At 43.6% G+C, this 218,516-nt stretch overlaps 1 protein-coding gene across 2 annotated transcripts; it reads right to left on the bottom strand.

The window, feature by feature from the left end:
• Window positions 1–18,918: 18,918 nt before the first annotated feature.
• LOC136365376 (calcium-activated potassium channel subunit beta-2) lies at window positions 18,919–154,885 on the bottom strand. Of its 2 annotated transcripts, XM_066325777.1 has the most exons (5): window positions 154,784–154,885; window positions 34,584–34,694; window positions 28,468–28,638; window positions 25,804–25,999; window positions 18,919–20,151 (listed from the first exon to the last, which is right to left on the bottom strand). In XM_066325777.1, the coding sequence occupies exons 1-5, from the start codon at window positions 154,819–154,821 to the stop codon at window positions 19,867–19,869; spliced, it is 801 nt and encodes a 266-aa protein (XP_066181874.1). In that variant the 5' UTR covers window positions 154,822–154,885; the 3' UTR covers window positions 18,919–19,866. The 2 variants fall into 2 exon arrangements, with proteins under 2 accessions (XP_066181874.1, XP_066181875.1); XM_066325778.1 differs by lacking the exon at window positions 34,584–34,694.
• Between the last annotated feature and the right edge of the window lie 63,631 nt (window positions 154,886–218,516).

Raw genomic sequence — 218,516 nt, 5'->3', positions numbered from 1 at the left:
TTCAGTGAGATCACGACAAGGGATGAGCCTTGCTGCTGGTCCAGCCTAACCACTACGTGACCTGTGGCAGCAGATGGTGGGACAACCGAGGCAGCTCCTGGGAAACAGCCCTTGGTAAATGAGTAACACCAACATGGGCCATAAGCTGTGAGGAATTTGGGATTTTTAGTGGGAATGCTAATTAGGCATTCAATTATGCTTCATGAACCTGCAGCCTTCCACATCCTCTTTGTTTCCTGTCTTGACAGCTACAAAAACTATGCAAAGAGGATGAGTAGCTTTTGGACTTTGAAAACTCCTCTCTCCATTCCCATTGCATCCTTGCAGAGGTGCTTCATTCCCAAATCTTTCACTACCAATAGTGATCTGTGTCTCCTTGCTGAGTATTTTCCTCCTCCTCCACCACCACCAGTCTTGGATATTAGCTATCCTACTGCCCACTTGCCTCTCTTTGATATCAGCCCTCTCAGACAGAGGTTAATCCTGAGGAAAAAGCCTCCCACAGGATCCTCTTTCCTTTCTGCCCACTCACATGAATCAGCGAGAGGTTCTTTGAGTGGGATGTGGAGGGAGCAGGTCAGTGCTCAGGGCACATCCCCGGGCCCGGTACGGGGAGCTGAGAGCTCAGCATTCCAGAGATGCTTTGCTGGCCGGAGAGCTGCAGCCCTTTGTTTTCTCTGCCCTTAGCTCGGGCTGGCTGCAAGGAGTGTGGCATCTCCTCCCCCTGGCTTTAGACAGACCTGCCCCAGCTCCCAGGGATGCCCATCTCCTCCCCCTCGCTTTAGACAGACCTGCCCCAGCTCCCAGGGATGCCCATCTCCTCCCCTGGCTTTAGACAAACCTGCCCCAGCTCCCAGGGATGCCCATCTCCTCCCCCTGGCTTTAGACAAACCTGCCCCAGCTCCCAGGGATGTCCATCTCGTCCCCTGGCTTTAGGCAGCTCTGCCCCTGTGCTGGGACACTGCAGGGAGACTGGGGCACCCCAAGGTGCTCCAGGGCTGCAGCAGTTTGCAGGCACAGCTCAGGCCCCAGTCACTCCAGACAGTGCTGGGGACATCTGTGTCACCCACCCCAGTAAGGAGCTGAGGTGTTGCTGCTCAAGCTTTTCACATCATTTTGTGAGTGAGGAAACAGGAACAAGGAGCTGAAAGAACATCCTGAGCCCCAGCAGCTGACAGCAGTCCTTTGGGAGAAGTGGGTCCAATCCATGGTAGCCGTGGATCAGGACGAACAGAACCAAACCAGCAGCTGTTTTGTTAATGTCCCCTTACCTGCAGAAATGTCTGAAGCCTGGCTGGAAGGTGCAGGAGACCCCCCAGCCCACGTCAGCCATGCTGGGCCCAGGGGCTATCCCCAGGACTGGTGGATTCTGGCTGAGGTCTGGAAGAGATGCTGACCACAGGCAGGGGTGTGCTGCCAGGCCCTGACAGTGTTTTACCTGATTTGCAGCCCTGGGGGAGGAAAAGCATTCAGAAATCAATATTAGTGGATTTTAAATTAAATACTAAATTATCTCACCTTCAGTCATAGTGGATTTACTCCAGAATGGTTCCTACAAAAATTTACTGCTTTCCATGCAAAAAAATATGCGGTGAGTACAGCAGACCATGTATTCCCCTCTCCCCCCAAAAGGAAACAGTAAAAATGCCTGCTTCCTCCCTAAATCTATGTAGAGACATCCAGATTTACCTCACAGCAAGTAACTGGTGAAAATATCATGATGTAACATTATTTGGGGAATAAACCCCTCTTACTGTTGCATGAGGCATAGAAACAACAATATCATACATAACTCTGGTGAGCTTATAAATACATGAATAGAAAACAACCTGCAAGTTGTTTTTCCTCTTGGCTATGAGATCAAGTGCCAGCAGCTCTGATCAGTGTACACTTACATATTACTGCAATGCAAGGGAATCTTTTTTTATGCTAGGAAACACCTGTGATGGAAAAACAGCAATATAAATACTTCATCATTTCAGCCCCAGCTGCTCTGTGGCTCTTGTGCTGAATTCTAAGAGATAGTAAAACCCGTAATCATTTCCCTCTTCTGCAGTTTGTAGCCAAAACATAATTACAGTAAAACACTAAGCTTTGCAAAATGCAAGAGGTGAAACCACGACCCCCACATTTAGAAGTTTTCAGCCTTGTTTGCCACGTGTGCCTTGTTTTCCTGTTCCCAGGGGTGCTCCTCAGGTACCCATCACATGCCTGACAGTAGGAAATGAGTTTGGAGTTCTGGGTGAGCTCCACTTGGAGCTCTTTGTGGTGCTGTGGCTGTGGCCAGAGATGGGGCTGCTGGAGGAAAAGCTCTTCTGACAACACATCAGGACAGATGAATTTCTTAATAATTTTTTGTAGCTGTAGGCTCTTGGTTTGACTCCATCAGCCACTGCTGAAGGCTCTAGATAAGGATGTCCCAGCCAGCCTGGTGGGTGGTCAGGCACTCCAGAGGTTCTCCTGATGCCAAATCTGCCTGTTAATTGATGGGTCACAACCAGCCTGTCAGTGCCCTTTTGTTTGGTGTTTTTGGCTGTATCCAAGTGCTGTGAGGAGTTATGGTCCTGGGGGAGCCGTGTGGCAGCTCTGGGCACAGGGAGGAGCTCTGTCCCTGCATGACACTGAAGGTTTTTATTGAAGAATGGGGAGCTGTAGGTGCATGGAAATGCTCATGGATGGCCACATTGTCCTAGAGAAAGTGTCTGTGACTCTGGGGGTAGTGCCCCAGTGTTGGCCTCATTCACTCTGCACATGGGTCAGGACAGTGTGGACAGACTCACGTTTACAAATAAAGGAGAATTATAAACTCTGAATTCTGTCTGTGCACTGGGCTCTCTGGTCAGTACTGGGAGGCTCTGGCATCAGCAAATATACTGAGCTTTTTGTGGGCACTCACTGGCCCCATCCCAGCTTGGGTTGGGTCAGATGCTCATCCCTTCCACTCTCTTTTTCAGACTCACAGCTCCCACCAGTGAATGTCAGGATTTTTTGCTCATGAGCAGGTCCAGACATGTTAATCTTCCTTAAAGAGACTTAAAGAGTCAAACTCCATGCTCTGGTTCACACATTGTATTTAGTAATTAAAAGCTCTTATCACACCAAGTTTTGGTTTAAATAATAGTTCATAATTCCCTCTGGACTACAGAAGGAAAAAAGTGGTTCTAAAGCAATGTATGATAGAGCAGCCTGTGAAATTCCCACCCCTTCTGGAAGCTGGGGGGGGAGACTTTCCCAAAGAGAGTTGGAGGGGGGAAACTGGAGAGACAAAGAGAGAGAAAGAGAAGACAACAAGAAGACTCAAAGCAACGAAATATTCACCCCTTTCTAAATAAATACCTAAACTCATCCAACATCCCAACTGGATAGATGTGGAAAGATAACCCGAGGGAGGAGAAGAGTAAAAGGAACAATGAAGTTTCACTCTGAACCAACCCACTGTGGAGGGTGCAGAAAGGCTGGCAGTGCCCCCAGGGTCTGACCCTGTCCCTCTGGGCTTTGTGGTGCTTCTGGAGCTCTTTGCTATAGGCACCACCAACACACCTGGCTAGTATCTTTAGCTCGAAAAAAGAAAATTTGGTATGCTGAATGTGAAAATGAGGGTTTTTACAATAGAAACCTGCCTCACACCCTGCTCTCCACAGCCCAGGGCATCCTCTGGGGATTCCCTGAGTGCTCTCTTGCCCAATGACTGAAAAATATCAGCATTTTTTTGGAGTGTCCGTAATGCTCTGCGGAGAAGCCCAGTTCAAGAAGATAATCAAAGAATGGAAGTGGGTGTTTATTTCTTCACTTTTCCATCCATTCAGCTTGACAATGCACTGAGGGGAAGGTCACCCCCTGTGCTGGTGGTGTCAGGGGGATGGATGGCTGGGGTGGAGCAGGTGAGGAAGGAGCAGCCTCCTCCTCCTCCTGGGTGTGCTGCTGGAGCCCGTGACACGCTGCAGCATCCCCAAATTACACACACAGCTGTTCCAGCACCAATTAGTCATGTGATGTTTGAAACATCAAATATTCTCTCCCTGCTTATCAACACTGCAATTATGGCCTGTCAGGGTTTTATGCTCTACTCAAAATAAACACCCAAACGCTCACGTTAACCCTTTAGCTCTCTGGGGCTGTGGGGTTGCACAGCAGATTGTGGGGGGAGAAGGGACCACAGGGCTCCTGCTGTGGGGAAAAAATGGGGAAGAGGGGCAATGACTTATACAGGGTCTCTGGTGCCAAGGCCAGGCTTAGAAGTGAAGCTCTCAACTATTTACTGAAAGGCTTTTATAGCATTTCACCTTTTTTGCCATGAGATGTTATGAATACAGTGCAGTTACCGTGCTGTGGCAAAATTTTGAAGCATTTTTGGAAGAACTGATGTAATTTTTTTAGAACCCTTTTTTTCTCCTGAGTCATGGGGTTTTTTTCCTGTGTAACTAAAATTTTACAGGAAAGAAACACATTTTAAGGGAGTTTTCATTTTCTCTATTAAAGGGTAGTTTGTTTCTGATTTTCCAACCAAAGATTTTTTTGTGATTTTATTTTACAAAAATAAATAATAATAAGCAATATTAAATATAATTTATTTAATGAATAATGAAATTCTTTAATAATAATAATAATAAATATTTTTTTAACAAAAAGAGAACTTCTTTCTCCATTTTTACTCAGGAGAACTGTGATTTTCTTTTTGTCAGCTGCTTGAGCCTATGCTAATGCAAACATGGGAGACACTACAAAATCTTTTGCCTAGACAGATGTTGCAGAGGCTTTGCTTCATTTTGGTGGCCAGACAGGTCTTGTGTGCTGGTCTGCACCCCTCACAGCCTCTGCTGCCCTCCTCAAGCCTTACCCAGTAGTGCTGTGGAGGCATTTTGGGGTACAGGGAGGAGAGGTCCAGCTGTGCTGTGAGTACATCCAGTAGTTTACTGCTGCTGCAACCTGAATTCTTTACACCAAAACAAGTGGAGTAATTTTTCCCAGGCCACTTGTGCTTTTTTTGAGATGATTTGGCAGCCAGTGCTCAAGAAAGACCCTTGGCTGTGTCAGGTCAGGAGCAAGGGGCAGTGGCAGAGCCAGCCTTGGGAAGCCTGCCCTGCTTCTGCCTCTGGAAGTGCTGGGGTCTCTGTCTGCTGTGAATTTGGCTCTGAATTCCCCCTCTGAATTCCCCCCAAAGGAGCAAAAGAGCAGAGAGGCTGCAGGAGGAGTCACATATGTGACCACTGGCTCTGAGGGACAGACCTGACTCTGCTCTTCCTTTCTCCATGACCTTCCCCTCCCCACACTTCCCTTGGCTTCACTGTACAGGTTTTGTTCAGAAACTTGAGACTACACAGCAGACTGCAGTTAATAGTAATGATGTGCAAGCTGCTTTTTTTTTTTTCCTCTCTATTGCTGCTTAATGACCTAAACACCTTGAATGCTTTTGTGCAGTTGACTGAGGTGTATATATCAAATTCCTGGAGTTTCTGCTGTGAAGGGCTCCTAGCAATGGGCAAGGTCAGAGCTCATCTGCAGCTCTCAGGGACTCGCTGCAGCAGCGTGGGGAACCACAGCCCAGCTCATGCACAAGTCCTGCTTGATGGATGCTGCTCCAACACCTCCTCTGAAGAGTGCCAGTGCCAAGAGAAAACAAAAGTGATGGGGTAGACTTGGACTAAGAGAAGCTCAGCTGTGTCCCAGGCTGTGACATTCGTTATCCAACTTAATCTCTGCCTTGGGATTACTCATTTCTTCAAGGGAAAGCTTGCTGCTGATTTTCATCTTGAATTGCAGTGCTGATTCAGTGCAATCTTCCAGCTGTTTGGGTAAAGCTACCCAATTTCTACTTTTGCATCCATCTTTCAAACAAACAACAAAAAACCAAAAACCCAAGAAACCCCATCAAAAAACACCCCAAAAACCAACCAAAAAACCAACCAAACAAAAAACTCCCACAAAACGACAAAACAGAACAAAACAAACCACCCAGCTGTGATTATAAAAAAAGATATTTGTAAGAATACTTTAAGAATTGATATTTCTGAACAGCCCTTTTCCTACCATTTATTATTTTGCCTTTGGAGGATAATGTTTGGAAAGTTCTCTGCTCCTCCAGGAGCTGTGCTGGATGCTGCCTTGCACTGGCTGTTGGTGGGATGTAGAAGACAAGCCCTTGCACAGGCTGGGTGCTGTGCTAGCCAGGTTAGCTGAGTGGAAACCTCCTTCAGAGGTCCCTCACAGGCTGCCTGCTTTGCTCAGTGGCTCCTGTGGCAGCAGAGTGGCAGATGGAGTCACAGCTGGGGTGCAGAGGCTGAGGGATGCTGCGAATGAGGGGTGTCAGCCCTGCACAGAGAGCCTGGGCTGCCCAAACTCCTCGGCTCTTTAGCAGATGGTTCTGTGCTTTGGAAGGGTTTTCAAGGCTGAGTAGCCAAAAAGCTTCAGTGCAGCCTCTAAAAATGCTGTGATATAGCCCTGCTCTTCTGAGCCCTTCAAAGGGCTGAGTTTTGTGTGCATCTGGTATTTCCAAGGTGATTTAGTTAGTCAGAACAGACCGTAGATGTCCTGTTGCCTAAGTCCACGCTGCAGCGTGAGCTGGGCAGAGCAGCCCATGGTCTGAAATACTCCCTGAATTTTCATCTCCAGACTGGGGAGATTGATCTCCCCAGATGAATTTCCACAATGGGCAGATTGTGGCTGCAAGGGTGCAAGCTCAGCACCTGGGTTTGAAACTGTGCCTCTGTAAGATAAATGCCTATTTCCATGCCTGAGCACTGCAAGCCTCAGTTCCCCCTCTCAGGCAGGCCAGCTCAACTCTCTGGCACGCCCTGGGATGTGCAGCTCTGCCCATCACACCCTTTCTAGCCCTGACCTGCTCACCAGGGACAACGTGGAAGTGGAAATAACCCAATTCAGCTTCAGCTTTCAAACCCAAAATCTTGAATTACCCAGAATCTGAGTGCTTTTCCCTGCTGAGCTGTTACTGCTGCAGGTTCTGCTCCACACCAAAACCAACTGCCCTTGACAAAGCCAAGTCCTTCAAGTCTCCCAGGCCAAACACAGCAGTCATTTCCCTGCTCTTTCTCTCTCCACTGTTCTTTTGCCTTGTAATTCCCACATTCCCAGAGGCTTCAACTTTCCAAATTTTTCCCTTGTGCCCAACAGCAGATTTGTGTGTTCTGGGGTGTTCAGAGCATGAAATTCCTGCTCTGAGTGCTGTAGCTGGAGCCTGGAGTGTGTTTCTCTCCAGCACAGTCTGGTTTACATCTCAATGTAATGATTCAGTTTAGTGCAAATGCCACAGTTGGGTGATATCTCATTTCCGTGACAAAATGACATTTGGTTTGTTTACAACAGAGAGTAAATTAAAGCAAGAAATTTGTTACTTTGAATTTCAAAGGGAAAGTCCTCATCTGAAGAGATCAAAAACCTTCTTTGTATCTTTTAAGATAAAATACTTTTGATACGATCACAATCCACCTTTGGAAATTTTGGGATAAGAGACATTATTATCCAATAGAAAAATATTTTGCTGAGAAGTTGGTTATTCTGCTTCTGAGAGAAATATATCTGACACCTGTAGAAAGATATGCTACTGGGGAAGACTTTCAGTGGTTGTACATGAAACCACAGCTGCTTCTGGCTTGCCTGAGTCAGATTCCCAGCCCAGCCTGGCAGAGCTGGAGCTTGTAGCTCAGACACCCAAGGACAGCAAGGATGCTGTTATCAGCTCATGTCCCTTGCAAGGCATGGGCGAGCTCACGCTGGCTGCTGCTGGCAGGTACACAATTAACCTTGCTAATCAGCAGCTCTCTGAGGAAGGAAGTGTACTGCTCCTGCAGGGAATTAATTTTTTTTTTTTTTTTGATTCAGGTTGATTGATATTCATGTGCTTCAATATTTCAGCGTTCCTCTGCTAAAGAGTGTCAGGTCTGGCTGGAGCAGGAGGGATTTTTCATCTGCTAGGGCAAGGCAGAGTTGCTCTGCAGGAGCTGGTGCTTCCCTGCAAATCTGATCTGGGCTGGGAGTTGCTGGAATGCTTAATAACACTTGAGGAAATACAGGGGAAGGAAGACAAGGGATCAAAATCTACAGGGGAAAACATCAAGTGAGCTGAAGTACCAGAGAGAAAATAAGGATTTGAGGTGGGATTTGGTGGATCCCAGGAGGCTGCCTGCCTTGTGCTGTCAGCTGGTCCCGTGAGCCTAGGTCTGGTGTGGGTCTTGCACTTGTGGTTATTTAAAACTCATAGACATTTAAAACTCATAGACAAACTGAGTTGGAGAGTGTTGGTGTCTGTCCCAAGTGAACAGAGCCGGTTTGGCTGCCAGAACAGGCTGGAAAAGCCTGGATTTCAACTGTTCACTGCCAAAGACATTGCCTGAAGGAGTGGATAATGCCTGTGAATCCCTCAGCAGGACCTGGCCCTGGGGTACACTCACTGGTAGCAGGCAGATGTTGTAGTAAGTTTTAAAAGAAAAATTTGCTCCAAACCATGATGTTCTAAGCTTGGATTTTCTCATTAGTAATTTTTCCAGATAGCACCCTGTGGAATTATTAGCTGTAAACCCCTTCTGCAAAACAGACCAACATTTTTCTACATGACTCATCCTCCAGCAATGAAAGTGAGTCTCCAAATTTGGGGAAAGATATTTCACCCACTAGCAGAATCATATATATTTACAGGCTGTATTTATACAAGGGAATGTACTATAATTTTTAAAGTCTGTTCTTTTGCTAGGCCACCTTATAAAAGACCCTCTGAACATGCAGATGTGGTGCTCCAACTCTCCAGGGTGCTGATTCAAGGCAATGCAGAAATGCAGTTGGAGAGGAGAGTGGTTCTGTGTCCCAGCACTTGCTCCTCAGCATTGGCTGTGGCCTGAGACACGCTTGTGCTCTCTCTTTATTTAATAAAATCATCACTCCTTCTTAGATAGTTTTCCCCAGTTGAATCTATCAGTTGAAACAACTCAATTAAAAGGCCAAAAAAAAGTCCTTAAGGGCACTGCCTTTCATCACTGGTGAGATGATGAATGCTGTACAAAGAGATTGCAGAGATGTGACAAACAGCATTGCGAGTAAACCCTGACAATAAAAAGAAAAGGAAAAAAATCCCAAGCAAATATCTACATCTTCTCTACGTGTTACCCCAACCAGACCTGCCAAGACAACACAGCTCCTTGCACCCTGGGTGTGCTCTTGGCTCATGGGTTGAAATTGCTTCCTTGTGGCTCATACACGGATGTTGTGCTTGTATCCTCTGCAGTTCCCATCCTACAGGGATGCAGTCCAGGGCAAAATTGTCCAGACACCCCACCAGTCTCATGCTCCAGGCTGCAGAGAGGCCTTTTTCCTAAAAATTATTGTTTTTATGGAAAATCAGCCATTAAGTTGCCACTGAGACTGGTGCTTACTTTGGTAACTAAGGCAGTTTGAGCTGTGTGTGTCGAGGCTCAGCTGTGCTCAGCTCTGTAAAACCAGAGCAGAAGATGTCTTTGTGTCCAAAGAGCTCCTGGTCTGTGATGGGACATCCCAGCTGGACACCACTGGTCATGGGGAGCAAGCAGCTGGGACTGGGTAGATGAGAGTGACAAAAATTTGCTGTACAACAGTTTCCTGTATCACTGTTCTATGGAAACAAGGTCCTGGACTCCCACAGAATTTTGCTGGATTTCTTATTTCTGGGCTTCTGTCTCTTTCTTTTTTTACAGCAGTGCTCTGAAGCAGAAAGCCAGCAGCAGGGCTTGTGTTTCTGGGACACCCCAAGGACAAGTGGGTCAGGAATGGAAGGTGAGGCTCAGGCCCAGATTGAAACCCACAGTCATGAAGAGACATAGGAAAGCCTTGAGCTGTTATATAGCCCACATCTAGACTGTCTTATCCTCCATAGAACTGGGAATTATTGAGAAGGTAGATGTAATTAATTTTATCTTTTCAGTTCAAAAAGCTCAAGTATTTGCAACTTGCATACACTTATTTGTTTCCCAAGAAACTGGAGATGCTACGTAGTGCAAATGTGTTATGCATTGAGTTTGCATTAATTTTATATATTTCCTGTGCTGGAGATATTCTGTAATCACTGAGCAGGAACTTTGCCAAATTCAAAACAAATGTTGAAAAAACCCAAACATGAAGTCACAGAGAACAAGGACCATTGAAAAAAATCTGTTCCACAGCGATGCTGTAGTCATCATGGGAAAAAAAAATTGAAACAACCCAGGTAAGACAATGAGTTTTGCTTCATTTCTCCCTGATTGTTGCTTTGCCTTAATGCATTTCACCACATTTGCATAGAACATGGTGGTGTGCACCAGGGCTGCTGCTGGTTGGTAACTGATGGTAAATCCATGTAGATCCTCATGGCTTATTGTGGGTATTGTCTGGGAAGAATCCACTGTGAGAGGAAAAGGATTTTATCAATCTGTGGGATTGATGGCTGGCTTTGTCCAGTTTCAACTATACTGAGTGCACAAAGACCCTGACCTTTGGCCTGGCCCATGGGGAGGCCAGGATGAACTGGAGGAAACTGGGTTTTGGTGGCTGCAGAGTCTGTGTGTCAATAGATTTTCATTTCATTTGAGGAATAGATAGAGACAGGCTTTCCTTGAAATCCCCTGTTTGGTAGTCTGATTCTGGGTCTGTCTGCTCAGCCTTGAAACAAGTAAAAGACCTCTCTGGGAGAGGTGAGGTAGCATTTGTGGGCTCCTGGAGCAGGGCTGTGGAGAGGAGCAGCCTCTCACCACGGCCCCCTTTGGCTGTGGGGTGGGTGGGTTTGGTGACACTCAGGTGACAGCAGCCATCCAGAGCAAAGGGTAAATTGAACCCTGCTGTTGGGGCATGGCAGGGGAACTGGGGGAGGCTCCAGAGGCACTTTCCTGAAGTTTTGGCACAAACAGGTTCAAAAACTAACAGTAAACTGACTCTGCTTCCCACAGGTCTTTGATGTCTGAAGATGATCAGTTTGGAGCTGTCAAATTGTTTCCTTCCAGTTGTTTTCAGCAGGAAGATGATCTGCTTGAGCTGAGCCCTGCTCAGGGCAGAGCCAGTATTTGCTCTGCTCCAGCCTTTTTGGTGTTTCACCAAATCTTGGCAGACTTGAAAAGGAAAGGGATCCACAGTATTTTGGGGAAAAGAAGGCTCTCCATCAGCCTGCCTCTCCACCTCACAGACCTCTCAGCAGTGTTCTCCTCTGAGGGACATCGGGCACATCTCCATGTTCCACCCTTGCTCTGCCTATGGTACCACAGCTGTGATCAAAGGTCACTAGGGCAGGGTCAGAGTCCTGTGGAAAATGGTAAATACCTGTAGAGTTAGAGCCTGTATCATTTTGCATATATATATATATATATACACAGCATGGAAGCTATTCAGGCAGCTCTATTTCTGGCATTTTGTAACTTTGGAGTGCCTGCTTTTGCAACCTGAATAATGTTCTTTTAAGCATAGAGTTTAGGAGGTTTTTTTTTTAGGATGTAATTATAATCTTGTTCTACATAATTTAACAGCATCAGGGCAGGAGATTTTTATCCAAGGCTGGAAGTAATTGTCAGGCTAGTATTGAGCAGCCAAGCAGCTCGAGGGAAGGACAAAGCTGTGCATTTCCCAGTCACAAAGTGGAGAAGAGGACAAGCCCACCCCTGGGTCTGCACACAGAGTTTCTGCAGTGGGCAGGATGCCTTGTGAACCTTGAAGGGGTAAAGATCATCACCAAAATATCTGCACCACAGAAGTAGAAGAAAAGAGTGACATTTGGGACTTTGTTCCATGGGCATGGTGCCATGCCCAGAGCTGACTGCCGCCTCCTGTCCTGCTCTTGGTGTGAGGTGTGAAAGGTTTGAGGGTCATCTCGGGCATGGGGCAGCAGGGTTTGGGGGCTGGGGGCGTAGGTCAGCTCAGCAGAAGTGTTACTGGCCAGCAACTGCATCAGAGGGCCTTGGATGCTCCTTCCTCACTGTCCCCTTTGGGACCTTGAGTCATTTGTGGTAATGGGTCCGTAACAAGCTGCTGGTGATGATGGCCAGCACCAAACTCAAAGGGCTGCTGCCACCAAAGTCTCCTTGTCTAAGCATCTGAACGTGGGTTAGATGAGCTGCTGATCCAGTTTACATGGCTCTGACAGTGGGAAGTGGATGGAATGTCATCTTTGCTTCTCCTGCTCTCCTGCATGTGTTGATCCACATGGCCAAGATCTCAGCTGGAGAGAGGCCAGAAGGGGTGGGACAGGACTCTGAAAGGGTACGAGGGAACAAGCGATTTCCTAGATCATTAATTTGCTATTTGCAGCCAGAGCGTTATTGGCTCAAGATGAAGGACTGCCAGGGACAGCAGTGGAAATCTGCGACTGCAGATGATTTCTCTTCTTAAGGTCACTGCTGAGTGGCACAGGGCTAATGGCATGACACTGGAGAAACAGGAGCAGTGCCTGCCTCCCAAATTCCTGTGCACAGACCATGTCCTAAAAGCCATGGGTGCTCAGGACAAGGCACAATGTGCTGGTGGCACAGGGACACCTGCAGTTGCCTGGTCTCCCCTGTGCCCTTCTCTGATTTGGGTTGCAGTTCCTCTCTCCTGGCTGCTGTCTCAGGATTAACCTTCTGGTTGAAGTTACCAGGTAAAGCCTCCTGGTTTTGACAGCAGAGGGTCTGGATTCCCTCTAATGCCAGTTTTAATTTTGGTGCTCTTTAACAAGGGAAAGCCTCCTGGATAACTCTGCCAGCTCTGCCTCTATTCTTTCACTGAATGCTTTGAGTTAAAGGAGTGGAAAATGGAGTGTGATAGAGTATTAGCAGAAAATCAGGTTTTTAAATGAGGCTAACCAATTTCTCCACTCACAACCAAGTCCATCACAGCTTTTGACTTGACTCCTGTTCCTTTGACCAGACCTGTACATTTGCCTACTAGGTGCTGGGATGTCCAAACCCCTGCTCCAGCAGGTTCCCAAACAGCACCTTACTCAGGACTGTGTCCTGATGGTGTTTGAATAATTCTGTTTTGATATTGAATACCCAAAATTTTCAGCATCTGGTTCAGGGGCCTAATAAGCAGCTACTCCTTGGGAAGCAGAGATTTGTGAAGGGCCAAGCATTGTGCCCATGAAATGAAAACCTGAATGTTATCTCCAAAGAGGATGTGTCTGCCAACAGAGAATGAAGCCTCTGAATGTCTCCTGCCCTGAGAACCCCTTGTGTGTGAGCAGATAATCCTCATTTCTCCTGAAAAAAAGCAGAACATCTCATTTACTCATGTTTGCTTGTTTGTCTTTCCCTTTCCTTCCTGGTGGCTGCTTAATAGAAACCTTGGATCAGTGGCACTTGACATATTGTGGGAAAATCCTGCTCTGGGGCAGATTTCTTGGCCTCTGTTTTGCTCTCAGGTGGGAGATCTTGTCTGGTACTTGGAGGCTGAGACTCAGAAACTCCTGTGTGGGGCTGGGAGCCAGCACATGCTGGAGAGGAAAGGGAGCTGCCAGTGATGGAAAACAAGCTGCTGCTGCTGGTACCAACTTGCCTTCCCACTGTCTTTGAGCACATGGTGAAACTGGTGCCGAGCAAGTGGCAAGTAATTACACCCAGTCTCCCCCTGTGCTGGGTTTTGCAGCCTCTGCAGTGTTTGCAGCCTCCCATTGCATTGTTCAGCTGTCTTGCTGTATTAATGGCTTTGAACTCTTCCTTCTGAGGGGAGTGATTAAGGTGCTGCTGCTTAGTCATCAGACTTTGCTTCCTTTTTAATTTCTGATGAATATAACGGAGAGCTTAAAGTGCACCGTGATGGAAATCACAAGTGCCCTCCCTTTGGAAGGGTTTCAAGGTGCTTTTCCTTTTTTTGCCCCCTGGATTTTGGGGATTGAGCTGCTCAGCAGCCTCTGGCACAACAGAGCCTTGGCCTGTGATCTGGAGTTAGCTGTGTTGGTGACTGAGTACAGAACAGTACCTGTGCTTGTGCCAAAGAATTGCCAAGGTGGAGACTTTAGGAAGAGCAGATGAAACCTCCCACCTTCCTCACACACATTTTCACATGGTGGAATCATAGAATGGTTGGGTTTGGAGGGGACCTTACAGATCATCTAGTTCCACCCCTGTAACAGGAAAGGACACCTTCCATAGATGTACTAGAAAGGTTGTCCTAGGAGGATTGGAGATTTTAGCCTGATCTGAGTGGGAAGCAGGTTTTCAATTCCATATTATTATTATTATTATTATTATTATTATTATTATTTTTGCTGTGAATGAGAAGAAAATCTTCAAAATATTCTGCAGACTGGAAAACCTGAAAAAAAAAATCAAGTCAGGTCAGTACAAAGAGTTAAGTGAGATAGTGATATATCACTCAAAGTTCAGATTTTGCCTTTGCGTTTTTTCCAAGTTAAAAAAAAAAACAGAGAAAAAGAAAAAAAAAAAGAAAAAAAAGAAAAAAAAAGAGAAAGGTATAGTAGAAACGATATCTTTATAAAGAAAGCTAGGTTCTGGGTGCGCTGAATGTCACAGTGTTTCAGCAGTTTTCTAACATTCTATTCTAAAATATATTGAAAATTGAGTACACTCCTAGACAAAACAACTCTACTTTTTTTTTTTTTTTTTTTTTTTTTTTTTTTTTTTTTTTTTTTTTTGCAACCTATAGCAGTGTCTGATCCTTCTGTGCCATTCTGAAGGGTATGAACATAAATTTATATGGTTCCCTAAATCTGACCTGCCTGACTGCCTTGGAGATGCTTCTAACTCTTACCTGCATTTCTTGAACTTCCAAATTAAACAAACCTTTTCTAAGTGTGAAGTGAGAGCTGGTTCTCCATCTCTGCCCATGTTTTATGAGTCATTTGCTGAGCTTCTGCCTGGAAATGGCCATGGTTCAACAGAGCTTGCAAAGAATTCTATAATGAGCATCTCTTAGCATCTAAATTACAAAAAAAAAAAATCACTAAGCAATGAAAAACACTAAATTCTTACCTAAATAAATGTAGTTCTGTTAAAAATATATACTCACTTACCAGCTCTTTCTATGAAAGTGGAGAACTAGAAAAAATAGACAGACTCTATGGAGGGCTCTGCTAATATTAACACTTTATTTTCAGTGTTTGGAGAAAACTGATTTATTTAAAAAAACTTGGTGCAAATTCACCAGGCAGCAGTGATGATTTATTTTATTTTCAGATCTTATCCAAAGGATAAGATTATGTCAAAGGAAGTTTGTTTTACATTTAGCAGCTGCAGGTCAGGGACAAAAAGTGGCTTGTTGGGGGACCAGCAGATGGCCAAAGGCAGCATCAACCCCTCCTGGTTCAGTGGGATTTGTCAAATAAAGGAGAGGACAGAGCTGGAGAGAGCCAACTCACAATGGCCAAATGCTGTGCTGGCCACACTCCTGGGGATAACAGGACACAGAATCCACTCCCCCAGAGCCTCTGCATGCAGGGTCCTCTCTAAGTTACAACAGCTCAAATCACTGAATCACATGGCCTGACCATTTTGTGTTAAAGAAAAATAAAAGTCAAGGTAGCTCGTTTTAACTTAAACACAGAGCACATCCACAAACCCAGCTCAGTTCAGTTGCTGTTACACTCTTTGAGGTTGGTGCTGTGCTTTGTTTGCCCATCCTGGTGATCCCTGAGATGATCATCACCCACACGAGCCTGGCTGGGGCTGCTGCTGGTGACATCCTTGTGATGGATCCTGCACTTCACTGCTGGGAGATAGAAATGAAAGAACCTTGCCAGTCAACCTCACAGAAAACTCCCACCTTAAAATATTCAGTGAACTGAAAAATTGCTGATTTTTTTTTTTTTACGTCAGAGGAGCTTTTAGGTTTCTAACTATTATTTTTCAAAATTTCCTTTGTAAAAAGTTTCCTCATCCCTAGATTTTAAAATACATCTTCAGTTTGAACTGAAAAATGGAAGCATTTTGTTTTCAAAGCACTAAGACAAACTAATTGAAGTTTACTCCTGCTTTTCACTTTGTTCTGCACAACAAAAGGAATTTGGCAAAGTTTGTATTCACTTGTCAGAAGATGTTTGGGAACTCCGAAAACTATGTGATTTTCCTCTGCAAAACTGAATGCTGGGAAGTGAAAAGTGCTCAGTGGAGCAGAAAAGTGAGGGATTTTCCCAAATCTTTGATGGATGATGAACAGTACAGTGGCTAATGGAGAGAAGATGCTCAGAGTCTATGGAAAAATTGTGTTGCTGCAAAGATATTGGGCAACACCCTTGAATGCCTGCAGCTAATTTAACACCAGCATGACTGTATGAGAAGGGAAATTAGCTGAAAAATTATAAAGGTGGTATTAAATGGACAAGGCCACTCAGGACAGAGTTTGTACTGCTGTCAGGTCAAAGGTTGGACAGGCAAATGAGAGCAGGAATCCTCATGGAGCAGAATAAGACCATCCAGTCCTTTCCCAGCAACTCCTTCCATTGAACTGACATTAACCCTAACCCAAACCCTAATCCTTACCCTAATCCTATTTTTCAAACAGAATCAAAAAATTAATTACAGAAGTTCACTCCTATCCTCTCTACAAAAGAAAAAAAAAAAAAAAGAGAAAGTCACAAGGTGGGATTTTATTCCCTATTTGTCCTTCAGGTGAGAAATCACTGCCTCTGTGTCCCCTCGAGATGTGTGTCCTGCTCTTGTGTTCCCTGAGCCATCTCTCCTTGCCGCATTCACCCAAGCTCACCCTGGAGATGGGTATTCTTCCACTGGGTACATTTTGAGAGATAAATTGACATCTTCTCAATGAAGAAAACGAAATCAAAATAAACTCTCTGTTGTCCTAGCTGGTGACATTTAGTAAATCTGCTGCAAGGTGCCAAATTTCAAAGTATTATAGCGAGGATGTTCACACTTCAGCTTCAGATTTAGATGTTCCAGAATAGGAATAAGGCTTGACATATACAATCTAATTAAGAAAATAACTACTAAAAGGCCATGAGAATTTGGTATCTGAAATGCTTATGAATGCTTTAAATCTTTTTAAATCACATAAGGGTGCTTGTCATAGGCTTCTGATGTCTGGAAATACCGCACAACCTTTTTCACATTGCACCTCTCCCTTCCAGGGTTTTCCAGGACAAGTTTTTCCCCGCTGTCCCAAGTACCCAGCTGGGACATCAAGAGCTGAAATATTTGTGCTGGGAAGAGTCAGAACCAGTGCTAGAAACAGGGTGGGTTTGCCTGACTGCTGAATGGCATTACATGTTTTTCTCATTCATTTGAGCTGCCTGTAGGAACACCAATGCCTTTTACAGGGGAAAACAAGATGTTAAAACAGAGCAGAGAAAGAAATAGGACAGACTAACATCCCTGCTGAAGCACCACCTCTCCTTGGGGCAGCAGGAGTTGTCAAAAATCCCATTTGCAGTACTAAAACTTCAGTAGAGGGTTAACAGTGCCAGGGATCAGATGGATAATTCCCTTCAAAATTATTGTTTTACCTCGCTCCATCCAATTACTCAAGTTGTTTTGCTATCCTACAGATCTCTCCCTTAACGTCAACAAAATGATTATAGCCTACAACAGCAGCAAGATGTTTCACCCACAGGAGCTCTGGTGAAATGTTTTATGGCACGATGGGTTGAAAGCGGCGTTTGATGTGCAAATGTCAGGAACAATCAGCTTCCCTGTCCCCGAGGGAAAATACACAAACACAGGCACAAAAAATGTCACCAGGCACGTAAATCAGTGTGCAAATGGGCCGGCAGAAGTGTTGGTGATGGTGAGGAAAAGTCACCACTCCAGAGCTTGGTGCTGGTTTGGGAATTGTGAGTGGCAGCACCGTCCTGTCCCACTGATGGGGAGGTTCCCAGATCTCCCAGGCTTCTGCAATTCCAACATATTGATCCAAACAGAGCTTCTGCAAATGAACAGTTATGGATTCCCTGGAGCACCAGCCCTCCTCTTGCCTTGGTAATGGAAGCTGCAGAAAGCAGTTTGATGAAACAAGCCAGATCTGAAGGCAGAAGATACTGAAATCTGGAAGATTTAATTGAATATTTTTATTACATATTTTTGGAACCTTCATTATCCCCCCACCCTCCAGGAATTTAATTACCTAAGGAAAATTATACTACTGATTACAAGATTGCAGGTTTATTTTCATTATTTTCATTGCTGAGAACTCTTTTTTTTTTTTTTTTTTTTTTTTTTTTTTTTTACAGCTCACATTACACTTGCATGACTTGTTTTGCAACATCTTGAAATTTTTAATGCTATGATGCTGAAAGGTACTTATATATATATAGACGAACTAGACAGAATATTTGATTTGCAGTCTTTTTGAAGGGAAAAATGTTATTTTCTTGGTTTGAGTAGGCCTGTACATGGTTACTTTGAGCTATTGGACAATGATTTCATAGGATTGCACCCAGGATGTGTCTTGTGTTTGTCCTTCAGGCCAGCTGCAACATGAGGAACTGAGAAAGGTGTCTCAAAAACATCAGAAGGAATGTTTTCTATAGGGGAATAAAAATAAATTATGCAGAAATTGTGACTACAGTGTGGATGAAATTAAACTGGCAAGTATACTGTGGTAAATATTTGAGAGACAGGACAACAATTTAGCCAGATTCTCAGTTTTTCCAATAAATCTTTGCACCTGGGTCTTGTAAATCATAATTCACGTCAGCTAGCACTGCATAGTGACTTAAGGTCAGGAGAGATTTCCAAATGTGTTAGGATGATTATCTAACAATTCAGTTAATAGAGCCATAGAATTGGATGAGATTTTTGTCATTTCCCATGTCACAGCAACAGAGACCTTTGACTGAAACAACATCATGAATATTGGATAAGATCCTGCAGTGCTGCTTCTCCATGTTATGATATTATCCAAGGACGAAGGTTACAAATACATGAGTTGTAACTGCTCATTTTCCAGTGGGTAAAAACAAAGAAAAATACCCCCCTAAACAAGTTTCAATACACAACTAGATATAATATAGCTTTTTCTTTATATATATATATATATATATCTGTATATATATATCAAGTAAAAAAATCTAAAATAGTTGGAAGTAAAAAATGAAAAAATAGCTGATCGTGTTATTTTTTTCTTTACAGTGATATGGTAGCAAATACAAGACAAATGAATAATAAACCTTTACATAAGGAGTTCTGGTCCCACCTCCATCAATAGGGCTCAGACTAGAATATAAAATGGAACAAGGTGTTTTTTTGCTTTTTGGCTACAGCTTCTGCAAGTGACAAAAATCATGTTGTTAAGACAGAAGAAAATAATAGCACTACACAAAATAAAACTCCAAAGTGTTTTCCAAAGGACCTTATAAACACCATAGGGTACAATTGACTTCTGAACTGAGGGAGCAAACACAAAGCATCACCAACTCCTACTGAGGCTGAAAATACTGTATGCTTACCTCAAAATACAACCTTTTTGTGCCATCTTACCATAAACTCCCCCTAATTAATACTTCCCACCCCCCAAAAAATTAATAAAAGCCAATATTAAAAAAGCCAAAGCCACAAATCCATTGAATGGACTGAGCCAAGTGTGAGACCTCAATGATGCACAAGTGGTCAGCTGCCCTTTGTCCAGCAGTGAATTTCCCCAGAATCTTTTACAACAAAAACACCAATTGACTAAATTGACTAAAGCTTGGCCAATGGTCACACTGAGCCCTGTCTTGGCTGTAGAAAAGAAAGTACTAATCCAGCATAAAACAAGATCATCAAGACGGTCAACACAAAACAGTAACTTTTTCAGTTGTCTGCATAATAATAACATCATGTTTGCATATAGAACAGCTTTTGCATTATTGCTCTACTCAGAAGAATATAGTAAGGAACTTATACCAGACTCGCACATTACAAACTTAAGGTTCTTTGGTGAAGAATGAGAAAAACCAGTATTTTCACTGTCAGTTGAGTTTCAGGGAAGTCTCCTTTCCTATCTGCTGATCCTTTGGATCCTCTCACAGAGCAGGGAAAGGTACTGAGTCAGCTTTACCATGGCCACGATGGCCACCCCGCCGATCATCATGCAGGTGGGCCAGAAGAGGGAGTGGAACAGCACGTTGGAGCTGTACAGTTTGGTGAGGATCACGTTCTTCTGGACGCCCTCGGGGTCGTAGAAGCAGGAGAAGCGTTGGTACTTCCTGAAGTTCTCCATCACCACGTTCACCAGTGACATGGATTCCTCGTAATTCTTCCCGCACTTGGGGATGTACGAGCACTGGGAGGAAAACAGAGGGAGAAAAAAAATGTCTCCAAACCTGTTACAGTGTCTGCTTTCAGGTGGCAAGTGGGGAAATCTCGAGATGATTATGCTTTTCATAACAAGAGTGGAATACTATTACGCTAATAATAAATTTATCACAGCAAAACTCAATATTTTGCACATCTACAGAATTTCCCATTGGAGAACCTCCAAGTGCTGTTCAAACATTAATGCTTTAATCTGCACAGTGCCTTGTGAGATAGGTGAATATATTATTATTGCTAATTTACACATGCAAAAATAGAACTGATGAAGTACCTCTTCAGCTTAAGTGGCACACATATGCTCACAGTTAGATGGGTAATTGACTTTCTGTAAATACAAATCTGGTAGTTTAGCTCTCACTTGGCTTGGATCAAAGTGATCACAGTGGGCACAGGAGCTCACTCAGAGGGGAGAGGGATGAGGAGAGACCTTTACCCAAATATTCTTATGGGGGTAATGCCCCAGTTACAGACAAATAAGTAGTCTTGGTTTTCCTACTGACAGTGCAGAGGACTTCCACCCATCCTCTAGCTGAAAATCAACCTGTTTTCCAGGGTGGCTCTTAGTGATGCTTTTATTTGACCCCAGCCTAAGTCCAACAGTTCCCTCTCTGAAGATGATCCTGGATTTTCAGTTTTAGTCCCAAAGAGTATAAGGTTTGAGGGCGGCTCTATCTAGCACAGTTGCAACCTAGATTTCCAGAGAATACTAAAGGCAATTTTAAAACCTGCCTTGTGGAGTCCACACATTGAAGATAGTCATGGAAAGGCAGGACAGTAGCCCTGGGCTCTGCTGACCACTCCTTGCCAAGAGCTGGTGTGGGCTGGTGAGATGGTAGGCAGACACAAGGATTGAGGCCACATCTGGACAATTTTTGACCTAGAGCAGAAACCCCTGAACTTGCTGTTGCTCCTGCTGCTCTGGAAGATGATTGATGGGAGCAGCCCACCTGGTCTCTCTTCTCTCTTCTCTGCACTTACACACCACTAAACCTGAAAGTGTTCTACACCTGCACGGGATTTTGATTAACTGCTTCAGGAGGAGTGCAAATCTGCTGCTTAACTTCTCGTTGGACATGCAGGGGGGGACCCAGCAGGCTGCTTGTCCTGGTGAGGACCTAAAGCAGCCCCAGATAATTTAATGAGAAAGTGAGTTTTGCAAAGGAAAAATGTGATTAAAATAATGTGACCCATGGGCTTTGATTATTACTTTTTTAATGTACATACTTCATAAATGTCCCTCCATTCTTTTTCGTGACGTGCTGCGACTTCCTTTTTTAACATACTGCAACAAATATCTAGTCCTAATTATGATCAAAGGATTAACCTCATAACAGGATTTGATTGATTCATTGGCGAGTTATTAACACAGAGTGTAATTTGAAGCATGGCAGAGAGATTGTCTGTCGTTAGCAGACTGGAGCGTTAATGGTGGAGCGTGGCCGCGCTGCCATTATGAATATTTCATAGGGCTCTAGAAATTAGAGATGAAAAATATCAGAGCATTAATATCTCATCCATCTTGCTGCTGGTGTGTGTCTGCTCCCTATAGGATATTCTCTTGTACTCTGACCAAATTTGTCTTAAATGTCCAAAGTCACGAGCCCTCTTCCAGTGCCCACGAGTCTGATTTATAGATCATAATCTACTAAGTAGGGGAAATTTTTCAGCGAAGCATTCCTCATTTTTCCTTGATAAATTATCTGTTACCACTCTCATAACAGCAGTATTTCCTGTTCAAATGGATTTGTGTTGTGGTTTTCTGGGAGAATTTGGATTTTTTTTTTTTCATCTAAGACATCTTGGTCTTAGCTTTGAGAAGGTCCTCAGCACAAGGACATTGAATTTTGGTTGTGGGGTGCTCCCGGCCTCCTTCAACATCTCAGCCTTTCCAGTGGGATCCCAGGGACAGTACAGGGCTGTGTTTCACGGGTGTTTGACAAACAAGTAGGAAGATGCAATAACAGGATGTATTGATACTTTCTTTGTTTTCCATAGATTAAATTTTCAATAGTTTTTCCCAATGCTTGATAAGGAATTTTATATCCACAACTGTTATTCTGTACCTGTGAACACAGACAATTAAATCTATGCTGGTTTTTGGCACTTCTGCATTGTCAAACCCTTGGAAATCTGCAAGTAAATGATGCCCGGTGCTACCTCAGGTGAAGATTCTGTGATACAGCATGAGAAAGGTGGCTCTTGTGTTCCTTGCAATCTGGGCACAGGAAGGATCTACCAGACAGTTACAAATAGAAGTTATTATTAATGTTTTCATTTCTACTTTCCTAATATAAAGAATTGGGTAGGTATATCCTGTCTGAACTACCTCTGGACACATCCAGTCCAGTGCCCTGCTCAGTGCAGAGTTGCTCAGGCACTTGTCCAGTCAGGTTATGAATATCTCCAAGGATGGAGATCACACAACTTCTCCAGGTGAGCTGGAGGCAGTTTCCCTTAAATCAATGAAGATACACTAAAAAGGCTGTTGCCAAAAAAGCCTCCAGTTCAGGATGGGCACTGAAATACACAACTCTCTTCATATGTCTGCGGCTGTGATTGGTGTCCAAGCTGAGCCTGGAAACTTAGACAGGGTATGTTGTGACAATCTTTGTGAGAAAGTGGTCAGGATGTCAATTTACACCTCTTTTGGAAAGTGCAACAAATCTGGAGAAGGTTTGAAGGAGGAGTTCTGTGTCTGAGCTGGCCTGAATTGATTCCACCAGATGGAATTCTCCAGTTCCAGCCTTGAAATAGGTCCACTGGAATCCACAGCTCAACACCTCTGCTTCCCCTGCCTACACCAGGCAAACTCCTTCCTGGCTCACAAATACCTGAGATTTCAGTGAGAAACTCCGAGAATCCACACCATTCCTGAGTCTCAGGCAGTTACAGCTGATTTTGGTGATTAAATCCTTCTTATTATCTCACTAATGGAGAACCGGTATAAATCAGCAGCAGTTCCAATGACATGAAAGGAGTCAAAATTACATAATATGAGATCAAAATGGGGTCTCTCTAATTGCTTTAACTACCACAGTCCCTCCTCGTGGTGACAACCTGGCTCTGTGGCTGATTTACCTCTTGCAGAGGCTGTTACAGCCTTTGGCAGCTGAGAAAGGAAAGTGCAGCCATGGAAGCATTTAAACTGTTTTGTCTGTAGTATTGACAAGGGGCTGGGCTTGTCCTAAAGGCTAGAGATAAAGTAAGCACATCGAGAGCAATGAAAAGCCAGAAAAAATCTTCTGTGCTTTTCTTGGAAAGACTCGAGCAGCTTGACAGGCATCCACTGACTTCCCACTGATTCGCACAGGAGACTGGCAGCAGCATGCTGGAGATCTCAGTATAAATTGTACCTACTCCTTACTCCACCTTCTGAGCTGACAGCCAGGTTAGACAGCAATTCTCCTGGATAAACCATTATTTAAAATCAAAGTGGATTTTGCTCTGTCCGTGCTGGCTGGTGAGGAGAACAGAGAGACAAGCTCCAGATGCTTCTCTGTCTCTGAGTGTGGGTGCTCAGCAAAGCAGAGAGGTTGGTGGAGGGCTGCTCACCTTTTGAAGGCCACTGATGTTGGCCTTGGAGTGTCAGGTTTTTAGGGGAATTTTTTTTTTTTTTTTTTTTTTTTTTTTTTTGTGGTTTTGGATCTCCTTTTTTTTTTGCAAGAGTAAAGACAGGAAACTCAGATCTGAGTAAGTGGATGCAGAGAGACAGCTTAGCACCCAGCTGGAGCATCACTACTGCTCAGGGCTGCTTTCCTGCTGCATGGAGATTCTCTCTGGCCAGGGAAGAGGGAAAGCACATCTAGAATGTTGAGATTAGTTGTGCTGATTTGAGCTTGGAAACTCTGCTGATCTGAGCCATAAGCAAGAAGACAAGTATTTTATAGACATTGCAAACTTCCACTCAAAACTGCTTTTGTATTCAGGTCACACAGCCAGCAGCATGTCAGGAAAACCTAGGAATCCCCCTGAGAGCAGAGCTTAACCTGTAAAACAACCTTGGGCTGGAGAAATATTAACTGTGCCTACACTAAATTAAGAGGAGGTGGCATCAGGGAGAATTTCAAAGTCCATTTCAGCAAGCAAAATGATCAACAACAGAATGTGGACATTTATGCTGAATCTCTGGATTTCTTTGAATCACTGGAGCATAGAAATTTATCTGATCTCTTTTAATCAAATTGAGGCATGAACATCACGATTTTGCTTGTGCCCCTGCAAGAAGTGGGTCTGTCTGTCTGTCCTGCCCCAGGCTTCACAGACAGTGAATGCCTCTTGCTGCACTGATGCCAGAGCAGAGGGGGAAAAGGGGGAACTTTTCTCCATTTGACACTTCGGATCCAGAGGACTCCATCTCTCAGCCAGGAAAGTTAATTATCCAGCAGAATAAGCAGCCTAGTGCAACCATGCCACGCTTTCACTAATTTTAATATCACTTCATCTCAATATGCAGAAGTAATCTGTTCTACTGAACGGCTGCCATAATTAGAAACACAATAGGTTACATTGTCAGCAGCCCGATCCGGGGCTCTGCTGTTCCGGGCTGTGCTTTGCCAAGTTCGGGGTTCAGTGACCTTGGAGAACCAAGTAGTTGAAGAAAATCCGGCGCCTGTAAGGTTAATGATTCCAGCGCGTCCAGCTCACTCCAGTTTGCACTCTCAGGGACTCAGGCGCTGTGAATACGAGGGAAGGAAGGTGGGGAGAGGGGCATTTCCCCGCTCCCATCGCGCCTTCCTGGCTGGGAGCCGGGCGCTGGCCGGGGAGGGATGCGCGGCAGGCACACGGCTGTGCTGCCCTGGGCTGCATCTGCTGCCTCCTGCAGCGCCCAGACCGCAGCTCTCTCCACCTCACCTGCATGGAGCTACACCGCAGTGGCAGAAGTTACGCTCCTTGCAGAAGCAGAGAGGGGAATTCTCCAGAATTGCTCAAAATCATCCCGTCAGTTCAGTGTCTGGAGTCAGGGAAGTTGTGCTGTAAAGATGGGGTGGACTCCTTGTCTTATTCATGCCCCAAAGCCAGGCCTTTTATATCTGTGCTGCTGCTTTTGTCTTCCCACTGAGCAAAGGTTCAGGATCTTTGCAGGGTAAATGCAGTGGCTGGAGCCCAGCAGCACAGCTGACCTCGGTGGAGATGCTCAGGGACAGTTTGTCACCAGAGATGGAGATGGGCTCTTGTGTCTCCCCACCACCATGCCAGGCCCTACAGAAATGGTGCCATTTCCATTCCCACTGCCACATGGGTGCTCCCTGCACATTTCTAGGGGTATTCACTGTCAGGGGAACCATCCCTGGGTGGGAAGTGACTTGTCCACAGCTCCACAAAAGTATCACTGTGACAAGTGCTCCATGATCCCCTGCTCCTAAAAAGCACTTGAAAAGGAAGAGGGAGGCTCTGGCCCTTGGGGCACAGCACCCTGTGTGAAATGGATGGAGGCAGAAAGTTTTCCCTCTCCAGATACATGAGCTGGGTTTGTGCACTGATTTCTGCTTTCTCTGCTCCGTATTTATCAGTGAAGCAGGAGCTGGAAGCTTTATATTGCTTTAAAGCGAGGAATGGATGTAATGAGATGAGAAGCCCTCCAGAAACCCATTTAGGAACAAATTTTATTCTGTGCTCCTACCTCAGAATTAATTTTCATTGTTTCCTCGGTGTGGTAGAGTAGAAGCTTCTGGCCAGAAGAGGTGAGATTAACATACACCTGCAGGCAGGGGTACTGAGAGATTTTCCAGCACTCAGGACCGCAGTTAAATGAGCAGTTAAAGGTTTCTGTGATGGATGCATTGAGAAGTGAGCACTGAGTCTCTTCTGTCCAGACACTAAACAGGAAAAAAAAAAAAAAAAAAAAAAAAAAAAAGAGACATTAGAGCATGGCAAGAATAGGCAAATAAGCACTAAAACCATCTCAGGATTCCCATCAGAGATATACTGGGGGCATCTTGTAGGAGAGGCTGCATGTTGCAGCAAGGCCTGGGCTGTCTCATGCCACACATCACAGACAGTGTTTTATTCTGTAGTAGCCAAAGTTTAGCCTTTGGGCACCAAACGACCCTATTCATTTATGTCTGTGTATAAATGGAAAATGAACTGGAGCTCTCACCCTGGAGAAGGTACATTTGAAAGGGTGTCAGCAGAGAGAGGAAAACCGAGCAGCCTGCACAGAGGAGAGCACAACACACACAGGGCTGCACAACAAGACACCCTGAGCTAAACTTGAGGGTTAACTCAAAGTCCAGGTCGATTTAAAGTGAAGGTTGAGGACAATTTTGAGTTAGCAGGGTATGGATTCTGATATACATGAAGATATAGGAACTCTGAAGTGGTACCTCATGCAGCTCTACCTATGGGAAAGCTTTTTCCTAGTGGCAGCTTGTCCGGTTTTCTGTAAGTTAAGTCAGTGGTTGTAACTTTTCCTGAGGATTTCATCTCATCTCCAATTCACCAGAGGCTGAAAGTGGAATGATGGAGCCTGGCTGTGCACTAGCAGTGTTTGCTGGCATGTATTTAAAAATCTACAGCTGTGTTTTCCTTGGGGAAAGGGCACACTGAGGGCTCTGTAAAAAGCCCTTTTTGCATTGGGGAAAATTTCACCCAGAGTTTCCATTTAATTGTGCCCAGCCCCTCAGCTCACCCCCAATGTGTCTGTCTTCCTCTACCATGAAGAGGATGAGGGTCTTCTTGCACCTCAAAACCCCTGAGAGGCTTTATATAGTAAGTGATATCAAAGATTTCTGACTAATTCCATTGCTGCTTTACTTTGGCAGTAATTCTGCTTGTATATTCTGTTTCACATTTATATTAAATTATGCTACATTTTCTGGGGGGAAATGGAATGAAAGGATTTTTTTACCCTCCTGGGCAGTATTTGTTGGAGGGGTATTGCTGTAAAGGAGAATTACCCCTGAGGAGATCTGTCTGTGTGGAAAAGTGACAGCAAAGGCTCCTGGGTTGCCTTTGCCTCACTTTCACCTTTCTGGCTGCTGTTTTATTCATTCAAGGGGGTAATAAAGTAACACCTACCTACCACAGACTTGTGAAGATGGAATAGTTGATCCTTTGGAGGTGCTTTGATATCTTCTGGCAATTTTTTTTCACATATCTTATAATATAAATCAACTCTTTCCACATGAGCAATTTTGACCTTAGCAGCCTCTGCAATTGACCCTGATATTACTGAAAGATCTGGGAGAGCAATTTGGAATAGCAAATGCTCTTGGATACTTAACAGGTCTTGATCTCAGTTTTCAAAATCTAAATTTTGCCTTGATTTAAAAAGGGGCAAATAACTTTATCACATAAATAAGATGCTGAGACTCGGTGCAGCTCATCCTCATCTGTATTCCTTATCACTGCAGGGTCAAGAGGGAATATTCTCTTGCAGGTGCACCAGTATAATTGAGGATGTTCACACCAGTTATCTGTAGGCACTTGCATATGCCTAAAGAAGAAGCCTGTGGTGTTTAACCCAAAATGTTCCAGGTATGTGTCTCTGGCTTAGCATGGTTTGGGGCATGGCAGATTAGTACTTTGTTCCCCAGTTACACATTTTTCATTCTCTTAACTCTACCAATCAGGGCAGAAAAACCACATCACTGACAGCCTTATTGCAGTCTGCACTGGATTTTAAATTGGGCTGATGCTTGAAAACTGATTACAGCTGTTAATGAATCACAGGCCAAGATCTCTGCTCGGTGGCAGAGGAGGAAGCCAGAGAAAGCCTCAGAAAAATTAAGTGCAGTGCAGGAATGATGAAAGATGGTCTTTTGCTTTCAGCAAATTACTATCTTTCATGAGGATTTCACTTGTTAAAATGAAAGCAATAACCGACATGGAAACTACATGCTACAAAGAGCTTGATTTCTTTCCCAAATTAATTCTCCATTCTTCATTTGGAAGTGTAGTGTTTCTCAAGGCTGCAAAATATTTTTTTGTCCTGAGTCTGGGCTTTGCTTATAAGAAGAAGCCTGAGAAGCTTATAAGGTACAGCAGGCTGCAGGCCAGCTGATATGGATATTATACTGGTGTTAAACTGTGCCAAGTCAAAAGCCTGTGGATTGAGATTTTGTCAAATGGGGATCTAACTCTTCCCTCACTTTGTGCCAGTATTACTCCAATTGCTTTCACTGTGGCTGCACCTAATTTATACTGGGACAAGGAAGTGAAGACTTAGGCCTGTGTGTTGACCAAATGAACAATTATAAAACTTTAATCAAAAGAGTCAAGAGAACATGCCACATGAAGTCAGCTGGAGCAGGGGCTGTGAGACCAGGGACAACCATGGAATTACCTTTGCATGTAGGAGCGCAGCAGCGTGATTCCCAGCAGGAAGTACATCATGATAGAGCACACCATCATGGCCAGCCCCAGGAGTATGGCCCGGTCTTCTCCAGCTTTTAGGGCTGTCACTGTTTTCCTTTTGTCCAGTAGGTCATGATCCCTGATTTTTTGGTAAATATTTCTGAGGTTGAAAACAATACATTCTTATGTGAAGTTTGTATTAAATAATCAATTCAGCCTCTACAGGGTGGGCAGTTCCACCTCCATACCCATCTCACGGGAGAGAAAGACTTAAAGGTCCTCAGGTGTCCTTTTTCAAGGGATTCACTCTGACCTGGTGGAAACTTATTCATCTCCAAAGTAAATTACAGCCATTTCTGAAAAGGTAAAAAGCCCTTATAGCAAATACAAATATTAGACACTTGTACCAGCTCAGTAAATCCTTCTTTGGTCCAGCCTCTTTGGCCCAGTAGAATTATCCCAGAGGTGCATTTGACCTGCCAGTGCCATCTTAGGCCACTAGAAGATGTTCAGGTGTATGAGGTGTCTTTTCTCCCGCTCAGTGGGGTAACAGGTCTTATGTTACCACATGTAGGAAATAACCTGAAGAAAGTCATCATTAATATTATCTGAAAGGACCATGCTCTCTTTTGATCCACTACAGGCTATTGATTTGGGCAATTTTCCGCCCTGAGTGTGACTCAAAGTTCATGAAACACTATGGGGATTTTGCAATTGATTTTTGTGGGTTTTTTTTGATTGGGAGCTTATTTACTTTATTCATGAAACAGCTTTTTGGAAGCCCAGTTACTCATTACAGTGCAAACTCTCACGGAGAATTATCCACCAGAGCTATTTGTTCTGGGATTTAGGAAAAAAAAAGGGAAAAAAAAGAAGAAAAAGAACATACAACAAACCATTCCCCCTTCAGCAGAGAGTCCTTTGCTTTTTCTAACCATAGGTCCTTCTTTCATCTCCGAGCCTTTGATGATTCAATGGGTCATGAGGACACAATGGTGGAGAAGGAAATATTTGAGTACATTTCAAACACACTCAAACTTTGTGGGTTTAAAATGTACTTACAGACCTGAGGCTGGTCAAAATCTCCTGTGTTTTCTGTTATGGTTCTTTTGAATCATCCAGGCAGCACCCGAAGCATGTGAAGCGCACACCTCTGAGCCCTGGCAGCACCATAACATGGACACAGTAGTACACGTGGGAGAAGTTCCTCTTCTACTGTCTGCAAAATGGCAGGTGAGCAACATCAACGTCACTGTGGGCTCTGGCAAACCCACCACTCGTTTAAGCTGAAGCCCACCAAGTTTCACTCACCCGTGGGGGAAAAAATAAAAATAATCACTGAGTCAGGTCAATCAGAGAATTTATGTTGGCTATTAAGGATAAAGAAATAGAGATAAGACAGATGTAAAGTCATACATAAGCACAGTAGAAGCAACAGCAGAAAGATATGTTTAATCATAGACTCCCTGAGACTGGAATTGAATTTCTATTTAGATGATGAGTCATAGTCAGGAAAAGCACATATGGTGTGGGGTTTTTATAGCAAAAATCTTGCTTAGATGGTACTGCAGTCAATAGTCCCTCGTACCTAAGAACCTAAGAGGTTTTTTTATCCAACTGTGGTTTACATCTCTGGTGTCCATGGTTTCTCTTCAAAACCCTCCTTTCAAACTTGTCAGTATTTTCCTAGTTGGAAATGAAATGGTAATTCAGCCTGTCAAGATTTTCTCTGCTGTTCGGGAGAAAAAATTGTATTGTAAACTGGCAGATGCAATTGCCGTCAAAGAAGTAATGTAGAGCAATAATCTAATGTTAGTTTTCTATTATTATTTATCAAACTGTATTTAACTGCTGCCATCAGGATTTGCATTGCTCCCAAATAGAAGCAGACAGGAAGGCAGAGATTGTCATGCAGTTCCAGCACATTAAATGATCACACAGCATAACTTGTGTCAACGTGTAGGCATAAAACAGGCCCAGTGCAATCACTCACAAATGTCATAGGACATAAAAGGGATACAAGTGGACGATTTTAAAACAAATGGCTAATTGAGATTGGTTACAAGTGCTTCTTATGTGGACTTGAGCCAAGGGAACATGCCATCATAGGTAAAAAACCAGGATGGACTGAAGGGTGTGTAGTGAAAATGAGTTACCTGGCAAAGGTGACTGGTGACCACCTGCCAGGTGCATCTTCCAAGCTCAGCTACCACAGGAAATAAACCTAAAGAAAGCTCTGCCCCAGAGGTCAGACTGGGAGCACTGCTTCCATTGCTCCTTTGTAAATATTTGTTGTTGAAACAAACAGCAAAGTGATAGCCTGGTACACCTCACTGAGGCTTTTTTCCCCTGAATCCCTGCCAGGAGCCAGCCTGGTGACCCTGCTGGGGTGGGTGATGTTGTGGCACATGCCAGCCCATGACAGAAGTCCTGCCACAGCCCAGGAGACAACTCTGGGCAATCCTCCCTCCTCCTCCTCCTCACGCCTGTGCCTGCGCTGGGGAGGTGCCAATTCTTTGTGTGATAGTGGCAATGTCTGCTGTCACAAAACTTCACATTTTTGCCCCTTAGAGCCCTGGTTTGGGGAACACAATATGTTTTGCCCAGTATTTGGCCACAAAGAGAGCAGTCTCAGCACCTCCCTCACTGCGTCCTCCACATGAATGTGCAGCTGTGTCAGGGTGGGTTCATGTACCTGTGAACTTTTGGCACGGCTCAGGGGCCTCTCTCTGCTCGGTCAGCTGGAATAACACTGTGCTTAGCTGGCTGATTTGGGATCCCAGAGCTGCACAGCCACACTCAGCTGCCTGCTGTGCTGTGTTGAAGTACAGGTCGTTGCATCCCAGACACTGCTCATCAAGTGACTCCATCTAATACTTGTAATTACCTGTGATAACTCCCTGCACGACATCCAGGGAGGTTGTTGGTTTTGAAAGAAGCCCCAGCTGCCAGAACATGGGGTCTCCTCGACCTGTGCAAAGGCATTTATTTAATAGGAAGCAAGCCCTCAAGCACAAAAGGTCTTTATGCCCTTGATAATTTGCAAAGTGAAGTTCTTCCCTGCTAAGTTTCCATGTCCTGTCTGCCAAGTTGCTCACAGGATAAAGACTGGCTGCTCTCCCCAGGTTCAGAAGGCAGAGTGGAGATCTCAGCTGTGACTGTGCCTGCTGGGGACAGAGCAGAGATTTCCCTCTGCACAGCAGCAGCACGGGAATGCCTCTGCAACGCGGTCAGCAGATCCTTCTGTATCTCCTGCTGCAAAATGAGCAGCACTGAGAGCTCTTTACAGAGTTCCAAGTGTCCTCACAGGAAAGCTACAATAACCAGGCACCTGCAATTACTTTATTCATTTCAAATAAAGGCAGATTACCTACCTTCAAAGCCCTCCCCTTGCAAAGAGACCATGGTGTGACACTGCGGGAGGCATGGCCTCCTCTGGCACCACGCAGTCATGGGGCTTGTCAGACAGGCATGCCTGCCTGAATAATTCAGAATGACTTTGAATCCATATTCATTTCTCTGATATCACAGTTGTTATGCAGATGTCACTCAAATTACCTCATGGTGAGGTGTTTACTGATATCAGAAATCCTTGACTGCAATGGTCAGAAACTACTCCTCTATCTTACCTGCAGAATTCCCTGTGTTCAGGGATTTTTCTGCTCAGAAGCCACCTTCTTTACATTTTTCTTTATAGGTATATTTGGCTGCACCAGTTTTTGCTAGTAGACCTATGGCAACAGGAAATCTCTCTGGACCCCCTAGAACAGACTCAGTGATGGTTGTAGGGGGATTCCTATAGATATTAACAGGTTCATTCACTTAATTCCTTCCCTCTTGCTCACCAGGCTGGACCAAACCAAACCAAACCAAACCAAACCAAACCAAACCAAACCAAACCAAACCAGTGCTTTGTTTTTCCAGTGGTTGCAATGGTGTGGAGAGCCTTTTTGACAGCTGAGACAGAATATGGGCTCAACTAGTTTTCCAAAGCATAAAATGTGTCAGCTGCCAAATTGTGGATGGCTAAAACAGCAATGAAATACAGATATTCTGGTGTTGATCCTGCAAAAAGAGATTCCTGAGAGATACTTTCCACCCAGGAGGAGGTGATTCCTTTGGAGCAAGTGTCTCATTGCAGCAGAGTTAATATTATGGTGTAACCCCTCAAAAATTGCGGTTGTAGCATATGTTGGGTGACAAGTTTGCTGATCCATATGACAGTCTTCCTATCTGAAGTTTAAAGAACAAAATTCCTGGGAAAGGGTCCTTTAAGGTGAGTTGCTTCTCTGAAAGGCACCACTTGTTTGATATAGTGATGGCACTGGTGAGCTTACATGTGTTAAAATGACTGCCAGACACTGGAGGATGACTTTCTCCCACTGACAGCACTTGCTCTGTGTTCACACCTCTCCTCTGCAGTCCTCAGGCTGCCCTCAGCACTCTCTTATTTCCATCTTCTTTTCCTCCCTTTCCCTCCTGCATTTTATTAATCACTCACGAGGTACAAAGCAGTCCTTCAGTACAGCTGTACAGAACCTCTTGGGAAATAAACCCACTTGAAGGCTTGTTAAGATATCTGAATTTACCAGGGCTGGTGTGTAGGAATAGAGATACTGCTCCCTATTCCCTGCGGGCAGGCAGGGATGAGCTCTGCCTGGGTTTATACTGACCAGACACTGGTGAACCCTCGGCCCAAATTAATAAGTCTGGCTTAAAGGCACGGTGAGAGTCAAAGGCTGTGCTAATCAGGAGCTGCCAGCCAGCCCAAAGTGTGGGCAGATATCTCCTCCAAGTGTCTAACCTTGGACCATGACAGTGTTCTAATGCAGAAGGACATTGGCCTGGGGACAATTCAGTTAAAGAAGAGACTGGCGGAAGTACAGGAGGCATTTAGACAACCAGCTCCAACAAAGGTTCATGCTGCAAAGCTGGCCTTTTTGTCTTCAAAACATCAGTTTGGGATCACATAATGCAAAGAGCTGAACACCTATGCAACCTTTGCAGAAACATTCAGCGAACTGGCCAATTCTCCAGTTCTCAGGGTCCTGAGCACAGCTCTGCTGCCTGAATTCAGGAGTGCATGCTCCCAAGCAGATGCCAACGATAATGTCTCATTAGAATTACTGAAGAGAGTATTTTGCTAATTGGCACTGTAGATACATTGATATCTGTTTTTGTTTCACTGGAGTGTGATTGTTTGGGATTACATTTAATAGTGACTGCAAGAGGAACTGAAGGAGAGGTGGGAAGGGGCAAAGGAAAGAAAAGAAAGGCAAATGTGTCCTTGTTGTGACAAGACAAGCTGTCCAGCAAATCTTACTACAAAGGAGAGGGATTTTGGAAGGATGAATCTAAGCATTACTGACAATTTCTCTTTCATCATTGATATTTAACTTCTTTTGTTCCCAACTGAGCACTGCCTTTGTCTGTGGACTTCAAACCTCTCCTTCCCTTTCCTTCTCTTTGGCACATTTCCCTGCTCTCCTGGGAGATCCAGTAACTCATTTATTTCTCTGTCTCCTTCAGCCTGTTCCCTGCAGCAACACCACTCAAGTAGGTTGGTGAGCCACCAGCTCACTTTCAAGCAGCTAAACAGCCCCCAGCTACTGTGCAATGTATTGCACACACCCCCATCCTCACAGGTGCACTTGCATAACCAGAAAACATCTCTGGAGCTGGATGCATCATTCAGATGTCAACAGCTGTGTGGGGCAGTGATCTGGCTGGGGGACAGTGTGGCTGATGGCTGGAGACAAGACACCTGCAAAAAGCATGAAGGCTTCACAAGGGTCAGGGCTGCAAACCTGTGGCTGGGGATTAGTGTGCTTTAAAACCTAAATCAGAGATGGCCTCGGTGTGCTGCTGGTGTCCTGAGAACAAGGAGGACTTTGGCCACGGCTCTGGCACTGCCCCTCCACTCTGCTTTGGCTTGGTGATCGTGGCACTGCTGTGCCTGCTGGAGCAGCAGCCTGGGCTGTGGGGCACAGGGAGGGCACCCTTTGCACCCCTCCTGTTCTCTAGCTCCACCGCTGGGGAGAAGCCACGGGCCACACTCATAAACATCCAAACCCATAAGAGACAATCGGCACAGGAGCCATTTACCTTTTCTCATCATGTCTGTAAGATGTAGATCCCCGGCCACTGGTCCAAATAAACATTTTAGAGGGTTGCCCAGTGTTGGCTCTGCTCGCTGCAGTGGGACGATGGAAGGACCTGGGGGAAGAGGGATAACTTTTGTCACTGCTCATCCAATGTGGCAGAGCACACAAATATCCAGCTTGCCAGATCCCCTGTGGCCATTCCCAGTGTGCTCTGAAGATGCACCATTTGTTAACTCGAGGTGAGATGTAAAATAATGGGAGTGAGAAACCAGTGTGTTAGAATGGAGAATAAATCCCATTAGCCCCACTGGCAAAAAGTGAGGCTGGCTAATCAAGCTTAGCTCTGCTCCACGCTGCAAAGGATTCATACCATGGGCAAAAACTCGTCAGTAGTTTAAGAAAAGGTAATAGCTGTGTCCAATGTTCTTATGGCAGTATTTTTCGGGGACAAAATGGCTATTGTTAAGCATATACACACTCATTACAGGTTTTTGGTTGTTCTGCAGCTCTCTGTAAGGTAAGGGTATCAGGGAAGGTGTCTGAATGAGACACAAGTATGAGATATAAATGCAGCATTTTGTGGAAATGTAACTGATATGAGAAAGATATCTTTTCTCATGAAGAAATTACTATACCGAACCCATTTGGCCAGACTAGTTAGGTACCTGCCCAAGGACTTTGTTTCACTTCAGGCTGTGAGATCTGTTGCCTTCTCTCGGGGTCTCAGGCCATATTGAACCTGCTAGTGGGCTATGGCTTCCTTTGTAGCCCCTCTTAATTTCTTCTGGTTTTAGGGAGGCTCAGTTAAAAATCATGCTCTCTGAGAATTGGGCCATTCCTATGAAGGCTGCATTTTGCATTCTTTCACAGAAAAACATTTTGTGTTTTTAATGCATTCAGATAAAAGCTTAAGGGGAAAAAAAATCCAGATACCAAATACTTGATCGTGAAGTTTTCATACACTGGGGGCCATTCTTTAGCTCACTGAAAAATAAACCTGATGGCTGATGCTGACAGCACAGAAGGCACATGATCTGAGAAAGTCTCTAATGTCACTGTCTCCATAATCATGCAAAAGGCTAATTTCAATATTTGCATAGTGGTGAACCAGGAGAATACTTAAATACTGTAGAGGTGGCTGCAGGGGAAGACTGACATGGACAGGAGCCAAAATCCATCTGTGTACAGACAGGCTGATGGGTGCCAAGGGACTGGGCATTGCACCTGCAGTCAGCCCAGAGCCCTCACCACAGGGTCCATGACTCAGCCCCAGGCCAAATTCACACTCTGGTTGGGCAGTGGATGGACAAACTGGTCAAACTGGTGTTCCTGTCACCTCCTCTCTGCTGGGATCTTGCTGCCCTGCTCAGATGTTGGCTTGGAACTGGAACTAGCAGACAAGGACCTTGCTTAAGATAAGAGGTGGCAATATTTGATGAAGCTTTTGGCTGCATTTGTGAACAGCAAATTGTACAAGAAAGTGGTCCAAGAGTAGGGAGGAAGAAGGAGAGGAATCTCCCCCAGCCCTTTCCCTGATTCTGGGGTCATCATTGTGGTCTGAATGCCAAGAACCATTCTGTTCTCTCCTTACAGCCACTGTAGGTAAGTATTGGGGAATAAACAACATGAGGCACTACGTCCCTAAAATAGCTACAGTTTAGAAGGTAAAGTAGCATCTGCTGGGATCTAATTAATATAGACAAAAACTAAGTGTTTTTATAGCAATATTGGTCAGAAATTTCACTTCTAAGACCTTGAGCCAAATCCTCACACTGCTGGATAAGATTTTACTCACATTGCCTCAGACAGCACCACAGTGACCACCCAGCTGGTGCTTCTGCCCCAAGCCATGCAGGAGAGGTCACACCAACTACCCAAGGGCCACATTGCATGCTGGACTGAGCCTGTCCCAGGCTGAGTCCCTAAATGCTGGAAAATAAAATTATGTATTGGCCATTGCACTCTTTAGGATGTCACACACTACAGGAAAGCCTGGCTGGTTGTGCTGCCACAGCCTGAGCGGTCCCAGGGCCATCAGGAAATGGTGGTGAATGCTATTAGAGAGCCTTTTCTTAATTAAGCAAAACTTGGGCACACATTAGAGGTCGTCAGCAGCTTCTGCCACCTGTCTGAGCCTAGAGGGACACCTGGGCAGGACTCCCTGGGCGGGGTGACAGATCTATAAGCTCCAGGGAAAATTGCAGGAGCACTGCTGAGCTGGCAGCTGGGTGAGGGGGTCTGTCCCACTGAGGGGATGCCAGAAAAGGAAAAGGGATGCTTCTCTTCCCAGTGAAGTCAGAGTGATTTCAGACTCCCTTGTAGTGCCAGTGCCCTGGAGCACTCCATATGTGGCAGCTTTAATGCTGCCTGCTTCGTTAGTTGAGCAATCCAAGCTAACTGCCACTATTTAACACACAATTGCACACCTAATTTTGTGTAAAATTGTAACGCTGATGACATCATAACACTATTCCAGAGGTCGACATAAGTGACTGAAGACCATGGCTCCTTTAGGCAGGGGTTAGATGTTAGGTAAGAACCTTTTGTGCACCAGAAACCATACAAACTCCCCAAGACCCTTCTTGGAAGGCCTTTGGAGGATTCAAAACCTCCTAAGTTTCAACCTTCATGAGCATGGTCTGCCCCACCAGGTCTGTTAACAAACTTCCACGTTTTTCTCCTGGGTAAGTCTCTAGGGAGGACTGTGAACCATGTTTCTTCAATGCCCCCTCTCTTTTCTCTGAGAAAACAAACAACACTACTTTTTTTTTTTTTTTTTTTTTTTTTTTTTTTTTTTTTTTTCCCATTGCTTCTGAGAGTCAGCTGCTGGCAACTTATTTTTATCATGCAACAAGTAATCAGCCTGTGAAACTCATTACTGCAGGATGTCAGCCACGAATTCAAAGTGGATTGTGCTATTGTTTGAACAGACGGAGCACCCAAAGTCATAAAAACACCTGTTAAAAACAGTGGAAAAGAGATTCTTTGACTACCAGGACTCTGTGGGGGATATTCCTATGGGCAGGTTACCCACAGGCTGCTGTAGTTGATGCGACTTTTGCTACTTAGGATGCTGGGTGGTACTCTGGGCTTTCTGCCTGACCTTGCCTGAGCACCTCTGTCTCCTTCTTCTCTATTTTCACAGTGTGGCATCAACACAGTTGTCTCTTGACACGGTTGCTACAGTGACAGGCAAGGAGGCCAAGCTTTGGTTTTTACAAAAACACACCTCATCCTTCATATCTGCCTCTATTCTGAGTAAATGCTCAAGGTTAAGGGCAGAAATGCAGAGTAAAGAGTGCACAGTCTGGTACAAATACTTGAGTCTGTGATGCTGTCTCAGTCCTCCCATCTTCTTTTGTTCTCATCCTCTTCTTGAACATTACCTGCTGGTGGATTTCATGGAACTCATGAGGAAACCTGTCTACTTTTTCAGCCATTGCAAGGTGAAGATTTGAGATAGCTCTTATAAAACTAGAACTATTCTGCCCTGTCCTAAGGAGTATCAACATGTCCACCCAAAAGTAAACACCTGATTGAGGATTTCAGTGAGAAGAAAACACAACAGGACAGCATTTTCCTCAAATTTCTCCAAAACAGGATGTAGTTCTGAGGTTAAATCACAAAATCCCTTAGCTGGTACCTTGGGGACTGTATTACATACCCTATATCACCCTGCATTACTCCTTTGTCCTCACTTTGACCCTGGGTTGGCTACTTTCCCTCCTCTCTCTTCAGTTTGTGTCGTGGTTGGCATAAAAAGTCCCTTACCTCTAGGTCACCACAGCTGTGAACAGCCAAAGAAACATGTTGCAGACCATGTTTTTAGATAGAAAGCTGGATTTTATACGTGTGTTGGCTGTAATTGCCTCTGTCTATGCTTATGTTAATCACAGGGTTTCTGAGACCTTGGAGAACCATTTATGGCACCAAACTAATGAGCTTTTCTCCCCTTATGACATTTCATTTCCTGGGCAATGTGGCCACTGTAAAAAGAGAAGCACTTTCATTAATTTTGCCTCATAAAAGACGCCCTGATTCATCAAAAGGCAACAAAAGCTAAGCATTCACCTAAAGACACAATCACCACTGTCTGAATACACCCACATCCCGCACTGTCCATGCTGACAAGTGCTGGGTGCTTTACCCCAGTAACTTCCCAGCCATAAGATTCATTCAAACCCCAAGGAAACTCTCTGGAAACCCCAAAGTTTTCCTGCTAGTCCACATGTTAATCTCTCCCTGTGCCACCCCACACCTGCCAGTGCCAATTCTTGGACAGATGGGTCAGTTGCTGTTGAGTGATGGGAAATATTTGGGCTCTCTCATGCCTGGACTGACCCTTTTTTTGAGTGGTCCCACTCACCATCACTCATGAGAAAAAGAAGAGACTGAAGCCAGGCACCAAAGACTGCCTGCAAGAAGACAGTTGTTCACTTTGAGGTGAATTTACTGAATATCAACAATTAGACTTTGTGTCTTGATAGGTCTTACCCGTGCCTCTGTCTGGTGATAGATTCTTCTCCTATGGCTTTGATGAGCCAGAAAACAGGCAAAAGTGGTGTTTGGTGAAGGATGGAAGAATAAATAAAACAGCTGTTGAATTTTTAATGCAAAATGTAGCCTGACTTGTGGGTAGTCTGGCTTTCAAGTGCCTTAGAGCATGGAAGAGTTTCCCAGGCAGAGTGGTGGAAGTAACTACTGTATTAAGATACTCCTGTCTGAATCAGGAGATGATCCAGGGCAGTTTTCTAGGTCTGGCATTAAAAGAATAAAAGAACTGGACCAAGGACCCTTGTTTGTATTGAAAACAAGACAGAAAGCACGCACCAAGAACACAATTAAACTAACTCACAAAAGAAATGTATTTGCATTAGCAGAAGACAGTCAACACTTAGGAAACACTTAATGCTCTGGCAGCAGTAGCTCTGAATTGAGGAGCAGCAAAAGCAACATCAAAGGGTGAATTTGTGCCTTGTGACAGAACTTTGCTGCTGCACAGCTGATGGGCACGGGGCAGGACAGAGGGACACAGATTGCTGCTCTTGTCGCAGCATCTCAGGAGCCCCAGCTGTACTCACAGACTAATCCAGCAGATGACCTTCAGTCTGGGGTTCCTCATTATGGCAAGGGGAAAATGGACAGTGGGCAGCTGGTTCTAATGTACTGACAAGGGTATAGGAAGACTGATGGTTAATGATGCTTCATTAGCGCTTTGCCTCTGTTCCTGACCCTGCTTCAAAATCTCCCCAGAACTCAGAGCTGAGGTCTCCATCTAGATTTTAAGTTGAATGAGGGAGACACCTTGGACACAGAGTGGTCCTACTGGATTCCCATGTCACAGGCATGTCTAGCACGTTCCATATCCAAAGGAGGAGAATGGGGCTGCCAGTGACAACTGAAGTCATCACATGGAGGTGCAGATTAGCTGTGTGTGGAACACAGTGACACATGGGTGTGTTTTCTAAGGCAATATTTCTTTAAGTCATCCTCGACAATTAGTAGATAATTCCCTCTTTCCAGTATATACAGGAGAAAGAGAAGTACTCAGAAAGCCTGAGGTGTCTGTATCTCCCTGCTACACAACAATATGTCTACATTTCAAAATAAAATATTCCAATGTAACCTCTGAATCTTCCAGGTTTCCATCTCATGATGTTTTTCTCTCCAGCACTGACTTTCTTTGTTTTGAAAAAGCTTTCAAGCCTTGCCATTTAATTATGCATTTCATCCCTGGGCTTCCACTTTCCCAAGGGCTACCTTCCTATTCCACCAAGCATGTCTGTAGACTTTATAGCCTTTATTCTTTGTGACCTTTTTACCATTAACTTCCTTCTCCAATTTTCTTTTCTTATTTTTTTCCAAGTGCCTCCTCTTTTACTATCCTAGTGACAATTTGTTTCACTCACGTTGGCCACACTGTGTTAGTCTCAATTATTCTGATTTAGTTGATTGAAGCAGCAGATTTGAAGAAATTCCTGCGTCTCCAGGTCAGCTGCAAAGGACAGATCTATTGTCTGTCACTCCAAGAAAGAGACTCACAACTTCTCTTCTTTGGTGACCTTTTAGTTGCCTTGGAGCAGTCTGGCATTTTGTCTTCGGTTTCCTCATCTGTACGAGAGAAGTGCTGGTGCCACCACTGTACCTGGTGAGGACACTTTCAGGCCATCTCCAGGTGACAGAGCATGGAGAGAAGAGGCAGCCCTTGTCACCATCCTCCTGTTTTGGTGCTGGTGAGTTTGCAATCCAAGCACGAGGCAATGCCTCTCTTGGCATGCTGCAGTCGTGAGGATCAACGTTTGTGAGGAGCAGCTGAACATAATTGTCCACTTTGCCTGTCAGGATTCTGCAAACATTTTTAGCTTTCTGTGCTGAATTTGAATTTACGTAGCAAGTGACACATTGGACAAGCACTATATTCATCATCTCAGCTGCTCCCTGGCCTCAGAGAAGGGCACAATCTGCCTGTAAAATGGGGTTGGCTTTGGGAGGGGGTGTAGCAGTGGCAAGTGCAGGGTCATCTCCCTGCAATTTGCTTCCGTCCAGCTGAGCCAAGAGGGTTTTATAGGGAGATCTGCTCTGCCAAAGACCAGGCACTGTTACACTGATGGGGAAGGATCCTGGGGGTAAGGAGGGAAGCAGTGAAAGTGCTACACTACCTCACTTGATGCTCTCCTTTAAATCCTAGCACAGTCCTCTGCAATTGCAGAGGGATAGATCACCCTGGGTGCTGCAGTGCACCACAAGAGCTGTACAGCCCTGGGCCAGGCTGGCTGGATAAGGGCACATGGTGGCACTGAAGAGGCTCTGTGGCTCGTGGCTATGCCCTGATAAACCCAGTGGGAAATAGAGATGGTGACAAAAAGGAGATGCAGTGGAGGCACGCTGCTCCATGCTGAGGTCAGTCTCTTTGATGGTCATCAGGAGGGAATGACCTTCTCCCCAGCTGAGTTTTTGTGGGTACCTACTTGACCAGATCTTAAAGGACGCTGTTTTGGATACCAATAAATCTGTTTTTAAGAGTAATTTGTTGTAGAGTGGGAGCTGAATGCCTCTGACTATGTTGAAGTGAAGTGGCTTCAGGCTTGACTCCTATGTCCTTTCACTGCTGCCATTTGAGGGACCTGGGATTTACACCCCAAAGTGTGAAGCAGGAGGGTGTTGGCAGTGCTGTTTTAGAGGTGATGAACAGAGGCACAGAGGCTGCTGAGATTTGACCAAAGGCTCCCAAGAAGTCTGTGGTGGTTGTAGTTGAATAAACAGCCTAAAAAATGGTGGACAACCACCTTGCACCCAGTGAGGAGGGAAGAGAGCCAAGACACGTACAGGTTCCTATGTCAGAGAGCAAAGGCAGAGCTTTGCTTTGTGGTTGTGCCAAGTCCCATCCACAGGGACATCCCTTCCAGCTTTGTGCAACTGTGCCTCAGCTTTACACCCCTCCAGAGAAGCTGATCTGAGAAGGACATGGCTTTAAAATGTCCCTGAAGAGAGCTTCACTTCAGCACTAAAATACTGACGGGTTTGAGGCTAGGAGCCCAGGGAGAGGAAGGGTGATGTGCTGCTGGGGACACTGAGGACACCGGCAGCTTTTAGGGAAACCACAAAGGAGAAGTAAATTGCACTAGTGTTGTGACTGGGGAGGGAGGTGAGGGCAGAGAAAGATAAAGAGATGCAAAGCAGCAACCCAGAGGAGTAAAAGCACAAACAGGCAGGGCAGATATGGCAGGAGTGGCTTTTCTGTCACCTAATTCCTTGAGCAGGTCAAACATCTTTTATCTCCTTTGAGTCAGTCCCTGTGCCATGGAGAGCACCAGGCAGAACAAAGCAAAGGCAGAGGAGAGCTGAAACCACTGCCCAGCGGGAAGTGAATGCTCTGGCACTATTTATTTTCGAATCTGCATTTGGATTAGCTGTAAAGAGCTCTGTGGATAAGCAAGCAGGCAATTACAGCTGGGACGTGCTGCTCATGAATGGAAACAGCTCCAATCTGCTCAGGACATATTGAAATTCTAATTCAGTTAGATTCCTTTAGTTACAGCGCTCATCACAGACACTAAAAGGGATGGGATTAGAAAATAAATACAACCCTTCTGTTGCCTTTGGTCTGTCTTCTGTGCCCCCCTTTCCCTCCTCAAACAACAGTTTTTGCTGTTGTTTGACTTTATTTTCTGTGGTAAAAGACAGCGGTCTGCTCTTAATCTTGTTGTTAATTTTTATGAGCATCTAGCAGAACACAGCTGGCTGGACCTGTGTGCTGCTGAGGGGTGGACAGTGAGCACCAGCACAAAGCCACTGCTGCAGCTTCTCGTGTCACATCTTACCAAAGCTCACTACCCAGAGACATCTGCAAAGGTGCAGGGGTGACACAGAGACTCAGAGCAAGGACGTGATTTGCTAAGGTCCTTCCCTGCCATCATCCCTGGTCCAGACAAGAGCTCCAGCCTGTCCTGCTCACCCAGTAAACAGGTTGGGTCTCTGCTTTGGGTATTGGTGTAAGCTCCTTCACCATTCCAGGCAAACTTTTGCACTGTTTGTTCAGGCAAGTTCCTAAAAGATCTGATTCAAAAAAGTGACCAGGGAAGAGGACTGTGAGTGCTGGATCAGCCCTGCCAATGTGACCTGGAAATTCAACAAAGTTACTTAACTATGTGCTGCTGGTTTAAGTTGTCTGTCTGTCAGTGAAAAATGTTGTGTTAAATCTGCTGATGTGAAAGGAACAGATAATTGAGATCTAAATGTCACAGACTGCTGGATTGGAGGAACAGGAGGAGCTTGAGTGTGTCTCTCCAGCTGACTGGCAGTTGTGTTCCATCACATGTGGTCTCTTGGACCTGCTGGAGGACCTCTGAAAGCAGGGGAATGTTCACTATTCACAGTTGTGAATAGTCCTGAGACATCAGCTTAGAAACCTGCTTGTGGCAGACACTGGGTAGGAAGTACTTGTCCCCCTTGAAACTAAGGAAAGGACTTGATGGAGAAAGACAGTTTAATACCCAATATTACTGGTACTGAGTCATGGAGCTGTGAAATAAGCAACTCTCTGGTAAAAACAAACACCCAGCTTGGTTCTCATGAGCATCTTTCCTCTTTGTCTTATTACAAAAGGGTAAAATTGGCGTCGTAAGCACTCTGCAGTGGCTTGTCATCCTTTCAGAACACAAACTTCACCATCTGTAGCCCTCTTAGTTGAATATGATAAATTGCTCAGATTCACAAAACAAAATTTGGTGCCCATGTGCTGTAGAAAAGCTCCAGACATTTTTTTCCCCTCACACATTTCTCATACTTTTCACAGAATTTAAAATTTTTATTTCCTTATTTTTCTAAAATTTAATTCTGTTGGTGCAGCTGCTTTTTGGCTCTTGAGTCTAAGTCGTGCAACATGGCTACAACTCTGTGGACCTCTGAACTCACACATGTCCTCTGGAGATCCCTGTTTGCTTTGCCTGATTGCTTTTTGCTGATTAGTGGTGAGGAGCTGTTGTTTTAACAACGAGCTCAATATTAAGGTAGTAATTGAATGGAGGAGAGTTCTCTTCATTGAGTCGTTCTACTACTCACAGCAAAATAGAACATTTCCTGGGAATAATGTGGTAGTAATATTTCTAATGATCTGTAAACACAGCTAATGCTCACCATTTGTGGACCTGTGCTGGTATATGACCAGAAAGCTTCTGTCATAATCTGTGGAGTGATGGTAAGGATGTCCAAGCCACAAATCAGGGACAGAAGCCAACTGGCTGATTGGAAGAACAATGCAAAACCCTATTTTCTCCTGGGCTGCCACATGCCCCGGAGAACCATCTCCAGTGCAAGAAGGAGGAAGACTTTCTAGTGGAGTCATCTGTGGTTAGGGCACCATCAAATGCAGCCTGATGAACAAGGCAAGGGGGAGAGGTAGGAACTAAGTGTGTCACATGAAGGCAGAGTGTTAGAAAGACAGGGATCACAACCTGAAAGAGAGCAGTGATGTGGCTGCACTGGAGGGAGCAGGAACAGCAGCATATGCAGCAAAGTAGTAATGAAATGCACAGGGCAGCTGGTATGAGGTGGATGGAAAATCTGATTGACTGCTGAGAGGAGGCTGATGCACCAGCCACGAGCTCCAGAACCAGTGTAAACTCTAAAGCACCTGCTCTGCTGATGGGTTCAGTGCCTGACATGCTGGATGATACAGCTGCAGATTCAGCCTCTTTGGAAAACAATAGCTGGGGAGTTAATGAATCTCTTTACAGATGTGTTCTTGTAGTATAATTTTTAGCATAAACCAATTTTTCTTGAGAGTCAGGAAAAAAAAGATAGAGAAAAAGAACAAAAGCAAAGTCTAAGACAGAAGAGTGTGCATATGCCTTCAATGCAGTTGTGAACCAAAAAAGAGAACAAAATCTCTGCTGTTCTCTCAGGGCAGTGGAGAACGATGAGCAGTGAAAGGGTCATGTCCATGAAAAAAACCCTGTGTATTTTTGGTCTGATAACTGGTCTGGAAAGGAAAGCAATGGTAGGAACAGTCACAGATGTTTCCATTCCTCGTACAACAATAATCTATATTAATTACTGCAAGCATCCAGCTTCAAACAATGTCACTGCAGTGCTATTACTGTTGAAAAGTATCAAGTTTCCAAGAAGGTGAATGTCTTTTTCTCTCCTTAATCATGATTACTCTGCTTAGTGCTTGGACCAAGCTTCTGTTTAACCAAGATTAATGGGCATTTCCAAAACAAGCAACTTAACACTTAACATTATTACTCTCCTCACAGATTTCTTGCCTCATGTGCTATTTTACTCAGCAGCTATACACAAATAACAATAAGAACAGGAAAGAGGAACTATGTGGGATCTTATACATTTTAAAGGTAAAATAATAAATGAATCTGGTTTTGACCATTACCTTGTCCTGTTCTGTGACAGTATTTTCCCTTGATCAGTAGCAACATTATTATGTCCTATTATTTCGATATACAATTACAACATTATTTTGTCCTATAATTTCTCTTCTGTGAAACATGAGCTTCCACACCACATTTTTGCAGACACCACCAGCCTCTCTGACTAATATTTGGTTGCTTCCTGCTTGGAATTCTTATTTATCATTTAAGTTGATGTGCCAGCACTGTAGGTTAACATTCAGAAGAGCAGATGGGGAATTAGAGACAAAACTTCTGTCAGTGATAACGGGACTTCCATGCTTCATTTCCCCCAGGGCACAGTGAGTGTTTTCCTTTTCAACGGTGCTGGGCAAAACTGCCTTAAGGAATTGGTGGCAGGGAAGCTGTGAGCTGGCAACACACTGGAATTGTCAGAGTGCAGGGATAGATTTTGGGTTGCTGGGCTATTTGTGGGAAGTTATATTGTATTATCTCCTGGGAGAATACCCATCTCAGTACTGCAGTTCCAGTGCAGGGTACCCAGAGAGAATTCACTCTCTGGGAGAGTCAGTGAGAGTTCTGGGACTGAACAACTTCTCCTGCACAAGTGGGTTCACCTGACAGTGTCTGACCAGGGCAGGCTGTAGATCCACAAAAGGTCCTAATTCAGGTCTCCAAACTCTCCAAATCCAACTATTTCAGCATCGTCCTGATCCCTGCTGCTGCTGCTGGGGAGAACCTCAAGGCTGTGCATGGACAGCTCAGTGGGGATGGGCTTTTCCTTCCCATCTCCCACATCTTTACACAGGGGCAGTGTCCAGGACAGGCCACGTGTCCTTGTGTGTGTTTGTGTGAGGTCCACACAGGGAAAAGGCTCCCACTTTTCTCCAGCAGCTCTGGGCACCATCCCCTTTCCCAGGCTGAAGGGAAGCTGGTTTGGGTGGTGGGGACCAGCACTCAGGGCATGAAGGACCTCCCAAACTGGGAAGTGGTTCATGTGCTGCAGGCTCAGAATTCCTCACCACCAAGGAGCCACAGCCAGAGGAACACCCCACCTCTGTCTAGGTGACACTCCCAAGCTGGAGAGCCCAGTGGCACCTCCCTGGGATCAATCACCCCCACACACTGCTGGCTTTGACCTGGGCTGTGCTGCTGATGATGGCCACAGGCCACCCAGCATGGCTGAATGACAGGAACCATCAGGATCAGGGCAGAAATCACTGTCCTAACTCACCAAATGTCACAGGGGAGATTAAAACCAGATTCTGGCTGCTCAAATGGGCACTGAAGACACATAGGATACCTGCCCAGAGAGCAGGAGCTTGCCGCCATCCTCCAGTGCCACACAGATGGGATTTGTTCAAATAATTGCTGCAGATACAGCCTGAACCATCTCACCTTCCCTGATTTTTGTCTTTAAGGTGTCTGTCCATCTTTTGGCCAGCCTCCACCCACTTTCTTCCAAACAACAAAAGGCTTTTACAAATCATTTGATTCTGCCATTAATGAAAAAAGGAAATAGATGCACACAGAACACACGTGTTATGTCTGTATTTTCTGCTCTTTAGGACAGTTTAAGAGTTACACGCTATTTTTCACCCAAACTGATGTTTCTACGGACATTTTCCCTGCCTCTATCTCTTTTAAGAATCTCTGAGCCACAGTAATCATGTGAATTAAATTTGAATCAAAAAGCAGAAAAGCTGTGTTGTCACATTGACCTTGAAATCCTGAAGACTGTTTCTATTATAAAGGTGCTTTACAGCAGAGCTTGTGACTGAGGAGGCCACTAAGGGAAGTAAACCAAAGAGGTTTTTCATATGCAGGTATTCTCAGGATACTATCTGGCTCCTAAAAGCTGGTGTTTGAATTCTTCAAATTGTTTGGATCATTTAAGCTGACATCCTGTAGGGTAACTTGTGAAGGTGTCAGCTAATGCCCTGCTCCTGCCTTGAGCTGTCCCTGTTGTAAAGTGTGTGCCTTTCTGTCTAACACAGTGCAGTAAGTAAATAAAAGCTGGTACTCTTCCTTCTAATGGGTTCAGAGGGGTTTTATCCCTTATTGATTTCATAGTAGTAATTCAGAGAAAATATCATCAGGAACTGATTTTTTATTGTATAGAGTGAAAACTTAGACTTTCATCCATACCTGCTCCTCTTCCTTACACTAGAGCTGCTTTTTAAAAATTCTTTTTAAGCTGCTGTACAAGGTTAATGAAGTCCATCATTTCAATTGTCTTTGATATGTACTCAGAATGGACTGGGTACTTGATTTTCTTCTTATTTACACCTGTGAGGTCAGCAGCTGAATGCAGAAGCAAGCAAAGGGCCAGAGAAATGTCACAGAGCCCGTCAGCACCACAGCAAAGGCTTTTCTTCAGTTTGCAGAGATCCCTTGGGAAATCCTGACAGCTGTACTAATGTTGGATCTAATTGAAGAAATATGCTCCTTAAACAGGCAGGAGGTTCAGTATTTAAACATAATGCCTGTTGAAAGAATGCTTGCAAGCTGATTTTTGACCTTCACACAAGGCAAAAAAAGAGATTTTTTTCTTCAGTATCTGTACAGATTTAAAAAATGTTGTGGAACATTTTGTCAATAGTGGTTGTTTTTTTTTTTTATTTATTTCTTCATAGTGTTTGTATTTATTTTTACATTTCACCACAATGGAAATTCAATCAAAGTCAAGGATTTTATCACCTTTCCACTCGACTGCCTGAGTCAGATGCTTAAAATGTAACACCAGCAGCCCTGTGAGCAGTCGATTAAAAAAATCAACCTTTTGCACTATAGCTCAGAGAAGTGTCTTTTTGTTTTTTTCTGTAGCCTGTTGGAGTAATTTTCTATCAAAACACGTTTTCACCCCAAATGGTCTGCTATTGGCACATTACAGGGGCTGGAAATTGTTGTTACTGGAGTGTTTGAGTTAGAAGAGTGCTCCCCAGTCAGACCAGTTTACTGGTGCAAAGTTCTGGGCTTGCAGCAGTTCTGTTATCAAACACATTTGCTGACTGGGAAGCAGCAGTTTGCTTCCTCTCACTCAGTGCAGAGAAAAGCAGATTTTATTTAATCTGGAAAGCAGAAAGCAGGAGCAGAACAAAAACGACTATTGCTCTGCACCTTCCCAGATTTCCTTTATGCCCCCAGGAACTTTGCTTTTTTGTCTATCAACCCTTCCAAAGCTCTCACTTCCATTGCCATATCTGGAGCAGCTTTTGGCAGCCAGGTCCTGCTGAGGCTCTGCTGTCCCAGGCCTGCTCTGTGTGACAGAGGATGCTCACCCAGCCCATTGCTGCTGCCAGTCCCCCAGAGGACACCAACACTGGCACTGGGAGAGGAAGGGCTGGCTAGGAGACAGCACATCCAGTTCTGTCCTGCACATTTTGAGGCACAGAATAAATTCCTGTGGGGTATGGGTCACTGAGCAAAGATATTCATGTGTGGGCTCCTATTCCATGTACCCTGCTGTAAACACAAACCAACTGGCTGAGCTGGAAGGTCAGGTTGGCTCCAGCAGTGCCCTGACCCCCCTTTCCCCTCATCTCTGTAAGGGCATCCCCCAAGTGTTATCTTGGCAGCACTTGGAAGAGCATCAGCAGCTACAATAAGTAACTGATACTATTTCCTAAGTGTCTATATTTTCACTTCTATGGAAAACATTTAGCTGATCTAGGAGCACTTCATTTGGGAGATGCAACTCAACCCCAGCAAAAAGCAGCACTTGGAAGACCACCCGTGGATTTTGGCAGATCAGATCCCCCGCAGTGAAACTAAATGTCATCACACTGTACACAGCTGCTGATTCCAGGTTTGCTAATTTGTAAAACAACGTGAAGAAGATGCTGCAATTGTGAGCAGGGCAGCTGAATTATAGGTACTTAAGCAGCACTGTAGGGATATGAATTCTGTTTATTGCACAAACCTGCCTCTATAATTAATAGAAATTGTACCATTCTCTTGCTCTGTTTTCATTAATTCTGACTGATAGCATCAGAAGACCAGAGCAGATTAGGAAACACATTTTGGAAGAACAAGAGAGAACTAGAGGACTTTCTCAGCTTTTCAGCATCACTCCAGATCTCCTTCAATGTGTAAGGAGCAAAATTACTAGCAATGCTCTGGGTGTGACAAACCATCCATCACTATAATTGTAGCCTTGTTTTGCTTTTCCCTGCTCTTGGGAGGAAAGATCCAAACTTCCCTGGCTACCTGTCTAAATTGAACATCATGAAATGTACTTTAAACCCTCAAGAAACAGCCACACTCAGTCCAAAGCATTCTTAAACCCCAACTGCTTTCTAAGACCAGCGCCAGCACGTCCCAATAAAAACAGGCTGCAGGGTTTACCTATCAAGCTGCAAATGAACTGAACAGCCCTGGCTCCTTTAGTGGGAGTTTTATGGTCCTCTTTCTCCTCTCTTAGGAGGTGTAAACATATCAAGAGTTAACATTATGCTTTATTTATCTCAGTGGTGTCGTGTGTTATTGTTCCCACAGAAGCATTGGTGATACCTTATTGTAGCAGAGAGAGAGGCACTGCCTGAACCAGAGCTGCTGCAGGAGCTGCCTTAGCCATGGCCAGAGACACTGAAACAGAGCACAGGCCTCAGTTTGGGTGCTGTTTCATTATTTTGGATGCTCTGGGGACTGGAAACAAGGTGTGTCCAGAACTGTGCATGAAAATCAGACAGCTACAAGCTTTGCCCCAGCCTTTTCCCTCTCAGGGTGAGACACACAGATATATGCATGTCTGAGATGACTTACTGTCCTCATGATTAACTGAAAATAAAATTAATCCTCATAGCTTTCTAACATAAAGCGCACAGTGACCACTGAACTGCCCTGACTAAGGAGGGCCCTTTACTGATGTGACTCCATGGCCAAATGTAATGCAATTAAATGATTGGATTTTGTTACATGTATTGACATGGTGTCAGTGACAATTTCCATTCTCTCTATTATTTCTATAAATAAAGTCATCTGCCATAATTAGAAAATATGAACGTGCTAAGACCTCCATTAATTCTTCACCATATTAATCTAAGAGTTGGGCAGATGTTTATTAATACCTTGTTACACTGCGTTCATCAGCTGTTTCTAAGAATAGAAAGATTGAGACCTGATCTCATGCTGAAGGTTAAACAAGAGCAGATCTGGCCAAATCTTGGCTTCTGATTGATATTTTGACAATGCCTTGGTTTTTTATCAAAACGTTTTTTAAATTTTGACCTTCTCTTGGTTTTTCTTTCCCTAAGTGTCCTTTGAACCATTTATGAGACAGCTTGGTGGCTGGGGTGAGCCAGCCTGGAATGAGCCAGGGTTGGTTCACATCTGATGTTCTCAGTAAACAGTGCGCAAGATATTAGTCTGTTCTACTGCTCTGGGACTGCAATGGAGCCTATTTATTGATTTAAGGAAAAGTTTAACTCTTTCTGGCAAAACTTGATGAACTTCTCCTGAAAGACTCAGCTTTCCTAGGCGAAACAATTTTTTTATCCTCTGGTAATTTTTGTAGATTTTGCAAACTCTTAACACTAAAGTGAGTGAGATGAAAAGATTTGTCTTGTGACCTTTTTTCCCACAGAAAATCACACTGTTGCCATTCCTCGTTCAAAACCAAGCAAAGCAGGGCTGTTCACATCTGGAATTCACTTTATAGGGCAAGATGTAATGCACTGAACTGGGTGAGGCAACACTTGGTCTGAACCTGCTTGTATATTTTTGTCTGGGCCACACCTGAAATGAAACTAGAGTGTGTTGTGAGTTACTCAGGGATGAGGATGGCCTTTCTTTACTGCTGCACCCAACATAGTCCAGTTGGAGCTCCTGGAATTCATAGGGCCTTGAAGAAGAATTTAAATAACTTCAAGATTTCAGGATAAACATGACCCAAACCCCACCATACAGTCATCAGCAGGAATCCTGGACTGATGAACTGGCTGATAAGTACTTTAAAGATTGGTGGCTCATCCCATCCCATCCCATCCCATCCCATCCCTTGGCAGCTTCAGAGACAATCAAAGTAGATGAAAATGGCTCAGCAAAACAGAAACAGGTTCCATGTCAAACTTCTCTTGAGCACAACAAAGAACATGGGTAAAAGATCCGACCTTGTTTTGTACAAAGTCATTTTAAGTTCATAACTATTAAAAACAATTGAAAATAATTCCAGTGTTGCTTCCACCACTTCCTAGCCCTTGTCCATCTCCTTTGCTCTGGATGCTGCTGGCCTCTTCTCTAGTCTACCACCTTGAAATTACCACTTTTTTCACTCTTTTTCCTTTTCTTGGAATTGTGTTTGAAGAAATGCACATAAAGAGCTATTCTTTGGGTCAGCATTTCAATTAGTTTTAAGTCTTACATTTCTATTTCCTAAGTCTGTACTTATTTATTATTTGCATTGAATCTTTGCCTGAGTGTTTGCATTGATTCTGATAACTCTGTGGGATGCTTATCTGTACAAATAGATCAGTAGCTTTTGGGCTGCACTTTCTGAAGCAATAAACTGAGATACTTGCTTTGAATTTGAAAGCTTCTGTGCTGCATTTACTAATGCAGCGAGCTATTACATATGTATGATCCAAAAAATTACTTCAATCCCATACTAAAGGAAGTAGATTTTTTAACTGTTCTTCCTGGTCAATTTTGTTTAAACAGTTGCCATTCTTACACCTCCCTTTTTTCATTACAGTCACCCTGAGTTCATCAGGGGAAAGAACATCACTGATGTCATGGTGACATTCTTTCCAGAGTTGACAGGTTTGGGTTAATTGCTGGTCCCAGCAGGCAAAGTGTGTGGATCATCCAAGGGACTAATCTAGAGAGAGGATCTAACAGGAATCAATCTCTTACCTCAAAAGAGAAATGCTCCCTTCTCTTAAAATGCAGTAAAACAAACCCCTCTCTTATCTGATCTGAATTAAAATCAGGAACAAATGAAGACTTTAATTTCTATTTCTAGTTTGTTCAAGTAACTCTTTGCACTGCCTCCCTCCAAGCCAATTTCGGGCTAAGGGAAAAAAACCAGTTCCACAAAGTCTTTGTGTGAAGGCACCAGGAATGCAGCAAGATAATAGTGCAGCAAGATAAGGGGGATTAAGATTACTTCTGGTCTTTTTTAAGACATAAGAGGTGAAAAAGTTAATGGAACACTCAACCAAGAGACATTGCTGAGACCTGCAAAAAGTGATAAACCAAGATAGCTGGGTGAAATATCAGTGAGAGGCTAGAGTTTTCCATGTACATCGCAGCCTGCTGAATTCCACACGGATTATGGCATGGAAAAATGCCTGGTAGAAGAAGACCCGGGTGTACAGGTCAACAGCCAGTCAAACAGGAGTGAGAGGTGGCCAAATAAGCCAATGGCATCTTGCCCTGTATAGAGTGGCCAGCAGGACCAGGCCAGAGACTGTCCCCCTGTACTCAGCTCTGGTGAGGCCACACATCGACTGCTGGGTCCAGTTTTGGGTCCTTCACTACAAGAAAAAACATTGAGGGGCTGGAACAGGTCCAGGCAAAGGCAGCAGAGCTTGGAAAGGATCTGAGGCATGAGTCCTGTGAGGAGCAGCTGAGGGAGCTGGGGGTGTTTAGCCTGAAGAAGAAGGATGCGTGTGCAGGGGACATTTATTGCTTTCTTTCTATTAACCCGCTCAAAGGAGGTTTTAGCAAGGTGAAGGTTGGTCTCTACTCCCAAGTAACAAGCTAGAGGACAAGAGGAAACGGCCACAGGTTGTGCCAGGGGAGGTTTAGAATGGCTATTAGTGAAAGTTCCTTCACCAAAATGGTTGTCAAGCCCTGGAAAAAGCTGTCCATGGAAGTGGTTGAGTCATCATCCTTGGAAGGGTTTCAAAGGGATGTAGAGGAGTCATGTGGGGACATGGTTTAGTGGTGGACTCAGCAGTGCTGAGTTAGTGGCTGGACTTGATCTTAAAGGTCTTTTCCAATCTCAACGACATTATTATTCCATACTGAGAATTTGCTTGTATTGTTGTGGAAATTAGATGTTACTTTAATTGGCGTGGCGAGTTTGAGTGGATTACTCTGTGGAGACAATAACAGCCACTGACAGTCCAAATCCAGTGGACACCTGATCTGGCTGGTGTTGAAGCTGATGAAGTATTTCTATTGTGCATAATGGGCATTGGCCTCAGCCTCAGAAGAGTGCACTTCAGATTGAACTTCTCTGCCTTTGCAGCGATTTTATTAAATTTGCAGAGTAGGTATTAGATTTGCTCTCAGGTATGAGAACATTACTATTCTGCTAAATTACTTTTTCAGTTAATAATATATTCTTTTCTACAAAGGTTTTACTTTCTTAAGTCCTTTTCCCCTCTTTGCCTTCATCTGGTTAGGGAATTCATTCTCCCTTTCTGCCTTGAGCCACTACATGCTGTTTCTGGCAGGTTTAAACAGCTCTTGTCCACTTCTCAAAGGAATGCTCTGTATTTTTGATCCTTGGGCAGGCTGTCCCTTTCTAACTGGTGGAACCAAAGCAAGAAGAGCCTCATGAACAGTAAAGAAACCTAAATGAAAACAGGCTCTTGACCCCACGTTCTTCCAGGTCAAGGCTCAGCACTAACTTCTGGGAAAGCCTTCCTCATTCCTGAGCCTTTTCTGTCCAACAAAGAGATTCACTTTGTGAGCCCATTCCCAATGAAACGGATCTCTGGGATCCAAAGTGTATTATATTGTTTGTAGTATTTACACCTGTAATACCAGCAGCATGCTAAGGGCTTTGAAGAGATCTCAGAAGACAAAGTCCCTGCCTAAAAAGCTTAATATCCATATTTTATTCACAATATAAAAATATACATACTCTGAGTCTGTAAGATACCGGATTAAAGAGGCTTTTCTCCTTAAATTAGCTCACAGAAATCTAACCCCCTGAAGAGAGCGAATGAGGCAGCTGTGGAGGGAAGGGAGCCAGCACCTCTGAGTACAAAGTGTCTCTCAGCTGCCTCATCTGGAGATGCACTCTCAGCCTCAGCTTGGGGTCCTTACAGACTCTTTTGATCCCTGTGAGCCCAGCTGGGATCAGAGGGTCAGGTCTACTGCAGCCCCCCTGCACGGTGTTCTTTGCCAGAAAAGAATCCCAGCCCCACTCCATCTGGGGGAATGTGCAGGAATCTGGGAATGAACCAGGGTGATGTGCAGGAATCAGAGCCTTTGGCTCTGCCTGTTCAAACGGCAGCCCTCCTCAGCGGAACAAAACCACACCACTCATCCTTTCACTTGGGAATCGAGGGTGTACAACACACAGTCTCTGTTCTGACTGCTGTGCACAAGTGACACCATCCACAGTATTTCCACACAGTACAGTTATTTGCTATTTCTATGCACAGCACTATGGCCACATTGTCAACACTGAAATGTATTAAATTATTAAAGCCCAAAGTAAACTCAAATAAAAACATATGAAGAAATCTTTTTGGGAAAAGTTTTGTTGCTGCATTAGGTGTCCTTGAAGTTTGGTGGGGCTTTTGCCATAATGGACAACAGTGCCAGTGGAAGGGAGCACAGTGCTCAGGAAGGGATTGGTCACTAACATTTTGTGAGGAGAGGGAGTCAGACCCACCACTGCACGTTGACAGTTGAGAAGCAAAGTGACAAGAGTTCAGAGGCCATAAGTTCCAGTCTGTTGCAGAATTTTAATGTGTTTCCACATGAGTGATATTCGGTTAGATACTCTAAGCACAGTGCTGGAAAATTAGGATTAGAAAATGACTAAATTAAACTGAAAATTGGTTAAAGAGATTTGGAAGTAAATGCAAATGCTTCAGTTGTAATGGACTTTGCCCTCCAAGGAATATATTTTTTAAATAGCCTGTTATTTCTTATTGGATTTAAATTTTTTCCCCATTACAGACACTAGAGATTTTTGCACAGAAGTCTGAGGGAAGTATAGAAGAACAGTAAAAGAACAACAACAGAAGAGATGTAGGTTGAAAGTGGTGCAATGACCTTTCTTTTGTGAAATGCTCGTCACGGATTCCTGGAAAAATTTCTGGGACTCATTCCTGGCCACAACGCAATGACAAAAGTACTTGACACAAACCTCACCAATCCACTCCTGGTTCTTAAGAAAATATCTGTTACAAGGCCAAAATCCATGTCAGTCTTTGCAGGACTAATTATTCCTGAAAGCCAAGTGAGACGCAAAGGGAACTGCACACAGACACAGGACGTAAATAACTCTGGGCATTATCTGCACATAGGGAAAATCACTCAGAGGGGGCAGGCAAAGGAGATGGTTCCCACTGGACCCCAGGGTACACCAACATGCTTGACCACCTTTCCAAGTGCAGAGAACTGAATCCTCACCTGATCTATGGCACTTTGAACTACACAGGAGCTGGGATGCTCCACAAACCAGCCTCGTGCTGACACCAAAATGAACCAGACAACTCAAATACCCAGAATGGGAAAAGCAAAAAGCACCAGTGAAAGAAAAGAGTGTGTGGTGCATAGTCCCACTGACTGTCTCAGCACATTGTTTTTCTCACGAGGATCTGGAAGATCTGACACTTCTCATACTGATTCCCAAGAAGTCTTACAAGAGCATTAGAAACAAGGGGAGAGAGATGCAGAGCAGTCTGATAACTTACCATGATAGTAGCTACTGAGTCAAAACTACACCCAAGGCTTCCCTCTTCAATCTGTGAGGTTTGATGATGCTGATTTTATCAGCAAGGTCATTTTAGCACCCAAGATTAATCCAGAATCTATTCTGATATTTGTTTAGGAGATTTGAGTAATCTCTTTAAGAGTATTAACAAGTGCAGGAGTCCTAAAGAACAATCTTCTCTCAGTCATTACTGGAGCAGAAGGATTTGAGGTCAAAGTTAGGTGAAGGGTTTTTTTAAGGTAATCTGTAAGCAAATGGAATTATCTTTAGAGCAAGTCACGTTTTGGAGAGTAGAGCCATGAAGTTTACAAATGAGTTTAGGTTGGGTTTGGGTTCAATTTTTTGGCTGCCTTGGAGGCAACCCATGACCTGCTGCATTATTCAGATATTGATAGGAGGGCAGAGGAGCTTGCTCTGAGATTTCCTCTCTGAACCATGTACAACTGCATTCAGTGGCAAAAAAGTATGTGAAAATTTACTGCCTTTTTCCAATGTCATCATAAGTTGCTCTTCATGACACAGGGCTGGCCCTGGAGCTCTGTATTGGAAGGTAATGTCTAGTTAAGGGAGGGGATGGGAAAATTCAGTGAAACAAAGTCGCTGATGCTCAAATGCCAAGCTGTTAAACCTTCAGTAAATCTTCAGTAAATCTCAGAAATCAGTCATTGTTTTTATAAACAATTAGAGATATAATCAGTGGATGTAAAGTCAAATGTTCACTTGATGGCTTTGGGTTAAATTTTGGGAGGACCTTTGAGGAATTGTTGTTGAATCTTCACAGCCAAAGTGTTCTGGTGGTTGCATGGGTGTTGCATAAACCATTTCCACAATGTCTCATCTGAGACTGTGTGGCTGACATCACATAAGATTAGGCCTTCTCTTGCAGATAGGCTGAAGAAAATATGGAAAATACCACAGAAGCAGTGCTCCCTCAAGAGTCCCATCATGACAGGTAGAACAGTTCGTGGCACTGTTGAGCTGTTAGCCCTTTCTTCCCAGAAGGCTGATGGATTTTTGTCTAGATCCAGAAACAAGAACAACACCCTGGCCTGTGAGGCTCAAGCTCCCTGCTGTTTCACAGCTGGCAGCAACAGATAAATTCATCATTTGTCTGAGCCAAAGTTCACCAGATGGAATCAGGTTTCTCTTAGAGGTTCTGCCTCTAGAGTAGAGGTAGGTTTGGGTATTAACTCATCTCACCTTCCAAGCTTTGGAATGTCTGAAAATTCGGAACATAATTTGGAATCCTAAGGCCAAACACCCCAAGCTTCAGAGGGGGTACTACAGCTCACATAGCAAAGGTTTACACTGAGCTTTGCTATGCAAGCCATTACAACTCTATGTTTGTGTGGCTCTTAAATTCCAACAGCAATTATTTTACTGTAAAAGCAAACAGACCTCCTGTTAAACTAATGAGAAGCAGTATAAAAACTCATTTTTCTACTTGTGAGAGACTAGGTCTAGAAATGTTTTGATGTTTGGGGAAATGGCAGCTTTTATGAGCAAAGGAAGCACCTAACACAGCATATAGGAGATGTCCCTGGCAAGGCCTATAAAATCAAGGGTAAATGAAGTATTTTAAGTGTTTGCCAAAGTACATTTTCACAAAAGACGGTAGGGAACATGGAAAATATTTTAGGGACGTTTAGAGGTGGACTTGGCAGTACTGGATTTATGGTTGAACTTGATGATCTTGGAAATCTTTTTCAACCTAAATGATTCTGTGAAATATTAAAAGATTTTGTTGATAAATTCAACACATGTCAGGCAGAGGGGGTGTTGTAGGGGTGTGGAGGACCCTTGACCTTAAGGCACCTACTGTACTTGTTGAGATCCACAATAAATAAATAACAACCCAGCATTCTCCCTGGTCTGGTGGCTGCTGCAAAGCAGTGAGGTGAGCAGAGGTGGGAAAAGAGCACTGCAAGACTGTCCAGTCTGGGGGCTCAGAGGGTTCTAAAATCCCGAATGTAATGCAGGTCCTGACATGACTCCTTAAAATGAATGATGAGGACTTGCTGCAAGGCAGCCTGCCTGGAGAAGACAGTCAGATATATATCAAAGGCCCTGAGCAGGTTCCAAATCAGTCAAATGCTCACTTGAGGGTCTTGAGTTACATTTTAGTCCCCAAACCCAGTGCTTAAAGTCTCATGTGAGTAGAAGCACATGATAAATGTTTCCTTAAAAAGTTTGTGCCTTTACTCTCCAGCCATGACTCACCCCTTACTCAGAGAAGCAAAGCCCAAGTGACCCAGCTGTGGTGAGGATAGACCCACCATCGAGGAAGTTGCCTTAGCAACAGGAAAACATCCAAAACTTCTTCTACCTCCTGCTTGCTGTTCCTTGAAGTTGTTTCTAAGTAAATGGATGCTAAACCTCATACCTGAATTTCAGAGGTAGAATCAATGTATCACAAAGCAAATCCTTTTGCTTGCAAGCAAGTTAACCTTCGCTACCGCCCTCCCGAATTTAGGCTTAATAAGAAAAATAACATGGATTTTTTTTATCTACGCTCTCCAAACACTGCCTGGGCTCATAAACAAATAGCAGAAACAGCTCCTGCATCCTCAGCTGGCACTGATTATCATTAGGGATCAGTTGAAGTTAATGAAACCATGGCAATTCAGAGCAATCAGCCCAGCATGAGCTGGGCGCTTGTGGGTTCCAGGTGCCCATGATCAAAGCTGATGAAGAGCAGAGGAATAGTTCATGCAGGAGAGATAGAGTCACGGGGATTTGTTTTGCAGCATGTCTTTGTGAGATGTTTTGAAGAAATTTTGAGGGGTTTTCGGGGGTTTTTTTAAGGGGTGTTGGACTAAAGAATGGAGAGCTGCAAGCAAGCAGAAAACTGTTCTTTGTGTTCCAAGCTACTGTGAACAGTAGTCTGATGTATTTCCTATTTATATGTACATTGTTTCTTAAAATACCTTTACTCCCTGTATTGCACCCCTCTGGAGTGAAATGTGTATATTATATTGCATCAAGATGCCACTTTTTGTGTTCACTGTGATCAACATTGAAGTTCAATAAGGCTCAATGTGAGTGCTTCCCTCCCTGTTGTAGGCATGCAGTCATGGAAAAAGAGTGCAAAAATGAGTGTATTGATTTATGCCTATCACTGTCTGACAGGAGCAGATGGGGGTCTGGGAGTTTCAGTTTAGCTGATGGGCTGTACTAAACCTGACCTGGTTCTGGTGCTATTGCATGTGAGGTATCTTTGATGCAGCTAAGTCACTTTTGAAGTATTGTAGAAGGTGAAGCAGAGCCAGCTTTGCAGGCAATAACAACAGAATGAGATTATTTAGGCTAAAATGAGTCAATATTTGGAAAATTCCACTGTTAATAATCAGACCTTGCCTGAGGGAAGCTGATTGATGCTGCCTGTACCAGATGGTTTGCAGCATGAGACTGAGCCTGAGTGCTCCTGTGGACACTCCTGATGGGGAAGCAGCCTGGGGGAAAACATGAGGGTGCAGCCAGAAGATACATGTGGGCATCAAGTCACCTCACTGGGAAAAGCACAGTCAGGGGTTTCAGTGAAAGGTGGAGGAAGAAGCACTTTTGGGGAAGATATAAAGTTACACAGATTTGAGTTCTGGCAGGATATTTGAGCTCTTGTCAGTGGTACCCCTCAATGGTGGCCTTGTCCCCAGCTGGTGCTAAGCATGAGGGTGCCTGACGTGCTTTTTCAGGGCTGTGAGCTCCTGCTAGCAACAGAACCACGAGGCCTTGGCTGTGTTATGCTGACATTTGTCCTATAAAATTGGCAGCAGTAATGAATGATAGCCCATATTTCTGTAATATCCTCTTCCTCATGACACCTAACAACATGCCATTGATAATGTTTTTTAAGGGCTGGATTTTGGCCAGGTCCTTGAAGAAGCAATAGCTTGGCCATGGTCCCATGAAAGGGAGCTCCAGTCTGGAATGTTTCTGATCAGGGACAAGGGACTTGCTTTCCCTTCTCCCAGCTGACTGCCTCCCCTAAACAACATTTCCTCACAATGTATGCATGACTGACTAGAGGGTATTTAAAGGTTCTAATGGGCTAACCAGAGTACCTGGTTGTTCTTGGCCTGATGCTCAGGCTCTGAAGGCACTGCCTTCTAGCTGAACAAGTGCATGTGCTCTGATGGGCGATTTCGGGTGGGAGCAGCTGTCTGTACTGTCAGTCAGCAGATCTAATGACATACCACTGAGCCATTCTGGGCTAGGCTATAGCAATAACTCATTAAATGTAATTCTGAGGGAGCCAATTTGGGGAGTGTTGGAGTGATCACAAACGACTGAGGCATAAACGAGTCTTCTTTCCATCCTTGGTCTGTAACACAGCTCAGGACTTCTCTGGTTATTTGTGGACAGAATTTATTGATGATTATTGTATTCCTTGGCATGAACTGAGATTTCAGCCTCCAAGTTCATGGCCATTAACCATGGTGAGGACAAGTGAGCCATTTGTCTCACATGATGTGTTTGCCTGTGGAAGCTGCGGATGCTTTGACTGACTTACGAGCGTGGCTGGGTGCTCATGTCAGGTGCAAACAAAAAAACCTAAAAATGGCCAGTCTGGAATGGGTGTTTGTGTGTGTGACACGATGGTCTCTCCTGCAGAGACTGGGCTGGGAGCAGCGCTATGGTTTCCTGGTGCCCTGATGGAATACATATAGTGTGGTTGTAAAGATAAAAAGGAGATGGATTAAACTCATCCCGATGCTTTTCAGTGAACCCTGGTAGAGCCTTTCTGCTCAAACTTTGTGCCTTGCTTTCCCTGACCACTCTGACACCAGTAATTTGCTGGTCTTTTTGATTCACCAGCATGAAAGGAAACGCTGTGATTTGCACCCCAGGAGCAAGGATGGGAGCCTTCAAGCACCTTAAGTGTATGCAAAGGAGTCTGATGCATCCGGGGCTGTGACTGCTCCAAAGACCACTTCAGATCCTCGAGTGTGAGCCTGAGTGGAGTTTGAACAAGCTGTGTGCTTATGCCATTAAAACCAAGCTGTGCTGCTTCTTGAGCACTTAGAGTGCTCGAGAGCTCAGACACTGCTGTGTGGGCATCTCTTTAATCCCCAAAGGGAGGGAAATCGGCGCCTGTGCTACAGGAAGGAGACTGTGGGTTTCTGTCTCCGGCTGTGTAACCACAGACTCAGATTCTGAGCAGTCACTGCACTTTTCAGCAGCACCTGTGCTCTTGTCTTGCTTGTGGTGTTGCTTATTTTTATGGATCAGGAGTCTGCAATCAATTTCAGTCTGAGCCCATAAGATGAGGAGTCGATGTGTACTTCCAAGAAAGCATTGAAGAAAAAAAAACACTTTAAATGCAGTATTAATTCTGTGATTCCTGTAGAGGATAGACACACCAAGGCTCTGTTTCTTCACTGAATGAAACAGAAAAATGAGGAATCAAAACTTCTATATCCTGTTCCATATGTTTACATTAACTTCTATTTGGAAGCAAACAAGTGCTTTCCTTCCCTGCTTTTGCCTCCTGTAGGAAAGGCTGAGCTGGGAGCAGAGCTGTCTTGTGGCTTTAAGACTTTGTGATAATGGAGAAGCCTTGGTGAATGCTCCTATGGAGATATAAAATGATTAATCTACAGGCATCTGAGGACACTTATGACTAAGCTTTTGGTCTTGTATCTGTTATTTCACTTATGGGGCTGTTAATAATCTCATAATGCACATCAGGCCATATCTTGACGATTAAAAAATGATTAAACGGGGTCTATTTTATCTGTAACTGGTGGGAAACACAATCATTTAAAGTAGTTCAATGCCTGTACTAGTCAGATGTGGTATTAAATGGTTTTAGTAATTTGGCTGGAGGGTTTTTTCGAGGTGCTGGAAGCACACCATCCCTCAGATAAGAATGTTGTGACATCTCTGGAGCTGGTGTGGGGACAATGCAGGAGGGCAGGCAGCCACGGGAGCAGAGGGAAGGGAAGAGAGTGAGAATAATGCAATTTGTAGTATCAGATATAGTGCCTTAACTTGAGGACAGCTGAGGAGGTAGAATAAGGTGGTTGGGTGGGAAGTCTGATAAGGATGACAGAAGGATGGACATGTGCTGAGTGGGAAGGGAAAAGGCTGGAGATGAGGTGAGGGGGGAAAGCTCTTTTCCTTCCACACTAAGGCCTTGTGCTGACAGAAAAATCCCAGGAACAACCTTTGCCTCCTAAATATTGACCTGCTGGTCCCTGGAGGGGAGCCTGCAGTGCTGAGACCTGTCAGGTATCTGGCAGTACTGGACTGCTTCCAACAGGCTCCCTTGCCTCAGAAATATCCAGTGCTCCTCAAAACCTTACAGCTTCACTCGGAGATAATTAATTATGTCATTAGCAGGCATCAGACTTCAGCGTTAAACAGAATAAACCCAACTGTGAGCATGTGGGTGGGACACGGATGGGCTTAAAATATTTCTGAGGTTTTTCACTTGTGTTTCCTCATATGGCATGCATTTCATCTCCCCACAAGCCTTTACACATCAACAACAGAGTTGAGAATTAAAGCAGAATAAAGAATGGACAGTTTTTCAAGTTTGCTTCATTTCTGGTGTGGAGGGCTACTCTTCAGCTCAAACTCACTACAGAAGCTGAGAAACAGGAGGATCTTCGAAAGCCCCAATTAAAGGCAATTTAAAATCTCCATCGCTACTTAGGAAGAAAATGACTGCTGCTGGACACATACCAGTTAGCAAGAGCAGCTTACCAACTGACGGGTACAACTGACTTATTTTAGAGATGGGCAAGACTCTTCTGAGCAAGTTCTAATTAAACTGACTGGTATTATACAGAAATTTGGCCTCTTATCCCTCCTGCACACCCCATCAGTACAGCTGGGAGGTGATGGTTGGGCAGTAAGGGGCAGGTATGTGCTTGTGCTGTGCTAAGTGGAGCCAACTTGATCTGGATGCAGCCCAGCAAGGAGTATCCAAGTGCCTGATGCTCCCACATCTGCATTACAAAGTGCAGATCTTCAGTTCTGTACTGGGGAAATGTTATATAAATGACATTTAAGTAATTTTCTGCCTAATTTCTAGTGAAACATTTTGTGAAGTTATACTGGCTCATACTTTTTGTTAACAACCAAATATTGCACCTGGCAGTGTTTGCCTGGACACTCAGAAGTGAGTCCCTGGCCACACGGGAGCACAGAGGCAGCTTTGCCATGAGTTCAACTGGCACTAAAGCTGTTCCTGTAAAAGTGCATTTCCACGGTTTCACTGCAATACCTCTGCTCCAGGCCTCCAGTTAAATGCATGTTAAAGTCTAGGATCAATCTGCCTGGCAGTAAGTTAATGGTCCATGGTGTAGCTACTGCTGTGATGCCTCTTTTCCATTAAGAGAGAGGCAGTGTTGCTCTAAGTGGCTTATATGTCCAGAATAATGGTGCTTGTGGCTTGCACCTGTGCAGGGGAGGATGCTTGTTGCATTTAAACTAGATGGTAGGAGCCAAAAGGATTGCTCAGCCCAAGAAGCACTGCACAGCTTCAGAGCTCCAAAGGGACACTCTTGTGGGAGTGGGAACTTCTGGCATGTTTCCCCACGAATTATTTCAGAAGATCATGAAGACCCCTTCACTGACTGGGCTTTTCTGCCTCTGCCTGTCCTTCACCTGCGGGGTGCTGTAGGCATCAGAACTCCTGTGTTTGAAGCCTCTGAACAAGCATGCAAAAAACCAGACTTCCTTGTTCTCCCTGCCCTCTGTTGGCACAACATCCTGCACCTGGCTCAGGGTACACTGACACACCAAGGGATCCTGAAGTATAAAGGGAAGAGATGTTGGTGCATTCTGGACACATGCAATGTTCCAAGTTGCCTCTGGCATTTTGGATAGTAGCCTGAAAGGCACTGGACCTGGAAGGTTCTGTGCTTGGTGTTGGAATCTCCCAGCAGTCTGCACGTGGCATGCAAAGCAGCACAGAGAAGGGGTGACTTCTCCAGCTCCTTTAAAAGTAAAAGTAGAAAGGGAAATAAGAAACAATTACCAGCTTTGAAGGTGGGAAGGGTGCTGAGGTCTTTGCTTTCCTTTCCCATGGCTGTGCTCCTTGTCTCTCTTGGGCCCATGTTGTAAATCCCATGCTCCCATCTGGAGGGTGCTGGCTGCAGGCTCCCTCCAGAGCCCCTTGGTGCAATCTGGATCATTCAGAGAAGGTTGTCAGGAATGATCCTGCACCTCCCTGCTGTGTCAGCACAGAGCTTTGCCTTCCAGAGCATGGGAGGTGCTGGGCTAATCCTGAATCCTGCTCCCAAACCTGGCTGACTCAACTCACTGCAGCCTTGGGGCTCCTGGGGTGATGGCTGAGGTCAGGACACCATGCTGGGGACACGGGGAAAATACCTTGTGGCATCAATCTATCCACTTTTTTTGGGTGATGAGGACCCAGTGACTAAGTCAAGTGCAGGGCAGCCATATGAGGCAAACTCCACCTGCCCTGCAAAGGGGCTGCTGGAGAATAAAAAGATTTCTAGTGGGGCACTGAAGGCCTCCTAGGGAAGGATTTCCTCCAGTGGGACTGAGTAGATTATGACAGAGAGCTGATCTGTATGGCTGTTTCATAAGTTTCCCCAGTGCCTGGGCTCTGTGCTCAGCAACAGACACTCTATGTGCTGAGAATAACTGAATGCCCAGAAACACCATGGAAGAATGTGTGGAGGTCTGGAGCAAACTCTGACCATATTTTAGTGTTATCTAACAAAATCTCTCCTCATTCCCACACCAGGATAGTAGGAGGGACCAAATGTGCTGTCAAGCACCACTATTTGGTGTAAACCCCTTCACCTTGCAGTTTACATCCCTCATGAATCCCCACCTCTTTCATTGACCTTATTCCCCACAAACAGGAAAATGTTTGTGATGACAAACCTAATTCCAAAGCCACAGTTCAGACCACTGTAAATCTCCTACTCATTCACTGCAGTCAAAATTCACAAGAAAAGGCGGAATGCAGGTGCTTCTCCAGCCCAGGGATGACACCACAAGGGGATTTGCTATTGCTGGTCCCTGTGCTCAGACCAACTGCACTGTGCAGCAAAAATCACAAGCAAGCAACGTCCCAGGCTTTCCAGATTATGTTATTACGAAGTGCAAGTGAAGATTTAAGTTCCCATCTGGACACTTGTTCTATTCAGCTTCAAGTCTTTATCCAAATTATCTGAATGCTCACAGCCTTAGTTTTTGTTTGTAAATTCCTAACCTGCCTGTTTGCTACTCTTGGATTCAAATCACTGTGCATAATACAGTTCCTGTTCCAGCAGCTTCTGCTGCTTGTACACGCTGGGACAAAAACCCTCTGAATGCATTCTGAGGCTTATGGATATTCCCATTCAGCCCAGGGCTGGAGTAATGGCACTGCTGTGGTGTAGCAGGATGCTTGCAAGGTGGGGAGAGTGTGGAAGTTTGTGCTCTGTTCATGGGATGTTTGTGTGCAGTTAAAGCTTCCTCAGTAATTTTTTCTTTTTAAATGCAAGCACATAAATTACTTCAATCCCACCCTAAAATAAATAAAGATCACTAATATGAAGTCAAATAAGACCCAAGCCCCCAATAAGTCCATTAAAGCTGGCAGTCTGTTTTAATTTGTTGCTCCTACACCTTTAGTTTGCCTGACACAGCTGGGGAGCACTGCCAGTGAATGCTGCATGAACTCCTGTGTGTGAAGTTGGAGGGGAATGGACAGTGAGTTCCCTCCTGGCTCTGAGCCACAGCCTGGAATTTCCTGACAGATTTTCTTTGTGGTTCTGAGAGCAGCTTACTGTCAGGGAGCGTTTCTCGTGTCCCTTCCCTAGCCCATATGCTGTTTTCAGTCTCTATTGCAGCATTCTGGAGTATTTTGCTTTCCAAATGAGGTCCATAGGGTACACTAATAAGTTGAAACATCACAATATGCATCAGTTAGACATCACTGTAAGCCTCTAGCTCCAGCCCACAAATGCTACCAACAGCGAATTCATTCCTCAGATGAGCCAGTGTAATTTATAACTCAAAGCAGCACTTGAAACTGTTTGACTAATAAAATGTCCTTCTCTCGACTCCTCAGTTAAAGCCTGGCTGGTACCAGCCTCTTGTCAGATGTAATTGCTCTAGGAAATCCTTTTCCAGTGTGCACTTAGCAGTAGAACCTGAATGTGCTCTAAGACATGCTTTACTCTCCACTCCCCAGTTCTTCCCCGAGTTCTCCCACCGTCCCCATCCCGAATACTTTGTCCCATCCAGCAGCTTCCCCCCATAAGGATCAGGTTTACCTGAGCAGCAGAGGAGCAGCAGTGCCTAAAATGGAGATTTCAATGGGATGTGACAGGGAGATTTTCCCTCTCATCTACGAACTTCTGTAGTTGCCACCTTTGGGAAAACAGCCTATCTACCAGCAGAAGGCTTCCAAATATCTTGTCTCTCAATGTGTCCAAGTATTTCTTGCTGCTTTCACAGTTCCCAGGAAGTTTTAATTACTTTTGGTTTTTAAATAGAGGCAAAGCACCAGAATTCAGCAACTACACAGAAACAAGCTGTCAGAAGGAAGTGGGTGTGAAGACCCTCTGAATAAACTCAAGCCAAAAAAAGCCGAGCTTTCTCTCTCCCAACTTTATTTCACGAAGCTCCTTGTTCTCCCCACATTTATAAAAACTCTCCTCGCAATCCGCTCTGCCTGCGCATCCCTGGCTGCCGTGGCTCCCGTGGGGCATGATGGCCATTCCCACCCGGGCAGGATGCTCCGTGAGGAGTAGGCGCCGTCTCTGTCATTCGGCAAGGCTCATCCCCTCACGCTGTCCCGGGAAGCAAGCGGCAGAGGCGGGAAAAGGAGCGGGCTGGGGCAGCGCTGAGGCCGGGGCAGCGCACGGAGCCGCCGCGGTGTCAGGGCTGCGCGGCCGGGCGGCTCTCCCTCCAGCGCCCGCTCGTCCCTGAGCCCCCTTGCCCGTGCTGCCGTGAAATCAGGGGCTCCCCAGCCTTTCCCTCAGTCACCTCCATCGGACCACTCTGTCCTTGGGTGGGATTTGCTTTGCTGAGTCGAGAACGTGCTGGAGAGACGCTCCCGCTCGTCTCCGGCTGCTTCACTGATCCCCCGCGCCGCGCTCTTGCTGTTTGCTTCTGTGGCAAAAAGAAAAGCTGCTCTCGCTGGTGAGGTCCACAGTTAGTTGTGGTAGGATCTTTTTTTCTCCCTGTTTCAAATGTAAGGTCTCTCAAATTAAGAAGCTCCAGCCTGTCTAGGTCTTATACCAGTCAGTCTCTGATTCATCAGAGAATCTCCTTGGTAACTAGCAGCTCCTCTCTGATGATTTGCTACTAAAAAGCTCTCCCAATTTAAAGATAAAACACAGTGAAAGCAGAAAGAGGAGCCACACCATACAGATACCTTATACAGAAACATATGCCTTGTGTGCACACAGCTATACTGGATATTTTCTGATGTGTGTGGGAAGCAGCCTCTCGGTGAGACAGCACAGTATTATCCTATGGATGGTAAATGTGCCCCAGTTGCCTCATCTCTGCTGGAAATCCTTTTTGCTGCTCCGGGGTCAGCAACCCCATCTGTGGAGTAAATAATTCCCCAGGAGAAGATGAGGTTGGCATTTAACAAGGGCCTCAGCAGTTCATGCTTTAATAAGCCAGATTTCTGGCCTTGTGTGGGACTGATTGCCAAGTACAAAGATTCTGAGACGGGGTGACTTTCTGCAGGAGGTGTGCTTGGTGTGTTTGATGCTGCCTGGTTGCTCTCTGGCTCTGGTAACGAGCCCCTGCTGCCTGACCCCCTCCTCACTCAAGCAAAATGCTGCCTGTGCTCTGGGGCTTGCTGAAGCTGCAGGGAAGGTGCTCCTTGAGGACTTTTTTTTTATTTCCTAGGAATCGGTATTGCTGGAAAAGTTGATCCAAGGTGAGGCTAAGAAGGCTCTGTGTTTGAAATAGTGAGTAATTGTGCTCAGAAAGTCAGTGTAAGTGAAGGATGCCAGAGGCCAGGAAGCTCTGTGGTGAGAGTTGCCTGGGGTTCCTCAGGGATGAGGGGATGATTTTGGACTGGAAGTGACTGTTCATGTTGTGCATGTCTGGTTCACCTGCGGCCAGAAAGCTCCAGCTCTGTGTGCATGCTGTGCCTGTCCCAGCAGGACTGTCCTGCTCTCTGTGGGGCTTTCTGTGACACTGAGCCCACCGGTGCACTGAAGGGCACAGCAAATTCTAAATGAGTGAAACTGAGCTGCTTCCAATTCTTTTTACCAGATCAATCAGGAATTAATTTCACTCACAGACTTCTCTTGCAAAACCCTTCCAGCAGCCTTTGGCAGAAGTGAACAGAGGGAGGATGAAGAGCAAGGCGGGCTCACAAGGCAGACACTGGGCAACCCACATCCTCCTCTCTATTTCCTCACTTGCCTTATGTTCCATGGCACTAATTCCTCTGAATCATTGCAACAAACAGCAACAAAGCACCAGATCCATGAGATGTTGTTCCATCCCTGCAAGAGGGTTTTGAGCTCACTGTGAAAGCTTGCCCAGCCCTGGGAAGGGAAGCACCAGCAGCTGCAGAAAGGCTCTTCCAGGCAGCTCTGGCAGTAGGGAGATCATAATCCATGGATGTCAGCAATTTGAGACAAAATCTCTGTTCCCATAAGGTGGTGTGACACCTCTAATATCTGAGCAGGAGAGCTCCAGCATCATATGCTCTGCCTGGGGAGGCCTGATCCAGCCCTGCTTAGATTCAGACCTGTGGTCTCAGGGTCTTTAATTTTAGTAGGAAAAAGCTTGAGTGTAAATGTGGTGCCCATACCAGCAAAGCCAAAAGTGCTCACACCTGCATTTATCAAGGAATATGGGTGACAACAAACTGGTTCTGACAAATGAGGGCTAATATATTCAAGTCCATTTTTGATGCAATTGAACATGTCAGGAACATGACCTCACTCTGATTAAGGGATGAGTTTTTAGATAATCAAAGTTCTGATAAGCAAGGCCTGACTTCCACCTCAGTCAGGAAGAAAAGGGGAGATTGATGCTCATCCTTCCCCTTCCTGCTCTCCTGCTGCCGCTGTGGGTGCTGAGGCTTGGCATGGGCAGGTGAGACCCTGCTGTGTGGGGTCAGGTGCTGCTGTTTCTGGCTTGAAGGGAAATTACAAGGGGAAGCTTCTCCTCCACCTCTCTCCTGCCTTGAGTTTCTTTCCTGAAGCTTGAAAGCCTTTACTGCTATCAGATCTCTGAGCTTGTGCCTCTTGGTAGAAGGGAAGCAGATGGAGCCCCTGATGGGAGGGATGTCTGCAGGCATGTCCTGGCTGGCTTCCTCTCCAGGATCCCTTCTTGGAGGGAAGGATGGAGAGATGTTAGCTCCAGCAGAACTGTCACCCACTGACATTCTGTCACCAGAAACCACCAGGCTGGGAAAAGCAGGATCACTTTTGTTCTGCCCAGGGGCAGCAGGAGCTCATCTCCCCTGGTGCATATCAGAGCAGAGCCCCTCCACACAACTCTTCTGAAGCAGGAGATGCTCCCTCAAAACCTGTCCCGACCTATGGAGGCAGTGAGCAGACCTGAAGGAGGAACTGTTTATCTTTGCTGAAACTCTGAAGTGGCCAGATCTCAAATTTTCTGTTGTGTGTGTTAATCACAGTGTTGTGACCTGGACTATGTCATGGGCAGAAGTGGACAAGCATCAAAACCTGCTTGTTCCTCACCCCCCACCTGGTGCCTGCATCTTTCCGCTGGTTCCCCTGCAGACAGCATCTCCTCAGCTGGGCTATTGCCCACTCTGTGTGGGTTTGGTAACAAATTCATATTTATAAATATATAAACCCAGAGCTTATGTGCAATGGTTTTGCTCTTCCTGTCTCCTTTGCCATGTGTCTCTATTTTGGGAAGTGGAACAAAGGTGTCTGCAGCTATTTATAGCAGGGGAAGATGCACAATGCCTTCAGCCTGGGTGGGCACAGGGCTGCCTGCCTGAGGGTGATGTGGGGTCCCTGCCACCAGAGATGATAGTGGTTTTTTTCTGCTTTTCTGTGTTTTTTTCCTTTTATTTCAATTGTTGGTCTAACACTGAAAAAGAGATGGACTTAAAGGACTGCTAATGGCCGTTAAAAAGAAAAAAAAGAAAAGAAAATGGCAAAGCCTTGGCAAGTATTTTTTATGAATTGAATCTCTTGAGATGAAAGCTTCATTACTGTGAAACAATGATCCTGCTACACTTTTAGCAGTACAAATGGGTTTCATTTGTATTAGGAAGATACAAGCTTATTATTTTTAGTTTCTGCCTGTAGTACTAGGAATGTTTAATGTGATAATCAATGTAATTGAGGAACTGAAAGTACAGAAAATCACAGCACTCGAAGCAATAATGACTGCAACTGCAGCATGGCCAAAAGGCCTGGGACATGGTACAGGAGTGGTTAAAATAGACTCCTATCCCAAGCGTGGCTGATGCTTGGTCATGCTGGAATCTGTGGCAGGACAGTGCAGCCCTTGCACCCTCCTCAGTTCTGTGGGATGTTCCCAGTCCTGAGCACCCAGCAGGATGCTCAGAGCTGTGGGCTGCACTTGGAATGGCTCTTCTGGAAGGACGCAGGGAGAAGGACTTTTTGCTTTTGTCCCCCAAACCCAAGGGAGGGGAAGATTCTCCTCCTGGGATCTGGGGTGTCAGGACATTTGGGAGCAAGCCTGACTGCAGAATTTGGCACCTATGTTCGACCAGGTCTTTACTGAGTATTTACAAAGCTACATAGGGTCACAATTTGGCCAGTTTGGCTTGTTCTTTCTTTCTTTTTTCTCCCCAGAAATAGCAAAAGGCACACATTTGACACCAAAACCCTACTGTCAAATCCCCAGCTCCTCTTCCTAAGTACAGGGTTGCTAAAGATTTTCAATTAAATGCTTCAGAGCCCTTAACACAGAGAAAACACAACATTTCCTCTGCAGGCCACTGCTCATAAACTGTGGTGTTATTTTGTGAAACTTTCACTCCAGAAACCCAGCAGCAGGCACTCACCACAGAACTTCAGCCTGAATTCTATGAAAAGAATAAACAGCAAACTCATGGGAGGACCTACCAGCAACAAGCTGGTCACCTACAGCCCAGCACCACAGAGATCCTACCCCAGCTTTGGAGAGTTGCTGGTTGCCACGTACCAAATCCAGCCTTTCCTGCACCTTTAGGCAATTTCCCTCCTCATTTCATTCCCTCCCTGATGCAACTGTGGGGTGGTGTGGTTTTTTTTTTGTTTTTGTTTTTGTTTTTGTTTTTGTTTTTGTTTTGTTTTGTTTTGTTTTTTGTGATTTACTGTGTCTGTTAGTCCACAGAAGAGGTGGAGGGGAGGAAGGCAGCTCCTTGTGTCTGTCCTGGCACCTGCCCCTGGGGCAAGGAGGGAGTGTGGGGCAGCTGGGCTCCACTGTGGGCTGCTGGACATCAGCCTGGGCGGTGATGGGTGAGGAGGAATGCAGAGAACCCAGGGCAGATCAAATATATTTTAGATGCAGCCTCTGAAGCTGCTAAATTCAGAGCAAGTCCGAAAGAAACAACAGCTTGCAAAGGTGCAGCCAGGTTTGTTTTCGGCCTTCTCAATTTTAATTTGTTTCACTTTGAGGAGGGAAATTTGCTATGTTAGAAAAGTTGCCTTGTTCTAGTGGTCTCTAATAAATCACAGCTGTAGACACCTAAAAGGGTTTGGTGCCCTCTGGAAATGCTACTGGGGCTCTTTTCCCATGGCAGGAGAGGCTCCCAGCTGGCAGCATTGGAGCTAGTGGCCAGCCTTGCCCCACAGTGCAGGGCTCCCTCCCTCTGCCAGTCTTGAAGAGATAACCCCAGAGAAACGAGGTTTGTCCATTAAATGAACTCACTTCAGCCCGTGCCATGAGTTAGATTTAACCCAGTGCAATCAGAGTGTATTTTGAGGGAAATGACTGATGGCAGAGCTGAAAGTGCAGCCGTGGTGCTGCATGGGCTGTGCTGTTCATGCTCATAATGCAATTGCTTACATTACAAAGCAATTATCAAGGTTTAAAATTCCAATAGCATTTAGAAAGGCATATATGCCTGGGGGTTTTCCATTTGCAGAGATGTTTCTGTTATTGTACCTACTTGCCTAGTAAACTTCAGCATTTTAAACACATTCCAAGTGTTTTAGGAATCTATTTGTGATCTTTGTTGAAAAACAAAGGCAATCCTGCTAAGTCCAGGATTGGACACAGAACATTTGCTCTGGTGCAAGTGTGTCCTAAGGCCCAGTTTAGGTTTTGTGAGGTTTAATGAGGTAAAACCCCCTGTACAGCATTCCCTGCTCCCTTTGGTAAGTTTTGGCAGCACATCCTTCAGCTGGGGCAGCACGCTTCAGTGCCCTCTCTATCACTGCAATGCCATCAGCTTCTCCCTGTCTGTCCAGCTCCTCCAGGAGCAGCAGTCACTCTTGCAATAAATTTTCTCCTAGAATAGCACATTATTCTTGTGGCCTGCTCCTGGTGCTCTGCAGACAGGCTGAGGGGGTGGGAAGGGCAAAGCTGCTCTATCAGCTGCTGAAGATGAAGTTTCTGGCTGATAACTCGAGGTGGGGTCAGCTTGGCTAGCAGGGCTCTGGGCAGCTCCAGTCCAGCCCAGGAGGGCCAGGACTGAACTGGGACCTACTGGAGGACATAATTCAGACAGACATTATCACTCAGCAAGAGACTCTCCACAGGGAGGAAGATGTTCAAACCTGACAATTCTACACCTCCCAGCAGCGCTACAGTTCCCTCAAACAGCATCAACAGAGTAATTGTTTATCACTGTTTATCACACGCAAAATGTATGTGAAATTGTGTGACTAATTTCCATATTAACCATAACCATCACCTTCCCATGTAGGGGTTGGAGTGTCAGGATGTTGTGTACTCGAGTGTAGCACATGTACCTGTGTCCTTGTGTAAAGCATGTCCCCTTCTGGCAGCCAGCCTTTGTTTTTGGGCTTCCACTGCTTGGCTTATGAGCATTTGTAAAGCCTTGATTGCTCATCAATACCCTTGCACTAGACACATGCTTCTATAATGTCTTTAAGGTTATGTGGAATTCTATTTGCAATCCCTTTCATAAAAAAAAAAAAAAAAAAAATAACACAAACCACTTGCTGCTAAATCTGGCTGTCAGCAAGCAAATGCCAGGAACCAAAATGACTATTATTATTACTGTTATTTGCACCATTCCAAAATCCATTAATTTGCTTGTTGCAGTGTTAGGTAATGAACACTTCTGCAGCAAGGTCACACCTCCATTTTACATCAAATAACTATCTTTACTCATGTTTGATATATGAAGCATATTTCTTGCTTAGGGCATAATGTTTTATTAACATTATTTTCCTTTGTTCTTTCTTACAGATTGTCTATTATGACTCTAAATATTGCCTGCATGACATCTCTTTTTAAATTCAATGCATAATTACATAAAACAGAAATTCATTTGATGCTACATTAATAAATCTCTCATAATTTTCTTTGAACAGGGGGACACGCTGCTATTATTTACCAGAAAACATGGATTTAGTTAAGCTTCATGGAATTTTGCAGTCACTGACACACGGATTGGATAAGGGCAGAGGAATGATGGAAATAATGTGAAGGAAAACTGTTCAGTTCAAGACAAAAGGACTGATGGAAATAGTAAAAACAGTAGAGGTATGAAAGCAAGAAGAACTGAAACAAGTATCTGGCAATGGGAACTTGCAGGAAAGGTTCACTGCAGCTGCATCTGCGCCTGGCTGAATGTCAGCCTGGGTTAATTTGCAAGGTGACAGATGTCTTGGGAATGGGCAAATGCTGAAGAACAAAGCTGGTGTCCCTGGGCCAGGGCTGCTGGTGGAGCTGAGCTACTCTCCAGTGTCCTTGGAGCATCAGTGGCTGCTGCAGCTGTGGCTTTGGTGCTTGTCTTTAAGAATGATTGGGCAATCCTACACCTCTGCAAAAAACATGTCACCCCTCTCCCGGCAATACAAACAAAGTTTTGACTGACTGACCCTATCCTGCTCTATCTGCTTCATCCACTTCAGCTGCTCTTGGCTCACCTCTGGTTCTTTCAGCCCAATTTTCCCCTGACTGGCTGTGACCACCCTTCACTGGGTTTCTCAGGGCTGTCAGCCACCCTGTCCGGGGATTTCTGGCTACCCCAGCTCTTCCTCCAGCAGAGCTGCTCCTAAATACCTCCCAGGTGACCTTGAGTTGTAATTCCACTGTCCCCTTGATGCAGCTGAAGGAGTCCTAAGGATGTTCACAACCATTATAGAATCCACTGTGCAAGAACAGAGTAGAAAAGAGGTCCTCATACCCTAAACTTTGAATTTCCAGGAGGTAAGAATTGCTCTTACTGTTTTGTAGATAGAAAACCTGCTGGTTGGCAGATATGAAGTGTTTGGCTCAAGGTCACAGTGAGTATCTTTGAAGTCACTTGATAAACACTTTGTTCTCAGCAAAGGATGTGCCTTGGGCTGTGATCTTATCCAGTGACAAGAGCTGAGATACGTTCCTCCTCGTTTATTCTAGTCTGCTGGTATAAGTTGCTCACAGTTAATAATAAGTGGAAGACCATTAATTGTGCCTTCTGATATATGTTTTTAATTTCTCTATTCATAATGAGCTCATTGCTGCAGCAGCAGGAGTGAAATATGTGATACTACTGGAATTTCTTTGCAATTCAGCATTAATTAATGTCCACTTCTCGCACAACGTTAATAATAACGTGCCTAATGTTTCAGAGGCTGTTGTGGAAAATTCTTCTCTAGCTGGCAAGAGCTGAGATTTGCATTTTAGCCTTTTGTTTAAAAATGCTTTTGAAGGGCTTTGAAGTATTAGAGCGAGGTTGGATGTAGCATCCATGTCCAACCCAGCTCCATGTAATTGGAATTCCGGTCTATCTGCTCCCCTTGTCTCTTCACATTTACCAGCTGGTGCAGGGAAGGGCAGCTCATTTCCACAGAGGCCGTGAGGAACTTTCTGTTAGGAGAGCAGGTCTGTCAGCCCTCGTTCCTGCTGTTCCAGCAGAGTTCTGGTTAAATGCACTGTGGCACTTGGTGCCTCTGACATGATTTCTGTCCCCTTTTGCATGGGATGGGCTCCTGGGTCTGTGTGGTGATTTTCCTCACCTGTCTGTTAAAATAACAACGGGATGCAGGTTTTGCTGGTCTTTGTCCCTCTGGATTAGACATGCCATTTAGCAAGACTGGCCATCCAGGGATAAAAATATGCCACTAAATTAAGTTGCTGTTTGCCTATACTGTGAGATTTGTGTTAATACCATCACAAGGTTAAACCCCTTTCTTCACAGGTTAAAGAGGATGGATTCCCTGGCCTGAAATGTTGATTTTTCAGCATACCTTGCTGCTGTTTCATGCTTGTTCACTTTCTCAGCCTTGTCCAGAGGAAAGGAGGGGCTGGGTGTTGACCTGTGGCTTTTGGTAGACACTGGGAAACAGTCAGAATGATGGTTTATGGCTTACAAAATGTGTGTCCCTCTGCATTTATTGATATTCCTAGTTCAGCAGCAGGACCAGGTAGATTTTAGGGCTTCAGCACCACAGTGAATGTCTCTGCTGTGAGGATCCAAGGAGTAACTTGCTGTCAGAAGTTGAAGGCTGTTGCATTTCCTATTCCTGACCCTTTAAAGCATGATGTGAACTTTCGAGTATACAGAGAGCTAAGAAATTCATAAATGCACATAGATTTAAAGAAGAGATGGTGCTTCCTTTTCTGAGAGCCTTGTCAGGCTGTGTGGGAGTGGGAAGATGTTGCATGGCACACTTGGGAGTTTCTGTGTGACCTTGCTGCTAAAAGCTTCATCTTGTGGCACCAGAGCATAACACTGAAATTGTGCATGGACTCTAAATTCTTGCTGTTTTTAGGCTGCTGAATGAGCAGATGTGGAAACTTCACCCTGCATGCTTGGAATGGCATTCCCAAAAGCTCTTGCCATGTCCCAGGTTGGAAACACCTTTTCCTAAGGGCAGCCTGGGGATGAAACAGCCAAGAGGTGTGTTAGAGGGGTGTCACCTTGTCCCCACGGTCATCTCTGACACCTTGCCTTATGCCTAAGCTTAAGAAGCAGCTTTACTGCCTGCACCCCAGCAAGAGTCACTCCTTTGCTGGTTCTTTTCCAGCCCTGCTTGGCTGCAGGTTGGAGATCACCCAGTGCCTGCCCAAAGCAGAATCACAACCCAAACGCTGGACAGGCTGTGGGCTGGGAATGGGGAGACACTCTGAGGTCTCCATGCACAGGGGATGTACCAGGAATTGTGTTTGGCTGCTTTGCCCCACGAGGGCAGCTGGGGAAAACTGCTCCTTTTGTGTCTCTGCGCTGTCACATTGGAAAGAAAATGGGAGGTGACAACTCTTGCAGTTCCCCATTCTTGCTCAGAATCTTGGCAGGGAAATGGCACTCGTCACAGCCAAGCCTGCCATCCCCTGACCCAACAGCTTTGGTGGGAAAGCTCAGAGGGAAAGTTGGTGGATCCTGCTCCATCCTGCTTCACTGAGTTGCCATTAGGAAAGTTCCTTGCTTTTGGTTTTGTGTCTAATTTGGAATTTGTGTAGATTTTGGTCAAGAAAAATGAAAAGAGAAGAACACTAATTATTGCACCCTGAGGGTAATGGCTTTAATGTCCCCACATTGCATCTGACTTTAGGATTAAGTGAGGGGCTAAATACAAATTCAGATGGTAGCCCAGGCTCTTTAGTAATTTACCACTCCACTGACAAATGTGCTCTGCAGAAAAGTAACTACTTTAAACCTTTCTCTTTGCTACACCCTCTGACAAATATAGCTCTCAGTTGGTATAATGCTGTCTTTCCAAAGCTCCCGTTCACATCTGCCTGTGCTGAATTCATACACAGAAGTTTTTATGAAGAAATGAATTGCTAAAAATCCTAATGAATGTGGTTATCAGAGAGGCCCTTCTAATAAAGATAATATACATCAGCAGAGCTGGCAGGTTTTTATTGGGGCAGTTCTTCATTGAGTCCAGAGTAGATGCTGTGTGATAAATCTTGTTAGTGCTGTCACTCTTGGTCCTAATGGTGTGAATAGCCATTTAGCTTGCAAAACAGCAGAGCCATTCAGTGGCTTGTGGTTTTTGGCATCATGCTCAAGTGTTCTCCAGCCTTTCCGGTCTTTTGCCAGTCTCTGACTAATTCACCAACCCTTTTATAAGGCATGTGTCCCTCCTGCAATGTATCTTTTAATCTCTGATGTTCAGAGTCTTATGATGCGTGCTGCCTGCTCCCACTGCAGATATCTGGCTCCATGACCAGGGATCCAGGTAACACTTTGTTCTTGGAATACCTGTGTGGTTTGTTTTATATCCTTCCCTTTCAAAACCTTTTGAGCTGGATTCCTCTCTGGCTTTCACAGTCATAGCTCTGGACTGAAATGGAGACCAGGAGATAAACCAGATTCTGTGGGTCTTTTGTGCAGAGTACAACTGATTCATTTGTTGTAGTGGATGTGCTTGTTGAGCCACCCCCAGCCAGTTGGGTATTTCATGAGCATCATGGTCTGTCTCATGGAGATACCCACAGCCTGAGGCTGTGAGTCCACAGCTTCAGTGTTTGCTGGCTGTCATGATGACAGTGACCTTGTTTCTCTGGCTGGGTTGAAGCTGTTGCTGTGTAAGGCAGAGTGCACACCCTGCAAAGAGGGACAAGCAGGAATTTGGAAACATCCTGTTCCTGGGACTAGTGCCTGTGCTCCTTCCTTGCCATGTGGGGTGCAGGACCACTGGATCTTAGTCCCACTGTGCCAGCTGCACTCTGGCAAGTGGTGGAAAGGTTTTTACATTTCTTGTTTTAAAGTATCTATTGCTGATCTTATGTGCCCACAAACTCAGGTGTTTGCAGCAGAGACAGTATCTTACTGAGCTGCTTCGCATCAGTGGAGATCTCAGCAAGAACCAAAAAAATAGAATAAATGCTAGAGAGCTTAGTGAGACCTGCACCAGCTTTGTCTAATGCTAACCTTGCAAGAAGTCCTTGGATGATGTGAACTGGCTGTAATTGCTAGCAGAGAAAATAAAGTTGCAGCAGTTTATACCAGCTGAGCACCTGGTCATTATATCTCATGTTGTAAAGGCCACGGTGGAAGCGCAGGTTAAAATGGCTATTCATCTTTGATCCCTTAGCAATGTGAGAGTCTGCAGTAATCTCTAAGATTAGGGTAATAGAGAGCTCCAATTTTATATACAGCCTGCTAAACTGTTTACAAATCTCTCAGTTCAAGGAGGGAAGTGCTGCACGTGCGGTGTGGAGAGCATCTCCCCTCCTCCCTGCCTCTGCTGGGCTTTTAAACGTGTGTATGTGGTGCCCTGAAAGTCTGACTTGGCAGTGCTTGGGTGCTCTGAGCTGAAGGCTGGCACTGCTGGCCCCAGCACCTGCTATTTCCAGGGGAAAAAGGGTATCTGAGGAGGGGGTACCTCATATTTATGGAATTACCCATTTTTTGGTGACAGACACGGAGCCAGGCTGCCTTTGAGAGATTATGTAAAACCAAGTTACAGGAATATACTGTCATGCAGGACTGGAGTCAGTGGCTTTGCTGTTGCTCATGTTTCCAGGTGACTTTAGTTATAGTCCTATGCAGGAGAGGGTGTAAAAGATGATGGCACAAATGAACAAAACCATCCAGCTAACAGGAGGCACAGTTGCAGATTAGTTTCTAATCCAACATATGCTCCAGCCACTGTTTCTAGGTTTTCCTAGTGCATTAATGTATGTCTTATAAAAAAGTAATTAAGGAGAAGGTTTTCAAGTGTCAAAGCAGAAAGTTACTGAGACCAGGAACCAGCTCATTTTTGGCTGTATGGGCCAAGGCTGGGGTTGCTCTCTAGGCTTCAGTGGACTGATAATGGGTTTGTCCTGAGAGAAAAACAGTTTGACCATCAAGAGAAAACACAATTCAGACTGCAAAGCAGAATAGAGTGAATTTTGTAGCTTGTTTGCTGAAATCTTGTTCTTTGAAGGTCTGCTCTGGTCTTGTGTAGGAAATAGCAAAAGAATGGATTTGGTAAAGGTTGGGGTGCTTCAGTGATGAATGGAAAATTTTCTTCCCTCTCAGCTTGCAGTAGTAATTCTATGTATCTGTTCACAGGTTTCTCAGAAAACTATTTTCATCCTTCCAGCAATATTTGATACTCTCTGTATCCTGCAGACTGCAGAAAATGTTTACCCTGTCTTGTTTGTCCTTCTCCCAACAATGCACATGCACAAAGGAGAGTTTTGAAGTGCTTATGCCTTTTGATTGACAATAAAAATCTTTTGCTACGAATTCTGGCAAAAAGTTCATGGTCCTCAGAATGCTTTACAGTTAATTCTCATTTCATTTGCATGACTAAACAGTGGTTCTGCATCACTTCATCACAAAAGATTTGCAGAGCTTCGAAAGTGTTTCATTGCTGGAGAAAAATCCAGCAGTAAATCCAGCTTCCATGTATGGTTAAATTGCTTTAAGCTAAAAACCTCAACAGGAACAGTTCTTTTTCATAGAATCATAGAATGTTTTGGGTTGGAAGGGACCTTAAAGATCATATTTTTCTAACACCTGCCACATTCCACTATCCCAGGTTGCTCCAAACTCCATCCAACCTGGTCTGGGACATTTCCAGGGATGGGGCAGGCACAGCTTCTCTGGGCACCCTGTGCCAGGCCCTCACCACCCTCAGGGTCAAGAATTTCTTCCCAATATCCATTCTAGACCTATTCTCTTTAACACCATTCCCCCGTGTTCCCTGTCTCTGTTCCCCTGCCCAAAGTCCAGCTCTCTTGGAGCCCCTTCAGCTATTGGAAGGAGCTCTAAGGTCTCCCCAGAGCCTTCCCTTCTCCAGGCTGAACAACCCCAATTCCCTCATGCTATCTCCATGGCAGAGGTGCTCCAGCCCTCTGAGAATCTCTCTGGCCTCCTCTGGACTCCCTCCAACAGGTCCTTGTCCTTCTTATGTTGAGGACCCTGCAGCTGGATGCAGGTGGGGGCTCATGAGAGCACAGTAGAGGGGGGAGAATCACAGCCAGGTCACGTGGAACTTCTTGTCAATCAGCTTTCCCAAGCCTTTTCCTCAGGGCTGTAGGTGCCTTGTATCACTTCAAATGCAGCCTCAGGTATGGGGAACCTGAGGCTTCAAGCCCCAGAAGAATCTGGGTCTGGATGGTGGAGACAGTGAAATGTCTTTGTGTAAGAAACCATCCAAGTTACTGTCAGCACAGTGATGTGAAACGCTGGTGATTCACTGCTGGAACTTCCTGCCACATCAAATGCATTGCCGTGAATTATTTAGCAAGCCTAATTGAATGTAATTTTGCTATTGGAGATAAGTAGCCTCTAAGGTTAGTCTGAAAAATCAATTTGCATACGTCACAGAACTGATCTCCCTTAGAGCTGGCTTGGGATCATCCATAGTGCTGCTTCCTTCATGCTGCAGTTTTATGTCCTTCTTTTGGTGTTAGTTTGGCCTAAGATGTCCAACAGCCCACAGCTCTCTGGGATTTCACACACAGCAGGATAAAAATCTCCCTGAATTTTCACACATTTCAAACATTTCCCTGTCCTTTCTGGAGCATTTATAATGTTTTGGGGCAGTATGGGGGATGCACCCAGTTCACTGAGTGGTGCAGAAGGGCTGGGGTTTGCCCAGAGCAGCTGGCAGGACTCACAGTGGATATGCCATGGAACTTCTCAGTGAGTGAAAGCAAGCCAGGAGTTAACACAGCTGGAAATATCTGTGCAATGGGAGCTAGGAAACACTGTAAAGGGGTTGTGTAGGCTAAGAAACCTAGATTTGGTCTATCGAGGTCAACATCATCTACTGGGGATTAGGTAGGATCAAGTAATTAATGAAAAGGATAATTCATACCAGTTTTCTAATCCCTGCAGATAGTGTAGATGACACACTTCTCCTGCTGACCCCTCTAGATATGTTTTCATTGTAAAGATGTGCAGAGAGGGAAAGAATGGGAAACAGGCTGCAAAAGTTGTCACTAAATCTTTCCAAATGGAACTTTTTCAGTGGAATTATTTTGCTTCAGTGTTGCTCAGACTTTTTACAAGGATGTCCTAAGTAAGAGTGATGTTTTTGACCAAAGAATTTTTGGTTCAGAACTTCCAAAACTGTTTTTCTCTCCATTTTAAAGCTCAAAAGATACTGTTAAAATAATTTCAATTAAACTCTTGGAATCTGTTTTGAAATAATTTTCTAGTTTTAAATTGTCCCTTAGTAAAAAAACAAACCAAAACAACCAAAAAACAAAACACCAAAAAACCAAAACACCCTCCCCTATGTTTTAAAATATTTAAAGCAGACTTGAAATGAAATGTGGATTTTATTAATTACATGGAAAACATCCTTTTCGGATCAACTGCAACTACATTTTTCCTCTCTGACCTACTTTGTCCATCAGACTGGGAACTCCATTATCTGTCCATTTCTACAAGGGATATTGGATGCTCAGCAAACTGAAATGTTGATCTCCAGAAATGGATGCTGCTTCTTCCAGGGCCCACCCTGGACCCAGAGACGGCAGAGAGCACAGCTGAGCTGGCCACAGGAGGAGTCTGCTCCAGGGAATCCCTGCTGGGTGCTGCAGCACGATGGGATGTTTCAGCACACAGCCGCGTTGCCTTTCCTGCCAAGGAAATGGAGCCTGAGTGCTCTGGTGATGCAGCTTCAGCATGGCACTCTAAGGTTGTTTCCCATAATGTTCTCACTTTTAGTGCTGAAACCTGATCCTTCAAATTACTCTGAAGGGTCTGGAGGTGTTTAGCAGCGTGGGAAAGATGGTTTCTGGGTGCAGGGCTTCTCTCTGCCACTGTCCTGGTGCCCTGGTGCAAGGATGTCCTCCAGTGGAGGAGAGGATGGAGAGGGAACAGGGAAGGCTGCTCTGGAATTTTCTGGAAGCCAGAGTCTGGCAGGAATTACAAAGAAGAAGAATTGGACAAGGTGGTAGAGGAAACTGTAATAGCCCCAGTCCCTGTTTTCAGAGATCCATGGATGATTAGGATTGTCCTGAAGTGTTAATGTGGGGCTGGAGCTCCAGGAAATCAATCGACAGGCATTTGTGCATTGATCTGTTTGGAAACATTAACCTGAGGAATTTCTCCATCTACACTTGTTTTCATTTGGGTGCATGTTCACAGGGATTGATTTTCTTAAGATCTGAGCATTGAATCAGATGTTTCTCTGGATGCACGGGTTCAACCTCAGCTTTTTTAACGAGGCAGCAACTGAGATTTCACCTAATTTGGCTTTGTTTTTGAGATTCAGAGTAAGCTGTAGGTTTGTGACTGCATTTTCCTCAGCAGCCCTTGAAAGGGCACAGGCTTCTTTTATCTTTAAGGCTGAACTGTGTTTTTACTCTCATGGTGTGGGAAGTAGGAACCAAATCCAGCTGTATGACAGGGTCATGTGGCATGGCATAAGGGTGGATTCCTACTCCAGCAAAACACAGTGACCTCTTGACAGGCAGAGGAGACAATAAAGTGTCATCTTTTCTTGGGAAAAGTAGTGTGTCTAGGTACACAAGTTGTGCATGTATATATGTGTTCTTGTATTTTTTTATCTAACTGCTTTGTTGTCCTCTGCCCGTAGAGGAATGAGAGTGAAGCTGTAGATAAAGTGAAAGCCAGGTGGCCAATGCTCTGCAGCTCTGGTGAAAACATTTCTGGGGAGAGGAGGAGGTCCCAAACTGCACCAGAGGACTGGAGGAGAGGCACCCCAGTACATCTGCTGGGTGATGGTGTTGCCCATCTTCCAGCTCATCTCACATGAGTGCAAGCACCTCTGCCCTTTGCTGTGACTGTCCGTCAGTGCCCAGCCCCTTTAATGAAAGCAGTGAATATCTGCACCTTCCTCTGTTTCCACCCTCCCCATGGGATCTGGGCTCTGTTTGCCACTCAGCCCAGCATTGCCCTGAATCACAGGGAGGCTGCTCCAAAGCCAGCTGCAAGTGGAGCCACTGCAAAATTACAGAAATAAAAGTGGCTTTGTCCCCCTGCAGGCTTAGAACCTCTTTACCTTGAACCTGTGCAGAGCTTGACTTGCAGGGGTCAAGTCAGAGTGAGATAAAGTACAATTCATTACAGTGTTATTTTGTATGCAGGGACTGAGCTCAGGGGCTCTGTGTTACCAAAAGCTGATAACAAATAGATATGAAACACCTTTGAAATGTTAACTTATCCTAAAAAGCCTGTTTCTTCAACACTTCCAAGAAGCATAAAGCCTCATCCTAGACAATCTGCTCCTTTCTCTCTATTTTAATAAGCAAGGAGCATAGCATCTGTCTGGAAAGAATGCAACAAATACTTTTACATTCACACAGCTCAGGAAAGAAGAGATGTTGCAAAACTTGAAGAAATCCCAGTTTCAAAGTACAGAGATGAACAGACAGAAGAAAAAAAAAAACCCACAAAAAACTGGGAACAGAGAGGTTTCAGGCAGGATTGTGCTTCCTCCCAGCTGCACTGTCCCATCTTTTCTCTATGGGCTGGAAGGGCTGCTTAGACTGTGTCCTTCCAGGGGGTATTTTATTTTTGACCTGCATGCAAGAGCAGCCAGAAGCCCAGGTTTCTGCCATTGCAGGCTCTGTTTAGCGCAAAATGCACTTTCCCTCCCCAGCTGCATTTTCCCTGGGCTCCTTCTGAAGTCAGGTTTGCTGCTGAACTCCTTGTGTGGGTACACTGTGACCCATTTCAGTTCAAATGAACTAGGTTAGCTAAAGCAGTGGAAAATGTAGGGTTTTTTGCTATTTTGCCTCTCTTTGAGTGAGATCCATTGGATGTGGGAGACCAGTCCCTTGGCTGATGTAAGTTAATGCACCTCCTTTGACTTTGATGGAGGCTCATCTCTTTGTTCCAGCTGCTGATCTCCCCTGGCATCTGGTACAATCTATCCGGTGTGGTGTTTATTTTAATAGCCTGATAAAACTATTATTCTCAAGGGGAGATGGAGGCTGCTGGCTGTGTGTTTAGACAAATCTGCACCCATACAGATTCCATAAGTGTTTGCTTCAAAGATGTAAACACCACATTACCCAATTAAAGGAGTGTCCTTAATAATTTATCAGGCAATTAAAACGTTCATTGCCCTTTATCCCAGAGAGCTCCACCAGTGATGTATAATCTGAACCTAAGTTAAAATGCCATAATAAATGAACAGTGATGCAATGCATCAAACATAATGGGAACATTAAGGCAATGAAGGGTGGTTTGTCAAGAATGGAGGGTATAACACAGTTAGTGGAGCTAACTTAATTTCTGGAAATACCACTGCTCCTGAGGAGTGGGGCATGGCAGGCGAATGTCTGGCAAAAATATTTCAGTAATATGTTCCAGGGAAAACTTACCTATTGCAGAGTTAGAGATAGAAAAGGTCTCTGTCCCCAGTTATTGTTAATAATCCCCTTGGGAATGTCATGAGAGGGAAATGAGCAACAGAAAGAGAGAGATTATAGCAGGAGCAGAGTTTCAGCTTAGGTCTGGCTGCTTGTCATAGTACAGGATTTCTTCATACTTGTGTAATGGAAAATGCAGAAGTAAAGGGGGGATAAAAAGAGGCAAATGCTTTTGTTACTAATTCTGATCTGGATGCTTTAAAAAAAAATGACCCCAGAGGTTGGGAGTCCAATTCACACTGAGCTAGAATCATATTTGGACAGTTAGTTTCCCCTTTGAAAATCTCAGTCATTATAGTAAAAATGCCAGAGCCTTGGTGGTGCCCAATCCCCTGCCTGTGCTATTCCCTCTGCTCCTGGAACTATTTTGTGGTGTGAAGGTGTATTTAAAGGTGTGTGGGTCATACAAGCATCCAGCTGGGACGTTGTTACCCTGTGGATGAAGGAAGGATAATAGTTTCATCTTTCCTGTTTTAATAGTATTTTAAGATGGGAGGGTGATTAAGTAAACTATTACTGTTTTTGAAGAACTCCTCTTGATCCCTTCAGTTCTGGATATGACAAAGGATGGGATGGAAGTGAATGGCAACATAAAAATGATGGTCCTGCAGTTCCCCTTTCCAAGCTCTGAGGCTCAAACATGTCAAGTGATTTTCTTCAGTGGGGAAAACCCTAACGTGACTTATTCTGTGGGCAGAGTTTTGAGGCTTCACAAATACCCAGAGCTGCTTTGACTGCTGCCATGAAAGTGGCATGCTTTGAAAACAGCCTCCCATGGTAGGGCTGCATCTCTGATCTTTCCCTGGGGACACACATCCTCTGTCAACTCAGGGAAGAGGTGTCCTATCCAAGGCACTATTCCATGCTTCCTGGTTTATTTGCTAGCCTGTACAGACCAGCATGGTGCCTGTGAAAACTGTGGTTATTAATGCTGGATTCTTAACACAGCATCTTGAACCAAGTGGAACTCTGCAACCAAAGTGCCGGTGTGGAGCCCACTGCATGCAGCAAGGGCAGGAAGGACATGGGATGGGCTTTATTCCTGCTTCAGTTACTCACTTGCTGCCTAATCCTGAACAATTTGTGCTGTTATCATTTCCCTTTGCCTATTTGGTCCCTTGTGGATGCTTTGGAGAGGGAGCAGCTGCTTGCTGCAGGTTTGAGGGTGCTTAGTGCCATCACTATGAGGGAACTCGTAACAATAGCAGGGAGGGCTATTGGATAGTGAGCTTTATAGTGAGTCATTTGGAGTGGATTATATGGACTAGAACAGTGTAATGGAATGCAGGGCTCATCCTTTCCCCTCCACTTGCAGCATACATTAACTCCATTTATTTATACTGCCACTCTTTCTCCTTCATGTGACAGAGGACCCCTGTTACAAACTCCCCAAAGATTTTTGGGGCTGGGGTCTGCTCTTTACTATGCATAGGAAACTTTTCTGGAAAAAGTTCTGGGAAAAGCTGCTTTCAGCTGCACATGCAGCTCTGCCATCCCTGCCTGCACAGCACCATCCATGCTGGTGCACTGCACTGCCTGCCTCCCTGGAGTAATAGCCTGGGGAGCTGGGCACTTCTCGGCAACCCTTTGTTCTAGTTTAAAGGACATCCACATCTGCCAGGATAAAATATTTCGGTTTGTCCCATCTCTTCAGACTAAATTTTCTCGCTGAATAAAATTTAAGGACAAAAGAATACAATTAAACAGAAGCACAAGCCACAAAAACAACAGCAAATTGTGCTTTTAGAGTGATACTTTACTCAAATGGCTTTCCATGCATTTGACTCTGCCAGCTTTTAGTTCTTTGTGATAAGTTAAAGCAGGCATCTCCCTCTCTTAGCCTCAGAAAGGCACACAGAAAAATTGATATCCCCATTTCTATCATCAGGCACCTGCATGTCCTTGTATTTTCACTCTTGCCTTTTGTGCTTGGTTCCCTTCTTTTTGCAACTGAGCATTTGGATGCTGTTCAACCCAATGGGGGACTACAGCTGTTCTTTGCCTCACTGTTCTGGTCACTTGGCTGACACTTCTAGCACCTAAACTTTCCTGTTCCTGGATTCAGTGTGCTTTTCCTTGCACGCTTCTGAAGGCAGAACAGCAAGAGCTTTTGTATTGTCAGGATATTCTAAAAAATACCAGTCTTTTTGAGACACTCTTGACTTTAAAAGCTTAACTTATTTTCTCTTGACTTTAAATGCTTAAATAAGAAGTGGCTTGTGTGGTTTACTGATGGTCCACTTCACTGTAGAGTTATAGGGACTGCTGAAGGTCCCTCTGCAGTTAGGTGCTGCCATTACTTTTTTTGTCTAAGTGCTATTCCTTGGCATAAAACTTAGAACACCTGAAACAAAGCCAGAGATCTAATATCCCATCCTCAGAAAATCAGGAAAATGTCAGCTCTAAATTTGCTGTGAAAACATTTGATTTGTGATGAGTTTCCAGAGGAAAATAAAAATAAAAATTGCTGCCTTGCAGAAACCACAAGAATTTCAGTAGCTTACAAGAGAAGTGTTCTTTTTGATGACTGCCTGAATCCTCCTAATGTCATATAATTTATGTTAATTAAATGCTGATGGAATCTGAATAAGCATATTGATGGAAGATGTATTTGAGATACTGTTATTAATTCATCATTCAGTAGCTAGTGTGTGAAATAATGCATTCCTAGGCTCTGATTTAGGACATTTCATTTTCAGTATTACCAAGACGTCTGTTTCCAACAGAAATAACCCTTTAATCTACTGAAAAAACCCAACCAAAGCACAGCACAACAACAATTAAACAACAACAAAAACTCACCAAAAACCTCATTGGAAGCAGTCCTATTAAACAACTCTAAAGCAGTAATTATTTATGCCTTTCAGAGCTATAACACATACTGACCCCAATTCTCCAGGCAATGGACATGAAACAGTTATTTAAAAATAGTTCTGGCATTCAAGTATGAAGAAGGAGAACCTCTAAATCCAACAGCATGTGCTTTATTGCACCCCAAGCTTGTGTTTTGGCAAGTGTAAGGGCATGGCAACCTTTCTGCGGCTGTGCTCTTTAGCTAAATCCTCACTTTGGCGATAGTGAGATGTGGCCAGGACTCAGCATCCTCCATCCAGGTGGGTGAGCTGAGGCTGGCCAGGAACTTCACCTGATGGCAAAGTCCCCCACCATTCCACGACAGTTACTGGTGCTGGAGATGGTTTCATAGGTCATCTCTAAATGTTCAGTAAGTCTCTTATAAATTCATTTTGGGAGTCAGCCGTGGCTAAGGACATGACTGCTCCCATCACTCTGCAGGAGGAAGGGAAGCAGTGTCACCTCCAGAGGTGCTAAAGGGAGGATCTGTGACCTGTCCTACCAGCTGTGCTTAGTGACCCCCGGGGGAAGGAGTGACACAGGCACACTGAGGCTTCTGCAGCTCTAACCCAGGCAGGCAGAGGCTGGAGGGAGGCTGGGACACACAATTCCCACCTACACTGTCTCTGGATGAACTTGGCTGGTTTTGTGGGATCAAGTGAAATCTGGGTCCTGATTTTTCTGCAAAGGTGTTCAGATGTTCACCCAAGGCTTACAGCTCTGTCCCCAATGTAAAAGAGCCATTGCCTCGGGAGGTGGAAGAGCACTGATGCTGGCAAGAGCTGTTGTTAATGTGTGAGGCTGTTCACACTTTCCCCATCGCTGCATTGAGCCCTGGGGAGGAGTTGAGAAGCGATGGAGAAACGTAATGATGAGCTTCACTGAGAGAATTACAGATGTAATTGGGAATGGAAAACCAAGGTGAAATTTCCTGACTAACTGAAGCCGAACTAACTGTGGGCACTGCTGAGGGAAGCTGGCTCATCTCCTAGCTCTGCAGGCTTTGCCACTTTCTTCACCTACTACCCTCACACACGGGGCAGGCTGAGCTCTCTTTAGACCTGTGGGGTGAGTTTTCAGGTGGATCACTGAGTGTGAGCCGCTGGGGGATTTCTGCTCGGGTTTAAGATGAAGTGCAGTGGCAGCATTGCCAAGCTGCTGTACAATTGGGACTATAATGTGGGAAGGTTGGATATATGGGCATACATGACAAATACACTCTTTCTCTGCAGTGAGGAAATATTGGTTTCACAATGCTCACAAATAACTGAAAGTATTCAATATCAGGTTTTAGATTCCAGTGACCTTTCTGCTGCACCATCAAGAGAGAAATAAAAATCTGGGAAGAGATTTCTTCTAGCATCTGCACAGGCAGGACAGAGGTGCTCCAGATTGCAAACAGCCACCTTCCCCTTCTGCTCCCCAAGATTTAGCAACGCCAGACTCATTCCACGTTTTCCTCATAACCATTTAGATCAGTGAATTATTTAAATGTTATGCCTGTTGCTGCTCAAATGGCAGCTGGAAACCTTCCTTTGGGTCGTTTGGAAAGAGGTGTTTTTAGACTGCTGTGTTTTGCTAAGGAGATCCTGCTATTCAAGTGGCTGTGACTGGGGTTTGGAAACAGTCTGTGTGTTTGTGTTCAGCAGGGAGCAGCGACTGCTCACTTTAATTCCCAATTCAGACTGTGCTTGGAGGTGGCTCTGGCTACCCCAAGGATCAAAGGAGCCTGTGCTGGGATGCTCTCTGCCAGTGATGGTGTCTGGGCCAGGTATCAACAGTTTCAGTACATGGACAGGTCTGTGCAAGAGGCACAAAGCTGAAAATATTCAGGAATTGCTCTTTGCCCTGCCTCAAACCATTTGAATTTCTGGAGGATGGACTGGGAAAGGCCCTCATGGGAGACATGGCCAGGAGCTACCTGCACCTCACACCAGTTGCACTCATGGATTCAGGCACCTCTGGAACCTGTAAACCTGTGCTTTCTTTCCTAGCTATCATTCTTTAAAGTTTAGATGGTTTTGATCGTGATGTTTGTTAATATTTCTTGCTAGGACTGGTGTTTGCCTTTGGTTTTGGTTTCTCCTCATCTCAGGGCAGGGCACCATCAGGAGCTGTGAGCTCTGCAGAACAAAGCACAAGAATTTTTAAGCTCCTGCCTTCATGTCCTCTCTGTTTATTACTGTGGGTTTATGTACATCCACTTGCCTGGGGACTTGTCATCTTATTTGTAATCTATTGTTTTAATTATTTTCTGTGAAGGTGCCCAAAGACCTTGGGGTATTGAGATACAAATACATTATTTATTCATTAATTATTCATTACTGCTAACTACTCCCTACAATGTAGCTGTCTACAGTAACGTGCCTGGGTGAACCCTGTCCCCTGGATAAGAGGGTAGCTGCTTTATTTGCCAACTATTCCTTGGTCAGGAGTAACATTGTTAAAAAACTGGAGGGAGAAATACTTACAGTTGGCCAATAAAACATTTTTCTCATGTGAATATCTAAGAGTTGACCTAAAAATCATCAAATGGGATGTAGAATTCCTAATACACCTCAGGGGTTTATAACCTATTGATAATTTGTCCCAGAACTGCCTGGAGGAGGATTTACCAGGTGGGTAAAAGTGATTTAATTTCCTTGGTTATCACTGGCTTTTCCCACTTAAGAAATATCTCCTGAAGCTTTGTCTGCATTGGAAACCACCCCAGTTACCTCTGCAATTCAGTGCACAGGTAGTTGTCCGCACTGCATTTTGTTTGAAAGGCAGAAATAAGCGCAGAAATGTTAAAAATAGAAATAACCCTGAGCTGAAATGATTTCCCCTTCCTGGCTGGCTGCCTCGCACACCAGACTTCAGTCATAGATCATCTGAGATTGCTGAGGCTGGAGCTACCCAGCGCTAATCTCTGCATTGGTTTTCTCAGAGAGATACCTGGTCCCAATTTTTCACGGGCTTTACTTATTCCTTGTCCCTCAGTGATCTGTTTTCCACGATTTTCCTGCACCCATTGCAACAAAAGAGAGGGACTGCAGCAAACCTCCAGATGCAGAAGGTGTTCTTGGAGAAAAGTCAGTGACTTCAGCCTGCCTTCCTCCCTTCAGTGCTGCAGTTCATTGCAGCCCCTCTCACCACGGGGTAATTGTGTGCTTGGAGCTCAGATTTTGGGGTGAGATCCAGCCCAGGCTGTGGGTCAGCTGGGGTGACACCTGGTGAGCTGCTGCTGGAGCACATGCTGCTTTGGAGGTGGCTAAATGGAACTCTGAGAAGTGACACCTTTAAAGAAGGTCTTTTGAAACCTCAGGGGAACTTTAACAGGATTTTGGTATTTTGTTTAAAATGACTAATAGTTGATGAACGTTTGATTTTTAGCTTGAGGGGAAACCAAGCATCTAAGAGGTAGGTGATCCTTGGGGGTCCTTTCCAACTCAGAATACTCTGTGATTCTGTGGATTGTAAACCTCTTGATGGGTGAACTGACTGGTATCAGGTCAGAGAAGCTGAAGCACCTCAGATGGATTGATCAGACCAGACTTTCTGGGGATGGGAATGCAGACTGGAGAGGTCTGAGGTGGAAGAGAGCTGTGTGTAATACACAGTGATAGTGTTTTGCCCTCCTGAAAGACCATCTCCTCAGGGACTATGGCAGCAGCCTGACTTTTTGTGAGCATTTCTGGAAATAAAACTCACCCACTCAGGAAAATCAATGCAGGCTGCCAGGCACTGCTGTGACTAGCAGGTCTGTAGGATTTTTAAAATGTCTCAAGATCATCTCTGGGAGCTCTAAAACTGTGTAAAAAACCTTTCTGGCTTCATAGTCTTGTCAGAAATCCCTCTGAGACACTGTGGTCACAGCGACTGTCTGCTCAAGAAATTTTTGCATCAGCTTGATTAGTTGCTACACACTAATGTTGTTGTGGATTGCTACAGTAATCAAGAAAAAAATGTGGCATGGAAAGATATTCTAACAGTCCTGGAGAGGACAGAGAGGAAGTTTGGGTAAAAAAATCCTGATATTGGAAGGGTAAGTCAAACACCCAGTGTTGCTGCTAGCCTTTTAATGGAAAGCAGCTCAATCACTGGCAGGATCAATCCCTACAGACTGAGCCTATGGCTATTATCAACTTTTCCTATGTCCTTGCTGCTTGTAAATTTAACTCTACCTCCCAATAATTTTAAATGAAAGGCACAGCAGCACTGCAGGGAAAGGAAACAAAATGCTTCCCTAACATATTGCTCTTTGAATATACCCATTCTCTGTATGAAACTTAGTTGTACTTGAATCTGTACCCCTCTTTGCTCTCTGCCGTGGCTGAGAGCAGCCCCAGTGTGATACACTGGGAGTACCTGTCTGCCCTCCCATACTGACAAAATCCATTTTAAAGGAAGTGCTCTTGGGAGAGCAAAGCCCATTGCACACAGTTGTGGGTCTCTCTAGCAGGACAGCACGTATTAAATGGCAATCATCTTAGATGTGTTGTAGGTAATCCCCCTCTGCTGCTCTCCTCAGTACTGCTGCCCTCTTGGAGCTGTGTCAAAGTGGGACTTGAGTGCTTTCAGTGTGCTGCTGACCTGCCTGGAGAAATCTGGGAAGCAAGGTGGGAAAGTGCCTATGAGTCCTCCTGCTCACATTTCCTGAGAGGTTTGGAGCTGTGCTGCTCACCTCTCTTTGAGAGAACCACAAAAAACAGTATCAGTGACCATTCCAAAGCTGTCAGGCTGAGTGTGGCTGGCTCAGATGCTGGGAGGAGATAGCCTGAAGCTGGGGTAAGAAATTACACAAAATCTGCCTCATGCAAGCTCCAAATTCGGCTGTGGGCACACAGTGAGTGTTTTGGCAGTGAGTATTTTTAGCTTTCACTCTGTCCCCACCCCTCAGGTGTTATTTTTATAGCCCTGCAGTGTGTTTGCTTGCCTCACACAGCCCCGTGTCCCCTCTGAGCACAGGCACCATGCCAGTGACTGGAGCCACTGGATATGGCAGCAACAGGAGCATCCAGTGCCAAAACCACCTCCTAGGCCTGGGTTAATGGAACACTGATCAAATGCTTGCTCAGTTTAACAGAAAAAACCCCCAGAAATGTCAACATGTGCTGGCAGCTGAAAGGCTTCGTGTGTGACTGTGTAGTGACTACAATTGTGCAGGAAGGGACAAACTCCGAGGTTGTCTCAGCATTTATGGGAACTAATGCACATACATTATTATTGGGCATTATCATATAAATGATCACCTTCTCTACACTTGCCAATTGCACTGTAACCTTTCATAGTGCTGCTCCTTACTGTGCAAGGAGCAACAAGGGAGCTGCTGCCTCACGCTGCTTTTCACAAGATAAAAGTGCAGCATTATTGTGACAGCATTTGTCGAGTTGTCCCCTGTGCCTGGAGCACATCCAGAGCCATTCCCCCCACACCTGGGAGACGAGCAGAGCTAATCTGACACTGCATCTGCCTCCTCTGTCCAAAGCTCCTCATAAACACACAAACCATTCACACCAACATCTGTGGAAACTGGATCTTACAAGCCTTGCTGCCACATGTATTTCAGTCTTTGCTAAAAGGACAGAGAAGCAGAAGTCTGGAGACTTCTGTCTCTAGAGACAGAGAAAAGATCCTACCTTTGATGCTCGGTTGCCATAGTAAAACCAAACTTGGTCCATGCAAAGGGTGTAAAAAGGTAAAAGTTTGAACTTAGACCAAGCAGGTTCATTATAGGAAAGAAAATAATAGATGTAAGAGCTGCAGGGAAGGAAAAATACTCCTTCAGATCATCTCACTTGATCCGTGATGAAATAAGGAACCATTGAAGAAGGCTTTAATGCGTTTCAATTATCTGGCTTTCAACAGAACTTGCCAAAGTCTGAAACCACAAAGTTTCAGTCGAAATGTGATAATGATGGAGATGGGGCTCAAAACATAAACAAAAGAAACTGAATCTGATATGGACAGTTTGCTTGAGGTTGTTTTTAAAAAGCAGAATTTCTCTCCAAATCCTGCCTGTCTTAGTCTGTCAAGAAGATATATCTGTGTGTACAGGATGTGCTCAACACCAGCATGATATATCACTGATGAATAAAGGACTTTGTAGATGGATTCCTGCAGACTTAACACATAAACAAACTCTCTTTCCATAGTCCCCTGCTACCTGTTGCAACCTAATGAGCAGAAATATGTCAGGGAATGCTAATAGCTTTTTTTTCCAGCAGCTTGTCTTCAAATGCCTAATTGGTACCAAGTCCTGACACTACAGAAGCTTGCAAAAATTGTAACTGGAGATCAGAAAGCAGCGTTTTCCAGACAGAAAGAGATTTCTCCCTGGGTTTGTAGTCCCTGTTGAGTTAATTTAGCTGACCATGTAGGGTGGATGAGTGCTGCAGCACCTTATCAGAAATCCCCAAGTGCCCACAGAAGCTCTTCATGTTACTCTCTTGACCATTTCTCATAGCTAGTTTGATCCCAGCAATATTTTGGAGGCTTTGAGGAGGTTTGGAAAGTGACATTGTCCCATACTTAGGCAGGAGAGATTCTTGCCTCCCCTGCTTGGCATGGGAGCACAGGGGTGCAGGAATGGGGCTGTGAGGACACTTCATGGAGAGGTGTGGGAATCTTTCCATTAGAAAAGCAAAATATGACCCAACATCAGGTAATTTTCCTGTATGAAGGCAATTTTTATCCAGTTTTTTCATCTATAACAATACACGAATGAACAAGGTCACTTTTTCCAGCATGGGGAGGATCCTGGGGCTTTTAATCAGGTTTTTCTCTTTTTCTTATTTCAAGACAAAGATCTCCTTTAGACAGGCCATCTGCAATTATAGCTGAGCTAATGTTGACACCTTTCCCCCAGAAACTCTCTCGTTTCCACAGCCCCTGGTTTTGCCTTGCAGAGCATGCCTGGCTCAAAACTTCTTTTTGCCTTGGAGGAGCTCGAAGGAGGCCGAGAAGATGCTGTGATTTGACCTGACTCTAGCTGAAGTCAGTGCAACTTTTCTTCCTATCATCCTGTTCATTTTACATGCATCAGGGCACGGTTTTCCATGTGGGGGTGAAGTTTGCAACAGTGATGTGGTGTGGTGAATAAACCTCAGCCCACTATGACTATGGAAAATAAATTTATCCCAGTGAACTCACTGTACAGGGCAGAGGTAGCTGTAGTATGTTGTAAAAAGGCACCAAATACAAGGGCCTGGAGGTAAGAATAATAACCAAGAAACTCTGCTCTGCATGTACACTGGAGGTTTCTGATCAAAAGCAACACATTTTTAAGATTATGGAAACTATTTATGAACAGTATCTGGGGAATTCTAACTGGTACAAATGAAAGGAGCTTGTCCTCCCCTCCCTGCAATTTGTCAGTCTCTAACTTCTCACCTCCTGGCTGCACAGCTGAAAACTGGGCTTTTATCTGAGGAAACAAAATTTAGTAAAAAATATTTTGAAAGAAGTGATCTGATCCCTGGGACTGGGGGAAAAACATTACAGCTGCAACATTTAATATAATTTAAAAGCTGATTACCCTGCATGTGGAATAAGTACTTTTCGTAAGGCCTTCTACTACATCTGGTATGCACCCTAATTTGTATTAATGGCTCCTAAGGAGCCATCATAGTTTATCAAGAAAGTAATATGCATTTTAAAAGCATTCAAATAAAGATTTACATGATAAACCTTAATAACTCTGGAATGCATTATTAGCTAACATATACTCCCAGAAGCAGTCACTCACTTCTGGCAAATTAGATAATTCAAGAGGCCATGAAAAACTTCAGGTCAGAACTAAGCTGTAGCTTGGTCACTCTCAAGGATTTATTCAATGCATTAAGGGGCACTTTCCATCTCAGCCTTTGTATGGTAAGTGGTTATTTTGTGCATAGGAGAACTGCTATGAATTCTTCTGAAGAAAACAACCTGTTAAGCTTTAAAGCTCATTATTTATCATGAAATGGCCTTATATCTCTGGCAATATTTCCCTGCAATTGTCCTGTCAGCCAGATGCTAAGTAAGATATCAGTATAAACCACTTTCCCAATATCTCTGAAATATGGCTGGTAGATAACAATGTTACTGAGATGATGCTTTTAAATCATGAGAAAAGCCAGGCAGTAAATTGATGGCTTCCATAAAACCAATGGAAAAATTAATACTGTGGGGGAGCGGGGCTGAAAACTGCATTTACTCCAGCAAGATGAGAACAAGGCAACAGTGCAAATGAAAATTCAATAACTCTTAATTGTGTTGAAGACTGGGACCCCTCTGATACAAGAACTTGTATGAAATGAGAAAAAAAAAATACGTCCTAGGGAATAGCGATGTGCTCCAAGTAAAAGGATTAACTGACCTTTTCCTGCTGTAGTCGAGATAATTTAACTTTAAATGTACTTCTTACTGAGACTAGTCATGTCCTTAAAAATGACTGATTTACACTTTTTTCCCCCACTGGTAGTTCTGAACTGACATTTTCATGCTGTCAGCTCCATTCTCTGGCTATTCTGTATCTGCAATTATTCTCGTGTGGACAGTCTTACCACTAGGGACTCGTTTAGTGCTCCTTGCTGGTCAGCTTCATGGTGCTGGCTGGGCAGGAAAGGCTGCTGCCTAAAAAAGAGGAAATATTTAACTGCCCAGACCCATCCTCTGCATCTGTCTTGTATGTATTGATATGGTACTGCCTAAAAGTGGGGTTTGGGTTTTTTTGGTCCTTAGACTTTGCTTACCCAGCGGGCTTGTGCTCTGTGCTTTATCACCTTCTCTGAAGCTTTGAAGGGACTGCAAATATTTGTATATTCCACTGCCAGCTGGGATTAATGAGAGCAAAAGTATAGGTCTTAAGTGCACTACATTTTTTAGGTGTTTAGATGCTGGAGAGTCTTAGCTGGAGCAAACTCTGATAGTGAACGGCTGGTGAGCCAAACTGTTCTGAAAGATTAAAGGCCTTAACTTATCTTGAGTGGCACTGTAAATGTCCACCTGCCTTCATGGGGCATGTGCTGCTGAAGATCACTGTGGTCAGGGGGAGGGCATAATGAGGGAAAATGGGATGGAAGGACAGAGGGGTAATTCTACCAAAGTAATCTGCTTTTTACCCATGCCCCTGAAAATGTGTGCCAAGGTGAATCACAGCTGAGCAGGGCAAGCAGGAGCTGGCAGAGCACTGGGCTGGCTGTGGCAGGGGCAGGGCTTGCCTGGCAGAAGGGGAATGGATTGCACTACCCAAGAGTCATTATCTGCTGGAGTGCAGCGCAGCTGCTGTGGCACAACCACACAGAGCTGGGGGGTGACAAGTGGTTAGTGCAGGGCACTGCTGGCTCCTCACCTGGCTCCATCCCACCAGAGTGAGAGCAGTGCTGCCTGGCAAGGCACAGCTCAGCTAACCCGTGCTGGCAGCAGAGTTGTGCTGCTCACATCTCTAACAGTGAGGGAGAAGCTGGAAAAGGCTTTTCTGGGGATTTGCTTGGATGGTTTGTTGTTTCAAAAAGGCTGTATAGCAGGGGTTGAAGAAGTAGGGTCAAGTTACTGCCTGTGAGGAAGAGAGTTGTGCCATCCCTGCTCTCTTGAACAAAAAAGCACAACTTTTAGGGAGTTCTGTGTATCTTGTAGGGCAGAGATAACTGAGTTACTGCCTTTGAAGCCCTTTTGCCAAGGCTGCTCTCAGGCCAAGCCTGAGTTCACTGCAAGGGGAGTTTGACTGAGGGAAAGAAGCTGCCCTGGCCCAACCAGAACTTATTACCTACTTACAAAACAACTAAATGTCCCTGAATGAAATGACAAATATGAAAACATGGGCTGTCCCCAAAGAAGCTGCAGCTGCCACTGGGGTAAATGAGACACAGCTTTGTTTCATTCTGGAGAGCGGAAGGGAAAAGGTTTGGGAAGTGCTGCACTCTCTGAAATCTGTGGAACGTGACTGGGAGAAATCCCTGCCTCCCCTTGGACAGGGTCTCCCTGAACCACCACAGCTCTGCCTCAGCCCTTGCCTCCTTTTTACTTTTATTTTACATCTGTATGCCTCTAATGAGGCACTTAAGAGAAAACATGTTCATGGTCTTGGCCATACCCTTCTTCTTGTCCAGTGAAAGCTCCTCACAGCCCGGGCTTGGGGTGGAGGAAACCTCCTGGTGAGACCATGGGAGGCAGCACAGGGGGACAAAGGATCTCCTGGGATATTTGGAGGGAGCTGGAGAGGGAGTGCCAATAACAGGTGATGGCAGTAGGGTGGGTGACCCCCATCCTGGGGTTTTTTCCTCAGCACAGGAAGGGGAAATAATCAACAGGGAAACACAAAGTCTGGACTCATGGTCCCCTTCCTTCCCCTGAGTGTCTCACTAATAGCAGCCTGGGATGGATTTCCAGCTGGGTTAATTACCTCTAATTGCCTGCAGCTTTCTGGCCAGCCTCACCTCTCCCCAGGAGGTGATGGACCCAGTGGGAAAAGCTGTGATTTGATGCCCAAGGAGCTGCTCCTGCCTGTGGCCAGACACCATCTGCACACCTCTTCTCCCCTCCTCAGCACTGATTTGCTTTGGGCATGCTTGTAAATTCAGGTCCTTGAGGGAAAACAAATGTTTTGGTTCCCACTAGTTTGATAAAAACTTTAGAAATGTGCATATAAAAATAGTGGGTTTTCCACATGGGTTTGTTGTCTGAGATTTCCTTCAGCTGCCTGATGCAGTTCATCTCCACTGCAGCAGGATTATGTAGTTTCTGAGAGCTGTAATGGGGAAAAAATGACCCTTGAAAAGAGAGTTCAAATATTCCCATAAGGACACAGCAAAGTTTTCCTTTTCTTCCTACTCCAAAGCTAGGCTTTGTTTTGTGTGCTTGGAAAAAAAAGAAAGCTGATTAAGAGGTTTAGGTGCATTTGGTATCTATTTACGCAAAATCCAGGGCTTAGTTGTGATGAGATAAAAGCAAATCTGGCTTTATTGTTTCTCTTCCACATTTAAGTGATCACAGAAAGAGCAGCCATAGCCCAACTGCTCAAACACACTATTTTCACGTTCGGTTGTTGCTTGTATTAAAGTTAAGTCAGACTTTGAAATGAATTTTCTGCAAATTTGTTTGTATGAAGTCGAGCACAAAGCAATTCAAAGCTTGGCATGGCAACAGCAAAGGGGAAGCAATTCAGAAATCCAGGGGAACGAGGCTGGCAGCATTTCAGTGTTATTTACCTTCCTCTATAATCTCACTTGTGAATACTGAGACTAGTCAAAATATGCTGTGCTCCTCTCCATTCTCCTCCTTCATTAACCTGTGGTACTCATTAACTGACAAACCTGTGGGTTTCACGTGGTCCTCTAACGTCCATCACAAATAATTGTGCTAATTAAATGGGTAACAGCATGGTTTGGCATGGGACTGCAATTCCTGAGGTGGAATGGACACGTCTGTGAGCTATGAGAGCGCTTAGAGCAATAATATTTAGCACTAACAAATTAAATTTTGGAACTCCATAAAAATTCATGCTTCAAGGCTTAAAGTTAATCTCTGTCAGGGTAAGACCACTGTTGGCATAGATTATCCTGTGTTTACCAATTAAGGAATTTCTTGTAGCTTCCTCAGAAGGCTGTTGCTGGCTGGCTTTGAAGGCAGGATTGCATCTAGGCAGAGTATTTCTCTTACTTGTGTGGCAGCTCTTACACCAGGTGCAGTGACCCAGGAGAATAAAGCAAAAATGGGCTCCATGAATATAGGAGACATCAACCAGAGTGTAATCATTTTGCCAGAGTTTGGGAGGCTGACTGCTAACTTTGTTTTAGCCTTCCTGTGTGTTTTGGTACAATACAGGTTTTCTGTGCCTTTGTTTGTCTACATTCAAATAAGAAAATACAATTCTTCTTCTGGCCCCTTTGCAATTGAAACACACACCCTTCACTGAGTAAGGGTCAGTTCCTGCTGTGCGCTGGTGCAGTCAGTACCTGGCTTCGTGGAACATTGAATTTGAGGATTTTCATTTTCAGCTGTGATGCTGCTGCCATTCTTAATGATAAGGATGACAGCTGTAGCTTTGCTTTTTCTGAAGATTATTGGTTTCAGCATTTATTTTTATGTTTCATTTTCTTACAGTAAAAACTACTTTTCACATATAACAGCCTGTTAGTTTGATTTTTCAATTGTGAGGATAGATAGTAAAGACAACCAGGAGTTAGCAGAAGGTGAAGTAATTTGACAATATCTCTAGAATCTGAATGAAGAAATGGGGGTTAATTTATTCTAAAACATTTCTTTTGCAATACATATTCTGTCTTATTCACACAGATTTAGTGGAAGAGATACCACAGCACAAGACACATCTGAAATCTCAGGAGCTGGGGAGATGCAGTCATATAATTTGTAGCTGTTTTTTCATGTCTGGTAATAAAATAAGTTATAGATGAAAAAGATGAGATAGAAAAGGGATTCTGTTTGGATAAGCAATGTTTCCTAGTCATGTGTACATGAAAGCCAGAAATAAAACAGATGAAAAAGCACATAGGAAGAAATAGGAAAAAAAGTGCTATCCTGGGAAATGAGAGCTTGAGGTTCTGAAAGGCAGTCACTGCTTCAGAGAGATGTGGTTTGTTCCTGCAGTTACTATGAAACCTCATGAATGAAAATGTCATTCTGCTGTATTTGTGCTATTTTACAGTGCAATTTACTGGCAGGTAACAAGCTCTCTGAAAGAAAAGCTGATGGTCCCGTTGCTGTGTTGCTGTAAACACACAACCCATAAAAAAAAAATTGCCAGAGAGAAAGAGCTAGAAAACGGTGTGGTGTCTAATTAATTATCCCCCTGCCTTTCACTCGCCTGGCCCAACCACTTTGCTCTCCCTCTCTCCACCCCAGGGAATTACTTATCACCCCTCCAGCCTCTGGGAGCTGCAGAATCATCACTCAGTACCTGTGATCCAGCAATTCATTTGCAGCTGCTACTGTCCCAATCTTTCACTCCTCTCTGCTGCTCACACACACCAGAGTCCAGAGAATTGCCTCCAGGAGGCTGAGGCAGGCAAGGAGGATGTGTGTGTGTGATGTTGGGGTGCTGGGGTCTGTGCAGTCCCCCCTGTTCAGGTACCAACCACACTGGCTCATGGCCCAGCACCTTCTTGGGCATGTTGCACTCGTGCAGCCTCCTAAAATTCATTTAATTGATCTTTATGGAGGCGTGTTTGTCTTCCACCTGGCTCGACACGAGGCTTTAATTGGCCACCGTGTCACACGCATTAATAATAAATACTGCAATTAGCTAAAATGGTACTGGTTGTTTGGGGAACTCCTCTGTGATATGTATCATGTATGAAGGCACAAATGAAGGGGCTGGGGCTGGGGCTGGGGCTGGGCTCCTGTGCCTGCAGCAGTTAATGATGCCAGTGTTTCACCCCAAAAAATAGAGACTTTGGATATTAGGTGACACCTACAAAACGGGTTTGTGTGAGACCATCTGTGAAACCCCTCAACACAAAATAGTTGCCCACATCTCACCCGTTTTCTGGCCTGTAGGGAAGGTGTGAAGGCTGTTAGTTGTTTTGTGGGCTGGGAACAAAAGACCAGTGCCCCCGTTGTCAGTTCTGTTTGCTAGGGAGGTCTGAAGGTGCTCTTGATGATGAGCTGCTTTGAAAAATGTAGCCCTTAATTTTGGCAGCTCTTTGAAGATAAAAATGTTTTTATTGTTGGTGTTTCCAGCTTCCAACAGATCCTCAATTTGTGATATTGTATTTCTGTCTCCCACCAGTCACAATAAGGCAGGGCCACATCTACCTTGTAATAAATAGAAGAAAGGCAAGTGGCTCTGTCAGGCCTTTGATGAAATACTTGTGTTGGATTTTGTATCAGTTTTGAGATGGGAATTGGGCTGGTTTTTGTTCATCTTTAACTGACAAACAAGATTAAAATCCTATTTATGCTCAGTCTCTGGGTACTGTTGACACTGTCCTGTATAATCCCTTCTCTTGGGTTATCAAACTCCATCACAAAAGTAGTCAGGGTTTATTCCCCCATCACTAAGAGATGCTTTTCATATTCTAATCCTTTTAGGGTAAGGTGATTTGACACCTAATATTTCAAGACAGAATCTATTATGAAAGCAAAATTAAGCAACAACATTTATTCTCTGATTTCCTTTATAAACTCCAACGTATCTTGGCACACTTCACTTTTGTATCTCTGATTTATGCATAAGAGATGAAAGTTACCACTGTAAAAAGTGTTGAAATCATTAAAGATGCTGTCACAGGTGACTGTGATATTTATTCATGTGCATCTGGGGAGCTTCTAAGGCTGATGATGTGGTTCAATAGAAATTACAGAGTGGGAGGTTTTTTTGGTATTAGCAGTTGTTAAGTGTGTCAAAGCTGGTGAAGTCAGAGGAGCTTTACAAAGACAAATGCACAAGAAGCATGACAGCTGGTGAAATTCATTGATGAATTCTAGCAAGATTGATTGGAGAGAATCACCTCAACTTCTTATGTGTTGGTGGATTTTAAATTAATTATATTTTAACTGCTTTGGAAACAGACCTGAGAACAAATTTGTGGAGCCCAACGTAAGTGGTGGTTCAATAAATGAAAGATGTATAGAAAAGTAATCATCATTTTAGCTGTGTACAGAATGAAAAAGAAATCAAACACTGAAAATATTATTACAGTGCCATTAACATAAATCAATTGCATGCTCTATCCTCAGAATCTTTTTTTTTCATTTCTGGTCATCCTATCTCATAAAGTCTTAAATGGTTATAAAAAGAGTGCAGAGATTGACAGTAAAAATGATTAGAGACGTGTAAAGATTTTTGTAAGAGGGTAGGCAGCGGCCTGGAACTGCTTAGAAAAAAGCTTTAGCTGCACTGGGAGATTTGAGCAGCTCAGCAGGACCAGGACAGGTTGTAGGTGCTGAACATGGTCCCTCTATCACCTTGCTCACCCCCACCCTCACCATGAACTCTATAAATCATAGAGATTTTAATTCAAGGCCCCAGAGCTCAGGGCTGTGGCAGCTCCAGCTGTGGGTCACACTCTGCTTTGGGACAGGCCAAAAACCACAGCCCAGCCTGGGCTTTTCCTGGGACTGGTGGTTATGGAAACAGCCAAAAGGGATCAAAAGGTTATTTTAAAAGGCACAGTTCTCTAAAACACAGACTGAAGATCTCGCCCTCTAGAGCTGGTTCCATCCCACGTACCTCTTGGTGGAAATGGGATTTTAAGCCCTTCCTGTCAGGTCCCCTGGTTTGGGAATGTCCAGCACAGTGTACCAGCTGGCTCTGGGGATTTTAACTCCCTGTTCTCTCCAGCACCAACTGCTACAGTGGATCTGCTGGAACTTCTATTTTATGCTAAAATATTCGCCACATTGGATGCACACCAACTGCTTAACTGGATTTTAGAAAACCCCTAGAAATTTCTGCAGGTAAAGAGAGCATCTATCCATTTTATTGGGCAAGCTAAATATTTTCAAGGATATGTTATCTCATGCTTTAAGGTATAAGTCAAACATGCAGCAACAGCAGATTCAGGCAATAATTCCCTTGGCAGGTTACTCTGCAGTTTTGTGCCATTCCTGGGAGGATGAGCCCTGGCTGCTGGGATTCCCAGACATGATGCAGCTGGGATTTCCCCGGGGCACACTTCTCATGGCATTTCAGCAAAAGGCAGGGAGACCTGTCTCCTCTGTCATTTTTGGGGTGGGCTCAGCCCCCCATTCCCATAGGTGCTTCTGGGCACCTTTCTACCTTTCTCCTGATTAAATGGAAGAGAGAAACAGTGTTTCTGAGGTGTAAATAATGTTTAACAAGTGGGCCTTGGAGTTGTAAAGGAACTCCTGCACTTATGCTATAATCATTTTGGTGGTTGATTTAGAGCCAAGTCCTGCTGGCCTGACTGAAGCAATTAGCCTGATTACTGCCAGAGGGATGCTCATGCAATTAAGGTGAGCAGTGTTTGCTCTTTATTCTGGAAACCAGTTGTCTGTATAAAAGTAGTTGACACAGTGCTTTGGTGCTGAGGCAGGAGGGTGATGGGCTCTGGGACAAACTTTCAAACCCCGACAGAACTGGTGCCTTTCACAGAAGAAGGATGGACAGATGGATATTGTCTGACACTGCACTGAGGGGAAGGCTAAAACCTGACAGTGAGAGACGTGTCCTGGTGTGTCTGCTCTGTGGGATTGCAACTGTTGTTGTTTCCCCAGCTTCTCAAAAGGATGGAGCTGGCTAATTAGATCCACAATTGCCATTTATCAAAAAGAGCATCTGAAGTCTTCAGTGATATTTTCCCCCTCCCCTCTCTCCTTGCTATTTCTAAGGCACCTATCAATGTGGTGCAGAAGTACCATCTGGATACCTGGCTAGTGACCAGCAGGCTGTGGTATGTGAGGGTTTTAAATAGAGACAGGAGAACAGAGAGTGGAAAGGGTAGGCAAACAGCATCTTTTAATGGAGGCTGATGAGGGTATGAATGAACTGAAAAGCAAAGAAGGATGGAAAAATACCTTTTCTTTAAATTTTCACGATGAAAGAAACAGAGTATGTTATATCTTATAGGAACCTCCCTGGGAATATTTCAGTTGCTTGAGAAGTGTTCCTGCAGATGAGCAGGGCTGCTGCATTGACTCTGTGGAACACTCACCACAGGGCAGGAACACTCTGCAGAGGAAACTTCTTCCTGCCCTGCCAGGAGAACCTCTGCACCTTGCTCTGGATGCCAGCACTTCTCAGCATTCACAGCTCAGATGTTTCACTAAGGGCAGCCACAGCTTTGGGGTCAAGAGTTCTGACTTATCCCTCCCCTTGAATTCAAGGAAATTTAGAGGTTTTATTTGATTCCAGAGGAATCAAATACACTTTACAACGTGGGAATTTGCCTTTTTGATGGATCTGAAGGGTTTATGAATAGCTTAGCCCAAGGTTTTAGTGTGAAGCCACTTGTGTCGTCTCAGTGATGATGAATTCTCTCATATCAATAGAGTTTACTCTTTGTGTTAGCACAATCCCCCAGGTGGGTGCCTGTGTGTGCACAAAAAAATGGCTCAGTCTAGCAGAATATCTTTGCTGAGAAAACCTCACTTGTCAATTACTGGGAATTTTCCCTGAACTCTAATGGTTCTGGAGCAGAGTTTGGGCTTCTGGTGTTACGATAGAATTTTGTAGGTTCAGTGATGTCTTTTGACAGCTCAGGTCCCAGTAGGGAAAGACTCCTCACTTGAAATCAATCAGCTTTATCACACAGGAAAAAAGAAAATTAAAACCCACCTGAAACTCAAACCTGCTTTAACAGGGGCTCCTCTCTGACCAAGCTGTTACTGCAGATATCTCTACACAATATTTATGTGGGGAGATATCAAAAGGTAGGTGCACCTAACAAAGACATCCTGGTCATGCTTAATGCACCAGATAAATTGTTTTAAAATTCAGAGGGGTTTTTTGAGTTTTTTAGTGAATAAGCACATCCACATATGCATCTCTGAAGAGTTTTTTAATTAATTGCTTTCGGTCATTTCCTTTCATAAAATTAGAACAATGATGGAATAGACTAGCTGTGGAGTTTGGCCGAGGAAAGATTATACTAATCCACTTGAAATACGACTAAAACAGAAAGCAAGGAAAGATAAAAGCAATTTTTTTTTTCCCCAAAGCTTGTTTACCTGTGACAAAATCCTTCCAAATCAGCTGCACACAAAATACTGGATCATCTTAATTAAACTCAACCAGAAGTGCTTCTCCTTTGGACTTCTTGGGATATTTCACATCCAGAGAATTTGTCCCATGATGTTTTTAGCAAGATAGGGGAAAATGTGTTTCATGAAATTAGTAATTAGAAAAGCAACAAAGCTTTTAAAGAGCAGAGTGACATCCAGACCAACTTGCTATATGGAAGCATACGAAAAGGGGGAAATTGTCAGAAAATTTTTATGTACCCTGCGGCACCACTGACAGTGGTTTTCAAGAGTCAGGGGACTTTTCATTTGCATATTCTCCAGTTAATAAAAGGCTATGGTTACGAATGAACTTCCTTTGTTCCCTCCATGGGTTATTGCTCCCTAAGCCTTGAACTATATATTCTTTGTTGAAGGAATAAAAAGATGTCCTAATTAATGTATTGTTTTCCACTAAGACTTTATTTCCAAAACTCTTATTTTCCAGGCACTAAACTTTGCCAAATCACAACAACCCTCCATACACCAGCCCCACAAGGACTTGTTTTCACAGCTGAATCAATTCTTTCCCTGTCACCTCAACAGAAGCTCTGGAATTCCACATACAAGCTTAAAAACGGCTCATCAATAACCAGATGGGCCCTGACCACCAAAGACCAGTGAGTGCAGACACATTGTTGTCTTTGCCCTTCAGCCAGCCAGTCCTGGGCTCTGCAGCACTTTGCTGTGGTCAGCCTGTGGTTCTCAGAAACCTGTTTCTGCAGCACCAAACCACTAAGGCAGAGAAATTTCAGGGTGTTCAGCTGTGCCACGACTGTGGCTGCTCCTTGCTCCCTGTGCTTGCACCTGACTGGGCTCTTCTGCTTTTCCTGCACCAACTCTGGAGCTCCCAGGTGGACTCCCCCGTGAGTCAGAACCAAAGCACAATTTTCAGGAGGTTCCATGAGCTTGGAGGATCAGGAGAGCCTGGAAGGTGCAGGAGTGGGTGGCTAGATGGGAATGGAAATGCAACAAGGGGCAATGCCAGCCCTGAGGCAGCCTGGCTGAGGGGTTCCCTGAGCTGTCACCCCAAAAAAGCCCATACACTCCTGTCCGAGGCCAGGAGTCAGTGTATTTGGCAGCTGCACTGAGGAGCACCTGGACATAGGTCTCCAGGAGGATTTAATATCCCTTTATTCCCTCTGACTTTGATTTAACCATGGGCTGTGATGCTTTAAGTACCAGATATTAATTAGAAGTGGTAGTAGGTCCCAAAGGGACCATACTCCAGATCTTCTCACTATCCCTAGTTTGACTTATTTCAAGTTACTACTCTGAAACATTATTTATGCACTCAGGAGCCTGACATTTATAAGGCCTAACTAAATTTGCAAAATAACTAATGGCTGTCAGTGAGGAGTACCACTCTGCTGAGGTGGAAAATAGCTTGCCCAAGAATAAAACAAAGCCAAGTATATTGGATGTTTCCTGCAGCACTTCTTTAAGGCAGGCAATTATCTTGTCCTTTCTTTGGTATCACACCTAAACAGGAACAAAGGAGCAATGATATCTGGAGGGGTCCCACCTGAATGGCAACCTTGGAGAGATGAAACACTTTGGGCTTAAGCAGAAGCTTCACTCTGAGCTCTGATTCTCTGGAAGGGAAGTGGGGAAGTGGGACAAATGCTCTTTTGGCTCCTCTGGTCTTCAAAACCCTTCTGGCAGTGGTTGATTCAGGACAAGGCAGTGGCACAGAGCAGGAGGAGCACTGAATTCAGGCAAAATTGCTGGGCACCTGTGAATGGCTGGGGCATCCCATTTGGCATAAGCAGAGATGCAAGTTATTTATGGGTAGCAGGATAGCTTTGTATTACTCAAGAAAAAATATCTGAAGACATAATGGGAGTTTTAACAGTATCTAGGGGAAATTTCAAGTTGGGATTTCGTTCCAGACTACATTGAGTCAACTTTTATCCTAGCAAAGATTCTCTGTATTTGCTCTGATTTTAGTTCCTCTAATTCTTCTCGTTCTCTTACTCTCCCCGGGCAGTATCAATCTGGTGTTACATGTGCCCTGACGGAATGTGAATACACGTGTGTTGCCTGTAGTGACTCTCACTGTGTGAATCACAGCACTTGCAATCTAGACCCACTTCTATTTTTAGAATTAAAAAAGGGATATCTAGGATCATTGGACTTTTAAATCATTGAAAAGGTAAAAAGGGGCCATCTGACGGGGGTGTAACTGCTGGTTGACTCTGTGAAGTCTTAGTAATTCCATTCATTTAGCTCACACCAGACTTTCTATATAAAGTACGTGGACAATAGAGCTCACGCAGTGGGAGACATGAGGTTTCCTCCTATGTGACATAAGTACAGTGCAAAAATATCTCAAAAGGCAAATATATTCATGTTTTATAACCTTTTCCCCTTGATTTGTTTCTGAGTAATAGAGCTTGGTGTTTTGACAGCTGAATTTTTTTGTGTCTGTGAGGAAATATGTTTGACAGAAATTCTTCACCCCACTGGTTTTGACTGCTTTTAAACCATATATCAGCTGTTAGTTTTCTTCTCATCTGCTATTTTCACAACTCTTCCATACCTCCATGGCATGTTATCAGACCCCCACATGACCAAAAATAAACTGTGTCACCCCCTTGCTCGGTGGCAATTTTGGTGAGCACAGGGAGGGATTGGGAGAAAAATCTCCAGGGTTTGGAATGGGCTGAGTCTGGTAAGACCATAGACCTTGAGGTTAATGACCCAAATTCACTAGACTCACTGTTAGAAATTGTATTTGTATATTAGGTGTTCCTGCTGTTCCCATTCCTAGCTCCTCTGTGCCTGCTCTATTTTTTTTCACCCTTATTTTTCCTCTGTTTCAGGGTTTTCTCCTGCACTCACTGCCTCACTCTTGGTGCTCTCTTGTTGTCCTCCCTGTTGGCTGTCTTCGTGTCACAGAACGTGCAAGACAGGCACAACAAGAGAGGTTGTAATGTAATACATAACATGTAGAATGTACATGTTATGTATTACATGTATATGTAATGTATATACATTATATATGTATATCCATTTATAGTGTAGAGATCTCCACTGTGGTGTGTTTTTTCCTTCTAAATTGGCTACACAAACACTTTGCACTGCACTATGGACTTACACCAGAGTGTTGGGGAGACTATGGGGACATGGTAAGTGCTGTGAGAGACTGGTCCATGCAGTGCACGATGGATGATGCCAACTATTCATTTGAACAGAGCTGCAGGAATTCAAACACTTTTCATGAATATTCAAATGAAATTGAAAGCTGTTTAACCTGGCTCTCACATCTGTCTGGTGGGAACACTTCAGTGCTTATGTGTTGCTGGTATGACTACTTGCAGGCCGTGGATTTTCAACCTGACTGCTCAGAGTGTGATGGAAATCCAGTATGAAACAGTACACTTGGTTGTGGAATTTGCAATTCATCTTCTGCCAGTTAGCTGCACAAATCAGCTAATCAAGGAACACCACAGGACTGAACCAAGAAGCACAGTATGAATTTGCAAACATTTGTCATTCCCAAAAGATCCCTAAGCCAAGAGCTGTTTGCTGGAGAAAGCCCTAAATAATGTCAAATAAATAAACTAGAAAATTGCATGACCTCCACAGATAATTCATAAAAGAAAGGGCAGGGGAGATTCATGGCAAAACACATTCATTGAGCTCCTGAAGAAAACAGGGAAATCATTCCTCAGCACAGTGAATCAATCTGATGCAGTTTGCTTCACTATCTACTGCACATTGATGGAGCGATGGTAGATTTGGAGTCCCTTCTGAAAGATTCTCAGATGAATGGGTATTTGGTCCTGGAAGAAGTTTTTCTCAGTCACCAATTTGTCTGGGATAGTTTTGAGAGCAGATTCATTTTGGATCACGGGAATTGCGTTGTGTCAGATTTTACAGTTGAAAATGCCTGAAACATTAACCTCCTTCTGCTACACAATTTGGCTTTGCATTTTGCACTACCTGGAGCCCTGTGTTCAGCCTCATTCCCTGAGCACCACAGTCTGTATTTCCATTGCATCATTACCACATTAAACTTGTTGCACTGCCCATTTCCCAGAGATGCTGGGGGATTTGCCCAAGTCTGCCAAAGAAGTCTGGGCAGAGTCAGGGAATGCAGTCTCCCACCTCCTCGTGGTTTTACCCCTTCAGACCCTTCTCTCAGAGAGACACTGAAGTAAAAAAAGTGAAATTATCTAAGCTTCTGGACAAAAGCGAGATGGAGAAGAAAAAACATATACTTGATTTCCACATGCATTGCTCATTTCTGGCACAGATTTCATATCTCTGCATAATAACTCTGTGATCCATATTGCAAACTGCTACAACAATTCCTTTGGAAGAAAGTTTTCACTGTTATCTTGATGTACTCAGTAGAGTACATAACTCAGGTTGAAATGATTTCCCCCCAAATTTGCAATGCAAAGTAATGCAGTTAACTGAAAAGTTCTTGCTTGGATCAAATGGGGAATATTTATGTTTCTTAAAAGCAGTTCTTACCCTTCCTGATCCAATATTGCTTCTTTTTGGCACAACCAGTATTCGCTTAGACTGCATGCATTTAGCACTTTTGTTGTTAAATTGTCACTGGTGTTTTGTTTTAAAATGAATTATATCACAACCTATTTACAATGCGGTATAACACACTGAAATTCTCCTTAAAGAGAACATTAGTTAGGATGAGTAAATTCAAATTACTTGGTAAGTCCCTGCTACATAAGACTTCTTTTTCTGATGAAGATTTAATGAAAACAATCACTCTAACAGAATTGTCGAAGTTGTGAGTTTTGACAATGGTGTTGTGAAGTATCCTTAGTGGCATCCACATTAACGTAGATTTAAAATGGCATCATACCCTTAATTTTAAAATTTAGCACAGCAAGTGACTCCATGCCTCTTGCTGCAAGATATGACTCTCGGCTTCTTTAAGTGCATTTTTAATGGGTCCTGTGAGAAGCATTTCCATAAGCAGAACATTTTATTGTTACTAAATACCACTCACTCTGAAGTCTCTCTGTTGTTTGGAAATGAAACTTTAATGAACAAGCTGAAACAATTCATCAACCAGGAGAACATCACACTCAGATCAAACACACCAAATGATAAGGGCTCTGAATATGCACGGAAATACGATTTTTCATTCATTATGTTCCTGCTGCTCATCCTACTGATGGTCACACACACTCAAAAACATGAACTCAGCCCAGGACCCCGTGCAGACCCCACTGCCCTGTGTGGCCACTCAGACCTGACCCTGATGTTCAGACATTTTCTTGTCTAGTGAAGCTAAAGAGGCACATCATAAAAAAGTACATGAGGCTTCTAACTTTGCCTGTCACCTCTTGGACTTCTGGCTGGGGAAAAACAAGCTTTTCCAAGGGGATGCCTTTCCTGTCATGCTACTGGGTGCTGATTCTCCCCCTCAACCCTTGCTCACAGCCCTCTCAGCATCCAGCTAAACCTTGTGTACATCCTTCCCCACACTGGTTTCTCGGGGGGAGGAGGGTGTCAGGGGCTGGCAGTGACACGGGAGGAAATCGTGCCTTTTTTTCTGGCTGAAACTCCATTTCTCGTCCAGCAAAACAATGCCAACAGTGCAGAGAAAGCTTTGATTATGCAAAATGGATGGACACATCACGCCTTCTTTTGCAATAACCTAAGGAGTCCCTCACCCGGAAAATTCCTCCCACCACCTTCCCCCGCGAATGTTTTCCCCCTTTCAAATGACATCGGCGGCACTCTAGACACATTTTACACATTAATAGCGTATCAGCCTCATCTTGGCTCCACAGCTTTCCTCTTCCCCTTTTATTTTAGGGCAGCTTCCCCCTCTCCCTTCTGCCATCTCAGAAACAGCCCGGCTGGCTCGGCAGGAAAGGAGTGAAGTGTTTTCTTGCATGACCTCTACGTGTTTTACTCCGCGGGCAAGAACAACGTGGAATACACACTCAGCAGGCAGCGAGGTTTGAGCCGGTTTGTCCTGGCGGCATTCCTGCCCTAAACCACAGGGCTAATCCACAGCATTTCCACCCGCGGCTCTGCCCCCCGATCGCAGCGACCCCTCCCCAGCCGCACCTGGCTGCGCTGCGAGAGCCGGGGAGCGCGGCGCGGGCGGCGGGCAGCGAGCGGCGACAGCTCCCTTTGTTCCCCGCGCCAATCCTACCTCCGAGAGCCGTCACATCTTCCTCCCAGGCCAAGCCTAATTGTTAGCAAGCAGAGATCCAGCGGAATCCTCCGAACTGCCACCGGTTGTTGAGTGCTGTCATGGTTCCCCGCCGGTGCCCGAACCTTTTTGGGCCATTAATGTCCCAACCCCCGGCTAACTCATCGCTTTAGTACTCGCCGCTCAAAATGTCTGAAATAGTTTGGAGGGATAATAGGAATGACAGGCACACTAGACAGCCATGCTTGAAATTAGTTTTCTCCAGCTGACTTAAGGCTGTTTCGTAGTGCTTGTAGGCATGCACTCCGTGGGGTTTATTATCCTAGGCTAGACATGCCGTTCCTGCGTTTATTCACGGCTGGAATAGGATGGCTGCTAGGAATGCAGCGATAGGTCTAACTCCATTCATCCCTCCGTAGTTCTTAAACCTCCCTGCGAGAGGAAATAGCTTCAGTCATCCTTAAACTCGCTGAGGCTACTGTTTCTGCAGAGCAGCCTTTCACACACTGTTTTGAAACTAAAGAGAAAATCCCTGGTGGGGATGGAAGGTGCCGTGCCTCTCCCGGCTGATGCGAGCAGCGAGAGGAGCCGGCAGCATCCGCCCCCGCCGCAAGCTGAGGCTGGCGCAGGACTCGGTGGAAGTAGCGATTGGGAGCTGAAAGTTCTCAAAACTCTGTCGAGGCAGCTGTGGCATAAAGAGAACGGGGCGGATACGTAGGGACCGAGCTGTGCTTTGTGTGCGCGGAGTCACAGATGTACGCCGCGCTCCCCAAAAGGCAAAACACCGTCTGCAGATGGCACGGAGTCGCAATCTACATCTCTAAGTAAGCAGCACCTGGGGGGATGGTGGGCTGAAGAAATGAGAGCAATGCACAGCCAATGCACAGCACTCGAGGTGATGTGGGGAAGAGAGGTGCTGAGAGATGTTGCAGGACACTGCTGTTTTCAGTAAAGCTGTGCTAATCACCGAGTCCCGGCTCAGAGATGTTTGTGCTCTGGGGAGATCTTGGAGCCTGTTTCTTTTGGTGGTCAGTTAATGACCAGCCCGGGTCAAGATGCAGAGGCTTGTTCACATCTGCTATCGCTGGTGTTGCTGATCTCAGTGTGGTCCCTAGTGGACAAAAGTAAGAGCCACCAGCACAGATGTGTCTCTGCCAGCAGCAAAGGCACACACAGGCTGAAGGACTGGAGAGGCACCCTGGAGCCAAGGCAGGCTGGGACAGAGCTAGTGGGGAGTTAGTTCTTTTCCTGCTTGTTCCACGCCTTCCTGCTTTTTAAATAGCACCTGGTTCACAGCCCTTTGCTCTAAATAAAAATGCCATTCAGGAGACATCTCAGAAAGGAATGGTGTTGGGGGAGATTAAGAAGGAAAACAGATCACAGTGAAACCCCAGCTATGGGCGCCTCAACAGCCTGGGAAGGGAAGGGTTAGGATAATGGCAGACTTGCTTTACCAAACAGCAAGCCAGTGTTTGTGCATAGCACGGGCCTTGCCCTCTCCTTCTGAATTGGCCTTTACTGAAACTATGAGTGACAGCAAGATTGTTGCTGGTGCAAGCCAGCCATAGATGGGGACATCTGGAGGGACCAGGAGCATAATGTTTCCTTCTGAATCAATCCTGCTCCTTACAGAGCTGCCTTTACTCTCTGTGCTTCCCCATGCCCACACCTGCTGTTGCTCTTGGACATTCTCCCTTTGCCTCTTTACTCACTGCTCCTTACACAGTCAGTGGGTTGGAGGGGAGGGCTCAAGGCTCCAGTTTTGTTTCTCAGTTTACAGTGGGATATTATTAGCACATCCAGCTTCTCCCAGAACTGGTGGCAGCAAAGGGGACTTTGAATTTTATAGGCAGGAATCTCAAGGTGGACAACTACATGCTGACTGATAGCAGGGCTGACTGAACAATACCTCCTTTCTGAATAATTTAAAGAAATATTTTTTTTGTGTCACCTATCTTGCATCTTTCATGTGCCCTTCATTCACCTTAAGGCAGAAAAAGAAAAGGGAAGAAAAGTTCTTGTTGTCCCAAGAAATATATTTCTGTTTCAGTAAGGGTCTCACTGTGCCAAGGATTTGTAAGTGAGATGACACAGCAGTTCAAGAGACATGAGATTCTCGTTGGAGATACCCAGGTCTAGGAGTCCTGGTTTTGCTGCTGATCTTCTGGAGATTTCAGTGCTGAACTGAACACAGGAATGGGCAGGTGGTCGTGGCCACCCATGTTCACTGTTCCCCAGTTGTGTGTGCTGAATATAAGAAGATTTAATACAAAGCTCCCCCAGCTCTCCCTCTCTGCCAGGGTGATCCCAAAGGCCTCAGTCCTTCACAGTAAGTTAAAGTCACTCAGATTTGGGTCAGCAGGTGACAGCTGCCTGTGAGGGCTGTGTGACTGAATGGAGAAGAGAGGTTCTTACCTTGGGTGGTAATTGAAGGGGAGAATAAACTATTTGAGGTGTGCAGCATAGGCAGGGAATGACCAGAAAGATCTCCTGGAGCTGATTAGTTAACATGGTTCAGTCTTAGGGAGAGATTCCATGATCCTCCCCCTTTCCTCAGGCTTTTCCTAATCACTGAGCAGCAGCAGTGGCTGCCATCACTCATGGGACTGGTGACCCTATCCTTACTATGGCTCTACTGCTGTTGCCTTTTTCTGGCACACCAATCTGCTCCTGGCTGGAAAGAAGATACAGGGAGCAGTGTAGTGGTGATCTGATCAGGTATGCCAATTTTCTGTCTGTCTGGACCGTATGGATGTTGCAAACAGGATTTTCCAGGGAAGCAAAGGGCTCACGTGTGCTTTCACTCTGCTTCCCATCAGGAAAATCCTATTCTTTAGGAAAGGAAATTGCTGCTCAGCTGTACAGCAGTGGACCCTCTTTGAGAAAACCCTTTGCTTGCAAAGGAGTTACAACAATTCAAAATGATTTTGTCAGTTTCTGATCAGTACTTAGGAAATGGCCAAGGAAGATGAAGGATAGGAGGAATTCAGGTTTGCAGTTTGCATGCTGAGAGTAAGCCAAATAATATAATGAACAGAGCAACTACTGCATAATTTCATTATGAGTCATCCTCATTATAACAGGAATTTGATAGATACATAACTAGAAAGTGTAACTATCAGTTACAAATACACATGTCTACTTGCAAAAGAAAGGACATGATATAATTAAAGCCTCAGGTTGCACATATAATAACCTTTTCTCCTCCTGTGGTCACAAATTCTCTAGGAACAGTATGAGTATATTTTGAAGTTGCATACCTATCAGCCAGCATTTCCCTTTACCCACTTACTGAGGCTTTTTGAAAGAGCAGCAGGCAGTCTCACTAATCCATAGATGCTTGGTGTGAGTGGTGTATTAAAGGAATTGCAGGAACGATCTGCTGATGACTCTTCCACGCTGGGTGTCTCTGTAGAGTGTCAGTGTTCAGTGCAGCATTAGGCTGGCAGGGCTGCAGGTGTGCTGGTCATGACAGGTAACAGGTTGTGTTCAGGATGTTGAATCACAGTGCCAGTGAAAATTAGTCTAGCAGGAAAAAGGATCCTCCAGAAAGGACCAAATTCTGTCATGCACATCTAGATACTCTTGGGTGTTGTGGAGCCTGAACTCATACCTGAGTTTTCCAGAGGGCAGCTATTCCCTAAAATATTCCCGAAAAAGGATGAGTCCGGTGTGGGGGAAGATAAATTCCTGACAATTAACTTGACAACCACCATCAACCTCACCACTGCCATTTAAAAAAAAAATAAAAAAAAATCAAGAAACCCTGTTGATGTCAGTCCCCAGATTTACAGCTCTGCCTGGTTTCCCGATGTTGGAATTCTGGAGGCTGAAAGTTTCAGCCTCACATCCCTTCTTTTTCCTGGGGCAGAACAGGCAGCACCTGTGTGAATGCAGCCCCAGTCTTTGGCCACAGTCTTGCAGTATTGTGCTGAGAACCACAGGACACCCAAGTGTTCATTTAACTGAGTTACATCACAGTGACTGGCTAATCGCTTCCACATGCTGCTTGATTGTCCCCCTTTATATGCCAACTCTGCCTTTTTCTTGCAGAGCTCTTTTTGAGCCGCTTGCCTAAGAGGAAATAACTACATCTGGAGTGTTGTTAAATGACCCAGAAGCTGCTGTTATGCAGACTGACAGTGTTTGATGCAAATAGATGGCTTCTTGCTGTGAAAATCTCCTTGGTTGACAATCCATCGGGTACTTTCAACGATAGTTGTCTGAATTAAAACACAGGCTCCTCTTTGTATATCCCCACTATCATTCTTTCAGAACTGCTGGTGTTAAATTCTTCCTGTGCAGTTTCAGTGGAGGCCTCTCTATTCCCCATTTGTGCACCAGCTGCTGGTGCACATCTCTCCCTCTCTTTGCCTTCAGCTTTTGCCATCTGCCACCATTAAGTTGCCCAGGTGTCGGAAATCTTCTTGCTCTTCTCTGGCAAACATTGCTCTGCCTCCTTCTTCACTAATTCAACCTTCATTTATATGGAGGCTGATAGATCAGGATCAAACATCTGCTGCATTTCATACTTCATGGGGGCAGATGGGGAACAGAGCACATATAGCTGCTGGCAAAAATAAAGGCTGGTTAACCCTTCCTGCCCAAACTTTCCACTCCATCTTTGAGAGCTTACAGTTTTTCTGCACTTCTAGATGTGCCAATTATTTAATACTTGCCAGTTAGGATGTTACCTAGGGCAAATATTTCCTAAAGCAGAGCTAATTTTCAGAAACATCAAAGCTTTCACGTACGGCAACAGTGTCTAGTCCCGAGGTATTGAGGAGCAGCAGAGTTGGAACATATTTAAGACAGTTATCAGCAAAGACACAAGAATAAGCCTTTTTTCCTCTTTAGACTGCTTCTGCTCGTGCAAACAGGGGCCAAACCACTGACTTAGTTGTGCTTTCCACAGAGATACAGGCCAGGCATCCTTTGTGATTGCCTGCAGGGGAAATCCAGACTCACTAATCATCTTTCATGACAATGGGTGGTGTAAACTATTGAATTCTTTTGGAAGAGGTGATGAAATTAAATGATTTCCAGTGTGCCCAATCCTCTTCAGAAAATCACTGATGACTGACTGCGAGTTTGAACAACAACAAACCAGAATCCAACAAAACAGGCTGCTTACACAATGCTGCTTGCTGGGCCCAGGGAATGTTTCCTGCTTAAAGGCTGGTAAAATATGTATCTGAGGATGCACACCCAGCAGCTGGGGCCAGTCTCCAGTGTGATTGTTGAGTAATTCCAACAGGATTTCACACTTCAGCAATTTTACTCTCCTCAGCCTGGTTCTCAGTAGCAGTGCTTTCTCAGCCTGATATTGTGTGAGACTCTTGGGCAGAGATGGTCCCCTGCTCTGAGCAGTTCTGCTGAGCAGCAATTGCTGCCTGCTGCTTTCCCATTTGTTAAGCAATGGATTACTGCTCAGACATTTGCAGGCCACGTTGGTCTAAGCCCTGAGTGCAATCCTGCAGATTTACTCCGCTCCTGGAATGCCACGATCAGAGGTTGTTTCTTGCTTGTTCAATAATTTCCTGAAGCACTGCTTTGTGACAGATAAAGCATTGTGCTGTTCACCTTTCAAAGAGACACCAAATTGTCCACTTTAGATGCTCACTGATTTTACACACAGTGCTTAGCTGTTTCTCCAACTCTTGATTGCTTTTTCTGTCCACACTCTCCTATTCCTATGTTAATATTACTTCTCCAGCAACTTTAGCAAAATATTGCTAGATAATTCTTTTGCTTTTTTTTGCCACTCCCCTGCAAATCATTTGCTGTGCAGAACTCTCCTTTCTTCAGGATTCAAGTATCTCCTTTAATCTGTTCTTCCTTTCATTCTCTACTCAGCTGCTGCTGCCTTGCTTTGGTGGAGCAGTTACTTGTCTGATGCAGCTCATGCTTCTATTTCTGTTCCCTCTCTTTTGAAAGGTCTTTTGCATCAGTGAGATGCCTCTTTGGGTTCCTTTGATGATTTGGTGCTGTGTACTGAGCTCTGCACTCCAGGAGTGAAAGATCAGGTTGGAAAGACCCAGTTGTGGAGATAGAGTGCAAAGGGGGTTTTGCCGTGCCTCAGTGAGGGAGTTTTCAGTGAAGCAATAACAGAAGCAGACAGGTAAATGGCCAAGAGCAGGACTGAGGAGAGGCTGTTTTGTAGCACTGTGCCTCATTTGTGTAGCACTGTGCATCACTTGTAAATTAAGAATAATTCTCTGCCTTTATAAAGTCCTTTGTGAGCTTTTCCTGAGAACTGAAACAGGACGACTGAAATCCAGTCTTGCTAAGTTTATATTGTTGCTGTCTTGATGACGAATTTTAAATCCAGAAGATCAAGGACCTAAAACTGCTTGAGAAGCCTCCACATTGCACAGGGTGTTTGGTGCTGGCTGGTCACACACATCCACTCAGGAAGGCACAGTGTCTGATGTCCTTTGGCTCTTCTGTCTGAGAGCACCACAGACTCTCATGGGAGACGCTGTGGGAGTGCAGGACTGTTTGGAGGGTGAGGGAGAGGTTTGGTGGCAGCTTCACAGCAGCCAGGGAGCAGGAGGGTCATTGCCTGGGCTGGATTCAAAGCCCAGCCTGTTTGGAGAAAATGCCTCCTGGTAGGGACAGGAGAAACCTCACACAAGATGCCACTTTTTAATTTTCCTGATCTATATTCTGCAGCAGGTGCTCAGAGTAGCACATAAATCCACCAGCACAGGATTTATGGTTGTGAACACCAAATATTCACCAAAGCTCAAAATCTCTTCTCAGTTTTCCTGTGGAGTGACCAGAGGATTTGATTATACTCACTGAAGCAGAGTTGTTTGGGATTTATACCACTGAGGACAACATTTGGTCCTAAACATACATCTCCACATACAGATAGGTTTTGTACAAAAGTTATTTCTTCTCCATGAAGAAACACTTAGAGTACCTTTACAAACCTGCCACCTCCTCCCCATCACCACAGCAGCTGAGGACACAGGATGTGTTTGTGAATAAATTAGTTGGGGGAAAATGGTATTTGGAAACTAAGCAGAGGCTTTCCAAGAGGAAATAGGCAGAGTGATAAATCTTTGCTTTTAAGACAAGCTACAGGGATGCTCCTCTGGCATAAACACACTTTTTTTTTCATTGATAAAACCGATCTTTTTTTTCCACCCTCTCTAATGAATTTTTCAATTCTGCAATATGCAAAAAATATCAATGTCTCATCAAAAGCAGAAGTGGACTCCAGAGGAATTTCACCAGTCAGTTATCTCTGGTTTTAATTACCTAATGGCATTTGTTTACATCTGCTTGAAATGATTTTATACTCATTATGGGTATTGAAGTAATGTTTCATTATTTCTCCACTTTCATGAGTTTTTGAAACAACAACAACCAAAAAGGAACAACTTGTCCACAGATACACCTGTAATCTGACCTTTTCCCTGCTCTGAGAAGTTTTAAGAAGATTATTTAAGTTTTTGTGTCTGTACTTGCTCTATTTTCAGAGTCTTAGAAGTAACCTTGACTCGAAATTTGGCCTCTGAGAGAGGCACAGAAGATGCATTACAAGCTGTGCAGTTCATCCCTACTGGGATGAGGGGCCATATCCTCACTGCATGAGAATTTCTCCAACAATACACAAACCCCCGTTGCAGCAGCTCCCAGCTGGAGCTTCACACCACAGAAACCAGCAACGTTTTAATGGTGGGAATAAAACAGAGCTGGAAAAACAGTCTCAGGAAGTCTGTACCTCTGCGTCTAATGTCCCAGCTGCATTGTGACCAGGATTTGCAGGATCAGGCTCTGGCAATGCATTTGAGCCTCAGCTGCCTGTGTTTAAGGACAAAGACATTCTGATGTGGCTCACTGTGTCTCTAACCCTTGGCTCACTCCTCTAATCCCCTCTCCTCCCACCCACAGCCACTGCAGGAAGGATGCTTTTCTTCACTTGATTTCCCTGCTCAGATTCCAAATGCCTCTTGGTGTGGTAAACGAGTGAAAACCCCCAGTCCCTGGGAATGAAATACCCTTTGGGGGAAGCATGATGGATCTGGTAGTGCAGAAACAAACATCCCCAGGGTCTCGTTTATCTCACACACCACGTCTATTTACCTGGATTTTTTTTTTCCCCACAGAGTCGCTATTATTTTTGCACAGATGACTGAAACAACTCTCCCCCTTCTTCCCTCGATGCTCACTGGCTCCTGCTTGCTCTCCTGGTAGTCCCAGCTGGATCTTTAACCCCTGCCAGGCTGCTGGGCTTGAGCAACCAGCTGCAATGTAATCCCCCAGGAAAGCAAAAGCGACTCCTTGGGGCCCCTGCCTGGCTCTCCACACAGGCTGTGCTCTTGGCAGAGTGGAGGTGAATAACAGATGCCCAGATGCCTCCCCAAACCTAACTGAGGTGCAAAGAGCCTCTGTCCCTCGTGGTCTGACACAGAACCTCTGCTCTGCTCAGGTTCAGTGGGATATGAAGGATCAGGAAGCCCATGTGAGCAGGGAGGTCTCTGAAGCTGTGAAGATGTGGCAGGCACCTGTCAAGTGTGAAAGATGCTCGCTGGGATGGAGGCCTCTGTCCCTGCAGATGTGTGTGGGGCACTGTGGGGTGTAGCTGCTGCAAAGGAGCACTGACAGGAGGTTGGAGGTGGCAGGGAAGGCCCTGGAGTGTCAAACAGCCTGTGATGGGGATTTGCTTTCCCAGGCTTCTCTCCTGAGCCTGGCACAGCCTTTCCCAGCAAGGAGAGCACTGGAACTCCTCCAGACTGTGGGGTATGAGAGGCTCAATGCCCTACACCAGTGAAGGGCTCCTGCCTTCACAGATCCTGCAGGGTTTGGAGTACCTGTGTGAGAGGCAGTTCCAAACAGGAGCCACTGGCCTGTTTGGGAGGCAGAGCAGGGCCCTTGGGCAGTACTGTGGGTGTGTGGACAGCCAACACTGGTGGTGCCATCAGCACTGCTGCCCTCTTGTCTCTGTTAGAAAACTCAGGGCAAAACCAAAACAGGAGCTGCATCTGTATTTGAGGTCAGAGATACTTCAATGTTTGTCAAGATAGGATTTCAAGGCAGAAGGAATCCAAATTCTACCTATCAAAGGGATAAAGAAAGGGTGACAGGATTAACCTCGGAGCTCTACCTGTGTAAACACAGAGCAATTCCCCAGCCCTGGGGGGAGATGCTCCCACCTGTGCCAGTGTCAGGCAGAACTGGGCATGGCTGAATGTAGGACAGCTTGAAGGAACACTGGTATGGAGCCAAACAGGAGCCCAGTGTTACTGGGCTGATTGCAAGTGATGTCTCTCCACACACTACAATGAGGAATACAGGTCTGGGCCCAAAAGCAGGTAGGCTTTTTCTGTCCTCTCTTTTGCAGAGAAAACAATCGTGAGTGTTAATTACTTTGGCCAGCTCAGTCCTTTCAGGGTTCTTTTCCAGGGACTGCTCTATTGTGTCAAGGGCAGTGCAGCCACTGAACAAAAAGGCATTGTGTGCCCAATGCTATTTATGTGCTTTATTTCAGTGACTCTCAATATTTCAGTTATTAGAATTTTACTTGGAATATCTCATGTGAAGAAATTTCATGCCATTAATTTTTAGTATAGCTATTTCTAATGACATAAATGATCAAGATTCTACATTTATATACTTGATATGATATATATGTTATATTCTCTACTGTATGAGTAGTACTGTCTGCTCTAATTTCTATCTCCAGATATAAAAATACATTTTGCTTTGAAAAACTTCAATCCTGACATTGGATTTTTCTCCAGAGATCTTTTGTCCATTAAATAATGACAGTCAATAATATTTGAGTATGATGGGAGAACCATCTAAATGTAAGTATGAGCCCTGTTACTGTCAAGCAATATAGTTTTACAAAGGAAGTCGTAAACTTTCCTGAAGCTCTTCTGATTTCAGTGGTTTGTCAAGAATATAAATGAGAAGGAAATTTCCCTCTTTGCTGGCATCCGATTTCTGAGTTGGATTAATTATGATGAGAGTTCTTTGCTTGCACAATCAAATTTGCTAAAATTTCCTTATTAGGTTCATGAAACTGTTTTGTGAAACAGAAAATTAAGTGGGGATTTTTTTGCCACTAAGCTCAAATTTGTCTGAATTTTCAACTGGACTCAAGTATCCTATTAAAGCCTGTCTTTGATAATAATCATGTTTGAATTTCATTACTTTCTCCTCTAATTCCATTCTCTTCTAACTGACCATTTAACTTTTTTCTGATAGCAGTATGAGGTAAATTACCCATGCAAGGCTGTTTAAGACGGTCCTAGAACAGCTCAAGTGAAATGCCCTCATTTTTCTTAATTTTCATTAACTCGCCATCTTTACTGTGTGTGTGTAGTATAAACAGTCAGTAAAAATACTTTACTGCAGGTCTGCACAGTCTGGCTTGGAGATGTGTCTCAGTACCTACTGGGACAGTCCTGATGGATACCAAAACTGAGGAGGAGGGAATGCAGAGCCCTGGCCAAGGGCTGTGCTGAGAAAAGGAGTAGTAGAGGAGTAAGCAATGAATGATAGACTCTTTCTCAGGCATGAAGACGTGAAAAAGAATCATAAAGATGTGATATGACCTGCAAAACCCACGGCGTTTCTGGCACTGAAACCCCTCCAGCTGCTGGCCTTCTAACCCTCCTCTTCCTCCCTCACATAAATTCCACCTCTGTGGGTAAATGAATCTCTTTAGGGCTCCCTCACAGACCAGAGCTATGAAAAGCTGGCACTGCAATCACCTCTGCTCATCCTGAGGGGGAGTAACATCACAAAAATTAGGTTTCAGAGAGAAAAGTGAAAAAGCTGCCCAGGGTGAGGCAAGAGGAAGGAAGTTTTTCAGAGGGTAGGATGAAAAGAGGAGGGGAAACAGGGAGACAAAATTTGTTAATGTGGATAAGTTGGTAGCATAAATTCAGCACATAGGAGCCCACCAGGTCCCCAAACCCAGGCCCTTTTTCACAAGTGAACAAAGGATATAGAAATGCTTAAAAATTTGATTTCCAGCCAGCAGGCTGTGAACATTTAATAGTCCATTACCTGCACTGCCCAGAAGCCTTCGGAACAAACCCAAACAAAACACATGTAACATTCCCAATTTTATTTTCATTTCTAATCACCTGCTTCTATGCACTTTCAAATTCTCTGGCCTCTTTTAGGGAAGAGATTTCCTCACTGCCACAGGAAAAGATTCAGCATTTTGTTTCCATTGGTCTTGTGAAAATCCAGATCGTACATTATTTTTCTGGAACTTGGTCTGCTTGGCTCCTAAACCCATGGGTCTGTACTTTGACACTGTAAAAGTACGATTTCAAACCTCTTTTGAATTAAAGAATGTAAAAAAACCCCAAACATTTTTTTTAAAAAAGGTATAAAGGCCAGTAATAGAGGTTAGGTGCTATTCTGCTGTGGCTTTGCTGGAGACAATTTGTATGGAATCTGGCTCCAGATGGGGCACTGTTCCTGTCCCCCGCTTTGTGTAGTACTCACATAGTAAATTTTTTAAAGGAAAAATATGATCTGTGTGACTAAAGGCTGGTTTACCTGACCTCAAAGTTATATAGAGCTTCAGGAAGTAAAAGGACTTCTTTTTGAAGGGAAGAATGCAGCAAAGCTTTACCAAACCAATGTTGTGTCAGATGCTTTTGATGATTTTATTTGATAGGATAATTGATTTTCTTAACAAAAGCAGTGCAGTAGATCTAATCTCTCTGGACTTCCATGGTGCATTTGACATGGTGACAAGATTAGTCAAACTGCAGAAAACAGGGATTAGTGGAATTGTGCAGGAAATATCTGGGGACTATGGAGAGAGTATATTTTGGGAAATTTTGGGGTGTGGTGGTGACCCTCATGTCCCTTTAGGGTTGGTGGGAGAGATTGGTTGCATCTATAATTCTAATTTTCCTGGCCCAAAAGGAGACACTTCAAAATTTGTGGCTGAGATGAAATCAAGGTGGATAAACACAATAGTAGAGGTTCAGGAAACTATTGAAAAATGGGATGGAATTGAAGGCTGCAGCAGGAGAGATGGAAGTGTGAAGAAGGAGGATGTGATCATATGAAGGCTGGGCACGGAGAGAATCCTGACATGCACTATTTCTGTGAAATGGGGTTTATCATGTTGAAACAATAGAGAAAAAAGTGAAGTCAGATGTTCTGGTATGGCCAAGAGACTTTGTGAATCTGTGATGATGCATCAGACATCCAGTGTGAAGCTCCAGGGCTTGATGAGATCTTACCTGGAGCACCAGGCTCAGTCCTGGCACAGAAACTCAGAAAAGGTCTATTAAAACAAGAAACAAGTGCAGAGAAGTGCAGCAAATGCAGCCTTTCCTTCCTGTGGCTTTGAGAGATGTCATTGCTGTCTACAAATGCAGCTGGGAGGAGGGTTAAAACTGGAGAAGGGCTATTTCAACTCAGGAACAGCATCGACACAAGAACAAATAGGTAGAAGGCTGGAAATTTTGGGAAGATTTCCAGCCACCAGAAGAATGAGGCATTAAATTAATCCTCTTGACAAAGAGCTGGAGGTAAACAAAGTAAACTAAATAAACTAGGTAAAAGCAGTTTTATGATGACAGCTACAGTGCTGGATGAAGGGGATTTTATGAAACGATGGTCTGAGACTGCAGGCAATTGGGCCCAGTGATGCAGAACCTTCTCCCAGCCCTCTGTTCTCCTGCTGCTGTCAGGAGATCTCCAGTTTTGCAGTGATTCTGTGAAATCCTGTGCCTTGCCAGGCAGTGTGTGAGGAGGGCACAGAAAAGAGACTTTGCACCAGTCAGGGACACAGACAATGTGTTCTGAAGGCCAGCTCTGGGAGACCACGCCTGAATACCCCTGGTGTGCACGTTTGTGGGTGTCAGCATCTTTATGGCCTCTGGATGAAGGAAGCAGCTTTCCCTGAGCTGGGCACTCCAGCCAGGCAGGACAGAGCTTGGCAGGCACAGCAGAGCAGCTGCTCTCTTGTTCCCACCCCGCAGGAAAAATGGTCAGAATCCCTTGTAGCTGAGGGAAGTCATGACCTGTGACTGAAACTTTTATCTAAATCCTGAAAATAGAACTGGTCTGATCCTCAACTCCCAGGAAACAGCAGGAGCAGGCAGGCATCAGCTCAGCATTGGCAGTTCTTCTCCCCTTTTCCTCCTCGTTCCCTCAGCAGGTAACCCCAGGTCTGGTGCTCTGCTGGGGAGCAGCAGTGAGCCCAGGCAGGTCCCTGGGAGGGCTGTGGCATCCCCAGGAGCAGCAGGGATTGCTGCAGGCAGGGCTCTGCTCTGCTGCAGTGCTGCTCACAGCCCAGTGCTCACAGGACTCGCAGGCACAGGCTCCTGCAGAGAGTCAGCAGCTCCTTTTACCCTCAGCCTGATGACACCGAGCCCTGCAGGGCTGTGTTAGCCCTGGGCTCCTGCTGGCCACACCAAGGCACAGGGATGTGAGGGCAGGTCAGGGCTGTGCTGGTTCATGTCCTGAGGCTGCCCTGGAACTTTGGCTGGGCTGGCTCGTATCTGTTGGAAGATGCCACAACTCTGTGCCACAGTGATGCTTCTCAGCAGAATGACACCATTCTCATGGGGAAGGGTTCTCCTACTCCTGGCACGAGCAGGTGTCTCTTTAGCTCACCTGAAGCAGGCTAGCTGGGAAACAGTGTGGCTAAGGTGTCATGTTGGCCACGAAAGTACCTCTCGACACATTTTCAGAGAAGTGACTGAAGCAAAAACACTGGCAGACAAGGAATTGTTGTCTGAGCAAACATCTCATTTTCCCTTTCTGAGGGAAGAGGAGGGGTGGGCACTGATCCCTTCTATGTGGTGAGCAGCAGTAGGACCCACGGGAATGGCTGGAGCTGTGTCAGAGGAGGTTCAGGTTGAATATCAGGAAAACATTCTTCACGCAGAGAGTGGTCAGGCACTGAACAGGCTCCCCAGAAAAAAATGGTCACAGCCCCAAGGTTCCCAGACCTCCAAGAGCATTTGGACAAGGCTCTCAGGCATAGGGTGTGGTTCTTGGGGTGTCCTGTGCAGAGCCAGGAATTGGACTCAATGATCCTTTTGGGTCCCCTCTGACTTAAGACATTCTGTGATTCTATATTAAAACTCATCCTGCTACTCATCCTGCCTTCTGAACATTGAGGTACTTGCAAAGTCCATAAATTTACTATGATATTCCAGTCAGGAAGCAAAAGGGACTCTGTTCCTGCAAATGTCTGAACATTTTCTTTTATAAAGGCCATGAAGAGTAAGTGTACCATGTCCAGGGGGTATTGTCTGAAATGGAAACAAGTGTGTGTGTGAGTGTCCAGATCCTATATGCATTGGAGAAGTCCTGGTGCTTCAGGAGAGAAGAGTGAACATTTACTTCTGGAAAGGTTCTTAATGTCACAGGGTTAAAAATGGGAAAATAAGCCTGCCCAAAGGTAAAGAGCTTGAATCAAACCTCCCTTCCTTTGGTGCTGTGTGACACCTAATAGAGTTCCTCCAGCAGAGAAATCTTCCCTTAGTCCTTTGTAGCTGGCACTGATATGTCCACAGCTTCTCCTTTCTTTTTTTTCCAGACGAGCTGAAAAGACTGTGCCACATAAAAAGCACAAATCTTGTCTTTGACAAAAATAGCAGAGAGAAGAATTAAAAAGACCCAGAGGACAGAAAATTAGTGTTTAAAAGAAGGAAAAAAAATTGATAGAGGGCCATTTTTCAGCTTGACTGGGTTGAGTTTTGGCTCCCATTTTCTTGTATTCTCTATGTGAAAGCCAGCATTTCTTAGAGTCAGAGCTGCACTGCTGGGTCTGCTACCACCATGAAGAATGCAGACACTTTGGGGCAGCTCCTGCACCTCCAGGGTTATACAAGGAAGAGAGTTGCCCTCCTGAAACTACCTGGGATTTTCTTCCAATGATGAACTTCTCTAGAGAAACACTCTTCAGAAAATGCCCATCAAGGAAATTGCTGTAGTGCTTGTGTCTACCATTTGGAGTTACTCTGGTGATGAAGGATTTGTTGCCCTCTTTTGTCAGTGACACACTGATACTTTTCCCCAGCTTACTTCCCAGGAGAATGCAGCTACAAAGATTGGCAACTATAATCTGTCACTGCTGGATGTGCTGTTGGAATTGTGGGCATTCCCTTGTGTTTCTGTTTGCTCCTTTGTAAAGCAAGTATTTGTCCTGATGCTGAAGATGTTTGTAAAACCAGGTGGTGTCCATGGAATGCTCTGCATTCCCTGACTCCACTGGAGAGGATGGAGTGCTGCTACTCAAACCCAAGGTTATGCTGACCTTGATTGCTGCACATGACTAAACCACCTTTTTTTTTTCCTCGCTGCTAAAATAGATGCACTGAGAACAGTTCACTCACTCCTGCCATTTCGGCAGATTCCCTTTTACCCTGAGCGCTTTCTTCAAGTCAAATGGTCAAACTGTAAAAGGTTTCTGTGCATCCAGCGGGTGCCTCAGAGTCAGAGCAAGCCAGCAAAAGTATCACCACAGCAGGCAGAAGCTGCCTGAACTCAGCTATTACAGAAGACTTTCCCCATCACCTCATCTGAGCACTAAACAGCTGAGAGGTAATTATGCCTAATGTTCCCTGATCTCTTCCCTCTCTGCACATGGCAGGATATTCTGTTTCTGAAACACTTGCCTCATGTCCATGGCATTTGGCCTGTAGCAGCAAGGTTGAGTCCAGCCCCGGAACGTCTAAAACATTTCCTTCTAATAGATGGCTCACCATAAGCTGGAAATGCGTCACACACCAGCCAGTTATTTCCACATCATAAACTCCTAATGCTTCTTTAGACTGATGGGGTTTTGTATTTGCTAAGACCTGGAGGCATGCCAAATATTCTTCCATGCATGACGCTTCTTTTATTTCAGTCACTGCTGAGTTAATCGTTGGGTATTTCTGGTGCTCGAAAGCCCCTCCATTTGCTCCTGGGTATGAGCTTAAAGCTGCTCCACAGCTCGCAGTGCTCTGCCTAGCAGGGCCAGAAAACATTTGTGCTGAGACGTGACCTCCCACCCTTGGCCGTGGGGTTTGCATTGCAGGCATTCCCAGGGCTTCAGGGAATTCCTAGGGCTGGGACCTGAGCTGTCCTCACATCCAGATTGCCACTGAGTGAACTCCTGGATATTTTCTCCAAGCTCTGCATGCCACCAGTCCTATTCCCTCACTTGTCTGCTTTTTTTTTGTCTTCCACCAACCTTGCTCACTAAAATCCCAGTAGATCTGGGAAGCTCGACTCATCAGCGTTTGCTGGAAGGAGAGATGTTTGGGAGGGCAGTGAGAATAAATGCAGATTTTCAGTGATGGCTTGACTTCTGCGCTCAGATCTCTGGTGATCCCGTTGGGATGCAATTGACTGTTCCTCCCAAGAACCAAAAGGCAATTCCGTTCCACTAATCACTCTGCTAGCTGGCTTTTAATGGTCTTATCAACACGCTTTCTTGTCTGCAGACTGTTCTATCTTTGAAGTGCTCTGCCTGCTCACCTCTCCCTTTAATTTGCTCCTTTTAAGGTAAGACTCTGGTAACTGCAGAATTCCCTCTTTTCCCCACAGATGCCATGTCTGATGTGCTTTCCAGATTCTCCAGCTGCTCAACACTAGTTAAGACTGTGCCAATTCATCAGATAACTCATTTTTTTTATTTTTTTTACTCCCCCACCCGAGGTTTGTATGTAGAAAGCTTCAGATATAAAAATTGCTTTGGTCCTGAAGCTTGGCGAGCACACCTCAGGACAGTAGCAAATAGCTTTGCTGGGTTAAAAACAGTGAGATTACTTTTGACCAGTTTTTTCAGTACTGATACTGTAAACCTCATAGTTTGTATGATGGAGAAGCATATGAGCTTATTTAACTGAAGTGGGTTTGATTTAGCACGAGGATTTTGCAAGGGATTCAGCCTCAATACAGCCTTTTGCAGTGCTTTAAATCCCTCCTCTTTCCTTTTTTTGAGGTTAATGTAGTTATGCTTACACGAGGAGGAGGGTGTATTCTGCAACTTGACTCTTTGTTTTCCTCATGCACCCAGGAATGAAGAGTTAATTAATTACACCCCCAGACCCTCTTGCATATGCACATGCATGCAAATACACACAGGCAGTGCATGCATGGTTTGTTTTCTCATTGCCCTTTTATAAAGGCTCTGACCTTGTACCAGCTCTTCTGTAGCTACAGAGCTGCTCCTTCCAGAGCTCTGCAGAGTTGTTCCCCACAAACAAAACCTTTAGCTCCTCACAAGGTACCAGTGAGCCGCTGTTCATGAATCCAGGCTTCCCTGGCTGCCACCAGACCTCACCACACACAGGGAATCCTTCAAATGTCAGCTCCTACCGGGGCTTCTTTGAAAGGACTGCAGTAAGAGTGATGCTTTTCACTTCTGCCACACTTCTCATCGCAGGGGAGCAAAGCGTTTCACCAGCACTGGGCCCTGACTGCAGAGGGGCATGCTGACATCCTCTACCCGAAAAAGCACAAAAAAGTTCTTGGCTTGAGTGCGAAGCTCATCAGAAATGCCCACTGTGGCTGTGGCCACTTTGCATGGAGCTGTCGAGTACAGGTCTGGACACGGCTGCAGCAGCAGGATCAGCCACGGAGAGAAGGAGGGAAGAAAGGGTAAGGCAGCTAGAGCGATGGAATCTTGCCTTTACTGCACCCAGGCTATGTGAATTAACCAGATTCAGCTCAAAGTATTTTCAAATCACGGCAAAGGGCCATAAATAATAGTAAACATAAAGGTCTACAGGATGACCCCTGCAGTATCAGCATGCCCCCTGATCTAGAATCTTACAGCTGTGTAGATGTGGAGAGAATCTCACACTTCAACATAGGCAAAATGTCCAAACATTTAGTGATGCCTAGAAAATCGTTTAAACAATGCAGCAATTTTACTCTGAGTCATAATGCACAACAACTAATGACAAGGGCACGGTTCCTGCCCAAATCCCTAAAAGCACAAAACAAAAACCTTCCTGGTATAAACACAGAATCAGACCATATTTCTTAAGTCCACTCCAAAACCTTTCAGATCCCCAGTCCCACTGGAGAGCTTTATATTTATCAAAAATCCAATAGATGAAACAATAAGGCATGGCAGAATCCAGCCTGTCCAAATTAAAGCCTCTGAGATTCTCTGTAAATCCATCACAGAGAATAAAAATCGTTAATTTACTCCTGGTTTCACATCCTCCTGACAACCTAGTATCCAAATGCATTATTAGTGGCCATTTCTTTGCAGCTGGTAGCTAAAAGGGAATTGGGAGGGAAAGGGCTTCTGGTTCCCAGCACAGACCAGGGCACCCCCAGGAGCTGCACTTGGCCACAGGTTGCTGTGTCCTCTTGGTCAAGTTGCTTAACCTTTTTATGTCCCATCTCCCTCCCTGTCCTGGGTAACAGCTGCTGATTTACTTCACAAGACTTTTGTGAAGCTCCATTTGTCAGTGCCTGTGATGTATTATTTATTGTCAAAGACATAAACAATCACATCCCGAGGATGCTGAGCACATCACCTGCATTTTGATTTCTGCCAAAACCTGTCTTCCACCCAGGACAAACCCTCTCTCCTTCACTAGCATACTAATATTTTATTAAATTATAATGTAATTTAAGCAAGTCAATATGCATGTTTAGGGCCATGAAGCCAGTTCCCAATTACTGACTTTCTGGATCAGGGAAGGCTCAAGGGAAAGCCACTGGATTTGTGATGCAGGGGTGACAAAATTTACTGTTAATTTTGAGGACTTTTTGCAAGATGCTTAAAATTGGTGGTCCTGTCAGTATCTTCAGCAAGGTGTTCCTCATGTCTGAAGGACAGATTTTAGGGTGAGGAACTGCCCTGCGCAGAGCAGCCGAATAAACAGATGTGAAGAAAAACTGAACAGAGCCCAGATAAAAAACTTCTATCTCTGTTAAAGCTACGCAGGGTAAATGTATCTGAGAAAAGGCACATAAAAAGAAGTAGATTTTCTATAAATCTTGGTAAAAATATTGACTTGGTTTTAGCATTTTTTCTTCTGGGGATTTTGGTCTATCAGACTTCCTTGTTCCTGTTAGAAAATGTGATGACAAACTAGGCAGTGGCTCGATTTAACATCCTGACTGACCTTATCTTACTGACCTTGCACCAAAACAGCACAATGTGCTGCCAAATTTTCCAATTCTCTTCAGTATCTGAAGTCTCAGGAGGTGCATTTCCTAAATAATTCTGCATCTGCTGAACTTATCTCACTGCCCAAAAGCAAAAGTCCCACTCAGGCCCTGGAGGCCTGCTCAGAAATGCCCAGAAATGGTGAGCTCTGAGTGCAAAACTCTTCTCTGGAAATACAGCAGCACTCATCTTGTGGGTGGTGGGGCTGTTGTAAATCATGGCAAACAACGAAGTCTTTGTCACTAAAGTACCTTTAGCTTCCAAATTCAACCAAGAGCAAGTGTTTAACTAAAATCCTGCCAAACTCTGGAAGACTGAATGTGTTTTGGATGATACAAAGTGTTGCAATTTTAAAGATGCATGGCCTCAGTTTGGGGAGAACTCTTCTAAACACTTAAAAATAAACCAGAGAAAGTTAGAAATGTGTCTTGTGACTCTCCAGAAGTTTTGTGTTGTTTCACTTGTTATGCAAGCCAAAAATGGGTTTAACACAAAATAGCATTGACTTTTCAATCATTAATGGCACAATCAACTAAAATACATAATCTGTTGCAGTGTTTGTAAACATGTGCAATTAAAGTGGAATAAGATTCAATTATAATGGATTATGTGTGCATAATAATGCAGATCATGCAATTCTTATTAGTAGGGCTGTACCCTGAGCTCGGTTCAGGAGGAAATGATATTGAAATGCTCTATAATGAAGAGGAAATTTTAATGGGAAGACAAGGTTGAAAAAACATTACTCAAAGCAAGAGGAATGAAAGTATCCGGAGGCAGAATACAAATGACAGTAATACAAAGTCATTTGACTCCATCTCCGGCTTTATGCAAAGATTAGGAATTCACACTTGACAGCTGCTGGGAACGAGGCAGGCACAGCTCGCCCCACTGGTTGCCTCTGCTCATAGAGCAGCTCTCTGCTTCCTCTCCTGATAAGCTCCCTACCAGCTCTGCTCATTTCAGGAGTTTCACCTGGTGCAAGAGACAGAAGAATTCAGCTCTCTGTTTTAAAGGAGTCTCTCCTCCTAGGCTGCTACTTTTTGGGTTGAGGCAAGTGATACTCTCAAATATGCCTTCATTTAATTATTTTCCACTTTTTTTCCTCTGATCTACCAGCTTATATCCAAGGTTGATGTGCAGCCATCCAATCTTTCCCTTTGTTCAATCATTCATGGAAGGTGGTTTACTCCACATGAATTGGTTTAATTAACTATCATTAGGAGTGGGGGAGCGCCAAACTACATTTTCTAATGCACAGAAAATTACTCCTGAGGAGGGCATAGGTGATAGAGAACACATGAGAGCTGATCTCAGCTAAAACATGCAGACCTTGTCTCATTCTGGAAACAGATATCGCATGTGCTGCTTTACAAAACCAGTTACAGTGGGCTCACGTGTATAACAATGCAAACTGCGCTGCACTGATTAGTACAAGGCTTTTGCTTGACTTAATCAATATTTGAGAGTTGAAAGCAATACTGCATATGAAATAAAACAAAATAAATGAGAAACCCAAAGCTGCTGTGTTGCATCAGCCACACAATCCTTAGGTGGTTGAAATCTTGGAGGAGGATTTGTATTGGCTTGGACAAGGCATAAAGGATGTCTGACCTGAGTTTGGTGCTACAGAGCACAAAGGTGCATTTCTGTAGAGTGATGACAGGGGACTGTAGGTGTGGGAGATTAAACTGGAAATTTTACACGGAGAAAAAAAACCTCTGTGTGTGTCTGGTCCCACTGTATCATCAAGCATTAAATCTCTCAGATAATCAGGGGAAAAATTGCCCAGAGACCAGAATCCAAATTCTCCGTTCTGAACAAATGCTCACTGGAGGGAATTTGAAATTATATGAAGGAAATGATACTGTCACCTCAGCTCACAGTGAGCAATAGTCTCATACATATTCATACATTCATTGCTCTCATGTCACCCCCAAGGGGGATCTGTGCCCATCCCAGGGAGAGCAGGGGGCAGCACAGTGGTCTCCTGGCTCCAGGGGGAACTGGGTGATCACCCTCCTCTGCACATCTTCTGGCTTTTTCTCCACTTTAACTTCTAGTGTTGCAACACACGAGAGTTCCCTTGTCAGGAATTCTTTCTGGATATTTAATCTGTTTCCCTTTCTCATTTCCAATTTTTATACCCCACCACTTAATTCTTCCCTGTCTTTGCCATTTGTACCTTTCAGCATTAGATTGTAACATCTCTCTGTAGCCATTTTTCTCTGAGTGTTTTACAGATTCAGTTCTTCCAGTACTGATTTAGTTCCTTTAATCTTCCTTTATAAATGAATCTCTCTATCCCCTTGATAATTTTTGTTACTCTTCTCTGAACTCACTACAATTTTTCAACATCTCCTTGCTAATGAGCTTCCCAGAACTGAACACAATGTTCCAGGTGTAGAAAGAGCAGAAGAGCACAAAGGTGATCTGAACTTGTCCTGCCCCAAACTGCACTGCCCTTTTGCTGTCATAGCTCATTTCTAGTTTGGTTCTTACTTGTGCCCACAAGTTTGAATAGAGTAGATGGAATTCACCTGCTGTTCTGTTTCCGATGTTTAGCAGACAAATTCTAAAGTTTCTTTCTTAAAAAAAAAAAAAAAATTAGCAAGTATTATTGACTATGCACATCTGTCCTGAAGACTGCAGCCTGAAAATGTCACCCATGTGGAAGTCAAATCCTGCCTTATGTCACCAACTTAGAAAATATCCCAATTGTACAACATTCAGAAGTTGATTTTCATACGCCTTCAGGCTCACAAGACTCACATCTACAGAAGCAGACACGCAAAATTATGAACCCAAACTTCCTTTCCTCCTACCAATGAAAACTAATGATCTGTTTGTTCCAGTAAACAAGAAAACTGGTCACAGTCTCCTGCTCTGTAACTAACCCTGAATGCATTTTATACTGTCCTGACCCAGCTGCCTCTCTCGCTGGATCTGTTTGCATCTTTTGTGGAGGATTTAATTCCTCCTGGTTTCATCTCATCTGCATATCTTATTAAAATGTTGTTTCCTTCACCATTTCTAGATGAACAGTGAAGATATTAAATATAAATTAAGAGTAAGCTTTGTGGTTCTTCTACGGTCTCCTCATCTTCAGCTCCATGCTTTGCCACTCCCTATCAGCCTCTCTTTATGGCCTTTCAGCCTGTTTTCAATTAAGAAGACAGTGCTCATCTTCAAGCTGATATAAATTAATTTTTCTAGAAAGATTTCATGAGGCACAGTATCAAATGCACTGCTCAGATGCAAATATATTACAGCTCCAGCATTCCCTTCATCCGTTAATTTTCTGTTTCTATCAGAGAAGCAATCAAGTTTGTCTGGCGAGATTTATTCTTGCTAGACTGGCGCTGCTGGAGGCTCTGTGCTGCTGGGCCCAGCTCTCAGGTGCCAAACACCCTTGACCAGAGTTATCTCTGAGGTAGCTGGATGTGTCCACACCTCCAAAAATGAGTGTTTGGGGGGCATTGTTCTGCTAATTCTACACTGTGGGCTCAGCTAACTAACTGGCAGTTCTGTCATTATTGTACTGAGGCAAGCCCAGGTGAAAATACTGACTTGTGATTTCTGTCCCAAAATATTGGGATCCTGTACAGCAACCTGGGGTGCAACTTCCCTCCTGAAGGGCTGCAGCCAGGGGCTGTGGTCCCTGCAGCTGCTGAAAGCAAAAGCCCTTTTGTCCTGGTGAGGCCACCCAGGAGACCACAAAGAGCTGTGTGCTGACATTTCTGCCTTAGCACCACCTGCAGGGCATTCTGTTCCCTATCCTGCTCCCCATCCTGTTCCCTATCCTCTTCCCTATCCTCTTCCCTATCCTCTTCCCTACCCATTCCCTATCCTGCTCCCCATCCTGTTCCCTATCCTGCTTCCTATCAGCTGGCACACCCAGGGCCATGATCGTGGAGTTCTCTTCAAACCTAGTCATTCTGTGACTCTGTGATTCTGTATTCCTTACCTTCACCACCTTCCAGAGCAATGATGATTCATTTAGAAAGGGTGCTAGGCAGATATGCAGGAAAAAAAGTGTTTAGGATAATCTATTTCTCATTTTAAGTGTCTACATAGCCTTTTCGTTAGTCAATTCTTAGTCTTCTGGTTGCTAATTAGGAGGAATAATCACATGCAGCATGGCATTTTCATCACTTCCCCCAATAACATAAGCTGGTCTGTATCAGCTGATTTAGGTATCAGCTCATTTTCCTTGAAGTATTTTCTCATATGCTACTAAGAAAAGGTATTTTATTGGCTTTTTCTCATTCCTGAGTTGTTCACATTTCTTTTATCTGTCTCATTAAAGATAGATTCTATTCATCATTATTTTCATACCAACTTAGTTTACTAATTAATGGACATGTCATCTGTCTAGGATTTGTGCTTGTTTTCCCTTGATACTCATCTAATAAGAATCTTTCATATTCCCTTTAAACCCTTTGACAGCATTAGTTCACTCTGATTTTTTTTTCCTATTCTTATCATTCCCTGATGAGCTTTAAATGAATCTGTATTCTTGTTTGATTCCCCTCCTACCATTTCCTATTCCAGCACAGGATTTTAACCTCACAGCTTTGAGCAGTCCCTCGTGCAGTGGCTGTTAACTGTGACAGATAAAAAACTTTCTGTGCACACTTATTAATCATGCAGATTGTGCACCCTGGCTGCCAGAGAGACTGGAATGGTCGTTTCTGGAAATGGTCCCTTGTGAATTATGGGTGCACAGCCTCAGTCAAGACAGGGACCACTGCCACTGGGTCCTCCTAAGCTGAGCATCCTCCCATGGGCCAGATGAGCTAAAGTTGTGCTCCCACCCCAAAACATCAGCCATTAACCCCCCCCAGAGCAAGCAGCAGTCCCAGCAAATCCTTCAAAGGATTCCTGGCATACAGCTGATGCTCAGAAAAAGCAGTAAACCTCTTGCTGTCAGTAATTAGTTCCTTAAATAATTATTTCCTTAAATAATTAGTTAATATTTGTATAGTACTTTGAAGGTGTTAAGTGCTCTGGAAGTGCAGACGTTATTTTTGGCATTTAAGGGCCCTTTCAGTCTCTGCTGGCGGTGCCTGGTTCTCAGCATTAATGAACTACATTTCATTGCTTAGGGGTAGATGTGTTCAGCAGAAAGGATTCGTTGGTATCTCTCCCCACATTCTAGGGAAAAAAAAAACAACAAAAACCAAACTCAAACAAATTTACTGTTTACAGGAAAGGGAATATCCACCTTTACCACTCCCTCAGGGCAGCAGAGAGCCTTATCCTGGGCCCTGGGTCCACACTGATCAGTTGTTATCCTGGGAGTGGGGAGCAGAGCTGAGATAGTCTGCCCCATTCCATGTTCCAGCTGAAAACCCTTCCCTCACTCCACTGTGGCTCGGTGGGGTAAGGGAAAAGGCAAATTCTCTTCTTCAGGCACTGCAAGTAAATAATTTTTTTGCTGCCACCTCTTGAGTGAGAATTCTGAATATGAATGATTTTGTTTTTTAAGAGTCACTACATTTCCAGCAGGGACACTGGTGAAGTTATTCTCAAAGTCAGGCTATCAACATATTAAGTAGCCTCTTGATGTGATCCATCTAAATCAAGTGAAAGTGTTGTTTGTGTTGGTACTGTTTGTATTGTTCCTACAAACTTAGTTAAAGTTCCTGGCTAATTCATTATTCTGGGAGCCTAATGCAAGGCAGCAGGTACTACAGTTCCCCTGCAGAGTCTATTTTCAATATTAATTATCTTGCTGTGCATTAAGTAGTTTTTGTTTTTGCGTTAAAAGGTTTATGAAAATTAGATTATTAAAATGATAAAAACTAATTTTCTCAAGTGTAGCCACTCTGCAGCAGTCGACTGAAAAGAGAAAAATATGTGCACTTAGTTGTCTTGGAAAAATGGCACCATAACTAAATTATCATATGTGGAGGAAGGGAACAGAGGGAAAAGCTTCTTAATCACAAATGTTGTTGCTGTCCTGCTGGCCACACACTTGTTCTTGTGTTGATGGGTCTGCTGCTCATTTTCATTCCCAATAAAGCAGATTTTTGTCTGAGAAATTAATTTCAGTATATGACAGGAATGGCTATCACTTGCAAACATACCACATCTGCTGTGAGGCTGAGCCCAACGTGCTGGGAGGGTGTGTTCTGACTGCTCCTCCAGGAGGAGTGGGCTGCTGAACCCTCCCGGGGCTGGCTCTGCATTAAGCTGGGCTGCCCTCTCACTGGGGCATGATCTTATGGTTGAAGGAATGTCTTTTGTCAACACCACTGCTGTGCCTCGGTTCCCTTGCTGCAAAATTATGAGGAAGCTCTGAAGGAGAGGGATAAGTCACAGCCCTGCCTTCTGTGAGACGTTGTTATTAGTCTGCTAATGCTGACGGATATCTGGTTTCACTCCTTTGCTCTTTATCCCCGGTGACACCCAGAGGGACTCTGCAGAGCTGGTACAGCTTATTAAAATATATATCTAAATTTGGGGCCGTTGGACCTCAGCAGATTTGTTGGTTTAATTTTGGCCAAACAGCCAGCTCTGAGGTGAGGATTGGATGGTTAAGGAAGATATATCCATCCCTTTCCTCTTGGAGCCAGTGGGCTGGAAGCATGATCCGAGTGGTGCTGCAGCAGAGCTGAGTGCAGCCTTTCCCTGCAAGGCTGCCCTCCCCAGGCACCCGTGCTGCAGCTTGCTGTCCTGTCACCTCTGCTGTTTCCAGCACCCTGTCATCTCTGCTGCTTCCATCAGATTTAGGTGAGAGAATACCAAGAGGACAGAGCAGCAGCAGTGCCGTCCCCATCCACTGTTTGATCTCATCTGCATGTCTTATTAAAATGATATGCTCCATAATGACATGATGATGCTCCACACCTTCTCCTGTGACACTGCCACAGAATATCCTTCCCTTTCCCCCTCATCATAATAAACACGTTCAAGGGGCATAACATGTTTTGTTATAACAAAGTTTCCTGCCTGTCAGGCAGAGGGAACTGCAGAGAATTTGCTGACTCCCAAAGCCATGGGAATTAATGTCACTCTTATCTTTAGCTGTTGTCACCCTCATTGCACGTGCAAGGATGAAACCTAAAGAGCAAAAGGTGCTTTGTGAGATTGCAGCATAAGCCAAGAAGCTGAGGAATAGCAGGAGAATGGCTCTGATTATTTTTCATGCTGCAAATATCCATTTTATGTGGTCCTGTAGAGGTTTCTGTATTTTGGAATGCTTTCCTTCAATGAGTAGCATTCTAAATATAATTTTTTCTATGAGGTTTTTATTGTTAGTGTTATGAACTGTTTATTTGTTGGTATCATGCAGTTTTTCAATGTCCTAGAATTTATTATGGATATTAGAGATGCCAATGTTTTTCCATTTTACACCTTCATTATCCAATCTAGCCCCATCATTACTCCAGATACATACAATGGCATTATCATTGTTGTCTTGTTTCATTATAATTCCTGTTTGTTTGGTGCTAAGAAATAATTTGTTGAAAAACATGCTGCAGCATAATCAGCCCCTATATTACATATGTTTGGATCTCAGGCGTTTGACAGAACATATCTGTGACTGAGAGGTGGCACAGCATCTGTTTTACATCAGTGTTCACAGACTGGGCCAACAAGCACACTTAATACTAGATCCTAACAGCCTCTGAGAGCCTAAAATCTCTGTGGTGGATACCCCAACCTCTTACATGTCCACAGGGAAGGTTTCTCCCCATGCTGAATATAGTCTCTGTTCTCAGAAAATGAGCGATTTGTCATATGAATATATGCCTCACCTACAGTAAAAATGACTGATCTGTATTTGGTCTTTTTCCCTCAGTTCTTCTGAACTGAACCTCTGTGTTGTGTGAACCTACACTTGGTTTAGAGGGGGGGAAAAAAGGAGAGAGTGGGGTAGGAGGAAATTAAAGCAGGGTTCAGCTGCCTCTGATTGAGATGGACACACATGTCACCCTGTCGGGGTGGCAACTGTTAGATATTTATCCTGAGAAGGATTTTAAGGATCAGCTCAATAAAAAGTAAAGCCAATACAAGAATGCAGGACATAGAAGGGTCAGAAAGACAGCTGCGACATGTGTGACATGAGGGGACTCCTGATAAAGGAAACTGCCTGTCCACCCTGGGCAGAGAAAGTGTGCTCCCAGCCTAGGACAGATCACTGAATGTCCTGGCTGAGAGAAAGCAGTGAAAAAGCTGACCTGAATCCATTTTTAGCAGGATTGTTCTTCTGACTGAAAGTGTTTTCCAGCTACAGGGAAGCTACACTCAGCTATGAGCAGGTTCTGCCTTGCTGGATTCCCTCTGTGTGAGGTGGTGGGATGCCACCAACCCTCGAGGAGGACAGCCTGGGTTTGCCCAACACCCTGGGCTTGTTCAGCAGCCCTGCCTCTGATTGCTCTGTGTAGCTCACGGCAATCACTGGTCACAAGTAACACAGAGTCACAGGAGGTCTTGTAAGAGCATCTGCTGCAATAAAAGCAGATAATTGTATCTGTATTTTAGGGAAGCTTGCAGTGAGTCTGAGTTAGTAACCCCAAACACAGCCCTTCATCCCTGTTAAAGGCTGGAAGGGAAAAGTCCCAGTTTCTCAGCTCGTGAGGTGTCATTAATAAACAACCCTTGGAGAAAATACCAGAAACAGTGTTTTGGAACAAATGACATGATTAAAAAAGTATATTTCATCCAGCAAGTAATTATCACACCCGCTGACATTTGCTAAGATATAATTCAGTGAAAAATAGAACCTGTGTTTCTGCTATAAATTCTGGCTCAATTCCCACAGATACCAATCCTCAATCTTTAGCCAAAATTTGCTGAGGCATTGTCTGACACAGAAAATGGACTCTGAGTTCTAATGTAAAAGCTAATTACAGGAGGTACTGCAAGACAGGGCAAAAGATGATGCCTGTAACACTTAAGAATGGGTTTGGTACCAGAAAAAAACTCCCTGATATCAATAAGACTGCCTTCGATGCAGGACATCCCCACAGACACATCCTAGTCCAGTACTGAAGAGCACAAACTGCCTTCTCTCCTCTTCACTCAGACCCCAAACACCTGCAGAAGTATCAACAAATAACATAAAAATTAGAAAGAATATTCGAGCTCCCAATGAAAGAAGCCGTGGTATGTCTGAGTGCACACAGGGGGAGGTGTGAGCATTTGGCTGATAGGTGAGAAGTCAAGATTGATTCTGTACTACATAATATTTGGGAAGCCTGTCTATCTATTTATCAGGAGTGGCTTCATGCCTGGGCAGAGATGACAGCTGGGTCACTCAGGGCAGCAGTGCCCTTCTAGGGACTGCAGAATATTGTGGGGGCATTAATGTCCCTGCAGGCATTAAGACATTTGACATCAGGCTGCATTCCCCAGATGCTTTAACCCTGCTTAGCAGTAGGAAGCTGCACTTTGCTTTGGCAGTTTTGCCCGGAGGTTCTGTGTTCACACAAAGGAGAAGTTTGCCATCGGCTGTGTGAAGCTGCATAGGAATGAGGGGGCTGGCAAAGGCAGGGATAACAGCGCGGCTCTGGATTAGGATTCAGGGAAAGTGCTGCTGCAAAATGCCCTTTTGTGGGGAAGCTGCTCAGCACTGAAGGCTCAGCGTGCAGGTGGTGAGAGATGTCGGTGGCTGAGAGCAGAAGTGCCTGCTCCCAAACTGTGCCCGAGCTCAGGCATCAAGAGAGAACTCAGGTACCCACAGCCAAAGCTCAGCTTCCATCACAACTCTGTGAATGACTCGGAGCAAACATTACCATTCTTTACAGAGAGAGGAGAAAGAGCTCTCAGCTCTCCAGCAGGTGCAGGGAAGCTGTCCAGAGCTTTGTCAGGGAGGTGGCACAGCCTGTGGTTTAGGCTGTAAGGTACCTCTTGTTCCCTGCTGTTTCTCAAGCATCATTTCCCCTTTAGGACATGTTTTGGCATGGCAGAGCAGTGGGTAGGGGCCATTCTTTTGTAGGTCCATCTCCATGCAGGGCTGTCGTGTGTATCTGGCCAGGACCTCTTACCCAGAGTTCAATATTCCTGCTGGATTGTCTGGACACTGCTGCAGCTGGATCTGTGGCTCCTCCCAGGCACTATTTTCTACATGCTGAAGTGGCAAGAGCCAACCAACCCAAGGTTTACAAGGCTTTTCCTCCCCTGAGGTACTGTCTCCTCAGGATCACCTCTGTTGGACTGTGCTCCAGAACAGCATCTTCTGGTTGCTCCCATCACTGCACCCTGACACAGCTCTCTGCCACCCAACTAATTCTCATGGCATGCCTGAGACCCATCTATCCTGTGAACAGCATCACACAACTCTCCCATTTCAGCATGCAAAGACCACCAGAGACCACACATAGGCATTAAATGCATTTGTAAAAAGGAGAATTCCCAGATGGAAAAATTAAAGAGCTGTTCTCCAAGGTTTGTGCCTGGTCACCCTGCTTTAAGGTGAGATTAGTGTTTCAAAGGAAATGCAGTGTCCTGTGGGCACTTTCAGAAAAGTCCTGCAGACCAGCTGAACCAGGGTAAACTTAGAAGAGGCACAGTCTTCCTGCTTCTTTCTCTCTGCAGTACTTATTGGAATAAAGCTCTTATATAAGTGTACATGTGCTCTCAGGGATGCTATGAAACTTTGATAGTTCTCATAACCCAGGGACAGGGAGGTCTGCTATCCACTATTACAATGGTAACACCATATTTTTGGGAGGGTGTTGGGGATTCATCTGCCCACAAAGAACTCATGCTAAGTCCTGCACAGCACGGGACTCATACAGGAAAACAGTTAATACAGCATCTCTGGATGGTGGGGAGACAAAATCCTCAATTGTCACAGCTGACATAGGATCAGCTGGGTATGGAACACCTTAAATTTGTGTACCTTGGGGCATCAGGAAAGGAGGAGCAACACCTTACCTTAAAGCAAGGTGAAAATCGTTGTACGGCAATAAAGAGGAAAACTGAGATTGCCCTTGGTAAACAAGGGAATATTTGTCACTCGTTTAGGAAACAGCAGGATAGGACTTGCAGATCGGCTAAATGTCTGAGTAAAGTTCCTGGAGGTGAAGGAATTAATGTGCTTTCTGGTACACGTTCTAATTCTCCATCACACTGTGGAAAGCTTACGGTGGTCATGACATGCTTTGTGATGGTGATCAATATCTAATTAGGCAAAATGCTAATTTGCTAATGCCTGAAGCCTTAAACTTCACCCTCCAGAATGAGCCCCGCGTGCATTACTGCTGTCCGTGACAAATCACTCGTGCCCTCGCTCTTGACCTGGCAGGGTTAACTCCTACCCTGACAGTGCCACTAGCGCAGTTTAACCTCTTGGTTTTCCTTCGTGTGAAAAGCTAAACTACAGCTGTCCCCTCGGCCAGAACATGATGCCAAAGGTGACGCTCAGCTTGTCCCCTCTGCTGCAATCCCTGCAGGAGATGTGGAGGGGTAGCTGTGTATTGGTTCACGCAAGAATTAACACGATGCTTAAAAAAAAAAAAAAAAAAAAGGCACGTTTTGGTGATCCAGAACTGCTGCAGTTTCCTCCTGCAACACGAAGTTGCTGCCATCCCTTTCCCGGTTTTCCTGCCGGGAAATCCATAGCTGGTAGTAGAGCAGCACCTAGAGGTGGGTCCTGGGGACAGCCCTGCCAGGGGGTTCGCACGGAGGGGACACAGGAGGCTGGAGAGAGGCGCTGCAGGGACCCAGGGAGCACCCACAAAACTGCAGGGCTGTGGCAAAGAGTGTCCCAGAGTTTTCCCAGTGTTCCGGAGGGTTTGGGGTCAAAGCAGAACGGACCCAACCTTCCTGGATGTCAAGACCGTTCCTACCTTCAATATCAGATCTGCCAGGTCTGTGAGACCAAAGAGACCACCAGAAAAGGTTCCTGGGGGATCATTATGATCACTCGCCTTCCCAGCAGGAGGTGAAGGGGAAAGGACAGACAATTTTTTTTTTTTTTCAGTGATTCCTCCTTCTCTCCTTGAACCAGAGGCTCCCTGTTGGCAATCCCTGCACCCCTGGCCTGCCTTTAGCCTTTGCTCATCTCCTGCAGAGCCTTTGCTACAGCCCCAGCTCCTCTGTCTGCTCAGTTCTCCCACATGCTGCCACTGCTCCAAGGCAGCTCTGGGCTCTTCAGGGCCAAGTTATTCTAGAAAAGTCGTGTGAACAGCTCTGCCCCATGGAAGGCATGTCTGTGTGGAATTGACCATGGCAGTGTCACTGAACAATCTTATCCACTATAAGGGACAGCTGTTTTCAAGTAACGCTTTGTGTGTGTGTGTGTGTCTAAGGATCTTGATATAAACCAGTTAGACCTTCTCTGGATGTCAGGCATGTCATCTGATCCTGACCTGGTCAAAGAAGGGAGAACCTTGCCATCCATGCTGACATGGTGAGTCATGGGAAGTTCCTCTTGCTGCTCACTGGGGTACAGCTGGCTTCTAAGGTGGGTGTTTCTTCCAGCTTTTTCTGAAAGATTAAACAGCTCTTTATGCCTGATATTTTCTTTTCCTCACAAAATTAGTTTTGTATTCAAATTAAGTCACTTCTCTGACATTAGCTGTTCTATAAGCCAAGAAACCAACTCATCCTTTGCAGCCTTTTGCCAGTGCTATGGATCTGCACTTGCTTTGGTATTTAAGCATTCTGGAGAAAATAGGGATGCTAGTGATTCCCTGATGCTAAAAAATTAATATGAGTGTGTGTTTTATCAAACCTATGAAAATTGATAAAGACAAGTACCCAGCTGGTGTGTGTCAGTGCAACTCCACAGCATTTGGTTTGCACCCGGTGGTCAGGCACTGGCCATAAGGCCAGAGCACACGTGTGCCACAGGGGTGAGCTGCTGCAAATTAGGGGCCCTGCAGTGCCCCTGCTCACCAGATGCTTCATGGAGTCCATTAATTGCTTAAAGAGCAGCAGATGAACTGAGAGTTTCCTCAGGAAACACAGAGAGGAGCAGAGTGAGAGCATTTGCAGTGGAGCTTCACCAGCAGCTGGAGCAGCTGGTGGGCAGCAGGATGGGCTCTGTTTGCTCACACCACTTGGCATTAATCAAATCTGCTGGGCTTCTCCTTCAAAAATTCCATGGGAGATCAGGTGTGGCATGTCTCTAACTCTTTGAACTGTGGCAGAGAGGCTTGTCTGGAAACGGCGCTAAAAGTAAAATTCACATAGCATGTCCCTTGTTTCTGCAGACTGGGAGCAGCCTTGTCTGGTTTTTCTGTAGGTTTTGAGTCTGATGCCGTGCTCCTGATTTGCAGTGGAAGGGGTACAAGTAATAGCTGTCCTGCTCAATGTCATGAATGACTATTGAAGCCAACATTGGCTGTGAGAGGCATTTCCCTTGCTGAATTAATTCTGGTGTGCAAGGTTTCATTAAATACAAGAATCAGACATTGACCAAGTGCTGCAAATCCTCTCCTAACTGCAGTTATTCCTTCTTGTCCTTTGTTTATAAACTGAATCCATACTGGATCTCTATAAGTGACGATTCACTTAAAAACTGACAGTAACTGTTCTCTTTGCAAACTCACAAATAGGAATTATTTAGCTTCCATAGAGGGAAAGCTGGAGGTTTGAAACCCGAACCTTGCCCTGAGTCTCTCCTGTTTCCAAAGAGCCAGGAGTCAGATCTCCTGTACTCCAGCCCAGTCCTGTAACTATGGGGCTATTCTCCGATCTCTTATTCCTGAAAGCCATTACTCTATAAACATGATAAATTGACTGGTAGAAACGTTTAGCATTGAATATTCCTGAAGCATAATTATTCCAGCCTCCCTTGGCAGCAGAAACATTACTCTTATGTCAAAGATGAGGAAGCAGGGGCACAGGGCTTAGTCCAAGCTTTAGGACTGTTCAGCCCTGAGCTGTGGCCTCAGGTCAATCTTGTGAACTGTGTTCCAGTCAGTGCCAGCTACTGCCAGTGAATTAAATAATAGCTCAATGGAAGAGGAAAATGAAGCAGTACTGCTGAGGAAGACAAGGTATGGTTTTCAATGAGATTTGGAAATTGAGACAGGAGTTGATTAGGTTCATATCACTGTGCAATCTAGAGACATTTAATAACCAGCTCTCCACACGTGAGCTGGTGGGAATATTGACCAGATGGAATTACTTCTCCTGAGATGAAGTAACCTGCTAGTACTGCAGTGCAGCTTGGGGGCTGGATTATTCTGTCATGGGAGGGAAGAAACAAACCTTTCCTTCTCTCACCACCAAATCTTAGGGAAACCTGATGCAATAACACAGTACTTAAATTTTCCTTGACTGCTTCACAGAGAAGAGAAGCAATGGAGATACAGTGGAAGAGAGAAAGTTTAAAGGTAATAACGATGATGCAAAGGTAATAATTTACAACTGTATGACCAAATACAGCTGCTCTCTACTCACACATGTGTCTGCTAGTTCTGCCTGAGTTAATGGGGTACCTGGGGGCTGGGAGGGTCCCCTCATGGTGAATCCTCTGCAGTTCACATTATGAAGCATTGTCTGCCGCTCTATTCCTCTTTACACACCATGCTGTTCTCCATAATTGTCCAGTGGGATGAGTGAGCTGAATAGAGCTGCATTGCTAGTGCAGGCTTACCTGCTCCTTTCCAAACTGGAAAAGCACATTTTGTTTGAATGGAATTGCTTAGGAACTATTTACAAACATTCCAGCTCCCAAGGCTTTGGAAAACTTTGCTACAAGTTTATTTGCAGTATGGTCTCTGTCAAAGCACTCAGCCTCCTCAGCCTCTCCTGTGCCCTGCTCTGCCTTTAGTGCTGTTGGAATTCTGTTTTCTCTGTGATGAGGAACCTGCAGAGAGCAGGTTCTTTGCTCTGACTGCTCCCAGGGCTGCTCCTGCCTGTCCAGTGGAAGCATCCCAGGCCTCTGGAGCCCTGGCAATGGCTCTGCCTAGGGGGGTTTTGGTGGCCAAGGGGGACATAGCTTGTGGAGCTGGAGACAGTCAGGGTACCAGAGGTTTCATGGAACATAAGCAGGATTTCTGCATGGATGTGCACGGTGGTGAGATTTTATGGATTTTCTGCTGCCTCAAAAAGGAGAACGGGCAGAGAAGCAGGGATGAGGGGGAAAGGATCAGCATTGATTAAGCTGACAGTTGTGCTAATGTCACTGTGGACACAGCCACTTTCCTTTCCTTTGCCAGCAGCAACTTCAATAATAAGATGCAGAGGGAGAAGGAGGGGATGTTACTGCTCACAGTGCTGCTGGCAGTATTTAGATGAGAATCTGGTGGTGTGATGGATGGCCATGATGCAAAGATACATAGTGATCAGTGCTCTGGAAATGCAGGCAGATTAAGTAGGACTGTGCCTGACTGATCTGAAGATGATTCTACTGAGAGCCAGTGGTTGGATGCTAATCTCTTTTTGCTCCCCATAAATAATATTTGTGCAGAACCCACAACAGTCCTTGCAAATTTACTGGCAGGTGCTGCTTTCTCACTTTAGACTAGATCTGCTCACTGGGCTCTGGGGTTCACAGGCAGAGGAGAACTTGTTTGGTGCTGACAATTCAAGGTGCACATCAAGCCTTGGCAGAGCAGAGTGATCCAGCTGTCCTGTCCCCTGGCCCTGCGCCCAGTGTCCCCACTGAGCAGGCTGGCTGAATGGCACTCCTGTCTCACCACGGTCTGCAGACAAACTCAATTCTTGCACTCTGCACTGCTCTGTAAGAGTCTTTTTCCTAATTCCTCCTGGCAGCCAAGGAGGGTTGAGAGAGCCCTGCTCAAGCACACCTAGCTTCAGTGTAAGGCAGAGTGTTCCTGGTGGCTCTGGAATGAGCTTGCAAGCTGTGTGAGATGAGACAGTCTTTATCACCTTCACAGACACCAGTTAGGGCTGGATTGAACAGGGATAAACCACAAGTAAGGAATGGGAATCATGGTGACTGTGTCCCGCACCTGTATCAAGCCAGATGAATGAAATTAAATCTTTTTACACCCACAGTTTTAGCCCCAAAACACTGCCTTAGAAAAGGAGGAGGGTGATGTGGAAATAGTGCCAAGGCTGGTTGGCGTTATCATTCTCATCAGAACATGGATTTGCACACTGGGTTTAATTGTAGTTAAGAAAAGTGTCCATCAAATCTTGTACATTACATGGTGGCTCTTAAGCCTTACATTAGACTACTGGACTAGGATTTAGGGCTCATTCCATCCATTTCCATGGACAGATTCAGATGAAGTAAAAGGTGTTCCTGGTTTTATAAACTTCATGTGTATTTGTCAAAATTAGCTGTAATGGGCAGCTCTGAGAAGAACCATTCATATAAATACCCAGACATCATTATTTGCATCCATATCTCCAAGGTCATTGCAAAGAGTAATCTTTGAAATCTTTCAAAATACCTAGTCAGGCTATTTCCAAGCAGGTTTCTGCTTGGAAATTAGTATAAAAGTTTAGTTTTAATTCTGTAGGAGATAAACTGAAAATTATTAACTTCTCCAACACTAGACTTCACATAAAGAGCATTGTGGATATCTATCTCATGTCTCCAATTAGCCAGGGGCACTGTCTTTACTGTCTTTGTCATCCAAGGACAAAAGGAATTTGTTAGGATGGCAAATTTTCTTCCATTCTTGCAAATTAGCATTAGGGCATCACTATAGAAATATTCCGTGCTATCTGTATTATGGCAATTAAATTTCTGTCAATGAAAGCTGGTTTCTGAACTAATATTTGAAGAAGATGGGAGGGAGATGTCTACATGAGGGGCATTACTAAACAGATTCCTGTGTTTATTTTTCTGACAGAGATTCTGTTTCTCCTGAAAGGGTAATGTACATCTATCTCGCAAGGAGTTTCCTTAGAGGGTTTAAATGAAGAGTGAAGCTTTGAGAACAAAGTGAAAATGGAAGAAGAAATATACTGCCATAGGAAGATCAAAAATGAAGCACTTGGGGCTTCAGAGAGTTATCATTAATCCCCTCCTGCCCAGAGGGCATTCCTGTGTGACCATCAAAGTGACACACATGCAGCTGTCTGGCAGTTTGCCACATCTCCGGGTTTGATGGACTTTGCTCTGGGGATGGCTCAACCTCCAGCTGTTCAGAATGGCAGCTTGTTTTCCTCCACAAATTCGCTCCAGTGTTTATCTGACCTATCTGGAGCCAAGAAAGTCGATTATAAATTGTTTCAAGTGTGTTTTCAACACCTTTTCCTTACCAAAAACTGGAAACACAAGCAGCCATCAAAACTTGAAAGGAAATATCAAAACCTGTCCTGCTTGAGCACAGCTTTGCCTTTAGATTAGGATCAATGTCAAGACTGGGTTGTGCTGCCTAAAATTGCTGTTGTACTCACGGCTTAACAAAACGTGTATAAATGTTCACCTTATTAATACAGGGGGGGAAGTGCATGGTTATGTCTGTCTGGTGCATGGTTATGTGCTGATAAGGCTGTGGGGGTGACATTTACCCCCAGGACAGCACAGAGAAGTCCCTGGCTGGTTCTGTGAGGCAGTACTGCCCAAAGGGTTGCAGGGCAAAAAACACACACTTCAAATAGGCAAAAAGAGGCAAAAGTCAGAAATATACTCCAAGAGGCAAAGTGAGCTCTTCTTCCAAGTGAGGGGGAGCTCAGGGATAGAGCTGAGCATCTCACTGAACCAGCAGTGCCTGAAATGGCTTGGTTCTGTTCACCTCATTAGCTTGGGCATTCTCCAGATCAAGGGATTTAGAGCACTTGAAAAACTGTTTCATAACAACAGACAAAATGTAACCATTGATTTTGAAAATGCTGCACAGGTATGATAAAAGAGTAGGTACGTGATGGATGACAGAGAGACGTGGGAAGCACTTGCTTGGGTTTGTTTGGGTTGAGTAAAAGATGAGAGAGAGAGAGAGAGAAGGATCTCCTAACAGAAGTATCAATATGAACAGTGTAAGACACACTCAGACCATATAACAATTTCAGAGCCTCCTTTCCCACCCTGTGCAGCTGCACACAGTTACAGGATGGTTACTAAGACAATCTGATCCCTGCAGATAAAATGTTTATTTGCTTTTATAGAAAAAGTGAGGTGGAAGTACAGCTCATGATTGCAAATTGGGAAGAGGATAGATATTTCCAAAGCTACTGCCAATCCCCTTACAAGGACATTTGACTCCTGCACATACTGAAGAGGAACTCGTGACTCAACACGTGGATTTGAACTGAATTGCATTCACAGGTTTTTATTCATTATGACTCCTAAGCTCCAAAAATAAGAGCCTTTCAAAAAAAGGAATTAAAAAGACACCAGGGGGTGATGTTAAAAAACTACCAACAAACCAGCCCTTCTGAAATAATGGGAACAACTGTACATATTTCTCAGCAGTGAAAGAACTAAACCACAGGTGTATTCAGACTCACATAAATCTTCAGTTTCCCCTGTGTACTATCAAGACTATAAACTGGAGGGAGACTGGTGTGGGGAAATGGAAGTTTCGTCACCAGATGAGGGCTTGGCTCTTCCTTCTCCAATATACTTATTTTCAAGACTATTTGCTTTGTGGCAGCTCTAAACCAAGGCTTTCAATCTCTTAACAAAACTCCTGAACACAGTGATTGCACTGCAATAGGATGCAGGGGAACTATCACTGGAGACAGCAGGACTGCAACTGATTCCACCCAGTGTGGGTGAGAGTGGAAGGGATGGTGTTTTCTCTCCCTTTGCTCCTTTTCCCAGTGCTACCAGTAACACAGAGACCATTGCTGCATCATTTCCTGGCAGCCTCAACCCCTGAAACTGGTGAGCTCATTACCCTGCAGATAGGCATGGCCAGGACACCATCAGGAATTCAGGCTTAACTGCATTAACCTGGCTCATGTTTGAACATTCTGAGAGCAGCCTCTCAAAAGAGACCCAAGTTCTCAGGGCTCAGCTGGAGGATAAGGTCAGGAGCTGACATTTTTTATGGTAGTTTTCAGAACTTCTGCCTCCAAACATAGAGATGAAGTCCATTCCCTCACTTAAAAGTCGATATTGTGATAGGAATTCTAATGCAATGGAGGAATATGTGCCATAGAAGCAGTATCACAGGCTAAGGTAGGCAACTGGTAGGTATTTTCCATAAAAGCTGTGAAATGGATAGTGTTTGCATGCACAACCATTCTTTTGCAGGGAGAGATTTCAGCTTTCCAGTTGTCTGAAAACACAGACAACAACTGGCCATGCATGGAGCCTGTTAACTCTCCTCCAGAGAGCATGACTGCTTATGAACACTAGCAAAAAAATCCAAACTAAGATGGCCTCATCTAAGCCATCTTCCATCATTGGTCCTGTTGACTAATATGGACCCAGCTGTCTAGTTAGTGAGACAGAGGCATTAGGATAGAGAAATCATAGAAAAGAAAGACTGGGAGGCCCCTCAGGGGTCACTTGGTCCATCTACTGCCCCTTGGCAGCTTCAGCTTTACCTGCACCACTTCTCTCTGTTTCACCTCACCTGTTTTCCAAAGGCATTTCCAAAATTCCCAAATCACCACCACTCCACTAGGTACAGAGTAAAAGCTGTGCTTAATGAAAAATACAACTGTTCAGCCAGCAGCTTCTCTCTGGGATGTTAATGTGATGTACAACATCCACTGTGTGGTTTCCTAATGCTTTCAGGAATCACGCTGATCCTTTGGGGACATGCAAGTCTCAGGACTGGGAAATGGAAGATACAGGCTAACATTTGCCTGTGAGGTTGTTATTGGTAATATGTATAGGTGAATTTTGGCTAGATGGGGGTTTTGGTGTAATGTACTTATGCAGTTGCCTTTAAGACCTTCACTGGAACAAAAGGGATTTGGCAAATACTGAGCAGCTCTCAGGTAATGCTCTATTAGTCATCTCTAATAGTTATTTACTCTCCTCTTTCCTTGCTTTCCCAGGGCATAAGGTAAAATTGGACTCTCTGTCAGGTTCATCCTCTCTGTTTGGTTCATCCTCTTCTTTTCTTTTGCTCTTCAGCCTTGAGCACACTTTTATGGAGTGCATAAATGTGCCCCACAAAAGGAACTTTCCCAGGCTCAGTGCCAACCTCACAGGGAGAGGGTGGCTGCCTGTTCCATGGTGAGCCCCTTCCACACTTCAAATCCAGGGACTTCTCCCCAGGACCTGCTGGGAATGGCAGCAAACCTGTTTCCTTCCAGCCCAGCATCCCACCAGGCCTGTCAAACTGGCACCATCCCAGAACCCATTTCAGTCAGTGCCAGGGTAGTAGAAGCCTCAAAGGATATCACCAGGACATTATGGATTTTTAAAATTGCTTTTAATATCTAATGTCCACATCTTAATCCCAGTCAAATTAGCTGAGCTCCTAAACACTCTTGCAGTGACTGTAAGTGGGTGGAAAGGAGGAATGTTTGTGAATGGATATGAGGAAACAGCAGGGGGATTTCACAGAAGAGGCAATCGAGAGCTAATCCCAGGCTCTGCAGTGTGACAGTGCCTCTGAATGCTCTCTTATTTACTGATGAAAAGCAATTGACTGAATTGTACTATTTATATGTTTTAAGCATTTTTCCAAAACTGCATACTTCACAGGAATGTGTGGGGCAAAGTGGCAATGGAAAGGAACAATTCCAAAGTAGTTAACAAGCCTGACTGTCATTTTTATTCAGCCTGTAGATGTAAAGCTTTTTAAAAGTAGTTTTAAAGGAAATGAGAATCAACACTCTTGAGCTTAGATTGTCTCTTACAGTTTGAGGAGTTAGCAAAAATCTTGTATTCCTTTCTTCACTTCATGGAATGTAAATCAGAGAATATTATAATTTTAAAAAGTAATTCTGCTTTGGCTAACAGTAGGAAAATCCATTATTCCAGTGATGGAGAACTGCAAAACTTATTTATTCATATCAGGTACTGCAGGTTTTACCATCCATTCCTGACCTGCCAGCAGCTCTTTACATTAGTGGGACTTTCTTCATAGCCCCAGATTCCAGCATTTTCCTAGACTGAAGGTTCCTAATTGGGAAGATATGGCTGGATGTTGACCACACAAAACAATCTCTCCTCTGGCAGATCAAAGCAGAACAGACACATATACACCACTCACTTCCTTACCCAGGACTTGTAGAGTTTTACTTTTTGGTATCACTTCAGAGATTTTAAGATTAGAAAAGGATGTAAGTCAAAAGATTTGAGGCTCTGAGAGGTTGCACTGCAATCTGGGTGTTCAGCATTTTTTGAACCTTATGCAAAGCATCTAAAGGTGGTGGAGTTAGAGACAATGCCAAATTGCTGGCCCAACCCTTGTTATCTTTTTCTCCCTACAGCTCATCCTCCTGTTTGGTAATTGCTCTTGTTTGAGAAGAATTGGTGGCTTTTGTCTGGGTATTTTGCACTGCTCTGAGAATAAGACCCAAAAGGGAAAGCTGAGGAAGAAGAAATTCCTGGGGGGTAGAGAAATAGAGCTAAAATATTATTCTCACACTCAGAACTTTCACAGATGCCTTTAATATCATATATCCAATGAGAAACATATTATCCGGGGTTACCTTTGCCATTATTTCTCAATAAATCTCCAGAAGCTTTTGGTTATGCAAGAAACACAGAATATTTTCCCCACTTTCAAAAACATCATAGTATAATCAGAAATAAATAGATTACTGTTAGTTTCAGCATAATTTCGTGCTGTCCAGAACTAAGATGGGAGAAAAATCTTTCAGGTAAAAGCAGAAATTTCATTAAGAAGCAACATGTGAAACACTTTCTTTGTTAATCATAATTAGCAGTTCAAAGACACTTGCCTTTCAAAGCGTCTGCTTTGATTCCTGTCAGATGCAGAGGCAGTGATATGTGACACGACATTCATCAACTAACTCTCAACATGAAATGATGTGATGATTTTTCTCTAATTGGGATGAGAATGCAAGCCTTTTTTAATCTTTCTTTCTTTCTTTTTTCTTAAATGGGCTTCAGAAATAATTTAAGTGGCTGTCAGATCTCCAGCAGCAGGTAGTAAAACACTGGATGGAAGATTTTCAAATTCACTTTTTGCCCATTCCCCTGTTTAACTTTTAGAAGCATTTTACTTTCTGACACATCAGGTATTACTTATAGGAATAGTTTTCCTCTGTTTTTAAGACATCACCTGTTCAAATTCACCTTCTGACTTAAATTTGCTGTTCTGAGAGCTTTCTTTGAGACTAGGTGGTTCTTCTGAAATGTATTCCAAATGAGAGGTTCCAAAGTAGTTTCATTTCATTTTTGATCTTCCTGTGACTATCAAGTCTTATGCTGGCCTTTTTTTTCTAGTTGGCTGCTCTGATATTTCTTTCTCTTCACTCTCCACTGACTCCCCATCATGTTTTTATTTTACAGGTGGATATATTGTGTACTCTTCCTCATATGTTATTTTTATTAGTCTCTGGATTCTGCAATTAACATGATTCTGGTTGATTTTTTTTCAGAGTAGAATAATTATTAAAATAATCTAAAATAACTAATATAATAGCCAGCCAGAATGACTCAGTAGCATAAGGAGTTGAGAGCATGAACTGCTCACAGCAGAAATCCCAGGTCTGTGTTCCAGCTGAGAGCTCAGGAGAGAAGGGCTGACTGATCCTACATCACCTTGAGTACCTTGATGTAGCTTTGATGGCTGCAATGGGTTATTTCCATGTGCCCAAAATCTGCCCCTTCAGATTTTACACAGGCTGTGGGCAGCATTTCGAGCTGTCCAAAAGGAGAAATTGAAAAGCCAGTAGAAATACTCCCTTACATAAAACCAGATTGTGAAAATAACTGTTGAGGTTATTTTAAATTCTTTTCTCTGTATCTGTGGTTCAAGGTTTTAAACACTGAGCCAGGCCTCCTTTCTGGGTTTGTCCCTGGCACAGGACTTTCCCTTCCCGTGTCACCAAGTGTGTGACTGCCTGTGGTTTTGTCTCAGTGTAGAATATGAAAAGCAAAGTTCTGCAGCAAGAAATGTCCTGGGAGCCTTGGTGAAAGAGGAAAGTTGTATTTTGGAGGAGCAAATGCTCAAAGCTGCTGCCTTGTGTGCAGTGACTCAGCTGTCTGGGCTTGGGTTTGCCAACAAAAAGGCAGCTAAACTCAGCATTTCCATGAATCCAGGGAACAGTCATACTGTGAGCTCTGATATGGACATGTGAAATCTTCCATCAGCTGCAGGGAACTCTGCTATGGATAGGGATGAATAAAGCCAGAGCACTGTGTGAACACCCAGTCAGGGGAAGCCCCTGCCCCAAGGAACATTGAGTCTGCATGAGAGAGGGGGGAGAAGCCAGAGGTAATGACCAAGAGAAAGATCATTTTTATATCCCCAGTTTGAGGCTGTCCCTCTCTGACACCTTTGCTGAGTTACTGTCCCTCAGAAGTTGCATTTCCTTCATGCACCAAAACACAACTCTGCTTTCTGGTACTGTACAACCTCAGAGAGCAGTGTCTGGTCTCTGTGAACTGAAGAGGAAACTGATCTAAAAAGTCTGTTGAATCTACAAAATATTTTAGGAATACGTTCATTCTCTTTCACAGATGAACTAGCCCTGTGGTCTCTGACCTGCAATTGTTTGCTACCAGTGTTTTCCTAGAAAACGTTTAAATAGACATAAGATTAAATTATCAGCAAACAGGAAATAGCAATGTTTACTTTTCAGGAAGCTGAGTTGGGAAACCTGGCTCCAAACCCCATGAAAAAACAGCAGGAGACCAATGTACCACAGGTGTGCATGCAAAACTAACATAACCTGAAAGTTTGATATTAGAAATACTCAGTGAACAGTACAGAAAAAAAAATCCATCCCAGTAAATTTCAAGATTCTAAAAAGATAACTTAGAAAACAGAAAGAAGGAGTGTCAAGAATGTTTTGTCTTTAATTGCCTAACTTTGACTCATGTAGATTCTTGTTTGTACGACACAAAATCATTTTCACCCACCCAACTGCCAGGAATGACACCCTATGAGTAAAAGACCTGCGTGTCATCAAATCCCGTACAGAGTAACTTTCCTTTAAAGACACCATTTTTAATTTAGCTCAAAGTTCATCTTAGCTCTCAGTACCACTTTCATGCCAGTGCCACCAAATTGTACCAGCATTATAGGATTATGAACTGGGATCACTTACCCTGTCAAGGCTGGTTTCACACTGACACTTCCAGCAAGGCAGGTGCTGTATTTTATTAGTTACAGAGATTCACTGTGCATCCAGAACCTGCCCTCTGCACTCTGCTTTTATAGCAGGATTCAACACAGCTGAGCAAATACAACCTCTGCATTATAGATGAGGTACAGAGAGGTGATGGGAGCAGGGTAAATGCTCTCATCAGGTGTAGTGTGCACAGGGAATCAGAAACACGGAGACACTCTGTGAGACCAGGGAAAGGAGGAGGGAAGATGTGTCTGAGTCTGCCATGAAGGCCCAGCAAACCCTGTTCAAAGGATTTCTGTCCCAACCAACTCTGTAACCAACCCAAGGCCTGGATGCAATTACTACTCCACTATAATCCTATGCCTGACTTTAGTTAAATTCACACCATTTCAGCCAAACGGGGGGCAAACCCCCAAACAAACCCAACCTACCAGTTTGCCAAAAACTCCTGAACAGCAAACCAACAGCAGCTCCCCAGCCCAGACTCGTTCCTACTCACCTCCATTTGTCTCTGGGATATTTAAGGCAAAGGCTCATTTTTATCCTGCAGATTCTGTGCCGCTGCTGCTGCTCAGCGTGGTTTTGCCAGGTCGTAAAAAGGCTGCTGACCAGGAGGAAGAGGAAAAACAACACGCAGAGCAAACACAGAAGCCCAAGAGGAAAGCTACACCCCACGGACCAGCGCTAATAGCAACGGCGAGGCTCCAGGGAGAGAACACTCCCAGTTAGTAACTTTTTCCACCCATACATCTGTTACAAAACAATCGAGCTGCAAACTTCTCTTCCTCCTTGCGAGCAAAGCTTTGCTACAGAGGAGACCTCAGATAAACTACGTGATGAATGTGGGGCTTGTCAACTTTTTTTTTTTTTGGTTTTGTGTATTTTTTTACCAAGTAGGCAAATTACTGAAGTATAAACTAGAAGCTCAGCTGACTGCTTTAAAATTACACTGCTAGGCAGTAATTATGACAAGGTGCATTTTGTCCATACTTCAGATTTTTTTTTTAATTCAAAAGTCTTCAACAGAAGCAGAGTCATATTTGAAATAACCACCTATGGGAGTTTCTGGCCAGCAAGTGCACCAGAGGTGAATGCTCAGATGATTAATAACTTAATTTTTTAAGAGCTTGATGGGCAGAAAAGGAAAATATGCCAAATTGTCCTTGCCTCAAGAAGGATTTTTAGTGCCAAACCAGAACTGCAATGAGAAGGAAAAGTCATGATTTCACCTCTAAAGACTTTCAGGGTAGAGTTGTGTGTGGAGGGGCAAAGGGATTTACTGCAGCAGCAGAAGCTGCTGGGCCCAGCTGTGTTTTCACATTCTTGCCTCAGTGAATTTGAGCTTCTCCAAGAGCCAAGGCTGTTCCTCAAAATATGTCATAAGGTAGCTACGTGTGTGAGCCCACAGAGGCAGTGTGGAAACTTTTATGCTGACAGTTAATGTGTGGCTTGGAAGAAATAACAAACAATTTGGTTTGAATTAAAAAAAAGTTTGACAGGTACGTCTTGCCAAATGTTAGTCAGAAAGGAAAACGGATGGATATATCGTGTATGAAAATTCCCACCGTGTAGCAAATTCATTTGCTTTCCAAAACTAGTATCAGGTTTTTCCCTTGCCTCAGAATAAACCTGGAACTACTTCAGGGAGGTTGAGAGAAATTAAGCTTCCATTCACCAGGGTAATGAAGTCTGCCTTGAGCACAGAGCCAGAAAATGCTGCATGCAGTAGCAGAGGTGTGAAAGGACTGCTGCGGGAAATGTGATATTAAGCCCACTCCTGTGCCCCTGTAACCCTGTGACATCTTGCTTTGCTCTTTTCCATCTCCAAGGGCTGGTGGACTTTTAAAAAGTTGTGAGTTAAATAAGGATACACACAGATTGTGTAATAAGGTGATAAGGCAGATCATAGGAGAAAGGAGTCATCTGGTTCCCATCTGGGCTATTGAAAGAGACCTGAATCCACTTGGTTCGCAAATCTCCTCAGACCCAATGGAGCAGGTGTTCCTCTGCCCTTGGTGCTCCTTGAAAACTTCAGCCAGCATCTCCTAAAAGTCTTGTTTTCTGGAGGAGTGCTCCGCTATGGGCCAGGAGCAAACCTGAAACCTTTCCATCCACACTGCCAAGCCAGGTGAGGGATGGCCTTGGGACACGAGTGTCCCCAGCCCTGGCTCACCCATTGTCTTCAAGCTGAGAACTCCAAGCTCCCTGGGCAGGAGTAACCTGCATCTTCCCCTCAAATGCAGTGGTTGTGCAAACCTGGGGCAGCATCTGGCCAAGGTTTGATGACTGAGTTTGAAAACAGTGTACAAGAGGCGGGAACTGATTTTGGAGGGACAGGAAAATTGATTTGCACCACTAAAGTCCTTGTGTAAAAAAACCCCAGACCTTTAGAAGAACAAAGAACCCTGTTTTTTTAGTATTTTTGGGTTATTCCTTTAAGAATGTTCCTTTTGGTCTGTCACAACATGGAGTGACATGACAGCACACTTTCTCCTCCTTTATAATTTTCTTTCAGAAAGAGCATCTGGCCTTGCTGCCTTTGTAGCTGGTTAAAAGCTTGACATGTCAACTCTGAATAATTGAGCCAGGTTAATGGCAGAACATAATTTACAAGCCTCCCAGCATACAAATTGGTTGGTACAGCTGTTTGGAGTAATTGCCAGCAATGGATTTGTGCTTTCTCACTATTCACAGAGCTGGTCACCTTATGAAGGAAAGTCAGGGGAGTACTTCCAGCACAATTATATTTAAGCTAGTGGCTTTCAAAGGGCCTTTGAAGGGAAATATTTTCTTCCTCACTATTAAAGCAGCACTGCCAGAAGCATGGGTAAATGCTTAGGTACCAAACTTGGCTCTATGTGCAACCAGGACAGGATTTATAGTCAATCCAGAGGCCGGTTATTACCCAAAATACTGAAATTGTCCTGCTGTCCTCTCTCTGTATCATTCTATAGATTAATTTTATTAATATTTGAACAGGATGTATATTTATTTTTTGTAATTAATTACAATTAATTGTATAATTACATCTCAGCATGTACACACCCCCCTCACATCCCTGCTTGCCCTTGCACAGGGCTCTGCTTCAGGGGGCACCAAAGTCACCCCCTTCTCTGCCCATTTCACTCCCTGGCTGTGTCTCTAAGGTGGCAGAGAGCAAAGACCTTCCACCTTTCAGTGACATCTGAATTTTGGAATTGCTTTTGACCTCTCTGTGATCTTTCACCCTTGGGAGGAGTATTTGACTCTGAGTGAACTTTGTCATTTCAGGATGATCTTTGGCCTGTTGAGGTGACCTTTGATCTTTTGGGATAACCTTTCATATTTGGTGGGTCTTCCACCTTTGGAATGTTGGGGTGACTTTGACCTTTCAGGAAAAAAATTTCACTGTCAGCATGACCTTTGACCTTTTTGTGAGCCATGATCTTTTGGATCACTTTACGTTTCAGCTAATCCTTGAGTTTTTGATGACCTTTGGCATTGTGTGAGACCTTTGTGTCACCTTTGCCCTGTCCTTGACATTTTACCTTCTCGTAACCTTTGATGTGTTGGTGACTTTTTATATCTCTAGTGACCTTTGAGATTTCAGTGACCCTCAAACATTTCAGTAACCTTTGACCTTTCTGATAACTTTCTGCTTTTTGGTACGACCTTTGGCCATTCAGGATGACCCTTGACTTTTTTATATTGCCTCTGGGGATTGCCTTTGACTTTTGATGTTTTGAGTATGACCATTTACCTTTCTTCCCCTATCTGTTTTCAGGTTATTTTATTCCTTATTTAAAAGACAGGCCCAAAACATCCTCTACTCCACTTTTCCTTCAAGAAAATCCCCTTCACATGATAGGTTTGTGGTGCTTGACTTGCTGTGCTTTCAGAGGATAATGCATATTTTGTGATAGAAGTTATGTTTCAGCACTTACAGTAATTCCTTCTTACATTTTATTCATAGTTGAAAGTATCTGGATATTCTTATTGATAGAAACAGCTGAATGTTTTTGAGTCCTGCTAATTTGACCTCGTAGTAATTCATAGCAGATGCATCACAAATTAATTATATGTTCTGGGAAAAAAAGATTCCCTATCATCCCTTCCTCTGGTTGCTGCCATTTAATTTCACTGGTGCATCTCTGGTTGATGTTGTGTGAGACACAGTAAATCTTTACAGTCTCTTTTTTGTCCATTGTTCATAAACATCTGTTGGTGTCTGTTTTAATTCACTTTTCCCTTCCACTAAATTTTATTTAATCTGTATCCTCATTAATGGTTTCTGCATGTTAACAAGTGATCTTGCTCTTCTTCTCCATTCCTGTTTTATGGTTTATCAGCACTGGATTCTAGCAGAGACAGCAGTATTAAAAACATGAATGTGTAAAGTGGATAGGGCTGATGTAATGCCCTAATTCCAGGTAGGAATTCTGTACAGGGCAGGGGTATATCCCCTCCAAGCCCTATCTCAGTGCCTTTGGTGCCAAGTCCTCCTGGCAATAGATCCAAATGCACGTTGAAAATGTGGGAAGGAAGAGCCACGAAAACACTGAACACCTTGGAAGACCTCATCTGCAGGGATAACTTTCAGGTGACCCGATTTGTTTAGTTCTGAGAATTAAAGGGATATTTGATTAGTCTTAAGCAGCCTACAGAAAAAAAAATAGAAATGTAATAATAAGGAAATCTTTAATCTGCTAAAATGAATGTAAATAGATAGTGAGGATAGTTAAGTTCAGATTTGCAAGACCCTGCAGAATCCTAACAGGAGAATTTGCTGTCACAACAATTCTCTGGAGGCTTTCTAGGCCATCCGTCCTTGGGAGTTTAAATGTGACCTACCTAAAAATCTTATAATGAAATGGGCTTGAGAACATGATGTGTCATCAAAACCACCAACAAAACCAAAAATCACCAATCTGGACTTTGATGGATAGGCCACTTTTACATAACCTGGAAAGGGATCATAAATAAATATAACATACATATAAACATTACATACAGAAATTATAGTTAATAAATAACATGTTCCTGCTACATTTCCTGAGCATTTCTGATTAAAAACAGGACTCAGAACCAGAATTTTAAAAATACAGTTTGTTCCATGTAAGATCAGCAAAAACAGCCAAGCAAACACTTCCAGGGATTAGGTGCATAAAAGGAATGATGTGTCTCATGGAAATAATATTTAGAACAGCTGAGATTAAAGAAGTGACTCTGGCCCAGAGGCTATTCTAAGATATTGGATGATTCCTCATGGAGCCAAATTTCCTGGGAGGTTGTGAGCAATGTTCAGTGGTCATAAGATACAGTCTCACCTCCTCTGGATAAGAAAACACTCTTAAACCCACACAGTGTTGGGTTACATTGGGAAGGGGAAGGCATATTTCCAAACCCAGTGAGTCTTTCACTAAAATTGCCTTTGGTCATACAAATTCACCCTGGGATTTTAGACCCAAAAGCAGATAACTTAACTAGGATCCTTGCTCTTCCCTCCCAACTCTGTTTATCTAGATCTATCTGTTGATCTATCTATCTAATCTATCTATCTATCTATCTATCTATCTATCTATCTATCCATGATCATCATCAATCTATCCATCATATCTAGTTTAGCCTGAAGCAAATACGTCAGCTTTTCCCATGGGTAATATGTGGGATGCATTTCTTCTCAGCACAGCCTGCAGAGGACTGCTCTCTCCTTGGGCAATGCTGGGAATATCTGCTGTGCTTTCATCTGTTTGTGGCATTTTGATTTTATTTGGCAACAGGGGAAGGAAACACTGGCAGTGTAAGACTGGGAAAGAAGCAGTACTGGGAGGGGTGTCTGTCATCCCAAATTACAGCAATGCCAGCCGCAAAAGTGAGCTCTGGTGGTGAGTTTGTGTGTGCTGCTCAGGTGAAAACCAAACCCAGTATCCTGATGGCTTAGACTCACCTCCTTTATGCAGCACCACCTTGGAGGAGGCCTACCCAGAGAAATTTTACACCTTGTTTCACAAACTTTTGATCAGCGTTGCTGTACAAGGTCTCTCCTTGCAATTTCCACCCTACAAGGGCTGCATTTTAATAGGGAGGAAACTGAATCCTGTAACTCAAGCTGTCTGTGATGTGAATGAGTAAACCATGGGAAAACATGAGAGGAAACATCAGCTACAATATGAGAACAAACAAACAAACTTGATATTTACCTTCCCAGAGAAACAGGACAGAATTTAAGATTCTTTTCTTGCTATTAGCATATAAAAACCTGAGCAGACCCGACCAAATCCCTTGGAGATAACAGTGTGTTATTGCCCAGTTCCTCCAGGTTTTCAGCATCGATGCAACTGGGTATGTGATTGCTCCCAGTGTAAGAGTTTGGAAAGCAAACAAAAGACCTATTAATGCCTCGAGAAATCCATGTGTTTTCTGCCTTGGCCCTCTATGCTCAGTGTGACCTCCTGGCTGTCCTTTATTCACACGGAAATGTTCTTGTCCTTAGCCCCGTTGCCAGGAGTTAATTTCTCTGCTGGGCTCTGCTGTCAGCCTCCTGGCACTCCTAGCCAAAGGCACTTCCATTGCATGTGCCTCCTCTTGGCACTCCATCCTGGGAACTGAGGTCTGCAGCACACCAAGAGCCAGTCAGATCTTCTGTGATGGATTTTTCTGTGTAGGTTCTTCCTGTTTTTTTTTTTCCCCCTGTGCTGTCTCCTATCTTCTTATTATCTTAAAGCTGATTTTTTCTGACTTCATCTCAAATCTGACACTGCCTTTGTGCTTTTCTCTCTCGCAGTATTGCTGTCCTAAATGTTTAAAGGTTAGTGGTTCTGCTTTCAGCTTCACTTTGCTTTGTCCCAGTGCATCTTCCATCTCTGGCATTTGGTTTTTGGGTGTAATTTCTTGTGAAGCCGCTGCCTCTAAGCCTTGTTCCCACTGGTTCTGCCTGTTTGCCCCAAGGAGGTGCTTTCCCTGCAAAGCCTCCAGCTGTGGACTGAAATATCTGTGCAATGCACACGTGTGAGAGGTGGGCATGGAGGGCACCAAGGGCTAATGGGGGTAGGATGGGTTAATACAATTCTGCCCCAAGTTTCTGCAGCCTTGGCCACTGGGGAATGGCATTCTCAAACTGCCATTGCACTTTATGTTGGATGCCTTCCAAATTGTCCTTTTGTGGGACTGAAAATGGCACTGAGAGGTTCCATGTGGCTCATGCAAATGCCATAAACATTTTAATACAACTAAAGCATCGAGAAGACATGGCTACCATATGGTATGTCCGAGACATGGGCACTTATCCAAACATTACTTCTCTCACTGCACTTATTTCTTTGGCGTGACAATGATGAGGGATTTCCTTTAACATCCATAGAGGACACCTGGGCCTGCAATGTTCTTTTTAGAAAGGTTATTTCAACAATAGATATTTTCTAATTATTATACACAGTACAATATCTGCTTCCAGAGTCATTGCTTTAGTAGAAAGCCATTTTATAGAAGTATTATTCACTGATAATGGTCACATGCTTGCCGTTTATTACCAAATAAATATAACAATAAATGAGCAAATATTGCCTCAAATGTACCCACAGGCACTGAAGGTTATCAGTGCAGACAGACTGAAACAACCAGAATCTGCAGCCTCCTCTGTGCCTTTCTCTTCTTTCAGGTGTGTGTATCATCCATTCCTGTACTACCTTGGGGTGTTCTTATGTTGATGTCACTTTGTTAATATTTTCATGGAAAATAACCCAGGAAAAAAAACTTGGTTCACCTACCTTTTTAATATATATTTATCTGTAATGTTTAGGTCTGCTGGTTTTGTTCTTGCATAAAATCACACAAACCACTGCTTAGGCTGGGGCTCCTCCAAAGAGGCAGCTTCACACTGTGGTCAGTGGAGGCCAGCCCCAGCTGCATGTTGCTGCCTGTCAGGTACCCAGACCCCTTGGCATCTCTGGCTGGGTCTGCTGGACATGTTTCACACTTTTGCTACATTATGAGTCCCCAAACACAGGCTCCATCCCCCTGGGCCTTTCCCTCTCCCTGAGGTGCTGTAAATACATTTTCTTGAAGTCAGGGTGCTGTCTGCAGGAGCTGCAGGAACATTCTGTAAATTGCTGTCCTGGCACTTAGGAGGTGTATTAAATACAACCTTTGTTTGTATGTCAGAGCAGCCTTGAACATGGTTATAGGCTATTATAATTTCCAATCTGTTGAACTCACATTGTACTGTAAAACACCTTGCCAGAAAGGAAGCAGTTCCTTGGTTTGTCTATTTTGACCAGGCCATTTAGGATGAAATGCTGTAGGAAGCTTTGTGAGGTGATGCCATAACTTGCAAAGCAAATGTATTCCCCCAACACCCAGTGATACCTCAGCCAGATACACACCTCAGGAGATTGACGTGATCTTTCTGTTCTTATTGGCACATGGAGACCTGTTACTGCCTGGCAGGAGAGGTTCCAGGACATGGAGGTGAAGCCTGGGAGAGTTTAATTTTTTTATATGTCTTTTGGCAGTAGTCAGATGAGAAAATTTTATACTTGCAAAATATTCCTCCTAACTTCAGAGCAATTCTGGCAGTTTTCTCATCTTCTCCATTGGAGGCAGGAGGAGCTTGTATATTAATTATCAAGGAAGGAAAAGGATACACACCCCACTCAGATGCCCCAGCCTGGAATGAGGAATCAGACAACTACACTGACTTGAGCTCTTTTTCCTTGCCCGGATTTCTGCAGAGGGAAGAGAAGGAAGGAAAGCAGCTCCCTCTCAGTGTTGTGTAATCCTGATCTAAGCCTTTGGTGGCTGTAGGGAAGTGTTGGGAGCTCTGCTTGGCACCATTAACCTTGACTGTCAGGTGAGCCTGAGGGGAAAAGAGGCTCTCCGACTTATTGCTTTGACCCCCTAACATGCCAGCCTAGTTCTAGTTTAATTCCAGTAAATTCAATACAGTTACACCAGAGATCAATTTGTTCTGAGGTATTTTTGGTGTGCTCATACATAGAAGTGTCAGATATTATTGGCAACAGAAGTTTATCTTGTGAGATAGTATTAAGAACCTGATAGAAGTGCGATTTTGTTTCATACTGGCAGCGAGTGTAGGAAATGCTGTTTGACTCTCTTCACAGCATGGATTAGCAAAATTAGACTTGTCTCCTTTGCACTAACAAGCTCCAGAACAGAATGTGAGCCCTTAAATGAAGGAAACTCCTTTCAGACACACACACAAAAAGCTGTGGGAAGAAAATCATCTAGGCTTCCAGGAGGACGGATCATTACAGAGTTCATATCTGTAGGGCATCCACTCTGCAGGATTTTGCACAATGACATGACTTTATGTTTTTATTTACATTTTCTGAAGAGTTCACAGGATGTTGCCATGGGGAATGCTGCAGTTGTCTGGGATACCCTTTTATATTTACACCACAAAAAATTCTGCCTATATACTGACATGATGTTGTTTGACAATCAGTAACTATGGTGGGGCTGTTAACAGTTTGAGTCAGGTTTTTATATAGCTAGGGTACTGTTGTGTCTTTTTTTAATTTCACCTTCTGTTTATTTTTCATTTCTTTGAATTTTGCATGAGCAATGCCTTTGGAACCCAGACAGACCTGGAAGCTGGCAAATCCTGTTCTCTGAGGCTGTACAGAGCACTGCTTGCCCTAGGCAAGATTTGAGGAGAAGATCATTTCCATATAAGCACCCAAATAAGTGGCCAAATTCTAACTCAGCCTTCAGGGACAGCCTGAGCCTGGGTGCCAGGTATCCCTTAGTTAGGTGGTTGAGCATTTCTGATAACACCCAGGGATAGTGAACACTTGAATTTTTCCCTGGAACCTTTTGAAAATCTGCCCTCAAGGCTGAACCCTGAGCTGATGTAGTAAAAGAGAGAGACCTCATTAATTTTCATCTGGTGGGCCTCAAATCTGACCCAAACTAGTTTCTCTTACAAATAAAGCTCAGTTTCTAGTAGAAGTTAGGTGAGGACATAAAGCACAAGTTTCAAATCTGTTTCAAAGCATGTCTCTGTGGAAGTTTAGTTCACAGGCTCTCTGTTCACACAGTGAGGAGTAAACAGTAATGTTTCAAAGTATTCCTGGAAATTTCTTCCCTTGGCTGTCGCTATAAGCACACACTATCCTCTGTGTGGATAAGAGGATTTAAAGAGGATTACTCTTGGATTCAGAGCTTACACCTCTGGCGGCAAGGCCTCAGGTTACAATGAGAAAATTGCCATTTTTCAGCCAACAGATTCTTTTGAAAAGAAGTGGCCCTTCCATGATGTTTTATGATTTCTCCTCTTCACTGCTTCCTTTCCTTGCCTCTCCCTATTCTCTCTGAACTTCTCAAGATACTTGGCTTCCAAATGTCAGAAAGGAGCCTGACACTACAAAGCTTTGGAACTTCATAAAATCTTCGGAGAATTGCTTGAATACCACAAAAGCATTGCTCACATCCAAATGACATTATCTCAGTCCTCAAAGAGTCCTCTTGACCACTCTCATGGTCATTATTGATTCATCTCAGATGTTCACACCAGACTTCTCTTGCTCACATACATAGTTAGTGAATTACTGTCTTTCAGAGGAATTGAATTATTTGACGTTTGTTCCCACAAAATATATTAACTGCCTGTCATGTATTATCTGTAGTTTCATTAATTATTTATCACTTGTAATCCTTATTTAGGAAGTCCTATTCATCCAAGAATGGTATCATGTGACTTGTGCCATAATTGTGCAATCATAGAAAGTAATGAAAAGCTGTCACTATTTCTGGAAACTAGTGCTGCTGCCTGCCCGTTCTTGTCCCTCATCCTCCGTGGTCCCTTCTTGCTTTTTCAGAGAGGGAGGCCAAGAAGGTGATCTAGGTTAAAGCCAGTACTACAAAGGGAAATCTTGGCCAGACAGATGCTTGTTTTGGTACAGAAAGGAGCTGGCAGCACAGGGAGTTTTTGGAAGAGAATTTGACTTTGTCTTCTGGCAGCCTGTGCAAACTGATTTAATCTGATTGAGAAATGACATTGTAAGATGACTGTTACCCATTCCTGAAGAGGAACTGCTGTGTAGCCAAAACAACAAGTTTGTGACTGCCCCGGATGTCAAACATGTTTTAACTTCTCTGAGATGTGAGTACTTGCCCTTGCAGAGGCAAAGGGATTCCTGCTTGTCCTTGACAGGTTTGTGGCACCAGCAATCCCCACCACAGCATCACATCCTTTACATTTTCAGGGGAAATTGAGAGTGTGGCATCACATAAATACACTGGCCAGTGGTTCTCTGTCTCCAGTAGAAATGCTGGCCTAATTTCACTAACAGGAAGAAAAAAAAATCAAACAGTTTCCTTGTCCAGTACAGGTTGGGATATTCCTGTTCACAAAATGGCTTTTGAGTCTTGTGTCCCCAGTGCTGTCACTCGATGTATTTCCTTGTACATTCATAACCTGATCTAATCACATAAGTTGGCATCCAAGTGTGTGCCCCTGCAGAGAGAGGAGCACAACTGCTTTTTAACATGCAAGTTATTCAATAAAGAGCAGCACGGCAGAGATACAAACCCAGCACACCCTGAGAGTCTTACAAACAAATGCAACACACAACATCCAATGTATCATCATCTATATTTATATTTTCTATCTATATTTATAAAAAACTTTCTGGCAGTTTCCCTCAGCTTGGCCCATAGGGCTTCAGCCACTGCCCTCTGCTCCTCACTCAAAACCAAGCACTTACTCTATGAGAGAGTCAATAATGAATAATAGCAGCAGGGTTAATTCTTTTCATTTCTGGGTCAGCAGTAGACTGAAATACATTTAGAGATGTAAAATAAAAAAAAGACAGAAACAGCATGGTGGTTAGAAGGAAAACCAAGGAAGCCCAGCATAGTGTCAATTACTGAAGAGCCTTTAGGCTTCCTCTTGTCTGCTGGTCAGCCAAGGTGCTCTTGAAACAGATAACTGCATCTCACATGACAGCAGGAATGAAGGCTCACCCCTGACCTGGGTGTTTGCCCCGTGCAGAGTGTTTCCTCCAGCTCCTGAGGAAAGTGGAAAATCTGGTCTCCCCCTCTTGACATGCCTTGTCCTCTCACTCTCCCTTCTGCTTTTCTCATTGTTTTCTGGACTGTTGACTTCTGGTTACTCATCTACTTGTCCCCCTCCCAGTGCTGCCCTGGAGGATGCACACAATGGTTGGGGTCTTCTATTTCTCTTAACTCTGGGCTTAAAAACAAAGCAGCACACCTTGACAATGCACATTAGGTTTTGACCTTGACCAGTGTGATTGTGAGTTTGGTTTTCTGCCTCCTCCTCCTGTAACCTCAAGTCTCTTGAGCACCTCTCATCTTCTCTCCAAGGTCTTTTCCTATTTTGTGTTCTGTTCATCTGTTTATCACACAGGCAAGGGGAAGCATCAGTTTACTAGAAAGGGAATTATCCATTTAAACATCACTAGTCTGACACATATTGATTTTTATTTTAGGAGGCAGCATGTAAAACATAAATAAGGCTTTGGTGGCTTCCTCCTAGGTCAGGTTGCAGCTGCTCCATCACTGATACCTCATCATGGCAATGTTCAGCAGCCTGTGCAACCCAGGTCCCCACACTGGCCCTGCTCTGAACCCTCTCTGAAGGTGTAATTTGCATCACACCCTTGTGTGTGTGTTTAACTCCCAAGTGGTGCAGTGACACACCTCCAGGCCTCAGTACTGCTTGTCTTCTTTGAATCCACTTGCTCAGGGTGACTCTGTGCTCCACTCCTGCAACGATCAGCCAATTGCTCATGGTGTTCACCAGCCTGAATGTGTGCTAAGGCTTGGGAGTGGGAAATGTCAGGTACAGAGACACCCTGGGGCTACTGGGAGTCTCACACAGAGAGCAAGACAAAAAACGGGCTCAGAGAACTCTGTGTATTGCTGCAGATATGGGACCCTTCATAAAATAAAATGCAGTTTAAGATCCCTCAGCTGGAGGGCTGATATTAATTTCCCTAAAAAGTCTTTCAGACTAACCCAAAGCACCTTGCAGCCCCATTGCAGTGGGTGAGAGAGTGTTGTGCATTGTCTCTCCACAGAGTTTCTCCTGCAGCACAAGGACAGGGTTATCTGTAGCCACCCAATGAGACCTTCAAGGGGATGTTTTACAGCTCTGGAAGGGTCCTCAGGGGCATGTGGTGGGTGCAAGGATGTGTTAGTCATAGGGATTGTCCCTGAGGGGTCTGATTCCCCTTGTTGCCTTGTTCTTCTGCCCCTGGGGACAGCAGAGGTGCCAGCTGTGCTGCAGAGGGGTGAGTGACCGTAGTCTGTGCTCTGGGGGTGCTGTTTGCCTGTTCCCACAGAGCAGGATGGTCTCAGCAGGAGCTACTGAGCCCCTTCTGCTGGAAGCTGCCAGGTGCTTCCATCCAGGTACTTGGTGTAATCTGGAAAAAAACCCCAAAAAACTACCCTTTTTGCAGAAACCTGTTTTACCCTTTATTGCCTAACTCTGTTCCCTGTGCCTTAACACCAAGTTGGCTGTGGTCCTGCCATTTCACTTGCTGCTCATGCTTAGCTCCTGGCTGCTTGAAATACTTTAATGCTGACCTGTATTTACTGACAATTGAGCTTTTCATGGTTTTGTGGAAAAGTACACGCTGCTTTTCATCCTGAAGGGAATTAATGTAGAAAATCAGCACAAGTTGTGTACCTTTTGAAATCTTAAGCATGAGGCTTTCTTTTCATTTAACGTCTCATTGGAAGTTGCTATTTTTAAAAAATCGTAGAAAAGCTTTTTGTAATGCCGCATATGTCTTGAGAGGGCTTTATAAGTATCAACGTAATTCTTAGAGAATTTTTTTTTAAATAGAAAAACTTTTACTCGTGCTGTTTTTAAATTTACTCTGGGCTTTGCTGCAGTAATGCAGAAGATCAAAGAAAGTGGCTTTCTGCCTTCCAGTCAGCAGAAGTTCAGAGGTCCTGCCTGTGACTACACCTGTTTATAACAGATTTGTCTGACTTCACCTGAGGGAACAAGAAAACAGAAATAGCTGACTTAAATTGGAAAAAAAAAAAAAAAAAAAAAAAAGAAAAGAAAAAAATATTGTTGCTGGATATGAGAAGCTACTGTAAATTGTCAAAGGTGATCACTGTGCAAATCCATCACACTGAAATATCTCTAACTGATTGCCAGACAGCTTCAAAAGTCCAGAGAACTTCGTACTCAGGATATAAAATGAAATTTTGGCATTTGGCTGACAGTGTAACTCAGCCAGCTAATTTTGTGGGCAGTTCTTGAAACTGGCAGGGGTTGTCTATATTGCTCCTGTGGGCTGTCCAGAGCCTGAATGGGAGCCATGTGTCTCTTAATGGATTTTCTCAAGCTTAGTCATATGTTTTTAGCAATTTCTATTCCTTGACTATACCTAAGAGACAGTCCAATCACTGTGGTGTAAAGCAGCTGTTTTCTGCTCACATTTCAGTCCTTTACCAGCAAGAGTCCATAGAGGTTTCCTGGAGAAATCCAGGTGAAGACAAGTAAAGCCAACTTTCAAGCTGAGTCTTTTTGGAATATGCTTTTGAAGTCTTGAAAAGTTTTCCTGAAGAGAGCTCACTCATACTTGAAAAGTATTGTAACCAATATTTCAGCTGAGTGCCAGAAAAAAGAAAAGGCAAAGGAAATTGATATCATTAGAGAAAACTGTGAACATATTTTTATTGCTTTCCCTAGAGGAGATATAGCTCAGAGCATGCTCAGATCTTAAAATACTATTGTTTGAAAAGTGAAAATGAGAGTAAAGAGCTGAAGCTGTGTGAACCATTGCCAGTCTACATGAGCCTGAAGTTTTCTAATCCTCAGGACATGAATCAAGATGTAAAATTCTGCAGGGGATGTTGTGAGGCTCTCAGTCCTGCTCGTGAAGGATAAGGCACGGCCAGAATCATAATCCATATTATCAGCTGAACCAGACCTGTTTCAGCCTCCAGGGCTCAGTGCCTTGTTCCTGGGACCTGTCCTGAGGGCAGACAACTTCTGAGAGACCTCAGATTATTTTCTTGTCTCCGAGCTAGCCAGCCGGTTTGTCAGGTGTGCAGCACTTCTTACTCTAGAGGTCAGTATAGTGTTAGGAATGGAAATGATGCATAGCCAATTCTTTCTCCCCGATGAGATGTTCCAGGGTGAACTCTGAATCATACTCCTTCCCATACAAGATGGGAGAGGAATTTCATCCTGGGGAAATGTATTTGTAAAAGCACAAGAGCCAATATGAGAAGCTCAGAGGGCGTTTAAGAAAACAATCATTGAGGCTCTTTGTTGAATGGAAGTTATGCATGCACTAGTAGTAATTTTCTGAAGCCATAGACAATAACATAATGTGAGTGGGTGATGGCAGAAATTACATAGGGTGAAATTTCGGGAGCTGACAGCAGCCTATGCATCACTTAAGGACTATTTCTGAGGGCTTAATTGTGGCTTAAATAGCCTTGTGCTCATCTTCTGTGTAGAAACAAATTCTGTCTAGAATGAGCACCACAGACACAGAAAGTGGAGTCTGATCCTCTGTAAAACTCCTGTGTCAGGGGAGGGGTGGTCTGTGCTGAGAACAGAGGTGGGCAATGCAGATTTATGTTGAAGTTTGCACACTACCAAAGTCTAACGCTGTGTTTTGCCATGGGATGTGCTGATGTTGGTCCAAACAGAAGCCATGAGAATATCAATCTTTAAACAAATGGGGAAACTGAGCAATGAGCAGACCCCAGGTATTGTGGTTTACTCTGTTTGTGTAGGAGCTGTGTGGCTGAGAACACCAAAAGCTATCCCACTTACCAGTGTTCAGAGGCATTTCCTTTATTTTGGGGTGGGCTTTCTGCAAAATAGTCAGACTTGGTGTTAGGAATGCTTACAAAAATAGCTCTTTTTTAGCTCTGTTGTGTGACTTCAGGAGAAATCAGAACTGGACTGTCACATCTGCCTTAGCTACAAAATGGTTCTATGCTGGTTCAGTAAGAGAGAAGAGGCTCTGAGAGAGATCAAGCTTCCAAGCCCCTTTGCATTGTGCATATTGAACAGTGAGTTTTTCAGTCAGTTCCCAGCCTGTGTTTTAAAAACTGTGATGGTCAGAATTAAAGCTGAAACCATCAAATCCTTCCTTATCTTTACATACTTGGATTTCTTGTAATATTAAACTTTTTTTCTTTGCATTTCCTGGACTTAGAGCTCTTAGTTCTGAGTTAGTCAGTATTCCCCTGTAATGTATTTTGTCATATGTTCTCAATAAGCATTTTCAACTTGAAGTCCTAATAAATGTTATTTTTGTCAAAACAGAAAAGGTAAATTGAATTAGTCTCCTGAAAGCCGCTTTGAAAGCAGAAATACAGATGAAATATTAAGATTACAATAATAGCACTTTTCAAAACACAAAGCTTGATGGTTTTAACTGTTCCCTTTTTAATTAAGAAGCAACCTGCAAATCATTGCTGTTGTCTGGAAAGAGATCTGTTATTCAGATGTCTGCTAAATTGTTCTTATGAATTCTATTCTGATTCTGGGTTTGTTCACAAATTGTCTACTCTTATTATTCACAGTGTGTGATTGGGCATGTGGTATATTTTCTGCTCTCTGGTTTAATGACTGAAACATTTTGACAGGGAGTAGCAAATGGTGAATGACAACTAGAAAGCAACATGCAACTTGGGGCATTTGCAAACATTTTCAAGAATATTAACAGTCAGAAGAACGCTGCTGAAGCCTGAGTAGTCTGACCTCCCCGAATGATAATGATTCACATCTCAGCCATTTAGTTACAGATGTATTTCAGTCAGTTTGTCATTTGTCCAGATCCATTAGGTCTGCAAGCAAAATCATTGTCTATGAATGATGTGTCTTACAGTCCATTCGAGCTTTGATTTACTTGTAAATAAAGCCTAATTCTGAAACTCGGCCACAGGGGAGCAAGTTTTCTGATTTCCATGTCAGGGAAGTGAACTAAAATTATGTATTTGTGTCCTCTAAGACTGACACAGAGGCGGGTACGGTGTTCTTGTTCAAGGAGTTATAAATGTGGTGCTAAAGTCAGTGTGCCTGCACATTAGCATGAGAAACACTGCATTTCTGTGCTATAGAACTAAGCTAAGGTCATTTAAAAATATCCTGACACTTTTATTCACGAATAAGGAATAGCTTATTTTATTTGATAAACCTCATTCTCTGTTACCGTGCAAAACCCATCAAGTTTCTTTGCTTCTTCAGCTTGGCAATTGAAAAGCAGCCCTATTCCAGTTCAGAAGGTTTTGAGATGGTGGATGGTGTGATTCTCACACAGAATATGTGCAACTTTTTCCTTTTTTTTTTTTTTTTTTTTTTTTTTTTTTTTTTGCTGCAGCCTGGGGTTCTCGAGCTGGATGAATGATTAAGATTTCGTAACACTGCAGGCAAAATTCCTTCCCTTGAGCCACGCTGTAGATATCGTTTGCATTGTCTGCACACATGGTACTTTCATTTACATCAATGGGAATTCCACATGCTGAATTAAGGGAGAAATATTTGCATTCTGGGTAAGTGCCTTATTTGGGCACTTATTAATACTTAACTCACTCGGGCAGAGCTCCCACTGACTCTGCTCTTGTTGGGCAGCTGCCCACTGGGTTTGAGGCCCTGGTTTGAGGAGTTGCTAAACGGCATTTTAATGGCAGGGGTCAGCCAGTGATTGCCATATGATTTTTCTTGCTTTCCCCATCACAAAGTTATCATCCAGAGTAAGTCATTGCAGTTCTTTTTGGAAGATTAATGGCTCTCTACTAGTAACAGAAAGCAGTACACCCACTGATGAGTTTATCGTTTGAACTTTGAATCCAGTCGGGAAGTTGAGACGGAAGCTCCTCCATGGTGGTGATTTGTGGTATATTTCCAGTTTTCAGGGTCAGGTTATTAACCAGAGTAACAGTGATATAAGCACATGTCGTAGAGAACATGAATCAGAGGAAGTGCCTGACAAAGACTTCACTATGCAGGCAGCTTTCCTGGGATGCTGTGGAAGTCTGACATGTGTCATGAAGCTCCAGGTGTCAGGCTTGAAAATATCACATGTGTGGATATAGAAGTTTCCTTGGCAGAGCTCTTGGTGCTCAAAAGATTTTATGCTGTGGCCTGTCTATGGAATGATTTAATTTTCTTCTAGGATACACAGTTCCTAGAAATTTTCTTGACTTTTCCATGTCACTTAGAGGGAGAAAAATAGTGACAAGAAACCAAGCCAACCAGCTGTATTGGGTAACTTGTACCTGTTTCTGTGTGTAGAGTGTTCCTCACTTTGTATTTAGTAACAATTCTCTGGGTTGCTCTCAAAATTAGGATATCGAAAGAGCATAATTGTCTGCAAATTTCTAATGCTTGTCCTGTCATCCTGAGAGTACTGAAACATAAAATATTCTGCAAGAAAACCTGTCCTGTAAAATATAAATATTATTTGAGCTATGCCAACACTGGGAATCATTACCCATAGAAAATTCTGATGTTCTGCCATGTTTCTGTCTTGAACTGAAATAAATACTGAAAAAATTTATGAACAGGGAGTTCTGAAGAGCACTGTAGTATAGAAATACTTAACCTTTTGTTTAGATCTAGTGCAATATTATGGGAACATGTTGTGGAAAATTTTCTTCAGGTGTCTCTTGCCTTCATCTAAATGCAGGATTAGATGGTTCTGCAATGTGGTCTATTGCATGTTACACTCCATATAACAGGTTCCACAGACTGCTAAACAGGGAGAAGAGACCAGCAACTGCTTCCCAAGGCAAATTCCAGTCTGGGAAAATCTGATTTTTTTGGTTTGTTTGTTTGTTTGTTTGTTTGCTTAATTGACTTTTTTTTTCCTCATTGCAAATCACTTTGAGGAAAAAACTCTCAGTCATATCTAATAATAATATGGAATTCAACTTTTCTAGTAATAACAATATGGAATTCAGCTTCTTTTTTAATAGCTCCACTCAGAGTTATGGTATGGCAAGTTCTCCTTCTACCTGTACTATAACAATCTGTTCAAATCCACTGTGATAGTGGAAAAAGTCTGACATTCAACTGCATCCAAAATAATTTTGAACCCCGTTTCTGTAGGGGCTCTTACCCAGGGACTGAGATCTGAGGGTAATTGATGTGCAGTGAAAGGTTTTGTGGGCTAGCTGAATGGCCCGTGAGACACAAGTGGCGCTTGGGCTGGGCTTGAGAGGAGAAACATTTGTCTCCTGCTCTGGTGGCTTGAGCCATGCCTGGGGTCAGGAGGTGAAGACTTCAACTGAGAAAGACCTGCCTGAGTCCTCTTCTGTGTGGTAACTTCTGCTTTCTACCTTATAAGGGAATGCAGTTCCCACAGAGGAGCTATTTTCATATATTTAGGTATTCATTAACATTAGTACTCTTAATAAAAAAATGCACCTCCTCCCCCCCAAAAATCTTCATATTGCATGCACTTAATTCTGTGCATTATTACAGTGAGACACAGAAGCACTGGGGGAAGAAAACATTTCTCAGGAGTGTCCTTGCTCCTCTGAAGGCTTTGCTTTAGCCACTAGGTGATGCAGCAGCTTCTCTTTGTGTCCTGGGAAGCCGTGCAGGGAGAGGCTTGGAGAGGCTGGCGCATGAATTAGGAATGAGTAATTGGAGAAGATCTCCACTCCTCTAGAAGCGATACAGACTAGATAATAGCCCTTGGAAAACTAACGAGATGATAGGATTTCCAACTTTACATTTTCTAATTGCTTGAAATGAAACCCCATTAGAAACAGCTGGTCTGATTCTGAACTGATATAAGTTGTCATATATTTTTAGATTTAAATAGCACTCGGCTGGTCTACCCCAGATGTAAACTCTGGCCTAGATTTTGTGATTGCTATCAGCTTGGAATGGAAACTTCAGCACTACTTTTACAGGCAAATTTATTTTAATGTATTATCAGGAAAACCCAGCATATTTCCAGGTATTGTGTATCTGAAAAAAAAAATCACCAAGACAACTAAAAAGACACTTAAAGTAATGCACGTATCCACATCATCACTGCTCAGGGCAGAGAGATGAAACTTGAGTCCCAGCCACATGCTGGTAACAGGTAATCCAGGGCTGGGTGCTCTGAGCCAAGGACATCTTCAGCTCCAGGAATCCAAGCGAAAAAAAAACCCCAAAAAAAACCCAAAAAAAAACACCCCAAAAAAACCCCCCCCCCAAAAAAAACCCCCCCAAAAAAAAAGGCTTTGTATTTTTCAGCATCTCTGAGATCCACACAGAACTGGAAATACTTGGAGTAAGATGATGGAAAATAGAATTTTAGCAAAAGTAGAATGAATCATATTTAAACAGACTTAACCCATGAGATGTTGCAATTCTTTCAAAGGAAATTAAGAAATGATTGTTGTTCATTCTGGGCCAGATTCTCATCTATCTTTAATTCCTAAATCTGGTTCTTAATGCTTCCTTTTCATTGGAAAAGGAAGGCTTTGAACAGTCCATTGCTACAGCCCCTTCCAGCAACGTTGTTTTTATAGATCTTTGACCTGTGCTAGAAGAATTGTCTTACTCCTGGGTCTAAGGCCTCAGGGAGTTGGGCAACAGTATCTGAAATCTGCACTGATGCAGAATTATAGGGGTGGGGAAGTTTAATTGTCTCTTGTTTTTACTTTTCTGTATTGTGTTTGTTTTCTAAAGAAGGAGGAAAAAACCCAATTAGAGCAGGATTAAAGACGGAGGGGAAAATATTTTCCAGTAACCATGAGCTAACCACTGATCTCTAGTAGATAAGACTTTTATAGGCAATAGGTCTATTTCTGATCTAACTTAAACTAATTTCAGAGCAGTCAATGCCAATATACATTACTTTAAAAGAAAGACTTGAAATGAGCTCACTCTGGGAATGAAATAGCACTGAAGTTCTTAAATATTTGAAGCTGTGGGAGTTATTTTGAGGAATAAATTGTCTAAAAGAATTGGATTCCAGATTCCTTTCCAAATTAATGACAACTTTCCTACATGCTTGTTGTTTTACAGAATCAGACAATTAAGCAATATAGAGCTTTCTGAGTTATACAGGGTTAGAAACCCCAGTCCTGTACTGTTGATATCAATATAAATATATTTAGCAATAAAAGATTGTCGTGTTAATCTATATATTGACCAGCTAAAATTATTAAAAACGCCATATTCAAACCCACAGTTTATAATGGGAGATTAGTTGATTAAAATTTTCACATCACAGATGGTAAATGTTCTTTGGTAGTAAAATATTAGGTTGAAACTTGGAAAATTCCGAAAATCCGATGGACTGGCTGCTTACATTTCTCTCAATGCAGACAGCATAAACCACTGTTCACATTATTGTTATTTGCATATCACTATTTCCTGTCATCTGTTTTGGTTTAGCCTTGCCCCTAGTTCATGTTTGAATCACCATTATGGTGGAGAATGTTTTGTTACGATTGTTTCCACAGCACTTAAAACATATGAGGTATTATTAACATTGACCTTGGGTTTTTTGGATGAGTTGTTCTGTCAAAACTTAAGTCTGGGGATGAATTTTATTTGCCCTGATGGAAAACATTTTGGCACTACACAGGAGATCAAGACTGGGCAGAGAAATACAAAACAAAGGGTTGGTTTGTAGGCTTTGTAAATTGAAAGCCTTCAGTGAAGTTGGACTTGGTTTCAGTACCTCAGAGGTCTCCTGCTTTTGTGTCCCTCCTTATGCCTAAAATTTACTTTCTGAAAATATGAAGGCCAAGGTTTTCACAGAGTAATATGTTTCCAAGAAAAGTTTCAATCATTAATCCTGTAAAACCTGTTGTAAAGTGGGGTGAGTGGCCAAGTGGAGGGAAAACACACTTGCATATATAGGTAAGATTCTATTTCAGGAAAGAAAATAATCCAAAATTTACATCACCTGGCCATCTGTCCCAGTGAGAATTGTATTACCTTCCAGGTTAAATGAATCTAGAGGGACTATACCTTTTCCTGGTCATATTTAGTGACATTTTTTTCACTTGAAGCTTATGTTGATCCATTGATAACTGTGTTTCTGAAACCAGCTGAATTGAATGGAGATAGACTCTCATTTTCTTTTCTTCTTCTTTTAAAAATTTATTTTATATTGATGAATGCTGATGCTGTTAGTGAAGTTTCATCATATGGTTCCTGCTATCACTAAGATGTTTCTTCATGTGCTGTAGAAGATCGTATTTACGTTCATTCAGTTCAGACACTTGAGCTAAGTCTCTCTGTGCTGAAGACAAAGGAGTTCTGATGCCAGGGTCTGTGGGTCTGGAGAGCTGTGGAACTGGTCTTTCGCTGGATATCATCACGGAGGAGAGAAACAAAAAAGGAGAGAAAGGAAAAGCAAACATGTTACAAAACATCCTTCCCTACTTCAGATCTGTGTTTCCTTCTGCCATTCTCAGAGGATTATCCTCTCTGTCATGGACGAGAATGACAGGTCCAGTTCATGTCAAAATCTGGTAATAAATCTTCATGCTTATATTGCTGCTTCTGGCTCTTTTTTCTGGACACATTTTCAGAGGAGCTGTCAATGCCACTTATCAGTGAGTAGGGCTGAGGAGTGAGAATTTGAATAAGGTGTCTGCTTAGAGGAAAACACAGATCTTTTTAAATCACAAACCTTGTATTGTTCTTTGTTTTAGAACCCAAACTGGAACATGGATCTTTCAATATTTCCTGGCTTTCCATCATGGGAGAGGCTGACTGTAGCTGCTTATGGCTTTTATTCTTTTTAATCACACCAGGTTTTAATAATTTCGGCTGAAAGTAGAAGTTACACTCAAAATTTCAAGCAGCAGAGATTTAGAAGCCATTCACTCCAATGCTATCACCTAAAGGTAAGGGAGGGATTTGGGTTTGCTGTCTTGGTAGCTGATAACATTTCCTGACATCCTTCCATGAGTAATAAAATGGCAGAATGCAAAGACATCACAACTTGACCTGTCTTCCCCATGGAAAGAAGGGCTGCCTGCTTTGGGAACACCAAATCTCCCTTTTATCCTTCTCACCCATCCTTCATGCTGAGTGAAGGCGCTGAGGGACCCTCTGGAGATGTTTTCTCAGTGTCCAAACAGAGAATGTGCCAGAGAACGTGTGCTCCCAAGCCCCATGGAGATTGGTCTCTCATGAGTGTGGTGTTGAGCCTGCTGCAGGAACAGCCCCATTGAAGGATGGGAGGCCATTCCTGCTGAGCCTTCTGCCACCAGGCACCAACAGGCTCAGCTCCTAAGGCCCTGTCATAACTTCATGTGTGTGGAAAGTAATTATCCTTAAAATGCAAGGAACAAAGGGATTTTTTTTCCTCCTTTTAATCTCCTCGCATCTCAGTTTTGCATCTGTAAAATGACAACAATATACTGCTGCTCATAAAAGTGAAGATGTGTGTTGTATTCTTCATGAATCATGCAAGTGCTGTGTGATGTCCCATATTCTAGTTAAGTGTACAAGGAAACAAGCAGTGCTATTGTCAGAGCTCAGCCTCGAGGGAGGTGGGAGGGAAAAGGCTGGGAGGTTTTTCCAAGTGAGGATATCTAAGGAAAGCAATGACTACTTGCTCTTCCTGGAAGTTATTTCCCCCTTTTCCCCTTAATAAGTGGGGTTCTTGAGGAATGGTGATGTATCTGAGAAGGACAACATTCATGTCCCCGTAGCAGGAGGAGTGAAAACAGTGATATCTTTCATGTTCTTTTTAAGTATGAATTAAAATGGGATCTGCACATACCTTTCAAGTTCAAGCCCCAGGACTGACATGGATGAAGAGGTGTGGTAAAATAGGTGTTAGTGAGTTTTGGAGATCCACTTGGTAAAGGAGGTGACTCTCATTAATTCTGCTTTTGTAGCAGATTCTTTCCTTTGTCTCCTGCTTGTGGCTGCATCCCCACTGGTGTCCAACCTCGTTTCCAAACTGTGTCTGCAACCAGGGCCCCAGCCCCAGGTGTGGGTGGGTTTGTGAGGTGGAGAGGGCTCCTCTCCTTTGGCACACTTGGTGCTGTGCTCTCCCAAGTTTCCACCTCACACAACCCCTTTTGTAAGTGCAGACACCTTGCCTGTCTGACGCAGAAACATTTGATTTCCTTCCCAAGTGTTCTGCTCACCCAGTGCAAAGCTGTGACAGTGCAGGTATCCTTGGGGTGAGGACGTTCCCGTTGTGCTGATCCCAAGGCCACAGATGAGAGGAGGTGGTATGACTCAATCTTATTAGAAGGTATTAAACCACTTCATCTTTTATCCCTACAAGCATAACCCGAGGACAGCTGTGGGTGGCTGTAACCTTGCTTTCTCATTTTTCTTTGTATTTCTGTTGCTCAATAAACATTAACACGCTGTAGGAGAGTTAGAGATTTTATTTAGCTGGAGCTGTAAAAATGCTTCTTCCCCTCGAATTTCATCTCCTTTTTTTCCTTTGTTCCGCTGATGACTGGCATCATCTGTTCATCTCCTGGAGGGTTTTGAACTCTGTTATGATTGTCTGTTGCTGCCCTTGTTTTCTGTGCATAGTTTCTCTATTCCCATTGTCTTAGATTAAATTAGGCCAAATCCCATCCCTAGCCTTAGCAAATTTAAGCCTCAATATGGGTAAGAATGTTCCTAATTTTTAAGATGGGAATTGCCTTGCTGGCTTGGGAATTTTTGAAGCTTTTTGAAAAGCAGTGATATTGTTTTTTGCAGGATCTCAGTGGATGTTCTTTCATTTTCTGCTTTTCTCCACATGTTCTTGTCTGCCCAAGACACACAACTCATGTTTTAGCACCTTGGTTTCACAGTTCGTAAAAATTGGCCTAGTCTTGCAGTTTTCACTTGAACAAATATTTTTTTACACTTACCTAAATTATGATCAGATCCTAAAACATTGGGGTATTCTAACTATAACAGCAACTGCCTTTTCCAATAAAGATGACTTCTTATTCCAAAACCTTGGAAAATAATTTTGTGTGAAATTAAGCTTTGACCCAAAATGTAGGGAAAGAAGACTTCTGCTTACAGAGATCTTGGAATATCTTATGCTAAATGCAAAAGAAATAACACTGATACGAAACAGAAAGATGAGACTTGTTGTTACAAACTACCAGAATAAAATATTCACTTTTTTTTAGATGCTTGTTTTCCCTTCTTTTACTAAACCACTGAGGCAGTTCAGCGAATTTAATCTGCATTTGCAAATCATTTCAGTTGAGAAATAAGTTCCTTTTTTGTGAATAAAATATTTGCCTGAAAAATATTTGCTTGGCTCTGGCAACGTGGCATATGGACCTGTGTAATTCCTCTCCGTGGGATGTGTTTAACCCTGAGTGACAAGCATACTGTCAGTGCTTAATAATCCTCAGTGGAGGATTCACTGGGAATAACGTGGTATTTCTCAGATCCCAGTTTGTTCTATCCTCACCTCCAGCCAAGGAAGATGGATTGCCTCGGGGGCTCCTTCCCAGGTGCAAATATCTCTTGTAGCTGAAAGTTTCTCTTCACACTCTCCAACTGCCAACCCAAGAAACACACCCACAGGGATTCCTGTACAGCAGAAACGTTGCTGATCCAGGTTCTTTTAAAATTCCTTACTGCCTCCTTGTTGCTGGTTACAGTCCCGTGGAGAGGGGGGAATGGTGTAGCACTCGGTAGTACATTGGAGGAATGATGACCACAGGGTTCTGCATCCCTTCAGAACATTTCTGCTGTGCAGTGCTGGGAGCAGTTTTAGCTCTAGGTCAGCCCTACTTCAGAGTGTGGTAATATATTCATTTTAATGACTGGAGAAATGAAGGGTACTTGGTTAGCTGAAGTTCTAATACAATATGTAAGACAGAATGAAAAATAAATTAATTTTAAATGGTTTGCAGACATACAAAAGGTTCATTCGCTGCATATAACATGCTCAGTAAAATAATATCCTTTAATGTGCTGAACTCTTCATGCTTTTCATGAAGCTGCATCTAATTGTACTATTCAGAGTTGACTTATTCTGCCACTGCCTTCCTTTGAGAAAAATAGCATTTTAAGACATGACTAGCACTCAAAGTAGTCATTAATTCTTAATTAATTCAGAATGAAAATTAAAATTCTGTACTGTATACATGAACCTGAATGCCATACACAATACATGCATTCAGGAGAATTACTCTGAAGAGCACAAATGCAAGGTGAACACTAGTGTGTGTGTATCTATATAAATACACAGACCTGGATCTGAATCCACACACATACCTGCATGTCTGTGCCAAGCCAATGGTGGGACATTTTGATGTTTACTTCTGAGGAAAATTCAGCTTTATCAGCCCTGTATACCTTTGATTTTCCCATCAGAAGTGATTAAATAATGAAATCTAGAAGAGGCTCTTTGGGCATCTTACATACAGCAAGATATGAAAAGGAAAATGGTCTTTGAAGGAAGACATGACTTCACTAAGAATTATTTGTTAATATAAAAAGGAGGTAAATTAGCTTAATCCATTTGCAATGTAGTACAGTGAGAAATTACATGAAAACCAAATGAAAATGGCTTTGACAAACTGTCCAGATGGTGGGGATAGTTCCAGAAGAGAGGATGTTCAGCAAGGGAGAAGCCTCTCCAGAAGGTGAGAATAGAAAAATCACGTTGGGAGTAGGCTAATAGGAAGTTTCAAACCCCTGTGAAGACATGATTGAAAACATTCTTTTTGAAGATCTGGAACTGAACCCAAAGTCCATTTGGACATTTTAGCACATGGCAGGTTACATTCATTTTAAACCCCATCCTCTTGCAGCCTCTGAGCATCAGATGAGCAGCTGTTTCTTTCTCTTGATCCTTTCTCTTTTTGCCAGGACATGGCATTATTTATCCCGTGGGCAGCAGTCACTGAAAATAGGTTTCCTGACCCCTTGGAAACTAGGGGAGAGTGGTGTGCTGAAATTTAAAGCTTTTAATGAAGAGCTTAGGAGAGGCATCCAGCCTGTTCAAAAGCCTTTCCACCTATTTATTAGACACAGAGCTACAGAGAAATCTGTGGCTGTCAGACTGCCAGCCAAGAGACAATACAATTCTTTCTGAGCCCCTGACCAATTTTTGTTCTGTTCCATGTCTGGAATTGGTTGTTCCTGCCTCTTGCATTCAGTCTCTCAGGAAAAAAAAAAAAAAAAAAAAAAAAAAAAAAAAAAAAAAAAAAAAAAAAAAAAAAGACAGCTGAATTTAAAATCATAATATCAGTGCAGCTCTAGCTTCTGTGCTGGTAATCAGGACACAATGTACTGCTGAGGATGCACACTGTATTATGCAACTCATTCAGCCTGTAATTATCCCTGATTCCCCTCCTGTTGTGGCAGAACAGCTCCAGACTCTTCCATGACCATTCCAGGCTGTGCAGCTCCTGCTGTTTGTTAACTGCTCAGATAACAAACTGTACTGGTGGTGGTGAGCTGGCCTTAAGGGATACAAAAGACTTTAAAATACAAGTTAATTTATTTTTAGGGTTCTCATTAGCATGTCATATATCTAATATTCATAGATCAGGAGCAGAATTTCTACGGTTGGGATATTTTAATATTCCCAGGTGATGAGTGCTGGAGTGTTTTAAACTTTTCCACTTGATTCTTCAGTAGAAGTTGGTTGGGGCACTTGTGCTGCTTGAAATGTTAAATGGTTCCAATTCCTTTCCAATTTAGGGTCACTCAGAGGTCAACAGAGAGATGGATTAAAGGGGGAAAAATGCATGGTATTGACTGAAACTATCTACAGACTGCAGGGAAAAGCAAGGGCAGCAGTAGGTATGGCCAGAACTCCTGGTTTGACTGGTATTACAATAGACTGGAAGAGGTATACTTCTCTTTTTTAGAAGTGTCCAAGTGCTGGGATCAGCCTTTGGGCAGATTTGCTGGTTATGGAAGATGAGGAGAAATTATTTACCTGCTTTTGTGTTTTGGACACAACCTTGCCCTTGGCAGCATTGGGCTAAACTCTGCACAAATGCAACCTTATCCAAAATTTCAAGGATTCATTGAAACAGTTTCATTGATTTCCCACAGCTTCTTAACCTGAATTTCATTCAAATAGAACCACTGAATTGCAATAATGACACTTGCTTATTAGAAGGAAAAGTGAGTTTCTCCCTTCACCACCCAGACCTTGAATCTCAGTAAAATTACTCTCAAACTGTAGCTTTGTTAGGATTTCTAAAATAAATGAGATGGGATAAGACCACCTATGCTTAATGTATTGGTTTGCATATTTACAAGAAGGAAATGGTAATGGAAGTCTGAATTCCTGAATTATTGCTGCACTTTCTTTAAAAAAACCACATTTTATATAGAAAGCAGACCTTCCAAGAGTAGGTACCTATGCCCCCAGCAAGGACACCCCTACACAAGCTTCTCCTGTGGGTATAATTATGGTATTTGCCTTTTAAATCTCTACATGTTCTAGCACGATGGTGACTGGAATAATAATAATTGAAAAATCTCATGTTACCTAGCAATGATGCAGTTTGTGCCTTACCAGTGTGTTCTTAGGTTATGCCTAATAAAAGATGACAAGACTTGCTTAAAGTCTTAATCCTGCAGCAACACTATAATCTGCTCGGGTGAGCTGTATTTTCCTTCTTGCACAGATAAATAGCATAAAAATTGGATCATTTGGAGAAACTTTGAAGCAATGTTGTGAAATAGTTACTGTGTACACTGGTTTCCTTTTGTCCTTCGTGCCTGGCCCAGCTTCAGAAAGTGCCTCTTCACTGAGGAATTTTGAGTTATTGTAATTGGGGCTGATTTCTCTTTGAAGAGAGAGCTCATCTTTTTCTTCTCTGTGATGAGAGGGAGGTGCACATTCGAGACCAGAAGCTGTGGCTTCCATTGGTAATGTTTGACCAAGGGTGAGGATATTTTTGCTTTTTCATCCCTATTCTTTGTTATTAGGTGGCCAACCCTTCTGGGCAAGGACTGCCCCTGCCACTCACATGTACTAATGCCAAATGAGAACACAGCAGCACAAAGAGCTTTGTCAGTGACAGTCACTTATTTGCTTACTTGTCCAACACGGGACATGACACCAGCATTTCTCTCCTCCAAAAGCCATTGCACTAGCTGGAAAATGTGAATGACTGTGAGGAAACCACAGAGCCTGTTTATGCCTGTGCTCAGTCACTGATGGCATCATTCTTTAAATTAAAGCTATGGACAGTAACTTCATGTGCCAGCAGCATGATTTAGTCACTGTAGAGCGTCAGCTCCCTTCATTCGGTCCCAGAACTAAAGATACTATTTTAGAAAAGCATATGAAAGGTCAATTAATTTTCCCAAACCTTAATCTTGAAATATCTGTGTTTATTTGACCTTCCAGTTCAGTCAGAATTGGCGTGGGTTCAGCCTCCAGCTAAATGAATGCTGGCTATTGATTTCACACAGACCAACGCCAGTTCAGGAGTATTCAAAAGCCACTCATTCAGCTCTCTGAGGCTCATAAATTGAAATATTGTGAGACTGCCAGGGGTGGGTTACCTGGACAAGAGATTGCAAACGAAAATCCTTTGTGTGGATGTTTTTTAGCAAATAATATTTTTCATGTGGTGAGGTGCAGATCCTGGGTTAGGGGTTCTGCTGACTGTGGCAGTCTGGGCCATCAGCTGATACCTTTGTCTCAGTTTTCATTTCTGTGTGTCTGTTAGAGCAAAACTGGTTAAAAAGCTTTTGAATAATACCTAATTGTTGAAAAAGTTCAAAACATCTTCTGTTTGCTGCTAGGGGGAAAAAAAATTAGCTTTCTCCATAAAAAAAAAAAAAAAAAAAAAAAAAAAAAAGGAGAATTTTTGGAGGATTTTTATCCTTGAGCTTTCCTTATGGAAAAGATGTTGGTTTCCTGGCATTCCCCTCCATCGTAGCATATAATCCTTGCATTGCTTCATGGTAATTTCTGGGAAGGGGCTGCATTTCAATGGCAAAAAGATGGACAAAGCATTTAGGATGCTCTGCGCTGTCCATGTCCTGTGTGAGGCGAGAGGACATGGCTCATTAGAGTTTAATGAGCAGAGTCAGGGCCAGTGTGTAGCCACTGAGAACATGATACAACAGACCTGCAACACAGGATCTCTGTTATTTTGCAGCTATTTAATTCAGCCGGGTTTCTAAATGTGATGTTACAGCACCAGTTACATACTTGGCCTATTTAATCTCGTATTTTTAGTTTAACTCTCCCCTCTTGAACACAACCATAAGAATCTGCTTATTCTTTTGCAAATTGCAAGGACATATTACTCTGTGCCTTTATTTCATTCCTTAGGTGAATTTTGAAACTTTATAGGAATTACATTTTGTGCTTCTAATAATTACAGGTTAATTTCCTCTTGTTTTTAATCAAACATACTATGGCTTGGTCAGCCATTCTTGACATCTATTACTGCATCTATTTTTTCACCAATTTGTCCTGAGTACAAGATGCTTCACTTAATTATCCTTCTTCCACTTCAGGTTTTCTCATCTACATAATGAAAACAGGCTGACCAGCTGATGGGAAATAGCTCCCCTCATGGCTTCAGCAGAGTTTTTTATCATTGTCCTTTCAATACCTGCAAAAACTGTATCTAGAGGAGTGTGAAATCCTCTGAAAATCGCCCTGTATCTTATTGATTGGTTGATTGTATTGATATTGAGATACATCTCATGTATGTATGACATTGCAACACAGACATACTAGTCATTAAATACCTACAGATGACATCCTGACACTGTCTAGCCCACAAAATGGCTGAAAACTCCATATCCAGGCAATTTTCAGCACCATTTTTTTCCTCCTTTCCTCATTTTTATTTAAAGCTTCTGAGGTCTTTTAATCACTTACTCTGTTTGATTGGGGTTTTTTTTACATCTTATAATAAAATACATGCTCACCCTTAGAACTACATATCTCAAAAGAAGGCATAAAATTAAATGATTTAATTTATAAGGCACTTATTGAACAGTATATTTGCCAAATGCTACAAGATTATTAAGCAAAGCTTAATGATATTTGTTGGTCAAGTTTGTTCACTGTGCTGTAGGAGCTCAGTAAAGTTTCCATCAATATTATTTAATATATGGTTACCAACCAATTTTGGTTGTATCAAGCTGCTGTGTTTTCTGCAGCTTGAAGGCCAGGGAGGATTGTGAGTCTGGGACCTGTTTAGTGCTTTAATGAAGCTCTGGAGGTGTTCAGAGATGTCACTGAATACCTCTTTGTGAGGGAGGAGGAGGCTGGTCAGCTTGGAGAAGTGTCAGCTCCAGAGTATGATTTCACAGTGCAGAAGACCCTGTGAAAATGGTACATTTTACTTTTGTGGAATAGCTCCACTGCGGAGAAGGAAACTCTGAATTTATGATTTTGGAAAGGCAAAAGAGCTGGATTCTGCTGGGAGCCACCTGTCAACTGTCTCATTTGGGAAGAAACACGATTTTAGGGAACAAGAAAAACATCAGAATACCTAATCAAACACCTGAAACTAATGGTAGATCTGCTTGGTTCTGTTATGAGCAATAGGATCTCGTAGACTTTGAAAGTTACTCTCTGACCATTCACATGCAGCGTGTTTAAATTTGAAATGTGGTCTGGCAGAATGAACGAATGAACTGGAGGCTGTGATTTTTATGGACTGCATTCGGGGATTGTGCTTGGGCACAAAGTAGTGTTTTCCAAAGCACTAAAGCAACTCAGAAGCCTTAGTCTCATTGCAGAGGATGATTTAAGCAAAAGAACTCCTTATTGTGTTGACTTCCATATGAAATGTGACTTCTAATTGCTTGAAGGCCATGTCTGCAAAGAAATTCAGATGTTTATTACAATTTTAAAGAATATGTAACTAACCAGGATGCCTGCTTCTCTGGATTTCAAGTGATTTTGTTCTAAATTATTCTTGCTGTTCTCCTTAGATTTTATGCTGCCTACTAAACAATTTAACTGTTTTGGCTAAACTTCTCCCCAGTGTAAGGGCACTTACTTAACGTACTTGTTCCCAAGAAAGACCTTGCATTTTGTTCTTCATTTCCAGAACAGAAAAAACCCACAAAACAACGCTTAGATTGCCTTTTTGGAGCTCCTTACCTTTTTAATCTGTGCATTTTAAGATTCACAGAGAGTATTAGATATTTAAAAGTCCTCATTATTCTGTGTTTGTCAGCTTTGAACTGTCTTTGCTATTAGCTTCTAAATGATCTAAGTCTTTCTATAACTGACTGGAGTGTTCCTCATTTACTGTTCCCCAGACTTTAACACTATCAATTTATAAGCACTTCTTAATTTGCTTCTGGTTACAATGCTTTTTGTATTCTGGGCCAGCTTTCTCCATCTCCTCTGCCACTTGAGGTATTGCAGGTATTTACTATTGACCTTGAATTAGTGTTTTATTTAAAAGAACAAACAAACCTTATTTTTTTGGATTAGAGGAACCCGTGCAATCAACATTATATCACAGTACAATGAAGTACATGGCTGTGTGAGACATTAATCTTTCTGCCTCCCTCTGCTCCCAAACTCCTCCAGGTTCCTGGGGGCATCCTCTGGCCTTGTCAGCAACACAACTGTGAGTGCAGCAATGCTGCTAAAGATCACTTGTTTACCAAAACTCACCCTAAAATCCCTTCACCAAGCTGCCAAGCCCCTGCCATCACTCCTGCACTTGGCTCATCTCCTGTTGTAATTTATGCTGTTGTCAGGTCAGTGTGGGCAGGGAGGAAGCAATGGCATGCCAAAAGAACTGGCTGGCTTTGTGTCACCTCTCTCTATCCTGCACCTCTTCCCTATCTCTTCACATGAGTTAATCTGGGGAAGAAAACTCTCTTTAGGTTGAAAAATTTGCACTGCACCAAGATGAAAAATATCTTTTTTTCTTCCATCCCTGGCCGGATCTTCTTGTTGAAAGATAAGACCTTGGATAGAGAAGTCAAAAGGCAAAGCTGACAGCTCTTCAGCTGCTTAATTCATGGGTGATTGTGTCTATTGTATCAGCGACTGTATCTATTACAGCAGAAGGTGTTTCCATGGTTTTCCTCCTTTCAGTTAGCACAACTTTTCTAACATTTTTCTAATAAGCTCCCAACAAGGAGGAAAATTGTGTGATAATTAGGTATAAATGCTACACTGGATCCCACTTTGTACCAGTTTAAGGCTTTTTCTTCTTGCAAAAATACGTCAGCAAAGAAAAAGTTCCTAGCAACATTTTTCAAAACAAAGTAAAAAAAATTAAAAATTGTACTTGTTAGTGTTCTTTTTTTATTCTCCCTCCCCCCCTTCTCCAGATAGCCCTGGAACAATTTATCTGTAGCAAAGACATATACTATATGAAACTACCAGTAGTGATGCTGCCCACCACTCTTGAGTAATTTGTTGACAGCCCTCTGATTAAACTTTCTTCCTACCTCCCTCTCAGCCCAACTTAAATCAAAATATCTGTGGAAACAATTTCTGTGGAAAAATGGAAAAGTTCTTAGGGTAGCTGAAGTCCCACTGCCTTCTCCATTAACGCTCCTGGGTGTTGGTTCCATTCATGTTTTATTTATCATGCTCCTGAGGTGTATCATGAATAGCATCTGTAAGGCTTTCCTACTAGATAATGTGAGTATTGTGAAGAAGTCATACCCCATATAAGACCAAGAAATTTGCCGTGATAAGTTGACAATTATAGTTGTACACAGTAAAATAATGTCAAATTAGGCATCCCTCTCACTTCTGGCAAAGTTGCTCAGGGTATCAGCAAAGCTCCAAGGGTGGGCTCAGGAGAGCTGCATTTCCAGCTCTGGCAAACAGCCCTGCTTTGGCCTTGGGTTAATCATTTCACCTTCATTTTTGCTCCCATCTCTCTCTGCTTTGATATTTGCTGATATTGGTGCTGGGACTCTGCTTGTGCCTCCACCCCGGTGTGATCCTGCTCCCTTCAGCCTCTGCAGGGACCTCTTGGCACAGCGCTAATGGAAGCAAAAGTCACACCTTCCCTTTCCTGGGGCTGCAGGGGTGTGTTAATAAGCTGCATCATCCTTAGGTGCAAAGTGCTGTGCCCCCACCACCTTATCACCTTCAGGCCAGGATGCCCAAAACAGAAATGCAGTGGCTCTATGGCTGGTAAACCTCATGCCTCTCAAAGAGGAGTCCATCCTGCCTTGAAGCATAGATAAACTTCCTTGAAAGCATCATACTTGTTTTTCAATGTAAAAAAAAATATAATGCAAAACTCTAAAAAGGCAGTGGAAGAGGCATGGCTGTAAGTGGTGAAAGCAAACCCCCTGGCAGCTCAGTGTCTGCTACTGGAGCAGATGTTTGCCCAGCCTGGAGCTGCCCCGAGGCCATGGGGGGACCTGCCCTCCTGCTCTCCAGGGAACCAGAGCTGAGGGGGGCAAAGCTGCTTTGGAAAAAGTGCAAGCCAGCAACGACAGGAGCAAGAGAAATAAGGATTTCTGCTGATTTTGGTGGTCCAGCTTCCCTCTGTCTGAGCAGTGACCCATGAAGGAGCAGGTTTCCCCTTTGCTGGTGCCTTTCTCATCCTCTGGGACAGCAAAAACGCTGCTTGTCAGCCAGTGCCAGAAGAAGGCATTGCACAACACCTCCCATGGAAGAGGGAAAATACTTGTTTTGGCAAGTAAGCCAAGGATTTCAAAGAGAAAGTGCAAACACGTGCAATAAACCAAGCTGCTGTATTTCTTCTTACTGGTAAGTGCAGGTATGACACAATCCCCGGGCTGAATAACACTCCCAGTAATGCACACGTAGCTCCATCAGAAGCAAGAAAGTTACTCCAGATTTATGTCAGCGTTCCCAGGAGTTTACTGTGTTTTTCAGTCATCTTTAAGAACAATCACTGCAATCTCACTGAGCTCATAAAAAGGGTAGAAAATATTTTTGAAGCCTAACACAGCACAGACATCAGTGTGATGTTAAATGAGGGGGTTTTTTTCAGTAGCCTCTCCAAAGATTTATATCCATTTATCAGTGCCTTTTCTAAATTGCACACATAAAATCTTTACATGCGACATAACAAAAAGTCATGAGCAGTATCAGTATTCAGATGGTATTAGTGACATTCAGCATGACAAACTGCGTAGGAAGCTGGTTGTCAAAGCCCTGCGATGGTGAAAATGGCTCTGCTCACAGCACCAGGATATTACTGCTCTCTCCTAAAGTCTGAAAGGCTGCTTAAAAAACCTCTGATATATTTTGTGATTATGTTAGAGGCATCAACATACCATTAAAGTGTTCGGTGTTTGGTATCCACTGCTCCACTGAGGATATGTGGGTGCAGTCCAGCCTTTCCACGTCATCCCACTTCCCCAAGAAAAAAAACATCTAAACTTGAGCAACTAAAACTGTCCGTTGTTTTATTTGTTTGGGTTTTTTAACACAGTGCTAAACACAAAGCAAAGTTTAGCATCTTGTCTGAGAAATCTGAAGACACTGATAATAAATTACTGAGAATTACTACAAGCGGCTGATTTCCACACCTGGAAGCACACTCTGTACAGGAGTTCAAGCCTGAATCTGCACAGCTTCTGTCCTGAATTAGCTGTAAAAAGGGAAATCCTGAACATTTCAGGATGATGTATAATAGAAGCAACAGAACCCATAAAGATTTATCTTTTGTTTACTTTAGTACACTTGGAGATTAGGAAGCTCCCAGAAGCACAGGAACCAATAGAGTAGATTAAGGAAAGGATTAAGGGGTTTGAGTTCTGTTGGTTTAGATGGGAGATTGATACCTCAGCATCTTTGTACATCAGGTCTAAGGTGCTACAGGATGAGCAACTTGCCAAACAAATGCAGCAGCTGCCCAGGGTGGGCATGCACCTGATCAGGGCTGTCCTCATGGTGCCTGGAGCAGTGAGGGGATGTGGCCAGCAGCATTCAGCACATCTGTGCAGGATCTGCACTGGCTGTGGGCTCACAAATGATCCCTGAGGTGAGTCAGAGTTAAGCCTGGTGTGCTGAGGGGCCTGGTTTCCACAGGAACCTGAAGGTTCTCTCCATGCCAGAGTTAGTGCAGGAATGCAGATGTTACTCTGACTGGGGATTCAGGAGCATTATTGAAAGCCACAGTGTGAAAGGTGCTTTTCCTGAGTCACTCTGGGTTGTAAGCAGCACCACCAGTCATTTTTTTAATATTTATTCAGTGTTGTTGCTCGAGGTCTGTGGAACATGCCCATTGAATTAGAGAGACAGAGGAGAGGAACAGGGGGAACTGCACTGTGTGCTCTGCCAACCTGCAGCGGTGACCTTCCTGTTTACTACATTTTTATATATATATATATATATATATATTTAATTTTTTTTTACATTTGTTAAAGGAATGAAGCAGCAAATCACCAACAATAACAGAAAAATCAATACCCGCCTCTGCTTCTTTTGTGAGATCTGGAACATGGCCTCAATCTGTCAGACTGAATTACAGACAGTGTGGGTGTCAGCAAGGGCTCAAACAAATAGACCTGCCACGCTGCTCATTGATAAAAGGCTTTGGTCTGTGCCGGTGTCACCAGTGCTGCTGCCTCCAAAAGGCACAGAGAGAACACGAACCTTTCAGACCAGGGTTACAGAGCCATGAATGTGTTCACTGGCACTCTGCATGTAAGATTGCACTAATCTCCGGGAAAAAAAAAAAGGGTAAACAAACAATTTGACAAATACAAGGCTCTGGGGCATTACCTTGCTAATGGATGTTAAATCAAATGGATGAATTTGAATGGAAGGTGATATATCAACATAGGAATGTCATCCCAAAATAGGCCATTGATCCACTAGCTGAGAATCCAGTCTTTGACAAAGGTCAATGCATCAGAGAGAGGAACAACCTCTTCCAAACTCATCATTTTCCCAGGCAACAGTAAAAGGCTGTATCAGTATATAGAGGAAAGCTTCCTCCTGTGACTCCAGATGGTAATTAGTTTATACCCTGGAGCATGAAGATTAACATCCCTTATCACTTTTAATTTTGCCAGTGGATATTAAGCCACTGCAATGAGCTTTTGAACCTTCGAGTAATACACCATGAGATTTTCATCTGACAAAAAGGAGCTGGTGGGGAAGTCCAGCATAGTGTTTGTATTGTCCCACTGCCCAAACAGACCAGCCAGGACACCTGCTTGTGCCACTGGTGGAAGAAGGTGGTGCCCAGCAGTGCTGTCAGGAGTAGCAGGAGGTAATTCAAAAGTTAGCACTGGGGATTCATAGGCACAGAAACGAGCTTACAAGAGGAGCTCAGTGTAACTTCACTGATACATTTACTGAGAGAAAGAACACCTTTAATTTTCTTAATTAGAGGCCCTTGGCACGGTGTGGCACAGTGCAGATCCCCCAGTGATGAAGGTGGCACTGGTGAGTTTGTCTGGCAAACTGCAACATCCAGAGCAGGGCAGGGCTTGGGCTGCCTCTGGGCAGAGCTGCCTGGTTACTGTGCTCTGGGGGACAGAGGCTCTGCCTTCTCTGCCCCTCTTGGCCCAGGCAGTGCCACCTCAGTGTCGCCTGCTGCCCGTGATCCTCGTCCTGTGCCTCAGCAAGGCAATTCTGACCTGCCCCAGCCATCCTTCCCCCTGTGGGATAGACACAGCTGCTCCTCCTGCTCCAGAGTCTACCTGGACATCTGAAGGTCTCTGGCTCTGCATCTCACCCTTCCCTCCAGGGGAATGTCTTTTCAAGCATCTTATTCTAAGCCTCCTTCTCTTAAATACATTGTTAATCCAGCCAGAAAACCAAAAGTTCCCACAAGGGCCTTATGCAGACCCATTCCTCCTGTTTCATATTTTCTTTCAGCTAAAATATTTCCTTGCTACTTTATTTCAAAACGAGCTTTGATGATACAAACGTCTCTAGATTCCACATTAAAAAGAGGACATGGAAAATATGATCTTGTTCTTCCCCTGCTCTGAGTAGGCAGCAGTTAATTTCACAGACTGGTTATAAACCACATTTAAAGAGGAAAAGTCTTCTTTTTAATCTGTATCAGCCTTTGCAGCCTTTCTAATTTCACGAAATGTCTCCTCATTCTTGTCCTGTACCATGGGCAGAATAGGAAAATCCAAGGGGCTTTCATTGCATTGTTCATTATTTCATATGCCTTTGTCATTCTGTAGCTATCTATGCAGCGATGAAATATTGCTAATAGGAGAGCAGAAGCCTTTTGTTGAGGACAGGAGCTGATTGCCATGGACAAGTAACTAATAATATATGTGGTTGAGAGTATAATTTGGAGCAAGGCTAGCACAGGAGAAAGCAGAGAGGAGCATACTGTTTCTCCTGATGAAAAGAGTCAATGCCATAAAGGAAGCAAAATAAAGATGAGCATCCAGGAAGGGAGGAAAAAAAAATCTTCTTTTTGAGATTGTGTTCACCTCCACACCAAATGCTCCCTTTTTTGCCTTTCTTGTTCCAATTCTCAGTGCAGCAGAAGTGCTGTGAGAAGGGTTAGTGTTGCAGTACCCTCATTTTCAAGTCTTACGGTAGCGTTTGCTCCTGCAAGGTGCAAAAGTCTTGGTGATTTCATTTATTCAGCAGATCTAGACAAGCCTTTGAACTTCTGTGTGCCTGAACCGAACCTGAATTCACAGCCTTCATTACTGACCTGATTCAGCTTCCCATGAAGTCAGCTGGAGTCTTTCCTTTTAAGTCAGTGTGGCCACTTAGAAACCAACAGGCTTGGATAGGTTTTTACTGACTTGATTTTGGGTAGCTTCTTTAGAATTGTTTCTACACAGACCCAAAAGAGGAAATGGCAAATGATGAATATTTAAAATAATACGTGATGAAAGAGCATGCAGTCTAAGAGTGCTTGGATTTTCACAGAAGTCTCTGGTTAAAAGTCAAGCACAGAAATTTGATAGAAATTTGAATGATAATTTCTACCCCAACACCTCCAAATCCTGGCCTGACTAGACCTGAGTTGGATGTCAGATCAAACTGCTCCCTGAAATCAGGTCTTATCCTTATTTCCTATGGAGATAATCATCTATAACAAACAATGATCTGGCTGTTATTGTTAGAAATAAACCTGCCTAGAAGCTCCTGTTTGAAACCAGGATGTAGGGAAAAAAAAAAATCAGAAACTTTTCGCTGTGAAATGCTGAGGAAACTCCTCTGCATAACCAGAGACCTCGCAGTGTCCAGTAGCCTAGAACCACAACCAAATTTATAAAGAGCTGAAAGAAAGTGGGATTTTAGAAGGTTGGACTCCCAAAGTGCTGGGCAGCCAACCTGGCAGGGGGATTGTGGGCACTCAGCAGACAAGGTGCTCTCTGTGTTTCTGCTGTACACTTTCCTGATGTGCCTTGCTGCCATCACCAGCACATTTCTGCAGAGCGTTTGTGTTTCCATGCACCAATGTTCTCCCTGGCCCCAGCTCTGGTTCTGAGGGTGCTGCAGTGCTGCTCTCAGGCAAAGTTTGCTGCTCAGGTTATGTGAGATGCAGCTGGAGGTCTCTTGCAGGCACGGCTAATTCCCTGCTGCTCGTTTGCCAAAGCCTTATCAGCCCTTTTAATGTCAGCAGAAAGCCCAGCCTGTCATCTCCAAGATCCACGAAGGATCGGCTTTGGAAAAGGATTATGCTGAATTTTCTTTTCATCTGTATTTATGAATTTTTTTTTTCTGGCTTGGCTTTGCACTGTGCCAATCTTGTGCTTGCCCCAGGGGGGCTGTGAACTGCTGCAGACTTCTTGCCAGCTATTTCCTGAATACCTGTGGTAACAGCTTCCAAGGGGCTGTGCCACCTACTTGTTCCTCTAAATGGCAGTGTATTGCAGCAGCAGTGCTCACTGCAAACTGGAGGGAATTGAAGGAGAATGGAAATTGCTACAAATTGAAGAGTTAGGAAAATATGACTTAGCCTTGCCCGGGAAATAAGCCACAACACATAGCAGACCCTTTTAAACGAAGCATATAAATATGCAAATGCCAGTGTGGCTGCATGTCTTATGGAATTGTTTTGTGAGCACATTTCTCCTTGGCAGAAGCACTACATGGGCCACATTCAGTCAGTTTTAGGAGAGTGCACAGTTTTGCAGAGTGATGGCAAGGCATAGCTTTATGCCCCAATTTGTTTTTTGCCATATGTGTCAATAGCTGATTCCTACTCTGCATTGATGTAGGATCTTGCTAGCTCAAGAATGGCAAACAAAATTCATATTCACCATGCACAGCACTCTGAATAATTCACAACCCAAACTATCTGCCCTGAGCACCAGGAAAGGTGGTAAGCAGATAATCAGAAGTATCCCATGCAGGAAACCAGCCAAGTGACAGGAAGCTTCAAGGATGTGTGAGATACACCAGGATTATCTCACATAGCAAAGGGAATTAGAAAGAGTTGCTGTTCTTACTCATCCACACAGGCTTTTGAAGTCAAGGAACTTAATGCTGTGGTCTGTGGCTCCAAGAATAAATCTGTGGCACAGAGCTAGGGAGAGTTGTGGTTTTACTCGTGGTTCTACTCAATTTTAAAGAGGTCACTTCATTGGTTTCCTTCTCTACCTTCTGTAGTTTAAGCAGGAAACCTCCACAGACAGGACATTGTGCTGCTGGTCACGGGTGCCATTAAGTGACTCCTCTGGGGATGGGGATTTAGGGAAATCTTCCATCTCAGGCTGGGCTGGCAGGCAAAGCTGGGCCCCTGTGTGCTGGGCAAGAGTCACAGTGCCTGCCTGCACATATCCAGGGGAGGTGACAAGTGCAGAAGCCAAGTACTGTCCTCACTGTGGCTGTTCGATGTGCAGAGCTGTACAACAGTGAGAGTTTCTTCTTCTGGGCAAGTTTAGGACAGCAGTGTATTTTCATTAGCAGAGGGGGATTACCTGCAGTGTCAACCTGGTGTGAAAATTTGCAGTTCATGGAGCTATAGAGCCTTATGTTCCCTTTGGTGCCCAGACAAATAAAGTCACAGGCACACAAGTAATGGCTCTTGTCTGGCAATTGGGCAATTGATTGGTGTCTGGCTTTTCGTGTGGTTCTGCTCCTCAGCTGCTGTGTCTTTGGTGGCACCATGCCAGCAGTTATCCTCCTGTAGAATAACCACATGCAGCAATGTGTTTTCTTTTGTTTGGTTGGGAGCCTTTTGTTGTTTGGTGGCAGTGGTGGGGTGTTTTGTTTTGTGATTTTTTTTTTTTTTTGGTTGATTGGTTGGTTGGTTCATTTTTGTGGTGTTCTTTTTTTTATTTTTTTTTCCCCACCACCCACTCTTCTAGTTGTTATTTTAAAAGCAGCAAATGGTTTTGCTCTGGGAGCAGCTTACAAAATCCCAGCATTCAGCAACACACCATTTGACAGGTGAAGTCCTGGCCACAGAAGAAATGTAGGGAGAAATCCTCCCAGCACTGAGAGATGTTCTGGTCTTCTCAGGGTCAGCAGAGGCTGCAGAGAGATGTGACTGATGGGTTCTGCTGCCCAGCACACAGGACCAGGGCCCAGGCAATGCACTGGCTGTGCTCTGACACTTGCTGTGATGTTTTTCTGAAAAAAGATAACTGGGGGGAATATGATCCAAACAGGGAGCAAATGCATGCACCAAAAACTAAGGAATATATTTCAGGATTAGTTTGTTCTCTCAGAGAGGAGACTCTCTCAGAGGCTGAGTGGTTTGAGGTGGTGTAGAGACAGCCACTTCCTCAAGCTGACTCAGGCCATGCTGACTCCCCACCCAGCATGTGAAAACCATGTTAGCTCTCCTTTAATATTCTTTGAAAAAGGCTTCTATTCATGTTGGTGGCAGTTTATGTTGTTGTGTTTTTGTTTGGTTTTTTTTTTTTTACTTTTTTTCCCTGAGGCTCTGCAGGCACAAGTGTGTTTCACAGCTGGTTTAGCAAGGATGCATCTAATTTAGAGGACATTTTTGAGGGTTCCCACAAGCTGCAGTGACACTGATCACATGGGAAAGGCAAAGCACTGTGGAGGGTCTCTCCTGAGCTGTCTGCCCAGCACAGAGGGAAAGAGGGGTGTAAAACACTGAGCAGCCTCAGAGCAGCTCTGAGTGCCAGCTCAGACCTGGGAAATGCTGCATTCTTTGCTCTCCACTTCAATATGTTTTCTTCTGCCCCTGGTACTAAACTTTCCATCTTTAATTCTTCTTCAAAGCATTTCCACAAGTGTTGTCACTTTAACACTGGCTATTCACTTCCCGAATTCCCACTTTCCCTGGTGCCCAGGACACATGGCTGTGTGACAGCTGGTGCCAGCACAGCAGCCTGTTGGGTTTGTGCTTTACACAGTCCTGGGAGTTTCCCTGCAGTGGCCAGGCTGACCTGGGGTGGAGGGAAGGGACCTGTGAACTCCCCTTGGGATGTGCAGCACCCAGCAAAATGAGTCTCCAGTGTGCCATCAGAGGCTGGCAGAATTTGCCTTAGCTGTGAGGCTGTGAAGTGTAAATGGTGAAGAGGTCATTGATGCATGTGATCAACAAACGCAAAGAAAACACCAAGTGCACAAGTGGCTTTGAGAGGAGGCAGTGGCAGGGTTGTGTAAATGACTCTGAGCACAGGCCTGGCTTGAGCAGCTCTGCCCCTGCTTTGGTAAATTCCCAAATCCTCCAAATAGAAACAGCTCTTGGACAGGGACAAGACGTATACAGCAATGCAGTTTAAACTTTTCTTTGCTGTTTTGCAAGAAGGATGTGGTTTCTTGTGCCAGTTCTGGTAGTGCTCAGTTAAGCCTTGGGGAGATCAGGAGGAGCCGAGGACTTCCCACCCAGTTAATGTCTCAATTGTGGCTTTTTTTGTCTTTAGAGAATTGAAGTGTAATGTGGGTCACATGTGGTTTTCATGCTGAACCAAAACTTCCACATGGTTCTGTTTTTAATCCTGAGCAGTGATATCCCAGCAGTGGCAGCAGGACAGCCCCACAGGTCTCCCCATCACCACGTGAGGGGACGTGTGGTACTTCAAAGCAGATGAGGAACATGTGATATGAAAAGGCCTTTGTAGCCCAGAGTCACACCACAATAACCCTGTGCTCGACAACAGGTTGTGGTTTGAAGAAATATTGCTTCTGTCAGCCTTGCATAATGGAAACAGTAATCAGCCTCCATTAGGTCAGAATGCATTGTCAATCCACAGTGAAGCAGAAAGGACTACATCTCGGAAAACCTTTTCATTAAGCAAAGAAAATTGATACCAGTGCTTGGCTCAGCCTAACACTTTGTTCATGAGGCCAAGTGTGGATAATGGCTGGGTTTGTTTTCCTTTCATTCGTTTCTCTATGCACAGTTATTTTGATTAGGAAACATCCACCTTTCATTCTAGATGAACAATTCTAAAAAAATTTCTCCCAACATTTATTATCTTGTGTACACAATCAATGTTTGTGTAAAGAATAGCATTAGAACATAGTCCAGGAAAAAATATTTTGGCTTGTGACTGAAGTCACACAGTCTCGTTCCAGTTGAAAAACATTCTTTTTTTTTTTTTTTTTTTTTTTTTTTTTTTTTTTCATGATAACTGCAGTATCATTTTTAATTTTTTTCTTTGTGGATTTTGTCAAAATAGCTAAGGGTCATGTTCAGGGGCAATATTGTGCCTCTTAGTAGCTCACATGTGTGCATTAATGATGTAGTACTGGCTGCACAGGGGCCTGAGTGGTTAACTGTTCAGCCAGCGCACAAAAGGACTAAGGTTTAAAGGGTAGATACAAGACGTACACAAAATAATACAGGATGATAAAATATCTTCGTAGAGGCATTCTGTGAGAGTAGCAATGTAAATGATGCTAAGCCTGATTGGTTAACCAGAAATCATTGCTGTGTATCAGCCTTGCAAATGCCACTATCCCCTCACCAGGACGAGCTGATGATGATAATGAAAAAGAGTAAATGGATGGATGGGCTTTTGCATAACACTGCCAGATCTAATTCTAGAAGTGGTGAATCACTGCTACTCCTATTGCTAGAGGATTTTCTCTCTCAGTTTTCCTCCTGTTGCAATTAAGATTCTCTTTGTAGAAATGAGGATCCTTTCAAGCCTTCTTTCTAGCCCTTCTAATTCCATGTGTTTTTCCTGCTTGCCCCAAATCCCCTTTGTCTATGAGGACGTAATTAGGAGTAGCTCTTCTCTCACATTTATACTATCAATAAACCTTCTGGGTTAAAAATTCTGTCTCATTTCAGGAGACAGAGAAAGCACTTTACTTTTGCCCTGTTGCAGGTGTCTTTGGGAAGCATTGATATTGTGGGTAATGAAACATAAAACAAGAGGTCAGGGGCTGGGAATTGCAACGCTCTGTGCTATTTGCAATATCACTTCTTCTCCTGTATAATTCATGAAGGGTTGTGGAGAAGGGAGTTTGCTGCTGGGGTCTCCCCTGGGGTGTGTGCACTTTTGTCTCTGGTGGGCTGCCTGGGCTCAGTCAGGGGGTCACAGACAGGAGCAGAGCTGGCTGTGGCATGGGGTGGTCAGCTGTGACCACCTTTGCTGTGGTCAGCTCATCTTGTGATCAGAAATGCCTCGATGGCATTTCCTCAGCTGCAGTGTGGGCCACACAACCCCACCTGCTCTCCCACACCTGCAGGACTGTCTTGTTTGCCAGAGTTAGACAGGGGGTGAAGTGTCCTGCAGTCCCTTTGCTGTGGGCACCCTCTGATATTGGGCCTATAGATAACCACAGGCCCACACTGCTGGGGAAGTTGCTCTCCCCTGGATCAGGCTGAATCCAATGTTTATGAATATGAACATAAGGAATATGCACAGGAAGGATTTGTACTGATATAAAGTATAACATGATAAACCATCACACTGAAGTAACTGTTCTTTGTAGCTAGAGAAAGTCATCCCAAACTTCTCAGTACATAAAAACTCTGATTTTTTTTTTCTTTTTTTATTGCATTGCCTCCCCCATTGTTTGCTTCTCTTACTGCTTGCCTGTCTCTAGATATAAATGGCTCTTTTGGCTGCAGTAACTGAACATCATGAATACAATGAGACTGTAAATTCCTGTAGGGGACATCTAGCCCACAGCCAAATGCTGCATAAATAATGATCCATCTAAAAAAGGGGGCTAGAGAAACATGAAGTTATGGTGGTTGCTTCTGTAGTGTGTACACCTGATACTGGGTCAGCTGACACAAAACTGATTAACAAGACCCTGATCACAGAGCTCTAGAACAATTCCTCCCCAGACTGGACTTTCTTCCCTCCTTGTGCATTTATCTCTTAGCATTTTGGACCACAGTCATCCATTAGTCTGTCAGCTTTATATTTCCTTCCGACTATCACTCATAAATTATGCTTAGTCATAAAATTGCAGCTAAGGAAAAAATTAGTGCATCTGCTGCTGTTAGGAAGCCTTCATGTCGTCATCTATGCTCATGTTTCTTTGATTCCTCATCTGTGGCCTATCACAAATGTGAGGAAAGATCTTTCTGGCAGAGAAGATTTTTGTCCTTATCTGATGTATTCCTTAAAGGAAACAGTCTGTTCTCCATATAATTCCCTTTTTTGGCTATTGACAGCGTGAATCTGTCAGGGATACAGCAGTTTTGGGTCAGGGGCTTGTCCACAGATTTGATCCTGGGCTGAGATGTGGAAAATGAAATTATCCCATGAATTCTTGTGTGAAGGTGAGGGCTGCAGTAACCTGAAGCTCAGCACAGACATGGAAATGTGCAGCAGAGCTGTGGTGGGGGATGTGCCTTTGAGGCTGAGAGTGTCACGAGAAAGATATACAAAATATTATGCTCCTGTCCCAAAAGACATAATCCAAAATAAGTACTGTGGGGGTTGCTCTGGCTTTAATTTTATTTTTTATTTTGGGGCTTTTTTAAAAAACTTGCATCTTTTAATGGCATTGGGTTCCTACTCAAGCTCCCAAAAAAATTTCTACATGAATTTTCTAAAGTTTCCCTACTTAAATTATCTTTAACTAGACCAGAATGTCTTTGGTTTAACTTTGATTCAAATGCTAGACAGAAATAATATGCCTAAAAGCCCCTCAATAATATAATTAGTCTGTCTCAATATTTTAATTATGATTTTTCTCATCAGAAAGCATTTGTTTCAAAATCTTGTTTCACTTATTATTTAAACAAAAAACTAATGCAGAAATTTAAAAAATAGTGAAGCTTTAATCCTCTGCTGATCGAAGGTTTACTTTCTATTTTGGAACTAAAAAGAACTCTCAGTTTATGGAGTTTTCAGCAAATGACAGAATTCCACCACCTTTTCAGAGATTCTCCCGTCGGAAATGTCCTCTCAGACTGGACAGCCTTGCTGATGAGGTTAGTATAAAAAGAGTGTCTAATTAGGATTGAAGACTGGTAAGGCCTTTAGGAGTCTGCTCTGCACCATTTGCACTGTTTGCTAACAAAAAACATTTGCTGCTGTGAAGGAGAGCCCAGATCTCCTCAGTAAGGTCTGGCCTAAAACAGACCTTGCTTTGCCTCCCTGGGCTTTTCCCATTTCCAATGTCCTGTTCTTTCACCTCACCTTGAAGCTGATTCTGCTGAAGGAGGTGGCACAATCTCTCCTCTCCCAGGAGAGTGTTGGAAAGGGAGAGACCAGCTGTAGGGTGAAAATTAAATTTTCCTTCTTAGGTCTAGAAAAAGCAGATTTCATGGCGGATGTACCCGTTCTAAAATTGTGCTGGAGACAAAGCAGATTTTTCTAAGACTGACTCCAAAAAAAAGAAAAAAAAAAAAAAAAAAGGAGATAAAGAGATTATAAAAATGTAGAAAATGTGGCATTCGCTGACTACCTCATGCTTGGAGAATGCAACTTCTCTTTTGTGTTTTGGCCATTATATCATCAAAAGCTGGCACTTTTTCCTCTGCCTGCAGGGACTGCCAGTACAGCAAGTCTGTGCCTGGAGGCCTGAACCTTGCCTTAACTGTTTAATGTTGTGCAATGATTAGGCCATGTCTCCAGGCCCATTTACTCCATCAGATTAACACATCTGGGCAAGAACACATACTTAGAGAGAAGAATATCCTGACAGATATAATCAAACACCATTTAAATCAAGGGAGCTGATGGTGACATTAATCTGCCCTGGTATAACAGCCCATTTAAATGAGTAGGAGGAGGGAGGTGGTACAAGTGAGGATAGATGGTGTGTTTAAGTGGAGAAATGAAATCTCTAGAATGACTTCAGTGGAGATAGTTTTGATTGAAGTCAAGTAGTAAAATGAGCAAGTGAGAGTGATAAATTTCTTTAAGCTGGAGACACTTCAGGTTAACAAAGGTGTGTGAGTACCAGGGGTCTGTAACCTGCTCAGACCCACAGAGATCTGTGCTCTTGATACAGATAAATTAACAAACTAGAACAAAATGGCTCAGATTCCTTGTGGGAGCCTAAAAAATTGCTTTGTACATTTTACAAATCATTCCGTGTGAGCTGGAGTTAGTAGATTAAGGCCAACCAGATTATAAATAAGAGGATTTTTTGGGACTAAAGGCCAGTTTCAATTGCCAGCTGTGAAGGAAGGGAAAAAGGATAAAGCAGGTTCACGGAGAGCTATGCCAAACGATGCCAGCAAAGTTCCTGAAATGATGCCATTTTTATATTTTTTCCCATATCTGTGTCAATCACTGTACTTTCTCAAGAAGCTCGAGGTGGTGTGTGCCCTCCTGCCAGGGCTCTGCAGATCAGAGCTGAGGTAAATCAGCCTGTGAAGACACAAAAGCCACATGAAGCACGAGTAGCTCTTCAGAGTAGCATAGGAAGCAGTTCATGCTCTGCTCTAACTAAATGCCACTATAAATTATACAAATAGAGATTAGGATTGAAAGGTACTTGCTGTGCTGTTCTGGAATGACTAATTAGCTGATGCAAATCCAGTCCAAAGTGCTGTTAAGGAAATCAGACCTAGGAGGTAGGGATGAATATTGTGTAACTCTCACCAGGAAGAACACTAAGACTAGACTGAGCTTGCTACATACAAATACTAAATTTTTTAATCATAGTGAGACATAAATAATCCTGAGATTACAGCCTTTCTATTAAAATCTTACCTTTTCAAACTCAATCAAAAATGTATTCTGAAGATAAAACTGCAAATCACTATTACACTTCAAAATAATTTGTTGGATGAGCAGAAATCAGCCAAGGAAAAGTATTTTTAATAAATCACCTTACAAATACAGAAATTTTTGTCCAAAACTTTTTTTTTTCTTAAAAGATTATTTTAGGTACTATCTTCCTTTGACCTCAATAAAGTTGGTACATGAGGTTTATAGAGCTGAGGGAAGAGGATTCATGAGAAGCAGATGAGGCACGTGTCCTGTCACATACCTCCAACTCTGTTCAACAGGAGTCCTTAAAGCTGGAAATGCATGAGCCTTTCCTTTCTGGCTGTCTCTTCTGTTTCTGTTTTCTCTATTTTAGGGCAGGGGCACTCTTAGGAAAAAAACCATATCTCAGTAGGTTTGCTCTCTTTATTAGGAGTTTTTCTCTCTAACATTTTCACTTATATGCACGCTACCTTTTTTTATAACACAATTACTGTTTTGTCATGCTGAATAAGTTTTCCTACTCTTCATCTTCCATTTGGGAATATGGTCTAAACCTTACAACAAAGGACATGATAAAACACAGGCGTAGCACTGTCATTAGGAGGACAGGGAGCTTTTGAAGTACAGTCCTCAAGTCAGCAAACAAAAACCAGGCAGCAAAGTGGGCTGCCTGTTACAATGTGCTTCAGAGATGAGACTAGACCCAAGTGAAATATTATGCTTTTTAGTCTCAGGTCCTGCTCCCAAGTGATGAAAGGGATCTGATGACTTTCTCCTGAGTCAGAGCTTTCATTGCCCCTGAGAAAGGGATGCACTGGTTATATAAATGGCAATTAATTGAAGTACCCCAGAGCCTGGGAAACTCCGGAGCAGAGACACACCAGCCTTTGTAGGTGGAACACAGAAGCTATCAATCAGGAAAGCTGATTTCTTTTTTCTTTTTTTTTTTTTTTTTTTTTTTTGCTAAGATGCAATTGTTCCTGCTAATATATTTATTTCTGAAATCCTACATCCAGCCCCCGGAGGCTCAAAGATGATGTGAAATATCATTACAAAACCAAACTCTCACATCTGAAATGCACTGAATATAATGAGGAAACCCTCATCAAACTAGAGCAGCCACTCTCTCTATTTTGCCTGAAACTGTCTCTGTATCCCAGATGAGAGCTCTTCCCCACGCTCATCTTCTAAAGATGTAAGACCTACTTTAGAGAATGACATTTCCAAGGAAGGAGGGCAGAGCTATGAAAAGCCCTCGGGATATTGGACTGGCTTCAGATTCCTCTGCACCGAGTTTGTTCCACTGTGCTCTATCTGCAGTCTATACGATTAATTAATGTGTGATAGATTAGGAACTCCCAAATAGGAAATCATGTTTTCGCCACAGGCTGCAGCAGAAGTGCACAGGGTCTTACTCTGACATTCCTGATAAATCCTGGGAGGAACTGTGCTGAGTCTATCAGGCAAAGTCATCACAAGGAAGATCTGATAGGGCACAGCGGGCGAGCAAAGCCACCCATCACCCTCAGATCTGAGTCAGCCACTGCCAGGGAACAGACACACAAATGCTCTACTTGGCCTTGATCCTTTTGTTTAATGGCATGAAAAATCATAAGCATTCAGGGAATAGCAGAGCTAAAAAGGCTTCGGGGAGATGTTCCAGCAGCCTTCCAGTACCTGAAGGGCACCTGCAAGAACACTGGGAAGGGTTTTCCAAAGGGCATGAAGTGATAGGACAAGCTTTGACTAGGGAATAGCTTTAACTGGGAGAATGATAGCATAAGTTAAAGATGAGATGAAATTCTTTACTGTGAGGGTGGTGAGGCACTGGACCCAGTTGCTGTGATTGTTGTGTCCTTGGAATTGTTTAAGGCCAGGTCGGATGGGGCTCTGAGCAACCTGGTCTAGTGGAAGGTGTCCCTGTCCACAGAAGGAGACCTGGAACTCATTGATCTTTAAGGTCCCTTCCAACACAAACCATCCTGATTCTCAAGAGCAGTGAAGTAGTTGCACATAAATATTAGTATTTTATTCAAAATCTTAGGAAAATGTAACCCTAATTACGAATCCACCCACTATCATTACCCCATAAACAGAAAGAACTGTGAGTAGGCAATCCTTTGAGACATATCTTTAAGTGCTATACTTAACCCAGTTGCTTCTTACAAAATAGATTGATCTGTACTAAATCTGGACATTGAAATCAAGCGTAGTGTATTTTTTCTGGAGAAGGTTTCAATAAAAGGTCAAACTACATCAGTATTGTGGCCGTGGTCTGCAGCACAATCACCCTGTAATTTTGTCTTCATGAAATGCCAACTCATTTGAATTTAGTCACACCCAATCTTGAAATTTTATCTCTACCAGGGGGTGGAAACCCATTTATTTCAGTGGGGTACCAATAACGTATGTGTGGCTTTGTAACATTTATCTTGTATCAGCTCATGATACTTAGAATTTATAGGAGCTCTTTCTCAGCAGAACCCCCATGCATTTGTATGTCATTTTTTCCCCTCTATCTAGATCTCACCTTGTTAATTAGTACATTACAATGCTTTTAGCTCGCTGCAGTAGCTTTGCTGAGTTCAGTGACTTGAGCTGCTGTTTTGCCCAGAGACCACCCAGCTGTGTTTGGGTATCACCTTCCACACAGGCACAGCAGTTTGGGCTTATGGGATCTGACACCATCGTGTTTCACTTTGCTTGGATCAAGTGTTCTCCCCCATTTACCTTTGTCACTATTTATCATTTTCTGAAATCAGCTGCGCAGAATCTCTCTCTCCATCCGCTACCTTAACACGAAAGGGCTCGTTGCTGAATATATATATTTAAGGTTTGCTTTCCATAAACGTTTCTCAGAATTTGGCAACATGTGCAGGCGAAAAACAATCATGCCAACAAACCTGTTTTGAGAATAGCTGTAGAAATTTGCATTCTGTCCCAGTTTCTGACACAGACTTCCCTTCTAAGGATGGAAAATTGCTCAGTTCTTATCTGTCTCAATTCTCCAGCTCGAAGGTGGGAATAACAACATTTCCTTTCCCCAGTGCTTTCTCTGTATATTTAGATTAGAAGCACAAAAGGGACAAGTCTTGCTTGATTATTTTCTACAGTAGCTGCTGACACACAGAATTGCTTCTTTTGCTTAGTATTAACATACATAAAAATAATGCTTTCAAATACAAAGGAAAAATAGTTTAAAATTTGAACAAATACTGATTTGCAGTATTATCCAAAGTCCAATTAGTTACAAATGAGGGGACTTCTTCCTTCACGATGTTTGTATCATTCTGCTGCTTTGCAATGTTAACACTGCTCTGCAATGTTAATCCCGGTGCTAAATCACTGATTTCCATGCATGTCCTCCAAAGGGTTTTTCTAGGCTGCTCCTGATATGGTGTAGCCCTTAAGCCTGCAAATGGACAAGACCTTTCTGATTTGCCAGCAATTTTTTTTTCATTTATTATTTTATAACTATTCAGAAAGAAGCTTTCATTGTAACTTTCAGTTGTAGTTGCAGGCTAGGCCAATAAGTAGTCTGTCATTCCTCGAGAGTATTTCCATACTGTTTCCATGTTCCTGTTTTGCTTTGATGTTTATGCATTCTTAATAGTGAGAGCAGCTGATTAGGAGGCCGTATTTCCTCCTTGTAGCAAAAATAAAATAAAAAAATCATCACCATCAGGTTATCTGAAAAAAAAAAATATTCTATTTCTACGTACCAAGATGGTGTTGTTTACACGAAGGGAAATGCTTTCCAGTTTAAACATGTGGCTCAGATGAGTGCTAAATTCTCCTCTGCTTTTGAAAGTGTGACTAGTGGCCATTTAACCTCCTTTATTCCTGTTAACTGTCTGCAGTATATCTAATTTGCTGGGTTTCTAAGGCGCTTTCTTTGTTTTTAACAAGTTTTGAGGCACAGGTTAAGTGATGTCTTTATAGCACATCTGACTGCAATCTGCCGAGCTAAAATTTGTAGCTCAGCTGTCTCTTTCCATATCCTAAGCAATTCACCATTTTTATGATTTTACCCCTACTCTGACCTGGGGGGGAAATAACTTCTCTAGATCACCTTGCAGTCTGAGCTTTGTGCCTGGCAAGGGGCTTTTCCTGCTAATTACCAGCGCTGTTAATTCTGTTGTCAGCTTTGACAGTGGAGAGACAGTGGCTGCCAGTGTCCATTTCCTACCAGAGGAGTGAAGAGTATAGAGCAGCACTGTAAAAGGACAAAAAGCAATTTCAAAGGCATTTCTGCCTCTCTTACTGTAACAGTGCAAGATTTCAGTGATATGCTCTTTCCACAGGAGGGATCAGCTCCTGTTTGCTGGGTATCCCTGCAGGGAGAGTGACCTGTGTGCTGAGGGGATTGCTGCGGGTTATTTACTGGGGTAAATCTTCAGAAACACTGCAGAGTAACTTTAAATGGATGGACAGTAAAAACCCAGCTGCTCCTGGTTATCTTGTGGCAATACTGCTGCTTTATCTCCTGGTAAAATGACAAATATTTTAGCTGGATCTGCAAGCAATGAATTCAATCCAGGGCTACCTCCATGCTGGATGTTAAACTCTAGGTTTGACTGAAATACCCTTGCCCCTGCAGATTGCTTAGCAAAGATGTGAATGTCCATCTCTGTATCCACATTGTGGTATTTCCTCCTAGGAACCAGCAGCACAAACAAGGTCATTTCTTCTTGCCGTGGCCTCTGTTGTCATCCTCTAAGCCTCTTGCCTTTTCATGATTTCCAAATCTGGTACCAACCCCTTCCTTTGCACCCGATGCACACAAAAATGTAACAGCACAGTTGGATTAAGGAATAAGCTTGTGCTCATCTGTGTGCCACAAGCATTGATCTGTTAAAAGAAATGGAATCCCTCTCTTAACTCAATGCACTGGGGGGTTGGAAGAGGTAAAGATATTTGTAAGCCCAGGTTGCCAGGGGACAGTACTGCAGCTCTTGTCACTAGAGAGTTTTAGGAGTACTCACCAGCATCTCTTCCTCTTTTTTGATAAGAAAATAGAAAAATGTTGACATATACACACACACATATGTTCCATACAAGGGGTCTGTGCTGGGAAGCCCTGCATTTTTGACCACCAAAATCCAAAATCTGGCACAGCTTTGGATGTACTTGGCAAAGTCCAAGGATATCCACTGGTTTCCTGTTCCCTAGTTCTGAAAGAAGTTAGTTACTCCCTTGTGTTTTAAACACCTGATAACTTACAAATGTGGCTGCCGCCATTCAGTTCCCAGATCAACACAGGTGTCCATCAAAGTTTTACTGATTGTGTTTAGATTAATTTTTTTTTTACAAATCATTTCTTTCACTATCCCTTAAGCACATCAATCTTTGAAGTTAAAAGTCTTCTCAAGCGTAGCGAGTGAACCTGCTTCAATCACAGAGCTGATCTAGCTATTGATCATCAAAAAGCCTCTGAAAAGCTTAATTTAACCTTCTTAAAGAATCTGGACATCTTCAAATACTTTAAAGTTTATTAAGTATTTATTTTTTTTTTTACATGCAGAAAAAGTGGAGATGATATATATTTTACAGAAGCCTGCGGCTCTTTGTACTAATCTGGGAGGTTTAAAACATTTCATTAGAGTCTGGTTCCACTTCTGTGGAGCAGATGTTCTCTCCACAAATTATTTTTTACAGATAACTTGTTCCCTGAGTTTACTTGCCTCAGCTTTCAGCAGGCAGCACACTGTTAATGGAGCAGAGAGATGCAAACAAGAACATCTTGAAAACTTAGTCATTATGGCTGGACCCTGGATTCTCTGTTTTTCTGTAAGCAACCGGAGCTTCCTGTCCACATGAGACAAGTATTTATGTGGAAATTATTCCACTCTTGTTTAATTGTTTTTTATTTGCATAAAGCTGGATGGGGTTATTATGGAAAAATGTGGTCTCTCAACTTCAAAATAGGAATTTAGCATGAAAATGTTTATTTTTCCTCATGAAAATGCTCTAAGAAAGTTTTTTCTTTTGTTTTTCCCCCATATCATTTTGTATCCTCAGCTAACCCCTGCCCTGAGGGGTCTATATGTCCATTGCCAACCATGACAGCTTCTCTGCTTCTCTGCTCTGTACCTCACTTTCAGTATCTTGCTTAATTCTAGGAGATATTTCTCTGAGGAGAGAGTCCTGAGGGGAATGTCTCTTGCTCTTCAAAACAAAACCTCCTCTGAGGCTTGAAGGAGCTACTGGAACTGAAAATAGTACTATTGTGTGGACATCCTCAAACCTTGAAACTGATCTTTGCATTTTTGAAGGAAAAGATGATGAAAAGCTTGATATTTCCCCCCCAGTGCTATTCCACTTTGAAGATGTATTTTTCTGAATATTGATTGAAAAGCAGAGCACAAGATCTCCAAATCAAGCTACTCTGAACAGCAGAGCTACCCTGTGAACCACTTGGAGCTAAACCCATGGTGTTTTTGTTAATCTTGCCACAGAGGATGAGGAGAGCAGGGGAGCCTGTTTCACTGCTCCTGCTGCCTCTGGGCATAACCATGTTTTGCCTTAGCTGTCAGCTTATCTTTGCAGAACAGAGATGCTGCAGATTTTTCTTCCTTTTTTTTTTTTTCAAATTAAGACTGTTCATATATTGAAGTCTTCTATCTCCCTACTGACAACTGGGGAAACAAAGCCTGCTGATGGTTGTCTCCCCCAGTGCAGAATTTAGTACATTTGACCCACTTGTCATATTCTTGGCATCACAGCCTGTGTGCTTTGCAGAGGTTGTTTTGGGAATGAGGTAATGGCTCAAACAGGGGATTTGTGGAGTTGCACAACTGCCTGGAATGAGACCTTTAGGAACAGGGAGAAGAGCTCTGTGGTCTCCTGCTTGAAATGTAGATCACAGCAGGGCTGGACCTATTTAAAAATCACCAGAGGTCTTGCTAGTTAGCTTCCCTTTCATGTAATAGAAGAAAAGGTTGAATGAGTCATGTGAAGCCAGCCATGAGATTAATATAGACAAAGATGTCATATCCTCATGCATGCAGCTGTGAATGGCGTATCTGCTTTGCCATCTGCAGATTAAATGGACACAGTGTCTGAGTGGCTGCTGCAGGGCTTGGTATAACTCAGTTATCATCAGGCAGATTTCCTGTTGCCTAATACCCACACACAATGGTTGCTCAGCGTCAGACTTTGGTTTCTGGAGCAGTTTCAGAAGCCGACAGCCACAGTGTGCAGCTTCATAACAACGCCACCGTTAACTAATTGCACTCGCTCACAGAATTATGAAACCCGAGAGGATAATTTGGTGCATCATGAGTACATCTTTGTGAATTTTTCATGGGGTTATTTTCCTGCAGATCTGTTTGCTCTCATTTCTTTTCTCCTGGTAATTTGGGGCTTTCTTCTCCAACAATTAGAAAAACAACATTCTGTTTAATTACAATATTTACAGAAACAGCTTTTTTTCCTCCATATTCCAAATTGTAACTGGTTTTATGTTGATTAACCTCTATATTTGCAACGACACACCTGTATTGATCCTTAAGTGTCATTCATTCCATTTTCAAATTGGACAGTTGAATGTGAGCACTCGATTCATAAAAAGCATTTAAGGAGATAATAGGTTAAGCATGCACTTAATCTTGACAGGATGATACCGTACCTCCCTCAAATCATTCTGGTTCAGGGCTGATATCACTTGAGCAAGTCTATCTCTATCTAAAATCTTCATCAAAACTTGTATGTGAGTTCATTCCAAAAGGCCAAAGCTGAGAGAAAATCTGTGCTCTTCAAACTGAAATCTTTGATGCAGTCACGTAATTCCCATTTACTTCAGTGAGTCACCCGTGTGCACAGAGATGAGAATTCTCCCTTGTTAGGCCTTTAAAGATTTCCATGGGAGTTCGCTTCCTTGAATATTTTATTTTCAGCTTTGTTATGGTAAGATGATTTTTCTGACATTTCGCTGATCACAAAGCAGCTGGCCCCATAAAAAATAAAGCACACACACAAAGAAAGAAATGACTGGGTGTCTGGGGGAAAATGTTAGTTCTGTGTCTGAGCTGCAATGGATCGTCATCATTAAAACAAAGCTCCAGCAAATGCTGCAATGATGGACATGAAAGAGTGAGAGCATTTTCTCGGATTGAGAGACAACAGAAAAGAAGTGCTTTAATTCAGTCGTTGCTCATTTTGAGTGTATCACCTAGCTCTGATATTTTTTAAAATTCTAAAATAATGGTGTTAAAGACAAGGAAGATAACATGTAGAAATACTGTAAGGTGCACTTGATCTGGGTGCAGACCACACCATCCCTGCTGCAGGTCTAGAAGTACTGCTGTACAGACCGGCTGAGATTGGAGAACCACAAAATAATAATAATAATAATAAAACCCAACAACACTAAAAAAAGAAAAACGATCATCAGACACCTGTCCATGTTAAGGACTCTTTCAAAAAGGAGAGCTGAAATACAAATTTAAAAGTGTAGCAGAACCAACCCTAGACACAGATATTTTCTGCTATGATCTCTCTTCCATGTCTGTAGTATATTTTTAGTAGAAGATGTTCCCTACTCTGGTTCCCCACAGCAGCCCTTTGTCAGCATCTCTGCCTCGAAGAGAGCAGGCAGATGAGTGATGGAGAGGGCTCTATTATGTGTTTGAAGGAGACACAGAAAGAGTCTGGACTCTTTATTGCACCAGCTCCATCCCCAGAGGACAAGAGGCAGCTCTACCAACTCCCAAAGACCTTTTCTGTCACAGAAAAAGACATAGGCAAAAGAAATGGCCCATGAAGGGCAGAAAACCCCCAGGCAGCAGTTTTACGTGAGGAACCAGCTCATTCCCTCCCCCTTCACCAAGTTTTTTATTAAATGCTTTTTCTTCTGAGTTTTCCATTTGTTTTCTATTTCTATTGAATTTCTTGATTTGTTTCTGCTTATCTATATTGCATGAGTCGTCATGCTGTTAAAGACCCTTATTAAGGAAAATGAATAATCTTGTGGAAGTTACTTAGAGTGTCTCTATTCCCCCACTTTTATTGTTGTTTCCTCTCTGGTTATTGGAAATTAAAGGCCAGAAAATGGGTTTGGCATGGAATTTTCATGGGAATTTTCTTCATGTTTTCCCTTAAGAGCCTTTTAATCAAAAGCTGGATCTAAAACTCAAATGACTTCTACGTTTTCAAAAGGAATAGGTCAGCACACTGCATTTATATCAAATGTTACATTTTCAGAAACAAAGAATTGTAACTTCAAGTTCAATAAAAATGTTCTTAGGCAGACAGCATCCTGGCCACTGGCCCAGGCAGCTGCATTGTTTCTCCTGGGGCTGGGTTTCTGGGCAGTCAGAAGTGATGCAGGATCTGGAAACCAAGACTTCAGAGCAGAACAATGATGGAAATGAATGCACAGTCGTGTGGGGATGATTTCCTTGGCCTCTTTTCAGCAGCTTTCCTGTATTTGCTTTCATTCCCCTCCTTCTTAATCTGCTCTTCTTTCATTATTATTCCCTTTCCCCTTGTCTCCCTCAACTCACTTCCCCATCCTCTCCTCTCCTTGTTGCCTTTGCTGTTCTCGTGTCTTTGTCTTTGTAGTGATGCACTGACATGTCCTAACACTGGCAAAACTTTGTCAGGGCATATTCCCTGCAGACAAAAAGCTGAGACATGTTTCAAGATAGGCTCAAAAGAACTGGGTCCATCCCCCAAAACATGCTCCCTTGCTTATGGTGCCATTGCTGTGTTGGTGCCTCACAAAGCCAGTATGAATTTTGATTCATAGTGGTCCATTAGGAGGCACTTTTCAGGTCTTGGCATGGTCCTGTGGCCTTTCAGAGCCTCACCCTTTCTCTGTAGCTATCTCTCAAAAGGGGTCTTTGTTTTAATTTCAGTTCCTGTTGGCTACTCTTTGTTTGCCACATCAGCCACGGAGAAGAAATGTGAAGATGTATGTGTCTGATCAAATATTTAAACTTCTAATACCAGCAGCTCACAGGATACCAGAATTTATTTCTGTTTACAGCACTTCTGCTGGAAGTATCCTGCTAATCTACCTAATGTATGTAAGGAAACGCAGACATGCCAAGATTTGTTTTATTATGGCTATCAATCTTCACAACAATATTGTGAAGCAACAAGGAATGGACTTTTCTGTGGACTATACCTCCTATTTATTAAAGACATTGCTTCTTTTTATCTGTCAGGGCCCTGTGTGCAGCTCTGGGTGACCTTTTCAAAGAAGCCCATTTGAGTCATGTAGCTTTAGATGCAAAATTTTGTCACTTTTTGTACACGTGTGTCCTGGAGTGAGACATCCCGTGGCTGTTTGACTCATGGGAGCCACAGCACCAAGCACATCTGGACAAACTGCCTGGGGCCACCGAAGGAGAAACAAACATTTCCCACACAATCCTTTCCTCAGCTCTGATGCTCAAGGGAACAGGTATCAGAGATGAGATCAAGGACTAAATTTCCACATTTCCAGAGGGGTCAAAAGCAGGATGACTGAGGTCTTTCAACTTCATGACAATCAACCCCCAGCTGAGCCCAGGACCTAGAGGCAAAAATGACCCTTCCTACTGCCCTTCTCTCTCTGCCCCCAGTGGCCAACAAGCCTGGAATAATAGTTTTGTAACCATATTTAGCTTTGAGTTTCCTTCCACTCCACCCCCAAACAAAAGATTGATAACTCTGATGCTGACCATTCTTTTTCCCCATGTGCACCTCTCAGTTAAAAAAAAACAAAAACAAACAAACAAAAAAAAACCCCCCAAAAACAAAAAGCATCAAAGCATCTTCTCCTTGGAATGTTACCTTTTTCTCTGGAGGATTCTTCCCACTTTTTATCTCCAGGTGGATGTGATTTAGCCCTGTCTCTTCCTGTAGTGCTTTCTTGTCTGTTGTTGCAGTGGCGTTAGCAAAGTGTATTTTTGTGCTCATACACTGTCAGTGGATGTGGTGTATTTTCAAGATATAACTTTAGAAAATGAAATCTAGCTCTTTTCCCTCTTTTATCCTAAATGGGATCCAGCTAAGCAATGCTCTGGTAACTTCTTGAGGCAAGAACCCTGGCAAGGAAGACCAAGGGAGCAGTCAGAGTTAACGCCCAAAGCAGGGAGCAGGCTCAGAAGTGAGGTCTGTGCCCTCACTTCTGAGTGACAGATCTTCCAGCCTTCGTAGCCTTGGTACAAATAAGACACAGTAAAAAATGGAAATGCAAGTGGACCCCAAGATAAAGGAGAAGGGCAACAATAACATGCTTGACTGGCTGAGGTCTGCTAGATTGTTTCTAAGTTAACTGGATGCCCTGCACTTGGCTTCAGTATAAAAGATCAAAAAATAAATCCTAATAATACTTTTATTAGAAACAGTCATTCAAATCTTAGTGGGTTGAGCAGCCCTAAGCACCAAGGTTTGCCCAGGATTACTCTTGGCATAAATTGCATGGATATATCAGAGGTATGAGAATATCCAGTGAGTCCGTTTAAATTAATGGCATTAAAACAAATGGAAAATTGATTTTTGGTAATAGAGGGCTTGATTTACCCTAGCTTAACTCCATTGAATTTGATGGATTTGAACCTACTTCACTTTGGCATAAATCAGGGGAATACCAAGTCCAGGGAGTCTAAACACTAAGACCAAGTTAAATATTTACTGTCTTATGTCTTATTATATTAAAAATATTAGAAAATGTGTTTCTTCTGGTTTATTCTACTGTAATGCAGATAGTGGCCAGGAGCAGCAGAAGTAATGATTTGCCTTACTGCAACACTTGGCCTTAATAACTAGTACCATGCTAACACAAACATAATTACAGATTCAAATTGAGCTTATATTTAAGATATTTATACAGTAACAAGCAGAACTCCAGTATTGCCCATTCACAGACAGAATTGGTTTCCAGCCTCTGGGCTCAGCAGTGTGCCAAGGTCTGTAATCACTTGGGTACCTGACTGGAGTCCTTCCTCCCCCTTTCTAAAGTGCCTCCTTACTGCTCCAGCAGTGAAAAATTAATGGACCTCCTTTCGTTTGCTTTTGTGACGAGAAGGAAGCACTTCCACTAATGACACTAAGAATAGGATTTACTGTAACTTGGCCTCAAATGGTATTTGTGGTTCCCACACATCCTGTAACAATAATGCTCTCTAAACTTCAGCGGATATTGCCACACTGACTGTTAGAGAAAAGCAGAAGGAAGATGATGAAGCAGCTTCTCTGAGCTCATTTTTTTCCCTTTCCAAGGCAGATTTATTGGCCTCATGTTCCACACCTTGGCAAGGAAAAGAAAAAACCCAACATGAAAGCGAGATGGGCTGCGACTGTATTTTACCGGCGTGTCTGGAGTAGGATGATTTCCTGCAAATAATTGCTGATGTGCAGGGACAAGTGGAAAACCAGATTTCTACAGCTATTTTTTTCACTCCTGCGTGGTGGTATTATCTGACAAGGGCAAAAATTCCATATTCAGCTCTACTTTTTCCCATTCCCTGGTGAAATCTCTCCTCCACCTCTCTGCAAATTCTTCCAGCAGCTGTATCCTCTAGAAACCTTTTACTGATCATTTGGCACACACACCCCTGCAGGCAATGCTCCTCTGGGGCAGCTCCAGCACCCAAATGAGGAATTGGTGGTGTTGAGCTCCAGATGGCAATCAGCTGCCTCTGTTCCTTGACCTCTTTCTTGCCCAAGGCTGCCTGTAGAGCTGTCTGTCAAAGAAATATTTTTTGTGAAGTCAACTCTTTAAGCAATTAAGGATCTGTATGTAGGCAGCCAGTGCATCTTGCATGGTGCTTGGGCCAGCTAAAACTTCTCTTACCAGCCTCTGAGTAAGCCAGTCCTGCATAAAATAGAGAAATGCCATCCATCCATCATCCCCTCCATGGCTCAGGAGTGTAATTTCATGAGCTGCCTGTGTGGGAGAGAAGTGTGAGAAGATGCTGCGTCAGTGTGTGGGCTGCACAAGGGACAAAGAGGTGACTTAAAATTTATACTGGAAATAGAGAGTGAGTAATAATGTGCCCACAATGGACCTTTCTTCAGAAGAAATATGCAAATGAGAAATTATTTGAATGACGGGTTTAACTACCAGCTGAAAACGAAGCTGGGAGGCTGAGGTGTGAGCCAGCCCTCTGGCAAGATGGTAGTGAACGGGAATAAACTACAAAGTGAAAAAAAAAACACCACTCTGTTGTGTGAGGATGAGGTTGCGTGGCCTGCAGCTCAGAAAGAGAAATTTTCTATGTACCTGAAAGGTTTTTTCAAATCTTTCTTTGTGGTGCTTTACCACAGCTGATGGACCCACGAGGAGATACTGACTTGATGCCCCAGAGTTCCCTCAGTTCCCCCAAATTTGAGTCCTGGGGGAATTCTAAAATTAATCCAGACCACAATACAGGATCCACAGGGCTATGGGAAAGGTATTAGAGCTTGTGCCTTGGACCCTAGAGACAGATGGATATGAACCAGAACACGAGATCAGACCCTTCAGATTTTGGAAGCACTGTAAATAGGGCTCATATCCAAACATTACTGCATGATATTTTCTCTAGGAAAAAAAAAAAAAAAAAGGCTTAACGAGCATGCCTGACACGCAAAAGAAGCTAGTAGGAAAACCTAGAGACTATATATATATCTATTAGAGCTGATGGAATGTTATATCCTTGTGTGGTATTTTTCAGCTGCGGTCTCCTGAATTCACCTATGCAGTTCTCCAGCATTCATCAGTCAAGCTGAAACATGTTTGCAGCAATAAAGAGAAGACTTTCTTCAAAGAAAATCTTTCTTCATGCATATAATCTGGAGAGAGTGTTTCTTTATTTTTCCTATTGCCATTTGGGATGAATAGGATATAATATTTTTTTCTTCTGTCCATTCTTATGCATCCTCCTGCTTGAGATCCTTACAACCACAAAGTCAGTTTGGTGAAAAACATCTTTCCCATCCCCTTCCCTCATTTCCTATGAAAATAGATACTTTGAAAGGCATGAAATATAATGCCAAGTGCTGCCTTCGTAAAGAATGTCTAAAATTCCTGCGAGACAATGTATTGTTTCAAAACAAAGCTATTTCAGGCAATTCTATCCTCATCTGTACAAAGCTATTCATCTGAGAAGCTTCTTTTCCAGCACAAATATTCTTGCTGTGGGGTTTTATCTTTCAGGAAGAAAAAAGAAAGTGTTTTGGAAGATCAGTTTCATATTGTTACAATTTGAAATAAAACAAACAAAACCAGATTCTGAAGAAGTTCAATCCATCTGCCATTCTTGCTGTCTGAGTCTAGTCAAAGACAGCACAATCCCTCTGGAACTTCTTTTACAAACATTATTTATTTGACAGTTTGTGGGTTTTTTTATTTTTGTGTGAGGTTCTTTGGTCATTTTTTACCAAGAATGCTGTCCATGCATAACTTTTAAAGGAAAAGGGTAGTGGGTTAATTTTATACACTTTAGGGTTTTACATAGACCTTGGTGTAGTGGGAACTACCCCCAAAACTGCTGACTGTCTCCATATCCCCATCTCCACCCTGCTTTTCCAGGGAATGGTTGCAGCTGTTTGGTGTGGCTGGAGGGAGGAATTAGCAGAGTTCTGGCCTGGTACAAGGCATTTCCTATGAGCAGGGATTTCTTCCAGCCTATAGACTTCTACTGACTTTAATTCACAAAATCCCAGAGCTGAGCCCTATAGCAGCTTTGATATTTCCAAATGAAATACTTTATGGAAGGCAGAAAGGTTTTGGCTAAATAGAGAACCTTAGCTGCTGTTTTATGTACATACTCTCCCCACACATGAATGAATTCACTGTGGGCATGAACGACGAAAATCTGGTTAACCTACCATGGGAAAAGACAGAATGAGCTCAAAAGCTTGGATGCCTTCATTCCTTTTTCCTTATTTTCAGAAAACAGGGCTTCATATCATTAGTGATACCTCCTTTCCCAGCATCCAGTCTGCTCCCTGAAATTACAGATGCAAAAGTATTTCCCAGCCCCCTGCATTTTGACTTCAAGTCATTGGTTTTGTTGTTGCTGAGGAGATAAATATTCACAGAGCAAAGGCAGGATGCTATTCCATTAAAATGTGTCATGTTCTCTCTGTGAAGTAAACTTGGTGGTGTTCCCCTAGCTAAAGATTTAAATATGTCCCTTTAAATTCCAGTGCTGACGGTAACATGGATGAATCTTTAGCAACTATTGATAATTAGCCAGTTTGCGAGGTTGTCAGAAATATGTGCTTTTTCACAAAAGCAAAAATACCCCAGAAGCATCCTTTCTTAAAAAATATCTGTGAAACAAAACCAAAAAGTGGAAAAAAGAAAATTAGCAGCTGCTATTGCAGTAAACTTTAACATACAGACACTGCCTTCTGAGAGCTATCATTAGAGCCAAATTAAAATATAGCTGAGATTTTTCTAAATAAAACTGTCAATGAAGATAAAAAAGTTTTTATGTTGACAGCAAAGCAAAGGATTTTTTTCCACTCTGATGAAGTTCTGTAATGGTTGCAGTATATCTGGGTGACTTATGGCATTCTAAAGACAGATTAAGAGCTGCAGGAGACACGACTGCTCCCAGCACTGCTCTTGGGCAAGAGAAGCTCAAGACCTGTGGGCAGGGGCTGGGTTTGGGGGCAAAAATGGATGGAGGATTTACACAAGGTTGCATATTGGTAAGATACACAGGAATATTGAGAAAGGCACTGGGGGATGTGAGAAGCAGCTGCTCAGGTGGGGGAAGCTGGAGGTAATGTCTTGGTGTGGCTGGAAATGAGGCGCAGCATCAAAGCAGCTGAGTTTAGGTATTTTCTGTAAGCTGGGGGAGGAGTGCACCAGCAGCAGTGATAATTGCTGGAGATATAAAGTAGGTTAAGTGAGAATTATGATCTGCTGCAGTCTTTTAATGCATTGCCAGCATGTTCCGCCAGCACAAATATCCCCACAACCAGCCTGAAACAGCGATTTCCTTGGGTGTTTCCCTGAAATATTCACATAGACAGAGAAGGTCATGGTAGAGGATTTTTTTTCTCTTCTCAGCACCCAAAACTGAAGGTTTTATTCCTGCTTGGGGGTGTAAAAGGCTCAGAGGTCAGCTATACCATGGTCTGGCAGGAGAAGGGGTCCTGCTGTGGTGGGTAAATGACCTGCCCTGTTACTCTTAGGGGTGCTGCATTCTCTGAGGGGGAGTTGTAAAGTAAAGACAAGGCTTTGGAAAGTTGCCTTCTAGGTGGAAACACCCTTTGGATTAAGAATTCACTCCGAAGAGCTCACTAATCCACCACAAGTTTATCTATTTGGAATTTGTCTTGCTTGCTGCAAATGAGGCAAGAGAAGGGTTTGAAGGTCACAGTTTGAAGCTGAACAAGCATCAAACTTGGTACCTCCATTGTGCCATGATGGCAGTGATGG

Source organism: Sylvia atricapilla, chromosome 10 (genome assembly GCF_009819655.1).
Source record: "Sylvia atricapilla isolate bSylAtr1 chromosome 10, bSylAtr1.pri, whole genome shotgun sequence".
Taxonomy (NCBI): Eukaryota; Metazoa; Chordata; class Aves; order Passeriformes; family Sylviidae; genus Sylvia; species Sylvia atricapilla.
This window is presented reverse-complemented; position numbering and strand designations above follow the sequence as displayed.

Excerpts from the sequence above, each read along its gene's own strand:
- LOC136365376 (XM_066325777.1), bottom strand. The coding sequence starts at position 154,821 with ATGAGCCTTTGCCTTAAATATCCCAGAGACAAATGGAG. Across the intron at positions 26,000-28,467 it reads CTGCGCTCCTACATGCAAAG|TGTCTGGACAGAAGAGACTC; the intron begins GTAATTCCATGG and ends TTTCCTGTTTAG. Across the intron at positions 20,152-25,803 it reads CAATGAAAATTAATTCTGAG|TGCTCGTACATCCCCAAGTG; the intron begins GTAGGAGCACAG and ends TTTTCCTCCCAG.